Genomic DNA, 252,808 nt, shown 5'->3' with positions numbered 1-252,808 from the left:
AGCCATTATTTGGGGCTTGTGATCTTGGCAGCCAAGCGTCTGGCTAAGATTTGTTCGATATCCTCTAAATTCCATCTCATGACTTTTCACTGAGATGGGCTCAGAAAATATGTCCTGTTCCTGTTTCTTAAAAAGAGTCAGACTGAAGGCTGTACCATTCTTTACTTTTACTAACCTGCTTTTCCTCCCCTTTTGCTCCCCAGTAGAAATAACTCTTTTGAGACAGCATTTTACTCATTTGTCATTGGAAGAGAATTTATCTTCTTCAATCACCTGCAAGGTTTACAGAAACCTTAACTTCCCTCTAACCTCCTAACCCTCTGTCCAAAAAGAACATTTCTTTTCCTTCAGACTCTAGGCTAAATGGGGTTTGCCTTTTGTCGTCTTCTTTGTAAAACCTTTGCCATTTCTGCTTCCTCACCTGCATTTGTGAGAAAACCAAAGCTTCTTTCTAAAGACATGGATTTCAAGCCTTCTAACCAGACACGCTGGGTCCTTCCCGCTTCCAAATAATGGAAACTTAATCTCTTTGTGTTTTCATATTCTTTGTTCTCATTTCCTAAAGAACACAGCTGCCTCTCATTCTTCCATTTGCCCAGACTCTTTCCCAGACATTCTTCAAGTCGTTTTTTGGCTCTTACTGAAGCCCTTTTGAGAATATAATGGCGATGGACCTACTTCTCAGAACGCTCATTCACATCCCCAGAGGTGCCATAACATCTGCTGAGGAAGCAGTTGCCATTCTATCCTTAAGGTATAAAGGATCCCAATAGAAATTTACCACATAAGGAATATAGTCAACCAAGCTTAGAACAAGGGCACACTGATTACCTTTATATGCGAAAGGGAAATAAGCCTATTTAGAATAAAAGGGAAGAACCCAGGTGCATTGGTGTCCTGAGGCTGCTGTAACAAATGAACACAAACCTGGTGGTGTATAACCACAGAAATGTATTCCCTCATTGTCTGGAGGCCTGAAGTCCCAAATCAAGGTGTTGGCAGGATTGTGCTCTCTTTACCATCTATAGAGGAGATTCTGTCCTTGATCTTTCCTCTTCAGCTTCTGGTACCTTCAGGGGCTCCTTGGCTTGTGGCTCCACCACCCCAACCTCTACCTCCATGTTCACACTGCCTCTTTCTCTTCTGTCTGTCAGTCTCCCCTGTGTACCTCTTGTAAGGACACTTGTCATTGGATTTGGGGTCCACTCAGATAACTTATGGTGATCTCTCCATCTCAGGATCCTTAATTTACTGACATCTAAAAAGTTCCTCTGTTCCACATAAGGCCACATTTACAGGTCTGGCAATTAGGATGTGGACATAGGACTTTGGGGCAACTACTCAAATGACTATAACAAGCCAGGGGACAGTGAGCATCTTGAAGGCAGACCTATTAAGAACTCCAGCTACATACAGGCTACTCTTCTGTTCATATCTGCGGATGGTGACATTCCTCTTCCAGTTTGACCAGCTGTCACACAGATGTTTATAAAAGGTTGAAGAGCAGAACTTTGGATGTAGACAGTGCTAAATTTTAGATTGGGTTCCACCAATCTCTAGCTATGTGACCTTAGACAACTTACCTAAACTTTAGTGCTCTACCTTTGAAATGGGAATAATATACTACTTACCTCAGAGTAACAGAGGAGTAACTGGGATAATGCACGGTAGTTAGAATGCTGTTGGTTTCAAGTAACTGAATACCTAAGGGTGTCTTACCCTGAAAGGACATCTTATTTACTTAAGAAGTTGAAATAGATTAACCCAAGAATGGTTTGTCCGTTTGGTGATAGCACAAATACTCAGGCTCATTCCACCCCTTGCTCTGCCATCTTCAGTGTGTGGTACTGTTTCCCCACGAAGTGGGCGGTAAAGCGCCTGCTAAAGCTGTTTTGGTGCATTACCCAGATCTCCCTTGTGACCAAAGCACTCAGATGCTGGAGAATTTCCCTCTGATGGCTTATAGTTAGATCCCTAAGCAGGAATTGCCCTTGGCTAAAGGAAGCTGTCTCACCCAAGTTCACACCCACTTCCCTGCTAGTCAATGTGGGAGATACAAAATCCTGACCCCCTTGCCTCAACTGGGACAACCCTGCAGGGACATTCCAGCTCCAGAGCTCCTGATTGGTTGAGGCCTCTGTTGCAACTGCATCACAGTTCAGCTTCTCCCCCTGTCCAATCCTGCTTCCCTTACTGCTCACAGGCATTGTTCCAGAGAGCACTCCTCAATCAACCTCCTGCATGAAAATCTCCGGGTCTTACTGTGAGCTGCACAGGCAAGCCAACCTGGGATGCCAGGAGTAGTTTAGGGATGGGTTTTTGGAGCTGGACCACACACTGGCCTGATGGCAATGAGCCCATGAAATGCTATAGTCATGCAATTGTTAAAACTTTCACCAGAAGAGAATTGGGAGGGGATAATGGAGAAAGGGAATATACTGGCAGAGGCAATATCTTAGATGCTTGAGAGGTTTGGGAGAAATAATTATCACAAGGACTATGGAATTTGGATGGATGTGTTGGGAACCATTAAAGTATTTAGAAAGAATTAAAAGCTGAAGATGATTAATAACCAATAGAAGGCAAAGCATGAAAGCAAGAGGGCTTCTTTGGTAGTATACAGGGTGGGACAAAAGTAGGTTTACAATTGTTCATATGGAAAATAATACAATAATAAATAATAATACAAGAATAAACTCTGTTTCGAGTACCCATAACTGTAAACCTACTTTTGCCATACCCTGTATAAATAAGACTCTATGGCCAGATGTCAGAAAAATCTTAGGATCAAACACAGGACTTTATTATAAGAAGAGCAGAGTTCCAAGGAAGATTGCATTCTCAACCCTGGGATTTCCCCAGCAAGACCTGGGACCTGGTTGATGGGCCTGGTACCTTGAATCCTCAGATTTCCCTGAATTCTCTGGCCTCTCCTCCCTGTTGAAAGCTAGCACTGCTCCCCTTTGCTTGAAGACAAAACAGAGGCTTCTGCCTAGCAAGGAAACAGTGCACCCTGGGATTTATCCCCACTTCCCCTCCTGGCTATCAGACCTGTAATTAAGGTCAAGTCACATCATAAACCAGACAGAGATATGCTGGGCCCACTCAGGGAGGAAAGGGACTACAGCTCAAAAGAATGGCAAAGAGTCAGTAATACAGGGGCTGGAGGACTATACATGAGACTGAATCCTGAGCATACTGGATGAAACCCATCAGACTTTCAAATCAAGGAGGAATGGAAGCAGTTTTCATTCACATGGAATGGATCATTGTATTCATTTATGGCCTTTCTCTTAGGACTACATTAAGTCTCCTGCTGTTGGTATAGGGGATACTGACCATCTAGATATTCCACAGAACATCACATTGGTCCATTGTATCCATATATCATCATGTCAATTGGACTGGAGGAGCAAGAAGTGATGCTTGTGCATCAGAGAATGGTGGAGAAACCTCTCAGAAGCCCACCTCCTTAGTGACGTTTTTAGGAGTGGTTTAGGGTAGGAGTTGGAAAAATCTGTCCCACCACATGCATTTTGCAAATAAAATTTTATTGGAACACAGCCAGGCCCATTTGCCTATGTATTGTCTATGGTTGCTTTCATGTTACAATGGCAGAGTTGAGTAGTTATAACAGAGACTATTGGCCCATAAAGCCTAAAATATTTATTCTCTGGCCTTATATAGAAAAAGTTTGATGATCCCTGGTCTAGGGCATTCCAGGACATTTCTTCCAAAATAAAGAACACATCACTGCATCTCACATTTTCTACCTCTAAGAAGGAAGTACAATGCCTGGAAGACTCTTCAGATTTTGGAGGCATCATATTCCAATGGGATATCCAGTGGAAATACTGGTCCAACCCATTTTCTGGGTGAAAAGGAAGGTTTCTAGTTTTGTGTGAGGCCCAGAGCAGTAAAAGGCTGTGCAGCAGGTCCAGGCTCAGTACAAACATTCCTACTCATTGGGCCATATGAATTAGCAGACCCTATTCTATTAGAAGTGTCTCTCATTGGGAAAGATGCTATGTGGGGCTTACAGCAAGTCCCAATAGGAAAATTACAACATAGACTCCTAGGGTTTGGCATATGCTCTCTGTAGCAGACAATTATTCACCATTTGAAAAATAGCTCCTGGTGTGTTACTGGGTCTTAGTAAAGACAAATGTATGTCTATGGGATGTCAACGGAGTTTATGGCCAGAGCTGCTTATCATTACAGGTGTCTGTCGAACCCACCACGCATTAGGGTCTGGTGAGCCCAGCAGGGGTCCATTGTAACATGGAAATGATAGATCTGGGATCAGGCACAAGTAGGGATAGAGGGCACAAGAAAGGTATGTGGGCTTCATCCTCCATGTCATCCAATAGTGGCCATAGAGGAGGGAAGCTTTTATGACAGTGGCAAAGGGAAATCCTCCTAATGAGTGAATATTTAGGAAATGCACCAAAGGTCATCTACTTTGTATAGAAAGAAAAGTAAGAATATATAAAAACTCATGGGCAAATAGCTCAGTTGGTTGGTCAGGTTCCTGGAAAGAGAAAGAATGACAGATTGGGGAGAAGAAAGACGCTTGTGAATGGATCTGTATGCATTAATCATGTTGTTTACTCTCTGTAGCTTGTGATGTTGGGGGGACTTAAGAACCCAGGGAGAGATTGCCCTTCCCAGGATAGCTAATTCCTAAATATTAAAACTTATTTGGGTACATATGCCTCTTATATACAATCTAACCACTTCCTTTATCTAACTTACATACCATGCCAGCATTTCCCCTGCCCTAAGTCAACCCAGGGCCAAGAACCCGGCAGCTAGAGACAGCCCCTATGCCCCAAAAAGCCTGTGGCAATTATCCAAAATGACCAATCCTAAACTGTTTACTTTGCCTTAGTTTGCCTTTCCCATGGAAACTCCAGTTAAGGCTCTGACCCAGGCTTTCCCCTTGCTCCTGATTCTTTCTCCTGACCCAAACCTAATGCTTTCCCTGTGGCCCTGCATGGTGTGGCATGTCCTCTTTTTTCCAGGAAACATAACTTTTTTAAAATGGCATTGACTTCTCCATGTTGTTGCCATGTTGGTATTGACTTCACCATGTTGTTGCTCAGTCATCTTTATAAATGAAGATGTCACAAGTCACAGTGGGAGTGGGCATTAAATGTGAAGATCTTTGTATTACATAATGTCTATCAAAGAGCATCAATGATGGAAGAAGCACTGACCAATCAAGTGAACAGAATGACTTGGCCAGTTGATGTCAGTCATCCTTCGTCACTGGTGATCCCAATGCTGGCACAATGAGCTCATCAATGTAGTAGTCATAGTAGCAGAGATGGAGGCCATACATGGGCCCAAAAGCATGGGATTCCACTTTCCATTCCTTATCACAACTGTTGCCAACAAATATCCAACTTTAGAGATCAATATCAAGTGAGACTTGATATGCCTTCACCAATCCTTGAGAACACTAACCAGCTACTTGGCAGCAAATTGAATACATTGTACCCCTTTCACTCTGAAAGGGGCAGTGACTCAACCAGAATTGGTACATACTTTGAATATGGGTTTGCCTTTCCTGCCTACAGGGACTCAGCTGGCAGCACCACCCAAGGGTTTACACAATCTTGCACAACATTGCTCAGACCAAGGGACCTACTTTAAAATAAAATGACAGTCTGTATATGACCACATGATCTTCTGGTCCTATCACATATTGCTCCATCCAGACGCTGCTGGCCTGATAGAGTGATGGAATGAAAGGTCTTTTAGGATATGCCAACTTGGAGATGATACCATATGATGATGGAGTACCATCCTCCAGGATACAGTATATTCCCCAAATACTTATATGGTGTTATGTCTCCAGACAGTAGAACACATGGGTCTGGTAACCAAGGGGTAGAAATGGGAATGGATCCACTGGAAAATTCTGCTTTTCTATCCCCTCAACTCTAGGCCTAAAAGGGAGGTACTTCCACCAGGGATCCAGTGACAGTGATTTAAATTCTCACCTCTAGGCTTATACAATCAGCCAACTCAACAATTCTCAAGCACACTGTTCCTAGCCCACTGCACAGCCAAGAGAGAATCAATCAAACTAAAATCTTAGAACATTTATGACAGGGAAATGACATTGTAGAAGACAAAAATGCTGTGGGTTTTCATTGAATGGTAAAAGAGAGCAGGGGCACATATAACTCAAATAATTGCATTCTCAGAAAATCACAAAAATTAACTGCTAAAATAAACTCCTAGTTGGACTTATTCATTTTACATGGGAGGCAATTGAACCAACAGAGGTTAAGAGACTTGTACAAGGTCTTACAGATAAGTCAGTAGCAGGCCTAGGACCAGAACCCCAGTCTTTTGACCCCTCATTCAGTGTTTCCTTGCTCCTCCACTGTGGATTTACAGCTCCAAAGTTTTCTTTTTTAACTACATGTCCATTAGGCACATTAACTGACTCTGCATTCTGTATGCATACCGTACAGAACACTGATGAATAACCTGCATTCTGGTGGCTGGGAGAAGTGACCTTAGCATTAAAAATTCATTGCAAAATCTGCACAAACAGACAATTAAACAGACTGATGTCAACCTAATTGGTTCAAATAAATGAATGCAGATCTACTCAGATTTTAAAACTTTATTATTTAAAAAATATTTTTTTTTTTTTTTTTGCTGTTTGTTATTTACTGTAAGGTATCAGAGATCTCCCTTTCATTAGGCTCACAAAACTATTTTGAATGTCATTGAGTGTTCATCTTTATGAGGGACAGGATGTATTTAGAACTCACCAATGCCTCAAACTAACTTTTCTAGGTCTTTGGGGACCAATAAGAACATGCATTTTGCTTAGCACATTTCCCTTAACTCAGCATAACAATTTTTTATGAAACTTAAATAATGCAAGGTTGTTGTTTTTATGTGCCCTTATGAAGATAAAACTCTAGAACCACCCCAAATCCAAGGACCTAAGAAAGTAATTGTTTTACCTTTTAGTAATATTAGGATGCATCAACTGAGCAGTATTTGGGTTCAGCATATTTGTTAATCCTGTGATTTGGCTGGGTTTGGAATGGAGTGAGATCATACTAATAAAACTAGACTTTAATTCATTTTTCATATAGTACTACTAGAGGCCTGGTGCACGAAATTCATGCAAGGGTAGGGTCCCTAGGCCTGACCAGCCATCAGGGGAGATTGGGGCCAGGCTGATTGGGGCCTGGCCAATTGGGGCCTATAGGCCCCGGTGGGGTTGGTGGAGAAGGCGACTGTCACTGGGCTGGGCATGGAAGGAATAGGTGCCAGATGCCGCCCCCGTCATGGGTGCCCTGCCACCACACAGTTCCTCGCCTCCCCCCTTCTCCTTCCCTCACTGCTATGCTGCCACCAGGGCCTGCTGGCCAGGGGAGGGATCGGGGGAGGAACTGTGGGAGGTTTGCCAGCCTGGGGGAGGGGTCGCAGGAGGTTGGCCGCTGGCCCTGAGGAGGGAGCCAACCCTCAGCACCCCTGGGAAAGGGGCCGTGTCCGCCGCCACCCACCCCTGGTTCCTGTCTCATCCCGGGGCCTAAAGGCTCCAGCGGGGTTGGGAAAAGAGGCAACGGGCTGGGCACAGAAGGAACGAATGCTGATGCCCCTGTCGGCACCCTGCCACTGCGCAGTTCCCGCCTCCCCCCCTCCTCCTTCCGTCATCACTGTGCCGCTACCTGCTGGCCAGGGAGAGGGACAGGGTGTGGGAGGTTGGCTGCCGGCCCCAAGGACCTCCTGGGAAAGGGGCCACGTCCACCGCCACCCACTCACAGGAGGTTGGCCAGCAGGGGGAGGTTGGCTGTGGGAGCGCACTGACCACAAGGAGGCAGCTCCTGCATTGAGCGTCTGTCCCCTGGTGGTCATTGCATGTCATAGCGACTGGTGGTTCCTGTTGTTCTGGTCGTTCGGTTGTAATGGTCACTTAGACTTTTATATATATAGATTGACCATATGATGAAGTCTAATTCAATCCTCCATCAACCTTAGGTGACTGGTGTTATGGAAGGATTGCTAGCTTCCCCACAGTATCCATCCTCCTGTCATTTAGCTGGCTACTTGGCTTCCTGAAATGAAGACCACAGTTCCCAACCTCCCTTGCAGGTAGGTACGGCCCAAGGACTACGTTCTTGTTAAAGGGATGTAAGTGAAAGTGCTGTAGGCAACTTTGTTCTGTTTTCTTCTTGGCTGGAATATAGTTGTGATAACTGAAGCTAGAGCAGCCATGTTGGACCTCACAGGGAGATGCACTGAGGATGGTGGAGCAACTCCCCTAGGAGAAGTCTGGGACCCAGTGATTATGGAGTGATCATACCAACCCTGGTCTGTTTACCTTCAGACCTCATATACATGTTCAAGAATCTCTGTCTTGTCTAAGTTACTGGTATTTGTTTTCTGCTGAAAGTAATCCTAATGGATACACTTCAGCTGTTCTGTCCCAAGGGAGATATGCTATGAGTATAAAATACAGTGAATTTTGAAGGCATGAAAAAAAGATTGTAAAGTATATCGTTAATAACTTTTGTATTGATTTCATATGGAAGTGGTAAGTTTGGGATATATTGGGTTAAATGTATTATTTAATTCTCCTGTTTCTTTTTACTTTTTAAAATGTGACTACCAGAAAATTCACTGCATATGTGGCTCACATTATATTTTTATTGGACAGTGCCAGGCTGGTGTTGTTTTGCTCTGTCTCTGTATCTGCCCTTGGAGAAAGATGAGGCACCTGAGGCTGGGAGGAGCCATACAACTTGCCCAAGTCCCCATGTCAAGTAAAGGGTGGGGCTGATTCAAGTTCAGATTCATCTGTAACAGCCCCAGTGCTGCCACCCACTGCACCACAGTGTATCAGCTAGTGCCACTACGCTCGGGCACAGGAGAGAGAATACTGTCCCAAACACTACTTTTCAATCGTAGGATATGCTGGCTGCTTGAAGAGTTTTACTAAGTTTCTCTCAAAATTATGTTCATAATCAGATGGGTCGTATTTTCAAATAGTATATTTCCCAGCGTATAAAAATAGAGTGTAATCCCCTGAAAAAGGGAAGGAAACACAACTAATGGGATGATTCTGCCACCTTTAATTCAGAAAGAAGATGTTTAACTTGAAACCTTTGCATAGATACGGCCCACAGACAGCAGAGCTGAAGACCCTATGGCAGCTTTTTTCCTGGTTGCATTTGCCTGACTTTTCTGGAAGCTTAAGGCCTCTAAACTCTGTGACCTAAAATGCCCTGTAGGTGATGCCTGGGTGATAGTATGTACTATCTTGTGGCACATGTTCCCTTATCTTGTTGTTTACAGATCTGGCTGCCCGGGCCATAGCCTGCTCCACAGGTAATACGTATGTGTAGTATTATTTACACTTTCACTCACTGACCTCTCCCCTACCTGTGCTATGATAAAGGTGACAGGCCTGCCCATGTACTTATTATACGGAGGAGGGCACATTTTCTATTTGGAGATTGCCTAACATCCCCAGCTTTCCTGATTTCTCCTTAAAAACAACTGTAGACAGGAACACCCTGCCTAGCTGAGGTAAATAGGCATTGATTAATATGGCTGCCTCCTTGCTTTACTCACATGCTCCTCCATTAATCTGCCTTAATGCAAGCTGGACACAACTCTTTTCTTGAGGTTCACAAAGATATAAGACCGCCACAGTCACCAAGTGAACTTGGATGTGATCATTTTAATCTCTTTTTCTCTCTGTGGAACTGCCACTGCTGGCCAGAAATGGTACCCAAGCTATTTAATTGCCTATGGAGCTACAGCATGAAGCTAACGACCTGCTCATTAATGCAACCATGGCTCTCTCCCTTCGTCCTGTGGCTTCTATTCCTGGTTTAGAAGTAGAATTAACAAGTTTTCTCCTAAGAAGCATATCTGTCCTACAGCAGTCAGCTCTTTGAACGTTTAACTTCCTCCTCCAAATCATTACAGAAAACAGTTCATGGCTCTGCGCCCAGACCTGACCCCTGCAGATCCAATTTGCAATGACCATCCCAGGCAGATGGATCACCACCAGTAAGTACTTTTTGTATTTGGCTTCCAAATATGGCAGCGGCTGGGCAACTGTGGGTCATTAGATTTCTCCCAATTAATTTCCTCCACAGATAGATTTCACTAGTGCCATGGAAGGATGGTGTGTGCCCCTGACAGGGTACACTGAGCTCAGAGGGACACAATCCATGCTCACCTGGGATATTTGTTGAGGACAGAATGAGGAGACTGCCAGCAATGGGTCTCTTTTTCATCATATTCATCATGTCCACTAAGCATCAAAAATGATGCTCATATCTGCTGCATATTCCAATGCAATATGCCAGCTTGTTTTCAATGAAATCTACTTGCAATCTCTAGTTCCTGAATTAACTCACCCTAAGGAGGCTCTTTGTGTGTTCTTTGCTTTATTTTTAGATCAGGGGTCTAAATTTCATCAGACCTTCAGAGGTCCAGACAGTTAATGTAAATCTGTGCACCTGCTGGTTACAAAATATTAGGAATTAAAAGATCATAATAGCCCAACCGGCGTGGCTCAGTGATTGAGTGTCAACCTATGAACCAGGAGGTCATGGTTCCTGGTCAGGGCACATGCCCGGGTTGCAGGTTCGATCCCCAGTGTGGGGTGTGCAGGAGGCAGATGATCCATGATTCTCACTCATCATTAATGTTTCTAACTCTCTCCCTTCCTCTCTGAAATCAATAAAAAACATATTATTAAAAAGATTGTAATAAATGGGGGATTTCAGCCTCTCCTAGAAGAATGCAAATGTAGTTGTAAAAACATACACATTCTTCACTGGCCAAAGGAAAACATGTCAGCTTAGATTCCACTGAAAAGCGACCCGTTTGTGACCTTGCCTTTAATTCAATTCATTAAATGTCCTTTTTAGAGTCTGAATCATAAAGGTTCAAATGTGGGGTGGGGAGGGGAGGTGGAGTGACAAGTACTTATTAAAAATCCCTTGTGGTTCTGATACCCTGTGGGGCCCTTTGGTTGAAAATAATCAAATTCCAACATTAGATTTTATGTGAGAACATAAAAGCTACTGGCATCGAGGCATGCTCACTCCCACTCGTAATCCTGAAGTGCTTCCCCCGTGGCATGTGTATTTGCTGTACTAGTCGCAGACCCAGGTCACATTAATAAAAATCCAGTGCGATCTAAAAGTGATCCCACTTCTAGGAATATATCCCAAGAAGCTAGAAACACCAATCAGAAAGGGTATATGCACCCCTATGTTCAAAGCAGCACAATTTACCATAGCTAAGATTTGGAAACAGCCTAAGTGCCCATCAGCAGATGAGTGGATTAAAAAACTGTGGTACATCTACACAATTGAATACTATGCTGTGCTAAAGGAGAAGGAATTCCTACCATTTGCAACAGCATGAATGGAACTGGAGAGCATTATGCTAAGCAAAGTAAGCCTGTCAGAGAAAGATAAATATCACATGATCTCACTCACTTGTGGAATATAATGAACAACATAAACTGATGAACAAAAAACAGATCCAGAGACAGAGAAGCATTGATCAGACCATCAAACCTCAAAGGAAGGTAGGGGAGGGTGGGGGTAAGGGGGAGAGATCAACCAAAAGACTTGTACACGTGCATATAAGCCTAACCAATGGACACAGAGAACAGGGAGTGGTAGTGGTGGGGGCAATGGGGGGATAAGGACACATATGTAATACCTTAATTAATAAAGAAAAAAAAAGAAAAAACATTTCTACAATTCCACCTAGTACTAGGATTTTGCTATGTAATTTGCAATATCCTTCAACACATAAGAGCTTTCTTTACACTGAAATAAAGAATGGACTTTCATTTTTGTGCTGGAAAAAAATAAAAATAAAACGGAATCAGACGTCTATGGTTTCACTGCTGTCTGGAGACAAAGGCTGCCTACCTGCTGAATTTCAAGGACTTCCAGCCACTCGCCATGGCCTATTTTGATCACACTGATTTCCCCCTGGACTGGGGGTGGGCGGGGAAAGGAAGGGAAGTAGCTCCAGTTACTGCCAAGACGCTCAGGCTTGCCTGTCAAGGCCTTCCTTCTGGGATAAGAAAGGCGGACTGTCTTTAATTTGCCAATATTGCTCGAAAGCTGTCAATGGAGGCTGAGAGGAGTGATTTGATTATTTTTGGTTTGCTTTTCTTTCTTTTTAAAAAAAATTTGTTGGTTGAATGCTAATTTATTGTAGATATGGTGAATGCTGTGGTGGTGATAAGGGAAAACGAGAGAACCAAGGAGCTAATACAAAACTATTAGCTCATTTGCATGGAGACAAATGAACTCCTATGGCCTGTTTCAGGTGACAAGTAAATAGTGAGGCCATGACCAAATCCTACATCCCATTCAGCTTGTTCTGAGGCCTGCATTCTGACTCCGCTGCTTTCCACAATTTATTGGTGTTAGGGAATGAGAATCCTGCACCCTACCATTTCCCAGACAGGATGTAAGGTATTCTTTTGAGGCCCTACTGGGAGTCATTTTTCATCCAATCGCACATGGACCAATCCTTCTACATCAGCATTTCTCTGCACACCCCACTCTTCTGACCTCAGAATCCTTATTTCCTAACTGACATCAAGGTTCACAATTTTCTCTATCATTTTATTTCTAAAAATATGCACTTTATCAAGCTGTCTTCAACATTGATGGTGATAATATTCTTGCTTCGAGAGAGGGCTGTGAATGTCAAGTGGCCCCCAAATGCCAAAGGAGCAGAGAGATCAAAGATGAGGCAGACAGTCCAGCTGGTTGGTTAATGAGTTTGAAAGAAAACTTAGTGCAGAAATGCAGTCCTGGACAGTAGGATGCTGGGGTCTCCGCGCCCACCCCCAGATACAGGATTTTATGGCTGAAGCCAGGGGTCTGGGTGTCTGGAGAGAAAGATGGACAATAGTTTGCTTTTCAGTTAAGATAATCGTCCCCCCCCCTTTTTTTTTTCTTCTGATAAGCATTTATAAAGCAGTCCAGGTGTGAAGCTTAGTTGAATTAGGTTGGGATTAGTGAACAAAGCTTCCAATAGTGGTGAAATGTGACTGCTATAAAAACAGACTAAAAGGAGTGTGAGCCGAAACCGGTTTGGCTCAGTGGATAGAGCGTCGGCCTGAGGACTGAAAGGTCCCAGGTTCGATTCTGGTCAAGGGCATGTACATTGGTTGCGAGCACATCCCCGGTAGGGAGTGTGCAGGAGGCAGCTGGTCGATGTTTCTCTTTCATCGATGTTTCTAGCTCTCTATCCCTCTCCCTTCCTCTCTGTAAAAAATCAATAAAATAATTAAAAAAAAAAAAGGAGTGTGAGCCCAAGTTCAAATCTAGAAAAAAACACAACTAAGGAGACACTTTCAGTGTCATATGCCCCAAGTGTTCAATGGCCAGCTGACTGGTGACAATAAGTCATCCCTCAATATTCTTTCTCTTTTATCTATAGAACTAGTGGCTGGGTGTACAAAATTTGTGCACTCGGGGGTGTGGGGGGTGTCCCCCAGCATGGCCTGTGCCCTGTTACAGTGCGGGAGCCCAGCGATCCATCGCCCCAAAGAGGTAGGCCCTGCCCACTCATCCGGGGCTCCTCAATGGATTGCCCCATAAATGTAGTCTGGAGTCAGGGGAGGCCTGCAAACCCCCAGGCTGGGCTATGGCAGAGGCCTGTGGACCTCCACACACCTACGGACCCCCGGGCTGGTGTAAGCGGGCAGGGACGCAAGCCTCAAGTCCTTGGGCTGGCGCATGGGGTAGGGACATGAGCCTCATATCCTAGGCCCATTGCCAGGGGCAGGTATGCGAGCCTCACATCCTGGGGCCTGTTACCGGGGTCAGGGACACGAGCCTCATGTCTCAGCGCAATGGGTGGGGATGCAGCCTGCTGATCAGTCATTATGTGATGGCATCCCAACCAATTTGCATATTATCCTATTATTAGATAGACTAGAGGCCCGGTGCACGAAACTTGTGCATGGTGGGGGGTTGTCCCTCAGCCCAGCCTGCACTCTCTCCAATCTGGGACATCCCTCTCACAATCCAGGACTGCTGGCTCCCAACTGCTCGCCTGCCTGCCTTCCTGATTGCCCCTAACCACTTCTGCCTGCCAGCCTGATTGATGCCTAACTGCTCCCCTGCCAGCCTGATTGCCCCCAACTTCCCTCCTCTGCCGGCCTGGTCACCCCTAACTGCCCTCCCCTGCAGGCTTGATCGCCTCCAACTGCCCTCCCTTGCAGGCCTGGTGCCTCCCAACTTCCCTCCCCTGCTGGCCATCTTGTGGTGGCCAACTTGTGTCCACATGGCGGTAGAATCTTTGACCACATGGGGGAAACCATCTTGTGTGTTGGAGTGATGGTCAATCTGCATATTACTCTTTTATTAGATAGGATAGAGGCCTGGTGCATGGGTGGGGGCTGGCTGGTTTGCCCTGAAGGGTGTCTCAGATCAGGGTGGGAGTTCCCTTGGGGTGTGGGGCGGCCTGGGTGAGGGGCCTGTGGTGGTTTGCAGGCTGGCCATGTCCCCCAGCGACCCAAGAGGAGGCCCTGGTATCTGGGATTTATTTATCTTCTACAATTGAAACTTTGTAGCCTGGAGTGGAGCCAAGCCTTCTGCTCACTCCGTGGTGGCAGCCATTTCTGTTGGGATTTATTTATCTTCTATAATTAAAACTTTGTAGCCTTAAGTGGAAGCCAAAGCGGGCTAGGGCTGTAGAAGCTTGGCTTCCTCCATTGCCGGGGGCAACCCTAGCCTCCTGCTCTCTCCAGCTCCATGGCTGCCACCATTTTTGTTGGGATTTATTTATCTTCTATAATTGAAACTTTGTAGCCTTAAGCGGAGGCCTGGGCCAGCCAGGGTGTGCAGAAAGCTTGGCTTCCTCCATCACTGGGGAAACCCAAGCCATCCTCCTGCTCTCTCTGTGGCCACAGCCATCTTGGTTGGGTTAATTTGCATACTCGCTCCTGATTGGCTTGTGGGCGTGGCTTGTGAGCATAGCAGAGTGATGGTTAATTTGCATATTACTCTTTTATTAGATAGGATAATGGGACTTTTGAATTTTAATTGGGCCCAGGGTCTCTAAGGAAAAAAAAAATATTTCCACCTCCCTTGCAGCTTAGTTATGGCAATGTGACTGAATTCTGGACAGCAATATATAAGAGGAAGTATTATGAGTAATTTCCTGGAAATGTCCTTAAAGGAAGGAAGTATGTACCTTTCCCCTTTTTCATCTTCCCACTGGTTGGAATTCAAGTGGTGATGGCAAGAGCCAAAACAACCATCGTGGGGTGTAAAATTCTAGGAATGAGTATCATGCATAATAGGGCAAAAAGAAAGGTGGAGTCTGTGTCCCTAACATTATGGGGGACCATACCAGGGAATGCCTGATTCTGGACATTTATAAGCTCCTGTCTTGTTTACATTATCTGTGGAGGTGGGTTAAGAGCAAGGGAGGCAGGTTTTTAAAAAATATCTATTTTTTATTGATTTCAGAGAGGAAAGGAGAGGGAGATAGAAACATCAGTGACGAGAGAGAATCATTTATCAGCTGCCTCCCACAGGCACCCCCACTGGGAATTAAGCACGTAACCCAGGCATGTGAACTGACCAGGAATGAAACCAAGACCTCCTGGTTCATAGGTCGACATTTAACCCCTGAGCCACATGAGCTGGGCTGGGGAGGTGATTTTGATCACTCACAGCCAAACCCTATTCCAAGCTAATACAGGAGGTATCAGGTGGATGCACAGAAGCAGTGCCTGGACATTCCTCAAACTATCCCTCTGAAGTAAAGGGTTCAATCATCATCACTATTTCACTTGTGGGAAACTCCTTCAAAAAGGTTAGTCAAGTTCTTCATTCCAACGCCCTCCTACATGAGCTCCCGTCCCTTCTTTTCCACCTAGGTCTCCAGCAGGTGCAGTGCTCCCCTTTTATCAGTCTCTCTCCTCATAGTCCTTAACTATATTCTGCCTTTTACTTTCATGTTTCTGTTTGCTGTCTCAGGTAAACTGTGAGAAGTTGGGGATATAAAATGTCTCTTTTGTGACCCCCTCTCTTACTTACAGTGCAAAACAAAGCACTACTTGAATTTCAGATACTTCATAAACTCCATATTCCAGTTAATTCGGAATGTACCTTTGAACACCACTCACTATACTGTTTCCTGTGTTTTTCACTCTCATCTTCACACGTTGTGTTCTTTAGAGAAATGACCTCCATGGGGGACTGAATTATAACACTCAATAAAACAGTGATCCTTAACTTGAGAAGAAGGAATAGGGAACTTCAGGGAGTCCATTCACTCTTCAAAGTTTTGTATATGGGAATATGAGCTTTTGTCTGGAAGAAGTTTCATAGTTTACATCAGAATTTCCCCCCAAATCATGACCTCCCTGACTCCCCCTGCGCCACTGACCTACAGAAAAAAAAAAAATTAAATAAAATCTTTGGCTAAAAGAATACCTAAAATATGTTTTTGGGTGGGATAAGAGAAGGAACAAGATATACTTGGACAATTCCATTTGCAAAGAAGATAAATCCACATATAAACCTCATGTTTCTTATGTCTGAAGTATATTTTTTTAAGATTTAACTTTCCATGGTTTTAAGAAGTAACCTTAATCCTTAATCCCAATTGCAAAAACAACCAACAGAAAAGATCAAATATACACCAGGAATAAACTGAAGCAATGCTTTATTGCAACCACAAAACACAATCCAACAAGTCATCAACACACAGAGATTGAACAAATGTCTCTTTGAACAGAGATGTAGCAACCCCACCTTTTCAAGTTCTTAAAAACAAGTACTCAAACCAGGAATCAAACAAAGCATTAGAGCAATTTTAAAAATATTACACCATCATGAAGGAATGTATATAAAAATATTCTGTACTAGTAACAAGGCTTTTTGATCTGTAACTCTTGGCAAATTTCTTCAGAAACAAATTATTATAAATACAACCATAAAGTGAAATAATGCTTTCTTCGGAAACAACCAATTTAAAAGCAATTCTATGCAGAAAATACCATTACCCCCCTGTGAAAGCCAGTGGAATATGGATGGATATCCTCAATACACAGAGTTTTCCTTTTCAGAGCTGTGGTTCTGATTCTAAAGGGGCCAAGATGCATGTTCATTTCAAAAGTTGCAGCATATCCCAGTGAAACCTTAATAAGGTCGAGTGGAGGACCCTCTGTAGAAAAGGGTGTCAGCAATTCCATCCAGTAACACAAGCTCTAAGGAGCAGAGGAGCTCAAGGGAGACAGCGATCCCTTTCTCTCTCTCCCCCTCCCCAAGTCTTTAACCAAAACATGCTCATCCCATTACATTTTTAAAAGATTTTGGGAAAGCCATCTATGAAGAAACGAAGAATGTCCTTATGACCTCAAAGCTTTTCTGGGGAAGGGTATCTACACATGCCAAACATTGATTTCTTTGTACTCTCTTTGACAAACTCCACAAAGAAAACCGTCCCATCCACCTGTTCTTCTTGCTCCTCCTAGCTGAATTCAGGTCAGCTGATGGATTGCCTAGTCTATCCAATAGGATAACGTTTCATTTGGTTGAAATTCTTTACATATACACATGTATGTATCCTGTTTACAAAGTTTCATCACATGAAACTAAATTATGTCATTATGTATTTTTGAGGTCTGAGACCCCAATTTGACTGTACTATGAAGAGTTGTTCTTTAAATGCTTTGACTGCAGAGGTTTTACATGATACTCATAGATTTTCAGAGCAGGCCCCAACTTTAACTGAAGTCCTGTCAGCACATCATTTCTTGTCATCAATAGCAGGGATTTTCCATCAATTTCCTATAACGGAAGCAGAGAGGAAAGTCAACATGTAAGTCCAAAAGCTCAAGAATAATGAAACAAAAAGGAAGTTCAAAGGAAAAAGTCATATTGATTGTCTCCAAGCTAAAATCATTACTTGTTCACTTATGCCAAAATGGGGGGAAAATTGAATCTTCTATTTTTATCTTCCATCTTCTATTTTTGGATTAAATACAATTGGTATCTGTTCTTGTTTTCAAGATCACATCACAAATATCTTTAAAAACTGACAGTAAGCTTGGAGTACATACCCTTAAGGATCAAACATATTGCTTCCAAAAGGAATAATGACACTTTCCATTTATAAAATATACTAGAGGCCCGGTGCATGAAATTCATGAATGGGGGGAAGGTGGGGTCCCTCAGCCGGGCCTGTGCTCTCTCGCAATCTGGGATCCCTTGGGGGATGTCCGACTGCTGGTTTAGGCCCGCAGGGATTGGGCCCAAACCGGCAGTCAGACATCCCTCTTGCAATCCAGGACCGCTTGCCCCTAACTGCTCGCCTGCCTGCCTGCCTGCTCGCCCCTAACTGCTCGCCTGCCTGCCTGCTCACCCCTAACCACTCGCCTGCCTGCCTGCTCAGTGTGCATCATAGCGACCAGTCGTTCTGGTCATTCTGCCGCAATGGTCGCTTAGGCTTTTATATTATAGGTTATAATTTATGCAGAATTTTGGGTACTTAGTTCCTAAAATAACTCTATAAATTAGGACAGGCAGGGATTATCATCTTAACTTTACAGGCAAACCAAGAATCAAGATTAAGAAGTTAGGAAAGGATGGCATAGGATTTGAACTCTCATGTGTCCTAAGCCAATGTTCTTTTCATAACTCTACCCGTTTCTCTTGACACTTAGAAGGTAAATATGTGTTGTTTAGATGGACCACTGGGGACTTAGGTTTTCTGGAATCTTGTCAATCACAACAGTGGACATTAGAAAAATGACTCACTCACTCTGAACTTCTTTCCTGCCCTTTAAAAGGAGAACCATCCTATCTCAACCTAAAAATCAAGCTCTCATGCTGAGGGCCCCACCACACTTCCTCTTAGTGGATCCTTGAGATTCCAAATAAGGTAGTGAGGGGCAGAGCTCTGCCCACCGCAAATTCCCTCCTCTGTTCTCACAGTACACTCCCCATACCCGTCAGACACCCATCCAGGTATCCTGCACCGCAGCTACCCTGGAGACTACAGAGCTTTGGGGTAAATAAAAATGGGCTTCTCATGCAAGATATGAGGACATGGAGTGTTGAAAGTGGTGTGAAACTTTTGGAAAGGAAACACTGAGAATGCTGACTGCACCTTATTTTTGTTATCACTTAATTGTGGGAAGAAGCTGAACTAGCTTTTAGGGAACCTGAAAGAGATGAAGCAGCTGTGCATGCTTGGTAAGCCTCGACACATCTGTTTCATCATTCTACCCATATACATCTGTACCCACACCCCCCACTGATGGACAGACAAGGGGACACAACGTGCACCAGGAAGAGATGACACTGCTTTCATTACTATACAACTGTAGCTCATAAAACTGTGACCCCCTCCTACATCATGACCAAGGGGGGCCATTCCTTCAAACTTGTCATGAACTTTGCTATGCTGGGAAGAAAATTTGCTTTGAATGACTGTGTGTGGGAGAAACAGCACTGGGCTAGGGGGCTGGAGAATCACCCACTCTGTGACCTTAGGCAAGTGTCTTCCTCCTCTCTCCTCGGTAGGTAATAGGAGGTATGGGATTTAGACAGGATTCCATGAGATACCACCTTTGCAAATGCTCCCTGAGCTATAAGTTATACAATTACTTATCATTCTTCTTTCACCGAACTATGGTCCTCATTCCAAATACCTAACATGAACCACAGCAAAAGGACAAGGAATTACTTCTAACTAGTCTGTGGTGTTTCTGAGTGTTGGAAACTGTTATTTCATCATCTACTAGAAAACAAAATGTCCCCCATTAATATGTAGGAGACAACTATTCAAAATCATAGTGCGTAACAAAGCCATTTGTTGACAGGGCAATTGGAAAATTAAGGACATAGGGAGGGAATTTCCAATTCTAAAGTATTTTACTTCTTTTTCAGCAGCTAGTAATCCCAAAGATGGCCCATCAGTCAAATCTGCAAGTATGAGAGTTGGCAGAAGAGCTTCCGACACCTGGAAGTCACGGTAGCGGTTCTGAAGGCACTGTGAGGTCACAGGAATCTGAGTCACAGGTCAGTTCAAAGCTCATGTTCTCGCTTACGCACTGAGATGACACAGACCTACTTGGAATGCTTTAGAAAGCCGCCAAGCCCTTCCTGCTCTCCATCTTTCCTTTGCTGGTGTCTGTTCCTACTTCACTTATTACGTATTTCAAACAGGCACCAGGAAGAGATGACACTGCTTTCATTGCTATACAACAAGAAAACTTCCTTGATTAACTGAAAGTGAATTTTTAAAAATCTTTGCTGGAAAAAAGTCCTACAACTCAGCATTTCTGTCAAAAGCCAAGTATGTCTGTGAAAAATGCTGAAATTGGGATTTTATTTGAGACAAAATGGAAAATCATATTCCACGCTCCAATTTGATTTTACCTTTGTTCAGTAGCCACACTGTAATTCACCTCGGACTAGGGTTCAAAAGAAAGCTCTACTCGGAAATCCTCATTTTAAAACTTTTGAAATGAATAGAGCTTAACAACAGAACTTTCCTATTAAATCAAACTATAACAGCTCAGATGAATGGGAGTAGAATACAGCATAATGGAAATGTGAGCTTCTAGGTCACACCACAGTGTGAACCTGTCTCCACAACTTACTGTGTGACCCTGGGTAAGGGACCTAACTTCCCTAAGCCTCAGTTTCCTCACTTGTGAAATGGAAGTAAACCCCTGAAGGATTTTGGAGATAAAAAGTGATGCATTCATGTAAGGCAACCAGCATAGTGCCAGACTTATAGGAGACTCTCAATGCCTACTAAGTGGAAATGTGCGGGCTTTGAAAGAAATGAGATATATTTCTATTCCGAACCCATCTTCTGCTTCCTTTCTAGAAGAGTGCTCTCTGCCTGAATGCTGCCCTTGGCCAGAGGGATGCAGGAATATTCCTGTTCAAGTTTTAAAAATTTATTAAAATTTAAAAAATTCAAAGACTCATAAAACATTTGTCTTATAAAAATCACAAACACAGGAATACTCCTTGAATTAAGAAAGCTACTCATTTGTTATGTAACATGTATAAAAGTTTGCCGGTCTGCATGGTGCACTAGAATGAGCCTGAGAGTGGAGACTGGAATACGGGATTTGCAATGCAGACTTCAGCAGTAACTCTCCACAAGGAACCAGTCCCCTGGACCCCATTTATTTAGTATAAATGAAGAGGTTGAAGTGTGACCAAATCCCATGATTGCAGGTATGTCATGATTAAAGCCCAAATAAAAAGATAATTCACATCTTGGGATCCTGTTCATATATCTGTGTTAAAGGGATAATCATTTGCTAGTTTAAGTGAAACTTTTAACATTACTTCTGTCTTCTGTCTTTAGGGAAGAATAACCAAGTGCCTATTGGGCAATAATATTAAAAATGTTTGCAGACTTAATAAGTTCCAGCAGGTACTCATGCATGGAAGTAAAGCTCAGAGATGACAGGTATAAACTTCCAATGAGGACAAGACCCTAGATCTAAAAATAAATGAGTAGGATCCACAGGTGTTATAACTCGGTAGACAAGCATGTTTTAGAGCAAGACACTATTTTATTGCATACTAGGTTGGGCCAAGGACAAGTTACTTAATCTCTCTAAACCTCACTTTCTTATCTATATCATGGGGAGAAAGTAGCTACTGTATTTCACTATTGAAGTATTATTGAGGTAACACATGTGAAGTAGAATTCCTGACATCTGCTGAGCACTCAATAAATGCTAACTACTAAAAAAGTATGTGAAAAATCTTACCCATTTACTTTTCACTCTTTCTCTCTGCAAGCAATCCACACCTAGGTAACTCTTTCAATTGAGCCTAATTTTGATATGGTCCATTGGAAATGTATGGTAAGAAAGAAGATGAGGTGGGAAGAGAAGAAGCTAAGAAAAAGGCTAGAAAGAGAAAAAGAGGGATCTTCAAGAAAGTGGCACAATAGCGAGGTAGAGCCTGAAAAGAGTTGAAGGCAAGTCAATGGGGTTTATAACGGTGGGACCCTGACTCAGAAGGTCATATTCATGGTGGTGGTCTCTACTGTCCCAAATATAGTGCAGGGGAAAAGAAGAGTCAACTTAGAATCAAAAGACTTGGTCCTAAATTAAAGTTCAAACCCTGCTGCTTCGTAGTTCTTCATGTAACATATGGCCCATTATTGTCCTCCTCTGTAAAATGAGATGTTGGGACTAAGCTGACCTCTGTCCATTCCAGTTCAACACACTCTCAGATTCCAACTCTGGTCTCTGATAAGCATCAGACTCACCAGCGTCACAGGAAAGACTGCCTGTAAAAAAATATTGCAGCAACTCCTTACCAATGGCGTAGAGGAAGCCGATGAAATGGACTTTCTTCTTCCCCTTCAGTCTTCTCTCTCACATTTTCTCGAACTTTCTTTGTAACAACTCTCTTGCCATTCACTATCTGGCTACAAGTGGTGACCAGTCTAAAGTTTCCCATTCCACTGCTTACAAAGGGGACAAATTTCCCAGAGGAAGGGGAACCTGGTCTGGAACCCAGGGATACAAACGTGGAAAATCCTGTGTCCAAAATGGGGGTCACATCAAAAAAGGAAGAGTGGAATCTCTTGGCTCTACCCACATGGCCAGTGGGGAAACAATCTCCCGAAAAGAGGTCTTCATCTTCAAAGACATTGTGAAAGCCACAGCGTGGCCTCTCAAACCACAGTTCCTCCTTCAAATCGTTTTTGTCTCTGCCGTCTCCTCTATTTTCCCTTTTGATGTGGTTCCTTCTGGACTTGTCATAGTTGTGGCGTTTCTCGGCATCAGACAAGACTGCATAGGCCTCGGCTACTCGTTTGAATTCCTCCTCAGCTGCCTTTTTGTTTTCCGGGTTCTTGTCAGGGTGTACCTGAAGAGCTAGCTGGTGATAAGCCTTCTTAATATCAGAGGAGGAAGCATTTTGAGGCACGCCTAGTACTTTGTAATAATCCACCATGTTTCTTTAAAGGAGCTTTCCTCACCAAGACAGAGTTTATTTTCTGAATAGTGTCCATATGATTTTGAAAAGGAAGATGGTGAGCTACTCAAGTCTATATCAAGATCCTTTGAATCTTATCACAGGGTTCCTGGAACAACATCTCTTTTGGGAGAAATTCCTCTTTGCTGTAGGTGTCCTTTGCAGTGCCTCCTCCCCTCCCTGCCCTCTGCAGCTCCTTGTGGGTGGAGTAATTGTGATGGAACATTATTAGCCAATGACTCTTGGCTGATGCTGTGCTTGCCTTGTATTCCTATTGGTGGAAAATTTGGGGTGGATAATATACCTGCTGGGAGATTTCACCTAATTTTAAAACATATATATTTTTATTAATTTCATAGAGGGAGAGAGAGAGAGAGAGAAACATCAATAATGAGAGAGAATCATTGATTGGCTGCCTCCTGCATGCCCCCACTGGGAAGAGAAGCTAAGAGAAAGGCTAGAAAGAGAAAAAGAGTGATCATCAAGAAAGGTGGAAAAATAGTGAGGCAGAGCAGGAAATTGAGCCTGCAACTCGGGGAATGTGCCCTTGACCAGAATTGAACCCGGGACCCTTCAGTCCCCAGGCTGACACTCTATCCAAACCAGTTAGGGCAGATTTCACCTAATTTAAAAATCCAACACTGAGAAGCTTGTTAACAGGGAGAGAACATTTGTGTGGCTCTAAAAAGAAGTCTTACCTCATTTAGTAAAGTAACAGTCTGAAGCAAAATGGGTCTTGCACTTAAATCAGGCACAAAATTTATTTTAGATCATTTGAGCTGATGCCTTCAGTGACTTAATGGGTATCTTTCTGTATTATTTAATATTTGCTGCTGGCACAAAGTGAGTGATAAAGGGGTTCTATCTCACAAAAAATCTTGTACACATTTTTAATGAAGGAAAAAGTATGAAATTCAGTTCATCAAATGAGGTAACTGGGTTATAGAGATGTCTGCCTAGATTAAAAAAAAAAAGAGTAGGTTTAAGGAACAGAATTAGAAATGAATGATGCCCATGCATGATCAGATAATGCTTCTTCACTTCAGTTGCTTTTTTAAAGTTAGCCCTTTTGAAATTTCTCTGTGTATTTAACTAAGTAACAATAGCACAACAAGAAATGCTTTAAAAATGGCTTTAAAGTTCAAGTGTAGCGAGGGCGCTGGTTGCTTTTTTCCTAGGACACACAACTGCACAATTCCAGAACTTCCTTGCAATTTGGTGTGGTCATATGACCACATTCTGGCCAATGAAGGGATTGATGTGCACCTCTTTCAGGTCTGGCCAATGAAACCACCTACGTGAACTCCTCCTTGCTCTCTATCCTTATAACAACTAGATATCAATGCCCAGATAATCTTGAAAACTTCTGGTTGAAGATGAGAGAGCCTCCATCCTGGATCCTTGAATTACTGTGAAGCAGACACCCTTACTATGGACTATCTATAAGATCAAGAAATAAACTTCTACTTTAATTAAGTCATTATACATGTTTTCATCTACTTGTGCCAGCAGTTAGTCTACTCTAATACACCAATCATTTCTACAACTTCACCTTCACTCTTAGAGCCTACCTGTATACTGTCATCAACCAGAAGAGTCCTACCTCTACAACACTGAAAGTTAAATATCTGTTCTCTCACTCCTCACTTCCATTATTCCCACCTTTTCATTTCAACTCCACTTTCTCTAGGGTCAAGAGTCCCCTTAGGATCCTCTTTTATACTAAGTCTGCACCCTCTGGTTGGCCCTCTTAGGCTCTTTGCCCTCTACTGTGCTCAAGCCACAAACGCCCCATCCAGGAGCAATGTAGCTTTTCTGACTTCTATACATGGTGCAGCTGAGGGGAAAAATCAAGAAATCATGAAGATGAAACATTATACTTGTGCAATGTACCAGTATCATCAGGTGTAGAATACCTTAACAGTTCTCTTATTTATCCTTGGTCAGCTCCCTCTTCCATTTCCCTTAGTGGTCATTCTTAACTTTCATTTGCTCTCCTTTAGTTCCTCATTAAAATTCTACCCATCCTGTCCACTCTAAGCAGAGGAACTTAGCTCTTGTTTAACAAAGGAAATAGAGACTGTTAGGAACTACCTTAATGTCCCTGAGGACGAGGGCAATTATAGCTATATCTACATACATCCTCACCTATGCCCCAGAGCATTGGAAGGATAGGAAGGATACAGAAAGATATCTTTGTCTTGCTCAGAATTAATCCCTTCATATTCTTTTTGTTAAAAAATAAAATAATTGAACTTATTTGAACAACCATGTATATTATGGCTGACATTACACTGTATTGTGGTAAAATATATATAACATGAAATATGCCAGTTTAACTATTTTTACGTGTATAATTCAGCATGAATTATATTTGCAATGTTGTATAATTATCACCACTATTTTTCAAACTATATTACATTTGCAATGTTATATATTATCACCTTAAACAGAAAATCCATTAAGTAATAACTGCCTCCTCCTTCTCAGCCCTTGATAACCTCTAATGTACTTTGTGTCTGTATAAATTTGCCTATTTTAGATATTTCATATACTAGTAAATGGAATCCAGACACTATTTGGCTTATTTTACTTAGCATGCTTTCAAGGTTCATCCATGTTGCAGCATGTATCAGAAGTTCTTCCCTTTTTATGACTGAACTAGAGGCCCGGTGCACGAAATTCGTGCACGGAGGGGGGTTGTCTCTCAGCCCAGCCTGTACCCTCTCCAATATGGGACCCCTTGAGGGATGTCCGACTGCCCATTTAGGCCCGATCCCACCAGGCCGGGCAGTCGGACATCCCTTTCACAATCCAGGACTGCTGGCTTCCAACTGCTTGCCTGCCTGCCTTCCTGATTGCCCCTAACCACTTCTGCCTGCCAGCCTGATTACCCCCTAAACCACTCTGCTGCCAGCCTGTTTGCCCCCAACTTCCCTCCTCTGCCGGCCTGGTCACCCCTAACTGCCCTCTCCTGCAGGGTTGATCACTTCCAACTGCCCTCCCTTGCAGGCTTGGTCCCTCTCAATTGCCCTCCCTTGCAGGCCAGGTGCCTCCCAACTGCCCTCTCCTGCTGGCCATCTTGTGGTGGCCATCTCGTGTCCACATGGGGGCAGGATCTTTGACCACATGGGGGCAGCTATATTGTGTGTTGCGATGATGATCAATCTGCATATTACTTTTTTTTATTAGATAGGATAGAGGCCTGGTACAGGGGTGGGGGCCAGCTGGTTTGCCCTGAAGGGCATCCCGGATCAGGTGGGGTTTCCCTTAGGGTGTGGGGCGGCCTGAGCGAGGAGCCTGTGGTGGTTTGCAGGCCGGCCACGCCCCCTGGCAACCCAAGTGGAGGCCCTGGTATCTGGAATTTATTTTCCTTCTACAATTGAAACTTTGTAGCCTGGAGCGGAGCCAACCCTGGGGCTCCCTCTGAGGCCGGCCGGCAGCCATTTGTGTTGGGGTTATAATTGAAACTTTGTTGCCTTAAGCGGGTGGGCCCGGCCAGGGTGTGCGGAAAGCTTTGCTTCCCCTGTTGCCTGCGGCAACCCTGGCCTGCTCTCTCAAGCTCCATTCTGCCGCCATTTGTTTGAATTTGTTTACCTTCTATAATTGAAACTTTGTAGCTTGAGTGGAGGCTTAGGCCTGGCTAGGGCAGGCGGAAAGCTTGGCTTCCTCTGTTACCTAGGAAACCTTGCTCTCTGTGGCTATAGCCATCTTGGTTTGGGTTAATTTGCATACTCGCTCTGATTGGATGGTGGGCGTGGCTTGTGGGCGTGGCTCGTGGGTGTGTCGGAGGTATGGTCAATTTGCATATTTGTCTATTATTATTAGAGATAGTATTCCATTGTCTGTATATATCACATTTTGTTTATCCACTTATCTGTTCATGGGCACTTGGATCGTTTCCACCTTTTGGTGATTGCTAATAATGCTGCAGTGAAGATTGTGTGCAAGTATTTTCAATTCTTTTGTGTGAAATTTCTGGGTCATGCAGTAATTCTACACTTAACTTTTTGAAGAACTGCCCAACTGTTTTCCACAGCAGCGACACCATTTTGTATTCCAACCAGCAATGCATGAGGGCTTCAATTTCTCCATATCCTTACCCCTCCATACTCTTTTGATCTCATCCCTTTCCTTATCCTCAGGGAGTTTTGCTTCATTTAACTGTCCTCAATTTCATTCAATTTTAACCTGTCCAATTCTTTTGGTTACTTTCCTGCATGTAAATCAGATTGTCTCCTCTCTTATGAGGAAAGAGCCCTCATGCTTAAAGGACCCTCCAGCTACTGGTTCTTCCTTCACTTGCCTTCGTCCCTTTTTTATTTTTTTTAAATATATTTTATTGATTTTTTTACAGAGAGGAAGAGAGAGGGATAGAGAGTTAGAAACATCGATGAGAGAGAAACATCGATCAGCTGCCTCTTGCACACCCACTACTGGGGATGTGCCCGCAACCAAGGTATATGCCCTTGACCAGAATCGAACCTGGGACCCTTGAGTCCGCAGGCCGATGCTCTGTCCACTGAGCCAAACCGGTTTCAGCGCCTTCGTCCCTTGTCTCACGTCTCACTCACTCAGCATTGTTCATATTCCCCACCCCCCAATCCATTGTTATACACAAGCTCCATTGGGCTTCACTTTTTTGAGGTATTTGGCCTTGTTAATCATTGCATTTTCCCTGAAACTCCTCCCTTTATGAGTTTCTATACAACCTCTCATTACTGGTTCTCTGCCCACTTCCCTGAGTGTTCTTTCTCAGTTGCTTTTTCTAGTTGCCTTTCTTCTCCTATCAAAACCGTGGTGTTCTCCTTGGCCTTTTTCTGAGATCCCCTTACAAATGCCTCTCTCATTCTTACTCTCTCCTATGACTCTCACATTTCTGTTCGTCAGCCTTACTTGTCCCCTGAGCTGTATACTAGATATATCCACTTACAGGACCTCACATTTGATGCACCCCAAACTGTGGTCATTACAGCCCTCTAAAATTTCCCCACAAGCATCCTGGTTAACGGCAGTACTTTATAACCACCAAACTGGAAACCTGGCAGTCACCCAAGTCTCCACGGCCTGTGCGCACTGAGCTCAGTCCTGGGGCTATCGCAGAGAACCAGGATGGGACAAATCTTCAATCTCCACTATTAATGATCCACTAAATTATTCTGACTGCCTTCCTAGACTCCCTAATCTATCTCTTACTTTCCATCCCCAATGGAACTATTATAGCATCTTTCTAGCCTTTGGTCTCCATGTCTTCCAAGCCACTCTCCACACTACCACTAGACTGATCTTTCAAAAACACAAATCTCATCATGGCACTCCCCACTTACTCTCCTTTCTTAGTGCCTGACAGGCCAAATCCTCTTCTTCCAGGCAAACCAGACTGTCTGTTAGCTGGACCCCTATTTACCTTTCAGTCCAATCACTTGGCATTCCCTGGACCACTCCTCTTACTCCAAGGTATTTGGAGTTCTCAAGATAAACTATGTTATTTCATGTCCCCATACTTTGATATTTGATCCTTCCTCTGCCTGAAATCCTCTGTGCTTCCTTCAAATGGTTCTCATACCTGTAATGGTTTCAGGTGGCTTTTTATTAAACTAAAAGAATACTTACAATAATTATTTTACCGTAACAGTCTTATATTTATTTTAATGAATGTTAGAAAAAGCTGTAACAACCACGGAAACAATGTGAATAAGCCAAAGAAGCACCAGACATCTGTCTATATCATAATATCTTACAGCTGTTCTCATTTCAAGTGAATGACTTAAACAACCTTTTAGGATTTTTGGTTTATGGAAATCTATTTTAATCAAGAATTCAAAAGATTCTTTCCTTATCAGTTTCACTTTCAATTATCTTGGCCATTTTCTTATTTGTTTTTAAGTCTTTTCTAAGTTTTTATGGGCTGAAAGGACATATTGGCAGAGTTTTGAGTTGACACTTCCTGTGTTCATTATGCTACAAAATATTTTAAGCATTTCAGAAGCCTTCAATTGTGAAGAAATATCAGGTAGCAGAACACCTTGACTATTTTCAGTACTTAGTACTATGAAATGCTGATAAAGTAATAATAGTTATTTCCAATTTGTGGGGTTTCAGCTGGTCTGATTCAGAGCTAGATTTACCATGAAGCTAATGAAGCTTAAATTTTGCCTCAGCAATTGTATGTTCATAATTTTGTACCTCCCCCAGGTGGTCTGCTAGAATTGTGTAAGCTTTAGACACCCCTCCCCCCAAAGCCTGGCTTTGTCCTGGGTCTTATTAGAAACTAGAGGCCTGTGCACAAATTCATGCACAGGTGGGGTCCCTTGGCCTGGCTGGTGATCAGGGCCAATGGCAAGGGGGGCCGGAAACGGGCGGCCTGGGTGAGGGACCATGAGAGGTTGGCCAGCCGGGGAGAGAGACTGCAGGAGGTTGGCCAGCCACGGGAGGTTGGCTGTGGGAGCGCACTGACTACCAGGGGACAGCTCCTGCATTGAGCATCTGCCCCCGGTGGTCAGTGCGTGTCATAGCAACCGGTCGACTGGTTGTTCAGTCGTTTGGTCGTTTGGTCACTTAGGCTTCTATATATATATAGATTATCCATCTGAAATCACCACCGTTGAAATCCATCTGGCTATGACTTAAAACACATTCTCAGGGTTTCTCTGACAGGCTTCCCCACTCGACTACTCCATCTGATGTGGTTAGTGCTACGTGGCACTTTGTAGCAGTAAACATTTTTACTTTTATTTATTATGTCAGTGACCTCAGAAACATATCAATATTTAACCAAAAGTCATCTGAAAAGAAATGCCAATCTCTGCATTTCAAATTAATGGCTTAAACAACCAGTCGGGCATTTCAGAGTGAAATACTGTTCTTATTTGGTTTGGGAAAAGTGAGGAGATAACAGAGAGTAAAATTAATTTGTCACCTTGAGTTGCATATTATTTTGTCATGATGCTCTGAGAAAAAATTATCTCAGTGATACATACTGTTCTTAAAACAGAATCACTGATGTCACTTACTTATAAGTTTGAGGAATCTGAACAATGTGAATTATATGACATTGATTGAATGGCAGATCTTCTTCAGAGTATGTATTCAGTATATATGAGTATGTGAGTCAGAAAAAGATAGAAATGAAGTGACTACACTACAAAAGGGCAGAACTATCTTTGTGGTTTGCAGTTGGCATCCAGTTTAAGTGGTAAAGTTGCTGAACTGTATTGCTAGAATGCCGCCACTGGCCATTGCAAGTATTGTCAACAGAGGCGGCTTTACACCAAAGAACTGTGCTCATTTAGCCTTCAGAGTTTTACAAAAATGAATCTGATCCTCATTGTTCTGTGTGAGGAAGGTGGCAATGTTCTTGAATTAGCTTAGTTAAAAGGTTTTCTCTTAAAAACTAAAGCTCTTAGAAAAGTAAAATTTCTAAAGTTTTTTTGACTCTTAAAAACCAGTGACCTATATCCAGGGGCAAATGCCAATTTGTTATCATCTAGTCATGAAAATCCAGCTGTGTATACAACAGCTGAAATGGTTCTGTGTCCTATGCTGTGCCTAAAAGCATACCTCATGAGGGCAAGTTCTAAGATAACAACTGACTATTAAAGCAGGAGCTTGGAGCATATTCTGCTTGGTTAACTCCACAGTCACTATAGAAATCTGAGTCCTAGAAAGGCAAACCCTCCAGGATCACCCAGGAAGTGAGTCAATCAGGAGAAAAGAAACCAGAAGTCAAGACTCTCACGCATGCCCCTCGCCACGGCCTAAGAGGTCTGTCTGTTAGAAGACACAGGGGAAAACGGTCACCACGCCACCATGTGTGTGGGAAAGAGAGACAGGAGTGACAGTGCTGGAATCGCTGCCCTCTTTCGGAAGGGCTCCCAGTGCCTCCTGCTCTGATGGGCCAGTGAGCCCTTTGAGCACAATGTTAACGCAGCCAGTGGACCCAGCTCCCTGATGACACAAACCACATGCCAACCTGAGAGAGAATGATATCACTGATCATGAAAGGAGACTGGCCAGAACAGTAACACAACCCCACACACACACACTATGGACACTAGATCACTGCTACGGGTGTAGACGGGGTTGTACAGGAGCCTAGGCCTTCCCTTTGACAGTTCTTGTGGCCTGTAGCTGTTGCTCACACAAAAGGCTCAAAAGAGGCTTGCCAGAAGAAAACTTCATGGAGATAACTGTACCAGAGGGAAACTTAATGGATATAATTGGAGGTGAAGCACAGAGAAAAGGAGGTTACACAAAGATCACCAGCTTATTCCAGCTGCCTCTCCATACCACAGGAACCTAGGACACCATTCCTGTCTTTTGGACGAATGTCATTCAACGGACTGACATCTTCCAATGGAGCATGCTGCTAGAAAACCACATCAAGTCTAGTTGCTAAGGCAACCCAGTATCTAGTTGTGTACTGTGAGACCACACCATGAAGACAGACACTCTCCTTAAAGTCAGCCCATCTGAGTGGGGACATGTCTGGCATCAGTGTCAGTGCAGACTGCTATAACAAGACACCACAAACTGGGTAGCTTAAACAACAGAAATTTATTTTTTATAGTTCTGGAGGCTAGAAGTTCAAGATCACAGTGGCAATGTGGTTAGGTCCTTGTGGAGGACCCTTTTCCTAGCTTGCAGATAGCTACCATCTTGCTGTGCTCTCACATGGCAGAGAGAAGGAGCAAGCTTTCTACTCCCTTCTTTTCAGGGCACTAATCCCATTATAAGGGTTCCATCTTCATGACCCCATCTAAATCTAATTATCTCCCCAAAGCCCCTAATGCCATCACATTGGATTTAAGGTTTCAACACACACATCTTGGGGGGTCACAAACATTCAGCCCATAAGACATAGCCATGAAACTAAGCTCCCACATCATTGGCAACCGTGCTACCCTTTCTGGACTTGGTCTTTTCTGAGGTGGTTTAGGGGATGCTCTCCATGTGTTCCTGCTTACATTTAAGGCAGGGCAAAGCCTTCCCTGAGGATGTTTAAGGATCTGCCTACTGTGACCTAGAAGATGTGCCTGGGAAGGTCACGTGTTTGGGCTGGGGGTGGCCTGCAGTTTTCCCATCCAGAAGGAACTTGGTGAGTCACTGCTGACTGCTTGAGGTTCATTGCCAGGAAGGTCCTTGGAGGTGAAGCACTGAAGGCCTCTGAAGCATGATGACGGGAGAGGGAGGTTAATGTGGTGGAGGATTCTAACCCTCAGTCCTCATGAAAATCACAGCAGCTACTTGTCTTATCAGCCTGAGCCTGCTCAGTAACTCCCTTTTCACCCTCTTTTAATGAGCCGAGGAAAGGCAATGAGAATTTCACAGCAGGAGGAAGATTTGGATCACTTCTGGAGAATAATTCAAGGTAGACTCTTTCCCCTACCCAACCGCCCTTCCATGAGAATGAAGGAAGTCCAGCTTCTGCACCATGCTTGCAAAACTCCAGTCCCCTGGGAATTCTTTTCTTAGGCTCCTGAACTGGCGGGTTCAACACAGTAGCAAGATGACGCTCCTTTCCCCCTTGAAGGATTTCTGAATGAAATGCTTTAGGAGAGTCTGTTCCCTTTTGCCTCTGTCTCTAGGGCCAGAGTGATGTCATCCCTGGGAGAGAGAGCCTGCTCCTGAGCCAAGCTCAAAGCCGGCCAGTTGCATTTCTGAGGTCTTGTACAGAATCCAGAAGCCCAAAGAACACCTCCACTTCAATCTGGGACATATGCCGCTGAGAAAGTCTGAGTAGAAGCTTATTCTTAAAAATGCTTTTGGGCAGCAGGGAATCTGGCCAAGAGACCTTTTATAGCTAAGTCCTTTTTTTGTTTGTTTTGTTAACCTTTCGCAATATTGTTCAAATTTACTCAACTGCAATGATACAAGTGGACTTTCTACCATTCAAACCAAAATAATATATGTTCCAGTTGATCAGTCTTCCACTTTCCAACCTGAGCTATTTTCCCCACAATTTTATGACAAAAAAAACCTTCAAACATAAAGAAAAATTGCATGTATATTATAATGAACATCCATAGTCTGACCACCATCGGGAGGGACCTCTGCTTCTCTCTCTCTCTTCCCAATACCAACCCTGGACCTAAGGGAAGGGAATTAACATTTGTGGGCATCGACACTGCTAGGGCCTCTCCTAGGCACTGTGCATATATTGTCCTTGAATCCTCACCCCCCCACCCCCCATCAAGTGAGGCATTGATAGCTTCATGTTGTAGATGTGAAGCCAAGACTCAGAGATGTAGTAACCTGGGTTACACAGTGTGAGAAGAACCAGGATTTAACTAAATCCTGTGCTCTTTCCACTCTACTTTGCTAAGCACTGGAAAGCAAATGGGAGGGGGTTATTAAGATCAGTTGGTGCAAAGGCCAGCAGTAGACGGGGCTGCATGTCTCTTTGTCAGATTTGTCTCTCCTTTTTCATTCTTTTCTGTTTTCTGCTTTCTAGTGTGTTTGTGTTGGAGGTAGGGCTGTTGCATCTTTCAGAATATGCAGATGTAAATGAGCTTTAGCCCTTCTCTCTGCAGCTGTGACAGTCTCCAGGCCTGTGTATTCCTCTTGCAATTTTAGCTTGTCACTCTTTTCTTCCCTTTCCCACACTCCTGGGGTTGTTAAGGCCCGATATGATTGGGACTAGGTATGGAGGACACGCGGAGAGCCTCACGGATCCCTCAGTACTCTCTGGTCCTCTTCCTCCTCACTTCCTTCTGCTTCTGTGGGAAGGGAGGTAATTGTGTTCATCATGTGCTTCTCTAGACAGTTACCTGTTCTTGAAAAGCATTAGCTTGCTCTTCAAATCCCGCTGTCCGGAAGTAATTGACGACATCCACCACGGCCCAGTCTGCAGGATCGGGTGGTCTCCCGTTCTCCAGGGAACTGCAAAACACAAATCCAGATTGCTGTCAGGGCAGAACACACCAGCGTGGAGCCAGGCTCAGGACTCGGTCTCCCAATGGCAGGCCCAGCCAGCTCTTCCCTGGAGGCCCAGATCCCAATTCACCTCCCTCAGGACCACAGCCATGCTTGTGTTTCTTGGGTTCAGAAGATCATTCCTCTCATTGGCTCGATCACTGCTTTCCTAATACACCATTAGACTTTCAATATAAATCATTTCCTCATGTACTGTTTTTTAATCCAGAGCTATTAAGAGTGGTCCAGTGATTCTGGCAGCTCACAGCCCAAGAACACTGGACCCTTTATAAAATAGGACTAACGTACTTGTCTTTTTCCATCTTCTACCACCTTCTTCATCCCCCTTCCCATGCATCCTCTTTGCCACTATGAAACTGCAGGGCTAATGTCATTCACCAGTCTGCCATGCCCTTTTACACCTCTGGGACTTTACACATACTGTTCCAGCCACTTAAATGCCCCTCCCCATTTGTTTCTACCTGGCAAAACCCACCATTCTTTCCTAGTTCGTCCCACTTCAAATGCCTCCTCCTCTGTGAGGCCTTTTCTTATTCTACCAGGGGACTGTTTTAGCTATGACCTCCTCTGCATTAAAGAACTCTGTTCAAACTCCCTTGGTATCACTTCCCATGCTGGAGTATACTCTCTGCTTATCCAACAGTCTCCCACTAGAGCGAGAGATGTGGGCTAGAGATACACATTTGGACCTAGACCATTTCTGACTTTATTATTCCTTGTGTCAAGTGCATAATTAGGAACTCAATCAATGTTCAAGTGCCTAGACAGATCAAGCAATTGTTTTCGAGGGTTGGCGGGTGAGCTGCTGAGCTGGATTTAAAATATATATATGTATATATATATAATTATTGATTTCAGAGAGAGGAAGGGAGAGGGAGAGAGAAACATCAATGATGAGAGAGAATCATTGATCAGCTGCCTCCTGCATGCCCCCTACTGGGAACTGAGCCCGCAACCCAGGCATGTGCCCTGACCAGGAATTGAACCATGACCTCTTGGTTTATAGGTCGATGCTCAACCACTGACCTACACTGGCTGGGCTGGACTGGATTTAGAGAGGAGGGACTGGAGAAGTGGAATAGAGAAAGAATGGCAGGAACCTGCAGTTATTGTGACTCTGCCTCACGTCTCTATTTGTCTGATATTGCTACACCTCATCCAAGATGATTCTTCCAAAGTGAGCATCCAATCACACTGTTCCTGCTTAAAATCCTCCAAAGACTTCCCACTGCCTTATATAAATTTCAAATAGATTAATTTTGCTTAGGAGAGCCTCCAGTACAGAGCTCCTGCTGGCTCTCTAGCTAGGAACACACTGGTGAGTAAACAGACATGGTGCTTGCTCTGTGGGCCTTCAGTCCTGTGGGGAAGACACTGATCAGTAACCATACAATTAAATGTGCAGCTTCACATTGTGGTCAGTTTAAGGGGCCAGGGAGGCTTTTCTGTGGAAGATTCTTTTGAGGTATGGTCTAGAAAGCAGCCAGAAGTTAACCAAATGAAAAAGTCAGGAAGAAGATTATTCCAGGCTCTTTGAGAGGAAGATACACTACAAGGGAGCTATGTAGGTCCTGGAGGCCACATTGAGGAATCTGGATTTTTGTGCACCAGCAACGGGGACTTGTTAAATGGGCTTATGCAAAGGATGTGACCTGGTAAGATTCACATTTTGAAGAGCATTGGCGAGGAGCCAGAAGAAAAGAAGGGGTGCCAGTGAGAGGTCTACTGGAGTCACCTGAACAAGAGATCATGGTGACCAAGACTAGAATAATGGCCATGGAAAAGGAGAAGTGTGCAGATTTAAGATATATTTAACCAATTAAATCAGCATGACTTGGTGGTGGACTAGACATTGAGAATGAAGGAAATGTAACTGGATGAATGGTTAATTCACTTAGATGACACCCTCAGAGTTAGTTGGATGCACTGAATTTAGGGTACCATCTATATTCAAGTAGAGATTTAATGTGGGACCTGAGTCTGGAGCTCAAAGCAGATGAGTGGGCTAGAGGTGCACATTTGCGAGGCAGAAGCATTTAGATGGTAATTGAAACCTTGTAGAGGATAAGAAAACGGGACCTGGAACTAAACCTGGGGACGTTCAACATTTAGTGAAAGTTGAAAAGATTCATGTTACTTTTAATGGAAACCAAACATCCAAATTTCCAAAAGTCCAGGGTCTAGCTGTCCCTCTGCTTCTCTCCAAGCAGAATGCTTTCCTCATGGTAGGAACTTAAAATATTTGATGAAAAAAAACAAACTTCTGTCCTAGCTAAAGAAAAGGGAGTCACTAATAATGGCACTTGTGATCAATGATTTATCACCACAGCACTTAATTTTAAACCATTTAGAGTGAATGCTTACTAGTTAGAAGTATTTTCCATTTGGGGCTTAGGGACTGTGAATCCATAAACAATGCATGCCCATGCACACACACACACTTATGGATATGCATGCTCACACATGTACACACACACACACACACACACACACACACACACATCTTTTCTACCATTGAAGAGGCAATCTACATAGGGGAAAACCTGCTTTACACCATAACATTGTCAAACATTAATTATGTATTTTAATATCAAAGCTACATAAGTTTTAAAAACATTATACAAGTGCTGGGATTTTCTACCATTAACATAGCAACATGACTGAACACTGGGGACTCTCTTGGTGGAACCATTTTCCTTCTCTTGCTTAAGGCAGGCTTGAAGAATGTTTGGAAAGGAGTTCATTGTTGTAACAAACCTTTTAAGTCTTCTAATCAGCTCACTTCTAGCAGTGAGCACAGAGTCCCATCGGATACACTTTTAAGTGCCCCAGAAAACATCTGAATTCACTCTCTCTGTGGATGGTTTCAATTAACTATAAAGAATAGTTATCTAATTACAATAACAAAGTCTGCTACATTCTAATTTTAGGGTGGGAGGCTTTCCTGATTCTTACTCTGCTGGGATATGACATCATCTCATCCATAATTCTGAAATATTCTTGAGTACTAGCAATACAGCAGAGAATAAGAACATGGCAAAACTGCTGGCAGTGTACCATGAAGAACAGGAGCAGTGAGAACTGGGTGCTCTCTCATTCTTAGGGTGGGAGGTTCCATGCAGAAGAAAGAAGGAGTTAGAAACCAATCAATGCTTTTAATAAGTAATCCACCTAAATTTAAGCCTGATAGCTCCCTGCCCCTCCTCCCCCAAATAACTTAGAAAAGAAATCACCATGTTGGACTATTCACATCCTGAAGGGAGAAGCCTGTCTATCTTCATCTCTGTAGCTCTCAGCACCTAGCACAGGTCTGATGGTGCATAATCCATACACAGCAAAGATTTGTTACGTTAATAGACTACCAACCAAAGAGCACTTAAGAGTCTAAAATACACTTTTCATTCATTACTTATTATCAGTGTGCCAGCTACTTGTGAACTGGCTACTGAATCCTGTTTTTAGGAAACTAAGGCTCAGAAAGGTTAAGACACTCACCCCAAATCACAGAGTAGACAGAGCCAAGATTGGATTCCATATATGCTTGCCTCCAAATCCATGCTTTTCTACTCTTCTTACTCACTGATACAACAAATATTTACTAAAAGTCTTCTCAGTACTGTGCTGGATGCAGGGCTACAGAGATAGGAATGCATAGGCAGGCCCTCCCCAGAAGCTGGCAATCTGGGGAGAGGAAGCCGGCATGTGAACAGTGAACTCTAAGTCATTCTAGCACTGAGGGTGAGCAGGTGCTATTGAGGACGCATGCACTGGAGGGCCCATATAGTTTTTTCCAACCAGGACACTTGAAGATTTCAAAGCCTATTTTGAAAGGTATCTATTGCTCCGAACACATCCTAAATTAGGCTCTGAGAGGGGAAGCTTGCACAGGCAGATACATGCAGGCACACATGGTCACTTCGCAAGCATGTCAAACTCAAGGCCAGCGGGCTGCATGCTGTGTTTATTTAAACGAGGCATGTGGCCCACTGGCCACAAGTTTGACATGCTTGTGAGCATGCTGAATGATTTCACTGGGCCGTTCCAGTGGTTTCAGCAACAGTTTTAAGGAGAAAGCTGGAGATGATCCAGGGCAACATGATGGCTGGGCTTGGCGAGACCAGAGTGCCCGGGCTGGGTAAAATAATGAGAACACTGCAGAGAACAAATTTAAGTGTCACTTTTCCCCACTGGGAAAGCCACACTTCTCCTCAAGGACTGTTGTTTGTGGCCAAACTGGGACACTTTGTTTCCTTTTAAATGGGCCATTCTCTCCAAATCTTTTCTTATAACTTGTGCATATCAAATCCCAGAAGGAATTTAATGGTGCTGTTTAAAACTTAACCCCCCAAATGGTGGTTCCCATTGTGGCTGCTAATTTTGCACTGATGAAATGAGATGGCAGATATAAAAGTACTATTATCATTTAATATTTATTATTCACTAGCGTCATAGCAAAATGTTTCTTAGAATACAATGTATTAAGGTGATCAATTCATAAATACTTTTCCAGGCATTTTACCTTATTATAAAAAATTAGCAAAAAATGTGGGCAAAATTTGTCTACAATTCCATCACTTAATCAAATCAATGTATCCATTTAGCCCACTCACCTTTTGGTCTCTGTGGATATGGTTAGGTACATCATGGATTGATAAAAATTATATCATGTGTGAATAAGTCACACTGGGAAATGATTATCTCTTAATTAAACAATCATCCCACGTTTAAATAGAGCTAGAGAGACATCATCATGGGAACAGAAATGCAATAAATAACAAATTTGGCAGGTATATGCAGATTGGAACCTTATAATGAGCGTTTTCATGTTTGCACATTATAATTTTAAGTGCTGGTAGCAATAGTCTCCATTTCCTCTTTATTTATTAGTGAAGGCATATGGAAAATAGTTGAAACTCTTTCTTTGAATCTAGTATGTGTATATTTTACTGTAGTTAACGGTATTATAGAGTTTGAGGGTTGCTCAGACCAAGAGAAAACTGGATAAATACAATCCATATGTGATTCAAAATCCCATTATACTCAGTAATTGCATTTATGCTTTAAAGTTCAGAGCAAAAGTTACTTTAGACACTGGTTAATATATTATGGTGATACATTTATCACATTACTCTTCTCATAAAGCTAATTCTCAATGTTACTTAAATTTTCACTCAGAAATGCACTCTAATTTTGTACTGCCTTGACCTTTATAACTTACTTTCAAAATTAAATTAGCCTACTGTTTGCCTGTCTTAAAACAACCTTTGGCTAAAAGCAATATAATTCTGATTGTAATAAATTAATATTGCTCTCTTTGCCTATGACATATCTCAAAACGTAGCAACTAAATGAGCTTTAGCTTTATCTCCTTTCCTTTCTCCCTCTCCCTTCATCCTAACAAGCAGGGATCTGGCTATGGCTACAAGGCAGGCCCCAAAAGAGAATGATTCAAAGGTTCATGACAGGCCATTTTTTATTTTTAAATATTCAAATAAATAAACATTGACTGCATTTAGCTGCAGCATACCCAAGCAATGAAAACATTGAAAAAACAATTCTTCAAGGCTTCTGTATATTTCAAATTCTTTAGCTAGGTATTCAGGGATTTGATTCAGACATAACTTTCCAGGCTTATTTCCCATCCCAAGTATGTACCAAAATTCAACTGAGCAAAATCCTGACTTTGCCATGGCCACCGCTTTGGTCATGCCACTCAAAGCTCTGTTCGTTCAACTTCCAGGGATTAGCACCTTACTTGTTTTTAAAAGGTACTGGTTCGCCCAGCCTGAGTGGCTCAGTGGTTGAGTGTAGACCTATGAACCAGTCACAGCACATACTTTGGTTGCGGGCTCGGTCCCCAGGATGGGGGTGTGCAGGAGGCAGCCAATCAATGATTCTCTCTCATCATCGATGTTTTTATCTCTTCCTCTCGGAAATCAATAGAAACATATTTTTTTAAAAAGGTACTGGTTCAATGTCCCCATAGGAATATCCCCAGTCAATCTTGTATTCCAATTACTCGTTACTTTTAACCTGCCTATTATGACAGTCACGATGAGTCTCAGAAACATTCCAGCAAAGAGGAAAGTCTCAAGTCAGCTGCGTGATAAAGAGGATCATGTGTATTCCCTGCCTTATTCCAAAAAGTGGTTAAGGGGAAGGTGGAGGAAGGAGGTCACAGAAGTAGAAGTCATCACGGCAATGTGAGTCAGGCCATGTTCAGTGTGGGGATGAGAGGCTTTGGAGGCCTGGATCTGCAGCAACACCAGGAGTAGGTCCCAAGGACAGAGGGGCGACTTCCTGCATCAGACACACAAGTACTTCTATCAGTTTCCTCTTCCTCTTTCCTTAAGGAGAGAGGCAAGGCTTCCAGGCAAATTACCAAATATCCCGTGAGGTTATTTATTCAATCCTAGAGCAATTGCTTGCCACACAAATGGAGAGCTGACTGATGTGTAGATTTCTGTACATGTGAACATTGTTAGATTGTAATGAAGTAAGTAATAGTAACCATTGTTATTGTTATATGAAAAGTCTCTTGATGATAATTCTACATTGAAATCAGAGTTTTGGAATTTTAGCATACCAATAATAAATTCTAACTTGACCATATATTTTAATTCTACCATCATCTCCTAATCCTCTAAATTCACACAAAAAATGATAATTTATTTAACTTAATACTTAGCTTAATAAATGGTGTTGGAAAAACTGAACAACCACATGAAAAATAATGAAACTGGACCATTACCTTATACCATTCATGAAAATTAACTCAAAATTGATAAAAAGTTTGAACATAAGACCTGAAACTATAAAACTCCTTGAAGAAAACATAAGCAATAAGCTCCTTGACGTTGATCTTGGTGATGATATTTTGGATCTGACTCCAAAAGCAAAGGCAACAAAAACAAAAATAAACAAGTAGGATTACATCCTATATCAAACCAAAAAGCTTCGGCAAAGCAAAGGAAACCATCAACAAAATGAAAAGTCAACCTACCACATGAAAAGAAAATTTGCAAACCACATATCTGATAAGGGGTTAATATCCAAACTATATAAAGAACTCATAAACTCATTAGCAAATAAAAAAAACAAAACAATCAAACAATTCAGTTTAAAAATGGGCAGAGGATATGAACAGGCACTTTCCTAAGCCACACAGATGGCCAACATGTGTATGAAAAGGTGCTCAACATCACTAATCATTAGGAAAATGCAAAACTAAACTACAAAGAGATAGCACCTCACACCTATTAAAAGGTCTATCATACAAAAGAGAAATAACAAGTGTTGGTGGGAATGTGAAGAAAAGAGCACTGTTGGTAGGAATGTACATTGGTGCAGCTACTATGAAAAACTGAAGGGAGGTTTCTAAAAAATTAAGAACTACCATGTGATCCAGCAATTCTACTCTAGGTATTTACTTATCTGAAGGAAACAAAAGCACTTGATAAGATATATGTATGACAACAGCAAAAGAAACCATCAACAAAACAACAAGAAAGCCCACTACATGGGAGAACATATTTGCCAATGTTATCACCGATAAGGGTTTAATCTCCAACATTTACAGGGAACTCATACAACTTAACAAAAGGAAGATAAACAATCCAATAAAAAAAAAAAAAAATTGGGCAACGGACCTAAACAGAAACTTTTCGAAAGAAGACAGAAGGAAGGCCAAGAGACATATGAAAACATGCTCAAAGTCACTAATCATCCGAGAGATGCAAATCAAAATGACAATGAGGTACCCTCTCACACTTGTCAGAATGGCTATCATCAACAAATCAACAAACGACAAGTGTTGGCGAGGATGCAGAGAAAAAGGAACCCTCGTGCACTGCTGGTGGGAATGCAGATTGGTGCAGCCACTGTGGAGAACAGTATGGAGTTTCCTCAAAAAACTAAAAATGGAACTCCAATTTGACCCAGTGACCCCACTTCTAGGAATATATCCCAAGAAGCTAGAAACATCAATCAGAAAGGATATATGCACCCCTATGTTCATAGCAGCACAATTTACAATAGCTAAGATTTGGAAACAGCCTAAGTGCCCATCAGCAGATGAGTGGATTAAAAAACTGTGATACATCTACACAATGGTATACTATGCTGTGCTAAAAAAGAAGGAACTCCTACCATTTGCAACAACATGGATGGAACTGGAGAGCATTACGCTAAGTGAAATAAGTCAGTCAGAGAAAGATAAATATCACATGATCTCACTCATCTACGGGAAATAATGAACAACATAAACTGATTAACAAAAACAGATCCAGAGACAGGGAAGCATCGATCAGACTGTCAAACCTCAGAGGGAAGGTAGGTGAGGGTGGGGGTAAAGTGGAGAGATCAACCAAAGGACTTGTATGCATGCATATAAGCCTAACCAGTGGACACAGACAACAGGGGGGTGAGGGCATGAAGGGGAGGGGGGTTGGGAATGTAATGGGGGGATGAGGACAAATATGTAATACCTTAATCAATAAAGAAATTAAAATGCAAAAAATAAAATAAAAAATAAAGTACCCCTCAGTTTTCTCATAGGTAATATGGGATTAATAATACATATCTTGTATGGTTGTTGAAATAAATAAATTGTATAATTGATGGGAAAAACGATATATGTATGACAATGTTCAATGCAGCTTTATTTACAACTAGAAGCCCGTTGCACAAAGTTTCGTGCAATAGACTTTTCCTTCACCTGGCTGCCGGCACCAGTTTTCCGCCAGCAGCAGTTTTCCTCTGGCCACCCGCCGATCAGAGCGCCTCCCGCCAGCGCGATCGGCTACCCCTAGAGGAACTCCGATCGGGAGGCGCTCCGATCAGCGGGTGGCCAGAGGAAAACTGGTGCTGGCGGAAAACTGGTGCCGACAGCCACGCAATCGGCCACCCCGAGTTCCACCACCAGCGTCTTCCGCCGGCCCCATGGGTCCTTCCGCAGCTCCGGCCGTTTAGGCCGGCGGGAGGAGCGGGGCTCGGGGACTCGCGAGTCCCCGCCCCCCACTCCTACCACCAGCCAATCGGCCACCCTGAGTCCTGCCACCTGCGCCTCCCGCTGCCCAATCATGGGCGTAGCAGAGTGATGCTAATTTGCATATTACCTTTTTATTATGTAGGATAGCTAAGACGTGGAAGCAACTTAAGTGTCCACCAATGGATAAATTGATAAAGAAAACATGGTATATACACAATGAAATGCTATTAGTCATAAAAAAGAAAATTTTGCCATTTGCTACAACAATGCTTTGAGAGTATTGTGCTAAGTCAAATAAGTCAGGCAGGTAAAGACAAAGCCAGTATGATCTCACTTATATGTGGAATATGAAAGTTAACTATTTCAAGAAAATTGAAAAATCCCAACTCATAGATACAGAGAACAGATTGGTGGTTGGCAGAGGTGGAAGGAAGAGGGTGAGAGAAATGGGTCAAGGTGATCAAAAGGTACAAACTTCCAGTTATAAAATAAATGTCATGGGAATGTAATGTACAGCATGATGATATAGCTAGTATAATGTACAGCATAAATAATATACAGCATGATGATATAGCTAGTATAATGTACAGCATATATAATATACAGCATGATGATGATATAGCTAGTATAGTGGGGCCTGAGTTCTTGAACTTAATTCGTTCCGGAAGGCTGTTCCAGAAGTGATTTGTTAAAAAACGGAATCTTTTTTTCCCATTAGGAATCATGTAAATTGAATTAATCCATTCCAGACCTCCAAATGATTCCCTGTTTTAACCTTTTTATATACAGTACATGTCTAAGCTCTATCATTATTCTCACAACTTTCCTTTTCACTTTGCTGCTATCACTAACCTTCTTAGGACCAATGGTGACTTAGTGTACATCCTATATAATAAAGCCTAATATGCTAAGTGTCTGGTTGTCCGTTCAACCAAAGTGTAATATGCTAATGGTATGCTAAGACCGCTCAACCGCTCGCTATGACGTGCAGTGACCACCAGGGGGCAGACAGTTGACCAGTCGCTATGACGTACACTGACCACCAGGGGGCAGACGCTCCAATCAATAGCTTAGCTTACTGCTGGGGTCTGGCTGATTGGGACTGAGTGAGAACAGCTGTACATGACCTGGAGCCTTCCCATGGTCCCTTCCGGGCTGGCCAACCTCCTGCATCCCTCCCTGGCCCTGATCATGCACCAGTGGGGTCCCTCGGCCTGGCCTGTGCCCTCTTGCAATCCGAGACCCCTCAAGGGATGTCGGAGAGCTGGTTTCGGCCTGATCCCACAGGCAGGCCGAGAGACCCTACTGGTGCATGAATTCGTGCACCAGGACTCTAGTATTTAATAATAAGCAGCAACAAAAGCAAAAAAACATGAAAATGTTCACAGCACAATTTCCTGAGTTGTTAACAACATGAGGTTTAGCAGTAAACTGACTCATACTCATGCATTCTCTCCTTTGTCATCAGAGAGATGCGTGACTGATCATACAGGTTGTCAGCATGAAAGGATTGTCAGGTCGAGAACTGAAATTTTGTTAGACAACTGAGACATTTTTCCATCAAGAACTGAATTGTTTGAGGTGAGAGACATTCAAGAACCGAGGTTTGACTGTAATACTATATTATAAATTTGAAAGTGGCTGAGGAAAAAAAATTGTAACTATGTATGGTGACAGATCATGGTAAACATTTCACAATATATACAAATAATGAATCATTATGTTGTACATCTGAAACAAATAACGTTATATGTCAATTATATCTCAATTTTTTTAAAAAAGCTAATAGCGTAATATTAAAGCAAGTTTAAAACATTACAATATTTATTACTAAGACAAGTTATTACTTTACTAATTATAAAAGAAATGTTAGTTTTAAAAATTTTTTTAAATATTTCATAATGAAACAACATGCTGAGCACAAAGACAGAGAAAGATAGTGAGATACACGTGTAACAAAAGGCATGACATTAATAAAAAATAGATTCTTTTGTTGCTGTGAACTTTCTATTGCAGTAGAGCTTCTCCACTGAAGGGTAAGGGGCTTGGTGGTGGGGAGATAAACCGCTTCCTGTTGAAAAGGGAAGAAGGAAAAAAAGACCAACTGATGAAAAAGAGAGTAAGATTAAGTGAATGTAAAAAACTGATACTGAATACTTGTGATTTATACAGATATAAAATATACATGTAAAATACCTAGAATTGTTTTAAAAATTTAGTAAAAATTCTAACATGGATCTAAGCATGGCCAAATATAGATCAATAAGAGTGTCAAGTACCAATGTTTATGATTAATTCAAAATCTGTTCATCTGAAATCCACCAAAAAACACTATAATTCCATTTGTTCAATAAAAGCTTATTTATGTGTCCTTTGAACATATGTGTGTTTTTTTCAATGTACCACATAAGTGTGTATATTCTTGAATACATGTGAATATATGTGTACACTGTTGTGTGACTAGCTATCCTATCTAATAATAGACAAATATGCAAATTGACCATACCTCCAACACACCCACAAGCCACGCCCACAAGCCACGACCACCATCCAATCAGAGCGAGTATGCAAATTAACCCAAACCAAGATGGTCACAGCCACAGAGAGCAAGGTTTCCTAGGTAACAAAGGAAGCCAAGCTTTCCGCCAGCCGTTGCAGGCCTAAGCCTCCACTCAAGCTACAAAGTTTCAATTTTAGAAGGTAAACAAATTCAAACAAATGGCGGCAGAATGGAGCTTGAGAGAGCAGGCCAGGGTTGCCGCCAGCAACAGGGGAAGCAAAGCTTTCCACACACCCTGGCCGGGCCCACCCGCTTAAGGCAACAAAGTTTCAATTATAACCCCAACACAAATGGCTATGGGCCTCGGAGGGAGCCCCAGGCTTGGCTCCGCCCCAGGCTACAAAGTTTCAATTGTAGAAGGAAAATAAATTCCAGATACCAGGGCCTCCGCTTGCGTTGCCAGGGGGCGTGGCTGGCCTGCAAACCACCACAGGCCCCTCGCTCAGGCCGCCCCACGCACCAAGGGAACCCCCACCTGATCTGGGACACCCTTCAGGGCAAACCAGCTGGCCACCAACCGTGCACCAGGCCTCTATCCTATCTAATAAAAGAGTACTATGCAGATTGATCATCACTGCGACACACAATATAGCTGCCCCTATGTGGTCAAAGATCTTGCCTCCATGTGGACACAAGATGGCCACCACAAGATGGCCAGCAGCAGAGGGCAGTTGGGAGGCACCCGGCCTGCAAGGGAGGGCAGTTGGAGGTGATCAACCCTGCAGGAGAGGGCAGTTAGGGGTAACCAGGCCGGCAGAGGAGGGAAGTTGGGGGCAAACAGGCTGGCAGCAGAGTGGTTAGGGGGTGATCAGGCTGGCAGGCAGAAGCAGTTAGGGGCAACCAGGAAGGCAGGCAGGCAAGCAGTTGGGAGCCAGCAGTCCTGGATTGTGAGAGGGATCCCAGATTGGAGAGGGTATAGGCTGGGCTGAGGGACAACCCCCCTCCATGCACGAATTTCGTGCACCAGGCCTCTAGTCATAATAATAAAAAGCCAAGAGGTGTCATGAACAAAACGACCAAACGACCGGGTCTGCTGGGTGGTGGCGGTGGCCAGAGCGAAGCAGCTCAGGACCTGGGTGCCAGAGGGAAGCTCGGGTCCTGGGTGCCGGCAGGGGAGGGCAGTTGGGGGCAACCAGGCCTGCAGGGGAGGCCAGTTGGGGGGACCAGGCCTGCAGGGGAGGGCATTTAGGGGCAACCAGGCCAGCAGGGAAGGGCAGTTGGGGGTGACCAGGCCTACAGGGCAGGGCAGTTGAGGGCGAGATCAGGCCTGCAGGGGAGGGCAGTTGGGGGCGAGATTAGGCCTGCAGGGGAGGGCAGTTGGGGGTGACCAGGACAGCAGGGGAGGGCAGTTGGGGGCAACCAGGCTGGCAGGGGATTGGTTAGGGGGAGATCAGGCAGGCAGGCGAGCAGTTAGGAGCCAGCAGTCCCAGATTGTGAGAGGGATGTCTGACTGCCGGTAGTCAGACATCCCCCAAGGGTCCCAGATTGGAGAGGGTGCAGGCGGGGCTGAGGGACACCCCCCCCCCCCCCCGTGCACGAATTTCATGCATCAGGCCTCTAGCATATATATAAAAGCCTAAGTGACCATTATGACGGAACGACCAGAACAACCAGAATGACTGGTTGACCAGTCGCTATGACACACACTGACCACCAGGGGGCAGACGCTCAACGCTGGAGCTGCCCCCTGGTGGTCAGTGCACTCACACAGCCAACCTTCCACGGCCCCTCCCCTCAGCCAGCCAACCTCCCGTGGCCCCTCCACCCAGCCGGCCGGCCAGCCCCCTGATAGGTCTTGATCACCGGCCAGGCCGAGGGACCCCACCCGTGCACGAATTCATGCACCAGGTCTCTAGTATGTATATATGTAGATAGATAGATACAAGAGTATTTGTACAGAAACTGTAGAAGAATATATTCCTAACTATTAAGATGACTCCCTCTTAGTCATTTATTTTTAAATTTAATAAGCACTCATGAACCCACCAGGCAAATGAAAGCTAGAATCTTGACAATAACTAACCGAACCCCACTCCTCTGACCCAAAATCATCCTCATCCTCAATCTTATACTCATTTAACCCTCTTCTTGATGTACGTGTACAAGGTTCTCTTGGCTACATACCTGTGCAATGTGGTAGCAACTAATCACATGTGGCTATTAAACATTCAAAATTTGACTGAGGAACTGGATTTTTAATTTTATTTAATTTGAATTAGTTTCAATTGAAGACATTGAACTGGTATAAAATATGTTTCTGTTAAAAGCAACTTCATTGTTTTGGTGTGACATTTCACTTTAATTCAATTCTTAGGACAGAAGTATGACTGATCAGGATTCATTGCGTGATAAGCAGCTTTTACTATGAAATGAACCATCAGTAAAAAATCTGGATTTAATGTAATTTTAAAACAAGCGACTTATGTTTTTCTTATTGCTTCATTCTACTGTATGATATTCATGTTCAATTTTCAAAAACAGACATGTGAAGTGTTATAGATACTATTGTTAAATAAGTTAGTGTATATTTGCCAATGCTATGGATTAATGCCAGATAATGTAACTCTTAAAAGAAATAGAACACAAATTTAATAGTTGTGTTCTTTGTCAATGGTTGTGGGACAAGTCATGGAAGAATTTTGCAAAGATCCATTGTACCATTAAGTCTAATTCAAGACTTTATTAAAACAAAAGAAATACTTGCCAAATATTCAATAATTAAATACAAAAATGCCAGAATAATTTATATTTTTCTCATTGATATCAGACTACGTGTAAATGATCTAACTTGAAGCTAATTTGTGACCTAGTTAAACAGGCACAAAATTTTGTATGGAAATGGAAACTTTACAGAATACAACAAAAAATAATTTCACACATTTTCCTAACATAAATCAATTTTTTAAAAATTAAAGAATGATTTATTGATATTGACAAATTTATAATTACTTGTATTTTTGCAATACCCCTTTAATTCTATAGCAATATATATTTTAAATATATTTTTATTAATTTTACAGAGAGGAAGGGAGAGGGATAGAGTTAGAAACATTGATGAGACAGAATCATCAATCAGCTGCCTCCTGCATGTCCCCTACTGGGGAATCGAGCCCACAACCAAGGTACATGCCCTTGACCAGAATAGAACCCAGGACCATTCAGTCTGCGTGGCCCTCTATCCAATGAGCCAAACCAGTTAGGACCTATGATAATAATATTAACATATGAATCAGTATATTTAACTTGAATAGGAGTAGTTTTAAAACTGATAATGCTTTTGCTTCAAAGTCAAATCAGATCTTCTATAAAAGAAGAAACAGTTGTCTCAATGTATATGCATATATTAAAAAGAAAATAACTTTTTGGTACTTGATTCCTTTATTGGAACTTTTAAGTATGCTTGGAATTATTGGGGTATGTGATTCTACTTTTTCAATTAATTTTATTAAGTCTGATACAGATCCAAAACTGCTAATAAAATACTTATAATCAAATTGAGAAATACTCTAAGTATAAAATATACAATGGATTTAGAAAATTTAGTACAGAAATGTAAACTATTTTATTAATAATACTAGAGGCCTGATGCATGAAATTCGTGCAAGGGGCTCGGCCCTCACAGCCCCGGCTTCATCTGGAAGGTCATCTGGACGGTCGTTCTGCTGTTTGGTCTAATTAGCACATTAGCTCTTTATTATATAGGATACTATGTTGGTTACATGTTAAAATAACATTTTGGATATTTTGAGTCAAATGTGAAATATATTAATTTCATTTGTTTAAATATGACCACTAGATAATTTTAAATTACATATGTGGCTCACATGTTATTTCTATTTAGCAGCACTAGTATGTATCCAGAAATAGAATGGTTGAGTTATAAAATATTTGATTTTTCAATACTTGAAGATAATATGAAACTGTTTTCCAAAGTTGCTGTACTAGTTTAAACTCTCATCACCACAATATCCTATAAATCCACATCCCAATGACTGGTATAGTCAGATACTAAAATTTTTGCCAAGTGAATGGGCATATTACTATAATACTGATATTTTCTTGGTCAATAAAGATCTTGAACACCTCTTCATATGTTAATTAATCATGTTATTTCCCCTTCTGTGGAATGTTTGTTCATATTTTGGTAACTTTTCTTTTTTTGAAAAATCATTTATTATTTTTTAATTACAGTATCTTATTAGTTTCAGATGTACACCCCAGTGATTAGACATTATATAAATCACTAAGTTATCTAGTACCCATTAGACACCATACATAGCTACTAGGATATTATTGACTATATTCCCTTTGCTGTACTATACTATATCCCCATGACTATTCTGTCACAACCAATTTGTGCTTCTTAATCCCTTCACCCTTTTCATCCAATCCTCCAACTCCCTTCCATCTGCCAACCATCAACATGTTCTCTGTATCTATGAATCTGTTTCTGTTCTATTTCTTTGTTTTGTTTTTTTAGACTCAATTGTTGATAGGTATGTATTTATTGCCATCTTATGGTTCATATTTTTTCCTTCTTCTCCTTCTTCTTCTCCAAGAAGACCCTTTAACACTTCATGTAATACTTATTTGGTGGTGATAAATTCCTTTAGCTTTTTACATGTCCTTCCGTTCCAAATGATAGCTTTGCTGGGTAGATTAATCTTGGTTTTAGATCCTTGATTTTCATCACTTTGAGTACTTTTTTCCAGTCCCTTCTGTCCTGCAAAGTCCAGATGAAATCAGCCATCCTTAGAGCTACAGCCTCACTAAGCAGCTGCCTCCAAGCGAGCTGACGGCTGGTCAGTAGCATACTTTAATACTAACTTAGACAAAGAGGCTTCTTTCCAAACAGTGACCTCACTATTTTGGGTTATAGAAGGGCATGCTTGTGCAGTATACATACAGTAAGATAGCTGTGTCCTTGCTTCTTGCACCTGCATATAGCCACTTAGCCTTGAACGCTCCTGATTATGATTCCCATGCTCAGAGTGGCCTCGAACATTCAATGCACTCTAGACAGGGTCCTCACACTTCTTTTCCTAAAGGAAGATGAATTTTTCTTCTCAACTAATGAATTGGCTAGATCTTTTTTTTAAAAAAAATCAGACTTATAACTGAAAAGTTGTAAGAGTAGTGCAAAAATCCCATATACCATCACCCAGGTTCCCTCAAATATTTACACTTTACCACATTTGCTTTATTCTTCCTCTCTTTACTGCCCCCTCCCTTTCTATATAAAGCAAGAGGCAGAAAAAGAAAGGCAGAGGAAGCTCCACACTGAAATTCATCATCTTATAAAAGTCTTAAGCAGAAATGACAAATATAAATATACTAGAGGCCCGGTGCACAAAATTTGTGCATGGGGGGGGGGCCCTCAGCCCAGCATGCACCCTCTCTAATCCAGGACCCTCTCGGGAATGTCCAACTGCTGGTTTAGGCCCGATCCCAGGGATAGGGCGTAAACCGGCAGTCGGACATCCCTCTCACAATCCGGGACTGCTGGCTCCTAACTGCTCACCTGCCTGCCTGCCTGCCTGATCACCCCTAACTGCCCCCCCACCAGCCTGGTCGCCCCTAACTGCCCCCCCTGCCGACCTGATCGCCCCCAACTGCCCCCCTGCCGGCCTTGTCACCCCCAACTGCCCCCTCGCCAGCGGTCGCCCCCAAGTCCCCCCCTGCTGGCCTGGTTGCCCTATGCAGCCTGCTGTTCAGTCGTTTGGTCATTCCTCACTAACCCCCCTGCCGGCCTTGTCACCCCATGCAGCCTGCTGTTTGGTCGTTACTGTTACTGTGACGGTGTCCTGGACAATTTTCATATTCCTTTATTAGTAGTATAGGTTAACTAGTCCTGATACCTAAAACTATCCTGTTACACATTCTTCATGCTGAGCTTAGCCTAGAGCAGTGGTTCTCAAATGAGTTCATTTTGTCCCCAGGAGACAATTGGAAATGTCTGGAGACATTTTTGACTGTCATGATCAGAGAGGGTGCAGTACTAGCATCCTAATGGGTAGAGAGCAGGACACTGCTAAACATCCCAAAATGCACAGGGTACACCCCCACCAACCCCAACAAAGAATGACTTGGCCCAAAATGTCAATAGTGCATAAGTTGAACCCTAGCCAGTTTGGCTTAGTGGATAGAGTGTCGACCTGTGGACTGAAGGGTCCAGGGTTCAATTCCAGTCAAAGAACACATACCTCAGTTGCAGTCTCGATCCCTGGCCCTGGTCAGAGCTCATGTGGGAGGCAACCAATTGATGTGTCTCTCTCACATCGATGTTTCTCTCTGTCTCTCCCCTCCCTTCCACTCTCTCTAAAAATCAATGGAAAAGTATCCTTGGGTGAGGATTAACAACAACAAAAAAAAATAGTGCGTACGTTAAAAACCTTGAGCTAGCCTCAACATCAGCATCAACATCACCAGAGAACATTTAAGAAATGCAAGTTCCTGGGACCCATCAGAGACGTAGTGAATTAGAAACTCTGGAGGTATGGCCAGCAATCTGTATTTTAATACTCCTTCCAAGTGATGCAAACTAAAGTTTGAGAAATAACTGGTCTAGTGTACTTAGCACAGATATTAAAATATTCTGCACTTATAAAAAATACACCATTTTGGAATGGGAAGTCCTCTCTTTGCTAATAATTATGGTTACAACATTATTAGATGTTTGCATCCATCTACAAATCTTGAAAACAAACAGAAAAAGGGCTTCTACAGCCGCACGCTTGTGGTAAAAGTGACTGAGAGCACCTCTGACAATCTAGTCACTGCAGTGCAGAAGAAAGTGCGTGGGCTTCAGAGCCAGCCTTCAATCTGAAACCCAGTCCCACCACTTAACTTACAGGCTGTGAAATCTTAGAAGGCCTTTAACCTCCTGGAGCTTTGATTTCCTCAGCTATAAAATGGGAATAATAACACATACCTCAAAATAGAATTAACAAGACTTACACAAAGTGCTAGACACATAGAAGGGACTCCATAAATAGTAGCCTTGTAAAACTGAAGCTCCGATCAGGAGCATGTGGCCGGTGAGTAAGGTCTATTATCCTAGGCTTCTTTGGAAATGACCCTTTGTAACAACAGTACATTCCCCAGTAAGCAACTATATTTTCCATACCTAGAAAGAAAATTGGAAGTAACTGTAAGCCCCAATTTTGGTAGATCTCAGAAATAGCCTTAAGACTCTATGTTTAAAAAAAAAAAAAAGACTCTGTTTTAAGCCTTTGGGGATTCTGTGATATAATCTTACTCTGCCCTGTCCAATAGGTTAACCACTAACCACTTGTTGCTATATAAATTAACTGGAACTTCTATTTCTGTCTAGAATGGAGTAAAAGGGCCCAGATTTACCCTTCTGCCTAAAACAACTTAAAAAAATAGACAAAATATATGAAAGAATGACACTCAAGGCATTGGACAAAGGCAATAAAAAACAGTGATCCCTGAGGGATGGGAAACAAGCAAGGTAAACTGTATCCAGTTACTACCTGGAAAATGATTTTAGGCTGTGCACAGGGTGGAGTCCTAGAAAAAAAGAGCTGCACAGAGAGAACTCTGGAGATTTGAAGTTCTCAAGTACGTAGAGTAATGATTTTCACATACAAGTGAAACTAACTGAGGCTAGAGAAAAAAAAACACTCAAAAAAAGTAGAACAATCCTTGGAGATCGTGCAGGGATGGGAATCGTGTCTGTTTTCATCTGCCAGAGAGAAAAACCTCATAATTCAGGAGCATTGGCTAGAGTGCAAAGGTGAGTCTTACCTTGATAAAAGGGAAAAATACCCTTAGCCTAAACCATTCTTTGTTTGTTTGTTTGTTTGTTTGTTTGTTTGTTTTTATCCTCACCTGAGGAGATGCTTCCCATTGATTTTAGAGACAGGAAGGGAGAGAGGGACAGAAGGAGAGAGGGAGAGAGGGACAGAGGAGAAAGAGAGGAGAGAGAGGAGAGAAGGAGGGGGAGAGAGAGAGAGGGAGAGAGAGAGACAGACATCGACCAGGATTGAACCTGCAACCTGGGTATGTGCCCTGATCAGGAATCAAACCCGCCACCCTTCAGTATATAGGACAATACTCCAACCAACTGACCCACACCAACCAGGACAGTCTAAACAATTCTTAAAAGCAAGACTTAACAGGATCAAATTACCTGTTTCCTAGTAATGTAAACACATCCCAGGACAAATATCAAGAATAATTATAGGAGAGAAACCAAGATGGAGGCATAGGTAAACACCTGAACTGCTGCCTCGCACAACAACTTCAAAACTACAACTAAAAGACAAAACGGACATCATCCAGAACCACAGGAAGGCTGGCTAAGTGGAAATTCTACAACTAGAAGGAAAGAGAAAAGCACACTGAGACTCAGAGGAGCTCTGGAAGTAAAGGCAGAGGTATAGAGGTGCGTGCATGCATGGAAAGGGCTGGCAACTGAGTTCGCGGCTGGCTTTGTCAAGCAGGCGGGAGACACAAGCTCCCCACTGCTCTGAACTCCAGTTCCGGGCAAGACTCTGGGGACCCAGACTCATACGGGGAGAAACTGGACTGTCTGGCATCAGACGGAACTCAAGGGCGGCTTTCTCTCAGAGGTGCTTGCAGCAATTACCGCGGGACACTGAGACCCCGGGGGCCTCTTAGGGCAGGGCTGAAGGGAAGCCATTGCTGTTTGCTCCACCCTGAGACTCTGCCTCACCCCAGCTGTGCGCAGAGGCTTTTGCATAAGAATGGCCTGGTCCTTTGAAAACTAAACTTACCTAACAAACTGCAGCTGAGTCAGTGAGACCCAGAACATCCAAAAGAAGGCCCAAGGCCCCACAGCAACTTGCATTGCTTCACAGCTGGGCCTCATCTGGGCACCTCCAAAACCCAAACAAAGAAGAGGAATCTGCAGATCTCTCCATAGCTCCTGCTGGGTGGCCTCAGGCAGAGGCTAAATTAGCACCTCCTTGGAGATCCAAGAGCCAGTGTACCCAGTGGTCAGAGTAGGACCATCCAGATTACAACTCCTCAGGGGGCAGACTCAGTGAGCACCAAAGCCCCACTGAAGCAAATCTTGCCTCATAAGGGTGTCTCCAGCACAGAAGTTCTCCCATCGTAGATACAGCTGATCCTCACAGCCAATTGGCCTGGAGGTCAATTCCTCCCAGTGATACCAACAACAACCAAGGCTTAACTACAACAAGACTGTGTACACAGCCCACAAAGGGGTGCACCAAGAGTGTCCACCTCAGGTAACTGGAAAGGCTGAGCCACTGGACCCTATAGGATACCCAGCATTCAAAGTCACTCTATCAACTCAGGGAAGCAGCCAAAATGCAGAGACAAAGAAACAGGTCACAAATAAAAGAAATGGAGGAAAGCAAATGACTGGATATAGAGTTCAAAACCACAGTTATAAGGTTTTACAAGAATTTTCTAGAAAAGGCCGATAAATTTAGTGAGACCCTTGAGGATATGAAAAAGTACCAACTAGAAATTAAGCATACACTGGCTGAAATAAAAAATAATATACAGAGATCCAACAGCAAACTAGAGGATCACAAGAATCAAGTCAAATATTTGAAATACAAAGAAGCAAAAACACCCAATCAGAAAAGCATAAAGAAAAAAGAATCCAAAACTATGAAGATAGTGTAAGGAGCCTCTGGGACAACTTCAAGCGTACCAACATCCACATTATGGGGGTGCCAGAAGAAGAGAGAGAGCAAGATACTGAAAACCTATTTGAAGAAATAGTGAACAAAAATTTCACCCACCTGGTGAAAGCAATAGACTTACAAGTCCAGGAAGCGCAGAGAACCCCAAACAAAAGGAATCCAAAGAGGACCACATCAAGACACATCATAATTAAAATGCCAAGAGCAAAAGACAAAGAGAGAATATTAAAAGCAGCAAGAGAAAAACAGTTAGTTAGTTACAAGGGAGCACCCATACGATTGTCAGCTGATTTCTCAACAGAAACTATGCAGGCCAGACAGGAATGGCAAGAAATATTCAAAGTGATGAATAGCAAGAAACTACAACCAAGTTTACTCTACCCAGCAAAGCTATCATTCAGAATTGAAGGTCAGATAAAGAGCTTCACAGATAAGAAAAAGCTAAAGGAATTCATCACCGCCAAACCAGTATTATACGAAATGCTGAAAGGTATTCTTTAAGAAGAGGAGGAAGAAGAAAAAGGTAAAGATAAAAATTATGAACCACAAATACATATCTATCAACAAGTGAATCTAAAAATCAAGTGCATAAAAAATCTGATGAACAGAATAAACTGGTGAATATAATAGAATCAGGGGCATAGAAAGGGAATGGACTGACAATTCTCAGGGGGAAAGAGATGTAGGGGGTGCGGGAAGAGACTGGACAAAAATCGTACACCTATGGATGAAGACAGTGGGGGTGATAAGGGCAGAGGGTGGGGTGGGAACCGGGTGGAGGGGAGTTATGGGGGAAAAAAAGAGGAACTATTGTAGTAATCTGAACAATAAAGATTTATTGAAATAAAAAATAGTATATTTATAGGAATACAAAATATCCAGCACACAACAAGGTAAAATTCACAATACTGATATTCAATAAAAATTACCAGGCATGCCACCACTATGGAAAACAGTATGGAGCTTACTCAAAAAATTAAAAATTACTACCATATAACCCAGCAATTCCATTTCTAGGTATTTATCCATATAAAATAAAAACACTAATTTGAAAAGATATATGCACTCATATGTTCATTGCAGCATTATTTACAATAACCAAAATTTGGAAGCTACCTAGGTATCCATCAACAGATGAATGGATAAAGAAGATGTGGTATATATTTATATATAATGGAATATTACTCAGCAATAAAAAGGAATGAAATATTGCCATTTGTGACAACATGGATAGATCTAAAGGGTATTATGCTAAGTGAAATAAGTCAGAGAAAGACAAATACCATATGATTTCACTTATACATGGAATTTAAAACAACAAAACAAACAAAACAAGAACAGATTCATTGAAACAGAACAAAATGATGCTTACCAGAGGGGAGAGGTGTAAAGGGATAGATGAAAAAGGTGAAGGGGAATAAGGAGTACACACTTCCAGTTATAAAATAAACAAGGCATGGAAGTGTAGTGTACAGCAAAGAGAATGTGTGTAGTTAATAATATTGTAATAACTTAGTATGGTGACAGATAGTTACTAGACTTAGTGTGGTGGTTGTACTGTAGGGTATACAAATGCTGAATCATTATGTTGTACATCTGAAACTAATACACTATTTTTAAATATATTTTTATTGGTTTCAGAGGGGAAAGAGAGACAGAAACATCAACAATTAGAGAATTATTGATAGGCTGCCTCCTGCACGCCCCACACTGGGGATCAAGCCTACAACCCAAGCATGTGCCCCAACCGGGAATCAAACCATGACCTCCTGGTTTGTAGGTCAATGCTTAACCACTGAGCAACACCAGCCGGGCAGAAACTAATACACTATTGATGCCAACTACAATTTAGTATAGTTTTAATAACAAAAATTGCCAGGCATGCAAAGAAGCAGAGAAATGCAATCCATAAAGAGAAAAAAAAGCAATCAACTGAAACTGAGTGAGAAATGACAGAATCCATAGACAAGGAGATTGAAACATTTATTATGAGTACATTTCATTTGTTCAGAAACTAGAGGGAAGACTGAATATAATAAGTAGAGACATGGAAGATATGAAAAAAGATTCAGGTTGAACTCTAGAGGTGGAAACCACATTGTCTGAAGTGAAAAATATATTGGGTGGGATTAACAAGAGATTATTCAGTTCAGAAAAAAATGTATTAATGAACTTGAAGGCAAAGCAATAGAAACTATCGAAAATGAAACACAGAGATGAAAGACAAAAAAATTAATTGGCATTAGTGAATTGTGGGACAATATTGAGTGATCATATATACCTATAATTGGAGTCCCCAAAGGAGACGTGGGGGGAAACCAAAATAAAAATTGAAAAAAGGTTGAAAATTTTTCAAATTTGTGAAAACTAAGCCTACAGATAAAAACAAACACACAGATTTTAAGCACCAGAAACATGAAGAAAACTACACTGAGTCTCATAATCAAATTGCTTAAAAATCAATGATAAAGAGTAAAAGTAAAAGCAGACAAAAAAAGACATACAGAAAAAGAAAGATTTTTTAAAAGATTAAATGTTTTCTCTGAAGATCAGGAACAAAAGTAGGATGTCTAATCTCACTACTTCCATTCAACTTTTTATTGGAGGTCCTATTCAGTACAATAAGGTAGGAAAAAGAAATAAAAGGCATCCACATTGGGAAGGAAACAATAAAACTGTCTTTTCTCAGAAGACATAATTGTCTATGTTAGATACCAAAAATCTACTAGAAGTAATAAGTGAGTTTAACAATGTTGTGGGATACAGGTAGATATAAAAGAATCAATTGCATTTCTAGATAGCAGCAAATAATAAAAAATTTAAATTTAAAAAGCAATACAATTTACCATAGAATAAAAATATGAAATATGTAGTGAAATATATGAGGTGTGCAAAACCTGCACATTGAAAACAACAAAACATAGCTGAAAGAATTAAAGAAGACCTAAGTAAGTGGAGAAAAATGGGTTGGGAAACAGAATATTGTTAAGATGTCAATTCTCCCTCATTTGATCTATAATTCAATGCAATGCCAATCAAATCACCAGGAGGCATTTTTTAAATAGAAATTGACAAGCTGATTCTAAAGTTCATATGAAAATGTGAAGGACCTAGGGGAGCCAAAACAAGTTTGAAAAAGAAGAATAAAGTTGGGTAGATAACACAAATTGATTTTGAGACTTATTATAAAGCTACTAGAGGCCCAGTGCACGAATTCATGCACCAGTGGGGTCCCTCATCCTGGCCTGTGGGATCAGGCCGAAAATGGCTCTCTGACATCCCCCGAGGGGTCCTGGATTGTGAGAGAGTGCAGGCCAGGCCGAGGGACCCCACCAGTGCATGATTGGGGTTGGGGAGGGATGCGAGAGGTTGGTCAGCTGGGGAGGGACCACGGGAGGGCTCCAGGGCATGTCCGGCCTGACTGGCTCAGTTCTGATCGGCCAGACCCCAGCAGCAAGCTAACCTACTGGTCAGTGCATCTGCCCCCTGGTGGTCAGTGCACATCATAGCAAGCGGTTGAGCAGCCTTAGCATATCATTAGCATATTACACTTTGGTTGAACGGATGACCGGATGACAGGACACATAGCATATTAGGCTTTTATTATATAGGATAGTTATCAAAATAGTGTTGTATTGGCATAAATATCTACAAAATTATCAATAGACTATAAAATAGAGTCCAGAAAGATCCACACATATATGATCAATTAATTTTTCAACAAAATTGCAGAAACAATTTAACAATTGCTGGAACAATGGGATATCCACAGGCAAAAAAACAACCACCACAGAATTACTTTTATTCCTATCTCACACCATATACAAACATGAACTAAAAAATCATAGTCCTCAGTCTAAGAAATCATAAGAGAAAATCTTCCTGACCTTGGGTTAGGTAAACACTTCTTAGATATGATACTAAAAACACCATCTATAAAATAAAAACTTGATAAACTGAACTTCATCAAAATGAAAATCTTCTGCACTTCGAAGGACACTAAAGAGAGAATGAAAGTAAAAATCACATACAAGAAAATATTTTCTAATCATGTTTGTGAGGGTATAGACTGGAATGCTCACATGCTGCTGATGGGGACATAAAATAGCACAACCAGTTTGGAAAAGAAGTTTGACAGTTTCTTAAAATGTTAAATATAAACCTACCATACAGCCCAGCCATTCTATTCCTAAATATTTATCCAGGAGAAATAAAAGCATATGTCCACATATAGACCTGTTCACAAATGGTCTGATCAGCTTTATTTCTAATACCTAAAAAATGGAAACAACCCAAATGTCTACCAACAGGTGGAAGGATAAACAGTGAACAAACGATTATATATTTATACAATGAAATATTACCAGCAATAAAAAGTAATGAATTATTGGTACACACTATAACATGAATGAATCGCAAATTAATCATCCTGGGTGAAAGAAACTAGAGCCCCACCTCCGCTGGAAAAAAAAAAAAAAGTACATTCTAAAAAATGTCATTTGCACAAAATTGTAGAAAAAATAAACTCATCTATAGTAACATATCGGTGCTTGCCTGAGGATACGGAGCAGGAAAGGATGGTGGGGTTTGGGGTGAAGAATACAAAGGATCATGAGAAAACTTGGGGGTGACGGGTACATTCATTACCTTAATTGTAATGGTTTCATGAGTGTATGCGAATATCAACACCTATCAAATTTTGTACTTTAAAGATATATAATTTATTACATGTCAATTATATTTCAATAAAGCAGCTAACTTTTTAAATTGATTAAAATGGAATAAAATTAAAAGTTCAATTCATCAGTTACCCTAGTAACATTTCAAGTTTTTAATAGGAGGCCAGTGGCTACCATTATGGACTTCACAGAATAGACCTTTGCCATCAATGCTCAAAGTACTATTGGACAGCACTGACCTAACACATAATTAAAAAGCACCTGTTCCTTTCATTCCCTCTACATCTACCTACCCAAAACTTCAAGAATGGCAGTAAGCATGGCAGCAGGGCACTGATAGGTGAATTACCTGAGAATTTTAGAAAGCATTTTTATTAAGTTAAAGTAACTTTAATGAACAAGATACCTTCCATTCATAAACACGTATAGCACAGGGTTTCCTCATTTAGATATTACAGCTTCTATGGACTACATTTAATTAGTTCCCTCCAAAGCTCAAGATGAAGGCATTTTTAAACTAAATTACATGGAAAGAAATGAAACAAATAACACTGTTCTGGAACTTACTTTATCCTTGTAATCGAAGTGGTTATAGCTTTAATATAATTCCTAAGTGAGAATATACATTTTTTTTCATATACTCACAGATATCTTTGTGAGTTAACTTTTGTTTTGTTTCAGCATATGCTACATAATGCAACTGAATTTTCCTATTTAAAAAAAAATCAAGCATATAACTCACAGCAAATATAATCAATTTCAAATGTGAGAACAGACCTTAAAATAGAATGCTACGGTGTACACTGAAATCTTTCACATCCAGAGAAAAGTTCATAAAATTAGGACAGGAAAGTTGTTAAAACTTAGTATTCTCGCTGAAGCTTTTGTCCTTCCCTCATTATAGCTCTCAGTTTTGAGAGAGGTAATTTTATTTTAAAAGACATGGAAATAAATAAAAAATGAAATTAAAAGACTTGAACTCCATTTCCTGCCCCCACCGTTGTAGCCTGTGAACGTGGGAGGCAGAGTGTGCCTGCTCGATGTTTTTGTTTCCATACACAGAATGCAGGGCTGAAATCCTCAACCGTCCCTGTTCCAAAGCCTGAACCACTAACCCTCTATGCACAGTTCGATGTCTGGGTCACCTGTCTCAGAAATGGAATATGGAAAAAGACAACTTTTGTAAGGGGGAGAAGGGAGGCTGGTGGCCAGTGTAGACCAACCAAGTACAAGCCCCCAACAGTGTCTTGTAGTAGATAAGCAAGAGTATAAAAATAGAAACCAAGTCCCTCTGTTGTTTGCAGAAGCAGAACTCACAAGCCAGTTTCACTTACTTTTTTACACCGACAGAGCCATTTTTCTTGTTTTCCATGTCAACAGATAGCATGGGAAGGCTGCAGGTTTCCTTTACTTCAGCAACTAATCAATAAGGGAGAAAAGCTTGTGTTTAATTCTTAGAAAGTGAGAGTAGAATATATATTCTGAACCGGAAACGTAATGCTTCCTTTACAGCTTCACACCAGTTCACGTATGTTTGTTTAAATCTCCAGTTCCCTCGGCGATTGGAGAGATGTGATTAAACCTAAAGAACTGGAGGCGGCGGATAGGGGTGCTTTCCTCTGTGCTGGCACTCCCTGCCTTGACAATAAGCATTTGCAAATGAAATTGAATCCTTGTTCAAAACAAGTTCTGTGTGAACTGGCACAGCTTCCTCTGGGTGCAAGCTCTCACTTAAGACATTGCAACTCACAAATGAGTCCAAGTCGGGGAAAAAAACACCCACAAAACAATCCCCCTTTTCCTGCCCGTTCCCACCGTGGGCTGCACTTTGTTTTTTTCTTATTGTATTTGTTTTGTTCGCTCCCCCTCTTTCCGTATTTTTTTTCTTTTTCATAGCAATGCCGAAGAGCACTTAACGCTTTTGTCAGCAAGTCTCCCCCTACCTCACAATACTCTCACTGAAAGCCTCAAAACCCTGTGAGATGGCCATGCTGGGAGCTCACAAAAATGTCAGATAGCCCTCAGCACAGAAAGGCGGTGCTGGTGTGTGCGTGTGCCTGTAAGACAGGGAAGGCAGCTCATCAGATTTATGTTAAAAAAAAAAAAAATCACCAAAACATTCAAGGAGATAGAAAAGCATCCATCACTTTGTCTTTTTGTTTAGTAGGACAAGGACTGTGAAAAACAAACAAACAAACAAACAAAAAAACACAACACAAAACCCTCCGCAACTAATATGCCATTAGCAAGATGAAAAAGCTATGAACAAAACTGCTTTAAAAAAAAAAACCTCCCCCAAAAAAACTAGTTCTGAAACGAGCTTGCTCTTCTGCAGCCGAAGCCATAAATTAAATACATTCCTCTCCAGTCACTTTACACTTCGGCACTCCTTCCCGGGGATGACTGACATGGCAAGTGCATCCTTTGGTGCGTCCAGGGGCTGCCCCCGTTAGAGAAGTAGATGGCTCACAAATACTCCTGTGAGCGGGGATCACCCTCACCACACACACACACACACTACCACACACACATACACACACACACACACACACACTCACCACACACACACTACACACTCACACACACACACACACACACTCACACTCACACACACACCCTCACCACACACACCCACACACACACACACACACACACTCACACTCACACTCACACACACCCTCACCACACACACCCACACACACCCTCACACACTCACACACACACTACACACTCACACTCACACTCTCTCACACACACACACACACACACACACACTCACACACCCTCACACTCATTCACACACACACACACACACACACTCACACTCACACACACACACACACACCCACACACACTCACTCACACACTCACACACACACACACATACACACGCACTCACACTTGCCCTCGCTGGCCCTCCGGCCATTCCTAGGAGAGCCAGCATCGCGCCCAGATGACCAGACCAGACACCGCACCGCGCGGAGGGCCCCGAGGCTGCTCCGCGCCCCAGAATGCTTTCACTGCAGTTGGAAACTGGGACCACAGTCACCATTTTCTGAGCATCTCAGCAAACACAACAAAACAAAACACTCACAGTGATACTCTGTAACACCCCACTACACTGTCTGATTAATATTTTCCTTCCTCTCTCTCTCTTTTTTTTTTTTTGTGGAAGAGTAAAAAGAAAAACCTACCTAGAAGCAACTAAAACATGTCATTTTTTTTTTTTATATATAGGCTTATCAAGAACAGCCAAAGAAACCCCAATGTTTTCTTTCACAAAGTAGGCTGGCAAAGGAATTCAACAAGGAGGGACAATTTGACACCGTGAAATAGCACCAGGCTGGCGCGCCGCCAGCGTGACGTGGGGACGCGCACACGAGCTGCACCAACTGCCTGCCGGCTCATGGCGGCCTTTTTAAAGCGACAGCGCCCTTCCCCGCCCGCGGCCGCGCTCCCGCCCCCGCCCCCCCGCGACCCGCCCCGCCCCGCCCCGCCGGGGAGGGCGCGCATCCCGGCCCCAAAGCCTCTCCCTGCACCTGTGTGGAAAACCAAGCTGTCTCACTGGCTTTCTTTTCTCCCTCCCCTTCATTGGTGCTGCATGATCAAGTGTGTGCTGTTGTTCTGAACATCCATGTCATGTTTCAAACTCTCTCCCCCGTGAGAGAGAGAAAAAGAAAAGACATTAACAGAAAGAACCTGGTGCTTAGGGTCTGCTATAAGCAGTGAACATGCACACGCGCTGAGTTACTCTCTCTTCCTAATAGACACTTGTGGACAAATTTCCCAGGGCTGGCTTTTAAGTAATCTTTGCGAGGATAAGGAAAGCAATGCCCAGCAGAAAACCCTTTTACTACATTATGCAGGAAGTAACATATATCAGAGGATGCAAAGTAGATGACCAGACCTCCTGAGAACGCCCACATTCTTTCATTGAAGTAATCATCCTACCAGATGAAATCAGCAAAAATTCCAAATGAAACAAACCTTATTCTCCAACAAAACAATTCGTTCTGGGAGGTTTAATTTGTTTTAAATCCTCATCTGAGGATATGTTTATTGATTTTAGAGAGAGGGGAAGGGAGGGAGGGAGGGAGAGGGAAAGGGAAGGAGAGAGAGAGAGAGAGAGAGAGAGAGTGAGAGAGAGAGAAACATCAATTGTTTGCCTCCCATATGCACCCCAACTGGGGATGGGACCCACAACCTAGGTATGTGCCCTGACCAGGAATACAACCTGCAACCTTTTGGTATAAAGGATGCTCCAGCCAACAGAGCCACATCAGCCAGTGCCTGGGAGGTTTAGTTTTAACTGTTTATCGCAGTTGCACAAAATGTGTAATTCCATACATTCGATTAACTCTTATTATCTACTAGTAGCCCTGCACACGAATCTGTGTGCCAGTAGCTCGCTGCCGCCCTCCTGTAGCTCCCCCCGCCCCCCACCCATCCCTCATAGCTTGCTGCCCCACCCTTCTGCTGATCCATGATCCAGTCGTTATGCTTCTTGGGGCGAAACGACCATTTGCATATTACATCTTCATTATATAGGATGATCACCTGGTCCTCTATTAGTTACATATGAAAAAGAAAATATTGTGTCAACCCCCAAATTCATAGTATCTCCTACCATCCTAAATCCCAAACAGGAAATTAGGAAGTGGGGTAGAGACTGGGCATGGTGTTTTGATGAAGTTACCCAGTTCTCTTGCTTGGCTTGGGAAACCCCCCCTAGAGATAAACATTCCCACTCCACAAACATGCTGCGGACGGACATGAAACACATAGTTGCCACTGAAATAAACACCAATCAATATTTGGAAACTTTTAGGCCAAGATATAAACAAAACCACTCAAGATAGGGGAGAGAATACAAGTTTCCAAGAGTCATCTGCTGCTGTAATACTGAATAGATTCCAGGCAGAGTTAAGAGGAAATCTGTGGCTCACCCTTTTCCTTAGTAATTTTTAAGGAACTAGAAGATCAGCAATTATGATCTACATTTGGAACCTGACATTTAAAGTCAAATTTTTTCTCTTACTTATTCCAGGAATGATATTAGAAATTTTCAACTTCTTGAAAAATCATTGCTGAGGAAGCTGTCTCTCAAACCATTTTTGCCACTGAACCCTTGAAAAAGCAAACAATAATTTAGGGGTAAATTCTAAGTGTTTGTATATACTTTGAGCACCATTTATTGAGCGTGAGTCAAATGGGTCCTTTTACTACAGCTGATCAAAATGATGAACTCTTCTGAGTTAGACAACTCTCTCACTAACAGATGTTACAGAGCGTTTGGCATTGAAATTCCTGAACTGTTCTCCCAACTAAACTCAAATGGAAGAGGGCCGGTCGACGAGTCCTGGGGGCAAGGAAGGTGTCCTGACAGTGTTATCCTGCCACTACTCAGAACAAAATCAGGTTCCGCTCTCTACTCTTGAAAGGAGAGGCAAAGAAAATGAAGTTACACCCAACTCTTCCTTAGACACAATCTCAGGAAGAAGGATTCTGTGAAGATTCTCCAAGAATTTGTTCCTACTTATAGAAAGGGACATCCTCCCCCCACCCGGCCTATCTTGCCTGCTGTGATCAAAAGTTTGCCTGTTAGACAAGGGAAAGGGTTTACGAAGGTGTAGGAAATCAATCCCATTTTATAAAAAATGAGCCAAAAAGGCATTCTAAATTCTGACACCCGCTAGTTTCTACCTTTGGAATAAACTGACATTTGTGGGTATAAGTATATGTACTAGGGCTCACCCACTTCCTCCTCATTCCCTTCAACAAATTGATATTATCCTCTTTTCTGCTAATAAAAATGATGTGTAGTGTGTGTATGGCGTTTGTGTGTAGCATAAATGGTATGTGTAATGTATGTGTGAGCAATGTATGTGTGTGATGGATGTAATATTTGTGCTATGTGTACTGTGTCTGTGATGTGTGTAGTGTGTGGTATCAACAGAATGTGTAGTGTCCATGGTGTGTTTGTGTGTGTAAGTGTAGGGTGTGAGATAGATGCAAACGAACAAGACTTTCTGTTCCAGGATATTATGGAATGTGCTAAAATACCTTCGTTAATCCTGGGATTCTGGAGCAGGACGTTGGGGCACACTTGGGGATGGGCTCAGATGGGGGGGGCGGGGGGGAAGGGGAGACTGGCCAGGAGGGGATGGAAACCGGTGCCTCGGTTAGGCTTCTTTTATTGATCAGCAGTCACCCCCAGAGAGAGCAGCCGGGCCCAGAAAGCCAGCGCTTTCCCAGGGGAACCACCGCCCCCGCCTCCCGTCGGGGAATCAGCCCCCAGAGTGCCCAGCCCCCATCGCGGAGCGCAGACGTGGGGCCCTAGGGCTGCAGGAGAAATCCTGAGAAGTCGCCCCGGGCGCGGCAGAGGTCCCCGGACACCGAGGGCATCTCCAGGGAAAGCGAGGAGCGGCCTGGAGAGGGGCGCTGGGGGCGGGGCCGAGGGCAGGAGAGGGGACCCCGGAAAGCCTTTGGGACCAGCGGCGCTGTCCGAGAGCCAAACGACACGCTTGTGGCACCGGCGGCCCAGGGAAAAGTTTCTGACCAAGACTTTTAAGAAGAAACAGTTCGCTTTGAGTTTGGGGGCTCCCGGGGCAGCCTGCCTTTGGAAAGGGTGCGTGGGGGTGTGCCGCCACCCGGTTCCACTCTGCGGGCTCTACCCCGCAGCCCCCGGCGAGCCCCGCTCTCCGCCGGGCCGGGCACACTTCTGCCCTCCAGTCCACTCCAGGGTGACAGATTCCTCGCTCGTGGGTGCAACAAGCTGCAGAGGCACCGGACGCACAGCAGAGACAAGGGAGGGTTTTTATTGTGGTTTTCTTCGTGTCCTTTCACACTGGAGAGGGGAGAGGGCGGGAGCGTCCCCAGTGCCCTCGCAGCACGAGTGGATCACTTACCTCCCCGCGTGGCCGGCGCCGGGAGGCTTTCCCCGGCGCAGAGCTCGGTGGCCGCCACGCGCCCAGCCCCAATGCAGCCGGCCGGGCGCGCGCGGCACGCCGGGACTTGTAGTCCTCCGCGGGGGGAGGGCGGGGCGGGGCAGGGCTGGGGTCCTTGGCTGGGGTCACCAGGAAGGGGAAAGGCCTGCAAGTGAAGTGAGGGGAAGGGCCCGGAGAAGGGGCCTTGTGAATGTAAGGGAGGACGTTTTTAAGAACTTAAAACCTTCAGGGAGCTAGGGGAGGGCAGCACTCCTAGAAAGAGTTTAAAATTGGGGCTTTTTAGATGAATACCACGTTTTACTTAGTGGGTTTTGGCAGGAACGAGAAAGCGATTTTCCGGGCCAAGTTTATATTCTTTTTTTCTTTCTTTCTTTTTTTTTTTTTAAATATATTTTATTGATTTTTTACAGAGGAAAGGATAGGGATAGGGAGCTAGAAACATCGATGAGAGAGAAACATTGACCAGCTGCCTCCTGCACACCCGCTACAGGGGATGTGCCTGCAACCAATGTACATGCCCTTGACCGGAATCGAACCTGGGACCTTTCAGTCAGAAGGCCGACGCTCTATCCACTGAGCCAAACCGGTTTTGGCCAAGTTTATATTCTTTAGAGCCTTCCTCTCCCTTCACCTCCAACATACACGTGGCAATCCCTGCTTGAAATGCCTATTCTGTTGCTCACAGAATAACTCAGTTGAAGCCCTGATATGCAAAGGGAGGGTGAATAATTGCACCTTATACTAGTATTGTAAGGCACTCTACACTTTACAAAGAACTTTTTATTTAACCGGTTCATAATATTAGAATCATAAAGCAACACTGAGTTAGGCAGAGAGAAACTCAAGATGCAGGGTTTTATTTTGTGTGTGTTTGCACCTACCAAGGTTGGAGCCACTCACTCTCCATTTCCTTCCCCAATAGTACCTTGGTGGGGGGAGGGGGGAAGAGAGTGGGGAGAAGCAGGGCTGCAGACAGATGCGGTGGGCAAAGTAAGAGGAGCCTGCTGTGAAGGACTTCCTTGAAATAGCTGATGAGTAAGTCCTTACTAAACAAGAAACTAAGTAAAACCAAAAGAAGAACCTATGGGTTGGAAGAATAGGGTGGGAAGGAAAAGGCAGGTGGGATAGAGACTGAGTAGAAGGTTGTGATTAGGCTAGAAGCCATAGGAAAGTTGTATATCTATACTAATAAAAGAGTAATATGCTAATTAGACCGGAAGACCTTCCAGAGACCTTCCGGAAATCCTTCCGAACAAAGCCAGGGGGTAGGCCGGTCTGCAAATTGCCCCCAAATGGCCCTCAGCCCCTCGACCAGGCTGGCCAGCCCCCCCAGTGGGGACCCCCACCCCGATGGGGGCATGGCCAGCCTGCAAAAGGCCATCAGCCCTTGCCCAGGCCCACCCCGCCCCCAGCGGGAACCCTCACCCTGATGGGGGAGTGGCTGGCCTGCAAACTGCCCCAGGCCCCTCGCCCAGGCCAGCCCCGCCCCCCAAGGGGACCCCCACCCTGATCCAGGACCCCCTTCAGGGCAGACCAGCCAGCCCCCACCCATGCACCAGGACTCTATCTATGCTAATAAAAGGGTAATCTACTGTATATTAATAAAAGGGTACTATGCTAATTAGACCAGGAGACCTTCCTGACAAAGCTATGGAGGTGAGGCTGAAGCAGAGGTGGTTAGGGGCGATCAGACAGGCGGGGCAGGGGGAACAGTTGGGGGTGAGCAGGCTAGCAGCGGGGGGCAGTGGGGGGGTGAGCAGGCCTGCATCGGGGGCAGTTAGGGGCGAGCAGGCCAGCAGGCAGGTTAGCAGTTAGAAGCCCCCCCCATGCATGAATTTCGTGCACCAGGCCACTAATACACACACACACACACACACACACACACACACACACTGGTGTGTGTGTGTGTGTGTGTGTGTGTGTGTAGATATAGGTATAGATATAGATATAGATATAGATATAGATATAGATATAGATATAGATATAGATATAGATAGATAGATATAGATATAGATATAGATATAGATATAGATATAGATATAGATATAGATATAGATATAGATATAGATATAGATATAGATATAGATATAGATATAGAAAACAAACAAATTTTAGAAGCCAGATAGACCTGGAACCCTGGTGTTGTCACTTCCGAGCCAGCGCTGTGACCTTAGGTAAGTTATGTACACTCCCCAAACCTCATCTTTAAGATTCAAATAATAGCCCTAACCGGTTTGGCCCAGTGGATAGAGCACCGACCTGCGGACTGAAGGGTCCCAGGTTCGATTCCGGTCAAGGGCATGTACCTTGGTTGCGGGCACATTCCCAGTGGGGAGTGTGCAGGAGGCAGCTGAATCGATGTTTCTCTCTCATCGATGTTTCTAACTCTCTATTCCTCTCCCTCTCCCTTCCTCTCTGTAAAAAATCAATAAAATATATTTTTAAAAAAAGATTCAAATAATAGTTCCTACTTTATGATTGTGCAGATTAAAAGAGATAGAAAAATTTAGTATAGTGTAATTATTATTATTTATTATTAAGTAAGTAAAATTTAAAAGTAAGTATTAATATTAGTGTGGTATAATAAATATTTATTCTCTTACTAGAGGCCCGATGCACAAAATTTGTGCAAGAGTAGGCCTTCCTTCCCCGGGCTGCCATCACCTGCTTCCCTCTGGCACCCAGGACCTGGGCTTCCCTTGCAGCCCTGGCTTCGTCTGGAAGGATGTCTGGTCTAATTAGCATATTATGCTTTTTATTATTATAGATTATATCCCAGGTAGTATACTAAGTATAAATAATATATATCCTATCTAATAAAAGAGTAATATGCAAATTAACCATCACTCTGCAACAAAGATGGTGGTTCCCATAGCAGCCGGGTGGGAGGGGTGGGGACGCTGGCAGCATCGCCCCGGCGACCGTGAGCCCAGCGTCCCATGCCCAGCCGTGCGGAGGGAGAGGTGGTTGCTCCCGGCGATGTGAGCCCAGCGTCCCGCACTTGGCTGTGTGGAGGGAGGGGCCTCTGGCCAGAGACCAGGGCATGGGACACTGGGCTCACAGTCACCCCTGGCGACCAGCCCAGCATCCCGCACCCTGGCCACATGGAGGGAGGGCCTCTGGCCAGAGGCCGGGGTGTGGGACCCTGGCGTCATTGCAGGCCAGGCTGAGGGGAACCCCCACCCCCAGTGCACAAATTTTCATGCACCGGGCCTCTAATGTGTGTGTGTGTGTGTGTGTGTGTATATATACTACTATCTGCAGAAACTCCTTTTGTGGAAGCATCAAAAGATGAATTGGAGTAGAAGTACCAATTAGGCTATGAAAATTTTCTAAGGAAGGAAGCAACTATAAGATACTTCAGAGGGAAAATGGACAGAGCAGTACAATCAATTGGATGTGGGGAAAGAGGATTAGGGAATCTAAAGATGGTTGTCATTTCTAGATTGAGTAAATGGATATTGTCATTCACATAAATAGGTACAACTGATGGAATAACAGGTTTTGGGGGGAAATGACTAGTTTGATGTTGGACATATATAACTGGAGGCTTTCTGTGTATGAATGACAAAGTAGCAATTGGAAGTATAGATTTGGATGTCGTGTGTAGACTAGAACTTTGAAAGTCAATTACTTAGGCAAGGCAGTTGAAAATCAGATAACGAGGAAAAAGGAAGGGCAGCAGAGGTGGGTAGGCAGGGGGAGGTAAGGAGTTAGACAATGACATAGGCAGGAATTGGGGGTGAGAGGAAAAGGAAAGTTACAAGTGTAGAAGTGGGGGTGGGGGGGTGGGGGGACGGGGAGGGAGGGTGAGGGTGAGGAGAAGCTTGTCAACAGGTCAAATGTTATATGGAGGAAGCCAATGCCAACAGATCAAGCATCTATTGGGATGGAACTCCCTCCAGGAGTTGTTTTGAAACTTACCAGAGTGATTTTGCTTGTCCCAGTGATTGCAGAGGGGGAACTACTAGAATGCAGTTGGTCAGCCAAAGATACTCAACATCTTGCAATGCCCAGAACTATCCTGCATAGCAAAGAATTGTCCTGCAGCCTGTGTGACTTGACCCTCCCACTGCTCATTCATGTAGATGAAAAACCCGTTTCTATTTACCTGAGCCTAGAATCTATTTCACATATAAACATAAAGTATCTTTCACACAGTTTAAGATATATTAAATTTTCCCGGAATGTGGTGATAAATCGAATGGCAATGCCATTCTAGGAATTTGAATGACCAGTACAGTCCATTTTGTGGCTATTTCATGGCAATTCTAAAGATGGATGCAAGCATCTATTTCATTGTGTCTTTTAGTTTAGGCATGCCTGAGCAGTTCCATATTGAATCACACATTTACTTTATCCTTTATGTTATAGTTAAGGCATGTCTTTGAGTTTTTTTTAATTACTTGTGTAGGTACTTTATGATTGTCCCCTCCCACTGTTAAACATTATGTGCCTGATATTTGTTATGAAAAGGGGCATTAGGTTTGACCAGGCTGAGAACCACTTATTCAATCAGTCAATAAATAGCTTTTGGGTGCCGACTATGTGCTAGGCACCATTCTAGTCTACTGCCCTTATGGAGCTTACATTCTAATGTGAGTGTGGGAGAGGCAGACATTAAATAATTAACAAACTAAATAAGTACATTCTATGGTACATTAGAAAGTGATTTGTTATAAAAAATAAAACAGGATAAAGGAGATTGGGAATGCAGGAGAGAGTGTGGGATGACATCTCTCTCTCTCTCTCTCTCTCTCTCTCTCTCTCTCTCTATATATATATATATATATATATATATATATATATATATATATATGAAAGAAATATGCTAATTAACCAGGACGCCATAACAGGTTGACCGGACAGGAGGAGATTGCATGCGCAGCATTGGGGGTGGGGTGGCAGGGGCCTCTGCGTGTCTGCACCGGGGGAGGGCCCGATCAGCAGTGGCTGGACTGCTTTAAGGGCCGGAGAGGGAGGCAGGGCTGGACTGGCAGTGGCCTCGACTGCTGCGGGGCCTGGGGAGGGAGGCAGGGCCAGACCCGTGACTGGAGGGTAGGCGGTGCCGTGTGATTTCGAATCACGAGCTGGGCTCCTACTGGTATATATAATGATGAGGATAAACTGTATTGAGAAGGTGACATGCAAGGAAAGATCTGGAGTTGGCAAGAGAATGGTCCTGGGGATTTCTAAGAGAAAAACATTCAGAAAGAAAGAACAGTTAGGCCTAGGCCTCAAGGTAAATGTGTGCCTGGAGTTTTCAAGAAACACCAAGGATGCCACTGTGGCTGGATTGGAGAGAGTGGGGAGTGAGAGGACTGAGGGTAACCACTGGGTTGGGCCAGGTGAGGTAGGACCAGTAGGGCACTGAAAGAACTTTGGCTTTTGCGCTGAATGAAATGGGCAGCAGCTGGAGAGTTCTGAGCAGAGAAGTAACATGATCAGGCATATTTTCAAAGGATTATTCTGGCTGCTCTATCCAGGATAGATCATAGAGAGCAATGGTGAAAGTAAGCAGGCAAGAAGCTATTGCAGTAATCCAGGCAAGAAACACGAGTGGCTTGAACCAGTGTTCACTGGATAGGAGGGATGAGTGTTTGGGGTTGGAGGTGAAGAGGTCTGATCATCAGATGGACTCTTGATCCAGGTTGGTGGAATGTTGAAGGCCTGGAGAGGGGAGGACTCAGTCCCTGGGCAATGCTCACTCATGACTTCTGCCAAGAGAGGAGCTGACTTGTTTAGAGTGCATAGTCTCCCCACTTCTGACCTTGATCTTTTCGAGGGAGTTAACCCCTTTGATGAAACTGAGGGTTTGGGAGCAAGCTGGTAATTACTCTAAGTACAAAGACCCATAAACAATATCGATCCGATAAAAAGTATGTCTAGAAGAGGTGGATTTGGAATTGTGGCAATGGAGGATGCAATACAGAATTTGGACAAAGAAGGTCAGGAGGAAGCTAGGCCCTACATGTGAAAGGATGCTCTAGGATTGGGAACAGGACACAACTAACTATGCTTATAAGGTGAAGTGAGGAAGCCAGTATAAGCCGAAACATGGAAATTCAGAGCATGGGGGGTAATTGATGATGGAACTATGAACTGTTTATTCTTGGAAGGAAGGTGGAACAGTATTTCCTGTCAGGAAAGAAAGACAATGGTCTGATTCAGGAAAATTATAAAGAGATAAGGACATGGAACATTGAAAAATCTTATTTGTTTATCATGAAAAATGAACTATGTGGTAAGAAATTAAAACAACCAGAAATTAGTAACAGAATTCCCAGTAAATCCATTCCTGGAGCTTTCAGGAAACCACCAAGGTTGCCAGTGTGGCTGGATTGGAGAGAGTAGGGAGTGAGAGAATAATCCCTGTGAAGTGTTTGGTATATATTGTCTAAAATTTTTTCCTGTGACCATTATTTCTTTTTGTAGATGTTACATGAGTACCTACAATACTAGTATTTTTTCTTTGTAGGCTATAAGATTGATATAAGTATTTATTGAGCATCTATTTTATAGCATATATTACCATCAATCTTTTTTGATAATGTTATTCACATCTTCTGTAACTATGCATAATTTTTCTCTTCTTAATTTTTCAAGAATTAAAAAAATTCACTAAGATCTCCTAACTTTTCTTTTTCCTCTTATTTCTTGAAGTTTTTCATTATGTATTTTAATGCTATAGTATTTGATACATGAAGATTCATACTAGCAATAACTTTATTGTGAGCTGTATTCTTTGCCATTATAAAGTGACTATCTCTGTCCTATTTAATCATTTTCTAAAAAGTTTATTACCCACTTGAAATTATTTAATTAGATATGTTTAATCTTTTTAAAAATCATCACCCGAGGATATGTTTTCATTGACTTTTTTTCTTTTTTTTTTTAAAAAAGAGGAAGGGAGGTAGAGAGAGAGAGTGAGTGAGAGAGATAGAGAGAGAGAGAGAGGGAGAGATCCATGTGAGAGAGAAACATCGATCGGTTGCCTCCCATACTGGTCCTGACTAGGGATGGAACCTGAAACTTAGGTATGTTCCCTGACCAGGAATGGATCCCAAAACCTTTTGGAATATAAGAGGACGCTTTAACCAACTGAGCCACAATTTAATCTTATCTGTTATATTTGTTTAAATTTCGAATCCTTATCATTTCTTTGTTTTCTCTTTTGCTTTACTACCTGTTTTCTTTGGTCTTGTTTTATTATTTTTATCTTCCACTGTGAATTAGTTATCTATTTCTGTGTAAAGAACCACCCCAAAATTTAGCACTTTCCGTGGGTCAGGAACCCTGGCATGGCTTAGCGGAGTCCATGGCTTCGTGTGCTCACAAGCTGTAATCAAGACTGGACTGGCTCTGTGTTCAGCTGAAGGCCACACTTGGGGGAGGATCTGCTTTCAAGCTCACTCATGTGGCTGTGGCAGGATTTAGTTCCTATGGGCCCTGAGAGCCTCAGTTCCTTGCCACCTGGGAGTCTCCATAGGGCAACTCACAACTTTATCAAAGCAAGTATGCGAGAAATGTCAGAGAAACCATGTAAGCAAGACAGAAGTAATAGTCTTTCATATCCTAATTTCAGAAGTGAAATCCATCATTTTGCCACATGCTTTTTAAAAAAATCTTCATCCGAGGCTATGCTTATTGATTTCAGAGAGAGGGGAAGAGAGGAAGGGAGGGAGGGAGAAGGGAAAGAGGGAAAGAGAGAGAAAGAAAGAAACATAGATGTGAGAGAGAACACTGATTAGTTTCCTTCCAGGAATCCCAACCAGGAATCAAAACAGCAACCTAGGTATGTGCCCTGACTGGGAATCAAACCCTCTACGCTCCAACCAACTGAGCCGCACTGGCCAGGGCTGCCACATGCTTTTTTGGAGGAGTAAGTCATTATGTTTAACCAACATATAAGGCCATGAATACCAGGAGGTAGAGACCACTGGGAGGCACTTGAGAATGCCTCTTACTATACTTGGGCAATTTGGACATTGTAAAGTGTGTTAAATAATACGTTTATATTTATATTTCTCAATTTACCTTAGAAATGAAATGATGATGAAAGATAATGAAATTGATCTACTTAGACTATCTTCTTCTTATTAGTTTGGAGAGCAAATATGATTCTTGTTTTAAAAGTATTGTCACCAAAATATTATTCATTATATTATGTAATTTTTAAAACATTATGACCATTATATTTAATGTTTATGACTTAGAATACTGGCTACTTAGATATAATTTAGGTATAAGTAGACTCAAAGCTCATTGCCAAACCTTTTGTACCTCATGACTTTTTCATTCATTTATTTATTACTAGAGGCCCAGTGCACGAAATTCGTGCACAGGGGGGTTCCCCTCAGCCTAGCCTGCACTCTCTCCAATCTGGGACCCCTCAGGGGACATCCCTCTCACAATACGGGACCGCTGGCTCCTAACTGCTCACCTGCCTGCCTGCCTGCCTGCCTAATTGCCCCTACATGTCCCCACTGCCAGCCTGATCACCCTTAACCGCCTCTGCCTGCTGGCCTGATCACCCCTAACTGTCCCCCCACCTGCCGGCCTGGTTGCCCGGAACTGCCCCCCCCTGCTGGCCTGATCACCCCCAACTTCCCCCCCCCCCACCGCCCCTGCTAGCCTGGTTGCCCCACGCAGCCTGCTATTCAGTCATTTGGTCGTCCCTCACTAACCCCCCTGCTGGCCTTGTCACCCCATGCAGCCTGCTGTTCGGTTGTTCGTCTGGTTGTTTCGGTCATGGCGGCCCCTGGCTTTTTATATATTAGGATTGTTATTCACCTGTTTATGGTCTTGAATTTTTTCCTGATAAAATTTTCAGATGTGCATAAATGTTACGTTTTTTCAGTTTTGCATATTTGGGAATTTCTTTCTCCTCCCATTGTATGTGAAAGGTGATTAGATCAGGTATAGAATTATTTTTCCCTTCAATATTCATTAACCACTGTTGCATTTTCTTCTAGTATCTAACATTGCTTGGAATATGTCCAATTTTTTTGTTGTCAAAGATGGCCTTTTTCCCTCTGCCTAGATGGCTGCAGGATTTTTTTTTAATCCTTGAAATTCTAAGAAAAAAACTTTTACTAAATTTTCTTGGAATGTAGTGAGCCCTTTCAAAATGTAATATTAAGATCTGCTTTATTTTAGAGAATTATTCTATTATGTAAATTTTTTTCAGTTCCATCTATTCATTTCCATATTCAAAGAGAGCAGTCAGACCAGCAATCAGTCACTTCTCCATTGTCTGTTGGCCATATCTTTCATCCACTCTTTGATCACCTTTGTTCTATGCCATTTTCCACTAAATTCTATGTGATCTCTTTTTCAACAGCTTTGTTAGCAGTGGAAAAACGGCACCAGGTGCTAGCCTCAGTTCAGCAACCTCAGTTCTTGAGTTCTGGCAAAGAGAAGAATTCAGAGCCAAGACTCAAATTATAAGAGAAAGTTTATTTGGAAGTCACAGGGGTAAAAGAAGTGAGCCTTGGAAGAGGGGAGAGGAGAAGAAAGGAGAAGGGAAGGGAGGGGAGGAGAAGGAAGGAGAGGACCGGACCCTGAGGAAAAAGGGGGTGGGGAAAGTCCCATTGGGCATGCACCATAAAGAGAGCCCGCTGGGTCCTCCATCCTGAGGACTTTTATCTGAGGTCTCAAGGGAGGAGCTCAATAGAATATTCATCAGCTTTTCTAGTTTGTCTTCTCAGGGTCTCCACTGATTGGTCAGCACCAGAGGGTCATTAGTGAATGCATCAGGTCCTGATGTCAGCTGTGACATTACTTTGTCTGATTTTGCTGCTTCTCTGGGACTGGAACTGAAGCACAGTGGAAGCCTAGATGTCATGTTCCAGGGGTTAATGTTTAAAGGAGTGGGTGTGCAAGGGCTTGTCATTTTGCCCATTGTTAGTCAGGCACCTGGGGCTCTCCGCCCCGTGACCCTCCTTACCTGGCCCATCATTCCTGATCTGCTCATGCCTATCTGACTGTCTGCTACAGCCTGACTTCCATGTCCAATTTTCTTCAGTTTCAGTTCTACTTTTGGGGGGGCTTTTAGTGTGAATTTCAGTGATTTAATTTCTTCTCCTTGTTTAGTACCTCTGCTCTTCCAGATTTCTTTTACTTTTACTGTTGCATGAGTCCCATTTTATTTTTTTTCTTTTTATTTTTTTAAGTCTTTGAAGGAAGTCGGATTATTTACTCAAGAATAAATTGAGTGATTGTCTTGCCTCCCTCTCCTTGTTTATCTGTGTACTGTTTGGATTATGCACCTGAAATGTAAGCTGGAGTACTGAATGGTGATGGCTTATAATCTTCAGTCATTCAGTGATGGATGAGCTGGGACAGGGGGAAAGTGCTGTGAAAGAAGAAAGTGGGGAGAGAGAGAGAGAGAGAGGTGAGGGAAGAGGGGAGAGGAGAGGAGAGGAGAGGAGAGGAGAGGAGAGGAGAGGAGAGGAGAGGAGAGGAGAGGAGAGGAGAGGGGAGGGGAGGAGAGGAGAGGAGGGGAGAGGGAGAGAGACTTATTTTTTTTGTGTGGCTTTTTTCCTACTTACTATCTACATTTTTGCCAAAGTATTTTAGTGACTTGTTATGAGAACCATCTTTTAAAATTATTTACCATCCAAATTAAAATAAATGTCAACACGAGAGGAGAAGTAAAAATGCAGATCATGTAGCTGCAGCATCCTACATAGTTATTAAAATTTTCAAGCTTCCCAGCAACCAAAGCAAGAAATAACACATAAATAGATATATGATTCTCATTGACTTTAAAGGAAAATATCCAAGTTACTCTGAGGGAGAATTTTTGTAACACTTAGTTCTGAAAAAAAAAATAAATCAAATGGGTCAGGGTTCTTAATGAATTAGTAAATACAATAGTGACATTCATCATGCTTTTTCTTAATTATTATTTTTTTAAATCTTCACCAGAGGATATTTTTTTCCATTTTCAGAGAGTGGAAAGGAGAGGGTAAGGGGGAGAGTGAGAGAGGGAGAGAGAGAGAGAGAAACATGGATGTGAGAAAGACACATTAATTGGTTGCCTCCCACACACACCCTGACGGAGGCCGGGGATGGAGCCTGCAACCGAGGTGCATGCTCTTGACCGGGAATCAAAACTGTGACCCTTCAGTCTGTAGACCCACGCTCTAACCACTGAGAAAACTGGCCAGGGCTCATGCTTTTTCTTATAGCATTGTTTAATGAAAAGGTGAAAATCTGGCACCCAGACGTAGTCCAAAGAAAGCAAATACCGGTGATTCTAAGACAGTATAATCCAAGCCTATTTGGAAGATATAGTCTTCTCTGGAAGGAATAGTGTGGGTCATTGGGTGGAATTGTGTCCACCCAAAAAATATGTTGAATTCCAAATCCACACTAAATTAGAATGTAATTTTATTTGGAAATAGAGTCATTGCAGGTGTAATTAGTCAAAATGAAGTGATAATGGAGTAGAGGGATGGCCCTAATCCTAGGGACTGATGTCCTTGTAAGAAGAATGAGACAGAGAGGAAGGTGCTGTGTGAAGACACAGAGACACACAAAAGAAAGACAGAGGTCAAGAGTGGAGTTAGGCTGCCTCAAGCCAAGGAACACCTGGAGCTTCAAGAAGCTGGAAGGGTTAATGAATGATCCTCCCCTACACGCGTCAGAGGGGGCTGGGCTCTGTCAACACCTTTATTTCAGACATCTGGCCTCCGGACTGTGAGAGAATGAATTTCTGTTGTTTTAAGGCATCCAGTCTGTGGTACTTTATTATGGCAGTCTTAGGAACCTAATAGATCGCATTTTGTTCAACAATGTTTTATATATATATATATTAGTTCTCTCAATCAAGATTTGGTATGTGTTAGACAGTAAAAAGTTTGATAAGGGACTAAAGCAGGTTTTATGTGCTGATATCGAGGACAGATCCATATGCTTTAAATGAAAAAACAAAACAAAAATAAAACCTGTAAATATTGGTAAGGTAAACATTTCTTGTGAACATTGCCATACCTATGATTCATACCTGGAATGCTGGCTATCACTTCTGCATGTAGGAAGGTCCAAGTATGTACTTGAAAACAAATCGAGGTGTTTTATCTTTGCTTTAACAGGGTGGGGTCTGTTTTGTTGTATGAAATAAATGCACTTTGCTGAAATGATTTAGTCTAGGCCAAGCATGTCAAACTCGTGGCCTGTGGGCCGCATGCCTTGTTTACTTGGCCCAGGTTAGCTTTTGAGTTTGACATGCTTGGTCTAGGCAGTTTATAAAATAGGTGACACCTGTCCCTTACTGCAAGAATTGGATTGACATATGACTACAAGCCATAAATCAGTTAGAAAATGCATGATAATTTTGGTATAGTTGATAGGCCAGTATTTATATCAATGAGTAGATAGCAGATCGAATTGTCTTTTGAAACTATCCCTAATTATTGAAAAGACATCATTGGAATACAGGATACCTCAGTAATAGAAAGGAGGGGCTAAGTCTCTGAGAGTTAAAAATAAGCTCCCGAATTAAATTAATGAAGTCTGCAGTAGCCGTATGGCCAGTTGGAGACAGACTCAGTGACAGGAGAAATATACATTAAGTAGCAGGCATAGAGTGATATTGGTTTACTTACAATGATCGTGTTGTAGAAGTGAGAGCTGGATCCTTAGTGATAGCTGGACCCAGACATCTAGGGGCAGGTAAGAATCCAGTGGTAAGATTCTTATATCCTAAGTTATAAGCAATTTGAAATAATAAAAATATTAAGTAAAAATATATAGAGGACTTCTCTAAATACTGGTCATCGCTGTTTCACACCTCCATGCCTTAGTACACTCTGCTTTCTCTGCCCAGAATTGCTCTGCCTACCTTCTTCCAGCTAACCCCTATACATCCTTCAAACTTCTGAAACTTCACTCTATACCCACTTTCAATATTGATTTAGAAGCCTACCGTCTGCTCTTCAGCAACACCCCATGCTTTTTATATCATGAAGCTAACTGTAACCTTCAGTGTCCTCGGATGTCTCCTCCTCAAATAGTCTGTAATAACAGTAATACATGTTATTTATGGAGCAGCCCTAATAAATTTACATGCAACATTTCTAATTCCAAGTACAACTCCAAAAGGTACCCATCTTCAGCTGCCTTTTAAGGTTGAGGAAACTGAGGTTTAGAGAGTGAGTTAGCAGGCCCATGGTTATACCATTATAATGGCAGCATCACACTCACATCGGGTTCCATATGTCCCCCCAGCGCCTGGCATTAGTGCTGACACTTTCCTGGTTAGATGGATGTGGATGGATAGATGACCTGGGCTGAAATAGATCCAGGTGTGTAAGACAGAAAAAGCCAAATTTGAAGTCACCGTGCAAAGACTTGCACTGCACTTCGGCTCTGCCTCTGCCTCGCTGCCAAAATAGGAGAGTTCCTGTTGCTGAGCATGTCCAGAGGTGATTACTGTCAAACGGGCTTCTGGGAAGGGGAAGAACTTGGCACTAGAGGCTGAAAATCAACAGGGATCACAGAAAGAGCTTAACCCGGAGGCAGGGTGCCCATGGTGCAAATTTTCTTTGGGGAAGGACTGTGTTGTCAGGCAACCTTTATCGTAGCTCCTCAGATGGGGCGATAGCGATTTGCTATCTCTTCGTGCAGCTGTGACCAGAGATTGATGTGGGTTTGGTCTCAGTGCGAGTGCGTGCACACCACCTGCCTTTTGGTTTATGTCCAAGGCTGCTGTTTTCTGAAAATAGAAGCTGATACTGCCTCTGACTTGGTCCCTTTCATCTCATGTTCTTTTTGGTACACTTGTCCTAAATGTATCAACCATCTCTTTCTTTGCTACATGTCAGATTTGTGAAATTTGTAAGTTATTGCTGAGAGATTTAAGCTTTGTTTTATTAATTCCTGGAATTTGGTGTCATGTGAAACAGAAGAAATATATATCTTTTCATTTGCCTCGCTAATGCCTCCTTTACTCTGAATCCTTTGAATAAAGTAACAGAGTTCGTTAAGGCCACCCCCTTGGGGTTCACCCCACCTCAGTTGGTCAGGAGGTGAGGGTCTACTTCTGGATTAGCCTTCTTCACTTTCTGTGACATGCTGGCCTCTCTTAACTCCCTCTCCACGTGGCTCCTCTCCACCCTCTCTCTTTTAATATCTTCCCTTTAAGTGTCTGTTTATCAAGGTCCTCCCTGCACCTGTGTAACTGTAAGTGCAATACTGCAGGTTCTGAGTGCCTGCAAAGGCTCCCTCTGTTCTAGCCAGTGGGTCCCCAATCTCCATTCGGCACCTCTACAAAGACCCAGTAGGATTCTACTTCCCCTGCTCCGCCCCCCTCCACCACCCCCAAACTATGAGACAAACAGTGATGATCATTTTTCAGCTTGTTTTATATTTCCACCCACTGGTTAGCCTCTGGGCATTTAATTCCCTATGATGCGAACTCTCTTCGTTTTATGTAACTAAGTTTGTCTATTTCTCTCTGACTTACTATCTCAATCAATATAGTGTTGGTTGGCTTAACAATGGAACCATTTCTATTTTGTGCCTCTAACTCTCTTCTCTCTGACAGAAAAATCAGATAAATGGGGCAGGCGGGTATTTGGTACATTCAGTGACTAACTTGCTTCCCTTTCTTTCTTTTTTTTTATGTTAGGTATTTTTATTATGAAAGTAGTAACATGCTCACCATCAAGAAACAATGCAGAACTATACAAATTTCTCCATCTCATTTCCCACTAACAGTGCGGTAAGTGTTTTTCCAGTTATTCTCCAGGCATTTACTAAAATAAAAATAAAATAAATAAAATAAATCACACACAATACACATACAAAATGCACTTTATATACACAAATAGAATGCTACCAACGATACTATTCTGCAATTTGACTTTTTTCATTTAATAATTACAGTGATCATTTTCTATGCCAGTATATTTGTTTGTCTGTCATTCTTTTTTAATACTTACAGAATAGTTTTTATTACTTAGAACATGCTGGTTTCAAGTTGCAGAAACCCAACTCAAGTGATCTCAAGCCCCAAAGAGAATTTATTGGTTCACAAGAGTGGGGGGAAGAAGGACAGGGCTGGCCTCAGGAAGGGTTATGTTCAGGACTTAATGATGTACTCAAGACACAGTCTCTTCCCATTTCTCAGCACTGATGCTCTGTGTTGGCCTCATTCTTTTCTGGAGCATCCCCCTGCCTCAGCACCTTCGCACCTGCTGTTTCCACTCCTAGAAAACTTTCTCTTCAATTATTGGATTATTTGTTCCTTAACCTTCTCTGTACTTTATTCAAACATCATCTTCTTAACAAATCTTATTCTGACCACCCTACTGGAAATTGAATTATTCATCCACGTCCACTCCTGTATTCATGGAGCCCCTTTTCTAATTCATTTTTCTCTATAATGTTTGTCACCATGTAACATACTATATATACACTGAGTGGCCAGATTATTATGATCTCTGAACGCATAATAATCTGGCCACTCAGTATATATATATATATATATATATATATATATATATATATATATATATATATTAGAGGCCCGGTGCATGAATCTGTGCATGGGTGGGGTCCAGCCAGCCTGGCCAGGGGGAGGGGACATGGGCGGTTGGCCGGCCTGCCTGCTGATTGAACTCCTGGTCGAGGGGACAATTTGCATATTAGCCTTTTATTATATAGGATATACACTGAGTGGCCAGATTATTATGTGTTCAATATATATTGCATTTATTTTTGTTTATTGTTTAACTTCCCCTCTAGAATGCAGGAGGTCAGGGAATTTTTATTTAAAGCTAAACTTCCTGCATCTAGACCTATGCTTGGAACATAGTAGGTACTCAACAAATATTTGTTAAATAAATATTGAATAAATTTTAAGAGACCACTTAATTGTACAGATGAAGAAATTGAGAATAAGTGGCTTTTCCAGGGTCTTACTGTGAGTTAGGGGCAACGAATGGGTAGTTAGAGTGGAATAAACTTAGTTTAGACTAACTTCAGCAAGGCCTTGGAAGCATTTCTTCAGAGAGACTGTGCCCCTGGCCACAGGGCAGCTCTTTTCCTTCTGTGTCGGTGTTAAGTCCCAGCCTAAGTTGAAAATAATTTTCTAGTGCCACTTCATATTATCATACTTGTAATTACCATTTTTTTGGATGCCTGCTGTATACCACACTGCTTTGCACCTTACATTCACTTATTTCATCTTTGAGACCTGTAATGTTATTATTTACTTTTTATAGATGAGGAAACTGAAGTAGGTACTGGCATTGTTCCATTACACAGACAAGGAAAGAGGCTTAGCTAGTGGAAGTAACATTGCTCAAGGTTACATGGTGAGTACGTGACGGACACAGGTCTCCAATCCAGACCTTTTGACTGCAGACCCTGTGCCTTAATTGAACAGCCACTTGCCTTGAGCTTTATAGAATTAGAGACACTCTCCAGCAGGCCCCGGGGTGAGGTGGAGTGACGATTTACAACCTGATGGTGTTCCAGACAACAAATAAATCAAGCAGGGACAAGGCCAGAAATCCACATATGCAGTGGTGTGGAGAGAGTCGAAGGCCCTCTTTCTGTGAAATTCATAGACATGTTGGCATATTGGCAATGTTTGCTCACTTCTTCCTGGGACTCTCTCTCAAATTTTTGCTATTTCTAAAATAAATTTTAAAAATTTTGAGGAATTTTTTTTATTCTCTTAAAAAACACACACACACAAATTGTTCGTTTTCTTGTCACAGGAAAAGATGGTGCCCTGGATCAGCCAGGAGGCCTTTCAAGCTTCAGATGGATGCACAGCGAGTTTCCCCACGTTCAGATTTCATTAGGAAGGGGAAGGGGGGTGGGTGGAACAGATCAGGTCTTTTGCTTAAAGAGGGTTTAGACATTGGCAAACAACTACCACCAGACATTTCTTTTTATAAAATTAAAAAAAAAATTTTTTTTTAAGTTCCCATATTGAAGGTTATGCTGTGGAATTTAAGAGGAGATAAAGGGAATGCCAGTCATACCCAGTTTTGTAAATGGCTCCCAGACTATTCACTGTGAAAGGGAACCAAAGTTTTGGGACATTGATTTTAAGCTGTTTATTAAAAAACTAGAGGCCTGGTGCATGAAATTCATGCACGGGGTGGGGGGAGTGTCCCTCAGCCCAGCCTGCACCCTCTGCAATCTGGGACCCCTTCAGGGATATCCGACCACCACTGGGATTGGGCCTAAACAGGCGGTTGGACATCCCTCTCACAATCCAGGACTGCTGGCTCCCAACTGTCCTCCCCTGCAGGCCTGGTCCCCCTGAACTGCCCTCCTCTGCTGGCCTGGTTCCCCCCAACTACCCTCCCCTGCAGGCCTGGGTCCCCCAAAAATGTCCTCCCCTGCAGGCCTGGTCCCCCTCCCCCCAACTGACCTCCCCTGCAGTCCTGGTCCCCCACAACTGCCCTCCCCTGATGATCTGGTCTCCCCCAACTGCCCTCTTCTGCTGGCCCCATCACCCCTAACTGCCCTCCCCTGCAGGCCTGGTCCCCCCGAACTGCCCTACTCTGCAGGCCTGCTCCCCGCTCCCCCAACTGCTCTCCCCTGCAGGCCTGGGTCCCCTCCAACTGACCTACCCTGCTGACCTGGTCTCCCCCAACTGCCCTCCCTGCTGGCCCGGTCACCCCTAACTTCTCTCCCTTTCTAGCCTGATCGCCCCTAACTGCCCTCCCCTGTTGACCCAATTGCCCCTAACTGCCCTCCCCTGCCAGCCTGGTCATCCCTAACTGCCCTCCCTTGCCAGCCTGGTCGCCCTTAACTATTCTTACTTGCAGGCCTGGTCTACCCCAGCTGTCCTCCCCTGCTGGCCTGATCGCCCCCAACTGCCCTCCTCTGCAGGCCTGGGTCCTCCCCAACTGCCCTCCACTGCAGGCCTGGCCCCCCCTCCCCAACTGCCCTCCCTTGCTGGCCTGGTCTCCCCCAACTGCCCTCTCTGCTGACCTGGTCACCCCCAACTGCCCTTTTCTGCTGGCCTGGTCACCCCTAACTTCCCACAACTGCCCTCCCCTGCAGGCCATCTTGTTGTGGCCATCTCTTGGTGGCCATCTTGTGTCCACATGGGGGCAGCATCTTTGACCACATGGGGGTGGCTATCTTGTGTATTGGTGTGATGGTCAATTTGCATATTACTCTTTTATTAGATAGGATAAGACTCAGAAAGAACCTTTGACCCTGCCTCCTTTCCTTCCAAAAGATTCATACAGAAAACCCTGCTTCAGGCAAAAGATTGGAGGATGTTCATCTTAGCCTCCATTGAATTCTGGCTAATAGGAGGGCTGTCCTGGCGTTTCCGAGTAGCCTAGCAAGAATATGCCTGTCATGTGTGTTCCGTTCTTCCTCAACTTACCTGTGAGTTGCCCATTCTCACTTCTGAGATCTAATAACCCATTTCCCTGCCTTTGTGTGTGTGTGTATCCAAAACATCATCTATACCCAATGTTGCCTCACTATCTTTGAGATTTTCATGCTTATTTGAATTGAAGTCCCTTTGCACATGTATTAAAATTTTCATTTTTTTCCTTATTAACCTAACCTATTGTTGTTAATTTGATTAGTTAGCCCAGTTAGAAGAGTTTAGAAAGTGGGAGAAGAAGGTTTGTTGTTCATTCGTTTGTTTGCCCCCACACTGTCCTAGAGAAGAGACCTCTGGACCTCAGGCTTCCCGCAGCTCAGAGTGTGAGAGTGCAGGTCCCACAGACAGGCGAGAGACACTTCACAGCCTATCAGCTGGAATTTCCCCATAAAGCAAAAGACAGGCTAAATATAGGCTTTCACCTTGAAATGTCACAAAGGTAATAAAAACAAGGCATGGTAGTTTATGACAGGTTGATTTGCAACACTCCCATTTGACAATTTATGTGATTTTCCAAGCCATAGAGCTTATTGAAACTAGAGAAGTAGAGAAGTGAGTTGATGAATCTGGAGGGTTTGGCCATCCGGGTGCACCAGACAATGCCAGGCACCAGATAACTGATTGTCCCATCTCCCTGGCCTGAGCTCCTCCCCACCGTCCTGCCTCTCCACCCCATCACCCTCAGAACCTGTAGAAACCCCTGGCACATAGTAGCTGTCCAATCAGTACTCATCTCCTTGCCTTCAGGGATACATGATACTTTTCCATGTCGATTTATTTAGAAACCATCCAACATTAATAGGAAAATCGGTTTCATCATGATTTCGTTTGATATTTTTTAGTTAGGCAAATGAGGCAGTGCAGTATTTACGGGGAGTCCTAAGTTCGGGGTATGTCATTATTCAGCTTTTGGTACACAATTCTTCTTGTTGTGTATAGCTCATAGGCCTTAGCAGCATTGCTGATTCTGGTTTAGGGTTTCAAACATTAGCACTTAATTATATTTAATTTAATTAAAACACACCAACTGAGTTTTCTTTCTCAACTAATCTTAACACAATTCTTTTTACTTCTAACTTTTATTTTTCTGTTGAATGAAATGTATATTCAAAGAAAGAAAGAAAATTATGAAACTTCTCTAGTCAATTTGCACTTTGGTGCCTGTAAATATACTTGTTGGTACTAACATCAAATGGGCTAACTATACACAAACAGGCTAAGGAAAGCAAAAAGTATATAAAAATGGCCGAACAGGAAACTAATCCACATCTCTGGAGGCCCACACTAATAAAGTCAACTGCTGAATATATGAAGACTTATATTATACTAGAGGCCCGGTGCATGAAATTTATGCACAGGGGTGCAGGGGGGAGGGGTGTCCCTTGGCCCAGCCTGCACCCTTAACTTTGCTGTGAACTTAAAACAACTCCAAATAAATAAATAAGTAAAATCTTTACAGCACCCCGGGGCTGGCTGAGTCCTCCCTGGGGCACTGAGGTGCACTCATATAGATAAACCTGCTTATAGGAAAGGGGCATCAGCGTAGCATCATCATATAAACTAAACGTGGCAGACAGAGGACTCTAGCAAAGCCCAGGTGAACTTCCCTCTGTGTCCCATTACTTCTGGCAGCCCAGCAAGAATTTGTTTATTACGTGTTTGTTCTTTCTGGTCCACCTGCAAGTTGCCTGCTTTCCCTTTGGGACCCCTGCCTCCTTCTTTTTTTATCTAAAATGGCATATAAGCCACACCTGCCCAGTGCATCTTCAGGTCCCATATTGTATGGTACCATATCTGTCATCAATTTTGGACTTTCATATACATTCGTAATGAAGTTTGGACTTTTTTTCTCCTGTTAATTGGTCTCCTGATAGTTTGATTATTAGCCCATCCAGAAGGACTTACAAAAGGTGGGAGGAAAATTATTTTCTTCATCCCACCCTCCAAACTGGGAATTATTCCCCTGGGTTTCTTACTCTGGCTGGAGGAATTTATGAGTCTCCAGGCTACCTGGGTCTGGTCTTTCATCTGCCCAGCGAGGCCCAGGAAGAACACACATGCAGAAGAGTGTTTCCAGCTCAGAAAATAGGATGGAGTCCTGCCTGAGCTGAGATCCATGTGCCACAGAGACACACGGACACACAGTGTGGTCCAGGCAATGGATGGTCCACTGACCAGTCACCAGTCCTATGAGCCTTGGTAGAGAAACTCCCATCCCCAGAAATGGCATCTGATCCCTAAGCTTTATAATTTACACCCCCCCCCCTTTACTGCATACATTTTTAAAATCTGCCTGAGACTCCAGTGCTTGGGGGCTTCTTGGGTGACATCGGAATCTACTGCTGGGATGTGAGCTCCCAGGAGCCTCTGCTCGGAGGCCTCCTCTATTGCCACGAACCTGCTGACTGAGAATGTGGGCCCAGTGTGTCTGCATAGCCTGAGTCTATTTTTTTCCCCAAGGAAAAACGGATATCTGATTACTTATTATTGTGGTAAAATATACATAAAATTTGCCTTTCTCTCTTTCTGTCTTTTTTATGATAGCTGTCCTTATGGGTGTAAAGTGGTACCTCATCGTGGTTTTGATGGTCATTTCCCTAATGATTAGTGATGTTGTGCATCTTTTCATGTGCTTACTGTATTTGTATTTCTCTTTTAGAGAGATGTCTATTTATGTCCTTTGCCCATTTTTTAAGTGGGATTGTTTGTTTTTGAGTCAGGTCAGAAACCTGGTTTGTTTAATGGTCGTGGTCGCACCCAAATGTTAAATATTGGTTACTAGGTAAACTTTTTTTTTTTTTTTTAAGACTGTGAAAAAAACAGCAACAACAACAAAAACTGTGGCGGTCAAACAAACCCTGTCAGGAGGGTGGCTCTGGCCTAGTGCTGCCTCTGCCTTAGCCGGGTACAGAGGCTGTAAGGTGTGTTGTCCAGAAAACAAAGTGTGGGGGAAAGGACCATCTGAAGAGCATTCTCTGTTTAACATGCAGTGCTTTCCAAAGTCCCATTTGCTTCCCTTTTATTACCAGAATCCATACACCTTACCTGTGCTTTACAACAATGGAAGCCAAGGACATACTTGACTTGGGCTAAAGGAGGGCCTCCCTGGTGAGGAGTCAGAGCCAACTTCCCATGAACCGAATGTGTAGCATTAAAGACCTTTGTCCACTGTACAACTTTTAACGGAAGAATATTCCTTCATAAAACATCTGTTGACTCACTGTTTACAAGGGGAGAAAACAGCACATTAATGTGAAAGTACATGAACGAGATAATTCAAGGAGACGGCCACCACCTCCATGCTGACCTCTTCCAACCCCGCTGGCAAAGGTGCTTCCCGTGGGCTCCGTGGAAACGTCCTGGTCTGGAAGGTCCCAGAATTGATGCCTGCCCCTGCAGCTATTTTGCTGGGTGAACTTCTGCTCTGAGCTCTGCTTTCTTCCCCTATAAGATGGGCTTAATAATACCTCCATGAAGGACTGAAGGCTTTCTTTTGTCAAGGGGAAGTGTTTTTTTAAACATAATGTTCTGTGCAGTGCTTACTTTTAAACTCTCATTTTTCCACGTCCTCCTGGTTTGGGGACGAGCGTGGGAGCGGCTGACACGCGCAGTCGTGCTTGGGTGGGCCTACTCGAGTGTTGTAACTGGGTGCCAAGCCCCCTGGACCTTGCCCTTTGAAGGCCAATGAAGTTTTTTTAGGCTGTAATCATTACTGTCCTTGACATTTCCCACTTGGCAGCTTGCATGCCTCCTCCTGGCTTTCTTGAAAGCCACAGCCATCCCTCTCTGACACATCCCTGGCAAAGGCACTGCTGTGGTTAGGCAGCGTGGCCCTGTCCTTTGCAGCCCCCACCACCACAAGCCCAGTACTTGCTTCTGAAGCTCCTGTCCACAGCTGCTCAGGGCTGACAGGTATCTCCCCACCAGCGAGCACACTGCTCCAGGCCAAAGTCTGAAACTCTAGCAAATTACAGGCCCTTCAAAGGAGGAAACAATCTCACAGGCCCTGGCAGGGCATTTGAGGGCCTCCAGGAATCCCTGGACCCCAGGGTAGGGAGCAGTGTTCCAGGGTCCCCGATGATAGAAACCAGGAGGGCACGAGACAGACAAGCCAAGGCCTTAACCCACCCAGACCCTCTCCTTAGCTGTATCACTTTAGGCAAGTTTATCTTATATCTTACCAAGACGATGAGAGGGCTAAATGAGATCTCAAACTTAAAGTGCCTGATATTCAAGAGGAGCTTAACCAAAGTTAGTTCCTCAACAGCTTTGAGGTAGGGAAAAGTACCAGAGACAGGGCCATGAAGTGTTTGCCAGGTACCAGCCAGGGGTGCCACCTGCACATTCTTCACGTCCAAGGAGCCAGGGACTGGGAGGGGACCAAGCACGGGGCATCCTCAAGCCATCCGGTGAGTGTCCTGTCCATAGTGGGTGGCTCCTGGAGAGGCGGGAGGGTTGTGTCATACAGGCCCACTCTCTCTGCTTCTGTACCACGTCTCCTAAAAGGCTTAGAAACCCTTGTACAAATACAATTGCTGGGTGTCTACCCAATAGCCTAATTGTCCCAGAATGGGTATGAAGATTGGGGTCCTCGCTGTGCCTTTCCACACAAATGTCCATCGCTATGATTATTCAGGGCTGAGCCTGTGGGGAAAATTGTATCACTGTGCAAATTAGGGCCATGTCAAATTCATGGCATTTAAAATCAGTAAACCCTTAATGATCCTTTTGTCATGGCTCAGCCCCTTTTCCTATTTCCCCCATCTGTTCTTCCAAATCTTAACCCTTTTCCACAAGTTCCCTAACTTACCTCTGCCCCATCCTCTCTGTACGCGCACTGGCTTCCACATCTCCAGGAAAGCCGGTGTTCCAGGTATTGACTTTCCCGTTCTCACCCTGCATTTTCCTGTTCTCACCCTGCATTTTCCCGTTCTCACCCTTTCCCGTTCTCACCCTTCAAAGTTGTCCACTTTGGCACCAATCCATCCCTCCTCTGCTCAAGTCCGAAGAGAACAGAGGCATTTCTTTCTTTTCGTGAGCACCCGCTCTATAGTGGACTCCCAGTGTTCCTTCTTCTGGCTGAGAAACCAAAATTGCCTTCTTGGAACCATCCTCTTCTGTTCTTAGTCCATGTGGTGAGTTAATATTGATCCCACCCCAACTCCTGCTCCAGAGGTGGACATGTGACCAGTTTGAGGCCATTCAAAACACCCCATCTCCCTGGCCACAGTTAATGGGTAAGAATGGACACATAAATGAAACCTGCACAATCAGAGTCAGCCCAGAGAATCTTGGTAGATCCATTGATTGAGATATATCTAGTCTATTTGTTTTACTGAGACTGTAGGCCTTATGGACCCCATGATGATGAAGCTAGTGGGCACCATGTTTGCTACCACATGAGTGCAGGGAGAGAGAGAGAGAGAGAGAGAGAGAGAGAGAGAGAGAGAGAGAGAGAATACCCTGACAGCATTTTTGTTATCTTTGGAGGCAGCCATACCAGGATTTTTTTTTTTCTGTTACATAAGTTACTCTTTCTCTCTTAAGCTGGTGGGTTTCTCTCACTTGTAACTAAAGAGAACTGAAGGAAAACACACTCTCTTCTAGACTGTAACTATCACTAGGAAAGGACCATAACTGTATCAGTGTTGTTCATTCCCAGCATTTAGGTCAGTGCCCAGCACATAGTAAGGGGTCAATAAATAGTTATTGACTAATCCTACCTGTGACTAGTGTTGATGATCCCATTTCTTCACCTTACCTCTATCTTTGTTCCTTTATAATTTTCTTTCCTTTGTTTTAAAACCTCTCCCTTCCACAGATAGAATATATGTTCAAGTCCCCCTACTTCTCAAAATAAAATCAAGCACATATCAACAAAATATAACATCTTCCTTCATTATGGCATCTCTTTCTAGCATCCTGACCTAATTTCCCATCTCAACTGAGCTATTCAAAAGCATTTTCTTCACTCATTGCAACCTGACTTCTGTTCCAACTAGTTATCTCTGTGGTTCCTGATATCACTGACATGAAAACACATAGTCAGCACTCTCGGTCAGTCACTCATTACTATTTGCACAGTTGATCGATCTTCCTTCTTCTTAGAAGCCAGGATGTCCATCAAAATCTCCCAGACTCCACCCTCTGAATTTTAGCTCATGGTCCTTCTGCCTGAAAGTTCTACTGGAATTCTAGTCTTCCATTCAATGCAGAGCATTTGGAATTCTCTTCTTGCATTGGAACTTCCTCTCCTTGTCCTCTGTAATTTGCCCCAGATGGAAAAGTAGATCAGGTCTGTGTCATACTCTGTCACCCAGTGTGTCGAGGGCCCACACTAATGTCACGATTTGAATGTCAGAGTTGTACCAAGTGTAGGAAGGCCATTGTGACTGGCTCATGGGTGCCCAAGGCTGGCACTCTTAGCTTGATAATTTGCAGAGGCCAGTCTCCTGGCTCAGCCGTTTAAGTATTTAACTGGGAGTATTCTCTACAACCTCCAGGATCAGGTTAGAGATAGTTTTCTTTTTATGTTGGCTAATGTACTATTACCAAAGGCCATTTCAAGAAAGGACCATGAAATGAGGTGCCTTGTCACACAGATTGTCGAGCCCCTTGGGGACTAATCCTGGCTGGTTCTGATGACCTGACAAGCAGTAGGAGATTCCAGGCATCTAAGCAGAAAATTACAACTTCACCCACATAACTAGAGAATGAATTATTTAATTTATGCAGGCTTAAGAGATAAATGATCTCTGTTCATCCTGCTAAGCCTTTGAAAACAATGGAGTCCTCCAGTGGCTACATTCATTTTATTTATTCATTCAACAAATATTTGGCAAGCACCTACTACCTCCTGCAAGGAGTTTATTACCCACATAGGGACGAAAATCATGCAGATAAATAGCTTTAATAAAATGTGCCATTAAAGTTCAAATGGGTTTTCTTCTGTTAAAAGGCTGCAAAGAGTCTTAGAAGTAAGAGTTAAGTCAATAAATGTGAAGTACTTGTTTAATCTAGTCAAACATCAGGCCATCTCCTTTAGGGATGGCTAGACTTGTCTCTGTATCAGAGCCTAAAACAGTAGCCTGGGGTGGACCCTAGCAACTGGAATTTCAAACAATGTCCCTTAGTCATTCTGACTAAGCCCCTAGGTTTAGATGTCATTGACAAATTCCACCCTTTGCCTTCAGGACTGGACTTCACATCTCAGTGTCACTTGATAGCATCCCCTACTTGAAAATGGTCATCTCTCGGTGATCTAACTGCACTCCCCCTGGTTCACTCCTCTCGATGGCTTTTCTCAGTCCCTTTCCCTGTGTACTCCTTTTCTACCACAGCCTTGGAGGAGTTTTCTATGGCTGTCATAAGCTTCAAACTTAGTGGCTTGAAAGAATGCAAATTTAGCCTAACCAGTTTGGCTCAGTGGATGGAGCGTTGGCCTGCGGACTGAAGTGTCCCAGGTTCGATTCCAGTCAAGGGCATGTGCTTTGGTTGTGGGCACATACCCAGTAGGGAGTGTGCAGGAGGCAGCTGATCGGTGTTTCTCTCTCATCGATGTTTCTAACTCTCTATCCCTCTCCCTTCCTCTCTGTAAAAAAATCAATAAAATATATATATTTTTAAAAAGAATGAAATTTTATCATTTTACTGATCTCTAGGTTAGAAGTCTCACTGGGCTGAAATCAGGGTGTCAGCTGGGCTGTGTTTCTTTCTGGAGACTCTAGAGAAGCCTCTGTTTTCTTGCCTTTTCTAGAGGCTCATGGGCCTCACCCATCTTCAAAGCCAGTAATGGCTTGTCAAGTCTTCCTAATATCTCATTATTCTGACCATGCTTTAATAGTCACATCTCTTTCTCAGACTCTCCTCTGCTTCCTTCCTCTTCTACTCTTAAGGACTTTTCCATTCCTCTGTTTTCAAAGTCAGCAACATGGGGCTGAGTCCTTCTCACACTGCGTGACCTCCTCTTCTGTCTCCCTCTTTCACTTTCAAAGATTTATGTGATTATATTGGGCCCATTTGGGTAATCTACAACCTCCTCCCTATTTTAAAGTCAGCAGAGGAACAACCTTAGTTCCATCTGCAACCTTCCTTATCCTTCGCCATGTATCCTAACCTCTTCCCAGGTTCTGGGGATTTGGATGTGGATGTCTTTGGGGGCATGGTTCTGCTGCTTGCAGGCCCCTTTACTATGGCTGTTCTCTAGCCCTCTCTTTGCAAACTCAGAACTTCAGGGGCCAGATAGTTGTTGTGAGTGAAAATGGACAGGGAGACAGAGAGGTGAGCTGGATGCCCCTTTTAAAGGGGAAGCATTTCATCAGGCCTGGCCAGTTATCACTATGAGAATATGGGCTCAGTGTTGCCAGATACTCTGATTTTTTCCAGAAAATCCATAACTTTAGATTTTCCTTCTTTGTCATATCTCCCAATTTTTAAATGTCGCCAATGCCTTTAAATATTTATAAGCAGTATGCAGGCCAAACAAAACATATCTACTACTATATTGGGCCTTGAGCTACCCATTTGTGATTGCTGCTCTGTATATTCCCCTAAGGATTCAACTCCCACCTGTACTATGTATGCATAATGACTCCCAAACCTATATGTCCGTTCAGACCTCTCTGAGTTGCTGAGAACATCTCCAACCACATTCTCAGCAGCCACACCGACTCATGATATCTGCACAAATCTGCTTCTCAAGCCTAAAACCTGGGAGTTCCTTGCTTTAAACTCCAATGGCGACCAAGTCCTGCAATCTGTCCCCACCTTTGCACTTTACTTGGGACCTTGAGTGCCTCTTTACTGGATTGTAACACTCTTTACTCTTTTCTTAGGATCCATTCTTCTTCCTGATCCCAGCCTAAGCTCTCAAATACAACTAAGATCACATTATCTTTATCTAAGATCACATTCTACGTAATGTCCTTCAATGGTTTCCAGTAACCTACAGGGTGAAGGTCAATGATCATAGTATGACATTCCATGCCTCTCAAGTTGTGACCCTATATGACCTCTCCAACGTCATTTCTTAACACTTTCCGGTAGCTGTCTGGTATTCCAGTATTACAGAATATTAATTGCAATTCCCTGTATACATGGTTTAATACTCTGTTTCCTTTGACTGGAATGCCCTTCCCCACTGATATACTTAGAGACAAAGTCATCCTTAAACCAAAGCTCAGCACCTACTCTGTGAAATGTTCCTGACAGCCTTTCCGCAGCTCTGCATCCCAGCTATCACTGTGCTTTGCTTATGCATTTCTTTGCACTTGTCTCCCGTGGCTTTAATTACTTGTTCATGTATATGTCCCCCATCTTTGTGTCTTATCATCTTTGTATCCTGAGTACTGAACAGAAGGTCCTCACAACTGACATGCCTAATAATAATATTTCTGAATGAACAAATGAATGAATGAAGAAGCCATGCTAGGCAGATGGCATCTGTCCTATTTATAATCAAAATTGCCCTGAGGAGTTGTAATTCTTTGATGAGCTTCTCATTCCTCTCTTCAAATAAGTTTCTATCTTCCGCCAGCTGCAGAAGCTCTTTGACTGATTTAAAATGCAGAATTCAAAATTAGCTGCCAAGAAATGCCACTTCATTTCCTTCCTAGAATAACACAATTTTCCACATGACCCAGACAAAAAACAACAACCCTTGGCTAATGTTTCATAAAAAGGGCATTTAAAAAGACATAGTTTTATTGGTTTCAGAGAGAACAGGAGAGGGAGAGAGAGATAGAAACATCAATGATGAGAGGTGAACCATTCTTCGGCTGCCTCCTGCACACGCCAAATGGGGATTGATCCTGCAACCCAGGCGTGTTCCCTGACCAGGAATAGAACTATGAACTCCTGGTTCATAGGCCAATGCTCAACCACTGAGCCACACCAGCCGGGCAAAAAGGGGCATTTTTCAAAGGAAACGAGGTTAAACTAGAATGGATGTTAGCTTTGCTCATTGCCACGGTGTTCCCTATGTGTTCCCGTCCAGGTGTGCAGGCTCTTTCCTGTCTAGATGCACAGGGCAAGGCCACTCCAGGACAGGCTTTTAATCCCATGGTGACACCACCTCAGGAAGTGCCAGGCTCCTGCAATATAGTCATAGATCTGGGCAAAGACCACAACTTACAAGGCATTTATCTCTCAGACACAGAGCAGATTAGTCATCTTTCTAAGAATGGAAAGAGCAGGCACAAAGGGGCACTTGTCTTGACAAGGAGCGGGGCCAGCCTCGCCCACAGACGGGCTGGGAGAGTTAGCCTGAAGACTGGCCTCAAGGGCAGTCCCACGGGCCCTCGCAATCTGCCCAACTGTAGTAGGGCAGATGCCAGGGGCAAAAAATAAAACCCAGCTTCTGGACCCACAGAGTTATCAGACACCCCTTTTTTGATGTGTGAGGTTTCCTCTTCTCCTAGGTCCCTGGTTATATAACCTCCCCCTGCTCCTTGAGGGAAAGGGACGAGGAGGAAGAGAATTAGCATCCACTGCATACCTATCTGAGCCAGGAAGTGTGGTAGATGCTTCCCGTTTTTGACTTGTTTTCATTTTATTTGCATTCTTAAATCTCCATTTTGCAAGTGAGAAGACTGAGGAAGAGTGAGGCCAAGCAACTTCCTCAATTCTGCACAACCAGTGAATGATAGGGCCAAGATATTATTCCGGGTAGATGTTATTTTAAAACCTTGCTTGTTCCACTTATGATGCTGCTAATAGAGGAAAATAGATGCGAAATCTAATTTTTGTGCTGGTGTATCAGAATAGACAGTTTATGTCAGTCCATTTAATGTATGATTTCATTTGGCTAATGTGTCCAGAGCCTTCTCAGGCCAGCATTTGGGCACTCAATCAACACACATTATGTGACAAGATTGCCAGGCTGATTCAAAGGGGCACATGACCAAGTCCCTGCCTCCCGGGAATTACAGGCTATCTGGTGAGACGAAGACAGCAGAGAGCAGGACTAAGCCCTGTGGCAGCACAAGAGCTGCTACAAGTGCGTCAGCAATTCTGGACATTTATACCATGACACCTACGGTGGTGGTAATCTCATGGGTGACACACTCCCCTGGGTGTTTGTGGGGCCATAGCTGTCACTTCTCTTTTGCCAACCCAAGAAAGTGTGTTATATTTCAAGTAACTCAGAGAATGTGGTTAAGGGGACTACTTGAATCCAAGAGGATCTCGGGTATTTTAATTATTAATAACAAAGTGCCAATTGCAACTTCACAATAGAAGACAGTAGTACATCATATGTTTAGAGCTACCATGCCTGAGAGTCGCGGCAGGGTTCAGCCAAATGTCTAACGTGGACAGAACATGCTGAGAGGAGGGGGAACTCAATGAAGCTGGAAATACTTGGGGTGTCTTATGCAAAAGAGCGGATGATGTAGACTCAATGTCAGCATGGTGCCTGACACGTGGAGGAACAATGCCTGAGAGCCCTTCCCCAGTGCAATGGGAACACACAGGTCACCCACTCCCTCCCGTCCTGCAGACATGGTATTTGAGGTAGAGAATTGGGTGGAGGGCAGAACTCTCAGAGAGACTCAATTTTTTTTCTAAAGGAGCTGCTTGATTTCTTAGTCTGGATTATACATTAAATTGAATAGCCTAAAAACTGTTCCTTAGCCAGAAGCTGGGGAATTGGAGGAGGGGGGGACCTAGATTGATAAAGGATAAAGTAAAGGAGCTACATATTCTCTATCCCAAGTGGAGGGTGAAATAAATGTTGTGACTCCATTATATTTACACTAGGGGCCCAGTGCACGAATTCATGCACCTTGAAAGGAACTGTGGGCCGCGAGGCTGCAGTGGGCACAGGGGCGGTTCTCAGCCCATCCTCTGCACCCAGCCTGGCCCCTCCTGCTGTAGCCCCCGGTACCCTCCCTTCTGGCAGCCCCACTTCAGTTGCTGCCGCTCCCATGCGCTGACAGCGCCAGCCCCGCTCGCACCCCGCTGACTGCATGGAGCGATTGGGGCCTGTGCCATCAGCGGATGTGAGTGGCAGCTGCTGTGTGATCACCCCTCAGGAGCAGGGGGAGGTAGAGAAGCCCTCAGGAGCTATTAGGGCTGGCAGCTGCAGCTCGCACCCACTGATTGCACCTAGTGATCAGGTTCAGCATCAGGTGCTGGCAGCAGGTGTGAGCCATGGCTCTGGCACCAGCAGTGGGTGCAAGTGGGGCCGTCACCGGCAGTGGGTGTGAGCAGCAGCTCTGGCACTGGCAGCAGGTGCAAGCACCAGGTGGGACCGTGGTGCATGGGAGCAAAGAATTTTCAGTAACCACCAGAGGCTTACCCCAATGACAGTAACCGGCACCCCACCTTGGTCTGGTGTCCCCGCTCACCTGCTCCACCATCTCACCTTGGCCAATGCCTCCCATGGTACACGCTCTGCCACCTGCTGACGATGCCCGCTATGTTCCGCGCATGACCCCGGGTGGTAAGCGCACATCATAGCGACCTGTCATTCAGTTGTTTGGTTGTTGGGTTGTTTTGCTGTTTGGTCTATTTGTATATTAGGGTTTTATATATATAGATTGCTATTTGCTGCTTCAACCTTGGTAAATCAATTATTCTGTTATTATAATTCACTATAGTAGCATCCATTCCTAATTTTAAAATTAAAAATAACTTAGTAAATTATAAATAGGAAAAAGCTTTAGTAATATGGTAGTGGTAATCTGCAAGAACCCTGTCACAAACATTAATAAATATTAGAAACATTTGCATTTACGTGAAGAACAAGACACCATTACTAGGCAACCTTTCTTGAGACCTTAATCAATGCAATAACATCAGAAAAATAAACAGAGGTTTAAATATTGGCACTAACGAGACAAAACATGTTTGCTTCAAACCACTTTTGAATTATTGGAGAAAAACCTATTTCAGTGTTTTTCAAAGTTTAGTTAGAAATGGCTTGTGGTTTCAAAAGGAACATCTACACAATAATCTTATTCATATTCATCTCACAAATCTTTGTATTTATTTATGCTGAATGCTTACTAACTTATTTGCTAACTCCTTTGTTTATTATTGCTTCTTGTATCTTCCTCCTCATGGGCTCACTTTCTTATTGAAGTACATCTTAAAAATATTTCTCTTAGTGAGGGGCTGACTTGAAAATGACCTCTCTGCCTCCCTCACTCTTCAGAAGAGCATACCTTGAAGTGGGTTTGTAGGTTGACAGATATTTATTCTGAGCATTTGTAGATATTATTCTGTGATCTTCTAGAATCTATATTTGCTGATAAAAAGCCAATCTAATTGTCATCCTTTGTAGGTAACTTTTTTTTTTTAATCTGATGCTCTGAAGATTTTCTCATGCATGCTCTTTGATGCTCCACAGTTTCTCTCTGCTGTATCTAGTGTACATTTGCTTTTATCCACTTTTCCATGGGCTTGGTGTACTTTTCAATTGGAAAACTCATGTTTCTTTAGTTCTGGGAATTTCTCAGTCATTGTTGTTCTGAAAATTGAATATCTACTGCTCTCTCTTTGATATATTTTAGGTCTTCTCATTTTATCCTACACATTTTTCATCTCTCTGTGCCACATTCCAAGTTACTTATTCAGTTCTCTTTTCCAATTTTTAAATTCTCCCTTTATCTGTGCACAGGTTACTATGCAATAACAGTCTGCTGTTTCTCTACTCCATTAATATGTATTTTGTTTCTTGAATTTTTATTCGGCTCTTCTCCCAATCTTTCCATATTCTCAACATTTAATTTTTGAGGATGGATTACTTAGTTTTTGGTTCTTAGAGTGCTGATTTTTCCTTTTTGTTTTATTTGCCAACTCTTCCTTCATGACAGTTGATTTCCTCATGTGATCTGTAATTTTTTAAATATCACTTTTAGGCAGTTACACTGCCAGGGCCCTTCAGAGTGCTTCAGTGTGCCTCTCTGGCAAACTTACCATGGGTGCTCCTGTGAGCCGCCGCCCCCTGAGCCACATCACCCCAACATATGGTTCCTTGGTGCCACTGTGAGTCACCACTGGGCAAGTGTGATTTCAATTTAGGGTGCAAGACAGCAAAAATTGGGATACTCCCCTCCACGACTGCTGACTTCTAGACACCACAGTTGTGCCTCTCAAGCTCGCAGGCCTACATCAAGAGAACCCAAATAGTTCCAGTAGGGAGCTACACTAGATTACCAAGCCCAGGAGAACTGCGAGATTATACCAGTAGCACCATCACCAGAAGAACCTGGGTAGCAAAGCAATTGGATCTACAATGAAAACATTACAGGAAAACATGGGGAGACAAAAAGGCAATCCCCAGAGGAAAGAAAAAGAGGAATCACCAGAAAGGGAGTTAAATGAACTTGAGGCTAGCAGCTTAACAGAGAAAGAATTCAGAGTAATGGTTATAAGGATGTTTAAACGGATTGATGACAAATACACACAACTCAATGAGAACTATAAGGAGCTGAATGAAAATGTCACCAACATGAAAAGAAACCAAGAGGAGATGAAGAACAACATAGCTGCAATAAAGAACACATTGGAAGGCTTAAACAATAGACTAGAAGAGGCTGAGGACCGCATCAGCAAATTAGAAGACAAGGTAGGAAGAAACACACAAACACAGCAGCAACTGGAAAGAAGACTTAAAAAGCAAGAGGAGAGCCTAAGGGAGCTTTGGGACAACACAAAACGAAACAACATTCGAATAATAGGGATACAAGAAGGAGAGGAAGAGAAGCAAGGAATAGAAAACCTGTTAGAAGAAATAATGACAGAAAACTTCCCTGATATTGGCAAGAAAAAAAACTATGCAAGTCCAAGAAGTACATAGAGTCCCAAACAAGTTGAACCCCAAAAGACTGACACCAAGACACGTCATAATTAAATAGGCAAACACTAACGACAAAGTAAGAATATTAAAGGCTATCAGAGAGAGACAGAAAGTTACCTACAATGGATCTCCTATTAGAATATCAACTGATTTCTCAACAGAAACATACCAGGCCAGAAGGGAATGGAATGAAATATACAAAGTGATGCAAAGCAAGGGACTGAATCCAAGAATACTATACCCAGCAAGGCTATCATTCAAAATTGAAGGTGGAATCAGGAGCTTCACAGACAAAAAAGGGCTAAGAGAGTTTATCACTACCAAGCCAGCAATGCAAGAAATGCTAAAGGGACTGCTCTAAAAAGAAGAAAGAGAAAGTCAAAAAGAAACACAAACACTAAGGAAAAATATGTCAACAAACATGTACGTGTCAATAATAACATTAAACGTAAATGGATTAAATGCACCAATCAAAAGACAAGGTAGCTGAATGGATAAGAAAACATGACCCATATATTTGCTGTCTACAAGAGACCCACCTCAGAGCAAAGGATTCTCACAGACTGAGAGTGAAGGGATGGAAAAACATTTTTCAGGCAAATGGAAATGAGAAAAAAGCTGGGGTTGCGATACTTATATCTGATAAAATAGACCTCAAAGTAAAGGCCATAACAAGAGATAAGGAAGGCCACTACGTAATACTAAAGGGAGCAATTCAACAAGAAGATATAACTCTGGTAAACATATATGCACCCAATGCAGGAGCACCCAAATACATAAAAAAAAAAAAACTCCTGGAAGATATCAAGGGAGAGATTGACAACAATACAATCATAGTAGGAGACTTTAATACACCACTGACATCACTGGATAAATCCACTAGACAAAAATTCAGCAAAGAAACAGCAATTCTAAATGACGCACTAGATCAAATGGACCTAATTGACATCTTCAGAGCATTTCACCCCAAAGCCATGGAATATATGTTCTTCTCAAGTGCACATGGGACATTTTCAAAAATAGACCACATATTGAGTCACAAGCAAAGTCTCCCCAAATTCAAAAAGATTGAAATCATATCAAGCATTTTCTCAGACCACAATGGCATAATATTAGAAATAAACTATAATAAAAACATTCCAAAAAACTCAAACACTTGGAAGCTGAATAGCATGCTACTAAACAATGACTGGGTTATCAATGAGATCAAAGAAGAAATTAAAAACATCCTGGAGACTAATGACAATAAAAACACAACAATGCAAATGCTATGGGACACAATGAAAGCAGTCCTAAGAGGGAAGTTTATAGCTCTACAAGCCTACCTCAAAAAACAAGAAAAAATGGTAATAAATCATCTAACTCAACAACTCAAAGAATTAGAAAGAGAGCAACAAGAAAAGCCCATAGTGAGCAGAAGGAAGGACATAATAAAGATCAGAGCAGAAATGAATGACATAGAGACAAAAAACAACACAAACACAACAATACAAAAAATCAACAAAACCAAGAGTTGGTTCTTCGAAAAGATAAACAAGATTGATGAACCTCTAGACAGGCTCACCAAGAAGCAAAGAGAGAGAACCCAAATAAACAAAATCAGAAATGAAAGAGGTGAAATAACAACAGACCCCACAGAAAATACTATGAACAGCTCTATTCTAACAAACTACACAACCTGGAGGAAATGGACACATTCCTAGAAAAATACAACCTTCCAAAACTCACTCAGGAAGATTCTAAAAATCTCAATAGGCTGATAACTATGGAAGAAATTGAAGCAGTCATCAAAAAGCTTCCAGCAAACAAAAGCCCAGGGCCAGACGGCTTCTCAGGGGAGGTTTACCAAACATTCAAGAACTAAAACCTATCCTCCTCAGACTATTCCAAAAAATTCAAGAGGAAGGAACACTTCCAAGCTCCTTCTATGAAGCCAGCATCACCCTAATACCAAAACCAGATAAAGACAACACAGTGAAAGAGAATTACAGGCCAATATCCCTTATGAATATAGATGCCAAAATCCTCAACAAAATTCTAGCAAATCGAATCCAGCAGTACATCAGAAAGATCATACACCATGACCAAGTAAGATTTATCCCAGGGATGCAAGGATGGTACAATATTCACAAGTCAATAAACGTGATACAACACATAAACAAATTGAGAGATAAAAACCACATAGTTATATCAATTGATGCAGAAAAAGCATTTGACAAAATCTAACACCCTTTTTTGATAAAAACTCTCAGCAAGGTGGGAATAGAAGAATCATACCTCAACATAATAAAAGCTATATATGACAAACCCACAGCCAACATCATACTCAATGGGCAAAAACTAAAACCATTTCCCTTAAGAACAGGAACAAGACAGGGATGCCCACTCTCACCACTCCTGTTCAATATATTACTGGAAGTACTAGCCATTGTGATCAGACAAGAAGAAGAAATAAAAGGCATCCAAATTGGAAAAGAAGAAGTAAAACTGTCCTTATTCGCAGATGACATGATACTGTACATAGAAAACCCTAAAGACTCCATCAAAAAATTATTAGACTTAATAAATGAATTCAGCAATGTAGCAGGATACGAAATTAATGTCAAGAAATCTGTGGCATTTCTATACACCAATAATGAACTTACAGAAAGAGAGACTAAAAAAGCAACTCCATATACCATCGCATCAAAAAAATTAAGATACCTAGGAATAAACTTAACTAAGGAAGTAAAAGACCTATATGGGGAAAACTACAGGACACTGAAAAAAGAGATAGAGGAAGACATAAACAGATGGAAGAACATACCATGTTCATGGATTGGTAGAATCACCATCATCAAAATGTCCATACTACCCAAAGCAATATATAAATTCAATGCACTTCCCATTAAAATACCAATGACATATTTCACAGACCTAGAACGAATTTTCCAAAAACTTATCTGGAATAAAAAAAGACCCCGAATAGCTGCAGCAATACTGAGAAAGAAGAATAAAGTAGGTGGGTTCTCAATACCAGATTTCAAGCTGTATTACAAAGCCACTGTTCTTAAAACAGCCTGGTACTGGAACAAGAACAGACATATAGACCAATGGAATAGAATAGAGAACCCAGAAATTGACCCAAATCACTATGCTCAATTAATATTTGACAAAGGAGGCACGAACATACAATGGAGTCAAGACAGTCTCTTCAACAAATGGTGTTGGGAAAACTGGACAGATACATGCAAAAAAATGAAGCTAGATCACCAACTTACACCATACACAAAAATAAACTCAACATGGATAAAGGACTTAAACATAAGATGGGAAACCATGAAAACACTAGAGGAATCCACAGGCAGCAAAATATCAGATGTATGCTGAAAGAATTTCTTCACTGATACTGCTCCTAGGGCAATGGAAGCTAAAGAGAAAATAAACAAATGGGACTACATCAAAATAAAAAGCTTTTGCACAGCAAAGGACACCATCAATAAAACAACAAGAAAGCCCACTGCATGGGAGAACATATTCGCCAATGATATCAACGATAAGGGTTTAATCTCCAACATTTACAGGGAACTCATGCAGCTTAACAACAAGAACATAAACACCCCAACAAAAAAATGGGCAACTGATCTAAATAGACACTTTTTGAAAGAAGACAGAAGGAAGGCCAAGAGGCATATGAAAACCTGCTCAAAGTCACTAATCATCAGAGAGATGCAAATTAACCTTTTGCACTCGGATGTCGAGTGTGACTCGACACGGTTAGCATTAGAATAAAGGAATTGAGAAAAAAGCAAGCGAGTGCAAAAGGTTAAAACAACAATGAGGTACCATCTCACACCTGTCAGAATGGCTATCATCAACAAATCAACAAATGACAAGTGCTGGCGAGGATGCAGAGAAAAAGGAATCCTCATGCACTGCTGGTGGGAATGCAGACTGGTGCAGCCACTGTGGAGAACAGTATGGAGTTTCCTCAAAAAACTAAAAATGGAACTCCCATTTGACCCAGTGATCCCACTTCTAGGAATATATCCCAAGAAACTAGAAACACGAATCAGAAAGGATATATGCACCCCTATGTTCATAGCAGCACAATTCATCATAGCTAAGATCTGGAAACAGCCTAAGTGCCCATCAGCAGATGAGTGGATTGAAAAACTATGGTACATCTACACAATGGAATATTACACTGCGGTAAAGAAGGAGTTCTTACCATTTGCAACAACATGGATGGAATTGGAGAGCATTATGCTAAGCGAAATTAGCCAGGCAGAGAAAGATAAATATCACATGATCTCAATCATTTGTGGAATATAATGAACAATATAAACTGATGAACAAAAAATAGATCCAGAGACAGAGAAACATCAATCAGAACGTCAAACCACAGGGAAGGTGGGGGTCGGTGGGAGTAAGGGGGAGAGACCAACAGAGGGACTGTGTGCATGCATATGAGCCTAATCAATGGATACAGACAACAGGGGGGTGGGGCATGAGTGGGGGGTGGGGAGTAATGGGGGAATAGGGACACATATGTAAAAAATAAAAATTAATAAATTAATAAATAAATAAATTTATAAGAAAAAATATATATTAAATCTAATCTATACAAGTGGTCACCATAACCTTAAGAGAAATTGTTTCATTAAAAAAATATCACTTTTAGATTTTTTTCCTAGGGAGAGTATTGGGTTATGGAGGTATCACCATTATATGGTATTTCCATTTATATCTGACAAAGGAGTTTAGTCTTGACAAGTTTCTCTGTTAATTCCTTTGCTTGAGTTTCCAAACCATACATTGTGACCTCACATTTGTGTTAGTTTCAGACATGGGGATATGATTTCTCAAGTTGTCTTTTTTTAAAACATATGCCCCTCCTGCCCCCCCCTGCACACACACACACACACCCCAGTCCCTACCAAATGACTATCTTCTTTCCTCTTATGGGCCAGGGATGGAGGTTGGAGTTTTTTTCAGTATCTTTTCACTGATATTCAGTCTTTAGGCTCTAGGCTTAATGCTGACGTGTCTGCTATTTTCTTTGTATGACCGACCACATCTCCTCTCCCAACATTAGTGAGCAGTAAAACTCTCAATGGCCCATCCCTAGGGCCTCTAGCTAGTTTATTATTCCCGGGATCCACCCTAGTATCTCACTTCTGCTTACACCATAGCTTTGAGCTCCTTCTTCGTTTGTTGCACCTGAGTATTTTCTTCTGAAATCATCTGAGATTTTGTGCTATTGTTGTTCTATTTTGCTCCACATTTCCACATTGGCTAGGGCCAGAAGTGTCATTTCTGAGAGCTAACATGTACATTTCATGAAGGTGTTCCCAGAAGATCTTCATGATAGTCTTTGTTCTTTTCAGTAATTATTATGGAATATTGAAGACATATAAAAATGTATAAAATATAATGAACACTAATGCATGTGCCACCCAGGAAACACTGATAGTACAACAGAAGCCCCTGTGCTCCCCTTCTGAGTTTTATCTCCATTTGCTTCATCCCTGTCCCAGAGGTAATCATTATCCTGAATTTGGCATTCATCACTTTCATGTACTCTTTTCATTATGCAAATAATAAAATAGCCAAATGAGCACTGACAATGTTCCAGGCACTCTTTGAAGGGCTTTAAAAGTGCTAAATTTTCATAAAATCTTCTATGATATAGGTAATATTACGTTAGTTATTATTATCCCCATTTTCCCTAATGAGGAAAGTAAATCCCAAAGGGGTTGGGTAACTCTCCCCGAGACACACAGTTGGTTTGTTTGTGTAATTTGAACCCAGTTAGTTTCTGGCTTCATAATCTTTGCTATTAACCACTATGCTGAGGTAATATGCATCTAGAACTTGTGGTAAACCATGTCATATTTATAGATTTTTCTGCAATTTCCTCCTCTTTGTTTTATGCTCCTGAGGTTCATCCATGTTGATGTTTGTAACTCAAATTCATTTGCTCTCCCACTTAGAACTCAATCATGTAAATTTACTTCTGTTTATTAATTCATTCTTGTTTTGCTGGATACTTACATTGCTTTAAATGTTTTTGCTGTGACGTATAGTTTTGCAATGAATATTTTTGATGCATATGTTCAAACGGACAAATGAGTTTCTCTAGGCCCATGGTGGGCAAACTGTGGCTCGTGAGCCACATGCGGCTCTTTGGCCCCTTGAGTGTGGCTCTTCCACAAAATACCATGGCCTGGGCAAGTCTATTTTGAAGAAGTGGTATTAGAAGAAGTTTAAATTTAAAAAATTTGGCTCTCAAAAGAAATTTCAATCATTGTACTGTTGATATTTGGCTCTGTTGACTAATGAGTTTGCCGACCACTGCTTTAGGCTATATTGCTATGAGTAGTACTGAAGCCACTAGGCATGTGCATGAGCAATTTTGCTAGATTTTGCTAGATTTGTCTTCTATAATGGTTGACCAGTTTACATTTCCAACAGCAGTGTATGAGATTGCCCTACATCTTTGCCATAATTATATTTTAAGGCTCTCTAGTTTTTGTCCAGCTGATTGTACACCACAATAAAGTCTTTTAATTTTAACCATTACATTCTTAGTATTTGATGAGGATATGCCTGCTCCAGTTATCTATTGTTGCATAGCAGATTGCTCCAAAACTTAGCTTCTTAAAACAACCAGTTTATTAAGTTCAGAGATTTCACGGTTCACAAATTCAAACAAGTAAAAGTAAAAATGACCTGTTTCTGCACCAAGATGTCTAGAGCCTCAGCTGGGAACACTAAACATCTGGGGTGACTCCACAGATGGAGCTGGGATGAACTGGAAGCAACATCACTCACAGGTCTGGTGGTTGATGCTGGTTACTGGCTCAGACTACAGGTGAAGATATTGACTCCAATGTTCAAATATCCTATATAATAAAGAGGTAATATGCAAATTAACCCTCATGCCCTCACAAGATGGCTGCCTACAACCAGGCCAGCAGGGGGGTTAGTGAGGGACAACCAAAAAACTGAACAAGCAGGCTGCATGGGGCAACCAGGCTGGCAGGGGGGATAGTTGGGAGTGATTAGGCTGGTAGAGGGGGCAGTGAGGGGAGAATAGGCTGGCAGGGGGCGGGCAGTTAGGAGTGACCAGGCCGGCAGGCAGGTGAGTGATTAGGAGTCAGTGGTCCAGGATTGTGAGAGGGATGTCCGACTGCCGGTTAAGGCCCGATCCTGGCAGTCAGATATCCCCCGAGGGGTCCCAGATTGGAGAGGGGGCAGGCTGGGCTGAGGGACCTCCCCTCCAGTGCACGAATTTTCATGAACCAGGCCTCTAGTCCTATATAATAAAAGCCCAGCGATTGAATGGCAGAACAACTAGAACAAAGCCAGTCGACCAGTTGCTATCACGCGCACTGACCACCAGGGGACAGATGCTCAATGCAAGAGCTGCCCCCTGGTGGTCAGTGCGCTAACACAGTGGGAGTGCCACTTGGCTGACTGGGATGAGCAGCTGCTCCTGCTTCGAACCCTGGGCCGATGGCCAGGAACCCAGGCTGCGATCATTGCCTCCTCGCCCCAGGCTGCTCCTCCTCACTCCCTGTCACCTCCTCTGGATGCTTGCAGGCTATGCAGCGCTGCCGCCAGGCGTAAGCTGACCCTGGAGGCTAGGAGGTGGGTTTGTGGCTGCTGCTGGACTGAGGCCTACTCCGCTGCCACCTCTCAGTGCTATTGTCTCTGGGCCCCAACCGGGTGCCCTAGAGAGGGGAGTGCTCCCGCTCTACGGAAGATGCCAGACCAGGGAGCAGCCACTCAGAGGGCAGGTCCACAGTTACTTGGCTGACTGGGATGAGCGGTGCTCCCACAGCAGGCTGATCCCTGCAGGCCATGCCCCCCACCAGTGCACGAATCCTCCACCGGGCCTCTAGTGGTCTCTATATGTGGCCTGGGCTTCCTCACAGCATGGCACTTCCCGAGAGTTGAGCTTTCAGCCTCCAAATCAATGTATATCAGTCAACAAGGTTGAAGCTGTGTTGCCTTTTATGACCCAGCCCTAGAAGTCACAATCTGTCACTTTCACTGCATAATATTGGTTAAGAACAAGTCACTAAAGTCAGTACAAGTTCAAAGGGAGGGCACATAGGCCTCATTTCTCAATGGGAGAAATGTCCAAAAATTCATGAACATGTTTGTAACTACTGCAATGCCCCCAAGTGCTGTTTGGTCATTTTCCCTAAAATAACAGGGGGTAGTTTGTTTTGAATAACATTTTACATTAATTACATGTTATTGTTTAATTTTACATATTTTTTAGAAATGTATTAAAGTCTCCAAAGAGTGTATTAAAAGATAAAAGTAGTGATAAAAAGGTAGTGATGAAAATAGCAAAATAAATACTTTATCTCATGATAATTTAAAATTGCAAATAGTGAAGTAGATTCCAGTGAGAATGTGAATCTATGTATTGGGACAAATAAATCCCTGAGTTTGATGATTTCCTACAAGCAGGAGAAAAATAAAACTGGCAAGAGGGATGAACCAGAAAATTTTTTAAAAAAATTCTTTATTGTTTAAAGTATTACATATGTCTCCTTTTCCCCCTATTGACCTCTCCCTGGCCACTCCCACCTCCCAGGACATGCCCTCACCCCCCTAGTGTCTGTGTCCATTGATTATGCTTATGTGCATGCATACAATTCCTTTGGTTTATCTCTTACTCCCCTCTCTCTCCCCTCCTTCCTGTGAGGTTTGACGGTCTGTTCGATGCTTCTCTGTCTCTGGATCTATTTTTGTTCATCAGTTTATATTGTTGATTATATTCCACAAATGAGTGAGATCATGTGATATTTATCTTTCTCCAAATGACTTATTTTGCTTAGCATAATGCTCTCCAGGAAAAACAGCCCATGTTCACTAGAATCTCTTCTACATTTTCAATAATAAAAACCAATAATCTTCTATGAAAAAGAATTACTTTGTGTGTTCTGAAAATTTTTTTATGTTATCTATTGGCTTGCTCAAAAGCATTATCAGTGATATAGTATCTCATTTTCAATCTTGAAAGGAAGGGATCAGGATTTCTTAAGAAGACTTAAATGCTTAAAATGCCTTAATTGCTAAGAGTAAGCCTCATTGTATTTGATGCTTTTTTTAAATGGATAAAAATATCAATGTTCTGTTATTGGGAACATTTTATTTATTTTTGATTAATTACTTTATTTTGCTAATTACATTAAAGACTCAAGCAATTTGACAAAGTACAGAGGAAAAATTATAAAATAATCATACCATCAGTAACATTATTATTCCAGGCTTATCCTATATATATAGAGAGAGATAAAAGGTGAGAGAGAGAGAGAGAGAGAGAGAGAGAGAGAGAGAGAGAGAGAGGAGAACTAAATAGCATTAGTTTTATAAAAATTATATCATACTTTTTAATAGAAAGTCTTCAGTTTGATTTTACTTATATTATAAAATCCAATTTACCAAAAGACACTGAAATGAAAGTAAATGTAATTAAATTTAACACAAGAAAAAGAAATTGAAGTGAAAATGAAAGCTGCTGATAAATGTTCCTTCCCTAAAAAAAGAATTGCAAAATTATAAATAAATAAAAGCAATTGAGAAGTTAGAGTCATCTTATTTAACCATATGTACTAATTTTAGATTCTAGTGGTTGACTTCCTGCCAGAAACGGCAAGGAAATTACTAGTCTCACTTGCCTTTCCCATCTTCCAATTTTTTAAGTTATCTTATTCTAATTTTGCCAAGTTTTAACACATTTACATTTGGTTCTATAATTATCATTACCATAGTTGCTTATAATTTAGTATGACATTTAGACAGATTAAATGTTCACCATGGGATTTTATCACTGCTCCATTACAAAGTTGATTCATATTTCAGTTGGATGTAAAGGGTACAAATGTTTTCTATTTCTTTCTTTTGGTTGTTCAAAGGCACCTGTCTTATGACTTTAAATTAAATACAACTTGGTTGGGTATAATGCTTTTGGCTCATACTTTTTTCCTCTAGAACTTTATAGCAATTGCTAAATTATCTTTTGGAATTGAATATTATTGTGAAGATATCTGAGGCTAGCCTGATTTTGTCTCCACGTTGGAGTGACTTGACGTTTTTGCATAAAGTTTTAATCATTGAAGTTCAAAACTTTCACCAGGATATGGCGTAGTGTTGAAAGCTCTGTGTCATATTTTCCTGAAAAACAATATAGTCTTTCAATATGTAAATTCAGTTTTTTATTTTAGCAAAAGAGTTTTATATGATATATTAGAATACGTTTCCCTATGTTATTCATTAGTTTCTTAATTCAGGGATGACAATAAAGGATCATCTTTGTTCTCAATATCCATTACCACCTCTGAATTTTCTTTAATCTTTTTCTTCTACAAGCACTGTAATGATCTCACTGTAACAACAACAACAACAACAAAAACCACACACTTTTTTTTTCTATGTTAGTAAGTCTGTGGCTTCAACCCCCACTTACTACTCTATATTTCTATATGTTTGGAAGGGAGAGTGGGAGAACAAAAGGAGGGTTTATGTGTCTTTAAAGTTCCAACTTGATCAGGAATTTTTTCTAATTCTTTTTTTCTTTCTCATCTAATTCTTAAAGCTCTTCTGTATCTATCTCATTTCTTATTCACCATTATATTTATTTTAGGTTTTCTTTCTCCCTCTTTGCTTTCCTTTAGATTTCTCAGAAGCTATTTCTTTCTAGGAGCATTTCCTTCTTCTAAGAATACATTTTTAGAAGTTCCTTTCCTAGTATCATTTGGTAGAAAACTTTCACAATTTATTTTATTTGGAATGTCTTTCTTTTTGCACTGTTGTTTTTTTCTCTTACTACTAGAGGCTTGATGCACAAAATTCATGCAAGGGTAGGCCTTCGCAGCCCCGGCTGCCGCCTGCACCCACCTTGGCATGGTGCTGCCCACGTCAGTTGCCACACACCCTCCCCCCCAATTCTCTGGTTCCATGGAGCCCCCTTATTGATTGCCTTGTGGGGGGTGGCCTGGGTCTCCCTCTTTGGGGCAATCATGGAGCCACCTGATTGATTGCCCTGCCGGCCAGTGGTCTGGGCCTCCCTCTGCAGGGCAATCATGGGGCGATGGCCAGCTGAGCTCCCAACCCATTAGATTGCACCCACCTTGGCTGGCCTAGCTACAGTGGGTGTCACAGCATGATTATACGGACGGTCGTTCTGCTGTTCCGTCATTAGATCGATTTGCATATTACGCTTTTATTATTATAGACTAGAGGCCTGGTACACAAAATCGTGCATGGGGGAGTGTCCCTCAGCCCAGCCTGCACACTCTCCAATCTGGGACCCCTCGAGGGATGTCTGACTGCCCATTTAGGCCCGATACCACTGGTGGGATCAGGCTTAAATGGGCAGTTGGACATCTCTCTCACAATCCAGGACCACTGGCTCCCAACCGCTCACCTGCCTGCCTGCCTGATTGCCCCTAACTGCTTCTCCTGCCAGCCTGATCACCCCCTAACCACTCCCCTGCCAGCCTGATCGATGCTTAACTGCTCCCCTGCTGGCCTGATTGCCCCTAACTGTCTTTCCCTACAGGCCTGGTCACCCCCAACTGCTCTCCCCTGCTGGCCCAGTCACGCCTAACTGCCCTCCCTTGCCAGCCTGGCTGTCCCTAATTGTCCTCCCCTGCAGGCCTGGCTGCCCCCAACTGCCCTCCCCTGCAGGCCTGGTCACCCATAACTGCCCTCCCCTGCTGGCCTGGTCCCTCCCAACTGCCCTCCCCTGCTGGCCTGATTGCCCACAACTGCCCTCCCCTGCCGGCTATCTTGTGGTGGCCATCTTGTATCCACATGGGGGTGGCCATTTTTGACCACATAGGGGTGGCCATCTTGTGTGTTGGAGTGATTGTCAATTTGCATATTACCTCTTTATTATATAGGATGATGACTAGGATCACTTTTGTTTCTCTCTCTCTCTCTCTCTTTTTTTTTTTACAACTTTTGGTACAGCCTTTATTGGTTGCAACAAGTGGAAGAGGAGGGGATACTACAGCTCCAGGTTCTGTGGCAGCTTCACAGACTTTGTGGCCACCCTCTGAAAGCTGTGTTTCTCTTACTATGATGACTAGGGTCATCTTTGTTGTTCTTCTCTTACTGTGATCGCAAGGATCCTTTGGTAGAATGTAGAATAGGAGTGGTGATAATGGGAGCATTAATCAAGGTTCTATCAGAACAATTCTAGCTATTTCAACAGAGAATATTTTTATTTCTTTTTTTTTTTCAAGGTCATCACCCTACCTTAGGAACTACTGGTGTTCATCAAAGTAACCACAACCTACTGCTAATTAAGTTTTATGAATAGTACATTAAAGTTTTAGTCAAAAGATCTGGGCTTGGTTCCCAACTTTGTCATTATCACCTAGGAAAAATTATACAATTTGGTCCTTATTTCATGGGACTATAAAGTGAGAATAATAATTAACATATCAAGTCTTTCATGATTGTTATTTTTCAGTCTTAATATAAAAATTTGTTCCATGTTCCCATTGAACTTAAAATAAGCCTTTACATATAACTTTGTAATAAATCACATTGTTTATTCTCTTTGTAAAACATTTCTGAATAACAATAAACTTGTTTGTTTGCTTGTTCACTTGTTATATTAACATCAAATGCATTAGCATGTTAAGTGCATGAGGGTCAACAGAGAAGATGCAGTAGAAGAAACTGGTTACCTAGGTGATGGAAGAATAAACAGCTGTACTTCATAATAACAAAAATAAGCACCAGTCATAATAGTACTAAAATTTTTATAAAACCAGCCAAATGAAAGACAAACATTAGGAGGATGAGCAACAGCAGGGAGCTCTATCAGCCTGAGGACAGGAGGGAAAAGGCAGCTGGGGTCTGTAGAGTTCAGGAGCTAGGGATGCCTGATGGAACACGGATCCTTGACAGTGACCGGGAATTGGGACAGAGGACTCAGGAGACGGACAGTACAGATCACAGACAGGGAGGGACACATTTGGATCATACCTTTCTGCTTCCCTTCAGTCTTTTACCATCAATTTCCATTGGCTAGGCTTATCTAAATGCCAGAGGGTTAGGGTGCCTGAGAACTAGAGTTTCCCCTTTACAGTAGCTTGCCCAGATATATAAATCTAAGTAAAACTATCATTCAGAACTTTGAAGACATTATCATTTTTTTTGGTCTCTTCATTTTACAACTTTTAGATAATTATTATGTCTCTTGAAGCTAACTTCCCATTTTTTAATTTATCTTTAACATTTTTATATATCTTTTGAATATTCAGAGATTTCCTAGACGATATCTTCCAGATCACTACTATATTCTCAAATTATTTTATGTAATTAAAAAAATCATTTTTACTAAGGTATCTATCTGTCTATTCACTCATTTTAGGTGTACAGTTCAAGTAGCTTTACAAATGTATACAACCAAAATGTTTTTCAGATGCACTCATGTTGCTGCTTGCATTAGTAGTTTGTTCCTTTTTTATTGGTGAGTCGTATCCCATTGTATGAATATACCACCAATCGTTGATTCATTCACTTGTTGATGGACCTTTGGGTTGTTTTCAGTTTGGAACTGTTATAAAGATGCTATGAACATTCATGCCTTTGTGTGGACATATGTCCTCATCATCTTGGGTAAATACCTAGAAGTAGAATACTAGTCAAATAAGTGAATGATTAACTTTATAATAAACTGCCAAAATATTTTCCAAAGTGATTGTGCCATCTTATATTCCCACTAGCAATGCATAATAGTTCTTGTTGCTCTACACCAAGCATGTCAAACTCGTGGCCTGTGGGCCGCATGCTCGTTTATTTGGCCTATGTTAGCCTTTGAATTTTTTTTTAAAATAAATTTTATTGATTTTTTTTTACAGAGAGGAAGGGAGAGGGATAGTTAGAAACACCGATGAGAGAGAAACATTGATCAGCTGCCTCCTGCACACCCCCTACTGGGGATGTGCCTGCAACCGAGGTACATGCCCTTGACCAGAATTGAACCTGGGACCCTTGAGTCTGCAGGCCGATGCTCTATCCACTGAGCCAAACCGGTTAGGGCTAGCCTTTGAATTTGACATGCTTGCTCTACATCCTCACCAACACTTGATATTATCAGTGTTTTTAATTTTAGTCATCCTATTGGTGGGTAGTAGAATCCAACTGCAGCTTTAATTTGCAATTTGCTGATGAATAGTGATGATGAGCATCTTTCAAGGTACACAGAACTGATATTGCTATTCAATTACATTGTGACAATGTCCTTGGCTACTCACTGCATGCATGCTAAGTGTTGTGCTTCAGGAAAATCTCAATTTAAGCCTTGGCTGTCTTTGAATTGTGAGAATTGTCTTTACTCCCATTTTTCAGATAATCCTATTTTCCCAACTAAAATGACAGTATTAGGTGTGGGAGTCAGTATATTTTCTCCCCCCAAGATGTCCACGCCTGGATCCCCAGAAACTATGAGTGTGTAAGGTTATATGGCAAATGAGAAATTGAGGTTGCTCATCAGCTGATCTTAAATGGGGAGAGTATCTTGAATTACCCAGGTGGGCTCAGTGTGCAGGCCTTTAAAACTGGAAGAGGGGACAGAAGGGGAAGTCAGAGGCATGCAACATGAGAAGCACTCGCCTGATGTTGCTGGCTTTGAAGACGGAAGAATGGGGTTGTGAGGCCAGGAAATCGAGCAGAAGCTGGAAAAAGCGGGGAAGCAGATCCTCCCCTAGAGCCTCTAGAAAGGAATGCAGCCCTAATGACACCCTGAGTTTAACCCAGCGAGACTGACTTCAGCTATCAGACTTCCAGAGCTTCAGGTAATAAATAAAGTTGGCCCAGCCAGCATGGCTCCTTGGTTGAACATCAACCTATGAACCATGAGATCACGGTTCGACTCCTGGTCAGGGCACTTGCCCAGGTTGTGGGCTTGATCCCCATTAGGGGGCATGCAGGAATCAGCCAATCAATGATTCTCTCTCATCACTGATGTTTCTGTCTCTCTCCCCTTCTCCCTTCCTCTCTGAAATCAATAAAAAAAATAAAAAAAAAAGATAATTTGTGTTGTTTCCAGCCACCAAGTTTGTGGTAATTGGTTACAGTAGCATTAGAAAACTCACACAGTTAAGACAATCCTTTGCTGTGAGCATTACAACCCACTGAACAATCAGATGACAGACCACCTGGGCTTTTGTCTCAACCCTTTATCCCCATTCCCACTTTCCTTTTGGCCACTTCATTAACATCACCATTAAGATATAGGCAGGTTTTCTAAACTCAGTGAGCCTGGTGTGTTCAACTTTGTGTTGCACTAGCACTGCTTCAAGAGGATAGCCTGATGCCAAGGCTAAGTCAGACCACAAGTGCGGAGCGGTTTCAGTGACCCAGGCTTTCCCCGACTTCCAGCAGCGACAGTTTCCTGTTTCCTGCTTGCATTCCAGGAAATAGAAACAAGATAGCAGGTGCATTGAGGTTTGTGACCACAATACTGACATCTGATTTTTTTTTTTTAAATTGTGCTTATGGTAAATTAGTTCAGTTTTGGCTAAGCAGAAAGCATTTGAAGGAATTTCAGTGCAAGCTTTTCATCATGGGAATACAGTGTATACCATGGGAGCATGCGCAGCAGGTGTACTAGCTGACGAGGACTGCCAATACGAAGTACCACTGGGCAGCTTAAACAATAGATGTTTATTTTCTCACAGTTCTGGAAGTAAAGTCCAAGATCAAAGTGTCATCAGGGTTGGCTTCCTTTGAGGCCTCTCTCCTTGGCTTGTAGACGACTGCCTTCCTCTTATGTCTTCATATGGTCTTCCCTTGGTCTGGGTGTTCTCTATGTCCCAATCTCCTTTTCTCTTCTCTTCCCCTCCTCTCCCCTCCCTTCTCTCTCTCTCTTTTTTTTTTTTTTGAGAGGGAAAGAGAGAAACATTGGTCGGTTGCCTCCTATACAACACCCAGACTGGCAACCTTTTGGTGTATGGGACCACACTTCAATCAATTGAGCACTAGGCCAGGGCCTACTCTCCTATCCTTATAAGGACACCAGTCACATTGGATTAGGGCCCATCCCTATGACCTTATTTTACCTTAATGCTCTTTTTAAAGGCCCTACCTTCAAATACAGTCATATTCTGACGCACTAGGGTTTAGAATCTCAGCACATGAATTTTGGTGGGACACAATTCAGTCCTTATCAGGGGACACAAAAGCTATTAAATAAGGCATGGAGAAAATGTTTGGAAAGGCGAAAATGAAAGTATTCAACTTCACATTCAAGATTTGTGCATAAGAAATAAAATTAAGTGGAATTCAAATAATGATAGTTCTGCACTGAAGGCCTGTTCATATTTTTAAAATTAGTTACATAGGGGAATGAGCAAACTGGAATTTATATTAAGCTCTAACAAAGATATAATGAAGTAAACACTGGTATAAAAATAATAAGCACCAGGCTTTAAAGTGCATCAATATTTATAAATGTGTGTGGCAACAATCACAGCAAAAAAAAATTATTTCTTGAGGTCAAGGACAATTATAGAAACATACACTAATCTACCTGGCTAAAACTGGAAGAGGGAATATGAAGCTCAAAAGCACTTCTGGGGAAAAATGTGTAAAATCACAATTCATTGTTATAAAAGGATGAGAGATCTTGTAGTGACAAGCCTTTAAAGATAGATATTTTCATATTTAGGTTAAAAGTAATTTGGACAAATAGCACGAGGAAGAAGTAGAAACACTGTTTAGAAGTGATGTAATGAATCTAGTAGTTTCTTAGTAAACACCCAGTTGGAGTAGACTGGTGGCCATTCCTCCCCCTGTTACTGTTCCCACCACCCAAAGGCCAACCCAAACACATACAAATTAGGAATCTGTAAGCATCTGTAGTATTCGCAGAAAACAAATCAGGAGAGAAGGGCAACAAACAGAATTCAATACTCAGTAAACTGTTTTATCCTTTGAAGATACTTTAATTTTACAGTTACTGATTAATTAAAAAACACAGTTGTCTTCAGCATTTCCTAGCTACAGTGGTGCATAGGAAATTCCATTCGAAACCAAGAAGTAAGTGATGAAATAACAATACACCTTAACATCTTACATTGATAGGTTACAGGTTACAAGGTGCTTTCACGTACATTATTTCATTTGATTCTTACACTAAGCAGAAAAAAACAATCAGTGGGAAATAAAAAGGATTTTTTCTTCAAGCTTATAATGAGTATTTCAGGCCAATGGGCAATCAATACATGAACATATCAAAAACATGATAGTGATACCCACAAGCCACAATTTCTTTTTTTGTGTAGGTTGACAGTTTGATATCAATTGGATATTTAGCATCAGTGAAGGAGGGAATCCGAATAGACACGAGGTTCTCATGATATTCAAAGAGTTGTAAGAGATAAGAAGAAGAAAGATGCCCTAAAAGATCACCTTAACCAGATTAATGTCAAACCATGTTATCCCCTTAAAATGTCATAGAAGGAATCCTATCACCTGTGAAAGTTAGAAGGGACCTTATAAACTGCCTACTGGAACTCTTACATTTTACAGGTAAGAGAACCGAGGCCAAGGTCATGCTGACCAGACCAGGCCTGAAACTCAGATATCATGACTTCCAGTCTAGGGCTCACATGCCATCTCCTTATTCTTTACCAAATTAATGCATAATTTCTTCTGTTTCAAATAATGTAATTTGAGGTTAAATACTGATTCATGCCACTTATTTCTTATTCAAGTTTTTATATTGTTCTTGGCTAAATTGTGGCAGAAACTGAGAATTTTGTATAATTGTAAGATATTCTAATTCAGTGTACTTGATCAGTTGGAAACAGACTCCCTTGATATAGTTAAAAGTTTGCTCATGTCCTTTAAATAGAGAGTAAAATGTAATGGATAAATAGCTCTCAAACCAATAATGTATTGCCTATGGGTCAACTACCCAGATAGATTCTACAGCAAGTTGTGCTGGACAACAGCGATTTCATTAAAAAAAAATATTTTTAGAATTCATAGAAATTTTTTGAATTATTGAAAACTAAAATGTAATAATCAAATTGTCATCCCCATGATTTATTAAAATAATTTTACAATAATATACAACAAAGCTACCATAGAATTTGTAGCATCCATATAGAATACAATGATCAGCATGTCCTTGGGCCTAAATGAAATACAAAAACACTAATTAAAATATTTTATACAAATGATGTTTTATAAGTCTATTAACATGATGATATATTTTTGTTACAGCAAACTTGCTACAGCAAAGTAGTTCATAGTTTTCTTGCACATTTTAAATATAGGTGGACGAAAAGCTGAAATCAGTATCAGCCTGTAAATGACATAACCATGCAGAAACACTTGACAACCAAAAGATGTACAGATTGAGCCAGAGAACACCTCAGACAGGCTTTCCCTATGTCTACAAGGTCTCACAAGGGGGTGGTAGAGATGAAAGGAAGCAAAGTCAGTGACCTACCTGCACCGATAATGAAGCAAATAGAATGCTTATATACATTACGATCAGTTTGACTAAAAACAACTCTTATATGCACGTGAATTGATCATAAAAAATGAGCACAGTTTATTTTCAGCTATTTGGGTGTGTTGTTTTAGGATAGGTCACCGACAGAGAGAAAACCAGATGGGAAATTTTAAAAGCAAACGAAAAAACTATTTAAAAACGGAGTTAAGCGATGAATTCTCAACAAACACTAAACTAACTGTGCAAAAGTGCTTGAAATTTCCACATGACCACAATATTGTTAAGTCGGTTGGCAAAAGAGTATATAAAGAAACTAAACTCCAGTGCTAAAATTGTACCTGCATGATCACACATTCTGTTTACTGAAAGAAAGGAGGCTGGAAATCATTACATATCTGAAAATATCACACCTCAAAGTTAAAATACAACTGTGGCCGTTTTATCAAGTTTGACCCTTTCCTCCTTGAGGAAGCAGAGGATAAAAGCCAAAGTTGCGGCAGTGCTTCTACCTCAGGCTGACAAATACAGTACACCCGAATAACACCCCCAACAACTTCCTTTCTTCCTCACGGTGACAAAACGGAGCAAAGCAGAAACAAATGAAAAACCTCAGTAGTTTCTTAGTAAACACCCAGCTGGAGTAGACTGGTGGCCATTCCTCCTAGTGAGCTCAATCACCAAAGGCCCACGATTTAATCAACATGCCTAAATAAGAGTGTGTCTATAGTGTTTACAAAAATTAAGCCATTTGTTCGATTTAGCAAAGTATGTGTCCACATTAATGTTCTTTTTTTTAGTTCATTTCTTTTCCTTTAAAAAGTTTACAATGAGGGCTTATTTGAGAAACTTAAAATGCTGTCACTTTCATTAGTCACGTTCTATTAAAATACTGGCTAAAACCCTTATGGAAGAGTCAAGGTTTCGAAGTCCTAGAACTCTCTCTAATACTACAGAAATGCTGATACCAAGGGAGAGAATCTGGGTGTTGATAATCCGTATCACTGGTTTTGCCTGTGAATGAGACGTTTGTCACACTGCACAGGCTGGACACTTAAGGGGAGGATGATATAAAAAAAAAGAGGTGAGGGGAAATAGAACCTTTGATCTATAGGATTCCATATTTCTGGGTCTAGCTACTCTATACTAGTCTATCCAAATTTATTGCCAGAACAGTGCATTTTAAGAAAGTCACTGTTTTAATTTGTATACATTTCCTTGGTGATAAAACATTCTGTCTTCAAAAATTGTCAAGAGTTCTGGCAAAACTGAGTCTGAGCTACTCAAAGTAAAATAATTATTGGACAGTATATGCTCGAGCCATTGACCAACAAAAATATTGACAAGAACTACTAAAAGCAACACTTATCCTTCCCTTCAAAAATCACATAGGCATAACACTGCCCATTTGAAACACCGACAAAATAAAATGGAGCACTGTTTGGAGAAGAACTAATGAAAAGGAAAAAGGAACAATGGGTGTAAGGGGAGAGGAGAAAGACAAACCAAAGAGAAGCAGGAAAGTGTCTAGTTCTGTGTGATGGCACAGACGATGCTTGCTTAGCGGTGCCTGGTTACATAGGAGGACGCGGAGTGCACACACGGGTGACGGCAATAAAGACCTCACTCAGTCGCTGGAATGAAGGAACTAGGTAACTGCTTCAACAAGGACGGTCTCAGCTCCACCTTTTCTCCCAACAGAGTGCAAAGACTGAGCGTGAGCTCTGCTGTTGTCTCGTTGCTCATCTTCAAAATTCACTAAATTCTTTTCCACATTTTTCTGTTATAGAGACACGGATATCTTCTTCTTCATAGTCATCAAAGTTGCTGGTATCTCCAGAGCCTCTGAACTTTGGTATGAATGGAGCTTCAACCTACAATTGAGATAGAGAGAAAAGTAAGTGTGATATGGTAATTTGTATTAAGAAATATATTTGGTCTTCATCTTGATTTGTGACAGAGCTCCTAAAACACTTGGAAATTCCAAAGTACAGAGAGTGGCAAAAGCATCTTTTGTTACATTAATGAGGTGACTCTAGGAAAGTCCCAGCGTTACCTAACGGTGGGGCTGGTTGACAAGGGAACCAACCAAGTGATTAGAGCGGTGATTTTCAACCAGGGAGCCACGTGAATTTTTAAAACATGCAATACCTGACTAGTTAATCAGGGCCACTGACCTCTTTTCCCTTAGATGGTCAAATAAAAAATGACAACAGCCAACACACTAGCTGTCAGGTGTGAATGCCTGTTTTGAACCATAAATATATAGGTCATATAATAGAGTTGCATCTTATTGGTCACATCGCATAATAAGGTTGCATCTGATTGGTTAATTATTGGTATCAGAAATCCTTATATACAAGTACAGGCACCTGATTTTTTTTTTTAAAGTCACTTTGGAGCAAAAAGGGTAGGTAACTACTATTTTTTTGGTAAATCAATCAAAATTATACCTAATTTTTTTGGTCATATCAGCACACAATATTTTTGGGTGTGCCCCAGAATTTTAGTAATTAGTTTATGTATGCCATGAGATGAGAGTTTGAAAATCGCTGGATTAGAGGACTGGAACCTTCAGACCACCAGGGGAGGGGGAGGGGGTGAAGATTGAGCTCAATCACCAAAGGCCCACGATTTAATCAACATGCCTAGGAAATGAAGCCTCCATAAATCCCCAAAGGACAGGGTTGGAGAACTTCCGGGTTGTTGAATACATGGGGATTTGGGGACAGTGGCATATTGGGAGAGAGTAGGAGCTCCGAGCCCTTCCCATGTACCTTGCGCCCCCATGTACCTTTTCCATCTGGTGGTTCTTGAGTCATATCCTTTTATAATAAACTGGTAATGTTGTAAGTAAAGTTTCTCAGTTTTGTGAGCTGCTCTAGCGAATGAATCAACCCCCAAGAGCTGGTTAGTCAGAAGCACTGGTGACGAGCTGGACTTGAGATTAGTGGCTGAAATGGGGGTGGGGGGTGGTTTTCTAGCACTGAGCCCTTACCTATGGGATCTGATGCTATCTCCAGGTTGATAGTGTAAGAGCTGAGTTAACTGCTTGTTGGTATGGAAAAACACACACACATTTTGGAATAACAGGAAAAACAAATGCTTGCCAGTTTCCAAACACTAAGGAAATAAATTCCCACTTAATACATGATGGCATCTTTAAATGCCTGTAAGTCCCTAAATGATAACAGCATTAGAAAAAGCATCGGACAGTAGGTTTGCTATTAATCTCAACGTTTTCATTCAAGGACTAGTACAGGCCAACACACACTTTTAGAGACTTCTAAGATAATTAACTGTTGGCATCAAGTGCTGGCACTGAAGGTTATAGAACTCTCCTTTTTCTTTTATCAGTTCCTTATTTCTAAAGACTTTATTTTCCACCCTCTTTTCCTTAATTTCTTTCTCCTGAGGTTACAGGTTAACTCTTAGACTTACTTTTAATCTCCTTCCTTTTTAAGTCCCCAAGTTTATTTTGTTTAAAATATCTGGCTATCAAAACTTTCTGAAAGTTGGGAAAAGCAAATTTCTTTTAAAATTACAGAATTGTTAAATTCTGAACATTTTTCTCTTTGGACCCTAAAACTATCTTTCCATTATTTAAAATGTAGTCTTTATAAAGATTATGTGGTGTACTGAATATGTCTGAAGAAAAGATTTTAATTGCTGAGTTGAAAATACAACAATATACACAGCATTTATAGTGTTTACAAATAATCATATATATGGTTATATCATTTCTTCCTCAATACAACACTGAGACAGAGGCAGGGCAGGTATCCTTATTACCATGTGACAGATTATGAAACAGAAACTTGACCAAATTCACATGACTAATAAGGGGCTAAAGAAGTCTCAAATTCATGATTCTCTACCACTAGCCCAGAGTCCTTTTTAATAGCTATACCTGTGGCCTCCAACGTATTTTGATTTATCTTTTAATAAAACATAGAGTATATGCCACAAATATATGTATATTTATTTATTTATAAATTATTTACATGTATGACTCTACTATTATAAGACATACATACAAATAAGACATTTTAAATAAGGTGAAAATAAGTAGGACTGGAAAGTCTAATATCTTCTTGCTTGCCAGCTGATTGCCTTGCATGTCCTGTTTTGGGGAATGGATGCTATTTGCACCAGGCATAGGAGGAACTAAGGAGACAGTCGCCTCACATCTGGTCAGGAAGCAATTTGGGATCACACCTATTGATACAGTCATTTCTAGAGAATGATTGCACAGTTTGAGTTTCCAAACTACTTCCTTGTTACTGGTCTTTCTGCTAGATTCCTTTAGCTATTTCATTGTTCATGAACACTTGGTCAGAGAGTAAAAAAATATTATAATACTATTCAAATTAACTATTATTTTTGCACTGCTGTACATAGTTACAATTGAGAAAATAATAAAACAAATAGCTATGTTAAAGTACTGAATCATTTTTATTTGTAAATTATCCTGGGATCCCCAAGTCCATTTTTTTTTTTTTATAATCAAGATTTGCTGTCAATCCATTTGCCCAGTACTATAACCTGGTTTGTTCCAGTGTATTACTTTAGAGGAAGGAAGAGGGAGAGATAGAAACATCAATGAGAGAGAATCATTGATTGACTGCCTCCTGAACGCCCCCTACTGAAGATCGAGCCCATAACCCACGCATGTGCCCTTGATTGGAATCGAACCTGGGACCCTTCAGTCTGCAAGCTGACGCTCTATCCCTTGAGCCAAACCAGCTAGGGCTAGTGTATTACTTTTTGGCAGATAAGCTATGTACTACCTGGGATAAGGTACGCCCTTTGGAAAACATATAAACTCTAAATGAGCAGTAGCAGTTCAGTTCTATACCATCCTAATCCTAATATATAAAAACCCTGGGTCGTAACGACCAGTAACAACCAAGGCTCGACCAACTGTAGCAACCAGTGCTGACTGCTTCTGCTGCAGGCCCGGTGCCACAGCACTGACTGCTGAAGGGGCTGTGAATCAGGGCCAGAGAGAGGCCTGAAGGGAGAAGCAGGGACTGATCTGTTGCCTCTGTGGCAGCTTTTTTTTTTTTATAAATATATTTTATTGATTTTTTACAGAGAGGAAGGGAGAGGGATAGAGAGTTAGAAACATCGATGAGAGAGAAACATCAATCAGCTGCCTCCTGCACACTCCCCACTGGGTATGTGCCCACAACCAAGGTACATGCCCTTGACTGGAATCGAACCTGGAACACTTGAGTCCACAGGCCAATGCTCTACCCACTGAGCCAAACCGGTTTCGGCATCTGTGACAGCTTTTGATCAGCACTTGTCTCTCTCTTTCTCTATCAGTCTGGCCAGCAGCTGCACCTCCATTTCTCTCCAGGCCTCCACCGGGGCTGCTGATCAGCCCTGCCTTTCTGATCAGGCCCTGTTGGTAGGCCCAGAGATGCTGACTGGCATAGGAACTGACCAATCAGAACCAAATGTGGGTGCTGTGAAGAACCAATGGCTGCCTAGGAGGTGGAGCTTCTGATTCTGACTGGCATAGACACTGACCAATCAGAACCAAATCTGGGTGCTGTGGGGAGCCAATGGCTGCCTAGCAGGCAGAGCTTTTGACTCTGACTGGCATAGAAACTGACCAATCAGAACCAAATTGGCCAGCAGAGGGCAGTTGGGGGCAAGATCAGGCCGGCAGGGGATGGCAGTTGGGGGCAAGATCAGGCCAGCCAGGGAGGGCAGTTGGGGGCGAGATCAGGCCAACAGGGGGGGCAGTTGGGGGCAACCAGGCCGGGAGGGGAGGGCATTTAGGGGCAACCAGGCCAGCAGGGGAGGGCAGTTAGGAGTGATCAGGCTGGCAGGCAGAGGCAGTTAGGGGCAATCAGGCAGGCAGGCAGGTGAGCAGTTAGGAGCCAGCGGTCCCAAATTGCGAAAGGGATCCCCAATTGGAGAAGGTGAAGCTGGGCTGAGGGAACCCCCCCTCTGTGCATGAATTTTGTGCACCGGGCCTCTAGTTTTAAAAATAATTGTTAAAAATACAATAATGATATGCATAGATTATCAAATGTTTGCTAGCAGCAGAAATTTTTACATCTAACTATAAATATGAAAAGATTAAAAATATGTCATAATCTTTAAAATAAGAGTAAAATGGACAAACCTCAAGCAAATTTAATAAATATATCTATATGTAGCATTAACAATAAATATAACAATAAAGATAATATAAACAGAGATAATTACAAAGGAACATGATTAATTTTATTTAACCCTTTGCACTCACTTGCTTTTTTCTCGATTTCTTTATTCTAATGCTAACCGTGTCGAGTCACACTCAACATCCGAGTGCAAAAGGTTAAAAATATACATTTCTAAAAGTGACTCAAGAAGAGGCAAAAAATTGAAGACACCGATATCCAAAGAATTAGTTTGTTAAAACTTCCAAGGAATAAATACAAGATAATTTCTATGTTCCTTAACTTTCCTAAAGAATAACAAACAGAAAATTTACAAACTCATTTTATGAATTTACATAAGCTCAATTCCAGAAAAATAAAAGCTATAGGTCAATAAAAGTTATGACTATGGAAGTAAAAACCCTAAATAAAATTTTAGCATATTGATTTCAGGCAAATATTGAAATAATGCCCCATGATTAAATGGTGTTCACTTCAGGAACGTGAGGCTATCTCACGAATACACTTCATCATAGTAATATGTCAAAGATAAAATACAGTATACTAGGTAGGAATCAAGGATATACCCTTAACTTGATCAAGAATACTTATGCAAGACCAATAGCTAATCTTGTATTTGATGTTTGTAAAACAGGAAAGGCACTCCATTTTAAAGAGAAACAAGACAAGTAGCTTAACAGCACTACTGCTTTAAAATATTATTCCAGATATTGTAGCATATATAACAAAATGGAAGTAAAAGTATAAATATTGAAAAGGAAGAGGCAAATGATACCTCTGCATCTGTTAATAAAGTCACTGCATCACTGAAAAAGTTATGGAAATCTATAACAGAATTTAGCAAGGGGGCCAATTACAATAAAAACATAGAAATCATATATTTCCCCTACAATCTATCTATCCTATCTAATAAAAGAGTAATATGCAAATTGACCATCACTCCAACAGACAAGATGGCTGCCCCCATGTGGTCAAAGATGGACACCCCCATATGGACACAAGATGGCCACCACAAGATGGCCAGCAGGGGAGGGCAGTTGTGGGGGGGGGGGACCAGGCCTACAGGGGAGGGCAGTTGGGGGGGACCAGGCCTGCAGGAGAGAGAAGTTGGGGGGGACCATGCCTGTAGGGAAGGGCAGTTGGGGGCAACCAGGCCAGCAGGGGAGCAGTTAGGCGTCAATCAGGCTGGCAGGGGAGTGGTTAGGGGGTGATCAGGCTGGCAGGCAGAAGCGGTTAGGGGCAATCAGGCAGGCAGGCAGGCGAGTGGTTGGGAGCCAGCAGTCCTGGATTGTGAGAGGGATGTCCGACTGCCCATTTAACGGGCAGTTGGACATCCCTTGAGGGGTCCCAGGTTGGAGAGGATGCAGGCTGGACTAGGGACACTCCCTGCCACCCCTGTGCACAAATTTCATGCACCGGGCCTCTAGTATATATATAAAAACCTAAGTGACCATCCAACCATCCAACCAGTAGCTATGATGTGCAATGACCACCAGGGGGCAGACGCTCAACGCAGGAGCTGCTGAGCTGTGGTGACTTGGAAGCTATGGTTCTCAGGTGATGCACCCAGAACCAGAGAGAAGGGAGCCCAATTCCGGGGTGTGTCACCGGAGAACCGCCCTCTCGCAATCCGGGACCCCTTGGGGGATGTCAGAGAGTCAGTTTCAGCCCAATCCCCACAGGCCAGGCCAAAGAACCCTACTGGTGCATGAATCTGTGCACCGGGCCTCTAGTCTACTACAATGGGAAAGCGAATACATTCATAGTAGCGGGGGGGATAAATGGTGATTAACGGAGACTTAACTTGGGGTGGTGAACACATAATACAGTGTACAGAAGATGTGTTGTGGAATTGTGCATCTGAAACATGTATAATTTTATTAACTGTGTCACCCCAATAAATTCAATGAAAAGGGGGAAAAAGAAAATATTTCTACTACATATAACTTAAACATCAGCTTTAAGAAAGCTTTTCAACTGAAGAAGGGAAAGGCTCACCTTCCTCTGGTAAATAGCAATCCAATCTGTTGTGGCAAACCACTTGTGAGTCTTGATGTCACTCACACCATTCTTCAGATTTCCAAACCGTTTCGTCAAGTCCACCTGCAGCAGGTTCCGTAGAAGGTCCTTCAGGTCTGAACTGAAGTGCGATGGGAATCGGACCTGCACACACATACCGTGCATCAAACACACATCCCAAGACTCATGCTATTTCTCTTTGGATTTCAGAAAGTTTTCTTAAAAAGATGATAGGTCATTATATGAACAAAAAATATGCGGTGATAACCTTCAAATACTTTTAACTACACATTTCAGTCCCCATTTCAGTAGTCTTAGAGAAAAGAATTATTTGGGTGAATGAAATTATGCTTTCAGGCCCCTGTTTTGGTCATGAACTCTCTTCTAGAACATAGATGCCCCCCTGACCCCCCAGAAAAACATGTATGACATATAGAACTTTTCCAGCAGCGTCAGAAGGTTCCCCGTCTCTTGGATCCCACTTTACAAAGTTCTGTCTTAGAGACATACAAATTTAAACTTGTAACTTAAATATAAAAAGCAGAATATAAAGATATCAGTATGCGCATTTTGAAAAGAGATGATAAAAAAAGAAATCTAAAAATGATTATAAAAACCCACACTTCCTTTCACAGCACAGGAAACCATTTTCCATGTATTTATTAGTGGGTGCATTTTTAACATAATTCTGCTATTATGCAACAGTATAAAAATGATTTAGATTACTTTACAAGCATTTCCTACTTCCTAAATTATGAAGCCTTTACAATGAGTTGACTGACCTCCAGCCTTAAAACAAAACAACAAAAAACACCCAGAATCACAGAAGACATTATATATTAGGCAAGCAATAAAATAAAGTATTAGTCCTAGGAGACCTAGGACTATTTTTGGTTTTGTTTTAACAAATTCTTCTCCTCTAACTTTCTACTCCAACTCCCAGTTCTCACCCTCTTATTAATATGTGTACTGAAAAATTAAAGGATGATATTAGAAGGAATAGCTACATCTACATCTTTTTACTCTTTTCTTTCATTACTGCCTCTTCTCCACTGTCCCTTTCAACTTGTCCTCTTCCCCGTCACACATGCAGGTATGTATGTGCAAATATCTATGTATGTCTGTGTGTGCTCATCTGCACTTTAATTCTAATCCCCTTTCTTTATGATGCACGTCTTGGTCTCCTTTCATATTCCCATGCCCCACTAAACACAAACTCTATTTTCTGGATTATCATGGCATTGACTTCTAACTGACTGTAGACCTCTGCAGAAAATGCTTTAAAGAGTTAACAGATCCATTTCTAAACTTGCATGCTTACATTAGTTCTCTACAAGTACCACCATCACCTTATAACTTGCAAAGTGACTCATCATATTACCTCAGTTGATTTCCACAATGCATTCATTCAACTATGCTGTAGTATTTGTGGATGGCTATCTTTCATAGAGTAGGAGTTTCTAGAGGGAAGAAACTGTGCCATTTTTGTGTTTTGATTCCCAGAACTCATTAGATCATTTCAAATAATGTAGTTCATTGATTTTACAATTACTTATTGAGTATCTGCTATGTACCAGGCACTATTCTAGCTGCTGGATATACAGCAGTGAGAAAAAAACAAAGTCTCCGATTTCATGAAACTTACATCCTAGTTAGATAAGACATACTCAGTGGATATGACATTAACTCTAGAGATGGAGAAACTAAGATTCAGAAATATTATATAACTTACCAAATCAGACTATAAAGTAGCTGAGCTGGGACTAGGCATCTAGTCTTATGATTCTTAGCCTCATAAATTCTGCTCTTTGCACTGTCTTCAAACATATATAACTCCCACTTTCAAAAAGCTCAACATACTTGATGTATATTCTTATGTTCTCAAAATAGAAGTTAAGTCATGAGCATGCACAGCTCGATTCTATGGCAATGCCAGAGTCATAACCAGTCTTCTGACTGCCACTCTCATGCCAAATGTTTCCCAAAGCGTGGTCATAGGACCCACTTCTATTGGAATCAATTGGGAAAGAGGATAAAAATGCAGATTCCTGGGGCTTTACTTCAAATGATGGGGCTTTCGGCTAGAACTCTGAGCTTCTATCTCTAAGTGACTCACATGTACAGACATGGAAGTTTGAGGAGCACTATTTGCAACTCTATTCACTTCTTTATGCAGAAATTTTATTTTTTTCTGCCAGTAACAGATAAAATTTTTAAAATGTAAATAATAAACTAACATTATTGCCAGACTAGAGAAAAACTAAATAATATTTGCGCCAAGCAACCAAAGACTATTCGAAGGTTGACTAGCTAGTAAGTGACCAGGATTTGGAGGTCAACTCATACAAATTAGCAACCAGAAACTTCATTTTTTAAGACTGAATTAACACAGATAATAAGTTTTATGTTTTTTTTTTTAAAAAAAAAGGCATGTGAATTACCACCTTCCTTGGATTTTACTTCTCACACAATGGCTTATTAGAAGTTAGGCACTGTGTTAAAGAGTTTATATGCATTGGCTTATGAAATCCAAAATGTAGCACTGAGGTAAGTATTATTATTAAAGGTGATGTAGTTGAGGCCTAAAAAGATTAAGTAATTTGCCCAATACTGCAGAGCTAAAAACTGGTAAAGCTGTAATTTCAAACCAGGTACTCTGACTCTAGCATATACACTTTAATTAGTCTATACTATTTCCACGACTCAATAAACTGGTGATAGTTATTGTCAGTAACTTTACAAAAGACTGAAATTTTCATCTTAAAAATATTTGCTATACATTTCTTTATCCTAGTAGGAATAAAAACTAGAGCATATGGGTATTCAAAAGGCACGTTATTTAAAACATAACACAATTTATATATATATATGGTGGTTATATTCTTTGTTTAGATTCCAAAGAAATAACTTATTTGAAGTAGAGCTATCTTTGTTGATGAATAATTCGCATGAACTGTTCAATGTAATGTGTCAGTTATTCTCTCCTTCATGGTGTTCAGAATGGTGGACAGTATGCACTACATATAAATTATTTTCTGAATTCAGGTAATATGCAATGCAATGCATGAAGAATATATACACCTAAATAAAGTAGTAGCTCTTTATTTTAGAATGCAGATAAAATGATGGTTTTGAATTAGTTAATGTGTGTGTGCATCTGTTTAATCTTCAGAACTATGACTTTCAAATGGGGAGTGGCAGTGGGGGGCGGTAATGGTAGATAACAGACTCATTTAGGAACCTTTTCAAGTTGTAACACATCCTCCTCACCTCCACATCACATGCTCTTGCTCCCTAGAGTTTCTGATCAGTAGCCCACACTCTCATAGTAAGCCATGTTATTAATGGGAATCTGTCATAGCCTTAAAGCATACTGAGGGAGAATAATGAGAATCCTTGTCAAAGAATCTTCCACAGGATTGTTCTAAAATGTAATCAGAAATCCAGTTTCTTTTTGACGGAACATATACCCATGTTGATTCATCAAACTGAAATTAACAAAACAAAACAAACCAAAACAAAAATTCCCAAAACAAAAGCAAAAACAAAACAGAACATAACTTAAAATTATGTTTTAATTACAAAACCTTTACTTATAGTATAGGGTGGGGTAAAAGTAGGTTTACAGTTGTTAGTATGGAAAATAATAAAATCACTAGTTAATAATACAAGAATAAAATGTGCTTTGCACACTCACAACTGCAAACCTACATTTTGCCACACCTGGAAACACTAAAGATTTCTATAATGGGAAGAATGACTCATTTTTCCTTCAAAACTGTATCTGGAATGGCATTATTTCTATCACTATTATCAATTATAACTACTGTACAAAGTGTAATCAGAATCCTGGAATATCAGAGCTAGAGGGAGCTCAGTTTAATTTAGTCTAAACCTTCATTTTAAAGATAAGGAACCTGAGCTCCAGTGAAGCTACCAATTCAGTTATTGGGAAAATAACTTAATCCTCCCGACTCTTCCATCTTCCTGCCAGGCCATGCTAGGGCAAATAACAGGGAAGCAGCTGTAAAGAGCCAGATATGGAAAAGAGACAGTCTAGACCAGGCGTCCTCAAACTACGGCCCGCGGGCCACATGCGGGTGTTTTTTTTACTTCAAAAGAAGATATGTGCAGTGTGCATAGGAATTTGTTCATAGTTTTTTTTTAAACTATAGTCCGGCCCTCCAACGGTCTGAGGGACAGTGAACTGACCCCCTGTTTAAAAAGTTTGAGGACCCCTGGTCTAGACCCATTAAACCATTAGCTCTAAGAGATAAGATTATTGGAAACTGGCATTATTTAACATGAAAGAGGTGTTTGTGCAATATACACTTTTTAGAGTGTTTATTTGGTCCCCCCCCCAATATTTCCCATTTATGATTATCCCCCTGCCCCCAACATTTAGAGACCAAGTTACTTCTGAATTTCCTCATGTTATATTTTTTAGAATAAATATATTTCTATAGTGAAGTATAGGCAAACAAAATACATGGTGTGTATCAAAATTGTCTGTGATCATTTAAAAACACAGATGTTTAGAATACACAGAAGACCAAGTGAGTCAGTATCCCTGACAGTGGGCATCTACTCATGAAAGCTTCTTGGAGGCAGGGACCACACTGATTTGCTGTATCCAGCACTGGTATGGCATATATGATGAGCTCAAGAAATATTTAATGAATGCATATATTCAAATTTGACAAATACCAATTAGACACCTTCAATGGACTGGGCACTGAATTTGGTGGCAAACAAAATAAGACAAAGATTCCCGTCTTCACAAAAGTTTACATTCTTGTGAGGAAGACAGATAACTTGGTGATGAGTGACACTTTAAAAATGTTGTCATCCTATCACTTCTCACAAAACCTTGCATTGTAAGTTCTTTATTTTTTATTCTGAAGAAAATGGAGAATCATTGCAAGGTTCTGGGCGGAATAACAGGATCTGATTCAATATTTTTAAAGGCTCACTCTAGTGACTCAGAAGACAGCAGTGTCAGTGGAGGTGGTAAGAAGTGATTGAATTCTGCATGTTTTCTAAAGATAGAGCCAAAATGGTTTTCCTGTGCATTGGTGAGGTCTCCAGGGTGTTTTGGCCCGAGTAACTGAAAGGATGATGTTGTCATCAACTGAGATGGGAAAGGTGGTGGGAGAAATGCATTAGCTAAGGAAAACAAAAATCTGTCAGTTTTAGATAGGTTGAATTTGAGATATTTATTAGGCATGGAGATTTTAGGTGGGAAGTTGAATACAAGAGTCTGTAACTCATGAGTCAGGTATGAACTAAAAAAAATGAATTTAGAAATTGTTAGCTGGCATTAAAAGTCATGAAGGAGTATGAAGAAAGAAGAAAAGAGGGCCAAGCCAAGAAGAATGAGAAGGAAAGATCAGTAACGCAAGAATACAACTAAGAAGTGAAGTCACTGCAGCCAAGTGAAGGAATAATAAGTGAAGCACTGCTCTTGAGTCTATTTCTTGCTTTGCCACAAACTTCCTTTCGTCTTTGGGCAATTCTGAGTCTTGATTTGCCTACATACATGACAAGGGAGTTAAACTAAATAAAACTAAACATTCTTGTCATCTCAAAAATCTACCAAATGATTTCTTCAGTAGAAAGAATACCTGGCTTCCAACCACAACTCCAGTTACATATATGCTCTATGCTTTGGAGAAAACCTCTTCACCTTTCTGAGTCTTAGTTAACTCTTCCATAAAATGATGGAAGTATATTTCATCTGCCAGGTATGAAAAGAACTTTTATGAAACTGCTTTGCATCATGTCTAGTATCTTGCAGGCACTAATTCAATCCTTTTTTCATTTTTTCAACTGTCCCATTAGGATAACATTAAATGATCTGGAGCTGAATTTTTGAACCAAAGAAGGAACCTGGAGGGCAGCAATATTTATCATTATGTTTCTAGACAACCAAGGACAGTTGGTGCTCTAAGAATCATCTGGAGGGTGCAAGGAGTCCCTCCTTTCTCCTTGTCTCATGCTTCACCTGTTACTTCACAGAACAAACTCTTTTTTTTTTCTTAAGTTCTGAATATTCGATAGAGTGAGAGAGAAAATAGATAAGTGTAACCCTGTTTTGTAAGGACAACATTGTAAATATAGCTGACATCCCAAACAACTGTCAAATTACATTATGTAATATGCTAAACCAACTATGAAACTCACTCCGAATTGAGCAGACTCAACAGAATATTTGTTCTGTTTTCAGCACTCATTATAAAGTCTTGTACATTTTGGTTTCAGTAATGACTATTATTTCCTAAAATTTAAGAGGAAGTTACATCCAAAAAGCCAATCAGTTCACGTTGTTATTGTATCCACACTGGGTGGTTTAAACTAAATTCACTAACTAGTTTACTGACTGTTTTTTCTTTTAGAAATAAAATAAGGTCAAAATCAAATTTGTGTACATGCAGCTCAATCACAGAAATTACAAAGCTCATCTTTGAAGAAGAAGGGAAAATTTTACTGCTGTTCTTCAGGAACTGGCAAGACAAAAGATCATTTACCTAGTTCATTATCCTTTATGCATTCGGATAAAATTTTCTGGGCCAAAATCACCCAAAAGCGTTTGCACACAGCTGATAATAATCTGTTAACTTCTGTCCACAAGTATGTTGGAGTAAATTTAAAGAAATTATCTCTTATAAATTAAGTGCAGTCCTTAGAAATCTACAATCCCAATAAAGAATTTATGTAGCAAAAATTAGCATGTATAATCATTCATTTTTAGAAGGCGTAACAACTTTTCATAGATTAGGCTTCCTATAGATGTGGTGCCAAGTTCCTCACTGCCTCCTAGGGCCTGGGGAAACTTGAATCAACCTAAATCCTATCTATTATCAGAAAGATCTAGGACAATGAAAAATACTTATTAATATTGACTCCACAACTGTGGGCTTTCTGATCTGTCCTCTTACCTGTGCAGAAACAGTGGTAGACACAACAAATCCAGATGGTTGCAGGGGGCTGTCACCCACCCCATCCTCATTCCCTCCCCTGCCAAACAAGTTGCAAGCATTTGCCCATAGGCCCACTAGAGTAAAGGGCTGTCAAAGCAGGTATTAATAAGAATTTTCAATGATCTCAGAAAGGTGTTAAAAATGGCCCTGGGTTTTATGCAAAGAGAAAAGAATGCTTTTGTATTTTATGAAAATGACTTCTGAGTAGTCTAAGTGTCTTTAACCATAGCCATAGTCAAATAGAAAATGGCATTTTAATTTCCCCAAAAGCACATGTATACCTTCACCTTTTTCACACATCCCCCAACACCCCTCCCCATCTGGCAAAGTCAAAATGTTCTCTGTTTCTATGAGTCTGTTTTTGTTCTGCTTATTCCTTTATTTTGTTTTTTAGATTCCACATATAAGTGAAATCATATAGCGTTTATCTTTCTCTGTCTGACTTATTTCACTCAGCACAAAACCCTTTAGGTACATCCATGTTGTTGCACATGGTAAGATTTCATTCTTTTTTTATGGCTGAGTCATATTCCATTGTACATTGTACATTCAGGTTGCTTTCAAGTCTTGGCTATTATAAATAATGCTGCAATGAACCTATGGATGTATATGTCTTTTGGGTTTCTTTGGATAAATACCCAGAAGTGGAATTTCTGGGTCCTTTTTTGTCTCTTGTTATAGCCTCTATTTTAAAGTCTATTTTGTATAAGTCTTGCTGTCCCAGATTTTTGTTCGTTTCTATTTTCATGAAGTATCTTTTTCCATCCCTATACTTTTCAGTCTGTGTGTGTCTTTCAACCTGAAGTGAGTCACTTGAAGACAGCCTATGTAAGGGTCTTGTTTGTTATCCATTCAGCCACTGTAGTCTTTTGATTGGAGCATTTAATCTATTTGCATTTAAAGTAATTATTAACAGATATGTATTTATTGCTATTTTATTATTTATATTATTGATCTTTTCTTCTTCTTAAAGAAGACCCTTTAACAGGGGGAGAGGACTCTTTTTAAAAAATATATATTTTTATTGATTTCAGAGAGGAAGGGAGAGGCAGTGAAAGATAGAAACATTAATGATGAGAGAGAATCATTGATTGGTTGCCTCCTGCACGCCTCCTACTGGGGACCGAGCCTGCAAATAGGGCAGGTGACCTGACCTGGAATTGAACAGGTGACCTCTAGGTGCAGGGGTCGACGCTCAACCACTGAGTCACACTGGTGGGGTGGGAGAGCCTGTGCTTGGTTTCCTCTGGACTTTCCCCGTGGGCCTTTTCCCTTTGCTGATTTTGTTTTGTATCTTTTCCTTGGAAGGCACCTTACAATGAAGGTATACGTTATAACGTAAGGTATCCATTCCTTGATTATCACTATATGCTGAATTCTTTGAGTCCACCCAGTGAATTGCCTAACCTGGGAATGGTCTTAAGAGACTCTGGACACATGAGGAATAGCCATTTGGCTGCTAATCAATTTCCCTTCATGTGAATTGCATCTGTTTACAACTTTATTTTTTGTACAGTGTTTCCTTGTACATTTTTGGTGGTTATCAAAAATGGAATAATATTTACTTTATATATAATGAAGTTAACAATTTTTATTAAATTACATAAGTCAAGGGCTCTAAAGGTATGGTTTCCCTAACAGCTGTTCCTTGACTGACTTATTTGCAAGTATCATTTTTGAGCACAATATTAACTTTCATATTTCCAAGAATAATGCAGCCAGATAGAGTTGCTATGGAAACCACAAATGATTCTTGTCATAAAGTATATGGAACTGAGCACAAAATTTAAAGACTGCAGAAACTCAGCACATATATTGTTAGGATGAGGCACAAAATGCAGGAATTATAAGACTTTGCTGTTCACTGTGCATTTTAAAACCTGAACCTTAATGTTGCATGAATAATTTGACATTCAAATACCTCCTCTTTTGTTTTTTTTAAAGGCAAATATGTGTAGGAGAGAATCTCACAAGCTGATTGATCATCTTTTTGTATATTTATACTTGAATAAACTTAAAAATACCAGTTTGAGTTACAATATTGTAATAGAGACAGTACTTAACAATCTAATGTTCAAATATATATATATGTTAGTGAATTAATCACTTCATTAAATACATTTTATTTTAACTTGAATAGGCCACTGATATCTATAATGTTTATAACATGGTTTCAGAATGAAAAATATAATCAACATAAAATGTTGCTACATAAAATAATAATATACATTTTTAAAAATTATAAAAATTCTGGATGCAAGTATATTTTTAAGTGACATACTGCATCATCAAAACATTTTAACTACAAATATAGTATTTTCAAATAAAAGGCCATAATTGGATTTAAAAATACATATATTTTTATTTATTTCAGAGAAGAAGGGAGAGGAAGAGAGAGATCGAAACATCAATGATGAGAGAGAATCATTGATCGGCTGCCTCCTGCATGCACCCTACTGGGGATCGAGCCTGCAAGCCAGGCATGTGCCCTTGACTGGAATCGAACACAGGACCCTTCAGTCCACAGGCTGACGCTTTACCCACTGACCCAAACCAGGTAGGGCCATAATTGGATTTTTAATGACTTGAGCAATAAAAAAAAAAAATAAAACCAGTTAGTCTCCTATTTGGCTTTTAGCCACTAAGCAGAGGGATAACACTTTTGTAATATGGAGAGAGGTACATCTAGTTTGGATTTCAGTGATGAAACAAATGGTTTTATTGGGGAGTGATGAGTATGATTTTATATTCACACTAGAGACCTGATGCACGAAGATTCATGCAAGAATGGCCCTTCCTCCCCCTGGGTTCTGGCACTGCCTTCGCTCAGGCTGGAGTCACCTTTTCGCTCCAGCCCGGAGTGGCCTTTCCACCTTCCCACACTGCCCAGAGCCCGGAAGTGGCTGGGGCAGTGTGGAACGCGTGTGTCATCGCTATGGCAACGACACAAACTTCCTGCCCCTGGCCACTTGGTGCCTGCATATGCAAATTAACCCACCATCTTTGTTGGGTTAATTTGCATACTCACCCCAGATTGGCTGGTGGGTGTCACGAAGGTACGGTCAATTTGCATCTTACTCTTTTATTAGTGTAGATAATGCAGATCCTAGAGATCACTTAATAGCAATATTCTGCTTTCAGGTGTTCTACTTTAACGGAGGAAAGAGAACAAGGAATAAAAATAATATCCAATATGGGGAGAGACTATCTGGCATCTTCAGTCAAAAGTAAAACACCCTATCATATTTCTAAATAAATGAAGAAAAAAAATCAATTATTGTCATATGACAAACTTTTATGTTGCTACTCTTCTAAGGTGATTAAGATATAAACTGTTATTATTTTTAGAATATATGCAGATTTAAAGTTTAAGCTAATATTGGATCCTAAAATTAAAGTTTGATATGAAATAAAAACATATTCATGAACAGCTGAAAAAAATTGTATGCAATATAGAATGATTGGCAAACAGAGGCCAGTTCATACAGATGAAGATATATTTGTTTTTATTAAAATAATTTTTCAAAGTAAATGAAATTTACTTGTGACAGCATCTTATCATATAATTTTATTCCTTTTAGGAAGTTAAGCATAAATAAAAGCAATATAGTAAAGATTCAGGAACTTTGTAATTACCAGCAATTAAATTATTTGGAATTATTATAGTTCTGCATTCTTAGTCTTTGGATTGGTAAAATATGCTTCTTCCATTCAGTGATTTTTAAGTATCTTAGTTCTCGTATCATACTTCATATGACCTTTGGTTTTTATTCTCTCTTGAGAGTTTGCATAATTACTTTTCAAATTCTTAAAAAACAAATCACTTCCTCTATGAATTTCTCTTGATGTTTTCTTTTGCTCATTTCAAAGGTTCTTTTACTGTGACTTTAACATTCTGCTTAGTGGAAACAATTACATAAGAAGTGTGAAGCCTAGAGAGCTACCAAAGTAATAAGGGCAGCACTGATACTTAATGACTTAACATACTTCCTTCTGCCTTTCTGTAAAATTTTCACTGCCTATCTTTAGTTTACTTATCTTAAGAGGTATTTATTTTTCACAAAAATTTCCCCATAAAATACATTTAAATATAACTGAAAATCTTTTGACCCCAGTAGACTCTATAAGCACTATGAGATAAACCTGGGTCTTGGTAAAAATTTAAATTACTAGGTTATGGACATTTAGGTTGCCTTCTTAACATTGCAACTTTTAAGTTAACATTGTGAATTTTAAGTTCATTGATGCTGACTGTCAGCTTTCACACTACCAGTAAATGTAGAGTGTGAACCTGGCTGAGCTACAAAGAAATACAGACTTTTCCTCTACCTCCTTCCAGATTCTTTAGGTTTATTAGGCTAATTTCTGCCTTAAAAGGTCAGAAAGTACAAAAAAGTCAACTACACCACATTTTAGGGTGATGTCATGTCAAGATTAACACACTATTCCTGGTCATATTCTAAATGGGGCTATGTAATCTAAAAAACAAACAAACAGGAAACCCCACAAATAAACAGAACATACTATGTGTAAAAATAGCAAAAGGGAAAAATAAAAAGGATCCCTTTCCATAAACATGGAAGGCCTTCTTCTGGGGATTTTAAAATTACTCTTTCTTTGCTATATAGTAGAAAGAATCAGGCTCATCTCTATTAAAATTGACTGTAATATTTTTTTAAAAAAGACCTGTGGTATGAGCCAAGGCAAGAGCGAATGACTAACTCTAAACAAATACTTTGGAAACAAAACCAGGGATTATAAATGTAAAAAAAAGAAGGTTTATGGAGTAATTACAAAATGTAAAATAATGTAACAGTAAATCTACTCATGGTCAAGAAAAATTAGTTATTTCCATTTTTGCTAAAGATAAATGACAATTATAATCACAATGAACATGAACAATTGTTTACATAATTTCTATGTTAAAATATCTATTTTATATTTACTCTCAATTTTGTGGTGTATGACATAATTCAAACTAGAAGTCTTTCCTCAAAAAGCAAGAGCATATTAAAAAAAAAAGCCCCTAAAACTTCTCTACAAGGAGACATCTACATGAAATGACTAACAATTTTTATTTATTTGAAGGAATACTCAGAATTAGGGTTATGATGCTGGTGTTTTGCAAGTGATAAAATTACTAAAACTGGAAAATGTTTTATTATTTTGCTAATGTAGTTATCAAAATGCCCTTTTTTCTTAAGAGACTTTGATAATTTAACATTTATGCTATTATCTTTAATGAATGCTAGATACAAGGGCAGCAACTCTGGACATTTGCATATTTTTTGAATTTAGGATAATATGATGATAACAAATGTCTTCAATCTATAAAGCTTAAAATTCATGTACAGAAATAATAACAGAGGAATAATAAAATGTATTTCTTACCTTTCCAGAAACAATCTTTTCATAAATCTGAATTGGTTGGTCTGCAAAGAATGGAGGGTAGCCAGCTGCCATTTCATAGATTAACACCCCTAATGCCCACCAATCCACTGCCTTATTGTAGCCCTAAGAGAAACCAACACCAAATGTCAATTAGTATTCACTCCGCAGAGAATGAAGACATTGATGACTTCAAAATGACCTTCAAGCATGACCTGCAAAAGCAGTTACTAAGTTATTCAGGATAGAATAAAAAAATGAACAAAACTTATCAGGTCAGGTTTAAATTAAATACGGGAAACTTTCTAAATATTGAAAATGGATATTAGAAAATATTATTAAATCTTCTTTCTAAAATCATTAAGAATATTACAGACAATAAAATATTCCCTATTCAACTGTGATACTTTAATTGTTGCTGAACAACAGAAAGGGAGTAGGACAAAATTACCCCTTGAAGTCCATTTTATGCCTATGATCTTTTGAACCAGGTTTTCTAGAGAATGCTAGGAATGTCAAAATTATTGTTGGATTTTAGGAGAGTCAGTATACTAAGGAAAGTCCCATCCACTTCACAAGATCTTATGATAGCTAAACACTTAATGTGGAACCCAATAAATGTAAATGTTTAAGTATACTTTATCGACTGTATTGCTTCTCATCCTTAAAAGGTATACAGAAAAGGTATTTCATAGGGTTTTACGAGGACTGACTATATCTAATGAAAGGAAACAACGTGTATAACAAGTGCATTGAATGTGCACAGCACATATCCTGAAAGGATGTTGTGAACCAAATGTACAATGCTAAGGTTATTTTTACATGGGTTGTTTATTCAGTTTAAATTTACTAAAATTAAGATATAGAAGTACTTAAGAAGTTCAAATATTAGCATGTTTACATAAAGTTTGTTATCAACAATGATCAGTGTCAATTGGCACAAAAAATTACGAAAGAACTAGAGGCCCGATGCACAAAATTTGTGCCAGGGCGTTGGCCCCCGCCACTGCTGCGGCTGCCTTGGCCTCTGCCCTCACAGCCCCGGCTTCATCTGGAAGGTTGTCGGAAGGATGTCCGGAAGGACATCCGGTCTAATTAGCATGTTATGCTTTTATTATTATAGATTATTATAGTTAACCCAATCATGGAGAGGAATGAGCTGAGTTCTTGCCAGATCTTTGGGTAAGTGTATCCTCTAATTATCTTCACCACTCCTCACATTTCAACCTTTTCTCAAAAATTTAGCTTTCCAAACTATTTAGTTTTCAAATTATGAGCTAAAATATAATAATATAAATAGAGATTTTCTTTTCATTTTTTGTTCTGCTTCTGCATGTTTTTTAAAGGGAGAGACTAGTATAATAGAAATAGCACTTTGTTTTGCTAATGGAAATAGGCATCAACTTTGCTTAACTCTTTTAACTCACTAATGCTGTCATTCATTACAATATTTTTATTACAATGAAAGCATGTAATGTTGAACCAGATCCTTTTATTAAACTTTGATTTCTATGTTGTAGACTGTGTGCTAATGTTCATAATAAATGTGCCAGATGTTTTAATGCCCTAGATATAAAGAATAAAAACAAATCAATAAGAAAAACTAAATTACAATAAATAAGTGGGCAAAGGACATTAAATAATAATTCATACACACACAAAGAAATACCAAATGGCTATAAGTATTAAAACAAATCTAATAAAAACATGAGGCTTAAAATAATATTTATTGCCTATTAAATTAGTAATGATTTAAAAATAAGAATATGAAATGCTGGAGAGAGTGTGGTGAAATAGGCACTCTCATATACGGCTGGCAGGAGTATAAAATGTTACCATCTTTTTGGAAAGCACTTTGGCAATATGTATCAAGAGGCTTAGGAATTTATCCTAAGAAAATAATTTAAAATGCAGAAAAGCTTATACACAAAGACCAAAGGAAACAACTTAAATATTCAATGATAGAAGAATGGTGAAATATTTTGTGGTTACATTTGCAAATGAGCCATTAGAATGATGTTTGCATACTTGTTATCATTCAAGTGAAAAAAAGCTGAATACAAAACTGTACATTTACTATATCTCAACTATGATAACATGCATATAAATTATAAAAAGTGTTTGTTTTTAAAGGCTGCCTCTGGGTGGCGAGATTATAGGTTGTTGTTTTTTATTGTTTCTTTATATTTTTCTGTATTTTCTAAATTTTGTACAGTGAACATCTATTACTTTTACAATATATGTACATTTTAAAAGTTTTGGCACTTATTCTGTCATCATATTATAGGGTGGGGCAAAAGTAGATTTACAATTGTGAGTACATGAAACAAAGTTTATTCCTGTATCATTATTTATTACTTATCATGTTATTTTCCATATGAACAACTGTAAACCTACTTTTGTCATACTCTGTATTTGTTATGTATAGTTAAAAAAGAAATGTGTTAAAGCAATGATATTTTGATTATAAAAGACTAAAAACTAAAAGATTTCAAGTGTGAAAGATGCATATATGCCTAACCAATGGACACAGACAAGAGTGCTGTAGGCCTGAGGTGGGGGATACCGGGTGTCAACGCAGGGGAAAGGGGGACATTTGTAATACTTTAAACAATAAAGATACATTTAAAAAAATAAAGTGTGAAAGATAATGAGAGAAAGCTAAAATAAATCTTTTTTATTCTAACACTTCTATAGGTTAGCCACTTTCAATTATTCAGGGGTAGGTATTCAGCTTCTAAATACTGAGGTATGTGGCTTATCCTTTCCTCTTTTCTTGTTCCTATTTGTGTCCAGTTATTGTTAATTTCTCCTTTCTAGCTTTCTCCACCAAAGAATGGCAGTGGAAAAGAGAAGTTAAACCGTTCTTTCAGATATGAGTACACGTTTCTCTCACCACATTTTCACTGTTTGGAGAAGTAGAACTGTCTTCAATAAGACTGTAATGATTCAATTGCTGTGTTATTTCTATGTTTAAACTAAAATTAAAAAACGATGAACATACATTTCTTTCATGTAAGTGGTAAAGTTGAAACAAAGAACTGACGACTAGCACATATCATCTTTAGATTTGCCTCTTGTTACTGCTCTCCTGTGACTGGGAATGATTATGAAAAAGCTATGCTTCCAGCTTCCAAACATGGATCTAGAGGTCAGAGTTATTAACACCGTTTCTACTAGATTCAGAGTTAAAATGGATAGTTTATGGGATTAGTGTTAGACTCTATTTTTTTAGTAATTATGCACAAGTAAGATTTAAATTTATAATTTAGACTAAATAAAAATGTAAGGTTAGGTTAATGAACTGTTTTCATAACAGTCCACACTGATGCATGCCTTCTATCTCTACTTCTTACGTAACGACAGTGTAAGTATACCTTGCTGAGGATTATTTCTGGAGCCAAGTATTCTGGAGTGCCACACAATGTCCAAGTTCTGCCTTTAACTCTTTTGGCAAACCCAAAGTCTGTGACCTACAGAAAAAAAACAAACACAAAACGGTGAACATTATTATTTCACAATAAATGTATTTATTGAACTGAAGTTGAAAGTTTAAAATCAGGGTGAAAAATAGAATCAGGTAAAACAAATTAATTAAATGGAATTGAGGCTAATCCATGAGGACCACTACTTAGTGAATATAGTTGAAACAACCCAATGCTGAGTAACATTTCCCATCTCTAACCAAGGAGCAAATGACAACAACAACCACAAAAGTCTTAATAAAAGTGCTAGAAGTGTCCCTTAAAGTCCAATATGTCCTTTGCCATTAATGATCTCATCAGAAGTGCAGCAGCATCAGTGGGGAGATCTGGTAAGGGTGTAAAAAGGGACGCTCCCACTCCATCGATAGCAGAAATGGAAAGAAAACACTGTCACCAGTCCAGATTTGGCAGCTGCATTGTAGTGTAAAAAGCATGGACGCTGCGGACAGACTGGATTCCATTCTGACTCCACCTGCTCTGCCTTAGTGTTATCAGCCTTAAAATGAGGATAACAACAGTATTTTCACTTCATGGCATTATCAGGATTAAAAGAGATGATACAGCCCTGCTGGTGTGGCTCAGTGGTTGAGCACCGACCCAGGAACCAAGAGGTCATGGTTCGTTTCCCGGTCAGGGCACATGCCCGGGTTATGGGCTCAATCCCCAGTAGGAGGCAGAGGATCGATGATGTTCTCTCTCATCAGTGTTTCTCTTTCTCTATCCCTCTCCCTTCTTCTATCTCTAAAACTCAATAATAAAAAACACACACAAAATAAAACAAAACCCAAAAAACGGGTCTCTAAGAGAGAGAGAGAGAGAGAGAGAGAGAGAGAGAGAGAGAGAGAGAGAGAATACATAAAAAACATTTGGAATAACGCATGGCACTAAATGAGTGCTCACCAATTTAGCTATTACTAATTCTTTATGCAGGAGCCTGTACTCAGTTCACAGCCACAGATCACAGGAGATATAAACAGGGTCTATCCTTAAGGGGACTTTTTGTTCTCTGTAATAGCACTGGAACCATAAGCTCTGTTTAAGCTATTGGGGAAAAGTAATTGTCTTCTAAAAGAAAAAAACATTTTAATATTGGTAGTTGTCAAATACGTACAACTTGTTACTAGTGTTATCTCAAATACATTATATATAGTATGTTCAGTTCATACCTGGATATAACCTTGGTGGTCAATTAGGAGATTTTCAGGTTTTAGATCTCTGTAGATGAGGTCTAGTGAGTGGAGATACTCAAATGTTAGCACTATCTGAGCTGCATAGAACCGGGCATGGGGTTCACTACAAAGAAACAAAACATTGGATTTCTGTAAAATGGGTTAACACATAGTAATCAGTAGATTACACAAAACATTAATATGGAGTTGATGTATTTTGGGAGTAAAATGTATTTTTTTAAAAAACTATGCAAATAATCTTGTTAATTTCCAAATATTTAGTAAATCTCTAAATTGTCTTCAAATAATGCTTTGATATGATTAGTGAGAATCATACATTGAAGAAAAATATAACTTTCAAATTGTCATATGTTAAATTATTATTGGCTATAGTAGAAGATATTGATATTTTTGTAATTATGTCTGACCTTAAGGATGACTGAAAAGCAAATGTGCCAATTAGATCGTCTGTCATCGTCATCGCTACTGTTGATAGGTTCCATTTACGTTTCTCACACATTTCAATGCTTAAAGAATTTTACTACATAGAAGAGTTCTTTACTTGAAATCATCTGCTGATTAATGCCATTTTTACCTAGTCTGTTCTTATTACAAAATGATATATGCTCATTATAGAAAAAATATAATGTCAATGAAAAGCAAGACATCCATAATCCCATTCAGAAACCATAGAAACAATCCTGGAGTCTAATTTCCAATCTTCTATGCATGTTTCCACAGACACATAAACACAGGGATAAGCTGTATATTTGTGTAAATATGTACAATTCTTACAGACATAGATGAGATCAACTGATAGCTCAATGTGACTTTGATGCCACATTCTGAGTATTCCAAAAAGATGTACTGACTTTTTAGTCTGAGTTTCTATTTCATCACCTAATGTATACACTGAATTCTGCTAATCTGCCTGAGAAATTGCAATGACTTTCAGATTTGTGTCCTCAATGAATAACCTTAACTAGGAATAGAATTTCCCTCAAGACCATTGGCCTGAATTTGATCTAATAGGACCAGAAATATAGATTAATTTCAAAAAAGGATTACATATGCTGCTCTTTTTGCTTGTCACTATATTTTCTAGGTACTAGCCTCATACACATCAGGTGCTCAGTAAATACTTGTTGAATGAATAAATATGTAAAGAAAAATACATTTTGGGGGCAATCCTATCTAATAAAGAGGGAATATGCTAATTGACCCTCATGCTGTCGCAAAAGATGGTGGTGCCCACAGCCAATAAAGAAGGAATATGCTAATTGACTGCCCCATCCTCAAAGATGGCAGCACCCACAGCCAATAAGGAGGAAATATGCTAATTGCCTGCCCTGCCCTCAAAGATGGTGGCGCCCACAGCCAATAAGGAGGGAATATGCTAATTGACTGCCCCACCCTCAAAAATGGCAGTGCCCACAGCCACCAGATGGCGGCACCCAGTCCCCTCAGCCCTGCTGGGGCGCCTGCCTCTGGAGTCCCCCAGTCCCCTCAGCCCCCCAGCCGCCCAGGACCGGCCTGAGGTGCAGGTAACCAGGGCCGGCCAAGGCTTGCACTGCTGGCAGTGGCAGCAGCAGAGGTGTGATGGGGTGTCACCTTCCCCTGATTGCCAGGTCGCCTCCCGCCCCTGAGGGCTCCCGGACTGTGAGAGGGGTCAGGCCGGGCTGAGGGACCCCCCCCCCCCCCTCCAGTGCCTGAATTTTCATGCACCGGGCCTCTAGTATTTTATAACACCCTTCCAGTTTCAGCCCCATCTCATCAACACTGTCACAACTGACATCATATGTTGTATGATAAGGAATGAAAATCTAAGTCTATCATCATGTTTTTATGAATCTAATTACCATCATGAGTCCTGTCTGAACTCACACTTACATGTTAGTTACACCAATATATAATGTACTGAAAGAAGCTGGACCTATTCTTGGTTTCAGCTTCTTTCTATTAGTGATTATTAATGAACAGTAGAAGCTTACAAACTATTACACACAGTAAAGATAACAACCTATAACCTATTTTAATAACTGTGTAGCCTTTATTTGTAATAACCTAATGAGGTACAGTACATATATATTATATATGTATTTTTAAACCTTAACATAGTAACAGCATTAACGAGAACTAAATTTGTGCAAAACTAACTCTCATAATTTCATCACTATGGTATCATTATCATCTTTTCTATATATTGCCTTTTTATCTTTATCCTTACACAAACCTCTTCTCTAGAATTGTGTAATATTTGTTCAATAAATACTGATATGTTTAAATTCAATTAATTTTTGCATTTCTGGAAATTCTAATAATAGATTTCAAACAATACTTACTAATGGTAGAATATTTACATTGGTATCATAGTGCTTTTATTTGATTTTTAAAAGTCAGTATGTGGCCTTTTATCAACGTTTCCATGTAATTCTTCATACAGATAAAATATTACTAAATTAAATGAAATAAAGTTTTACATTGACCATCACTTAAAAATTTGTTTTTTTAAAAACACACACACAGCAAGATTTAAGGAGAGTAAAGTATTAGTTACCTGAACCTTCCAATTCTTCTTAGATGTGAAAACATTTCACCCCCAGGGACATATTCCATAACCATATATAAATTAGAATTATCCTATAAACAAATAGGAAGGATAAATAAATCAAAATATTTTAAGGTAGCAGCAAGTTCAATTAGAAAAAGACAAATTTAAAACTCCACCTGGTAGATTACTAACATTGGGAAATAAAGATTAAATAAAAAATGCTCTAACTTTTTTACATTGGGGCACTCATGTTTCCCCCCCTAGTATTCTTCTACAATTTATTCTGGGATTTTGGCTGTTTTTGCTCTTGAAGGGAATACTTAACTTTTAAACAATTAAACAGCACAGTAATAACTTAATGTTATAGTGTATGCAAAGGAATAACTAGGTTAAAAAATAATTTTCAAAAGTTAGTAAGAACATTTACATTTTATAAACTACATTAGGTCAGAGAAATTAAGGATTTTTAACATCATCAGGAATTCACGGGTCTTTATTTTATTTAAAGAATAAAGAAGAAAAAAGAAAAGAAGATTAAAATGCTTCATATGAATCAATGTTGCAGAGAGGTGCCAAGTATCAGTCCAAGGAACTGAAAAGCTGCCAACTTAAAGAATAAATGTTTTGAAAATTTATGAGACCCTTGAGCGGAGGGTCAAAGTCTGTTCTAACTCGTATGAATGAAAAGACTAGAGCACAAATTACTAAGTGAAAGAAGATAGTGAGATTGTGGCAGAAAAGGCTCTAGAGAAAAAGAAGATATGTAGGTGTACTGATTTGCCTTACTAAATATCACTATGGATTTTGGTAAATTGAAAATTTTATTTTATAATACAGTCTCATGAAAAATTATACATTTTCCTTAATAAATTCCCCAGGGAGAACCAAAACCTTTTTTTTTAAAAAAAATAATAATCTCCATGTTTATTGCCAGGTTTAGAATCCTATTATAGCTTTATATTTTTAAAAATTATAAGGTGAAAATATTTTATTTGGATATTAATAAAATTTACCTTAAAAGAATACTCCAGTCGAACAAGAAAAGGAAAATTTACTGCCTGTAATATTCTTTTCTCATTCAAAGTATGCTCTATTTGCTTCAGTTTAACAACCTGTAATTGAGAGATAAGTATATTAGATGCATTTAAATGAAATTTCAGTTACTATAATTTTATAAAAAGAAAATGAAATACATGGTTTTAATAAATAATGAACTTGGATAAAACAAAATCGCTAGAGTTGGACAAGGATGATAGTAATAACTACCAATGAGGTTTATTAGATTCAAATGAAAAAAACCTTACAGAGGATTTAAAACTTGGTCTTAAAATGGCAAACTATGATTTTTAGTAAAGAAGCAAGAGCTAAGAAGAATTAGAATTATAAAACCTGAATAAATACAAGAACAAGTCCTGAAAATTCAATTTGCACAGCTACAAAAGAAGATACACACTAAATATTGGCAAAAAAAAAAAAAAAGACTATGTCTTTATAGCAAATAGATAATTTAGGATTAATCAAGCTTTCTCTGGGTTGTCTACTCAATCATGTACATAGCAGAGGACAGCAACTTATCCTAACATCAAGAAGACTGATTCTTCCCTACATGTAATTCTATTTTTAATTTAAGAAAAGGTATCTTTAGGGAGACAGAAATAACTATTTTGCATGTGTGTAAATCATGTGTGATAGAGGCTTATGTGGGCTAATCATAGAATTCAAGAAGTTGAACATGGATAAGAAAGGCAATTAAAGATATCACCCAGTAATTAGTATATACAATTATAGTATAAAAATAATTAACTACAAGTCAGAAGATTTGTGTTCTAATCTAGGTCTTCTATTCAACCCGTTTTGTGACTTTGGAAATGTTATTTTAATTCTTAGAATATCAGGGTTTTTTAAAATCTGTAACATGAAGTGGTTGGATCACCACTGTCAACATTCTAACTAGTTACAGAACCAATTAGTCCATTCTTACCATGATAAACTATATAACACTACCTGGAGAATTAGTATTGCTTTGTGCTTACTATTTTTAATATACTTTTTTTTTTTTTGCAGTTTCAGGTTCACAGTAGAACTGAGTGGAGGGTACAGAGACTTCCCATATACCCCCTTCCTCCACACATGCATAGCCTCCCATGATCAACATTCCCCACCAGAATGGTAAACCTATTACACTCAGTGAACCTACATTGATGCATAGTTGACATTAGGGTTCACTCTTGGTGTTCTACATCTATGGATCTGGACAAATGTATAATGACAGGTATCCACCATTACAATATCATACAGAGTAGTTTCACTGTCCTAAAAACCCTCTGTACACCACCTGTTCATCCTTCCCTCCCCTGGCAACCACTGATCTTTTGATTGTCTCCATAGTTTTGCCTTTTCCAGAAAGTCATATAGTTAGAATCATACAGTATGTAGCCTTTCAGATTGGCTCCTTTCACTAAATTATACGCATTTAGGTTTCCTCCATGTCTTTTCATGGCTTGATAGTTCATTTCTTTTTAGCGCTGAATAATACTCCATTGTCTGAGTGTACCACAGTGTTTACTTTTGTACATTATGATATAGTAGAATTTTTAGTTAGGCACAGACAATGTGTTACCTAAGAAATAGGTATAAAATCTGCAACAGAGAGGCTTTCTGCGTTACAGCCCTAAGTCAACTATGCATATATGGGGCATAACAATTAAATAGACACAAAGATGAGAGAGTGTTTGCCTTCATGTTGCATAAAATCTGTCCAGAAATATGATGCATGAATACATGAATAACAATACAGTACAACTGCCAAATGAGAGTTATGTATAGTGTTCAGAGGGGAAAATATACAAATGTAAGTAAGTCTGAGTGCTAGTCCATTGGGCTAGAGCTTAGGACAGTACCTCTCAAACTTTGGTAATGAGGTATCCCTAAAAGGCAGAGAAAATTAACAAGTACCCCTAGGGGTTTTGTCCATGTTTTATTTCAAAATTCATATATCATATTTACTTCCTAACATTTCTGGTGGTTTAAATACATATATTTAAAAGCATTTAAAAATGATTGTCAGCAATTTTTTTTTTTTTTAGCCAAGCACTTGAGGAGTTTTTAATAAGGAAGATAGGTCATATATCATCACATACTCCCCTACCCGACCCAGCATGGCACCATACACTTCTGTGGGTCCAGTTTCCATCAGAGAAGTAGACTACAGAGGATGTAGGGGAATAGTGAAAAGTAAGACTGGAGTGCAGTTAGGGAGAAAATTATGAAGGCTTTGAAAGTAGGCTGCAGAGTTCTGACTTCGTTTAATAAACATTAGGAAGCCTTCTGAGTGAGATGATATGATACGATAAGGAAAATTTGTTGACAATGAAGAAGGTAAATTAGTAGAAGGTGAAAATGGATACTGTGGAAATTAAGAAGTCCCGTTAATATTAGTGAGGGACCAAGTAGGTGGTGGCAGAAAAGATTTCAGGGATAACGAATACATTTGAAAGGAAAAATTAACATGGAGTGTAAGAATAGAAATCAGACAAGCCCTGGTCAACTTCTTGGTTCCTCTCACTAGCTGTTTGACTTTGAAAAGATTACTTAAATAGAGAGATTCTTGGCTTAAAGATAAGGTGACCAGACGTCCCGCTTTTCGCGGGACAGTCCCGATTTTTAACAATTTGTCCCACGTCCCGTGGCGTTTTAAAAAAGTCCCGATTTTTGGAAAGAATGCACGACAAGCTAGGGAACCTAGGAACGGCAGAAGAACGGGAAGGGAATATACGGTTTTCGGCAGCCATGTGGCTATTTAGCCAGGATATGAGTTTTATATTATTTTTGTTAATTTTATAATGTTAAACTTTAAGAATAACAAATAATTGTTGAGAACTGATTATCGAGAACTGCTTATCAAAGTTCGCATTGTTGATCAGTTGTTAGAATTCGACCACCATTGTTTGGACTTAATGAACAATGGCATTTTTGGGGATTGGCAACGACGAAAACATTTTGTAACTGTCTCTCAGACGATACACATCGTACTGCGTGCTAGTAAGCTAGTTAAACAAGTGATGTCATTACAAATCAGCTATTCAGATAATTTAGGTAAGTAATTTATTTATTTATTTCATAAATACATAAATTTTCTTGAATTTAGCAGACAGTACTCGTATTATTTATATTTTATAGTGGCGGCAAAAAGTCTAGCACCGGCCTTGGAAGTGAAAAATAATACAAGTTAGTATTGTTATTATTTAGAAAGAAATATAGGATTAAAACAATTTTAAAAATATAGTTACTTTATAACAATCAAATTAATTTAATTTATAAACCAACAATAAAATATGTTCATGTAATTATGTACCTACTTACTGTGTTATTAAGCAATATGTTTTTAAGCAATATGTTTTTAAGCAATAATATAATTTTAAATTATTTTTTTTTAGATTTTTAACAGTGAGTAAGAAAAGAGGATGCAAATTCAACGATGATCTAAGAAGTGAATTTCCTTTTATTAAAAAAACCAAAAGCAATTACATGGTAAAATGTGAGAAATGTAATGGTGAATTTTCTATTTCGCACGGCAGGAAGAATGATATTTCAAAGCACTTGGAGACACAGAAACATAAAAGATATTTAAATACTGCTGCATCTTCCTCCAAAATACAGGAATTTTTCGGAAAACAACTTATGGAGACGAAGAAAAGAAATTAGCATTAGCAGAAGGACTTATGTCTTTTCATGCTATTAATCACAATCATTCCTTCAGATCTATGGACTGTACATCACAAGTTGTCAAAAACTTATTCAACAAAAAATTTGCCTGTGCTAGAACAAAATCCGAGGCAATTGTGTGTAATGTGCTTTCCCCATATGCATTTTCAGAATTAAACAAAAATCTAGAAAAAATTAATTTTATATCCATATATTCTGACGCATCTAATCATAAGGATATAAAGTTATTTCCAACCATTATTAGATTTTTTGATTCGGAAACTGGAATAAAAATTAGAATTTTAGATTTCGTTTCTTTGCCCAGCGAAACTTCTGAAATAATTTTCAGTTCCATTATTAATATTTTGGAAAAAAACAATTTAAAACATAAAATGATTGCATATTGTGCAGACAGCACGAACGCAAATTTTGGAGGAAAAGCGAGAAGAGGTACAAATAATATTTTTTATAAATTAAACAAAACCTTAATCAAAACATTATTGGTGTTGGTTGTGCAGCGCACATAATATATAACGCCATTCAAACAGCTGGCGACTTGTTGCCCGTAGATGTGGAAAATATTGTTATTAAAATATATTATTATTTCTATATATACACTGTGCGCATTGAAATGCTTAAAGAATTTTGTGAAACTGTGGAAGTCGAATATCAGAAAATACTTGGATACAGTAAAACGCGCTGGTTAGCTCTTTTGCCAGCTGTCAAAAGAATTTTGAAAATATACGATCCTTTGAAATCCTACTTTCTATCACAGGATAAATGTCCTACAATTTTAGAAGAGTTTTTTGAAAAAGAATCTTCAAAAATTTGGCTAGAGTTTGTACACAATCAAGCAGCTCTTTTTCAAAATGCTATAAAACTTATTGAAGGTGACAAAATTTCGGTAATCGAAGTAGCAAATGAAGTTAATAATTTAAAATTTCAGTGTCAAGAGAGGTTAGAAAATAATTTTCTTCCATTAACTATCCGTAATAGTATAAGCCAGCTAGGAGAACAAAGTGCAATAAATCGTGCAGATATCATGAATCACGTCAAAAAGTTCTATAGTAACTGCATAGATTATTTAGAAGAGTGGATGGTACATTACAATGATATTGAACATTTTCATTGGGTTACATTAAAACAAGAACTTAATTGGAATGATGTGCAAAATCATTCGATCATATTACTCAAAATTTCCCATATAGTAATATTTCCGAAAATTATCTTTTTAATGAGGTATCATTATTAAAAAAATATATTGATAAGGAAAAGGTTAAATCTTGGGCATCAGCAAAAATCACAATAGAGAACAAATGGTTAGAAATATTTCATCATTTTGAAACAAACCATGTTCCATACAATAATGCACTAAAAATTGTGGAATACACGCTGTCCTTACCAGGAACTAATGCTGCGACTGAACGCATTTTTTTCTACGGTAAATAAAGTGTGGACATCAGAAAAATCACAATTAAGTGTTGAGACTTTGAAAGCCATTTTATGTGTGAAATATAATTTAACAAATTCTTGTGAAAAATTTCATGACCTTTTAAACAACGACAGCAATCTACTAAAAAAATTCACTCAAATGAGAAATATGCCAAAGAATAAAATAATACTATACATAATTTTTTAATTTATTATATTTGTAAATTGTACTTATGTTGAAATTAAAAAAATATATTACAATACTATTTTTGCGTTCTATGAAAATTTTTGTTGCTCCATATAGACCAAATTGACCAAATTTTTAATCAAGAACCCCCCCCACCCCCCCAACCACCCCCCCTCACCCCCGGGGCAATGGTGTCCCGCTTTACCAATGTTAAAATCTGGTCACCTTACTTAAAGGGGAGATGAATGCCACACAATGTTGTGAAGATTCACTGATATAACAAATGTAAAATGACTTGTAATGCTTGACACATAATATGGGATGAAGAAATGGGATTTCCTTAGTCCACTGTATGCCATAAGTGTCTATAGACGGAAGCGGCGGACCTTCCCCACACGCCACGCATGTCTAATAGCCGCAAACCTCGTGTATCAACTCTGGTCGCCCAATTTTAAAATCAGACTTGTGAGTGACATTTCTGGGTTTGTAAAGAAAATTATGGTAACTTAGGTTCGTAAATATTCCAGTGCATATGGAAGAAATGGGGATGGTTTCCGTTTTGGATGAGTGGCAGTTAACTGGTTAATTTCTGTGCTGATTTATTCCCCTCACCTCATACACCCTAAGATAGAAGAAGCCAGAAAGAATTAACTGAAAGACCTCAGACTTTATGAACAAAAAGGTTATTATGGAGTGCTATTTTGTTACTTAGTTTTATCAAATTAAATAAACTTGAAAAAATCAGAATATAAAGTCTTTGTCGTAACTCTGAATAGATCCAGAACAATGCCATAGAGCAATGATTTTCAACCTCTCATGGCACACATAAACTAATTACTAAAGTTCTGCGGCACACTAAAAACCATTTTTTGCCGATTTGACAAAAAATGTATAATTTTGAATCATTCACACTGGACAGCTATTGTTGTGTTGGCTGTGATCATTATTTTATTTGACAATCTAAGGGAAAAGAGGTCAGCGCCCCTGACTAAAGAGGCAGGCACTGCATGTTTTAAAAATACTTGCGGCATGCACACTGGTTGAAAATCGCTGCTGTAGAGAAATGACTTAAAATGGCAGCTACTCTTCTGGGAAATACTCTTTCACCATGATTTATTCCCCAAGGTAGCCTTCTCAGTAACTCACTTCACAAGTCACTGTCTTACAAAATATTTTAAAGTGTAAAAATACGTTTTATAATCCTTTTAATATTTTATGACTAAAGCACATCTTGTTAATTCCTTAAGGAAGATAACATAAAATATTAGGGGCTGTACAAATAATAACATTTTAATGACGGATTTAATAAACATACAAATTCGAAGCATTTTGTTGTTGTTGCGCTACCAACACAAGCGAACAAATCACATGCCCTCTCTGAGACCCAATTATGTCATCCAGAAAATTAGGGGAAGCACTAGCTGCTCTCTAAGAGCTCGTGCTCGGATTGCACAAATGGGAGCACAGGGCCCAAGGATGAGCTGAAGCTTGGATGAGAGTGTACTGGGCGAGTGTACAGAACACACACACACAAAAGGAATCATCCAGAGATTGGTAGACAGAAGGAAAAAAATAAACAGAAAAAGGCACATTAAAAAAAAAAGAAGAAGAAGAGGTTAAAGAGGCAGGAGCATAATTAGAAAAGAATGGGGATCCAGAAATCCAAGGTCAAGACAGTTTTAAGGGAGTGGTCAACATGGTTGTAGACTCTAAAAATGTCACATAAGACAAGCAAAAAGAGTCCATTGGACTTGGTGATTAGGACACTGGATTGGTGACCCGTGGCAGAGACATTTTAGTGAAGTAGCAAGAGGTAAGAGATAAACAAGGAGGCAGCTAAATCATTGTGAGTCAAAGAATTAATAGGAAGTGAGTTAGGGATAGAGTGATTAAACTATTTTTTCCAAGAAGCATGGTTAGAAAAATTATGTGAAAGGGCAGTAGACAAAGATGCACAATTCTGCATATGTGTGTAGGGGGGTGTATTTAATTTTAGAGAGACTTAATAAGCCATTACTCCTTTCATGTTAGAGGTTAGCTTTGTTTTTTGTTTTAAAGCAGAGATTGAATCAGAACCACAGACCAGTCTAGCGCTGTGCTGTCCAAAATGGTAGCCACTAGTCATATGTGGTTTTTTTAACACTGGAAATGTGGTAACCTGAATGGAGATGTATTGTAAATGTAAAATATACACCAGATTTTGAAGACTGGTGTGCTTAAAATATCTCAGTAATTTTTATATTAATCACATATTGCAGTGATAATGTTGTGGATACATTGGACTAAACAGAATCTATTATTAACATTAATTTCAACTATTGCTTTTTACTTTTTTAAAATGAAGCTACTAGAAAATTTTCTTATCTATATATTTCATTAAGCCAAAATGTGATTACTAAGAAAATAGAAGCTTAATATTTAAAGCATGAAGAATTCAGGTATCCTGATTATTTATATATATGTGATAAACACTTAAAAATTACTTTTAATTTTTAACTGAGATACAATTGACATAACATTATATTATTTTCAAGTGTATAATGATTTGATTTTTAATAGTATGTAGGTTTTCAAGTTTTTACTGCTTTAATTGATATTTTTAATTAAGCAAACTTAATCATCTTAAACAAGAGGGCTTCTACTGTCAATTAAAATGTCATAAAATAAAATCACTAAATTTCTGTTACTTCAATCTAAGGATCAAATAATATTTTCCTTTATTTTTCCACGAGGCAGAATATAGTAGAGAAGCCTGTTCTTTACATGTTAAATTCAATATTTTGTTAGTAAACATACACATACCTATTATGTATAAATAATTATTGAAGTAATGTTCTCCTATATACTAAAACTATAACTATGGTATCATACAGTCATCATAAGAATGACAATTAAATGCAACAATAAGATTCTTTGAAGTTGTCAATATTTAAGTCATTATATTGCATCTATTTAGTAACGTAGCTGATAAAACTGAAGTTTACCCTTCAAGTAAATGACAACAAAAACACTAACCTTCTGCTTATCTAAGATCTTCATGGCATAATACTGCTCAGTGGCTTTGTGTTTCACCAACATGACTCTTCCAAAGGAACCTGTCCCAAGGGTTTTTTTCCTTTCAAAATCCTCCAGCCCGGCATTATTCTACATATGCATAAAAAATAAAATAAGCTTTAAATTTAGAAATTCTCATAAGAATACTATGGCAACAACAATAGATTTAGTGATAATCAAAATCAATAATGTAATTTATTAACCATCCATTTAAAAATAATATGAAAGGCTATTGAAATTCCAAGTTATTGGTTCTATTTTTCCCTTTGAATAAAAGAAGGGTTTAATATTTGAGAACTATATTGCAAAACAAAGCATAATAGTAATGGGAGGAAATAAGAGCTTCAGCTGAAATATTAAAGGCTATATTCCAATATATATTATCAGTATTGGACTTCTCACAAATTAGTTTCATATTTTAATAATTACAAACTGACCAGAGGTACACTGACCAAGACGATCATGAAAGCCACAGTCTTAGTGCACTTGCAAATAAGTTTATGACTAGATAAGCTGAGAGATCAGTGTCCTTTCACTAGAGTTACCTCTAAAGAAAGCACCATTATAACTTCATTCCTATCTTTACAGGAGCTTATAGAACTAGAGGATAACAGCGTGAGGGATTCAGATAGCTTTCTCTCTGATGTTATAATGACCCAGTATTACCTAAAACAGTAACAATAGGAAAGAAGAGTTCCTCATGCCCACAAAGATAACCAAGAGTCAGAGTCCCAGAACAATAATCAGCCTCTTTTTCTCCTTGAATGGATGCTTTGTTAGGAGCAAACATCTTTGTTTGGCTTTGACTATTGCATAGAAGCAAAGAATTGGAAGCATCAATCTATTGAATTTGTTGCTGTCACAACAAAATGAAAATTACTAGGAACAAATTATGTGCTAAATAGCAATAAATAGTAATTGCTGATCCATTTTTAATAGGTTTTCGTTACAAAGATCTCCATAAAAACCTTAGAAAAATTATTTCCAGCCTGTACAGTGTTGAGCTTGAGAAAGTTGAGATGAAATAGGATTCTTGCATAAGCAACTGAATCCACCGTAGCTGGATTTCGTCTCCATTGAAAAACATATTTTCATTTCAGATTTACAATGATTTTAAATTGCCATGAGATTCTATGTCAATGCAAAGAATACGTTCTTCTAATTCTGACTGAATTACTTAAATTTATGAATTAACAAGAGGCCTGTGCACGAAATTCATGCAAGGGGCTTGGCCCTCGCAGCCATGGCAGCTTGCCTTGGCCCTCGCAGCCCCAGCTTCGTCCAGAAGGTAGTCCAGAAGGACGTCTGGAAGGTTGTTCGGCTGTCCGGTCTAATCAGCATACTACGCTTTTATTATTATTATAGATATTTAATGTTGTTTTATCAACATAGATGGATTGAAATGTTTAATATTAGTTCCCAACTAAACAATGAAAATAGACTTCATTAATAGACCACAGAACATCCTTTTTTGCTAGTCATTGCTTTTTATATAAAAATGCCATCTTCTTCACCTCCTTAATGTTTCATGTTAGATAATGTCTAACTTTTATACCCACCAGAGGGATTTAAATTATAGGTCTTGCTCTAAATCTTGATAATGATGGCATCTTCATAAAACATCACATTTATTTAATATTAAATATTTTTTAGTGAAAAAAATACTTGAAAAGATTGTTTTGTGCTAGGATAAAGGTTTTCAAAATTTAATCTACTATTAAAATTCATTACTTATTTTATATCTTCAAAAAGAGATTTTTTAATAAGAATAGATGACTTTTTATATAAAATTTTTAGATCTCAGTTAAAATCTAACGTACTTAAATTATATAAAATTTACTCCATCAAAATGTTTATGAAAGAATCCCTGTGTTTGGTATGTTATCAACAGCCAAATGTTTGGGATTAAGAATTTGAAACTGTTCGATGGGATCCCTATTTTTGTAATTAATGAAAATAATAAATATGCTAGCATAGGCATAAATCAAAATGACTATATTTGAAAATATCAAGAGTTTGTAGTAGCTTGAAATTAGTATCACAATTTATAATCAGGTATTATACTGGAAATTAGTTCCTTCTCCAATTTAAGTATACATAAAATTATTAATAAATCAAAACAATATTATGGCAAAAATTCCCATGTTAACCCTACATTTATTAATGCTACATGTAAATTAAGATTTCTGGAAGCAGTAAATTATTTAGGCAAGAATCATGATTTTACTTAATAGAGAATTTTTAAATCATAGAAAAATTGAAATATTCCTTACCTGAGCAGGATTTTCCCATTTTTTTAAAAAGTCTTCTTTGGCTTTGGCTAGAAACTCTTTCACTAAAAAAATAGAAAAAATATTTTTAAAAATTTGTCTTTCATATTACATATAAATATTTGTGCTTTAAAGACACACACATCAACTATGGTCACATAAAACATGTATTTACAACATGATATACTAGAGAGCTATTCTGTTTCTCTAAATAGGAAACAAATATTTTCTCAAATTTCTAAAAATCTCTAATATCTTCCCATATGGAGATCACTTTGATAATTTCAAATCTAATAATAAAAATCCTATTCCTGAAGACATACCCGGAAGTAATGTAAAAAGGTTAGGACAATCTAGAACAAAATACTAGTAAATAAACCAGTTGTGATAGTTTACAGGCCTTTATACTTCAGAACTGAAAACATCTGGAGAATTGAAACTTGTTGATTTGTGGAGTTTCAAATGTAATCGATTTTGACAAAGGGTTATTTTCAGGTATTGGAATCTATATTATTAGTTTTTTCTCTACCACAGAATATTAGTTTTTTCTCTACCACAGACTAACACATAAAGAATACCCACAAAGACTTAAAACAAAACAGAACAAGCCACCACAAACAACCAAAACAAAACCCCAAAGAGCTTAAAAATCTCATTCTAACTTTGGAGCAAAACTAAATGTCTGAACGACTAATTTCAAATGTACATGAAGTAAAGCAATTCAAAACCAGATGCTTATATAATGATAGATAGCCACATTATTTTATAGAGCTGTGGTTTGAAGTTTTAGATTTGTTAAATGATAAATAATTTAAAAAGATTACTCATTTTCATTATCTTTCCACAAAGTTACTAGCAATGATTTCTCTTTGCAACCAACTTCATGTGTTTAAAAAGAAATAATAGAAAAAATAATTCCAGAGAGGTAAAAAGGCATAAACGATATGCATTCTTGTTCCTAGTTGGGTATGCAAGCAAAACCTGACTATACAAGAAAAAATTATTTTTGTCTTTTGTTCAGAAAGCTTCCAATATTTCTCTGACACATGAATCTATAAATAAAGAAGAAAATAGCAGAAAAAAGTATTTAAATAATGTTCAAGTAGTAAAAGGCTATGCAAACTGAACAGAGTGGCACACTGGCATTTATTTCAGATATACTACAGTGCTGATGATGATAGTGGTGGGTGATGAGGATGACAAGGAAAAGGCAGAATTGAGAGGCTCACAACTTCTTGAATAAGATAATCCAATAAGGTAGTAGTATTAAAATGAGGCACTTTAAGGTACACACTATTATTGCCCCTTCTCCCCAGTGTAGTACCTTTCCCATAACACTGCTACTAACCAAAAAGGCTATTGGCATTCTAAACCTTTTTTGAGATTTCAAAATGGGATGACAGGTACCAAGAGCAGACATTATTTTACTAGTTTATATAAGCTGTCATTTGTATTTTGCTGTTAAAACACTTTCAAAATACCTATTTTAGAAAGTTTGAGAAAAATAATTTTTAAATTAGAATTTTCTCATTGTAGGAAAATCTCACCCACCAAATAATGAATCAAACAAATTGAATGTAATTATGCAAATTGGTCTAATCCCACCCCCACCCCCACTAAGGGGGGGGTAGGTGGGTTTGGGGTGGAAAATTACATTTTCTTTGAGTTTAGGATGGTTGGAGTCATCCTAATTCTAAAAGTTAATGTACTAGTTACAACTGGTTTTATAAGTAAGATTGGGGGGGGGGCGGTGCGGATGGAGCAGACATATCTGCACATGGCACTGACTTGGCAATGACAGCTATAAAATAAAGAACATAATTTATTGCTAAATGCAACTGTAGTTTTTAAGAAACAACTTGTGATTCCCAAAATATAACTGATTATTTTCTTGAAAAATATTTTTAGTTATCTTCTATTTATAGAACTTGCACATCAAGTTGCAGTACAAACTCTCCAGATGCCTGCCTGAGTGTAGATAATTGGAAGACAAGGAAGAGAATCAGAGTAAGAAAAATACAATCCCTAGCATCCTGTTCCAGCTTCTCCCGTCACTTACTGCTAAGTGGATCTGGAGTTAAGAAAACCTAACTGGTCAAAGGAGAAACAAAGCAGTATTGGCCAAAGATGGTAAATTGAAAGAAAATTTCCTTCTCCCTGCTCGGTGAATGAGCAAGAGGAAAAACTGCTGCTGCTACTTTATTTTATTCACTAAGAGGATATTCAGGAAATTCTTTGACATATTCTTAGTTGACTGATCAGTGGCACTACAGAAAGTAAATAATAGTTTTCATAAAAATCTTATATAAAGTCATCAGGAATGGGTATGAATCAACGATATTAAATTTGGGGAATTATTTCAATAAATAGATTCTCTTTTAGAGTAAAGGATAAGCACTAACTATAAAGTCCCTAAAGAGTTCCATGAGGAAAACTCAGTTCCTGAAGCACTTTTGGTCACATAAGTATTATAAACACATAAAATCTCTAGTTTACATGTGCACTATTTACACACAAAGATGAACATAGTTAACTCTTTGTAAAAATATCAGTAAACCAAACTACACATCTTATAAATACGGACACCAAACGTAAAGTATTTCACAACATGCCAGATTATGAACAACTCTAACACACTAGGCAGTCCAGAACCACATGTATTGGCTTGAATTTTATTCTTTTTAGACAGTGGTGAATTTAAATTTCTAAATGCTTTTCTTTGATTAGTTTTAAAATTTATATCCACTGATATAAGGTAGTGACAGCTAATTAAGAGAATAAATGGTGGAAGCGACAGCCAAATTCAAACCCCACAGCAGAGTTCCCTATAAAGCATAAACGTTCTCAATGTTTTGGGTTTCTTGTTTCCAATATATAATCTATGCCTACATTTTACCAAAGCCATTGTGATATCCTGAAGCAGCCACCAGCTTTGGAGCTTGGTGCATCTGAATGAGGATGTTGGCTCTAATACTTCTCAGCTACAGGATCATGGGTACCTAGCTACAAAGCATCGAACAATGATTAGGGAGAAAATATCTCAAGGAAGGATCTTTCTGCAAATACATTTGTCCCACACTGGTTTACAATGTAGCAAACTAGGTCTGTACTACAAACATAAGAAGGACTCTCCACATATTAACTTAATTTCTTCTCAGAAGTGTACATTTCAATTATATTTATTTTCCAAATAAACATATTTTGTCTTCAGTTTGTGTTATTGCAAGAGTCTATCACATTGCATTCTGAAGAAATCAGCCTACCAAAGGAATCTTTCTGTCACTCAGGGTTGTGTAGGAATGTTACCCACATTCGCGAGATGAAGCAGCTAGAAACAAAGTGCCAGTTTTTATGCATTTCCACAAGAACATGAACACACTCCATTCTTATCACCCTCAAAATATCTCTGTATATGTTTATACATAGGACACAATATAAAAATTATATTACAAAGTTCATTTTAAACATTAGGAAATTAATTAAAATTCAAATATTGCATATCTTTATTGCATGATATTCAGATACATGACATTCATGTATATCCTTATACAATGAATAAGAGTGCTTTATTAATTACGCTTAGTAAACTTATTAGGTGTTTTGGGGTTCTGTGCTAAATAAACCACATTACTGCTTATATAAAAAGAGCACGTTGCTAGTTTTAGTATGCCATTCTTCAATGCTTAAAAGAGACGATCATTCGTGTTTTGTAAGAAGAGTTTAAAAATTACTATACAGATTACAACCATTCCAGATGTTGAGTTCTCCAGTCTCTTTGTAATAAGATAAATGCCACCTGCATCTTTTACACCTCTTTATAATAAAAGCATGGCATTATTTAAATTTTATAATGGATGTCAGAAAAGTAGAAGGGATACAAACAGAAAATAGAACAAAACAGAATATAAACTTTCTAGGATAAATATCCAATTAAGTGCCAGCGGTTTTTTACTCAAAATGTATAGCTTATAACAGTATATTCTTTCAAAAACCATTCATTAACCTAGGTTATCTAATTTAAGTGGTGTGTATTAATCTGTATTCTGCTACACTGTCAACTCCCACTGCTTCACAGTGCTATATTTGTTGTTTCTAAAATACCACTAAAAAACTGCAATATAAATCATTTCTATAGATAAAACAACATAAAGCTAAATAAACCATTTCCTTCATTAACTGAAATGTTTTATTAACTCAATATGTTTTATAAAAATATAACTTTATGAGGAGCATAACAACTTGTAAACAAACATGTAAAAAGCTCTAAAGGTAACTTTATTATTATTATTAAAAAGTATTTAGTTGCCTACCAGATACTTCTGGAGAAGAGCAAGCTTGTATCCAAAAAAAATAAATTAAACAATGATTAAATGACACACATAAAAACAACATAGTAGCATGAAATCATCTATACACCTTTCCCCAGAACATTATTATACAGAAATAAAACAATAATGTAGAAACTCAATTATTTGGCTGAATACATTCAGGTAGGACATTTTCAAATTAAATGGTAAAGAAGGAAAATCAATAATTACTGTTTAGTGCCCAAATCAATACCACTATAATTCTTCTTAAAACTACTAGCAAAACCTTTAATTCCTCATAGTAATGATGCTAATAATATTAAGTAACATATATCGAAATACATATCCTATAACTATTGCAATACCATCTCTGGACTTCGTTATTTATTCAAAACTTTACTGAGGAAAGACACTCTGAATTTTAACACTTAACCTCCCTTCAGAAAGGCATTAGTGTCATTCAGGAATTTTACTTCCTTGGTGCTGGTTTAACAATTTTTTCAGCAATATGTATTGAGCACTGGTTAGTGGTGCCAGAAACTGAGCTAGACTCTGGGAACACTACAAAGAATAAATGCATCTCCACTATTTAAGGATATGAGAAGCTGATGGGTAGATAGAACCATTATCCTGGAATGTGACAAGGACAACTAAGAAAATTCTAAGATGCTATGCAAGCTTGAAAGAGGAAATTCTTGGGTAGTAAAGGTAAGGCAAAACAGAGGACACAGCATTTGTGCTAAATCTTGAAGGACAGTTTCTTTGGCATATGAGTTGACGAAGAAGACATTCCAGGCTGGGGTGCTCTTGTGTAAAAGGCTTGGAGGAAGAAGCATGGTTTATCCAGTAAATGGCAACCGACCTGTAATAGGTGCAGCCGAGGGTATAAGGCTACAGCAGCAGTGGGAGGTAAAGTGTATAGGCAAGCAGGTGTCCAGTCATGGAGGTAACTGTTTGCCATGGTGATGCTTGTCAATGAGTGGGAAGGAATCAGAGTAAACGAAGTTATTCATAGTTGCTAGGCTCTAGTTCTTCTGGGAAATAGGAGGCAAGATCACTTGCTAAGGAATAAGGGAGCCAGAATAAGGAGGGATAACTGGGGATTAGAGACCTGAATATTTTAAACCTTGATGACTATCTATGTAGTGAATAAAGGAGGGGGCTTATGGAAAGAGCAAATGTTAGGTATTAAAGCAGTTATATTTCTTAATAGTATGTTTTTTGTAATCATAGTTTATAGTTTTTTACTGAACAGATTATAATTCATGGGCTCTCTAATCACTTTATAATTAAATTATTTCATCCTTTACTTATCAGAAAGCACAGAAAAGGATGGAAACTGAGATAAATTACCTATAAAAATACCAAGTTCTATCAACAAAGAACAGTACAATCCTTTCCAAAGCCTCTGCAAAGTGAAAGTTTGTTTTCTGTACCCCAACCTCAAACACCCACCTCTTTAGAGTTCTGTATTTGTTATTTCTAAGAATACCCTCCCACACACATGCTAAAATACAAATATTTTCAGTAAACTAAATATGAAACATTCTAGTTGTCACAACATTCCTCATAAAAACCAAACATATAGCAATCAAAGTAACAGAATTATTCTGTAAAAGGTGGTTTCCTACCAGATGCTTCTGATGATTTGCGTGCTTGATCAAAGAGAATAAATTAAACAGATAAATATCACATCCAATAACAGGCCCAAAAGAAGTTATCCATCCATATATGTTCATTAGTATATTTACACATAGAAATAGAATGAAAAATACTTGAGCATACAAATTCAGAAGTGTTTTATATAAGTATTACAACACATTCTCTGTACGTATATATATTGGTATGTTTGTATATACAGGTATATGTATATTTTTTTAACCAACAAAACCCAATTCTAGAAATGTGTTAATGAATTATCATATGCTACTCCTTTAATCTGAAGAGTAATTGTATTCACTTTGTTGAAGGGACATTTTATTTGCTTCACCATATTCCAACATGTTCATTGAAAGCAAATTCACTGTAGCCTTAAAAATTGATATTGGGTACAAAGACCTTTAATTGCTGTATATGAATTTGTGCAGTTGAGTGGATGGGACCATGCTCACTTTTGTAGATGAAGATATCAAGAAGTCGTGCACCAAGCTACACATAAGTGCTTGGAAATTTAGCAGGCAATAAAAGCTACATTTCCTATTGTGACATTTATCTTACTTTACTCTCCTCTTCTTATGCTCTTTTTAATTGATTCTTTATCAAGTCTTATTTACAAGTGAAGAATATAATTGACTAACTTTCAGTAAACTGTAAAAAAATATAAAAACTTTTGGTGAAACATCTATTTAAATGATCAAATTATAAAAAGAAACACATTAACCCAACTAGTGTCTACAAGGACAGATGGATATACTAGGAAGCCACAGTGTACTATACACAGCTAATTGCATGTACTTGCTTTCTATCCCAACTCGCTCTCTATCAGAGATGCTGTGGATTTTTTAGGCCATCCAAGCCATGTTTGATTGGAGATGTTTGTTAACTATAGGATTTTGTAATAAAAACTTAAGCTAAAAAGGTAGTCATAAAATTAATGACCCAGGCAATCTTTGAAATTTTCTTTGAAATGCGCTTTACTTCATAATTGTTCACTGAGGCGTTTTCTCAGAGGAACATCACATGTGCTAAAGATTTTCCCTTTGATTCTTAATATTCTGTCTTGTTGGCAGGCTGTATAGAGCTAGGAGTGGATCCCTACATGATAGGGCATATACATTTTCCACTTAACTAGATGGTAATTGCCACCATATCCTTGATGCTCCATATCCTCACAACATGTCAGACTTTCTAATTTTTGTTAATCTAATGGTTATTAAAATCATATCTTCTTGTTAAAGATTAGGTAAGTATCTTTTTTTTAAAGTTTTCTTTTTAAAATAGATTTTTATTCGTTTCAGAGAAGGGAGAGGGAGAGAGAGATTGAAACATTAATGATGAGAATCATTGATCAGCTACCTCCTGCACACACCCTCCTGGGGATCTAGCCTGCAACCCAGGCATGTTCCCTGACCAGGAATCAAACCATGACCTCTTGGTTCATCAAGTCTTATTACTCTTTTATTAGATTCATGATTTATTCATAGGTTCTTAGAGGTTTGGTTGATACTGTAAAAGGGAGATTTTTAAAAATTACTGTTTGTTTGTTGCTGATGTATAGTACACTGTTGATGCTTATATATTGATCTTGTATCTGACAATGCTACCAGACTGTTATCTATATATATAAAAGCCTAAGCGACCATCACAACTGAATGAATGACCGAACAGGCTGCATGGGGAGACTAGGCCAGCAGGGGGCTGAGTGAGGGGCGGCCAAACGACTAAGCAGCAGGTTGCGTGGGGCAACCAGGCTGGCAGGGGGGTTAGTGAGGGGTGATCAAGCGACTGAGCAACAGGCTGCGTGGGGCGACCAGGCTGGCAGGGGGGTTAGTGAGGGGCGACAAAACAACCGAACAGCAGGCTGCATGGGGCAACCAGGCCCACAGTGGGGGCAGTTGGGGGCGACCAGGCCGGGGGGTCGGGGTCAGTGAGGGGCGACCAGGCCAGCAACAGGGACAGTGGGGGGTGACCAGGCCAGCAGGGGGGGGCATTTAGGGCCGATCAGGCAGGCAGGTAGGTGGGCAGTTAGGAGCCAGTGGTCTGGATTGTGAGAGGGATGTCCGACTGACGGTTTAGGCCCGATCCCCCGGACATCCCCCGAGGGGTCCTGGATTGGAGAAGGTGCAGGGTGGGCTGAGGGCACCCCCCCTTGCACGAATTTCATGCACCGGGCCTCTAGTCCTCTCTAATAAATGTAGTAATATGCAAATTAACCATCACTCCACTACACAAGCCACGCCCACCAGCCAAGTCATGCCCACCAGCCAATCAGGGTAAGTATGCAAATTAACCCCAGCCAAGATGGCTACCAGAAGGGAGGCTTGGGTTTCCCCGGCAACAGAAGAAGCCAAGCTTTCCACACACTCTGACGGGCCCAGGCCTCCATTCAAGGATACAAAGTTTCAATTATAGAAGGTAAACAAATCCAAACAGCAGCCATGATCCAGCAGCAGGCTTGGCACCGCTCCAGGCTACAAAGTTTCAATTGTAGAAGGTAAATAAATTCCAGATATCAGGGCCTCCCCTTGGGTTGCCAGGGGCATGGCTGGCCTACAAATCACCACAGGCCCCTTGCCCAGGCTGCTCCACGTCCCAACGGAACCCCACCCTGATCCAGGACACCCTTCAGGGAAAACCAGCTGGCCCCCACCCCTGTACCAGGCCTCTATCCTATCTAAAAAAAGAGTAATATGCAGATTGACCATCAATCCAACACACAATATGGCTGCCCCCATGTGGTCAAAGATCCTGCCCCCATGTGGACACAAGATGGCCTCCACAAGATGGCCAGCAGGGGAGGGCAGTTGGGAGGCACCAGGCCTGCAAGGGAAAGCAGTTGAGAGGCACCAGGCCTGCAAGGGAGGGCAGTTGGAGGTGATCAACCCTGCAGGGGATGGAAGTTAGGGGTGACCAGGCCGGCAGAGGAGGAAAGTTGGGGGCAAACAGACTGGCAGGGGAGCAGTTAGACATCAATCAGGCTGGCATGGGAGTGGTTAGGGGGTGATCAGGCTGGCAGGCAGAAGTGATTTAGGGGCAATCAGGAAGGCAGGCAGGCGAGCAGTTGGGAGCCAGCAGTCCTGGATTGTGAGAGGGGTCCCAGATTGGAGAGGGTGCAGGCTGGGCTGAGGGACACACACCCCCTCCCCCGTGGACGAATTTCGTGCACTGGGTCTCTAGTTCATTATAAAATAACATTCATATGTTCTCTTGAATTTTCTATATAGACAATCACATATCACTTGTAAGTAATGACAATTTTGTTCCCCTTGTCTTTTTCTTGTGTTAATGTACAGGTTATGGCTATCACTACAGAAACAGACAATGAGCATTCTTTTCCTATTTCTAGCTTCAGAGAAAATGTTTCTAATTTTCTTTTTACACACTTTACTTGTAAAGCTATACTAGAGTTAAGTAAGTTTAAGAATATCTTCTTGTTTTCAATTTTTTGGAAGACTTTGTACAAGATTGAAATTTCTGTTCTTTGGCTATTTCCCAGAATTTGATTGTAAAACAGGCCAGTCCTAATTTCAATAAGCCTGAGTAAGGCTTTTAACTGATTACATCTTAAATGGGTACAGTTCTCATCAGTTATTTTAAGTCCTTTCCATGAACAGACCTTTGGCTCTCATTTATCTTTATTTACTATTCCACTGATTTTTGCTAATGTCTTTATTAAATATTTTCTTCTTTTGACTAACCACACTGTGCTTTTTATTTTTTGTTTACTTGAATACTTACATTGCATCATGAATATCTTTCTCCTTTCCTAATATAAGCATTAAAATTTTTCACTCAAAATTTTTTTTATCTCTAAATCCATTATAGCTGCACCCTAAAAGTTTTGATGCATAGTTGAATTTTAAATTTATATTGAGTTAATTCTTGGCCTGTGAGTTATTTGAACTTTTAAAATTCAGAGATATAATATTTGTGTGTTTATTTGTTTAATTAGTCTTTTATTATTCATTAAACTTAATTGCTTTATGATCAGGTACCAAAGCCTAATATAACTATTCTGTAAAATATTTTTAATTTTTTTAGTTGTACTATCAATTTTGTAAGTGTTCTATATATTTCTGTGTATTCTCCAGTTACTGGATGAGAATTCTCTCTACAAATATCTATAAATCTTATAGTTATAATTTCTTCCTCTAAATGGGTCCATTTGTGTTATATATTTTGAATCTCTGTTAAGAGGTGCATACAATTTTTTCTCTTAATTTATATTTTTTATGTGATTATTCATTTTAAATGGTAATCTGTGTCTAACAGTTCTATTCTCTGATATTCCTGAAAGGGTCTGATCCAGTTGAATCTGCTGAATATAATTTATATGTGTGTGTGTGTGTGTGTGTGTGTGTGTGTGTGTTTTGATTTGGGATTGTGAACTCAAAATCCAGTGGGTCTTTCCCCACACTCCCCACACCCCCCCCGCCCCAAATATATCTATTGATTTCATAAAGGAAGGGAGAAGGAAACAGAGATAGAAACTTCAATGATGAGAGAGAATCATTGATTGGTTGCCTCCTGCATGTCCCATACTGGGGATGGAGCCTACAACCCGGGCATGTGCCCTACCAGGAATCGAACCGTGATCTCCTGGTTCATAGGTTGACGCTCAACCACTGAGCCATGCTGGCCAGGCTCCAGGGGGGGCTTTTATCTGAGAATCCTGCAGGGCATGACTAGAAGATGTTTTGTATTAGCTTCTGCCTGGCATCCAGTGAATGTTACTACCCTGGGACTCTTGTAATAATGTATTTTATCTCAGCAATTTTCAACTGCTATTGTGTGTGTGCTGCAAGAATTTTTAAATCATGCAATACATGACTATTTACTTAGGGGCACCGACCTCTTTTCCTGTCAAATTAAAAAATGGCCATAGCCAATACAACAATAGCCACCTGGTGTGAATGAATCAAAATTATACCTTTTTTTTTTTGTCAGATCAGCAAAAAAATATTTTTTTGGTGTGCTGAAGAATTTTAATAATTAGTTTAAGTGTACCACTGTATGAAAAAGATTGAAAATCACTGCTTTATATTATTGGCAATTCTGGACCACACAATTAATACAGATTAAAACCTTAAATCTACTGGAGGAGAGGCAATTGGTCACAAACTCTCAGGACAGGCATCCCACACACATGAATGCACACCTCTCCCCTGTCCCTAGGAAGCCAAGCCAAGAAATACAAGCTTCCTCATTTTCTCCCAGGGTCAGCAGAGTGGTTTTAATTTCTAATCTATTCTCTTACTGAGGCTGTAATCCTTTGAGGATCCTAGCTTTATATAGGGGTCTAAGAAATCTCACGTTGCATGGATCAAAGAAATGGTTTTGTCTCTGTGAGGCCATTTAGCACCAAAGCCCTTTGGTTACCAAGGTATGAAAATCTCCTTGGAGTGGTCAGGTATGCTCCCTCTTACAGTTCTGGTTTTCACCTACCATTTCACTTTCTGCACACTGAGTGTTTCTATTATATTCTTGTAAGTTCAGTTATTCATTTAGAGGGATGCTTGCTTTATTTTATTTAGCATTTCTAGGTGCTGTTGGATCCATTAATTTTTGCTCTAGAAGGATTTTCTAATTATCAAGTCTCCAATTTTTGGATTTCTTTTTCTGTATAAGAGAAACTTTGTGTTAAGTATACGAGGCAAAGAGACTTGAAAGTTTGTGACATTCATTTTTTTTTTTATTCTTAAAGTTCAAAACTTCCATCAGGATATAATTAGCTGTTGGGTTTATTTTTTTGTTGTTAATCGTTGTCAAAACTCAATGAATTATTTCAATCTACAAATTCAAGTTTTAAGAAGTTTTCCTAATCATATATATATATTATTTATCATTGTTTCTATTCTATTAGTCGTTACCTGTTCTTTGGGAATGCTACTCACTCAATTTGTAGAGTTTCCTACTTTTATCCAACTTGACTTTCATCTCAAAATTTCTATCCTGTCCATTTCCCCTACATTCTGGTAGGTTTTATCAAGCTACTTCTTCACATCATTAATTTCCTTTCCTGCAGTGATTATTTCAATCTTTCCTGCCTCTAATGCAGCTTTAGACCCTGCAAATGCCAGGTTCATCTTGTTATAACCTTCCTTTGTATCATTATTGCTGCTTTTCTAGTCATGCCTCCTAACCAGCTCTCTTTTCATTCTAGTTACTTGTGTTATAGTCCATGGTCACTTGAAAATTTCAAGAATTCAACACAGATGCTAGCTGTAATTTCTTATTTTTAAATCCCCCCCCCCCCAAATATCCTCTAAACATAACTTCAGTCTCTTCCTACGAAGGCTGTGATTTTTATCCTTTAATGATGCACCATCTCTTTTCACAGGCTCCATGCTGTTGCTTTTCTTGTTTATTCATTCATAAACAATGCGAAGCCTTTCAGAACTTTCAAACGTCCTCCAAGGAAGGTGGATCCTCTCATCTCCTACTCGGGCATGTCAGAAGCAACTTCTCGGATCTATTAGTTGACACATATTTACATTATCAGTTAAATAACCCAGTGACTTTCCGAAGGGGGAAGGCAGGCAGGACTCCAGGGTTTCTTACTAGGGGTGACATCACCACACTTCACAGAAGAGCCCTGTCACATCTGGAAGAAGAAAGGCCACTTTTTCAACTGAATAGCTAACAAATTTTTGATTGTCCCCACTATAACTTTTTAAATGAAAGTAATCAGCATATTGGATCTGCCACTTATCTCCCTAACAGTCTTTCTTAAAGACTAACAGTCTTTCTTATAAGCCTCATCCCTCCAAGTTTGCAAGGGTGAAACTACTATTTATTTCTTTTCCATGAAGCAAGCTACTCAAAGTAAAGCTACTGAACTTTGGTGTCTGATCGTCAATCTGATACTGTACACTCCTGGGAAAGTTTCCTTCCTTAATTTCAGAACTGATGCACTGTTTTCCCCATTTTTGTGTTCTTTTATATTTAATAAAGATCTAGACAGGGGGATTAATTAAGTGCTTGTGCTCAAGTCTATAACTTTCTGTAAGTCATAAAGATTAATGCCTTCTTTGGAGATTTGCTTTTAACTACAGGTGGACCAATCAGAGTTTTCATTTGGAATGTTGCTATGTATGTTCTGATAAGCTTATGAACCAAAAAATTTTTTTAAATGGCTGATATTTTTTATTGATAACGTTAAGAAGTGTTCAAATATGTAAAAATTGGTAATTTTTAGTCACTCGTCTATTCTACGAGAATGTATGAGCTCATCACTGTGTTTGGGGCACTAGGGTAACTACTGGAAATACACGGATGAACATGGCACTCTTAAGAAGTTCAAAGGTTGGAGACTGGAAACTGACATGCTAATATGTAATTTCATTACAATATAAAGAATTATTACAGTTTATAAGCTTGCTTTGGGAGTGCAGGGGGATCATCTAACTCTATAAAGTCGATGACATAGGCACTAAAAAGCACATGTGGTTTTCAGAATTTTTATGATATGATATAAATATAGAAAGGTAGCAAGAAATAATATATGATGTAGTGTAGTATGACTAGATCAGAATTTTATGAGATGCAAATAAAGCCAGAAGGGGAGGTCATGGATCCTGTATGCCCTACTAAGGAGTTTAATCATTATCTGAGAGACAACAGGAGTAACTAAAAGTTTCGTGTTGGGTTAAGAAATTGGCAGCACGGAAAATGGTTGGAAGGGATATAAAACGAAAGGCTGAGAGACAGTGAAGTAGTTCCTGCAGTAGAATTGAAAGACACAGAACCCTGATCTAAAAGCATTCCCAGTGTCAGTGAGACTAGAGAAAATGGATTTCCGAGCCCATTTCTGATGTAGATTCAGTAGAAATTAATGACTGTGTGCATGTTTTGGGGGTAAGAAACAAGTTAGGAATGAGTATCAGGCTTCTGTTTTAAGCTCCTGTATAGACAGTGGGGTCATTAAGAAATATCAGAATCTATGAAAAGGGAGCAGATTTGGGATAAAGAGAATTCAGTTTTGAATTCAATGTTCAAGTAACGAATGAAAATGTGGGCATGGATGAAATAATTCAGAGAGACTGTAGCATTAAAAGAGGGACAAAGATTCCTAAGAAAACTAACACTTAGTAGGCAGGAAGGAGAAAGGGGATAGTTTTTTAAGTAAAAGAGAGTAAGTACCACATGTACACAAGTACCAAATGTACAGCTCTAGACTTAGCATTTGCTTATTTCTACAAAGAAAACTACACTCCATTTGTAATTTTCCACATTTTGAAATAGCTAAACATTTAACCACTTATAACATGAGTAAAAATTGAACAATCCTGGAAAAATCAGAATGTCTAATTGTGATTGCTCTGATTCCTGTAGTAGAAAAGGCCACAAGGGCATGGCGATATGATCAAGTCTATCAAACAGTATCTGACTAATCCAGAGCTTTCTTGAAAGAGAAATAAAGTAGCAAAGAAGCAGCAACAATTTTCTTCAGCTAAAACCAACACTTCCAATTGTAAAACCTCTACAACACCACAGTGGTTATCTAAAGATTCTGTTATAATCTGAACTTTCAAAGAGAAAACACACATTGGCCGGATTCAGAGAAATCTAATGTTTTAAGTATAACTAAGTATATTCAGTTTTGATAACCACAGAAATCCTAAGGAATGTTAACATGTTGATTTTGTAATATTAGCCTAAATTTAAAACACTAGACCAGAAATAACTAACTACTAACAGGATAATAACAATAACATTTAATTCTTAATATTTTGCATGTAAAAATTTTCCTTTAATGTCTAATATCATTCCATAAACAAATATATAACAGTGAGGATGAGGTTTATGTTATATTATAGCAGGATAAAAATATTTATTGGCAATAATGAGGTAATCTTCAGTTATGGAAGAGAGGTCCATCTATTTTGACTTATATCATCATACAGCAAAAATTTTACTTTCTCAGGTTCTGAATTCCAATTTCAAATCTTTTAAGTGTAAATTCTAGACTGTTTTTAAAAAAACATATAACACTGCCTTTAAAAAATAGGAATCAAAGATTAACTTCTAAATATCCTCTTTTTTTAGTGAATACAAAAGATACTAATGAATTATGCTCTAAGCAAATATTTCTCACACTAACAACAGGATATCTATTTTTAGCTGCAGGTTTGGCTTAAAGTGAATGGCGTTCACCCTATGATAAACTGTAGTATATACTATAGTATATTTTCTCAAAAACCATTTTTGGAACACTTGAAAATATGTCATATTATAAAAACAAAATGAAACCAATTATCACAAGAGTACTTATTCTAACAAGTTATTTTTCCCAAAATATTATTTCTGAAAAATTTTAACAAAGCTTCCAAAACCAAAATGTACATACTTGTTTCATCACTAAATCTCTATTTCTCAATGAACTATACACAAAAGCAACCAATAAGTCAATAAAATGTTAGCAACATTTTATTCAAGATTAGTATTTTTTTATATAATTAAAAAGGAGCTAACAAAAAATATTAGAATGACATAGCTAATAAAAAGAAAGTTTATCTTCAGGATCAGATACAAAAACATTCCTCTTATGATGGTGGGTCTTTTCACTCACTAATTTATAACAGAATTCATAGCCACAGAACCTAATAAATATAACAAATCAAACCTAAAGAAATCTAGGAACTGATTATGTACATTGACTATTAACAGTATTAATTTTTATAGTTCTTAATGGATTTTAAAAGCAAATTAAGTATAATGCCTAAATGTAAAAGCATCACAGAAATTGTAATTCATTGTAGCTCCGGCTTTACAACTGTTCCTTTAAAATACATGTTTCCTCTTGTAATTAAATATTTTTTAAAAATACAAAGCTGCAGAGTCTCAGAGAGCATACTTACCACTCATGATGAAAACCAACCTTTCCAAAACATATTGTTCAAAACAACAATCCAGCAGCAAAGGGAGCTATGCTAATCTCTAGAGGTGGAAGCCGATGGTGTAAACACACACACTGGAACATGCAGCACACAGAAAATGAAAAGAGCTGTCTATTGTTTTAGAAAGAAAAGCCCTGGAAGCAAAGCATAACTGCACAGCACGAGATAGATATCACTAGCAAACATCAAATTAATGCCAAAGATGCATCTAACTGGATTTAATTTCTTTCCAGCTAGTTATCCTAGCCTCTTTCATATACCACTAGAACAACTCAAAATGGCAGGGAGAAAATATTCGAACCAGGATGTATAAGATGTTCTCAATTATATCAGCATGAGTTGTTACCACGGCAACATTAGACCAGAATTATCGGTTCACATGTAACCAAGGAGTAGCTTTTCTAACGCTTTAATCAACCGAGACAAATACAATACTGTTTTATTCTAGAGCCATATGATTTTCGAATTACCACGTCTCTTAAATTTAAGCATGTATTTACCCTTCTTACATGTTTCAAAGATATAAAAAAAATTGCTGTTTTCTTCAAATACTCACACAATCCCATGTTGAACCTGGCAAGGAATAAACAGCGGAATGATTGCACCTAAACGTCTTTCAATTACACCAGCTCTTACTGCTGGCTGCAGACCTCACTGATATTAAAATGCTGTGTGCAATTGCTAGTAACTATTGGCGATGAATCTCATTGCCCAAATCGCTGATAGCTTTCATTTTTCATGAGCCATAGAGCTATACTGCACCACAAATGTTAACCATTTAAACATTCTGCACTATAGATAAGACAAAATATAATTCTTTATATATCTTTATCTGTAAAGGAGATCATAAAATAACTTGTTTATAAACTTCTATTAAATTCAACATTACAGTGTCAGATGCCACTTAGGTGCTTTTCAAAAGGGGGAGGCACACTGAAGTTACTGGCAATCACTGCTGAAGTGTACGATTCCTTACGTCAAACAGGATTAAGATGACAGATTGTATAGCAAGGTGGGCACTGGACAGAATGGTGAACAGGCTTTTCTGACTCCCAGAGACCTAAAGTTTGTACCAACATGGTACAAATGATCCACAGAATTGTGCCATAAGTGGAACTTCAGCAAGTGAACCTGCCATTTTTAAAAAATATATATATATATTTATTGATTTCAGAGAGGAAGGGAGAGGGAGAGAGAGATAGAAACATCAATGATGAGAGAATCATTGATTGGCTGCCTCCTGCACGCCCCCCACTGGGGATCGAGCCCACAACCCAGGCACATGCCCCCGACTGGAATCGAACCCAGGTCCCCCCAGTCCCCAGGCTGACGCTTTATCCACTGAGCCAAACCAGTTAGGGCTGAACCTGCCATTGCAAAAGTTGCCAGGTGAGACAGGAGTCCCAGTGATGGGGGAATAAGTAACTCAGCAAATCTTATCCCTAAGAAGCAACTATGAAACTGGACAAAATTGTCAAAAACAACTTCGTGGCTCTGAAAATTCAGCAATCACAAGCAAACTGAGAAGCATTTATTCATGAAAAATGGCTGAACTCTGCATAAGAACAGGGGGACTCTTGGGTGGTCTTGCTTGGTGCTGCTGTTTCCCCACAGCTCGGTCAGTATACTAGCTCTTTCTATCAGGGTGGGGGTGGCCATGACAACTAGCAGCTTCGCCACCAGAGGGGGCTGCCTTGATTTGAAGGGGAGGCCAAAACCCCCAAACAAGTGATGTTATTAAAAAAAAAAAAAAAAAAAAGCAAATCATAGGATTAGAACAGAGAAGTGTCCAGCTTTGGTAATCTGAAGTGTGGCCTTGGTAGGGAGGGGTAAGCAGCAGACTAGTGGTCTAGCAGGAAATTTAAAGGAAAGTGGAAATTAGAGAGGCAGAGAGGGCCTAGAGAGACTCTCCGCATATTCCTGGCTGACTAGGAAGCTATCCCATTGGGGAGACCCACCTAGGCCCAGCAGCAAGTCAAAACTGGTACAGACTTTAACGTGTCCTGAGCCCCGAATGTGTTCCCCCACCCACAAACCACTCCATCAGCACAGACTGGCTCAAAGTGTGTGAGTACAATGTTTGATCAATCACCGACCAACAACAAAGCTAGGCAGACACAGGGTAAACCTAGCAGAGAAATCAGCAGGCAGACACCATGGGAGATGCAGTCCATAACAAAACAAAACAAAACAAAACATAAATAAAAACACCCTTCAGGGGAGAAAAAATAATCAAAATCCAGAGCTACTACAAAAATATTATTTTTTTAAAGTCCATATTTTGACACAAACATTATATAATCCATAATGAGGAAAAAAACACAGTCAATAGAAAATGTCTCTGAATGGGCTCACATATAGGATTTAACAAGCAAAATGCTTCAAGGCAACTATTTAAATGTGTCAAAAGAATAAAAGAAAATTGTGTTTAAAGAATTAAAGGAAAATATGATGTCAATGATACAACAAATAAATATTTAATATAGAAAGAAAAATTATTTAGGACAAAAATTATAGACTTGGAAAATACAATAACCAAATTTTAAAACTTACTACACAGGCCCAACAGCAGATTTGAGAAGGGCAAAAGACTGAATCAGTGAACTTGAAGATATATCAATAGAAACCATCCAGTCTGAAGAATACAGAGAACAAATGACAAAAGAAAAATGAACAGAGCTTCAGGTTACCAACAAGTATATAATGGGAATCACAGAAGGAGAGGATAGAGACAAAAGTGAAAGAAAACATATTTATAGAAATAATGGGTGAACATGCCCGAGTGTGATGGAAAATATTAACCTACAAAAAATTTAAGTAACACCAAGTAGGATAAACAGAAAGAGTTCCATTCCTGCACACATCATCTTCAAATAATTGAAAGAAGAGAAAAATGAGTAATCAAGTACAGGGAAAAAGCAATACAATTAATTATGACTTTAACAGAAATAAAAGAGACCAGAAAGCAATGGAATGATATATTCAAAGTGCTAAAAGAAAACAGAAACAAACTAGTTTACAATTCTCCATCTGGGAACACTAGCCTCCAAAATATAAAATTCCAAGATAAACAACCCAACAATTTCTGTTGCAAGCAGAAATACTTAAGGGAGTCCTTCAGGCTAAAAGAAAATGACAAGACACTAGCCAATACTCAAGTTGACAGGAAAAAAATGAAGAGAACAAGAATGGTAAATATATATATAAAAAAAGATTATGTAAATACATATTTTTTATGTTTTCTTCTCTTAATTTCTTTAAAGGACTAAACATTTTAAGACAATAATTATAACAGTGCATTGTTGGGTTTATAAATATATATAAATATATATATATAATATATGTGAAAATAACACAAAACTGTAGAAGAAATTGAGCTATGTTGGATCAAAGCAGCTTAATTTTACTAGAATTAAGTCAGTACTATTCTAAAGTAGATTGTGATAATATAAAATGCATATCAGAACAACTAAGTCACTATTAAAAATATATTTTGGAAGATGGGTGGGTGGGTGGAAAGAAATCAACCAAAGAGCTTGTATACACGTCTGCATAACCCATGAACATAGACAATAGGGTGGAGAAGGCCTGGAGCTAGAAGGGGCCAATGGGGGATGGAGGGGGACATAGGTAATACTTTCAACATAAATATTTTAAAAAATATATCTTAAATAAAGACTTAAAAATATATCTTTTAGTTATTTAGTTAAAAAAATCAAAGAGGAATTAAAATGAAACCCTATAAATATTTAACATAAAAGAGAGGGTAACAATAACAAAAAAAATCTATAAGATATAGAGAAAACAAACAGCACAATGGAAGATGTAAATCCAACCATTTCAATAATTGTATAAAATGTGAGTGGAGTAAATATACTAGTAGATCAAGAGCCAGGAATTATCAAACAGGATAAAAAAAAGTAAGGTCCAACTAAATACTGTCTACAAGAGCCACACTTAAGATAAAAGAAAATATAAATAAGTTTCAAATAAAAAGAGAGAAAAGAATATACCATGCAAACAGTAACCATAATACAGCTAGAGCACCTATATCACTATATCGACTTTAAGACAAGAAATATTACTAGAGACAAAAAAGGATATTTCATAATGACAAAGGGGCCAATACATCTGGGAGCTTTAGTAATTAGAAATGCACTGAACAAAAGAGTCCCCAAAATATTAAAACAAAAATGATGGCATTTTTGTCACTCAAAATATGTTCTCTGATCATGTTTTCCTGTTCTATTGAATTCTGCTCAACAGCATAAGACAAAACAGAGAAATACTAGTTACCAAATTTAGAAATGAAAAGACAACAGGCCAATTAGATAAGAAAACTTTGATAAAATGGAGAAATTCATGCAGGGATACAAATTACCAAACAAACTCAAGAAAAAAAATCTGAAAAGACCTATAAAAAATAAAAATAAGAATTAGTAATTCATTTTTTTCCTACAAAGCTTAGGTCCACATGGCTTTCCTGGGGAAATCTATAAAACATTCAGAGATATAATGCCAATCCTACAGAATACAGAGAAGGATGTAATACTTCCTAACTTAATTCTAGGAGGCCTGATACCAAAATTAGACAAGATCAAAAGAAAATTACATCCCTGGCCGGTGCGGCTCAGTTGGTTGGAGCATCATCCCATGCACCAAAGGGTCACAGGTTTGATTCCTGGTCAGGGCATATAACCGGGTTGCAAGTTCAACCCCCGATCAGGGCACCGGCAACCAATCGATGTCTCTCTCCCCCCTTTCCCTTTCTCTTTTGGTTAGGGGCAATCAGGCCGGCAGGGGAGCAGTTAGGGGCGATCAGGCCAGCAGGCAGAGGCAGTTGAGGGGGGATCAGGCTGGCAGGCAGAGGCGGTTAGGGGCGATAAGGCAGGCAGGCAGGTGAGCGGTTAGGAGCCAGCGGTCTCGGATTGGAGAGGGTGCAGGCCAGGCTGAGAGACCCCCTCCTCCCCCGCCGGTGCACGAATTTTGTGCACCCGGCCTCTAGTGTGAAATATAAAACTGAAAGCAACAAATGAACAAACAAGGCCAACAAAAAACTCGTAGACACAAGACAACAGTTATCATGGTTACCAGAGAGAAAAGGGGATGAGGGAAAGGTAGCAAAGAGTAAAGGGGTCAAATATATGGCAGCAGAAAGAGATTGACTTTTGGAGGTAAACACTTAATGCACCATACAGGTGATGCATTATAGAATTGTACACTTAAAACCTACATAATTTTATTAATCAGTGTTACCCCAGTAAATTTAATTAAAAAAATAAATAAGAAAATTACAGACCAATACATCGCAATGCAAAAATCTTTATTAAAATATTACAAAACCATACAGCAGTATGTAAAAAGGTTAACAAACCATGACCATGTAGGATTTATCTCAGTTAGGCAAGCTTGGTTCAACACTGAAAATCAATTAATGAAATATACCATATTATGGAATAAAAAAAAAAAACATAATCATCTCAATATATGTAGAAGAAGCATGCAAAAATCCACTCCCTGTGATAAAACCTCTTAACAAACCAGGACTAGAAGGAACTTCCTCAGTAGATAAAGGATGTGTGCGTGTGTGTGTGTGTGGTGGGGGAACCAAAGGGTGAATAGCTGACATCATATTCATGGGTAGGCAAAAGTAGGTCTACAGTTGTAATACAAAATAATACAATAATTAATAAATAATAATAAAAGAATAAAATCTGTATTTTGCATACTTAACCATAAACCTACTTTTGCCCACCCCTGTATAATGGTAAAAGACAGGATCTTTTCCCCAAAGCCTGGGAATAAGGCAGGATATCTGCACTCACCACTTCTAAGCAACTTTGTACTAGAGGTCCCAGCCAGTGCAATGAGGTTATATTAAAAAAAAGATGTTAAAGGCATAGATTGGTGAAAAAGAAATAAAACTGTATTTGTGGACAACACAAGACTACATGTGGAAAATTCTATGGAATGTACAAAAAAACTACTAGAGCTAATAAGTAACTTTATCAGTACCATAGAATATAAGATCAATATACAAGAATCAATAACATCTTAATATATTAGGAACAAGCAACCCAAAAATGAAATTAAGAAACAAGTTCATTCACAATAGTATTAACAGAAATTTTAAATAATGTTTAGGAATCAACTTAACAAGACTTGTTCCCTAAAAATAGAAAACATGAAATAGAAATTAAAGAACATTCAAATAAATAGAGAGGCATTTCCTGTTTATGAAATATTGTTAATATGGCAATTCTCCACATATTATCTAGTTTCAATGTAATCTCTATTAAAATCCTAGTAAGCTTTCCTTCAGAAACTGACAAGTTGAGGCTAAAATTTATATGGAAATGAAAAGGGCTAGTATAGCCAAAACAACGTTGGGAAAGAACAAAGTTGGAGGACTACAATAATTGATTTTAAAACTTATTTTAAAGTTACAGGAATCAAGACAGTGCATTACTGGCATAAAGATAGACATATATAGATCACTGGGATAAAACTTAGAATTCAGCAGTGAACCCTTACATTTATGGTCAATTGATTTTTGACAAAGGTGCCAAGACAATTCAATAGAAAAAGGAAAGTCTTTTCAACAAACGGTGCAATAAAAATCAGCTATCCATAAGAGGGGAAAAAGATCTTCACTCCATACCTCATATTATATACACAAAATTTAATTCAAATAAAGGATTTCTAGATGAAATTGTAGAATAAAAATCTTTATTACCTTGGTTTAAACAAAGGTTTCTTAAAATTTAGCACCAAAGGTGCAATCCATAAGGAAAACAGAAATATCAGTTGGACTACATTAAAATTACAATCCTTTGCTCTTCAAGGACATCATTTAAGAAAATGAGACAAGTCACAGAGTGTAAGAAATATTTACAAATTACGTATTTGGCAGATAATTTGTGTTCAGAATATATAAAGAACTTTTAAGACTTGATAATAATACCAAAAAAAAAAAAAATCCCTCAATTCTGAAAGTGGGCAAAATGTTTGAAAATACATTTCTCCAAAGTAAATACAGGAATGGCTTATAAGAACATGAAAAATATGCTCATCATCAATCATTACGAAATACAAAATGAAAACTACAATGAAATACGAGAATAGCTATACACACACCTGAATAGCTATAATAAAAAATACTGATGGTAACAACGCTATGAAAAAACTGTAACCTTAGCAACAGGAATGTAAAATGGTAAATCCACTTAGGGGAAAAACAAAACTGAAAGTTAAGAAGATAAACATAATTTACCATATGACCCAGCAAGTTTACTCCTAGACTAGAGGACCGCTGCATGAAATTTGTACACAGGGGTGGGGGTATGTCCCTCAGCCCGGTCTGCACCCTCTCATAATCCAGGACCCCTCGTGGGACATCCCTCTCACAATCCAGGACTGCTGGCTCCTAACTGCTCACCTGCCTGCCTTCCTGATCGCCCCTAACCACTCTTCCTGCCTGCCTCATCACCCCTAACCACTCACCTGCCTGCCTGATTGCCCCCAACCACCTCTGCCTGCCTGCCTGATCATCCCCAACCACCTCTGCCTGCCTGCCTGATCACCCTTAACCATTCTGCCTGCCTGCCCGATTGCCCCTAACAGCCTCTGCCTCAGCCCCCGCCGCAGAGGCTTCATATGGAATGACATCCGGAAGGTTGTTTGGCTGTCCGGTCTAATTAGTATATTACACTTTTATTATTATAGATAACTACTGAAGAGTAATGAAAGCACATGTCCATCCAGACTTGTATACAAATGTTTATAGCAACATTATGCAAATAATCCCAAACTAGAAACAATCCTAATGTTCATCAATTGCTAAGTTGATAAACAGAATTATGTTATATCCAAACAACATAGTATAATTCAACAATAAAAAGGAACCAACTATTGATATGTTCTATAACATGGGTGAATCTCAAAAGGCAATTCTAAGTAAAAGGAGCCAGAAACAATAGATAATATATTGCATAATTCCATTTATACAAAGTATCCAGAAAAGGAAATATGCAGGAACAGAAAACAGATCAGAGTTTGTCTGAGACTGAAGTGAAAGTGGGAACTGATTGCAAAAGAGTACAAAATAAATTTAGGGGTGATGAAAATGTTCCAAAACTGAATTATGGTGACTGCACAACTCTATCAATTTATTGTTAAATTTATCAGTAATTGTACACTTACAATGAGTGAGTTTTATGGTATGTAAATTACACTTTGATTTAAAAAAAGTTGTCAAGTGCTTCTCTATGTAAGTGGAGCAGTTAGTTGGCTTGAAGCAGATCTTTGCTGTGGGAAGAATAACTTCAGTGAACAACTTAATTATGTAAATGTAAGGTTGCTAGGCATCCATTACCTTGGGGGAATTAGGTAACAAAATCCTCTGAAGCTTGGTCAAGGCTGTTCCTTCTCAATACTCCATGGTATTGAGATCAGATCCACAACCTACTTTTCCAGACAATATCTTATTATATCTTTAAGTAAATCCTAAATTTTCATATTTTCACATATTTATGCATTATCCTATATAATAAAAGCCTAATATGCAAATTGTCCCCTCCACTGGGAGTTTGACAGGGAGTTTGACTGCTTGCTATGACATACACTGACCACCAGGGGGCGGCGGGGAAGACGGCACTGGCAGCAGACAACAGTGGAAGTGCTGCTGGCTCCAATGGGCCCTGACAAGAGTGGGACTGTGGTGGGATGGTGGAGCAGGTGAGCGGGCAGCGCCAGCCAAGCCGGGTGTGAGTGAGGGCCTAATTGCCCCGCCAATCGCCTTGCTGACGGCAACCAGCGGCGTTGGCGGGGGTGCGTGGCCCCGATCCATCTCTCTGCAGGCGGATGGTGGAGCAGGTAAGGAGGTGGTGCCAGGCCAAGGGAGGTGTCAGGCGGGGCTGCAGAGCTGTGAGCGTGAGCTAGGGCCCAATCTCCACAGGCCACCCTGAGGGACCCCACCCATGCACGAATTCGTGCATCAGGCCTCTAGTCTATAATAATAAAAGTGTAATATGCTAATTAGACCGGACGACCTTCCGGACGACCTTCCTTCTGAACAAAGCCTCAGCAGGCGTGGGCTGTGGCGGCAGTGGCAGGCAGGGGCTGGGGCCAAGGCCCTTGCATAAATTTCGTGCATCGGGCCTCTAGTTGTCTTATAATAAAATAACCTTTTCCCACTTTGAGTCTGAAAATTTTATTCATTCTGTAAAATGAAAATTCTATTCATTCTTCAGTATTCTCCAAGGCCCCATCTTCTCTTTAGTGTTAATTTCTTCTTACATTAAATGCCCACAGCAAGCTACTTACACACTTTTAAGCAACCATTTCACTATGCCTTGAATTGTTGTTTTATGTTTCCTTTTCCTACTCTTGTTTTTGAGGGTAAAAACTAGATCTTTTCTTCCCAGACTTGTTTATAGACTGACATAGTAAATACTCAAAATTTGAGTTTGCCAAATGAATAAAAACTGACTATTATATCCAGAAGCTTATGTAATAGTTGCAGGTGGAAAAAGTAGATAAAAAGGTAACGTGGAAGGTCTTCTAGCTTAGAAGTTACAATGATACAGATTCAATGGACTAAGAAATAAGCATGGAAGTGAATTGTCTTAAAGACTGTGAGCTTTGGAGAGGTAAAACTGACTACATAAAGTGTTCTGTTATAACCATTTTAGCTATCTGATTCTACCTGAAGAATCCTATATAAAATTGTTCAATATAGTATTTATTTATTTACTAGAGGCCCAGTGCACGGATTTGTGCACAGTGAGAGGAAATTAATTAGCAGAAATATTTTAATTTGCCCTTTCTCTATAATACAAGTTTCAATCAAATTCATGATCAACAATGATAGATCGAAACACGCATGTGATTGGTGCCAACGAAAACTTTATATGTATCACGCATGCATGAGTCAACGTGTATTTATTTATTTATTTATTATTTATTTATTTATTTTCCAATACTTTTTTTGGTTTCAGAGAGGAAGGGAGAGGGAGAGAGAAACATCAATGATGAGAGAGAATCATTCATTGGCTGCCTCCTGCATGTCCCACAATGGGGGTTGAGCCTACAACCCGGGCATGTGCCCCAACTGGGAATCGAACCGTGACCTCCTGATTCATAGATCAATGCTCAACAACTGAGCCACGCCCGCCGGGCTCAACGTTTATTTTTAAATTGCCAGTGCATGTCATATGTACTGGTCAGTCGAACGGTCGGTCACTTAGCCTTTTACATATATAGATTTATTTATTTATTTACCGTATTTTCCGACGTATAAGACAACTGGGCGTATAGAAGGTTTTCCTGGGTTAAAAAGTAGTCTTATACACCGGAAAATATGGTAACTTAAATTCTTCATTGTTTTAAGTATTACATATGTCTCCCTTTCCCCCCCCCATTGACCTCTCCCAGGTACTCCCACCCCCCAGCACATGCCGTCACCCCCCTACTGTCTGTGTTTATTGGTTATGCTTATATGCATGAATACAAGTCCTTTGGTTGATCTCTTATTCCCCCCCATCCCCTTCCCCTCTGAGGTTTGACAGTCTGTTTGATATTTCTCTGTCTCTGGATCTATTTTTATTCATCAGTTTATGTTGTTCATTATATTCCACAAATGAGTGAGATCATGTGATATTTATCTTTCTCTGACTGGCTTATTTCACTTAGCATAATGCTCTCCAGGTCCATCCATACTGCTTTGAATAGTAATAGTTCTTTCTTTTTTACAGCAGCGTAGTATTCCATTGTGTAGATGTACCATTGTTTTCTAATCCACTCATCTGCTGATGGGCACTTAGGCTGTTTCCAAATCTTAGCTATTGTAAATTGTGCTACTACGAACATGGGGAAGCATATATCCTTTCTTTTTTTTTTTTTTTTTGGTTTATTTTTTTTTTTTTTTTTTTAAATTTCTTTATTGATTAAGGTGTCACATATTTGTCCTCATCCCCCCATTCCCATCCCACCCCTCTTCCCACGCATGCCCCAATCCCCTGTTGAACTTAACCGTTGGATAGGCTTATATGCATGCATACAGGTCCTTTGGTTGAACTCTCCCCCTCCCCCCACCCTCCCCCTACCCTCCCCTATCCTCCCTCTGAGGCCCGATAGTCCGATCGATGCCTCCTTGCTTCTGGTTCTGTTCTTGTTCCTCAGTCTATGTTGTTCATCATTTCCCCTAGATGAGCGAGATCATATGTCACTAGATATATACTAATAAGAACTGAATGTGAGACGAGCAATAATAGTTATGCTGACAGGCAAATGAATCAATCTGTAGCGAGCTTCCCCCTGGACCAACAGTTCTTTTGAGACCCAATTTCAATGTCCAGTAGTTCCTTATGTGTACATGTCAGCACTGACCCCTCAGCTCTGGATGGTGGACAAATGGTGGTAATGGAGGTCCGACTCCCTCTGGTTTGGTCTCGGCCGAACCCAGGGGCACGGCGTCACCCGGACTAAGGGGGACGTGGCCTCACCTATACCCAAGGGGCGCGTGGTCTCACCCGGGCCTGGGACCCAGCCTCACCCGGATGGATCCAGGGGCGCACGGCCTCACCCGGACCCAGGATCTGGCTTCACCCGTACCCAGGGACGCTTGGCCTCTCCCAGACCCAGGGGCACGTGGCCTCACCCGGGAGTAGTTGCACAAGGCCTCACCTGGTTCCAGGGACACATGGTCTCTCCCGGACCCAGGGACGCTTGGCCTCTCCCCGACCCAGGGCCACTTGGGCTCACCCGGGCCTAGGTGCACGAGGCCTCATCCGGATCCAGGAACGCATGGTCTCACCCGGACCCAGGGACGCTTAGCCTCTCCCGGACCCAGGGCCACTTGGGCTCACCCGGGCCTAGGTGCACGAGGCCTCACCCGGATCCAGGGACACATGGTCTCACCCGGATCCAGGGACGCTTGGCCTCTCCCAGACCCAGGGCCACTTGGGCTCACCCGGGCCTAGGTGCACGAGGCCTCACCCGGATCCAGGGACACATGGTCTCACCCGGACCCAGGGACGCTTGGCCTCTCCCAGACCCAGGGCCACTTGGGCTCACCCGGGCCTAGGTGCACGAGGCCTCACCCGGATCCTGGGACACATGGTCTCACCCGGACCCAGGGACGCTTGGCCTCTCCCAGACCCAGGGCCACTTGGGCTCACCCGGGCCTAGGTGCACGAGGCCTCACCCGGATCCAGGGACACATGGTCTCACCCGGATCCAGGGACGCTTGGCCTCTCCCAGACCCAGGGCCACTTGGGCTCACCCGGGCCTAGGTGCACGAGGCCTCACCCGGATCCAGGGACACATGGTCTCACCCGGATCTAGGGACGCTTGGCCTCTCCCAGACCCAGGGCCACTTGGGCTCACCCGGGCCTAGGTGCACGAGGCCTCACCCGGATCCAGGGACACATGGTCTCACCCGGACCCAGGGACGCTTGGCCTCTCCCAGACCCAGGGCCACTTGGGCTCACCCGGGCCTAGGTGCACGAGGCCTCACCCGGATCCAGGGACACATGGTCTCACCCGGATCCAGGGACGCTTGGCCTCTCCCAGACCCAGGGCCACTTGGGCTCACCCGGGCCTAGGTGCACGAGGCCTCACCCGGATCCAGGGACACATGGTCTCACCCGGACCCAGGGACGCTTGGCCTCTCCCAGACCCAGGGCCACTTGGGCTCACCCGGGCCTAGGTGCACGAGGCCTCACCCGGATCCAGGGACACATGGTCTCACCCGGATCCAGGGACGCTTGGCCTCTCCCAGACCCAGGGCCACTTGGGCTCACCCGGGCCTAGGTGCACGAGGCCTCACCCGGATCCAGGGACACATGGTCTCACCCGGATCCAGGGACGCTTGGCCTCTCCCAGACCCAGGGCCACTTGGGCTCACCCGGGCCTAGGTGCACGAGGCCTCACCCGGATCCAGGGACACATGGTCTCACCCGGACCCAGGGACGCTTGGCCTCTCCCAGACCCAGGGCCACTTGGGCTCACCCGGGCCTAGGTGCACGAGGCCTCACCCGGATCCAGGGACACATGGTCTCACCCGGATCCAGGGACGCTTGGCCTCTCCCAGACCCAGGGCCACTTGGGCTCACCCGGGCCTAGGTGCACGAGGCCTCACCCGGATCCAGGGACACATGGTCTCACCCGGACCCAGGGACGCTTGGCCTCTCCCAGACCCAGGGCCACTTGGGCTCACCCGGGCCTAGGTGCATGAGGCCTCACCCGGATCCAGGGACACATGGTCTCACCCGGATCCAGGGACGCTTGGCCTCTCCCAGACCCAGGGCCACTTGGGCTCACCCGGGCCTAGGTGCACGAGGCCTCACCCGGATCCAGGGACACATGGTCTCACCCGGATCCAGGGACGCTTGGCCTCTCCCAGACCCAGGGGCACGTGGCCTCACCCGGGCCTAGGTGCACGAGGCCTCGCCCGGATCCAGGGACACATGGTCTCACCCGGACCCAGGGACGCTTGGCCTCTCCCAGACCCAGGGCCACTTGGGCTCACCCGGGCCTAGGTGCACGAGGCCTCACCCGGATCCGGGGACACATGGTCTCACCCGGACCCAGGGACGCTTGGCCTCTCCCAGACCCAGGGGCACGTGGCCTCACCCGGGCCTAGGTGCACGAGGCCTCATCCGGCTCCAGGGACTCATGGTCGCACCCGGACCCAGGGACGCTTGGCCTCTCCCAGACCCAGGGCCACTTGGGCTCACCCGGGTCTAGGTGCACGCGTCCTCACCCGGATCCAGGGACACATGGTCTCACCCGGACCCAGGGACGCTTGGCCTCTCAGACCCCGGGGCACGTGACCTCACCCATGCCTAGGTGCACGAGGTCTCGCCCAGATCCAGGGACACACGGTCTCACCCGGACCCAGGGACGCCTGGCCTCCCCCAGACCCAGGGGCACGTGGCCTCACCCGGGCCTAGGCGCACGAGGCCTCACCCGGATCCAGGGACACACGGTCTCACCCGGACCCAGTGACGCCTGGCCTCCCCCAGACCCAGGGGCACGTGGCCTCACCCGGGCCTAGGCGCACGAGGCCTCGCCCGGATCCAGGGACACACGGTCTCACCCGGACCCAGTGACGCTTGGCCTCCCCCAGACCCAGGGGCACGCGGCCCCACCCGGACCTAAGTGCACGAGGCCCCACCCGGATCCAGGGACACATGGTCTCGCCCGGACCTAGGGGTGCGTGGCCTCTCTCAGACCCAGGGGCACGTGGCCTCACCTGGACCTAGGTGCACGAAGCCACCCGGACCCAGGGGCGCGTTACCTCTCTCAGACCCCTGGTCGCGTGGTCTCACCCGGATCCAGGGGCTCACGGCCTCACCCGTACTCGGGACCCAGCCTTACCCGGATCCAGGGGCCCACGGCCTCACCCGGACCCAGGGTTCAGATTCACCCGGACCCAGGGGCACATGGCCTCACCCGAACCCGGAATCCAGCTTCACTTGGACCCAGGGGCACGTGGCCTCACCCAAACCCAGGTGCGTGAGGCCTCACCTAGACCCAGAGGCGTGTGACCACATCTGAGCCCAGAGGCTCGCAGGCTCGCCTGGACTCGGGTCTCAGCGGGGTTTCGTCTTCTTGATCCCAATTCCTGTTGGTCAATTCCCTCTCAGCAATTCCTTCGGTCATTTTCTCAGAGCTCCAGGGCGGCTGCCGCAGAACTTGTTGGGCGGCGGGCTCGGCTAGGCTCTGGTGTGCCCGGTGCCCGGCGGTGGGCTGGTCCGGTGTCGCTGCGTCGGCCCTTGGGTCTGCAACGGTGGCCAGTCGCTGAGCGTGCGCACCTGGCCACTTCGGGGCATTGAGATTCTTGAAGGACTCGGAGGTCAGCAAGCACGGAGTCTCCCTCCCCATGTCTCCCAGGGGCTCGTCTGTCTGTGCTCGGCAGCGAGTGGAGCCGTCCCCTCAGCCGGAGACCGCCGGGGGAACTGCGCCGAGCACGTTCCAGGCCACCATTGTGTCGCCTGAGCCATAGTTCTTAAAGTGTGGACTTTGGGTCACCGGCATCAGCATCATCCTGCGTACCCCTCTCTTTTATTCTAGTTGTAGAGCATCTGCTCAGCCAGCCCCCCGGTCTTTCTGGCTGGTGTCTGCTCTGCTCTCCCGTCGTAGTCTCAATATTGTTGTGGTAGGCAACGATCAGGCTGCCGCCCTATGTCTCCATCTTGGTCCTCCTTTGTACAGTTAAGTCTTGATTGTTGTTGGTGTCACTGGGAGGAATTGTCCTCCAGGCCAATTGGTCGTGAGGACCCTCTTTGTCTATATAGGAAGAGTTGCTGTGCAGGAGACATGTTTGTGGGCCGGGTCTTGATGCAGCAATGCCTTGGCGCTCACTGAGTCTGCCTCTAGAATGCCTCCCTTATGCAAGTGATTGAAATCTGGTGTCATCTCCCACCAACCACTAGATGCCCTCGTTTCTGGGTCTCCAATGTAGTGTAGGTCAGCCACTACCTGAGGCACTCAGCAGGAAAAAGCTTCTGCTCAGCTTGGCTGGGGCGGAGCTACAGGGTGGAGCCTACAACCTTGGCTTCCTGTCAGCCCCGCCCTATGAGGCTCCTGTGTCTGTGTCCCTCTGTATTCCTTGCAAACACCTCTGAGAGAAACCCGCCCTGGAGTTTCGCCCACTGTCAAACAGTCCAGTCCCTCCCCTAATGAATCTGGACTCCCAGATTCTCGCCTGGAACTGGGTTTCAGTGTAGTTGGAACTGGGTCTCAGCGCAGTCTGGCGTCCCTGTCTCCTTCCCAGCAGGGCCACCCAGTGGCGCAGGCAAAAGTCCGTCCTCTGCGCACCTTCCAGTGCGCGCGTCTGGAGCCGCCGCTTCTCTGTGCCTCCGCCACCACAGCCCAAATTCATTCCCCCAGCGTGCGCCTGGCTTCCCAGGGTTTCGCCCGGAACTGGGGTTCAGTGCAGTCGGAACTGGGGTTCAGCACGGTCCTGAGCTTATGTCTCCTTCCCGCTAGGGCAGATCAGTGGCGCAGGCAACAGTCCGTCCTTTGCGCCCCTTCCCGTGCGCGCCTCTGGAGCTCTGCCTCCCCCCCGCTCCTCTGTGCCTGCGCCCCACAGCCCAGATTCATTCCCCCAGCCTGCGCCTGGCTTCCCAGGGTTTCGCCCGGAACTGGCGCTCAGTGCAGTCGGAGCCGGCGCTTAGCACACTCCGGAGCCTTTATCTCCTTCCTGCCAGTGAACGCCGGCCAGGCCGTCAGCCGCCCCTTCCTCTCCGGCTCCATCCTCCCCGCAGGCGCGCGTGCTCGTGTCTCCGCCAGTTTCTCCATACCTCAGGCTTTTACGGCTCCCCCCGATTGTCCCCGTGGCCTTCTCCTTCCCCCCAGCTGTGGGCATTTCAGTCCGCCAGCTCTCCTGTGGTTCTGGACGATGTCCGTTCTGACCTCTAGTTGTGCCTTTGAAATTGTTGTGCCCGGCTGCAGGTTAGGTGTTTCACCTATGCCGCCATCTTGGTTTCCCCATATATCCTTTCTGATTGGTGTTTCTAGTTTCTTGGGATATATTCCTAGAAGTGGGATTACTGGATCAAATGGCAGTTCTGTTTTTAATTTTTTGAGGAAACTCCATACTGTTTCCACAGTGGCTGCACCAGGCGGCATTCCCACCAGCAGTGCCTGAGGGTTCCTTTTTCTTTGCATCTTCACCAGCCCTTATCATATGTTGATCAAATACATGCAAAAAAATGCAATTAGACCACCAACTTACACCATACACAACAATAAACTCAAAATGAATAAAGGACTTAAACGTGAGATGGGAAAACATAAAAATCTTAGAAGAATCCACAGGCAGCAAAATATCAGATATATGTTGTAGCAATATCTTTACCGATATGGCTCCTAGGACAATGGAAACTAAGGAGAAAATAAACAAATGGGACTACATCAAAATAAAAGCTTCTGCACAGCAAAAGAAACCATCAACAAAACAACAAGAGAGCCTATCACAATGGAGAACGTATTTGCCAATGTTATCTCCAATAAGGTTTTAATTTATAGGGCACTCATACATCTTAACAAAAGGAAGATAAACAATCCAATCAAAAAGTGGGCAAAGGACCTAAATAGACGTGTTTAGAAAATAGACATACAGAAGGTCAAGAGACATATGAAAACATGCTCAAAGTCACTAATCATCCCAGAGATGCAAATCAAACGACAATGAGGCACCATCTCACACCTGTCAGAATGGCTATCGGTTCAGTATTTAAATGTAAGATTCCCCAGTATGGGCTTGTTTCTGCCAGAAAAACAGGCTGCCAGTTCACAGGAAAGGAGGACAGGTAACGTGTTTGATGATATTCACCTCTTCAGTGCTTAAAATGGTGTAATTAGACAGTCATTAAGTGTATGAAGTCCAAGATTTAAAATGTGCAAGACTTCATCAAATTCATCACTATATAACTTAATACCCTATTTACAATCCATTTTAAAGGAATTATTAAAAGTTAACTATAATAAATCTGCTAGAAAGAGAACTCAATGAATGTTAATACTCCTATTCATTTTGAGTCAAAATGAAAAGCAGAATTCCTCCATGTTTTTCTTTTGAACTTCATGTACTTATATGTGCATGGAATCAGCTGTTAAATATTTATGTTATCAAACAGGAACTCCTGTTATTTAATTTAGTAGTAAAAGATGAAACACATTTAAGGCACCTGGAAACCACTATGTGGCCTTTATTCTGCATTTCTTCCTATACTTAATGTCACTAAAGAAGAAAGTGGGATTAAAACTCGTTATATTTCAAACATGTCTAAATTGGTAATTAATCTTTACTCCATAGTTTATGAACCTACTTTTTAAAATATTACTTGTAGCTTCTGTCCTTAGTTAATTTCTTAAAATAGCACTTTTGGAACAATCATATTCCAAGTATTTATTATCGAAAGATATTACATTCCTTTTTCTTGTCAAACAAGTTGTGCAAGTAAGCTGCTTTGAGTAGCTTTGAAGAATGTGGTTTGCATAAAATCTTCATATAGTCAAAACTCCTTCTGTAACTTATTCTATAAATGAATAAAATTTTGTGCTTTCATCACAAAAATAAACCTTGGAATTTTGCACTGAAAGGATTCCTCTGTTTCTGTTGTATCAGTGTTTTCTCCTCTATATCAACAGATTCCATAATAGGAAACAAGAGCTGTAAGCTCACCATGCTCATTAGTACACATATAAAATTGTTGTGTGTATTTGATGTTTTGGGGATATGAAAGACAGAAGAGAAAAAGAACACTTGATTAATGAATAATCAGTTACTATTTTAGTATTTCTTATATCATGCCTATTATTTGAAGGTTACAAGGTTCTCCTATTTTTACTTGTACATAATCCTATTTATTTTATTTTGTGACATTGCAATAAAAAAAGTTAACAGCATTTTATCAGTGTGTTTTTTCAAAGAAAAAAAATCATGGCTCATGATATTATCTTCCACAACTTATACTTGAAAATGTGTCTCAAAAGGCCCCATACACTTTTAAAATGGTGAAAGTATAGTTCAAACATAACCTTTAATCATTACAAGCCCATGATACTCATTCAAGATACATTTATTAAATACCCACTATTTTGAGGAACAGGTATTAGTGAAACAAAAACAAGTTCAGTATTGTACTCATTCCTCATTGAACTTTTAATTAAAAGATCTTTGAGATGCATAAAAAAGATTTCCAAAAGGCCTTAAGAGATGGCAATTTAACAGAAGAGAGCAAAGTATGAGTAATAAACTTTTGTTGCGTGGTAAATTTTAATAATATACTATATTTCAATATTCATTAGTCCATTAACTTGAAGATATTTGAAATTCCTCATCTATTAACTTGCTATGTAGTAAGAATTAATTATAAATAATGAAAACCTTTAGAGTAAAAAGCATTGTACAAATTCTTTACTTTCTTTCTCAAATACCTTGAAGGTAAAAAAAATTCAGGTGGAGTAAAAAAAAAAAATAACTCAATAAGCTTCTATAGAACTATGAAGGTACTGTATAAACCAGGGAGTAAATTTTGTAAACCACTCTTGTTTTTGTTAAAACTGAGGCTTTTTTCCCCTTAACTGCTATGGAATATATAAACAAAACGAGGCAAAACCTATGCTGTTTGATGATCAAACAAACATACCAAAAAGGGCAAGAGCAATAAGGGTAGTTCTATTGTTCCTTTAATCAGAGTAACAAAAATACCTTGGGGAAGATTCAAAGTATAATGTGGAATGGAGGTACCGGTATTGTTTATATGTGAAATACGTCTTTTAAAGTTCATGTCACCAAATATGGTTACATATCACTCTTGTAGCAAAGCAAGCAATAAATCCAAACATTTTTAACATGCCTGGGAAGAATGTGATGCATGCATAAACAACTCCCCCCTTTAACCATAATTATAAGTAACATAAAATATAATTATGAATGCTTTTGATTTTTTTAAGATGTTATAAATATAAGATTTCACATAGACTAATCATGCTATGCTTTGATATTAGAAATCCTGCTTGCAAAACTAAAGTAACTTTCACACGTGTTTAAAAACAAAAGTTGGCAAATAAGTGAGAAATTTAATTAAAAATTCAAGAATCTTCTGTGTCCTTTCAAATTTTAAGGCTTATACAGCCAAGAAATTTTAAAAAATAAACTATTCATTGTTTCTAAAATTTAGACATTTCACTTTTTTATAAGAACAACAACAACCAAAAAAAGCAAAACAACCAGAAACAGACACTAGAAATGATGTAAACATTCTGTAGAGGTTTCCCACTGATATTCAAAAGTTGTAGATAAAACAAAATAATGAACTACATGGTTCAGCTCAACTTATAATCGAGTTTTTGTGGAACTCTTTCAACTTCAACTCGCAAAATGTCCTTGTGCAAACCATAAAAAGACAAACAAAGCATAGTTCTTTATGTTTGATTCTAAAACTCCAGTTAGCATTTTAGCTTCCAGTTATAATGTATTATTTAAAAACAAAACTTACTTGATCTGTCCCATAAGGCAGTATGTTCAGAGAAATGAAGGCTGTCATTTTCCAGAGCTGTTTTCTGATCATGTGCAGTACCTTTAGAGTGTCTATGAAACAATCGGCTAGCAAAACCTTCCAATTTCTGAAGAGCAGTTGTACCTGAATACTGGCTACCGGAGAGTTCTCTATAAGCTGCCATTCATGTGTATTTACACTTTACTTAAAGTAGCTGAAAATTCTTCCAGAAGGAGCTCAACAAGTTCTTACACAGAAGCTAAGAGCTATGCATGTGTCAAACTTCCTGTTTGCAGGGTATTCAAACCACTACTGCTGTTCTGTTTCCTGTTAATATAAAACAGCACATTACTGAGCCTTTCTTAGCAAAACTCTTCATCTCAACCAGGGATGAGGATTTTAAAGATTTGAAATATAGATCTGAAAGGCTCTATGTTTAAGAGTGTTTTAATATCAATATACAGGTTAACTAGAGCACTAACTATAAAGCTTTATCTATACATAGTAGGCTAATTTTTAAAAAAAGGAAAAGTAGTTAAATATGTATTACTACTCTATGCAAACAAGTAAAGGTTCATATAAAAAAACCACTCTCAAAATAAAATGTTAAAATGGTCATGTGTGTTTTCTAGGAATTCAGCTAATGTACAGATTTTAAGACTCCTTATAAACAGTTAACTTTTCATCAAAAACTGGTATGGGACAGATATTGCAAAAATTGTAAGGCAAATTTATAATATATTTTAACTAAGAAAATAATCTGAACTAGCACTTAAGAAACCTCATTGACTTAAGTCTAATACATACAGGAATGTGAAAAACAAAGTATGCTAGTATTGCTTATCAAACTTATAATCTGCTTTCAAGCACCTATGAGCAGTACATTTTAAAACGTTTAAAAATTTAAAAACACACACACAAAATATAAGACTTAAAATTACATAAAATCAGCCATAGCAAGAAATTTCAATTGAAAGGAAAAAATTCCTTCTAGTTGACTGAGACAGGTTAACTTTTAAACATAACAGAGAACTACAGCTTACCTGACCCCTGATTTAAAAGTCTCACTTAGCGTGCCTTCAATTAAAAGTAAATAAAATTTGCCATTGTCCATTTGCAGGAAAAAAGTAACCTGTGACATATAATAATACTTTTTGAGTACTTGTCTTGTTACACTAATTAAAAAATGAGAAGTCTGAGTGGTTTTCTCTTTAGAAGCTCTACATGAGGGAGGGAGGGACGGAGGGAGGAAGAAAAGAAAGGAAGGAGAGAGGGAGAGGGAGAGGGAAAGAGAGAGAGAGAGGGAGAGAAGAGGGAGAAAGAACCTTTTAAAATAATCTATCTAAAAAATATCTAAGTCCAAGCTTCCTTCCAGCTATTTGACAAATAGAATAGGAATAATGAAAAATAGAAAACATAGGAACAAAAATGTAATCAAAGACAACACATAACAACACACACACACACACACACACACACACACACACGAAACACTGACTAAAGAACTTTGCCAAATAACAGCTTATTTATGTACTTTGTTTTGTGTAATAAAATTAATATCAATCTAAATAAACAAATAACAGTATCTTGAAGACTAAACTTAAATTTGTAGCTTTCTTTATGAATGTGCATATAATAATAGATCATTTGTTTTAACATCTGACAGTGCTTTAACACAAAACAGACAACGAACAAAGTGCCTGCACTCTTCAATAAACATCTGCAGAGCCAGACTGACTGTATGGACAGAAGTAGATAAAATTCCTGAATTCTTTGACTTGCTCTCTGGAGAGAAATTTATTCACTTCAAGGCTCACCACAAATGTCACCTCCTCATTGAAGTTTCCCACATACTTCCTAGAAAAATAAACTGCTTTCTTCTGTTTCCTTGATCTTAAAAAATTGCTGTTTATAAATATATGCCTCAAATTGTGAATTATTTGAATTCATAAATGCAATGTATGTATTATATACTCAATAAATAGATGTTGAAGTATCCATTCATTTTTAACAAATTAAAAGTCTAAGTAAAATGATCAAACACTTGAATATATTTTAATTTTATTTGATAGTCCACAGTTGTAAATTATCCAACAACCACCAAGTTGTTCATATATAAAAACAACAGCCACAGAAGTAATGTCTTTTAACTCCTTTTTCTCTATATTCAATCAGTTGCTAAATTTTATTCATTTTTTGAGTTTTGTTTTTATTAGTGCAAATGTGGATTTCTGAAATAACTTCTTGTTTTCTCTGTGTCTAGTTATTTCTTCCAATCACTTATCTCTGACATATTAACTTCCTCAAAATATTACACTCACAGTATTCCCTTGTCAATGCACAAACATCCTACCATTTCAGCCTCACCATATCCACTTTTAACACAACATGTCCAGCCAGACTTATAATCATTGTTGCTTGAGTTTAGTACAGATATTTCAGATTCCTTATTAGAACACTAAGAATAATTTATTTTAAAAAATGCATAAACCTTAAAACAAAATTACTACAGGGAAAAGAAAGTGAGCCTCACTGGATAAGTATCTAGCAAATGCTGTATTTGAAATCTGTACTTTTTAAAAAAATTTAATTAAAGTGTTTCCATTTGTTGCAAAGTCCTTAGAGAAAGTAGAATCTTTAGTCCTAAGAGCAATGTTCCTATATATGGTAATGTGACCAGGAAGCTGTTGCTATGGAGGTACTCAGGCCTTTGATTTTTATTAAAAGAACTCTACTGACATCTACTGCTAGAAAGAAACAACTGCAGCTTTAACTAAAATTGAATTCCTTCATAATTCATATTAATTTAAAGAGGTATATTGCTTGTTATTCTTCCTGATGGTTTTTTTCAGAACTTCAATTTGTACTAAGATGTCTAGTCATGTACCCAAAAATTGCTGTAATGCTATATCTTATACTTTATTAATAGTCTAATTAAATAATGTATGATAAACTAAAGTGTAATCAACTTTAGGTTACCAAGTTCTTATTCATTCTGCATTAATTTTATAAATTATAACAATTTTCAGAGTGAATCGCTTTTGCTTGCCATAAGATATCACAAAATACTGGTTTCTTATAGTTAATAAAATAACTCTTTGAATTTCCTACGTACCTTTGATACACAATTTTGTGTGTGTGTGTGTGTGTGTGTGTGCGCGCGTGTGTGTGTGTGCGTGCGCGCTCGAGCACTTAAATGCCCTGTGCTCATTTTCTATGCTTCCTGCCTTAGTTCTAGAATCAGCCAAGGAGCCCTCGCTCTGCTTATTGGAGAAGGGTATTAGAAACCAAGACCTGGGAACCAGGTGTGCTTGCAGCTGCTGGGGTGTTGTTGCAAGTAGGCTCTTTCAGCTGACAAAGAAATATACGTACCTACAATGTGTATGTATACTGATGTCTATGAAGTGTTTCTATATGTAACCATCTTTGTCTACAATACGGTAAATAAGTTCTTGGTGTTTTCAACTTTAATTCATTATTGCGTGATTCACTTTAGCTTTGTCCTCTTGCTTATCTGAAAACTCCCACTCCAGTGAGCAGCCTGGCTTTCACCACCCGTTTACTTACTTGTTGAATTTCAGTTTACAGACGTGGCAATATCAGAATTGTTAACCTGGTACAGTTTTAACACCTCATTCTCATGGGAAACACCTTTGTCAACCAGACTACACTACTATGTACAGGTTTTTTGTGTGTGTGTCTAGTCTTACAGACTTCCACACATTTCCAAATGTACTTAGGTCAGCACCTTTAGCCTCATTTTGGGTGATGGTGATACATTTGTAATACAGTTAAGATTGTTTTTGTCACATTCGGATTTCATTCTGGGATCCCCCGACTTTCTAAACAATGTTTTTAAAATTCTGCATACATTAACCCTTTGCACTCACTTGCTTTTTTCTCGATTCCTTTATTCTACTCGGGATTTAATTTTTTAAATACCCCAGGTTTTACAAAGCGTGGCAGTAGAATAAAAAACTGGAATTTCTTTTCATACAAACTTATTTATTTGGATTTTTTGTATTTCAAATTATTGATACATTCAAAGAGTATAAAAAGAGCTGCTACCGGATGCTAACTGTGTCGAGTCACACTCGACATCCGAGTGCAAAAGGTTAAGGTTTACTCTGTGTAATGTAAGTGCTATGGGTTTGGACAAATGCATGTCATGTATCCCCAATTATATATCATAGACTAGAGCATAGATTACCACCTTAGTAATCTCCTGTGTTTCCCTGATCTTTGGCACCTGCCAACATTTTTACCAGTGCTAGAATTCTTCCTTTTCCAAAATGGCATACAACCGAAACCATTCATTACACACACTTTCAGACTCGTGTATCACTTAGCAATATGCATTTAAAACTCATGCATGCCTTTTTGTGGCTTTATTGCTCATTTCTTTTTATTGCTGAATAACATTGCATTGCATGGAATACCAGTTTGTTTGTCCTTCACCTACTGAAGGACATCTTGGTTGCCTCCAGTTTGAGGCAATTATGAACGAACAAAGCTGCTATAACTTTCATGTGCAGGTTTTGTGTGAACACAGTTTTTAAATCAGTGGAGTAAATTTCTGGGCATGTGGATTGCTGGATTGTATGCTCAGACTATGTTTAGTTTTGCAAGAAATTGCCGAAAGCAGCCACTTCCAAAGTGGCTGCTTTCATTACCACCAGTAATGAAGAGTTTCTGTGCTCTGCATCCTTGTCATCAATCGCAGTTAGTTGTGTGTGTCTTAATTTTAGCCATTCTAAAAGATACAGTGTTTCTCATCGTTGCTTTAACTTGAAGTTCCTTAATGACAAATATGTTGAGCAACTTTTCATATGCTTATTTGTCACCAGTATCTTCAGTGAGATATCTGCTCAGGCATTTTGCCCACTTTTTAATGGAATTGTTTGTTATCTTATAATTTTTGTTTGGTTAGAATTCACCAGTGAATCCATGTGTTCCTGATGCTTTGTTTTTTTAAAAAATTGTTTAATTATAATTTTAAATTTTAATTTTAATATAGACTTATTCAGATGATCTATTTCTACTTGTGTGAGTTTTGGTAGTTTAAAAGTCTTTCAAGAAATTGATCCATTTAATCTAAATTATCAAATCTGTGGGCATGGTGTTTCATAGTATTCCTTTCTTACTTTTTAATCCCCGTAGAGGCTATAGTGATATTCTAGCTTTCATTTCTGATATTGGTAATGTGTGTCTTCTATCTTTTTGCCCCTTGATTAGTCTGGCTAAATAACAATTTTATTTATCTTTTTGTAGAACAAAATTTTGTTTTTTAAATTTTTTTTCAATTTCACCTCTATTTTTTCTTTTCTTTTGCTTGCATTGGGTTTAAATTGCTCTTCTTCTCTCGTTTCCTAAGGTGGAACCTTACATTATAGATTTCAGATATTTCTTCTAGTTATGTATTTATAAATTGCCCTCTATGCACTGCCTTTCTAAATCCCCCAAATTGTGATAAATTATATTTTCATTATCACTTAGAAATATTTCAAAATTTATCTTAACACTTCTTTGACCAATGTGTTATTTAGAAGTGTGTTTTTAAATTAATTTCCACACACTGGGGGATTTTCCAGCTTATTTTCTATTATCAATTTCTAGATTAATTCCATTAATTCCATTGTGGATTGTGAATACACTTTGCATAAGTATTATTTTTAAAAAACTTGTTAAGGTGTGGTTCATGGCCCAGAATGTGATTTATCTTGCTGAATGTTCCATGTAAGCTGAAGAAGAATGTATATTCTGCTGTTGTTGAATGGTATATTCTATAAACATTAATTAAATCAAGCTGATTGATAGTGTTTTCCAGGGCATCTACATACTGATTTTCTGCCTGCCTGATCTATTAATTATTGAAAGAGGGGTGTTGAAGTTTCCAACTATAGTAATGGGTTTGTCTATTCCTCCTTTCAATGCCCTCAGCTTTTGCCTCATGTGTTTTGACACTCTGTTAAGTGCATATGTTTAGGATTGTTAAATTTTCTTAAATAATTGATTACCAATTCATTATGTACTGTCCCCTTTGTAGCCATCATCATTTGCATGGTCCTGAAATCTGTTTTGTCTGAAATTAACACAGCTGCTCCAGACTCTGTCCTTTTGGTTAGTGACAGCATGGTTCATGTTTCATGATTCCTTTTCTTTTTACCTGGTTCTTTAAAGGGATTTTACATATAGCTTAGTTGTTTTTTTAATCCTCTTTGACAATCTTTGTCTCTTAGTTAGTGTATTTATGCTGTTTACATTTAAAGTGACTATGACATAGATTAGCATCTATTACATTTTAATTGTTTTCTACTCGTTGCATTTATTTTATTTTTTTCCCATTTTTCCTGTCTGAATTATTCTGATTGTAATTGACATTTTATAGGATTCTATTTAATATCCTCCCTGAACAATCAATTATACATTTTTCTGGAAATTTTTTAGTGGTTGTCATAGTGTTTGCAATATGCATTTTTAACTGATCTAAACCCACCTTTAAATGGCACTATACTGCTTCACTTGTAGTGCTGGTACCTTATAACAGAGTATTCCCAAATCCTTTCTTATAACCCTTATGACACTGTTGTCCTTCACCTCACTTATCCACATTCTATAAACCTCTAGTATACGTTGTTATTATTATAACTTCAAAGAGTTACTTTTAGATCAATAAGAAAAGTATTTCATTCTTCATTTTCTTATTTAATGCTTTTTCTTTCTTTATGTACATTCAAGTTGTTAACTTATATTGTTTCCTTCTCCTTGAAAAACTTCTTTTATCATTTCTTGCAGGACAGGTCTGCTAGCAATAAATACCTTTAGTTTTTGTATGTCTGAGAAAGCATGTCTTCCACTACTGAAATATAATTTCACTGGATATAGAATTATCGGTTAGCATTTTTTTCCCTTTCAACATTTAAATATTTTATTCCACTCTCTTTTTTCCCCCACCCCCTGTGTGTACTTTCAAGATTTTCTTAGTTTCTGGTTTTCTTCAGTTTGAATATGATGTGCCCAGATTATTTTTACATTTATTTTGCTTGGTACTAAATTTTCTGGGCCTGTGTTTGGTGTCTGTCATTAACTTTGTAATATTCTCTGCAATTATTCAAATATTTCTTCTGCTCCTTTTCCTCCTCCTTCTGGTATTCCAGTTAAGCACATGTTACAGTTTTGGAAGTTGTCCCATAGCTCTTGGATTTTGGGGTTTTTATCCAATATTTTTTTCTCTTTGCATTTTACTTCAGGCAGTTCTTATAGATCTATCTTTAATCTCACCGATTCTTTCCTCAGCTGTATCCATTCTATTGATGAGCCTATCAAAAGTATTTATTTCTATTTCAGTATTTTTTACTTCTAGCATTTCCTGTTGATTCTTTCTTGGAGTTTTTCTTTGCTTACATTACTCATGTATTCTTGAATATTGCCCACTTTTTCCATTAGAATCTTTAACGTATTGATTAGTCATTATAAATTCCCTACCTGATAAGTTAAACATCTGTAATATCTGAGTCTGGTTCTGATGCTTGCTTTGTCTTCAGATTTTTCTTGCATTTAAACATGCTATCTAATTTTTTGTTTAAAGTTCACCATGTAGCACTGGGCAATAGGAAAAGATATAAATAGACGTTTACTGTGTAACTTGTTAATTTGGCCAGGAGGTAGGCTGTGTATAATGTTTGCTATAGGTATCAGAAGCTTCAAGTTCCTCTGGTGTCCTCGTTTGGTTCCCTTTACGGACTCTTCTCAGTACTCTCGCTCAGTGAGAGCCTACGCCTTGCAGCTCTTTCAGCTGTAACTCCTTGTTATTATACTGGAGCCCTGCTACATAGCTGCATTTTTCCAGTTTTTTTTCTTTTTTGTGTGTTGATATGAGAGTAAGGTGTGCAACAGAAAAAATATTCTATAATTTTAAGATTAAATCTCAATTTTTCAATTGGCCTATTCGTCTGAGCTGTACCTTCACAGTTTTTTCTCCAGTGGTATAGCTTTTTTCCTACCTTAACTTGAGGTAGGATGGCTAGAGGGGGCTGCAGTAAAAGGGATGACCTCCCCAAACTGAGACAGGGCTCTGGTAAAAAATTTCCCTGAAAGAGCAAGCCTTTGTCAGAAAATGCTCTAGGTATCTATATATATAAAACCCTAAAATGCAAATAGACAGAACAGCAGAACAACCAAACAACCGGTCACTATGATGTGCGCTGACCACCAGGAGGTGCATGCGGGACATGGTGGGCGGCGGCGGTGGTGGGATGGTGGAGCAGGTTGAGCGGGGGCACCAGACCAAGGTGGGGCGCTGGTCACTGTCATCGGGGCGAGCCTCTGGTGGATACTGAAAATTCTTTGCTTCCGCACACCGCGGTCCTACCCAGTGCTCGCACCTGCTGCTGGTGCCAGCCCTGCTTGCATCCGCTGCTAGCGCCAGAGCCACTGCTCGCACCTACTACTGGCACCCAGCGCCGGCCCTGATTGCCCCTGAGGGCTTCTCCACCTCCCCCTGCTCCTGAGGGGCGATCGGGGCAGCAGCCACCGCTCACACCTGCTGACGGTGCCCGCCCCAATTGCTCTGCGCCGTCAGCGGGTGCGAGTGGGGCCGGCGCTGTCAGCACGTGGGAGTGGCAGCGGCGGGAGCGGGGCTGCCAGCAGACAGGGGACCAAAGGCCATGGCAGGAGGGGCGTGGAGGATGGGCCAAGACCCGCCCCTGTGCCCACCACAGCCTCGCAGCCCACAGTTCCTTTCAAAGTGCACTAATTTGTGCACTGGGCCCTAGTATTTCATATAATTACTCTTCCCTACTCCTGTGACAGTGACAAGTGGACCTTTCTTGGGATCTTCTTCTTATGTATGCAGTTCCTAGATTTTTAAATACTAATACAATTGAGTACACCTCCTGCAGAATTTCACAGAACAGCATTTTTGTTTTCAGTTTTTATTCTTCCTTCCAACAAGTAAAGGCTTTAGAATACAAGTCCTATGTCTTATAGGTATTTTTAAGGGACAGTAGAAAATTATCATGCTTACTAATGATATGCTTAAACCACTGATGCACCTGTTTTTCAGATTTTGATAGATCACTATTTTCTAACTGTTAAACTTAGCTGCCACCGCCGCCCACCATGTCCCACGTGCACCTCCTGGTGGTCAGCACACATCATAGTGACCAGCTGTTCGGTTGTTTGGTTGTTCTGCTGTTCGGTCTATTTGCATACTAGGGTTTTATATATATAGATACCTAGAGCATTTTCTGACAAAGGCTTGCTCTTTCAGGGAAATTTTTTACCAGAGCCCTGTCTCAGTTTGGGGAGTTCATCCCTTTTACTGCAGCCCCCTCTAGCCATCCTACCTCAAGTTAAGGTAGGAAAAAAGCTATACCACTGGAGAAAAAACTGTGAAGGTACAGCTCAGACGAATAGGCCAATTGAAAAATTGAGATTTAATCTTAAAATTATAGAATATTTTTCCTGTTGCACACCTTACTCTCTAAACTTATTCTATTCTTTGGTTTTCCTCCCTTACACATCTTCACCCCGTGTGCAAACATACACGTTCTAAATTGCATTTCAGGTAACATGCACAGTGAAATTTATTCAATTTGTCTAATTCACTCAAATAGGACACATTGGCCATGTCTTGAATCAGATTCTACTAGTGAATATTTTATTCTGTGGAAGAATGGCATATATTTCCCAAAAGGAAGTAGTGTTATTATCTTTTCAGAAAAGTGTGGTTGCTATTGGTGTAATGCACTCATTTAGAAGCTTGAGTTAAGAAGCTGACATAGTCCAATGGGCCAGGGCTTTTTTTTTACACAATCAACGAAGAAATAGAGAATACACAACCACCCACAAATGTGTACTGAACATCTAACAATGTCCAAGCACTGTATTATAGAGAACATAAAGTAATTATGTAAATGTAACTACCCAAGGAATTTAAAAGTCACGGTAAAGCCAGTAATATTTACCATACGTAATAACTCAAGATTTATATGATAAAATTAAATACATAACTGTAGAAGAGAGACAAATTTCTCTATGGAGTTAAACTTTTGTGGCTTGAGATAACAATTGCTTAACAAAATAACCCTTCAGATACACTAACTCACACGTTTGTGAATACATGGAGGAATTTCAGCCACTTGATCTAAATGGAAGACACCACAGTGAATATAAAATTAAAACTTTGACCATTTTAGAATTCTAACATCCCTGACTATTGGTACTTCTTTCTTAAGGGTTTTAAAGAGCTAAAGAAATTTAAAATACCATAAAGGGGAGTTCAGTGTACACTAGGTATTGAGGGAAATAAAGTGGAATACATAAAATTCAAGTACGACAGGTAGAATTTTGAGGAGAGGTAAAAATTTGAAGGATAGAATTTAGATAAGCCAGAAAAAGTAAAAAGGGCAATTTAATAAGATAAAACAACATGAATGAAGGCTGAGGTACAAATAAATATGACATGCCGTAGTCTCCCCGTTCACTCTCCTTTTCAGGAAATGTGAAGGAAACAGAAGATACGACAGAAAGTAACCTGCAGGGAGAGAACTATTTTATATAGGATGATCTAAAAATATCTGAGAAATGTGACTTTCGAGTCATTAAGACCTGAAATATAAAGAAAAGGAAAAAGTCAGGAATGATGGAAGAAGTTACCAGGCAGAAGAAATAATGACTTAAAGACTTTGAGAGATGAATTAGGCAGAAACAACATGACTACTGGGCAGAGAATGGGTTGGGAAATGGTCTGTGGAGTTTGCAGGCAGCAGCAGAAGCAAGGAAAACAGTTGAAGACTACTGGCAACAGTCCAGGTAAGAAATGTGGCCTCTTGAACTGGGAGGGAGAGAGAACTGGACAAATTTCATATATACGTTGGAGAAACAAAGAGATTTGCTGATAGACTGAACCTAGAAATAAATAAACGGAAGTTATAAAAAACAATACTTATACTTTTTGCTTTAGCATCTGGGTAAATAGTGATGCCAATTACTAAGAAGAGGAAGAGTAAAGAAGGAAAAAGTTGGAAGAAAGTTATTATAAAGAAAGATTTTGTTGGACATATTTATTAGACATCAAATTGGAGATTTCAATTTGGATGTGAGTGTGGAATACATCATTGCATACTAAATTCTATCTTCATCACATGCATATCTGTTATCAACTGTTTTACATTTCTGGTTGTCCAGGAAAAGAAAGAATGGCTTAAATTTACTTTAAATAGTAAATAAATCCTCCTCTTAATGCTGACCAAGAGTCTGATATGAATACCAAGGTCACAGTCATTTTGTAATTCCTCTTCTCTCCAAACTGCCAATGTCTTAGTTCCCACTCTTATGATATTTGTCATATTACTAAATCACAATCGTTTTTCTAAAACACAATCCTTTGCCATCCCAAAGAAAAACAAACTCAAGTGAATTCCCATGGCCTACAAAGCCCTAACTTTTAGCACAGTAATCAAGGACCTTGCCCACCTTAAACAGGCCTCCATTTAGCTCCATTTCATCAACTTGTATCACAAACAATCTACACTAATAAAAGAGAAAGATGCAAATTGACCAGACCTCCGTGACACCCACCAGCCAATCAGGAGTGAGTATGCACATTAACCCAACAAACATGGCGGGTTAATTTGCATACGTGGGTGCCAAGCGGCCTGGGTTCCAGGGTCATCTTTGGGAGCCAGACCACTCTGAGCCTGCAGGCCTGCATGTAAGCCCTGAGTGGCCAGGGTCCCAGAATGCCCCTGGCCAGGAGTGGCCTACGAGCACTGATGCCAAGCGGCCCAGGTCCTGGGACGAGTGGCTGGAGGTGCCAAGCAGGCTGGGTCCCGGAACAAGCGGCTGCTTGCGCGTGCATCCGCGCTAAGTGGCCCGGGTCCACGCCCCCCCGCCCGGCGGAAACAGCGAATGCACGGCTGCTGGGATTGGAGGCGTGCCCCCAGCAGCTGCCGCACATTTGTTCACCAGGTCCACGCTCCTAGCCTAGTGGACACGAGACAGGATCCTCTGCAGATGGGCTGCAAAAAAAACACCTTTTCTTTTCTTTTTTTAAAAAAATATATTTTATTGATTTTTTTTACAGAGAAGAGGGGAGAGGGATAGACTGTCAGAAACATCGATGAGAAACATCGATCAACTGCCTCCTGTACACTCCCCACTGGGGATGTGCCCCCAACCAAGGTACATGCCCTTAACAGGAATCAAACCTGGGACCCTTCAGTCTGCAAGCCGATGCTCTATCCACTGAGCCAAACCAGTTCCAGCATAAACACCTTTTCTGGCTGCTCATTGGCTAAGCTCCCTGTTTGCCACCACTTGCAGTGTTCTTGGTAACTTGGGTAATAAAAATCCAAGAAGGTGATCTAGGGTTTTTCCACCACACTCCTGGAGAAGAAAACGAAGGTCCGCTGCTGGAGGGGCTAAGAAATGTCATATCCTGCCCTAGCCGGTTTGGCTCAGTGGATAGAGTCTTGGCCTGCCAACCGCAGGGTCCAGATTTGATTCTGATCAAGGGCATGTACCTAGGTTACAAGCTCCTCCCTGGCCAAGGCCCAGGTCAGGGCTCATGCAGAAGGCAACCAATCAAAGTGTCCCTCTCACACTGATGTTTCTCTCTGTCTCTCCCTCTCTCTCTCTTCCACACTCTCTAAAACTCAATGGAAACATATCCTCAGGTGAGGATAAAAAAAAAAAAATAAGTTAGAAATGTCATATCCTATGAAAGACACATCTTGAAAATGCCTAAGAAAGTTCTCATTTTTTCATGGTGAAGGGACTGGAGTCCGTGTTGATGAAAACACCTTGGTGGCTGTGGTGGCTGGCAGTGGCTGCAGCAGCAGGGTGATGGAGGTGACGCCTTCCTCTGATCAGCTCGGTCGCCTCCCTTAGAGGGAGGCCAGACTGCAGCTTAGGCCCGCTCCCTAAGCTGTCCGTAGGACATCCCCTGAGGGCTCCCAGTCTGTGAGAGGGGGCAGGCTGGGCTGAGGGACCCCCCCCCCCCGAGTGCACGAATTTCGTGCACCGGGCCCCTAGTAATAATAATAACTTAACTTCCATATCTTGAGTACAACATTCCCTTTCTTAACTCTACGCCTTTGCACATACAATCTCCGGCTTTGGTTCAAAACTCTATTTGAAAGGTAAACAAGGGATCTGTGATAGGCAGAATGACCCCTCCCCGCCCTCATTGGTTCCATCTATTCCCCGGAACCGGTAAACATATTACAATACATGGCCAAGGGGACTTTGCAGATGTAATTAGGTTACCAATTAATAACCTTAAAATAGAGTCTTGTGGATTATCTAGGTGAGCCCACTCTAATCACATTACATCTTAAAAATAGAAAACTTTCTCCAGCTGGAGCAGAAGAGCGCCAGGACAGGAAACTGTCAGATTCCAAGCATGAAAAGGCTTCAGCACACTACTGCTGGCTCGGGGATATTCGTCCACGTGCAAGGACAGAGAAGGGCCTCTAGGGCTTAGGCAGCCCCCGGATGACAGTCAGCAAGGACACAGAGACCTCAGTCCTATAACAAAGAACTCGATTCTGTCATAATATGAATGAGGGTGGAAGTAGATTCTTCCCCAGAAATGGCAGATAAGACCCTCCCAGAATTCTGACCTACAGAACTGTGAGCTAATAAAGGGGGTGTTGTTTCAAACCACGAAATGTATGGTTATTTGTTACAGCAGTAAAAGAAAACTAACTAATACAGGTCTTAAACATAATAAGAAGACAGGAGTGGGAAAAGTGGGATTCTATTTTCAGGGTATTGAAACATATAAAATATGAAAATATGAAACTTCTAATCATGGACGATGCAGGCACTCTCTCCCTATAGACCTTACAACCCTTTATGTTGATAGAACCTTCCTGATGGAACACTACTGATGCACAACCCAAGATCATGGCCAGGCAGCCCAATAGCTAACGCTCCATGGAGGTGTCTAAGGACCTGACACAGAAGGGGAGAAGGTGAAACGTATTCCTCCGACCCCATCACCAGTACACAAAAGGAGCCACTCCTGGCACTCGCAGGAGTCCCCATCAGCACAGATAAGGCCACGCTCCAGGCCTCAGGAATCTGACTGCAGTGAGGGAGGCAGGGATCCCCAGAACAGGGAGGTGAACACAGGGGACTGGAGGCTCAGACGGCAGCATTGCAAAAGCCCACCCAGAAAAATACAGTGTACCTTTTTTCAGAATCACCATGCTGGAAGACTGCTCTTCCTCACTAAACACAAATGCCTGAAAACTCATTCTTCGAGTGATGTATGACAAAGCATTCTGGATATGAAAGGCAGTACCACAGTAGTACTAATATGAAATGTGAGAATGTGCAGGTAAACCAGGGTCAAAAATGAAGCACAGACGTCCCATTTTTATGTGTGAAAAATAACATAAATGACATCGGTGCTGCCATCTCAGAGGAAGTGCCATGCATGTCTTACTCCTCAAACCTGGGGAATGTTTGAAATGGACAAAATAATCATTGGACTGGGCCAAAGCAACAGTATATTTATTTCAAACTACTGTTTGCAAAGCTAACAGGAAAGCACATTTGGACTGTGGGACTGAAAAAAGACATTCTTTAGAATTAGCACCACCTTGTATAGCTATAGAAATTTCTTATTACACTAATAGAAATTCCTTCCTTTTATTAATGGAATTATTCCCATTCCCTTTCTTATGAAATATATGAACACCCACATTATTGAACTGACCACACTGTATAATCCTATCTAATAAAGAGGGAATATGCTAATTGACCATCATGCCCTCAGAAAGATGACAGCGCCCACAGCCAATAAAAAGGAAATATGCTAATTGACTGCCATGCCCTCACAAGACAGCGGCGCCCACAGCCACAAGATGGTGGCACTCAGTCCCCTCAGCCCCGCCTCATCCAGCCTCAGTCCCCCAGTCCCCTCAGCCCCGCCTCATCCAGCCTCAGTCTCCCAGTCCCCTCAGCCCCGCCTCATCCAGCCTTAGTCCCCCAGGCCCCTCAGCCCTGCCTCATCCAGCCTCAGTCCCGCAGTCCCCTCAGCCCTGCAGGGGAGGGCAGTTGGGGACAATCAGGCCAGCAGGGGAGCAATTAGGCATCAATCAGGCCGCCAGGGGAGCGGATAGGGGGCTATCAGGCTGGCAGTCAGAGTGGTTAGGGGCAATCAGGCAGGCAGGCACGCAGGTGAGTGGTTAGGAGCCAGAAGTCCCGGATTGTGAGAGGGATGTCCGACTGCCAGTTTAGGCCCGATCCCAGGCAGTCGGACATCCCCCGAGGAGTCCCAGATTGGAGAGGGTGCAGGCTGGGCTGAGGGACACTTCCCCCCCCCCCTCCCCCCATGCACGAATTTCATGCACCAGACCTCTGGTAATTACATAATTATACTTCTAACTCTTCTTGTGTGCTCCTACCATAATTGTCTACTTCTGGAATCCCACACAATGGTGATCACATAGTAAGCATTCAATATATGTTTTGAACTGATTTTTTTAAGAGACACCATAACTCTTTCATGAGGTTTTCTTAAGTGAAGGATGAGTCAGGGAGAGAAACACAGGGCCTTTGTTCGGCCCCAGTATATCACACACAGTTCTACTTTAGAAGGCTATGCACTTCTACTACCTTCAATTTCTCTATTTTAATTTCATATTAGATATAAAACTATAAAAATACAAAATTTATTGTCTAGGATATTTTGGAAACTATATACTTATATAAAATATGTAATATATTCTAAATGTTAGAAGATTGATGAGAACACCAACTTATTATATGTCCAGCATTATTCTAAGCATTCTACATGAGAAAAATAAGGTATTTATTCCTCACAGCAACCTACCTTTAAGATGAGTATTATTATCTCATTTTCCTGAGGCACAGAGAGGTAAAGTATGTTGAAAAGGTCACAAAACTGCAATATTCTATATTCTGTTTTAATTCCTCTCCCTACCTCCCCTAAGAAGTATATCATACTTACTTTAAGTGAATTACATTTTCCAGTTTTAAATCTCTACCCAAATGTTTTGGGGTTGTTTTGTTAATCCTCACGTGAGGATATTTTTTTCCATTGATTTTTTTAGAGAGTGGAAGGAAGGGAGGGAGGGTGAGAGGGGAAGGAACAGGAAAAGGAAGAGACAGAGAGATTGGCTACCTCCCGAACTCATCCTGACGGGCAGGCCAGGGATCAAATCTGCAACCAGGTATGTGCCCTTCACTGAGACCAGGAATCGAACCCATGACTCTTCATTGCACAGACTGACGCTCTAACCACTGAGCACATCAGCCAGGGTTCTACCAAAATGTTTTTTAATGAAAATACACGGAAGAGTCACAAATCCAAGGACATAAAGCACTAAGATTTCACTAACATGCATATGGTTTCTACTTTTAGAGTTCTAATGTTGACTACAATATTAGTTTCTCTATAAGAACTTAGCAGTAATTTAAATAACTTTCATTTACAGATCACTCTCCAAATAATTTTGTTACTGTGACTGTGATAGCTAAAACCCTTGATATAGTTTTAACATCAAATAATGTCAGAAGAAACTTTAATATTTTGGAAAAGCCAAAAGTAGTTGTAACTGCATACTACTAGAAGAAAGAGCCCCCCACATCATCATGTGATACCCTATTCTATAAACTCGAACACATTTTAGAACTAAGAAGTAAATATGAGCCTAAGTCATTAGAACCACACTATAGCTTAAACTGACCACATCTGAAATCTCCCAGACCCCCAAATAAATGATCCGGTGCCAACCAGGCAGGGACAGGTAGATGACACTTAGTTCAGAGCAACATGAGCCGGAGTCAGCCAGAAGGTGGCAGAATGGGGCCATTTAGGCTTCACATACAAATTCAGAAAAATATGTTATTGTCATTACCTTGGGTTTTAGCAATTTTAGATCCTTATACAAGTAAGAATTTTATGTACTAGAGATAGGTTAGAGTAGTATTTCATGTATATAAGTGAAACTATAAAATTCCCACATAGACTGCCACAGTAGAAAATAATCCCCATTCTCTGTCTCTGAAAAACCTTCCCTACTTAACAGAACCATATGAAAGAACAAGTCCTCCAAAGTTCCCCATAGCATTCCAATATTCCATTTGAATTCACTAATAATTCAATGAGTTATTGTAAATGTTGTATCATGTAATATATTTCATTCCCTAAATTCAATCATAGTTACTATATTCTAATGGAAAAGTGAAATTTGTTTAAAATATATTTTTATTGATTTCAGAGAAGAAGAGAGAGGGAGAGAGAGACAGAAACATCAATGATGAGAGAAAATAATTGATCAGCTGCCTCCTGCACACCCCCTATTGGAGATGGAATCTACAACCCGGGCATGTGCCCTGACTGGGAATTGAACCATGACCTCCTGGTTCACAGTCAATGCTCAACACTGAACCACACCACCCAGGTCAAAGTGAAATCTTTTGTAAACACTCATATAACTTTAAAAACAAAAGTTGTTTTCAGGTTGTTTTTTTCCCCAGGGCCTTGGTTGCCTTGGAATGGTTGAAGGGCCTGAACAACCTCTGATATGAAAGATCCCAAGGGTCCTGTTTTAATTCCAAGAGTGGGAATATTGACTACAGATTTCAGGCTATATGTCAAGCTTGAGTAATTCCATCTGCCCATTCTGAAAATTTTTACTGCAAGAATATTCTAGAGGATAGGAGGAACCAAGATGGCGGCATAGTTAAACAACTAATCTGCTGCCTCACACAACAATTTCAAAAACACAACTAAAAGACAAAAACGTCTACCACCCAGAACCACGGGAAAGCTGGCTGAGTGGAAGATTTACAACTAAGAAGAGAAAGAAGCACAATCGCTGAAAAGCTGAGGTACGGAGGCACGCGAATCGGGCCGGCGGCGGGCGGCTGGGTGCGCGGCTTTTCTTCAACCCGCAGGGAGACAAGCTCCCGATCACTCTGAAATCCAGTTTCTGGGGACACTCGGGGGACCCAGACACCTACGGGGAGAAGCTGGACTCTCGGCCATCGGGTCGGAAAGTGAGAGTGACTTTTTTGCGGTGGTGCGCCCAGCAATCATTGTTTACTGCGCTGGAGCGCAGGGACTTGGAAACGGGAAAGGCAGAGACGGCTGACGGCAGCCATCGCTGTTGGCCACGCCCCAGCCTAGTGACGCCTTGAGACCCTGCCCAGCCCTGAGGCCCCGCCCTGAGGCCCCGCCCCGCACATTCTACAAACCCGCCCAGGCTCCACACAGCGGTTTTTACATATAAATGGCCTGTTCTGTGGCAGCTTAACCAACTGCAGCTCCAGTAAGACTGCTCCAAAACCGCCCAAGCAAAGGAGGAGATAACTAGCCCTTGCTGTAGCTCCTGCTGGGGAACACACAGTACACAAGGGTACACCAAGAGTGTCCACCTCAAGTAACTGGGAGGCTGACCCGTTGAACCAATAGGACACCTAGTACACAAAACTACCCTACCAACTCAGGGAAGCAGAGAATATGAGAAGGCAAGGAAACAGATCACAAACCAAAGAAATGGAGGAAAACAAGCGATTGGACATAGAGTTCAAAACCACGGTTATAAGGTTTTTCAAGAATTTCATGGAAAAGGCCGATAAATTCCATGAGGACCAACTAGAAATTAAACATACACTGACTGAGATAAAAAATATTATACAGAGACCCAAAAGCAGACTAGAGGATTGCAAGAATCAACTCAAAGATTTGGAATACAAAGAGGCCAAGGACACTCCTCCAGAGAAGCATGAAGAGAAGAGAATTCAGAAAGTTGAAGATAGTGTAAGAAGCCTCTGGGACAACTTCAAGCGAACCAACATCAGAATTATGGGGGTACCAGAAGAAGAGAGAGAGCAAGATGCTGAAAACCTATTTGAAGAAATAATGAACGAAAACTTCCCCCACCTGATGAAAGAAATAGACTTACAAGTCCAGGAAGCTCACAGAACCCCAAACAAAAGGAATCCCAAGAGGACCACACCAAGACACATCATAATTAAAATGCCAAGAGCAAAAGACAAAGAGAGAATCTTACAAGCAGCAAGAGAAAAACAGTTAGTTACCTACAAGGGAGCTCCCATACGATTATCAGCTAATTTCTCAACAGAAACCATGCAGGCCAGACGGGAGTGGCAAGAAATATTCAAAGTGATGAATAGCAGGAACCTACAACCAAGACTACTCTACCCAGCAAAGTTATCATTCAGAATTGAAGGGCAGATAAAGACCTTCACAGATAAGAAAAAGCTAAAGGAGTTCATCACCACCAAACCAGCATTATATGAAATGCTGAAAGGTATTCTTTAAAAAGAGGAAAAAGAAGAAGAAAGATAAAAATTATGAACAACAAATACATATCTATCAGCAAGTGAATCTAAAAGTCAAGTGAATTAAAAATCTGAGGAACAGAATAAACTGGTAAACTTATTAGAATCAGAGGCATAGAATGGGAGTGGATTGATAATTCTCAGGGGGAAAGGGGTGTCTGTGTGGGGAGTATGGGAAGAGACTGGACAAAAATCATACACCTATGGATAAGGACAGCGGGGGGGGGGGGGAGGTAAGAGCAGAGGGGGGGTGGGAACTGGGTGGTGGGGAGATATGTGGGGAAAAAGGAGAAACAATTGTAATCTGAACAATAAAGATTCATTTAAAAAAAAAAAAGTTGTTTTCACACTGGGTATTTAAAATGGGGTTTAGACACTGGTTTAATACATGGCAGATTACTCATATTATTCTTCATATTATATATTACATGTTTACAAGAATCTGTTTACTTTTGTATTCCTAGTACCTATCATAGGACCCAGAACACATAAGCCCCTCAAACACATTTGCTCAATTGAGTATAGGATTTCAAGGAGAAAACTGAGGGCTGAAAGCAATTAAGCAGATACCTGAAACACCAACCTGCATTAAAAAGGATTTTCTTTATTTCTCATCAGGTGACCAGCCCCTCCAAACTGAACACAAAACAATAGGAGCTAATTATCATCAAGGAGGGACTAGGCCATCTATAGAGACAAATGAAGGGATCATTAGCTGATTTACCTCAGAGGTAGAGGTGGTAGCATCCTGGTGTGGAACAAATTGTGAGGTAGGCAACACCATTTAGGGGAGGGGGTGTTTCACCTTCACCTCAAATCAAATGTAGAGCTTCTAGGAAAACAGTCAGAGATTTGACAGGTATCCTATCCTCTAGTGTCCACAGAGCTACAAGCTGTTTGTGGGGATTCACCAAACGTACCAAATGTAGATACTAAATGGCACATGAAGCCACCAAGCCCAGTGGCAGTCAAGAACTGTATTGGGAGGGCGCCCCACTTGCAATGGCAGGAAAATACGTCCATGTCCCATGGACCCCAGGAAAAGGAGTGTGGGCAAGGGAGTCTAAAATGTCCAGCCAGAGACACATTCTCTCATAAAGAGAACCAAAACCCAAGTCCACAGAAGATTTACCGTGAAGCTAAAATTTCAGCACCCTCAGGTGTGGGGGCAGGGGACAGTCCCTCGCTCCCTAGGACAGACTCTAACATTGTGTGTACAAGGATATATGTTTTTGTAAGATTTGCAAAAGTAGGATATTTTAACTACAATTAGTTAAAACATCTGTCTCTCTTCGTTCCAACTTCCCCTCCCTCCTTCATACTTCCCATTATTTCAGGTGTTAATGGATTGGCTGCAGGTATTTTAAGAGACTCTGCTAAGGGGAAATTGAGATGGGAATATGCCATTTTAGCTACAATTGGGAAGCTGTTTCAGATTTCCCAATAAAAAAGAAATTACAGACTCATGATTTGAACATATGTGAGGAGAACCTAATTTTTCATCTGAAATTTGTGTTAAAAAAACCAAGGTAAAATTTAGATAAAACCATAATGGAATATAAAACAGAATGAAAAAGAGCCATGAAATCAATAAATGTTAATCTTACTTAGAAAAGTGAAGAACAGCAAAAATTTTCTAGATCACACAAAAGCACTAAGTTAAAATGAAATAATTCTAAATAAAAATAATGAAGGCACATTGTTTCATAATTAAGTTAATGAAGAGAATATGCATGTTAGAAAAATGTTTTTAAATCTCTTGCTGATTTGACACAAAATACTAACATTGACAGAGATACATAAAACTTGTAATAGCTACTACAATGAAGACACTGAAGACAAAATGATTACTGAATACTGTTAATTCAAAATTATTTAAGAATAATTAAGCCTAGAAAACCTGAAATGTCCTCAAACCTTAAAGCTCACATATGAAATTTATCAACCACCAGTATATGGTGGTGTTTCTTCAACCACAGAAAACACAGCTGTGAGAACCAGAAGATAGAACATTGTTATTTAAGACCATGAATTGTAAGAACGATCATTTTTTTATGTACCACTTACAAAGAAAAAAGTACAGCAATTAAACTAAAAGATGCTTTATTAGTTACAATTTTATTTTTAAGATAATTATTTTACACCTGTTTAGTCATAACTTTCTATTTTATATCACTTGTGCACACATAAAATGAAAAAAATATATATATAAACAAAAAAAATTGGTTAAGAAATTCCTAAAACTTCTTCACATTCAGAGTCTGACTTCTGACTCTTAGGAATTATTTTTGAGTCACAATTAGTGTATTTTTACACAATTATTGTCCTTTCTGATATCAAGAATTTATTGATGCCCTATTTCTTAGTTTTCTACTATCGTCTCCTAGATTTTCTCCCAAGCGGCGGATACCCATTTTAACGTTTATGCATGCGGAGACAATGACAAGTATGTCACAAGCACTGCCAGACTGACAGTAACTACAAGATGCCACCAAGTTTAGGAAGCATCCTAATTTCAGAGGCATTAAAATGTGAAAAAAAGTATGAATTACCCATTTGAAAAATGTTTGCTTCCTTTCCCTGTGTCTTTGGACTCTGATGATTTAGAATTCTTAGTACCCTTGCAAGGGATACTTCTACCAAGGGCACATAACAATGAATGCCTTGAAATGGAAGCTAAGAGTACCACCTAGGTATTCTGTTCTCTTCAATGCACTGGAATAATAGGCCAGAAGGCGGTGTTATTTTAACTTGAGTAATTAATTCCAGTTATCAGTGAGACATAGGTTCTTGTTATAAAATGAAGCAGGAAGAACAAGGCTGAAACCTAGGAGACCTTGTGGGGTATCTTCTTGTAATTTCCATATTGAGTGTTTTGTTTTATTTGTTTTTTTAATCTTTATTGTTGAGAGTATTACAGACATCCCCATTTTGCTCCCCATTGCCCCCCTCCACCTGGCTCCCACCCCACCCCCAGCCTTCACCCTCCTACTGTCTGTGTCCATAGGTAAGATCTTTGGTTAATCTCTTTCCACGCCCTGCCCAGTCCCCGCTTCCCTCTGAGATTCATCAGTCTGTTCCATGCTTCCATGCCTCTGATTCTATTTTATTCACCAGTTTATTTTGTTCATTAGATTTGTCTATTTAGACTTTTAGATTCAATTGTTGATAGGTATATATTTGTTGTCATTTTATTGTTCACATTTTTTATCTCCCCACCCCCGTCCTCCTCCTCCTCCTTCTTCTTCAAGAATACCCTTCAACATTTCATGTAATACTGGTTTGGTGGTGATGAACTCCTTTAGCTTTTCCTTGTTTGTGAAGCTCTTTATCTGACCTTCAATTATAAATGAGAGCTTTGCTGGGTAGAGTATTCTTGGTTGTAGGTCCTTGCTATTCATCATTTTAAATATTTCTTGCTAATCCCTTTTGGCCTGCAAAGTTTCTGTTGAGAAATCAGCTGACAATCATATGGGTGCAGTTAGCTGGTGACTAACTGCTTTTTTCTTGCTGCTTTTAAGATTCTCTCTTTGTCTTTAGCCCTTGGCATTTTAATTATGATGTGTCTTGGTGTAGGCCTCTTTGGGTTCCTCTTGTTTGGGACTCTCTGCGCTTCCTGGACATGTAAGTCTATTTCTTTCACCAGGTAGGGGATGTTTTCTATCATTATATCTTCAAATAGTTTCTCAATATCTTACTCTCTCTCATCTCCTTCTGGCACCCCCATAATGCGAATGTTGGTACACTTGAAGTTGTCCCAGAGGCTCCTTATACTATTTTCATGTTTTTGGATTCTTTTCTCTTCTTGCTCTTCTGAGTAGGTGTTTTTTGCTTCCTCATATTCCACATTATTGATTTGATTCTTGGACTCCTCCACTCTACTGTTGAACCCCTGTAAGTTATTCTTTATTTCAGTTAGTGTATGCATAATTTCTGACTAGTTCTTTTTCATGTCTTTCACTTTCTCACTAAGATCCTTGAAAGTCTTATGAAGATTCTTGGGCAACCTTATAACCATGGTTTTGAACTCTATACCCAAAAGTTTGCTTGCTTCCATTTCTTTCATTTGTGACATGTTTCTTGGTCTCCCCATTTTGGCCGCTTTCTTGTGTTTGTTTCTATGTACTAGGTAGAGCTGCTACGTCTCCTGAAATCGGTAGAGTGGTCTTATGTAGTAGGTGTCCTACAGGGTCTAGTGGCTCAGCCTCCCGTTACCTGAGCTGGGCACTCTAAGTGCATCCCTGGGTGGGCTGTGTACACAGTCTTATAGTTGAGCCTTGATTGCTGTTGGCATTACTGGGAGGAATTGACCTCCAGGCCAAGTGGCTGTGAGGACCAACTGCGGCTACAGTGGGAGAGCTGCTGTGCAGGAAGCACCCGTATGGAGTAGGGCTTGCTTCAGTGGGGCTTCGATGCTCACTGAGTCTGCCCCTTGAATGTGTCGCTGATGGATGTGTAGGTAATCTGCTATGGTCTGAAGCTGTCCACCAGGTGCACTGGCTCTAGGGGCTCCATGGAGGTGCAAAGTCAGCCACTACCTGGAGCCACCCTGCAGGAACTATTTATATCAAGTTTGAAAGTGCCCAGGCCAGGCCCAGCTGTGAAGCAAGGCAGGTTTGTGCTAGTGCAGGGTCTAGAGCCTTTAATTGATAGGTTTGGGGCTCCCTGACCCAGCTGCAGCTTGTTTGAGAGATGTTAGCAAAGTCTGAAGCCTGAGCAATGATAGGCCATTCATATGCAAAAGGGACTGCGAACAGGTTAAGTGGGGCTGCAAATTGGATAGGAAAGGGTCTCAGAGGATCACCAGGGAGGAGAAAACAGATATGGCTGGTAATCAGCCCTGTGACTGGGGAGGTCTCAGCCCAGGAGCAATGACCCCTGTGAGAACCCCCCAGTTCCTGCCCTGATGCCAGCCAATCTAGTTTCTCCTCATATATGTGTGGGTTCCCCAGAGCCTCACCCTGGAGCTGGAGCTCAGAGGAAGTGGGACCTTGTAAGTTCAGTTCATTTGCTGGCCCTTTAAAAGGAAAACCTGGGTCTCCAGCAGCCTCCTGTCACTGAGCCCCAATCCCTGCTGGTTTTTACAGCCTGTAGTTACAGGGACTTCTTTACCCAGCTCTGGGAGCCTGGGCTGGGGGTCTGATGTGGAGCTGGGATCCATTGCTCCTAATTCTGCAATTCCATACCTCCACCCCTCCTACCAGTCTCAGTGTGCTTTCTTCTTTACTTCTGTAGTTGTAGGACTTCCACTCAGCCAGTTTTCAGGCAGTTCTGAATGATGGTTGTTCTGTATTTTGGTTGTAATTTTGATGTGGTTGTGGAAGGCAGTGAGTACCAGCATTTACCTACACTGCCCTCCATACTGAATGTTAAAAAGTAGATAGGTTACTTCAGCAACCCAATATAAGAAACACTACCAAGATCTCAATAATTTAAGAATAATGGTCTGAACTATGATCCTGAACTAGAATCTGTTCTAGATTATATGCTGGCAGAGGGAACAACAGATTGCCACTACGTGTTTACAAGTCTCTGAATTTGTGAATCTTCAGTAGAAGGGTATATGAAGGTGAAGAACAGCCAAAGGAGTGGATCGTGTTAGATGTTGCAAATTGGCTCATTTGATATCCTTTCTATTCTATAAGAGAGGCTTGAAAGCTATAATATGTATTTCCTAAACTCTCTATTCCTAAAGTTTAAGATGCAAATAAAGTTCTTCCCATTAGATGCACTTCCATAATATTTGGAAGGTAGAAATGGGGCCTTTTATTGGATAATTTTTATGGCAAGCATGGTCACGGAAATAAGGTCTCCCAGAAGCAGTACTTCAGTGACTTTTGGCTCTAGCTTCTGACCATGAAAGAATCATATCAATAATATAAGACAGAAAAACAAAGGAAGACACAGAAAGAGAGAGAGAGATGAATCTAATAACATCATTTGAGGTCCTGGATAACTCAGTGCCTAAGGTCAGTTCATCACCTGAATGTTCAAGTTACTTTAGAAAATTCTCTTTGTGTTTCAATCAGGTTGAATTGGGTTTCTGCCTCTTGCAACTGAAAGAAACATTTAATACATATACTCAAAACAACTATAATTGTTTGGATTATCCCACTTTTTGCAAAAGTCAGCTACTTTCTAAATGTAAACTCATTGTAAGAGCTAAGTAATGAGAAGTGAATTTCCACACTCTTCTACTGAATAAGTGAATAATGTAGTTTGAAAGACATTGTCAAATTTCATAAGCAAGATTATTGTTGAATGAGAAGTAGAAGAGGATGGCACGTGTCTCTCATGTGGCTATACGATGTTCTAAGTTCACTTACAACATTATGGCCCCTGCCAATAAAATACATAATCCCTAAGACATTTTCCAGGCGGAGCCCCAGGTTTTCCTGCCGCAGTCACTGATGCTCCTTTCCAAAGGCCAGTGAACTCGAGGGCCAGTTGTTCTGCTCTTGCGCTGTCTTCAGGTCTGCTTTTGTTCACAGGGTTATCGCTGACATTTTGGGGACTTTTTTTCAGTTTTACATTTTCTTTTTTTTAAATATATGTATAGCTCTACATTAGGTAACCAAAGAGAAGGGTGGCTCTTCTATATTTGTTTCTTACATTTTGTGTTTTCTCATCCTTATTCCCACCACCCAGAAATACCAGTATTGATATTTTGAAATATTTGCTTCAAGTTCATTTTTCTGTTCATATTTTTAAAAATTACGTGATGTGGAATAGAGAATCTATTTAGAAATTAAAACATTACATACACTACTAAAGGCCCTCCTGATTCCCACCCGCATCCGGATTCCTCTGCCCAGTTCCCTGGAAGCAAGCACTATTCTAAATTTGCTTGTAGCCTTCCAATCTCGTTTTACATAATTCCACAGAAAACACATATACTATTTTTTTAAAAATATACCTGAATGGTATCATGCATTATATATTTATCCTTTTTTCAGTTACTTTTACGAATGCACTATATTTTACTTAGCTGGTTCTCTATTAATGGGCCTTAAGGCTATTTGTTTCCATTATTACAAAGAATGTGATAATGAACATCTGTATTTCTCCCTCTCCCCACCTGCATACCTACCCTCCCCCCCAGTCTGTGTGTGTGTGTGTGTGTATGTGTGTGTGTATTCCATAATCTTTATTTGTTCTGAAAGTCATGATATGTCTCTGGTCATAATTTCTTCCAGTTATCCCTCATACAAGCGTTGACCTTACCATCTCATGCTACAGTGTTTATAAAGTCTCTAACAACCTTTTTTTTTTTAAAAAAAACACACACTTTTATAGAAATACAATTTACATACTATAAAATTAATCAGTTTTAAGTGCTCAATTCAGTGGTGTTCCTAAAGTAAATTTATAGAATTGTGCAGTCATCACTATCACTTAATTTTAGACCAGTTCCCATCACCCCTAAAGGAACCCCATACCCATTTGGAGTCAGTCTCCAATCTTACCACTGGTCATGGGCAAAAATGAAATCATACAATATGCATTCTTTTATGACTCACTTCTTCCAGTTATCATGTTTTTGAGGTTCATCCATGTCATAGCATGTCCCAATACTTTATTATATTTTATTGCTTAATAGTATTCCATTGTAGGGATATGGCACCTCTGTTTCTCCAATTGAGTTGTTTCCAATTTATGGCTATCCTATATAATAAAAGTCTAATATGCAAATTGACCAAACGGCAGAATGACCGGTGAAGCGACCGGTTGCTATGATGAACACTGACCACCAGGGGGCAGACGCTCAATGCAGGAGCTGCCCTCAGCCCACAGACCCCAGGCCAGCCCAGGCGGGTGCCAGCGGAGGCCCCCCAGATTGCCCCGCCAGTCGCCTCCCACAGAGACCTGAGGGGGCGGGGCCAGCGAGCGGGTGGCACCAGGCCATCCAAGGCGGATGCCAGAGGGGGCCCCCTGATTGCCCCGCTGGTCACCCCACAGATCAGCCCTGATCATCAGCCAGGCCTAGGGACCTACCCATGCATGAATTTCGTGCACCAGGCCTCTAGTTATAAATAATGCTGCTATGAATGTTCATGTGTAAAGGCTTGTGTGGACATATGTTTTTATTTCTCTTAGATAAATTTCTAGGAGTAAAACTGCTTAGTATGGTAATTTAATGATTAACATTCTGACAAATTGCCCAGTGTTTCCAAAGTGGTTGCACCATTTCACATTTCCACCAGCAATGTATGAAGATTTCGATTTCTTTATGTCCTCAACAATGTTTGCCTTTTCCTTCTTCCTTTCCTTAATACATAATTTTTTACACATATATGTGTTTCTATTCAGAATATACCTAAAAAGTGAGTTTTTGGGTGACAGTTTATGGCCATTATCAGTTTAATAGATACAATCAAATCATCTCAGGAGTGGCTATCCCAATTTACATGTAACATGCTTATCATACACGATACCGTGTGACTTACTCATCTTTGCTAACTTGGTAAATGACAACAGACAAACACAAAAAAAACCCTCAATATCTCATATAAAGTCACATTTCATTGATATTAGTGAATTAAATATAATTTCTATTGATCATATAAATTTTATCTACAGTAATTAACTATTCATATCCTTTATTATATTATTTCCTCATTTTTTACGTTTTTTAAAAATTTATTTTAGAGGAGAAAGGGAGAGAAGGGAGAGAGAGGGAGGGAGGGAGGGAGGCAGAGAGAGAGAGAGCATATGATCAGCTGCCTCCCACATGTGCCCTGACCAGGAATTGAGCCCACCACCTTTTGGTGTATGGGACAGTGCTCCAACCAACTGAGCAACACAGGCCAAGGCTCCTAACTCATTTTTTATATTTTTGTTGACTTATAAAATGGTTTTTTTTTTAATTCTAGATATTAATCCTGTCAGTTTATGCATTGAAATTATTTTCTGTCAATCTCTTTTCTTAAGGAATTTGGAGTACTGTCAGAGTTCTGAGTGAAAACCTTTCTCTAAACATACCCCATTGAACCCCATGCCTAAGAGCTGAACTATCCATCTTAAGAGTATTTTTCACTGGTTTCCTGGGAGCCCTATGAAACATGCATACAAACAATACCTCAAGTTGCCTTTCCTAGGAGGGCATATGAATTAAATGAGTATCTATATATATAAAAGCCTAAGCAACCATCGCAACTGAAACAACCAAACGGACGACTGAACAGGCTGCATGGGGCAACCAGGCCGGCAGGGGGGTTAGTGAGGGCCGACCAAATGACTGAGCAGCGGACTGCATGGGGCCACCAGGCCAGCAGGGGGGTTAGGGAGGGACGATCAAACGACTGAGCAGCAGGCTGCGTGGGGCAACCAGGCCGGCAGGGGCGGCAGTGAGGGGCGACTAAACAACGGAACAGCAGGCTGCGTGGGGTGAGCAGGCCAGCAGGGGGGCAGTGAGGGGTGACCAGGCTGTCGGGGGGGGAGGCCATTGGGGGTGACCAGGCCAGCAAGGGGGCAGTAAGAGGTGACCAGGCTGGTGGGAGAGGCAGTTAGGGGTGACCAGGCCAGTGAGTGGAGCAGTTGGGGGTAACCAGGCCGGCAGGGGGGCAGTTGGGGTGACCAGGCCAGCAGTGGGCAGTTAGGGGCGATCAGGCAGGCAGGCAAGCAGGTGAGCAGTTAGGAGCCAGTGGTCCCGGATTGTGAGAGGGATGTCCAACTGCCGGCGTAGGCCCGATCCCCAGGATTGGGCCTAAACTGGCAGTTGGACATTCCCCAAGGGGTCCCGGATTGGAGAGGGTGCAGGCTGGGCTCAGGGCCCCCCCCCCCCACATGCACGAATTTCGTGCACCGGGCCTCTAGTATTACAGAATGGTTAACACAGAAATCAAAGGAGGCAAGCCACAGTTGCAGAGCATCCCATTTAGGACATTTTACATTGTGAAATGGACATTCACCTCCAATGCTGATAGCAGTGCTGACAATGGATATTCATTGTTACACCAACACATTCTCAATTCTCCATCTGATCTTTTGTCTTTGAGCCAAGTTTGCAAAACTTCTTTGCAATATTAGTTTCTCATTAAGGCATTGCCCTTAGCCCTGGCCAGTGTAGCTCAGTTGGCTGGGGACTGAGAGGTCACCAGTTTGAGTCCCAATCAGGGCACATGCCCAGGTTGCAGGCTCAAACCCCAATAGGGGGCTGCAGGAGGCAGCCTATCAATGTTTCTCTCTCTCATTGATGTTTGTCTCTCTCCCCCTTTCCTTTCCTCTCTCTCTAAAAAATCAATAAAAATATTTAAATCAAAATACACTGCTGCTAATATAACAAGTAAACCCTGGCCTGAAGTTAAAGTACATACTTGTAATTATCTCCAGGGGAATAATTAATCTTCTCTACTACCAAGCAGAGTATTTTAATGGCAAACTTCCCAATCTCATATTAGAAATAAATGCAAAATAAAAATTGTAAGCACCAGTTGGCATATCATTCCATAGGTTCAGTAGAGATTTTTTTACAGTAACATTTAGATATGTTTAAGTTTTATGATTATACTAGAGGCCCAGTGCATGACTTCATGCACTGGTGGGGTCCCTCAGCCTTTCTGGTGATTAGGGCCGATCAGGATCGTGGGAGGTTGGCTGTGGGGAGGGACTGCAGGAGGCTGGCTGTGGGAGGGCACTGACCACCAGGGGGCAGCTCCTGTGTTGAGCATCTGACCCCTGGTGGTCAGTTTGCATCATAGCAATCCTCAATCACTGAGCCACACCAGCCAGGCAATTTTTAATCCTATATAATAAAGAGGTAATATGCAAATTGACACTCATGCCCTCACACAACATGGCTGCCCCCATGTGGTCAAAGATGGCCACCACAAGATGGCCGGCAGGGGAGGGCAGTTAGGGGTGACCAGGCCAGTAGGGCAGGGCAGTTGGGGGCGACCAGGCCGGCAGGGGAGGGCAGTTGGGGGAGACCAGGTCTGCAGGGGTGGGCAGTTAGGGGTGACCAGGCCTGCAGGAGAAGGCAGTTGGGGGCGACCAGGCCTGCAGGGGAGGGCAGTTAGGGGAGACCAGGCCTGCAGGGGAGGGCAGTTAGGGGTGACCAGGCTGGCAGGGGAAGGCAGTTGGGGGGGACCAGGCCTGCAGGGGAGGGCAGTTGGGGGGGAGGCGGCCTGCAGGGGAGGGCAATTAGGAGCAACCAGACCAGCAGGGGAGGGCAGTTGGGGGCGACCGGGCTGGCAGGGGAGGGCAGTTGGGGGTTATTGGGCTGGCATGGGAGGGCAGTTGGGGGCGATCGGGCCGGCAGGGGAGGGCAGTTGGGGGTGATTGGGCTGGCAGGGGAGCAGTTAGGCATCTATCAGGCTGGTAGAGGAATGGTTAGGGGGTGATCAGACTGGCAGGCAGGTGAGCAGTTGGGAGCCAGCAGTCCTGGATTGTGAGAGGGATCCCAGATTGGAGAAGGTGCAGGCTGGGCTGAGGGACCACCCCCCCCCCGCCCCAGTGCATGAATTTTGTGTACCGGGCCTCTAGTATCTTAATAAGCATTAGTTAGCAGTACAGAAAGAATGATTATATTTTAGTTTAGTTTTATGGTTATATTTTTAAAAAGCATCTCTCTGAAAAACAGTTCAGGTCCTCTTTTGCCTATCAAGAAACTGTATGTATTTTCCTGTCCATTATTTCCTGAGTGCCTATTTTATGATGAGCAAAAACAGACATAACCATTCAGTGGAAAAGAAGGTACTACCAAAAAAATGGCATTATTCTATGAAAACATGTAAGAGGGGAACCTTAGTCTAGTGTGGGAAAATCAGAGAGCACCTTTCTGAAAGTACAATGATTGAAATGAAATGTGAAGGATATGATGAAGAGTTAAGCAGACAAAGAAAGAAGAGTATAGAGACTTCCAGACAGAAAACTGAAAGGGCAGAGCAGGACAGCACAAAATGTACTGTACCCTCCATCCTGTGTAACTATGTATCAGACTCCTTTTTCTTAGAAAACCGTGAGAATGTAACAATTGCATGAACCTGCCAATAGGAATGTAGAGAAGTAAATTCAGTCCAAATTAGGCAATCTCTGTAACTCACGTCACTTCCCTAAGCCCACCCAAATGTCCAACCCTTTATAATTCATCACTCCCCCGGAGTTCGCTCTCTGGCCCCACTGCTGCGTCAGGAGGAGGCTGGGAGCCAAACCCGGGTTTGAATAAAGACTCTTTGCTTTTGCATCGGAGAAAAGGCTCCCTAGTGGTTGATTATTGGGGACCCTGAACTCTGGGCATAACATTTGGGGGCTCGCCCGGGGCTCCCCAATACCTACAAGGGACCCGATCCGAAGAGTCTGACTGCTGACTGACCGCGGTAAGTGTCTGTATTGTCTGTTCTGCGCGAGCTCGCTTCTGAAGCCAAATCTGAATTGCCCAAAAACGGTCTAAGTGGACGCACAGGTGGACCTTGGGTTGGAGGGTCAGAGGACGCTCTGATTCTCCGTCTGGAGGGGCGTAAAAACCCCCGTCTGGAGGGGAGTGGCTTCCCCTCAAAACTCAGGGACGAAGCGGGTCGCTCCCGCTAGTTGGCACAGGGCCATCGTCCAGCTTTTCAGTGTCTTTGTCTGTTTGGTTTTTGTGTCTTTCTGTGGACTTCTGTGGACTTACTGGACGGACATTATGGGATAGACTCAGTCCACTCCAAGTGAGTGGAAAGGGGAGCTTAATTCCTCCCCCCCCCCCCCCCCCCCAAGGCCATAGAGCTTCCTCAGGCAAATTAATCAGGTGACTGTTTAAACTCTGGTAAATATCTAGTAGGAGTCAAAAACTCAGACTGTTTAGTATATAAATATAAATGTGAAAATATTTGTTATCTCTTTCTGCTGTTTAATTTATTTAAAGATAGGGCGGACCTGCTATGGCGGAATATAAAGGTCTTTAGCAGCTGCTGAGACACCTTTTCTTAAGAGTCCTTTATTCTCCGTCAGAGAGGGAATAAGCCCACTTAGATGATAAAAATTCCTCTGTTTGTATAAATGAAGGTTTCAGTTTGCTCTGATTTGTGAATTTACTGTATTAAATTGAATTTTAAAGTTCTAAGGTTGATTTAAAAGTATCCATTTATAACATTTCAAAGAACAAAAGAACTTTTATTTACAGCTTCCTTATCTCTTTTGGTGCTGGGAGACTCCCCTTACAGCTTCACAGGGCGGAGAGATGTACAGGCCCTGCCCCTGCCTGTGACATCATAGTCCAACGTGGAACTAAGGCTGAAGTTACTATTAACTCTTTATAGACTCCGTTAACCATTTGTTTAACTTACTGTTTTCAGTTATTAGGATCCTCATAGAGGACATAACCTGGACTTTCCCTTCCTCTCTCATCCTGATCCTAATAGCATCTATAACTGGATTAAAAATATTTTCTTTCAGGAGGCCATCCAGGCTTTCAGCTCACAAGAAATCTCCCCCTGCGAGAGGAGAGAGGGACCCCCCAGAAGGGGCTGGAGGCTCTCCCTCTCAACAGGTGTTTGTTTTGTGTTTTGTCATGTTGGTATCAGGACTGTTTGTTTTGTCTTTTTGTCTTATATTTTCGATCATAATTGGGCCCTATATGTATATATTATTTATTGAGTTTTGATTTGTCAAGGTTTTGTCAGTTTGTTATCAGTTTGTTAAAATCCTCTTAGAGGACATTGAGTGGTTCTTCCCTTCCAGTTTAACCTTTGACTGTGTGATTGAATTACGGAGCTTTTATCAAGGTTTTGCCTCTCCTGAAACAACGCTCCATGTGTAACCTGTCCCTTCCCGAGCCGGACTGCAGGATGATTTTTCCTTCAACACACTGGTCCCGCCCACTGGCCTATGGCAGAAGCCAGAAAAAGCGACGATAAGAAAGGGAGGCCCCCATCAGGGGACTTAGAAGCAGTGTTCCTGTTATCTGCTTAGATCCCAAGAATATAAGAATACTTATTTACTGAAATGATATAAGGACAGATGTTTGTTTGATATTTTGTTGTCTGCCTGGTTATAATTATTTGTTCATATATAGAAGAAAAAAACAACAACAACACATTTAATTTGTTTAAGGCTGAGTGCTCTGACAGGTAGCAATCCCCCCGAGTGGCCACTGGGATTCTTTTTTCCCAGGGGTGTTTTCTCTCTGTCAGAGGGGGAATCGGCCTGCCTAACAACATTTCTGTCTATATTTATTAATGTGAAGATATAAAGTTATAACAATTGTAATCCAAAGAGACTTAAAGCAGAGACCACATTCTAAAATTAACTATAAGAAGAAAGCTGGAGCTGGCAAAGTCACCAAGTCTGCCCAGCAAGCTCAAAACTTAAATGAATCTTATTTCTGACACCTGCCACCACCCAGTCTTAATCAGTGGTGGAGGAACAGTATCAGAACTGTTTGTCTCAATTGGTCATTAAGTTTGATGTGATTAATGTACATTGTAAAACCTTTCAAAGAAAAGGAAAATATTTTGTAAGCCACTTGGTCCTTGTGTGTGTGTAGCAACTCTGAAGTTATAATTTTAAAATCAGTAATTTTTAATAGAAACACACTCAAGCAGAGTGGCTTTTCAGAAAGGTCAGGGAGTCTGATTACAGTGTAGGGGTCACCGGTTCCCCCACGCCACTTTCGTTAGTAGGAGGCAAGCGCTTTTCCCAGTGGGAACAGAGAGTGGACTGCCAGATGAAAACGCCTCGGTGGGACCCGCGCTGCGCTCCCTGCCTCTGCCCACCAGTGTCTATCCCCTCCAGGGGTTGTTTTAAGTGGCTAGAGGCAGCAACGAGGAGGGAAATTCCCTTGTGACCCCCTCCGCCCCAATAAGACCCAAGAACCCTCGGCGACTCCTTGGACACTTTTCACCGTGTTCTATAGAGGGCTTAAAGGCGGCAGCTAGAAATTCCCCTTTCCAGGCTTATCAGAATCTGAGATTATTATCTATAAAAAAATATGACAGTTTGAAATTCAAGCGGCTGAGCCTGCTCCCTTCTCCCTCTGCCTTTTCTAAATATTTTAAAGTAATAAAAGATTTGAGGCATAGTTATACATTTTTGAAAGACATAGAAAAAGGTTTAAAGACTAATTTAAAATTGTAAAATTTATAAAAATTTATATATATAATAAAAAAAAAGAACAGAGAAATATTAGAAAGAAGAAAAAGCCAGCAGCAAATAGGAAGGAATTAGTATACCTATTATAAGAAGCAGAGGCACAGGAAGAGAAAATGTCCTGGCAGGTTAGCTAGAGAAGCAGAAAGGGGAGACTCAGACTCCAAGGGTCTTTAACTTAGAGGAAAAGGACTGACAGGACCGGGGTTCCTTTCCATTAAGCCTCCAGAGTAACCTTACAAGTGGGGGGGCAAACCTGTTAGTTTCCTGGTGGACACTGGAACAGCCTATTCAGTCTTGACAGAGCCGGTGGGACTCATAACCTCTAAGAAGACAGCAGTCCAGGAAGCCACCGGACAAATTGCCTGTTTTCCTTAGACATCAAAAAGGACTATGGACCTCGGAAAGAACACGGTAACTCATTCATTTCTGGTCATGCCAGAATGCCCGTACCCCCTATGTAGATGTGACCTCCTACAGAAACTATTTGGACTGCCATCATATCCTTTGCGGGGGATGAAGCGGGAATTATTAGGGGCAGTTGGATACTACAACCTATGAATACTGGGGCTCATAGGGATTGCTAAACCTCTAGACTCAAGTACTGGGGGAACGCAGCCACTGAACTAGTCCGAAGTAGAACAATGGGCCTTTGAGGAGCTAAAGAAAGCTCTCATCTCAGCACCTGCCCTAGCCTTGCCAGACGTCACGAAGCCCTTCCACCTCCATGTGAGTGAGGTAAGGGGCATTGCCAAAGGGGTTCTCACTCAGACTCTAGGTCCCTGGAAGAGACCTGTAGCCTATCTGTCTAAGAGACTAGACCCTGTGGCAGCAGGGTGGCCAGCATGCCTCTGGGCAGTGGACACCACAGCATCGCTGGTAAAGGAGGCAGATAAGCAGACTCTGGGCCAGGAACTAGCCCTGACAACATCCCATGGTGTGGAGGCCCTCCTTTGAGGTGCTCCAGAGAGATAGATGTCAAACACCAGGATCACCCAGTGCCAAGCTCTTCTCCTGGACCAGCCCTGCGTCTGGTTCCATAAGACACTGGCCATCAACCCTGCCAGCCTGCTTCCAGATGATGACCCAGAGGAACCCATTCATGACTGCACGGAGGTAACAGACGCAGTACAAACGGCTCGCCCAGACCTGACAGATGCCCCGCTATCATCACCAGACAAGGTACTGTTCACAGTTGGGAGCAGTTATGTTCAGGATGGCATCTGATGTGCAGGGGCAGCAGTAGTCACCCTGGACCGCACCATTTAGGCGCAGTCCCTAAATAGGGGAACCAAGGCACAAAAAGTCGAGCTTTTGGCCTTAATCCAGGCCCTCCGATGGGAACACAGTGCCATCCACCAGAAAAAAAGATTACCAACTGCAGTGAAGAAAGACATTAAAAATAAGAAGAAATTTTAGCCACATTAAAGGTCATCTGGCTCCCAAGGGCAGTTGCAATAGTGCACTGCAAAGGACATCAGAAAGGGAAGACAATTGAAGCCAGAGGAAATAGAGCCGCAGACCAAACTGCCAAGGAAGCCGCCCAAAAACCAGTGGGACTTTACAAGTTTTAGTAACCCTGCCGTACCTGGACCTATGCAGACCCCCTCCTACACCAAACAAGAGGAGGAATTGGCAGAACAGAAGCAAGCCATTAAAGAACCGGATGGTTGGTGTACCCTACCAGATGACAGACTGTTGGTCCCAGAGGCTATAGGTTGGACATTAGTTACCCAGTTATACCAGGCTACCCACTTGGCGTCACCAAGACTTCTGAACTTCTGCAAGGCAGGTACTCTTAGATAAAATAATTAAAAGCATAGTCACTAGAAGTACAGTTTATGCACAGATAAATACTAAGCAAGGTAAGAAGGTCCCCCTAGAAATTCAGGCCCCAGGGAAATTCCCCAAGAGAGCATTAGGAGGTAGATTTCACAGAAATTAAGCCACCAGCATCAGAGTACAAGTACCTGCTAGCTCTCATAGATACCTTCTCGGGTTGGGTTAAAGCATACCCCACTAGGACAGAAACTACCTCTATAGTTGCTAGATTATACCTAGATTCGGGCTGCCAGTAGTCATAGGATCAGATAACAGCCCCGCCTTTGTAGCCAAGATATCTCAAAATATAGCTCAAGCCTTAGGACAGCCATGCGCGAGACTAAAAAAAAGAATTTAACTGAATTTACCCTAGAAACCGGTGAAAACTGGACCAACCTCCTACCCTTCACCCTCTTATGGGCCAGGTCTACCCCCTACCGGTAGGGGTTTCCCCCTTTTAAAGATCATATATGATAGACCTCCCCCTGCCGCTTCCTTTCCAGGGTCAGGAAGAAACTGAAAGCTGGAATTCATAACCATTCCCTTACTCAAGTCCTTACAGGCTCTGCAGTATACCCAGAAAGCCACCCATAAGCTTGTTCGTGATGCTCTGCCAGTGCCCACTGCGGACCCTGTACATCCCTTCCAGCCCAAGAACTCGGTATGGGTAAAGAAGGTCACTGCCCAAGGACTCACCCCAACCTGGGAGGGATGCTACACTGTTATCCTGAGCACGCCCACGGCTGTTGAAGTAGATGGCGTCCAGACCTGGCTACACCACTCCCAGCTCCTGCACCAGGAAACGGCCTGGATCCTGGCAACCAGCGGCCTCACCCGTGAGATCCCTAGCCTGGGCTCCACGCAGGCCAGGAGGAATCTCGACACCTGCAGGAGAGGAACTGGAATTCGCTGTGGACAGTACTGTTGGGGACTGTAGTACTAAAAGCCTTGGCCAGAAGTAAAAGACAAAGTAGAAATGCAAACCGTCTCATGATTGAGCCGGGTGTCCCAAGACAAGGGGGGAATGAAAGGGCAGAGCAGGACAGCACAAAATGTACTGTACCCTCCATCCTGTGTAACTATGTATCAGACTCCTTTTTCTTAGAAAACCGCGAGAATGTAACAATTGCATGAACCTGCCAATAGGAATGTAGAGAAGTAAATTCAGTCCAAATTAGGCAATCTCTGTAACCCACGTCACTTCCCTAAGCCCACCCAAATGTCCAACCCTTTATAATTCATCACTCCCCCGGAGTTCGCTCTCTGGCCCCACTGCTGCGTCAGGAGGAGGCTGGGAGCCAAACCCGGGTTTGAATAAAGACTCTTTGCTTTTGCATCGGAGAAAAGGCTCCCTAGTGGTTGATTATTGGGGACCCTGAACTTTGGGCATAACAAAAACAGTATGGCCTGATGAAAGAATAGTATAGTCATGAATTTCAGAAATCATAGCTTAAAAAGAAGCATACTTACCAAGTAAAATATAATAAAGAAATTAGTAATTATGTACGGGTACTATATACATCCTTGGTTAATTCCTCTGCGATGTTTCTATAATGTCAAATAATGGAAGATCAGTTACATTAAATCTTCAATAATCCATACTAATGAAAAGAGCAGACAAAATCATTTTTAGTTTTAAATTAACCCCCTATATTTTTCCAATAGTAGATTCATTTGTTTTACTCAAATCAATAAAAAAATATTTGATTGGTATTATCTTTTTTAATATTTATTTTTATTTATTTCAGAGAGAAAGGGAGAAGGAGAGAGAGATAGAAACATCCGTGATGAGAATCATTGATCGGCTGCCTCCTGCACACACCCTAATGGGAACTGAGCCTACAACCTGGGCATGTGGCCTCACTGGGAATCGAACCATGACCTCCTGGTTCATAGGTTGATCCTCAATCACTGAGCCACACCAGCCAGGCAATTTGTAATATCTTAATAAGCATTAGCTAGCAGTACAGAAAGAATCATTTTGTGTTTGGGGCACACTTCTGAACACAACTTATGGTCTTAAAGTCAACAACAATGCCAATGCAATCATAGTAACAACAATGTTTTATTGTGTCTTACAAAGCACTATAAGGAGTAGAAAGGAAGGAAATCAAACTACTTAAACTACTGACCCGCATGCACAGCTGATCAAGGTCTGACCACCTTCCTAGGTGGTCGGTAATGAGCAGTCATCATCTTGTAAAGTCACCTGACTCTGAAATGGAAAATTCCACAAGCCTGCCCTTTTCACACGAGCCCACTTTGTCCCCACCTTATAAAAGCAGCCAAGCAGAGCCAGCCTCCAAGTCACTTCAGAGGACCTTCCTTCACTCTGTGCTGCCTACACGAGCTCAAGCATAAGCTTAATAAAATCTGTCTGGAAATTTCTCTTGGGGTTTCCTCTAAATTTCTATCTTCTTGGGAGGAATCTAAGAACCCCAACACCAGTAACACTGCCTTGTAAACAGTGCTAAATTTTATGCTCAAACACAGTCTAGCCTCAGCGTAGATTTTCTGGTTCAGTCATTTCTGTACCTTTTATTTTGAGGCTTGTGTTTATTTTTAAAGGTAATATGGCTTATTAGTATGTACATTGCAGGGGTGAGAGTGGAACTGAAGAGTGATCAATAAATAAAGGAAGGTTAAAGGGGAAATAGAAGGTTCTGTTTCTGGCTTGGGAAAATGAGCACCCTCTCCCCGCTCCTCCACCCCTACCCTCACCCCCACGCACATACTCTGGGGTTAAAAAACAAAAATGTCTGTGATGGTCAGTTTTAATGTCAACTTGGCTAGGGTATAGTCTCCAGTTATTCAATCAAACACTAACCTAGGTTTTGATGTGAAGGTATTATGTAGATGTGATTAAAGTTCATAATCAGTTCACTTCAAGTAAAGATTATCCTAGATAATCTGGGTGGGTCCCCAAAGAAACTCAGCTGTAGACTGCAGCTTCAGCCTGCGCCCCAGAGCGCCAGCTTGCCCTTCCCGACAGCCTGCTCTGTGAGTTCTGGACTTGCCTAGCCAGACCCCACAATCAGTAACTCAATTCTTTGCATGTATCTGTTATTATATCCCAGTGATACTGTTTCTCTGTTGTAAGCCTGACTGATACATGCCTTGGAGAGTAATGAGTTGACCATCAACGGAAAGATTATTATGAAGAGATAAGTAAATAAAGTAAATTTTAGAAAAGTAGCCAATATGGCATGTGGTTAAGAACACAGACTCTAGAGTCAAAATGCCTCGGTTCAAATCCCCACTTTACCGTTTACTAACCATGTAGCTTTGGACAAGTGACTTAACCTCTCCGTGCTTAAATTTTTTCTTGTGTTAAAAAACAACAAAGTTTCTATCTCAAAGGGTTATGAAGTTAAATGAGGAATTATATATGTAGCACTGACAACAGTGCCTAGCACACAGGAAAAGCTAAGTAACATTCTAAAATGACGATGGGTAGGTGGACAGATCTAAGAGCCCTTTGGATTCTAGAACAGTTTCAAATGCACAATTTTTAAATATATATATGTATATATTTGTTATTGATTTTTTACAGAGAGGAAGGGAGAGGGATAGAGTTAGAAACATAGATGAGAGAAAAACATCAATCAGCTGCCTCCTGCATGCCCCCTACTGGGGATCAAGCCCACAACCAAGGTACATGCCCTTGACCAGAATCAAATCCAGGACCCTACAGTAGGTGGGCCGATGCTCTATCCACAAAGCCAAACCAGTAAGGGCTCAAATGCACAATTTTTAAAAGAAAATTATCATCTTCATGTTAGAGGAGCAATGTAACATAGTGATTATGAGTAGAGGGCCTAGAATCAGACAGACTAAGCTGTGTAACTTTGTTTAACTTTTCTAATTCTTAGTTTTCTTACTAGAAAAAATGATTATAATAATAATAATAATAGTATCTATTACATAGGGTTCCGGTGAGAAATAAATAAGCTGTTTTATGTAATTTTTAAAAATATATTTTTATTGATTTCAGAGAGGAAGGGCAATGAAGAGAGGGATAAAAAAACATCAATGATGAGAGAGAATCATTGATCAGCTGCCTCCTGCACACCCACTACTGGGATGGAGCCCACAACCTGGGCATGTGCCCTGACCAAGAATTGAACGGTGATCTCCTGGTTCATAGGTCCAACTCAACCACTTAGCCACACCAGCCAAGCCATTTTAGGTAATTTTTAAAGTTTTGATGTATAACTAAAATTTCTCCCTGAATCTTTTTATTCTGGGTGGTCCTGAGATTATGGATATAAATCACCTCCTATAATCTATAATTACTCCAGCAGATTAATTTTCTATTTCTAGTTGTCCATTGACTGGCAATTCAGACTTATTAAAAACATGTGCCCAATCTATATATAAACAGTGGCTAAGGATTTCCCTTAAAACATTTATTGATCATCATCTAGGTGCTAAGAGAAGCACACCATGTAATCTCACAGCTCAGCACTATCTCCATTTTGCAGATTAGGAAACAGTTTTAAAGTAACTGTATGAGCTTATATAAATATATTGTAACACCCATTACAATATATTATTTTCTGAATTGCAGTGTGATCCAGATACCAGGTTAATAATATTAAGTACCCAGGTCAGTAACTTCTGATCACCTAAGTAGCTAGGTTCTAAATTCTCAAAGGACAGTTAATTTATTTTAAAAAGGGGGAGGGGAGGGCCAATTCAATTCCTTTCTTAATTAGATAAAATTAATATTTGCTGTTAATAACAGCTATATTTCCACAGAGAGTAAGAATACATACCCATTTAAATATGCAGCTATGTATATTTTTAAATTCAAGTAAAGATACTTATTTTAAACTCAAGTATGTGCTAATCTGCAAGAGATTGGTAAATGACAACAGGACGGGGAACTGGGGCACGTAGTGGTACAGGTAGTACAGCTGAATGGTGTAGGCCTTGTCTGCCCACACTGCTCTAACAAAATGCTTAGAAACCACAGAAATGTATTTCTGACAGTTCTGAAGAGGTGGAAGTTCAAGATCACGGGGCTGGCAGATATGGTGCTGCTGAAAGCCCACTTCCTCACCCACAGTCCTCTTCTCAGTATAACCTCACACGGCGGAAGGGGCAAGGGAACTCTCAGGCCTCTTTTATAAGGACACTGATTCCCCTCCTGAAGGCAGAGCCCTCATGACTTCATCACCTCTCAGAGGTCCCACCTTCTAATATTATCACCTTGAGGGTTAGGATTTCAACATATGAATTTCAGGGAAACACAAACATTCAAACCACAGCAGGCCTTAAATGAGCAGAAATTTTCCAAGAGGTTGCAAAATAACAGTCTCCCTAATCCATTGTCTTCCTACCTGAAGCCTGAGACCAACCTCTCCCTCACGACGAAAAGAGATATAACTCTGACATATAAACGTCAAATAAACTCTGTGCTGAGCAGAGAGGGGAAGAGGCATCCTCTGATCAAGGAAATGGACTAACATACCAAACAGTCACTCTATTACACAGACAGCACCTGCCGACCGAGGAGGGAGGGAGGGGGTAAACTATTCTAAAATAGGGTTGAACTTTTTATCCATTTAACTATCCACAATTTTCGCTTCCACTATGATCTAGGAATTGTGCCAAATTCTAGGGATTAAAACCCTGAACGATGTAGATACTGTCTCTGCCCTTACAGATGACAACGTGTCGTGGGAGAAACAGCTGAGAAACCAATGTTGGTGTAAGCACTACAATTACAGATGTAAACATCTCCAAAATGGACTCAAAGCTAGTTTCTATTTCAGTAAGTTACAGTCAGAAATTCTATACTTATTCCTGTATAAACTACTGCTTTATTTTTAGCCAAGTATCCATCTCAGGCACCTGTGTACCATTGTAAATTTTACCATAAATATCTGTATGTATCTGTCCCCCAGCTTAAGAAACCGAGTCTTACTTTTATTTAAATTTATGGACAAGGGACGGTGCCTGGTACAAAGCAGGCATTCAATAAGTACTGATTGAAGATAATTAGATGACTGAATGACTAACAAAGAAAAGACTTTTATTTCTCTGTCATTCTATCAGTTGAACTATGGTTTATTTAGTAACCTCAAGACAACAGCCTAAAGAGGAATTCATATTCTTCCCCAATTCAATTATCTTTATGGCTCCTACTCATCTAGAGACCTGAGCAAGGATTGAATTGGAGGGGCTAAATTATCAATAGAACTGGCTCCTACAAAGAAGTGAAGTAATCCTGTATAATGAAAGGCTAATATGCAAATTGTCCCCCCTCATTCCCGGGAGTTTGACCGACCAGGAATTCAACCACCCGCTATGACATGCGCTGACCACCAGGGGTGGCATGGGATGAAGGAAGGCCCCAGCCAGCAGGCAGAAGGCCCCAATTGGCCCTGATCGCTGGCCAGGCCTGGGGACCCTACCCATGCACAAATTGTGTGCACCGGGCCTCTAGTATCTGTATAAACATGTTCTCTCAAGTTTGTGGCCCATATACCACAACGGTCTGCTGATGCTATATGATCAACTACTTAAAAATACTTTCCCACCCTAACCAGTTTGGCTCAGTGGATAAGAGCATCGCCCTGCAGACTGAAGGGTCCTGGGTTCGATTCCAATAAAGGGCACATGCCTCAGTTGCGAGTTCAATCCCCAGTGGGGGGCATGCAGGAGGCAGCCAATCAATGATTCTCTCTCATCACTGATGTTTCTACCTCTCCCTTCCTCTCTTTGAATACACACACACACACACACACACACACACACACACACACACACACACACTTTCCCTAGCCAGTATGGCTCAGTGGATAGAGTGTCAGCCCACAGACTGAAGGGACTGAAGGGTTGCTGGTTTGATTCTGGTCAAGGGCAAGACCTTGGCTGCAGGCTCAGAGCACATGAATGTGGGAGGCAACTAATCGATATGTCTCTCTCACATCGATGTTTCTCTCTCTGTCTCTCCCCCTCCCTTTCATCCTCTCTAAAAAAATGAGAAAAAAAATCCTTAGGTGAAGATTAAAACAAATTTTATAAAAATACTAATGTGGTATATAAATTAAATATTCATTTTGTTAATTAAGAGCCTAAAATAATGAGAGCTCAAGACAGTATCTTTAATTTTTTTGAGGACAAAGTTGAGATGGAGAAAACAGATTTGCCAAAGACTTAAAGGTTTAGATTCAACAATTGTTTTATAGGAAAAGAAAAGTTTCAAAAATCATTAAAAAGTGAACATATGAATAGTAGGCAATAAGGAATAAAACATTAAACCATGACCATAAAGCCTGCAACTTAATAGTAAGTCAGAGAAAGATATGACATCTATATTAGAAGGCAGTCCTGTTGTCAGATATGCTAGTGTATTATTCATCATTGTGAATGACCAATTAGTGAATATTTTTTAAAAATATATATATATATTTTATTGATTTTTTACAGAGAAGAAGGGAAAGGAATATAGAGTTAGAAACATTGATGGGAGAGAAACATTGATCAGCTGCCTCCTGCACACCCCCTACTGGGGATGTGCCCGCAACCAAGGTACATGACCTTGACCATAATTGAACCTGGGACCCTTCAGTCCGCAGGCTAATGCTCTATCCACTGAGCCAAACTGGTTAGGGCAGTGAATATTTCTTTTTATGAGTCCCAAGTTTGATTCAGAAAATCATTTGCATAGATACAGAGTATTACTGAATATAATTTACATTACAACCAAAAGTGAACAACCAAATTATTACTGCAGGAAACATTCTACACAATGCTTTCCACAAAATTCTCATTTACTAATCTAGATCTTCCAATAGACTGTGAGCTACATAAAAACAACTCTATAGCTCCCGTCCTCTGTAAATTAAAATAATAATAATTAAATGGGTGAAATATAACAGATTAAAATATAAAACTTTATGCTACACCTCCACATCAGGGAAAATAATTTATTGTTTACATGATAGTAATAAACCTCAATATTAGAAAAAGGGAAGGTATATTTATTAATAGTGGTGATTCTTTTGGTAGGTGTAAAAGCTGAAGGGGTAACAAAACCTATAAAAAGAGAAAAAAAACCTAAATTTGTCTTGCAATTGCTAAAAATACTATCTGCATTTATAAGCATAAATGTTTTACCTTTAACATAAATGATTGCAAATCAGTTAAATATATTTATTGTCTAAGCCTAGTTCATTAATGTTTTACTGTATTTCCTTTTACTTGCTCTATAGTTAGCTTTTATACATTTTGAGAACTAGCCCATGGTTCTAGTGTTTCAAATTTAGGTGAACAATCCCAGATTTTCTGTTTATACTACTTGATTTATATACTTCAGTGATGTAGCCCTAAACTTTTTAGATTGAAGAGTTTTTTTGTTTTGTTTTGTTTTGTATTTAGTTTATCCTCATACAATAGGCCTTCCTTTCTCTTACTCATATTAGTTACCCCTGATTTTAACTTTTTCTGGATCTGCTATAAACAAAACATCACAGCTACACATTGTATGCTAAGGGTTTCACATTAAGTAGAATGAATAAATCAGTCAGAGAAAGACAAATATCACATGATCTCACTTATATGCGGAATCTAATGAACAAAATAAAATGACGAATAAAATAGAACCAGAGGCATGGAAACATGGAACAGACTGATAAACTTTAGAGGGAAGAGGAGAGGAGGGGCAGGAAGGGATTAACCAAAGAACTTATATGCATATATGCATTGCCCATGGACATAGACAATAGGGTGGTGAAGAATAGGGGCAGGAACGGTTGAAGGGGGGCAATGGGAAAAAGGGAACATTTGTAATACTCCCAACAATAAGAATAAAAAAAAGAGTAGAATGTCCTATGTTTTATTTCCAGTGTATTCTCCTGATGACCAACATTCAGACAGTCCCTTTAGCTGTGGAACATGAGAGTACCTTCAAAGATCAACAGTTATTCATAAATTTCTTAAGTCAAAATTTAGAGACTATCATCCTTTAAGTATTAAAAAAAATTCCCTAATTAATTACCTTATATTTGCTCACCCTGAGGGTCATTTACCACTTCCCTACCCACATTATTTTGTGAGAACCTTCTATAATTTATTCCCAAATCTTACTCCTTTTAAAATGTGCATTCTTTCTTTTAATAAATACATTGGAATGATTGGATTATGAAGCTGAAAGAGTTCACAGCCTCATTATCAAACCCATCTTTCTTAATTTTATATTATAGCTTGGAGACATTAAACACTTGTCCAAAGTGAAGTAACAGAATGTATTAGGAAACAGAATTCAGATTTTCTTATTTGAAGTTCATGTTCTTCTTATTAAATTATATCTTAACTTTTAAAAAATATATTGTTATTGATTTCAGAGAGGAAAGGAGAAGGAGAGAGAGAGAGAAATATCGATGAGAGAGAATCATTGATTGCACCTCCCCCCCCCCTCTTACTGGGGATCAAGCCTGAAACCCAGGCATATGCCCTGACTAGGAATCGAACCATGACCTCCTGGTTCATAGGCTGATGCTCAACCACTGAGCCACTCCGGCTGGGCTATATCTTAACTTTTTAATATCTATTTTAAAAGACTCTTGGGGAAGAAAACTGATATTTACTTAACACAATATGTGTTTGTACTATATTTTACATGTTCTGTCCAATATTCCACGACTCTTCAATGTTCAAAAACTTACAGAATGCATACTTTAATTATGAAAGTAATATTATATCGGACTTTACATTAATTTGTGTCTTTAAAAGTTACACTGTTCTCATCAGTGATTTGGCTTTTACTCTTTTCAAAGCAAAAATGTTAAACTTTTAGTAGCTACAGTCCTTAACTTATAGAAGTTATATCAGATATTATAGTTATACTAGAGGCCCGGTGCACGAAATTCGTGCACAGGTGTGGTCCCTAGGCCTGGCCGGCGATTGAAGTGCAAGCATCTGGCATGGAAGGGCAGGTCCCAGCTGACCTCTGGGCCCTGGGCAGCACCTGGGCCCTCGGGCCACCACGCGCCCCCCTCTGCCCGAGTCACGACACCCGAGTCCCCACACGGAGATGCGGTGAACACGGCTGGACGCCGCAGGCCGGGGCGCAGCATGGGCCTCTGGGCCGCCCAGTGGCACTGCACGGGCAGCACGCTCTTTCCTGGTGGGCCTCACAGCCTGGCTCCTGCACGAACCCACAGGGAGCCCAACCAGCCCCTGCGGTCCCGGCAGTTGTGGCCGGGCTCACCCAGAAGATGCCGCGCAGGTGCAGGGTGGGCTCCTTGCGGGTGCCTGGCACCTGAGCACAGGAGCTTCCCAGGCGCGCAAGCCCTGGCATCCCGGGGGAGGGAAACAGGAGGAGTGAGAGCGAGCTTGGGTGGATACCCCGCATTCTCACCGCACCTCTGTCCCCGTCACCCCTACCCCAGGAAGCCGGTGAGAGGTCGTAGTGCGTCGCCAATGCCTGCCATGTTTCATGCCGCCCCCTGGTGGTCAGCTCACGTCATAGCAAGCAGTCGAACTCCCGGTCTCCTGGTCGAATGACTGCCCAAGGGGACAATTTGCATATTAGGCTTTTATTATTATTATATAGGATAGTTTCTAAACAGCTGGTCTTAAAACGGGGAGCAAAATGAGGATGAAATGTAGAAAAGATCCCTTGACCATCCAAGATCATCCCCAACTCCCATTGCTTGGAGAATAAAAGAATATCCACATATAAAACAACCAATCAGACATAATTTCTCAAAAATGCCATAGGCACCACCCCGAGTTCAATATGCCCCTCAAACCTGCTCTTTCCCTTGTATTCATTTCTGACTCCATTATAGGCATCTCAACCCATCCACCAAGACACAGAACCTAAAAACTTGGGAGTTATTTCTAATTCCTCCTTTTCCTCACTTCCCATATGCTATCAGTTAAGTGCATTCCTTCTTTTCAAATTTCCCACACTTCAGATCCTTCCCTGCATCCCCACCGCTCGCACCTTGACTCAGACCCTAAGAGCCCCTCATTTGAGTGAGGAAGTCTTCTAATTGGTCTTCCTGCCTCCACCCCACTTGCTCCAGGGTGACTCATCTTCACATTACCACCGAAGCAATCTCTCTAAAACCCAAATTGTATGTCTCTCCCTTATTTCAAAGTCTGTAATAGCTCCATAATGTCTATGGGATGAAATTCAAACTCTTTCCTTTAGATGGCCTCTGTCCATATCTACAGCCTCATCTTTTACTATACAGTCTCCCCTCTTCCCTACCACGAACCCTACCCTCTCTCATTCAGTCTAATGGACAGCTTGCTTCCTTTTCCCGAATATGCCATGCTGCTTCACTCCTCTGCATCTTTGCTCACTCTGTACCCCCTCTATAATCCTGGCTGTTGAACACTCACCATTATCAATGCTCACCTCAGGGTTCACCTCCTCTTCGAAGTCCCTTTTGAACCTCACCCTCCCTGCCCCAGTGTAAATGGCCATACTTTCAGTTGGTTCCCCACTGAATTTCTATGAAAGCACTGTAACAGCTGTGTGTGTGTGTGTGTGTGTGTGTGTGTGTGTGTATGTAAATTAATTTGCTGACATGTCTGTCTCCCCTTCTGGAATACAGGCACTCTGGAGAGGTACTGTGTCTTGTTTAACCTTTATTTTCACAGTCCTCCTTATAATCTGTCATATATTGAAAGCTCAATTCTCTAGAATGAATGAATGAACAAAGAAAAGAACTATATAGGATTCTCTTGAAGGAATATTTTTAAAAATTAAAATACTGAAAATTATATGACACAGTCCTGGGTATATTTACCTCCCATGAATTCCACATTTTTCTATTTAACATAATTTCATTAGAAACTTAAGATTTATTTCCTGAGGAAATCTGGTCACATGTGTGAACTGACATTATTATCACTGAGGTATGTAGATAATTTTATAAATTATACTAATTGTTTTATTTTATCCATTTAATGGAATATCAAAATGATTCATGGTCAACTCCTGACTATGACAGGATCTGAACAGCTCTCCTGGCTTACCTAGGATCTTTCATGTGCTGCTTCTGCCCCTCAGCCATGGCCTCCTTGTCTCCTAAGCTGGCTTCCCCACCTCTAATTAGCCTGCTGCTGGCAAGAAAGAACAACAATCTGTCCACATCTAAGTGGAGGAGGGCACTGACCAGGAGAGTGGGAAAAATGGTTCCTGAACATGAGGTAATTTGATAAAGTCGATAAGCTGCACAAAATGAATCGCAGAATCACAAAACTGGATGAGATCATATGTATTTATCATCCAAATAGTGTTACTGTTTGTTTTGACTTTTTAAATTCTTTTTCCTATTTTTTAGCCCAAGGAAGACTATTCCTAAGTACTTCTGCTAATCCAGTGAATTGCAAGAAATATCTTCTACTGACTTTGAAAACACATGTATTACTTGAGTATTTAGGGATGCAGAATGAAGCCAGGGCACCAGACCCGCCCTACTCCTCGCCCTGCTATCACGGATAGCGTGGCTCAACTCCCGCTTCTTCAGAGCTCAGGCTCTTAGGCTTTGAAATGGAAGGATTACACAGGCTGATCTCTAAAATCACTTATATTTCTAAAACTTTATGCTTTTATGTACCCACGGAAGTTTAAATAAGTACAATTCAAACGTTGAAAGGTATATATTTTCAAGAGTATATTTTAAAGACAAACACAGAAGAGTTAGATATATATGGGAACGTTGTTCTGTTATTAAGTTTTAAGATGTATCAATAACATTTCTTTGTCCACTACAGTAGGACAGCAGCATCATGTGCCTGATAACATTGCTCCAAATAAAAATTACAAACTGACCAACCCATTTGTTACATTTCAAATAATTGTCCCAGTGAGACATCGTTTGATATTTTATCACTTCACAAGCTTTATTCCAACTGCCATAATGACCTTCAGTTTCCATTAATAAACTTACATAAAAAGCTGTAACAGTTAAAGCTTAGGAAAGAATTATTCATTGGAACAATTTAAATATATTTAGATAAACATTTAAAGTTTCCATTCTGTTTCCTGTAAATATTCCAAGACTATCCAAAACTATGAGTTTCAAATTATTACTGTCCAGAGGGAGAACTGTTTGATAACTTAATAAAAGAAATACAGTACTTCCCCCTATCCATGGGGGATACATTCAAGGCCCCCAGTGGATGTCCGAAACTGTGGATTGTGCTGAACCCTATGTATACAATTTTTTCCCTATATGTATGTACTTATGATAAAGTAGATATAGTAAGTGCTTAACAATAGCAATAATGAAATAAAAAAATACAACAATATACTATAATAAAAGTTATGTGAATGTGGTCTCTCTCTCAAAATATCTTACTATACTATATTTACCCTTCTTCTTGGGATGATGGGAGATGATACAATGCCTATGTGATGAGATGAATGACAGGCATTGTGACGTACTTTAGGCCACTATAAGGATTACTTGAACATAAGCACTGTGATATAATGACAGTCAATCTAATAACCAAGAGGGCTACTAAGTGACTAACAGCAGGTAGTGAGTACACTGAACAAAAGGGATGGTTCATGTTCTGGGCAGAATGGAGTGGGATGGTGCAGAATTCTATCATGCTACTCAAAATGGCACAAATGTAAAACATATAAATTTTTTTTCTGGAATTTTCCATGTAATATTTTTGGCATACGACTAACCACAGGTAACTGAAACCTCAAAAAGCAAAACCGTGGATAAAGTAGGACCACTGTATATAGGTCATACAAGAGATTACTATCATTATGAAAAATATAAGCAGTATACAGGCCAGTACTTGCTAATAAAAATCACTGATATGATTCAATTACCAAGTACACTTTTTGTTATGCAATTAGCACATGATTTAGCTTAAATTAATACAGCTTTAAATTAAGAGGGGGAAAATGACAATACATCAGGCACAAGTAATTCTTTACACTTTCCATATTCTTAATACTTTTTATTATAGTACAGTTAGTTATTACATTTGTGCAATAAAAAAGATAATGAAAGTTCTACCTCTACATTTGCTTCTTAAAATCTTCATATCACCTTGGTTGTAGAGGACATTTTATGAATTGGACCCCAAAGGCAAGATAAGTAAAGGCAAAAATAAATGAATGGGGCTATAGCAAATTAAAAAGTTTCTGCATAGCAAAAGAAACTGAAAACAAAACAAAAAAGCTAGCAACCCGATGGGAGATGATATTTGCAAACAACAGCTCTGACAAGGGGTTAATATACAAAATATATAAAGAACTCATACAACTCAACACTAAACAAACAAACAATTCAATTTACAAAGTGAGCTGAGGACCCGAACAGACACCTCTCCCAAGACATACAAATTGCTAATAGATATATGGAAAGATGCTCAACTGCACTAGCTATTTTATGGAAATGCAAACCATAACTAAAATGAGATACCACCTCACACTTGTCAAAATGGCTATTATCAACAATACAGGTAATAACAGTGTTGGAGAGGTTGTGGACAAAAAGGAAGCTTCATTCACTGCTGGTGGGAATGTAAACTGGTACAGCCCACTATGGAAAACAGTATGGAAGTTCCTAAAAAAATTAAGAATAGAGTTGCCATATGACCCAGCAATCTCTCTTCTGAGTATCTACCCGAAAAACTCTAAAACATTTATTTGAAAGATATATGCACCCCTATGTTCATTGCAGCATTATTCACAGTAGCCAAGACATGGAGACAACCTCCTTTGATAGGTGATTGGATAAAGAAGATGTGGCACATATATAATATGGAATACTACTCAGCCATCAGAAAAGATTAAATACTGCCATGTGCCACAACATGGATGGACCTTGAGAATATCATGCTAAGTGAAATAAGTCAGTTAAAGCTAAGATCCATAAGACTTCACTCATATGTGGGATATAGAACTGAAACTCATAGACACAGACAACAGTATGGTGGTTACCAGAGGGAACGGAGTGAAGAGGTAGTAACGGGTAAAGGGGACCAAATATATGGTGAAGGAAGATGAAAGTGTGTTCATTGCTAATTTGTATGATAGTACATCCAACTTTCTAGAGCTCCTGAAAATTAACACAAAGCCTTATTGGTGAAACATACACCATACAATCCAATATCAATATTCATATTAAACAAAATGAACAACTAAATCTTTCCAAATCAATTTTGCTTTACTAATACAGGGAAGAAAACAAAAAAGAAAAAACAACTTTGTCCTTCATGCTCAATTACAAAATTAGCCTAAAATGTTACAAACACAGAAACATTAAAAGATACTGTTTACACAACTGGAATAAATCATCAGGCATTCCCTCAAATGCTGAGATGTAATTTACTCAAGGTGATTTGACAAATACCATTAGTTATGCGGTCATTCTGAATTATAAAATCTGAGATGAATCTGACAAAGGCAAATAAATATTTTTTTACACAGCAATCCTGCTATGGTAGTATATATTGAGGGGGACCAAAGTTTTGCCACCCCAAAATGTACCTTTTGGGATATAAGTTTTTAGCTGGTTTTTAAGAAACAAACGACTCAGAAAGAACATCTGACCCTCTCCCTTTACCTGCCTACAGGAATTCAGACAGAAAAATGTGCTCAATGGAAAAAGAGCATCACCTTAGCATCATAGTATGAACTAAAAGTGTCAAAAGAAATGTAGCAAAGCCTGTTTGTTAGACTTCTCTCTGTGAACCACCGTTCCTGGGTGGCCCAACAAGAATTTGTTCAGCACGTGTTTGCTCTTTTCATCTACCTGTAAATTGTCTACCTTTTCTTTGGAATCCCAGACTCCTGGCCTCGTCTCCTTTGTCCAAAGGGCTGTATAAACCTCAACTGCCCAGTGTGTCTTCAGGTTTCCTATCCTGTGCTACCTCCAAATGTATATCAGTATGAATCCTGGAGATTTTCTCCTGTTGAGCTGCCTCATGTTAACTTATTAGCCCAGTTAGAAGAACTTAGAAGGTGGGAGAAGAACCATTTTTTTTTTTTCGCCTTCACTATATATCCTTATAGCCATACAGACTTTACATTTTCATAACTCTTTCCTGCTTGGTGTGAAGTGTGGCCTGCCTGCACTTTGAGTGCTCAGACGAAATCCACCATATTCTGGAAGCTCTTCCAACTCCGAGTGACCTTTAAGTTTTACATGGCAGTAGCAGATTCCTGAATGTCCTAAGAAAAGGCAAGCCTGCATTGCTTTTTTTTTTTTTTTTTGTCTAGTGGATAAAGTTGCTGTTTGGTATTATCATACTTTCCATTCCTAATCTGAAGAGGGAGGATCTCTACAACGTGGTTTCCCACTCAGGATGAACGTCACCTGCGGAGAGCAAGACCAGCAGCCCCTCACCTCGTGGAAAGGTTGGGTTGCAACGGTGATGGGGGGAAAAGAGCCAATTCCGCCCACAGCACTACCTGTGGCTCCCAGAGAAGGGGGTGTGGGGAGAAAAGCGAAGGTTGGGGTGGTACAAGGGCCTTCTTTGTCCGAACCCTATTTGGGGAAGTGTTTCAGAATGTGTGAATCCCCTCGCTCTAGTGAGAAGGGGGCATCGCGGGGACCTCACCTCTCCTCTCCCTCCTCCCTCCAGCCGGCCCAACGCGCTCAGCCCTCCCGCCGGCCCGGGGGGGGAGGGAGGAGGAGGAAGGCAGCTGGTCCCCAGGGTCCCCTCAAGCAGCTCCCGATCGCTGCTGCAAGGCCTGGACCATGCCCGCGGCCTCGGGGCACCGACCCGGAGGAGCGCCCGATGCCCTCCCAGCCGCCCAGGGGGTCCCCAGCCCCGGCCCCGGACTCACCGCTCTCCACCTCGCTGCCTTTCTTGGCGGTCGCCGCGTTCCCCATGCCTGGGGCGAGGGGAAGAAGGGGTCCGGGAGGGGAATGGGGGCTGGGGCCGCCCCGCCGCTCCACAGGCAGAGGCGACTCCCACTTCTGCACGGGTCAGAGCGGCGAGCGCTCCCGGCGCTGGTGCCTGAGTACCGGCGGGAAGACGGCGCCGGTTCCGAGCGCGGGGACCCAGCGAACTCCTCGGCCCCGGCGAGCGGGAGCGGCAGCGGCGGCGGCGGCGGCGGCGGCCCGGCTGCCACGAGCAGACACTCCCCCTGCCCCGCCCCGCCCTCCCTGCGCGCCTCCGGGCAGCCGCGCGCCCCGGCGGTCCCGGCCCGTCTCCTTTCCGCGGACGGGCGCGCGCCCCGGATGTGACGCACCCGCCCGGGACGCGGAGGCCCGGCCGAGGGGGGTCGATCCGGCGGGCGGAGGTGCTCCCGGGTGGCCGGGACTGGCTGGCTGGCGGCCCGCCGAAGCCGGATGTCGTCGTCCGGGCTGGTGTCCGGATGCGCCGGGCGTCTCCCGCGCCCTGGAGCGGGGCCTGGGAAGCCGCGCAGGGGCTTTGTGTCCCGCGTCGCCGAGGCCTCTCACTCTCAGGCCGCCTTCTGCCCGCAGAGCCTGCCGGAGAGAGCCGCACCGTCGGGTAGGAGATGCTTGCGAGGGGACTTCCCTGGTCCTCGCCTCTGGGTCCCGAGGACTGATCGGCTTCAGCCGCGGAAGCAGCCCGGTTCCGCACCACGATCGTGGTTGGGCGCCTCTTGCCTCGCAGGCTCCGAGTCCTTGGGCACCAGCACAAGCCCTTTGGTGTTTCCAGCGCCGTTTCCACCCGCCGGTTTCGCGGATCGCGGCCACGGGTTTTGTCAGACACCCCAGGCGGAGGGAGATCGAGGAGAACGTGACAGTTTCTGCAGAATGCCTCTTGAGGTGCGGCGCTGTCTGGAGCAACTTTCTGTGTAGATGTCAAAATAAACGCATTTCCAAGTGTAGCTGCGTTTTTATTAATAGACATCTTAGAGCACTTACATTGGCGAGTAGCTGTACTTAACGGGCGATGTATGTGGCACTGTAGTGCTTTTTTGTTGCATGTGTCTTTGAACTTGGCCCTGTGGGCGTTTATTCCATACTTAGTATAGAAAGACTGCCTTCCCGAGGGGCAGAGACCACCTACATTATTTTGTGTTCTCAAGGCAGTCGATGTTTAATGGATGCCTGTTGATTTGAAAGTAAGCCGGGAAAATTTCTCAGAATTTTTTAAAAAAATATTTTTCATTATTGACAGAAACGCAGTGGTAACTATACAAGTTTGTCAGTACTAGTAAGCTCTTCCTGCTATTTCTTATTACCGAGTCTGTTCAATCAATTTAGCAGACAGATCACATATGCTGTATTTGAAGTACTATACAAATGGTAACTCCCTGTATCCTCAAGAGCCCTGTAAGATGTGTTGCTTTACTATCATTATTTCCCTTGTGAGCAAACTGAGGCACAGAGAAGTTGAGCAACTTAGCCTAGGTTACATAGCTATTTGGTGGGAGCAGGATTTGAACCTAGGTAGTTGGGCTCCAAAGTCTGACCTTTGATTCATTGTATTGATCAGGAATCTATTGATGCTGTGGTAAATGGCTTTCTCTCCACTGGAAATCCCACTGGCTTGAAAAGATACATGCACCATGACTTTACTACTTGGGGAAATTCATTACATCTTTTCTAGGTTTCCATTAACCCAAGTAACATAAAAATAATAGAACAAAGGATTTACACAGGATGCTGTAAGGTTTTTGTCAGCATGCAACAATGTTGCAACAGTATCACATCCTTTGGATCACATTTAGTTTTGTGTTGTGGATGTGACATTTTTCCCTACATGCATTAGGCCATGCATATACCCAAAAGACAACTTTTTGACATACTTTATTCTGGAGAGTATCTTTCTGGACTCCTGTAATTCTCATACTGCCCTTATTGGGGTGAGTTTTAAAATGTATGCCTTTATAGAAACCAGATTTAATAATAAAAGAGTGAGCAATGTATAATTTGTCCCTTTACTTAACATAATTTTGAATTCTAGACCTCTAATAAGAAGGCCATCTGTTTAGTAAATCATTAATTTGCAAAGGAGACAGTTGACAGTGACTACAGAGTTAGATACATCATAACTACATCCCAGAAAATTAATAAGCAAAAAAATCAGCTTTACAAAATGTCTCCCTTTCTCATTTAACATTATCATTCATTTAAAAAGCAAATTGTTAATAAAAAAATGATCAACAATTGGAAATATCATTTTTCCTTATACTATTATTTGTTTCCTATATTAGCTTGCACTAATCAAATAAAATTATACTTGAACAGTATAGTTTCATATACAGTTTTTATTTAACATTCACAATAATTTAATTGTAATTATATACAAATTGCATTTTCTTTATTAGAAAAGAGTGCTCTGAGAATTCATTGTTTATGTAGCATCTAAAATACTACGTTTCAATAATTTTTTTTTCTTTTTACATTCTAGAAGAGGCAGAAATTTCATTAACTGTCTAGTTCTTGAATGATTGGAGACCTGAGCTAGTTTGGGGCAATGATATTCTTTGCCATGAATGACTTGGCTATAACCTAGACAAGTATATCTCATTTCCCTAGGAAAGCAGATACAGTAAGAAGAGAGTCATACAAAGGAAAGACTTTGAGTCCCCTTTCATATAATATTTTATCTAAGAACATTCAGCACTATGTGGCAGGGGAAATTGTACCAGTGGTAGTTGCTTTGGAAATAAGTACTTTATATTTTCTAGTACTTTATAAAAGCATTTTCACATGCCATTTTTAAAATGTGATCTCCACAGTAACCCTACATAAGCAAAACATATTAGTCCCATTTTACAAATGAGTAAAACAAAAGTTTAAAGAAGTAAAGTAATGAGGCCAAGATCATTCAAATGGTGAGTGGCAGAAGCATTATATTATACTAGAGGCCTGGTGCACGAAATTTGTGCAGGCGGGGGGTGTGTTCCTCAGCCCGGCCTGCACCCTCTCTAATCTGGGACCCCTCGGGGGATGTCCGACTGCCGGCAGTCGGGCATCCCTCTCGCAATCCGGGACCACTGGCTCCTAACTGCTCACCTGCCTGCCTGCCTGATCGCCCCTAACTGCCTCTGCCTGCCAGCCTGATTGCCCCTAACCACTCTACCTGCCTGCCTGATCGCCCCTAACTGCCTCTGCCTCGGCCCCCCACCACCATGGCTTTGTCCGGAAGGATGTCCAGAAGACGTCTGGTCTATCCGGTCTAATTAGCATATTACCCTTTTATTAGTATAGATGCCATTACTGTGTGAAACAAATGTAATCCCAATCCTCACGCAGGTAGACTTTATATCCCCATTTTGCAGATAAGAAAACCAAGGCTTGCCCTAACCAGTTTGGCTCAGTGGATAGAGCGTCGGACTGCAGACTGAAGGGTCCCAGGTTCGATTCTGGTCAAGGGCATGTACCTTGGTTGCGGGCATATCCCCAGTAGGGGGAGTGCAGGAGGCAGCTGATTGATGTTTCTCTCTCATCAATGTTTCTAACTCTCTATCCCTCTCCCTTCCTCTCTGTAAAAAAAATCAATAAAGTATATTTTTAAAAAAGAAAGAAAACCAAAGCTTAGGAGCAAAGAACCTTGGTCTTCTCCCTAGACTCACCTCTTAGGAGCAAGAATGTAGAAAAAAAGTAGTAAATTGTTATTCTTATTTTTTTTTGTAGTTTTTACTTATATTATCAACTTGATTCCAAGACCTTTTAAAGTAAAGCATCCTCAAAAGCCCTCTGTATATCAGCAATACTTGTTTTTCCTATACAATTACCAGGACAGAGAAGCCACAATTGATCCTTATTGAAAAAGATGATCAAGTTATTTTGTTTTTATGTTGTATTTACATCAAATAAGTGCAAGTGAGAATTTATTTAACCATCATAAGATTATATGATTATTTTGAATGATAACTAGTAACCCACATAGTCTAATATGTCATTATTGTCCAGCATTATATATCCTAGACCAAATGATACCACATTCAAAAATAGGCAAAGGGCAAAAAAATTCTTCCAAAACGAAGAAGCAATTTTATAGTTAATAAATGATAAATATGATTGCTAATTGTTCAAATCATTCTAGTACAATACAAAGTTTTCTTGTGGGGCATAATTCTAATCCCTTTGTTCAGTAACAAATTTATTATCTGAAGTTCGGTGTTCATATTTTTGGGTATTCCATTGTGGATAAGGAGACTAAAATAGTTGAGAGTGGTTAAGTGACCTGCTCAAAATCAACAAAATTGAGCTTGTACCAGAGTGGAATTGTGGCTTATCTCTTGCATATGGACTTGAAAACATTAATAAAAAATATAAAACATGGGCAATGAACAAAACCAACAACTTTTTTTCCTTTCCTAATATGTAATATACTCTATGAGAAAAGGTGTATGTCTGTTTGGATATTCTGATTTTATTAGTGTATTTTATCAAAACTATGGCTGAATTTTTGCTATTTCAGTCTTGTATTGTATATTCTTTGACAGTATCTGTAAATAAAAAATACCCAAATTTACAAAACCTTTCTTTCTTTATGAAACCACCAAACTGATGGGCAAGAGCTTTCATGAAATCTCTGCTTTTATAATTGAGGCCCATCTCTGACCAAGGTGAATCTGGCTCACTAAATTAAAATTACATCCATATTATCTATATATATATAAAAGGCTAACATGCTAAGTGTCTGACTGTCCGAATGGGCACTGACCACCAGGGGCAGACACTCATTGCAGGAACTGCCGTAATGCACACAGAGAAATGGCACTGTGGACCTGGTGCCCACAAACCAACACTTGGCTTCCCCCAAGTGAGACACAGGCCCTGCCACCACCCCAGAGTGACAGCCCACCAAATCACAGCCAAAGCTGCTGAGCCCCATGACGCAAAATGTGGCCCACAGCCCAGCCCAGCCCGGAAATGGTGGCTGTAGGCACCCAGTAACGATGTCACGTACCAATGCCCAGCATCCTCTCCCTAACGACTAGCCTCCTTGTAGTTTTTTCAGCCCAGAAACCACGACTTTCTTTATAGCCAGGTGCAAACATTTCACACTTTAACCAAATGTCTGTGAAGGTTTACCCATGCCTCATCTCACATGATCCTCACAGAAGTCCTGGAGTAGGTAGATAGGAGACTCTGTGAATCCTATTTTCTTTTAATTACTGGAAAACAGAGATTTAGAAAGCTTAGAAATTTGACCCAGCTGAAAAGAATTAAGAAATGGTGGAACTTGAAAATGACTTCAGGTTTTCTCACTGCGCAGAATATAGTCAAACACTGCTGTGGTTAAATATTGTTCTCCCTGTGTGATCTACAATAACAATCTGCTTTGTGTTGATATTTACTGCTATGTTGCTGACAATTACCTGAAAGAGAAGTTGAGGTGCTTCACTGGGCTGGAAAAAGTTTAGCTAAATCAGAAAGCAGGCCTAGTTAAGCAAGTTTATTCTATATGTTAAAAGGCTAAGTTGACGTGCGCATATGTGATGCTCATAAAACTCTTGCTGTTACCAATCACACGCTTGTGTTTCGATCTGTCATTGTTGATTGTGAATTTGGTTGACACTTCTATTATAGAGAGAGGGCAAATAGTGATATTAAAATATTTTTTCTAATTAATTTCCTTTCACTGTGCACGAATCCGTGCACTGGGCCACCAGTTGATAATGACAAACCATAGTGGTGTGTGGTGAAGCTGAAATGGTTTGAGCTTTGTGGTCAGAAATAGTGGGGTTTATGTTATGGTATTGCCACTATCTGCGACCTTCACATAAATTACATAATTTTCTTTTGCCCTAATTTCCCAAAATGTGAAGTTATATGCATTAAATTAAATCATCTATGAAAAGTACCCAGGATAACTTGTTGTAAAATAGGTACTAAATAAATGTAACCCTGTATTCCACCCTCCCCCCCC

The 252,808-nt window shown here is 40.8% G+C and overlaps 2 protein-coding genes and 1 long non-coding RNA gene across 4 annotated transcripts; 1 reads left to right on the top strand and 2 right to left on the bottom strand.

Moving 5' to 3' along the window:
* Positions 1 to 16,702: 16,702 nt before the first annotated feature.
* SAMD13 (sterile alpha motif domain containing 13) lies at positions 16,703 to 90,098 on the bottom strand. The gene is made up of 5 exons (XM_008139471.3): positions 90,008 to 90,098; positions 66,758 to 66,979; positions 61,184 to 61,268; positions 33,791 to 33,902; positions 16,703 to 17,846 (listed from the first exon to the last, which is right to left on the bottom strand). The coding sequence occupies exons 1-5, from the start codon at positions 90,096 to 90,098 to the stop codon at positions 17,703 to 17,705; spliced, it is 654 nt and encodes a 217-aa protein (XP_008137693.2). The 3' UTR covers positions 16,703 to 17,702.
* A 29,083-nt stretch (positions 90,099 to 119,181) lies between these two features.
* On the bottom strand, positions 119,182 to 246,847 carry PRKACB (protein kinase cAMP-activated catalytic subunit beta). The gene is made up of 10 exons (XM_054721197.1): positions 246,792 to 246,847; positions 157,886 to 157,947; positions 155,574 to 155,702; positions 147,250 to 147,348; positions 146,243 to 146,325; positions 143,683 to 143,809; positions 142,409 to 142,504; positions 139,035 to 139,157; positions 126,643 to 126,807; positions 119,182 to 120,339 (listed from the first exon to the last, which is right to left on the bottom strand). The coding sequence occupies exons 1-10, from the start codon at positions 246,835 to 246,837 to the stop codon at positions 120,214 to 120,216; spliced, it is 1,056 nt and encodes a 351-aa protein (XP_054577172.1). The 5' UTR covers positions 246,838 to 246,847; the 3' UTR covers positions 119,182 to 120,213.
* On the top strand, positions 225,391 to 231,350 carry LOC129150284 (uncharacterized). 2 transcript variants are annotated; one of them, XR_008557029.1, is made up of 3 exons: positions 225,391 to 225,429; positions 226,487 to 226,580; positions 230,503 to 231,350. It is a non-coding gene; the product is annotated as an uncharacterized LOC129150284 (long non-coding RNA). The 2 variants fall into 2 exon arrangements; XR_008557030.1 differs by lacking the exon at positions 230,503 to 231,350 and adding an exon at positions 226,772 to 227,074.
* Positions 246,848 to 252,808: the final 5,961 nt, after the last annotated feature.

The sequence above is a fragment of the Eptesicus fuscus genome, chromosome 9 (genome assembly GCF_027574615.1).
Source record: "Eptesicus fuscus isolate TK198812 chromosome 9, DD_ASM_mEF_20220401, whole genome shotgun sequence".
NCBI lineage: Eukaryota > Metazoa > Chordata > Mammalia > Chiroptera > Vespertilionidae > Eptesicus > Eptesicus fuscus.
This window is presented reverse-complemented; position numbering and strand designations above follow the sequence as displayed.

Bases quoted from the DNA above. Each gene is read 5' to 3' on its own strand.
- SAMD13 (XM_008139471.3), bottom strand. From the start codon at position 90,098: ATGCAGGGTGAGAACAGGAAAATGCAGGGTGAGAACGGGAAAGTCAAT. The intron at 61,269-66,757 runs GTAAGTGATCCA...CTTATTGATTAG, and splicing joins GGCGCCGGCCACGCGGGGAG to TTGCTGAAGTAAAGGAAACC. The intron at 17,847-33,790 runs GTAACTGTCTAG...CTTCCGTTATAG, and splicing joins CTAATGCTTTTCAAGAACAG to GAAATTGATGGAAAATCCCT.
- PRKACB (XM_054721197.1), bottom strand. From the start codon at position 246,837: ATGGGGAACGCGGCGACCGCCAAGAAAGGCAGCGAGGTGGAGAGCG. The intron at 143,810-146,242 runs GTAACTAATACT...GTTTCTTTGTAG, and splicing joins AGAAGAATTGGAAGGTTCAG to TGAACCCCATGCCCGGTTCT. The intron at 120,340-126,642 runs GTGAGCCTTTCC...TCTCAATTGTAG, and splicing joins TTGCTATTTACCAGAGGAAG to GTTGAAGCTCCATTCATACC.